The sequence below is a fragment of the Acanthaster planci genome, linkage group LG16, assembly GCF_054643075.1.
Source record: "Acanthaster planci isolate LZ-2023a linkage group LG16, COTS_SCS, whole genome shotgun sequence".
Classification (NCBI taxonomy): Eukaryota; Metazoa; Echinodermata; class Asteroidea; order Valvatida; family Acanthasteridae; genus Acanthaster; species Acanthaster planci.
The window spans coordinates 10409632-10676832 of record NC_141792.1 but is presented as its reverse complement, the minus strand read 5'-3'; the positions used below and the strand labels follow the sequence as shown (position 1 = coordinate 10676832).

Here is a 267201-nt window from a genome sequence, read left to right as displayed (position 1 = left end):
CGACGAACCAGACAAGGGACGTCCACAAAACGGATCACAGAGACAAGATGTCAGAGATCAAGACTCGATAGAGCACACAGAACATAGCGTCAGGAATGACCAGCTTTCCGAATCAGCATTCGAGAAGAATCGAGCTGACACGCCCATCCAAGACACTGGAGATATGAAGTCGAATGTAAGTGTTTCCGACCGAGAAACAGCGTTACCAGAATCTCAATCAATCAAAAACACTGCAATCACGGACACTGCGATTCCTGGATCTAATGACGAGGAGCTTGCCACTCCTACCAAAGAGGCAGGGGAATGCCAAGACCTCATAAAAGAAGATGTTGCCCCGGCAAATGATTACCAAGCAGTAGCTCCAACTGACGTTGATTCGGCACATGAGTACCACTCAGCGGCTGGAAACGACGTTGATCCGCAAAGGTACTACGAAGCACTAATTCCAAATGATTCGTCAGGTGGAAAAAGTGGTCTAGAAAACCCAGTCCTAATGGTCTGACAGTTATATAACCTACTAGTGCATGCTTGAAGGCTTTCAGACGTGTTTCTTTAGAGTTCGCATTTGATTTCTTTTGGATACTGTTGATTTGCAAACCTTATGGTTTTCAAGTGACATAAAACATGTTTCATAGCCTAGTAGTCCTAAACAGTCGCATTTCAAGACTGAAATTTTCTTATTTGAAGCTGGTTTTGGCTTACGCTACCCAAAGTTAGGACTTCATAATTGTACCGTCCATGATCTTTAGGCTAAGTGTAATGAGGTAATGGCACATGTTAGTCTTAATTCAAGAAGTAAATCGGTGCCGGAAATAAACTGAATTCCGAATGTTTATTGCCACGAATACTATACTGAGTCCAAGTGTAAACTCCAATACATGTAATATCTAAGAATGCATCTGATTCAATGTGCATAGATAGTAGTCTTCTTTCCAGACTGATATCTACCATAATTAAGTTTCAGTTTAAAACATTACTACTGTCATCAACCACTTTTTCATACAAGAACAGGGCCAGAAAGATGCAGTTCAGCTATATCATAATTATTTCAAGTCAGCTCTTATTGGTTGGTCCGCCTTCAAGTCAAGATTAAAATTCTTACAACCATGAAACATATATGGCTCAAGTTGTCAGGTTGCACTAGATGACAAAATTCTTGCTGTTTGTATTGTTGCATACAAGTTACTATACACGGATGTCAGCGCTTTACGATAAGCAATAATGTCGCAGTGTAGCGATATTGTTCACAGATTATATGGGCAATGGAACTGATGTAAAAAAATCTCTGAAAATTTGATACATACATCCGACTATTTCAATAAACAGTTACTTTTATATTGTCTGTATAAGTTAAGAGTGCTGTATAGTGCCTTATAAAGTACATGCAATTACTGGATGAGTGATATAACCTTTGTTCATTAATGCCAATTACATGCATAATCATTTCCTTTGTTAAATTTTGCGGTAATCGAGAACAGTGAAGTTTTTCAGCGCTCTTTCATTCGGAAATCTAGAAAAGTGTGCTTCTTATGTAAACTTCCTGCATACTCTTGTTTGACATTTGAAAATGCACGAATGTAAACACATTTTTTAAAAAAATAATATGAGGTGACAATATCCCATTTTTACCTATTTTATATAAGATAAGGTCAAATTATGTTGTACGCCTATAAATACATTTAGTTTGGTCAATGCATTAAATTATCACATGTAACTGCTCATATTCCTGGTTCAGACTAAAATTTAATCAGCTGATAGGTGTGATCATGCAGATCCTACAAATAATAATCCTCTTCGACAAATGGAAGTATTCCATTTTAAGAACCAGGTACAGTTTTTCACAGTGTGTGTTTGCTGCTCAGAATGTACTTAAAAGTTTTGTAATTAAACCTACAGTATCTGTATACACGTGTAATACTGTTCAATACTGGGTTCATAAGTAGTTTGAATATTGATTCATAAGAAAGAGTGCACAATTCGCGATATAAATATAATTTAAAAACACACACAAAACAGGACCTAGATTTGGCCGGGGAAAATTTGCCCCGTTAAGTTAGAGGTCAGTGATGCCAGACGGCGATGGGTAACAAACTACATTGTCACTGAAATCGACTACGTTGGGAAAATGAATTTTGCATGTTCGCTCTTCCTTTTCCTCTTTTAAATTTTTCAAAGAATGTTTACACTTCAGGGATTTTATACAGACGAATATAGGCAATAGAAGTGCAATACACTTTCCAAGCATGTACCCGCCTTTTCCACGCACGCTTTCACCGGGGCAGTGTTACTCTGCTCTGAAAAACAAGTTGTTAATTTTCACAAAGCTTGTATTTAGTTGAAGAGCGCCCTCTATCTTCTCAGATGGTATTTCTAAACAAAGTTAATTCCTGCCCGGTTATAACTGCATTCCATTTTCCGTAGAAGTTTTAAGAATTGTTAAAAAAATTTCTCTGAATGATTTAGTTGAATTTTAAGTTGTTTATTGAAGGCCAAATTGAGTGTAACTTTTAAACACGCTTTGGATTATCGGGAGTGTCTCGTGATTCATTATAGTATATAGCAACTTCTGGTTCAGAACTGACAGCAACCTGCATGGCGTGGAACGGAGCAAACTGCAAGTCGTAGATGTTTGCGGGGGGTGTTTGCGGTCTTTCTTGCAATCTTTATGAGTTACAGCAACAGCAGCATATGCAGATAACCGTAATGATGAGCACCGCTGCCAAAGCGCCAGCAGCGATGCCAACGATAGCTCCCATCGATAACCCACTCGTGGGAGGAGGCTCAGTTCCCCTTACCACGGTCACAGAGATTGGGCAAGATAACGCCAACTCTACCGCAGCGAATTCGGTCGAGAAGGACCAGCAGTCGTACACGATGCCGTCGTCCGTTTCGTTCACCTCCCTCGTCAGCTCCCAGCCGGGCCGTTTGTCCCTGCGCTGACCCCTCGACCAGTCCTCTGGATGGCCCGCTAGGTTGCCCCGCCTTGTGACCATTGGGACCCTCGACTCGGTCAAGGTACCACAGGATAGCGTGTCACCGGGAACAAGTGGGTCCGTCGCCTTGGCGCTTGGAGTGCAGACGGGGAAGATTTCTGGGGGGTAAACGGTCAGAATCATCTCCCTGGAAGCGATCGCCTTGGTGCTGCAGCTGGATGTGCTATTGTCGTCGATGCTCATTTCAACACTGCAGCGGTACAGTCCCTCATCTGTTTTGCCAACTTGGCGAATGACGAGACTCTGGTGCACGTTACCTGGACGGGACGCGTTGTTGGCCTGGACCCGAGACACGAGAAGCCGCTGATCGGCAGGTGCCCTGAGGGTACCACCTTCCGCTAATACGATCCACGACGACAAGCTGAGATCGAACCGAGACCAAGTCACGACATGGGAGGACTCCTGATAATCCAGTATGTCACACAGAAACGTCACCGAACCACCAACCATGGGTTCGGCCGTCTCGGAATCAGGTTTGTTGGTCAAGAACATTGTCAGGGCTCGGTCCTGGGCCTGGATCGGGTTGGAAGCAACTCGGCCTGCACTGAAACTGATGACAATTACGACAGATAAGATTGGGTAGAGTGCCATTTCTATAGCAATTTCTTCGTAGATAAAACAACCTCCAACCAAACAAAATGCTGAAAATTTACTTTGATATTTATGTGATGAACGTAAACTACTCGTTGCTTGAAGGAGTTACAGTGATCCACTATTGCGGTCTTTCAGTGCAACAACGTTTCGTTTTATTCGGCGTTAATCAGCTGTTGATCAGTGTCCGGTAGTGATAACATTCAGCCCAAAAGATAAACTTGGCAATGACATCTGTTAATTTTAGGACTGGGTTTTTCCATGTTCTGCAATTTCCCTTTCGCCTTCCTTTTCCTCCAAGACCTGCTGACCCTGAATTCCGGCTTGGGTGTCTCAATCTAGCGCTCCTTTTGGCAAGCATAGTTCAATTGTAACCTCGCGCACTGCGATGACCTGTAAACGACACCAAACCTGCATGTCTAGTGATCTGTGGGGGGAGATAACGAGGCCTGGTAAATCAATGGAAGATAGGCTATGCACTGTCCTTAACTTGAACCTTTTATGTACCATGCAAAAAAAATATAACTGTGCAGTACTATACTGATAAATTTAGCAACTTCCTTTATTATGGTAACAGTGATCTTTGACGATTGCCTCTTTTTAAATATGATGCTGTTAAAGCTGCTCATTAAAGAGTCTTGGGATTTGAAATGTACCCAAAATACAGACACCACATAATCAATGCAGACAAGTTGATGTGAAGAGAAAACAGACTTGTAAAGCACACGATTTTTTTCATAAAATGTACATTTCAACCCGTTGTGAAGAACTTTCAAATCACTGGGATTTTTGTGATGTGTGCAGGTGGCATATTAAAAGGCCTGTTGTGTTTGAAGAAGCAAACCTCCAGTGCTCGTTCTTGAGCAATGATTCCTAAACATTTCAAATGCTGCCCTTGACACGTAATATTTTTGGGTCAGTTTTCACGGTATATTGTCAATGCAGATTGGGTGTCGATCTCTTGCGTTCTATTATTACCGCAGACGCCTGTTTCGTGCAATTATTGCAGTTGTAATGAATCAACATCCTGCTTAGCCTCAAGCATGCATACAGGAATGACTTTTGGCCATAAAGACTTTTTGCCCATTTTGGTTGGTCTAAAATGACTACTACACGGTTACGAATTAACGTGACCGTTTCTCGCCTATTACTTCGTCGTCACTGTGTCTCACGGCCCATCAGAAGTGACACGCCTACTCGATCCCCATCTGTCTCAACTCGTGTTGCCAGTCATACGTCTTTGAGTCTGCTTCAGAATTACTCTTACTAGTCATGCATTACAAACGCTAATTGGTATGGAGGTTGCTGCGATGTCTTATTACTATCCCAAAATAGAGTTTCTTCCTGAATGTTGAGATGTTCCCCTTCCTGAAGTCAGTGTGGATCTAATCAGAACCAAAACCAAACTCTGCATCTCCTCAAGGCCAAATATATTTCACACTTTAACTCTGTGGGGATGGCTGTTTAATGCACGTCTACATCTATGTCTACGCTATCCGCCTCAAGCATGAGAACCCCTCATCGATGGAAAAGATGATGTTTGTCGGAAGCCTTCATTTTGTTAGTAACGATGCGACCCTAACGCGTGCATTTCGTAATCGTTCGTGAACCATCAAAGTTAAATTCTGACCAAAGGAGCCTCCGCTGCTGAGGAAATTGCGCTCTCTCTTGGTCCAGCTCGCGGTTCATACTTAGGGTCCTATTTGCTGGCCTTCAACCTTAGATGAACTCTGTCATAGCAGTTACCCTCATATTGAGGCTTTAGTAAATGGAAAACGTCTGAGGCGTCCTCGTCTTGCACCTGTCACGAGTTCCTTTCGAACAGACTAGACCTTCTGGCTAGATTTTCGAAAGCCAACTTTCGAACAGGAACTGTGGATGGAGACTAAGTAGACAAACACGTACTAGCGCCCCCTGGAGCCGGAGCTGGCACAATTCTGCAGGAATCAAACAGCATTTGTCCTTTTCTTTGAATAGCTATGTACCTGTGGTTTGGAAGATGTTGTTTATCAGAAGTCTGTTTACATTTACTAAGTTGCTAATATCAAGTGGAAGAGGTTATTGCCTTCATGAGACAGATGAGAGTGATCCTCTTGGAGTTTTCCTCCAAAGGTTCTTGGAAAATTTCTTTTCTCATGACCATTTGACGTTGGAAATGTACGACAGGGTGAACCTTATTGTAAAAACAGAATTTTAGTCATCTGCTAATTCAGCCTTACCATTCCCGGCATTTACTTTTTCGGGAAGTCAAAATAACTACAGCTTTGAATACGAGCGCCCCCACTGTTCCCACAGCCTCTCTATGACAAGCAATTTTGTTTAGGCAGGTTAATTCACGATGCAACTCAGTAATCCTGGGATAAGTCAAACAAATCCCCGAGCAAACACACTGCATGCTTTGGGGTTGATCGGTTAAAAAAAAGACGACCTGGAAGGATGCTTGCGGACATGTCCATCATCTTCTGGGTCTGTCGCAGGTTGTGTCAGATTAACACCAGTTTTCCCGCCCAAAATAGCAGCTCCTGACCAGTCGTTTCTGTGCTCCACCGGCTATGAAAACCGCAGCGGGGCGCCTGACTAATGGAAGCGTTTGTGCATGGTATAAACGATAGCTCCCAGACGCGCAAAACTTCCTTTCAGACAGACCATAATTATGCTTGTTGTGTTTGTAACGCAACGTCTGTTTTCTTCGGTTAAATTAGGTTAAAGTTGGTTGGACTAGATTTGTCAAAAGAAATAAGCTGTAACACTGTCACCTTGATGCTGTATAAAGAACCAAAAGGAAATCTTTCATTTTAATTGTTTTGGGGAAAGTAGAAAAAAGAAGAGAATTAACTAACTATGTATCAGATGAGTAAATGAAATATAAAAGGCAGTCATGATAAACCTTGCTGAAAAATCGGGAACAGACAGCTTTATTATTGGTGTGAAACCTCACCGTTAATAAACCTCTGACTCACAAATAACTGTCGATAAATATATATAAATAACACATTATGGTCAATCTGGCCTTGGGCCTTTGGGCATATATTTGAGAATTATGAATACATATTTTTGATAACCGTGTTAAACATGGAAAACAACAATTGCCTACATTTCATTGTGCATTCAGTGAGTTTTTATTTATTCAAGGAGGCGATGATACGTTTCTTTTGAGACAATTCGTGGGAGTCTATGCGTAAATCAGCTATTTTCGGCCGTTTTACCCACTGAATAATTATAAGGAAAACGACGATTAAGCCTTTTCCAATACCATTCTGCGCATGTTATGGCACAATGCACACTTCTGAGATATGACGTTTGTCCGTTGCCAAGGCAACCGAATGGAAGTCGGGTAATGAAGATATTTGGCCATGTCACGGTTTGTTTAATTCGGATGCATTGCGAGATGACGTTGTATACTACATTTTCATTGGTGAAACTGGGGGGGGGTCGTGTGAGTGAGACGTTATCTGGTCCACGACGGCAACAGGGAACGGGGGGGGGGACGATGCATACTCAGAGTTCTGTGGGGGAAGGCATGCCGTTGAACTGCCCTTTCTATTAAACTCCCTTATGTGCTTATCATCCGGTTTACCAACCGGCTTAGTACTCCAACAGCTAATGGGGGAAATTAACATTTTCCCTCTATATTCCCGATGCGTGACCCGCAGGTTAGTTATGTGTGGTAAATACAAGTGGAGATAGTGCACGATTTACATGTGCAGTACGTGTTTACGTCTTCATCTTTCACCAATGATTAGGAATTTCAGACTCCTTCCGCTCTGAAACACTGATCTACCGTCGAAAAGTGCGTTTCATTGCTATCAAAAATCTCAGACGAAGCTGAACACTAGCCGTGTTTGCACTCTATTATTTGTGATATGTATCGCCCACAATTTTACAGCCTGACGAGTGAAAACATTTTGAGTTACACTGAGCGGGTAAAACGAAGCATGGTAACAAGTTATGTGTCCTCCCCAACCGCAACTTGTAGAGATTTCTGGCAAAGTTTTCCAACAGTTGATCACTTCCACTCCACGATATTTATGCACAAACTTTTCAGAAAATTAGCTGTTGTTGTCAGCGAGATTTAAGTGGTTGTTTTCTGGCTTGAAAATCTCGTCTTGGCAAAGGAAACTCAGAAATTACAGTCAAAAGGAATTTTCTTTGAAAAAAAAAGAGAAGTGCACAACCTCCACATTTATAATTGACTCATACCACGCACAGGTCATTAAAGGTTCACACTTAACTTTGATTTATCTGATTCCTGACAAGAAGTAATGTGTCAGTGTTGGTAGCGATCAGTATCTGCCCGATCGCTCGATCTGTACGCGAACTATTGACCTTGTTGCTTAATTTGCCTATAATTTCGTCATCTGCCACTTGTGCTTTCTTTCCAATTAGCGGCTGTTAAAGATTATTTGAAAAGGGGAAGTAAAATTGTAGATTTCGTATACAGGATCGACATATTGCGCAGAACGATATCGGACGATCGGGCAGACCCGACTGGCTGATTGCGCCCATCCCAATACACTACAAATACCCGTAACCGGTGTCTGTCACAGGATGGATCCAGAACGCAAATTTTGGGGTGGGGCAAAAACGTCTTGGGCGTATTTCTTCATGTATTTCTTTATGTACCCTTTTCTTGGACTTTCTTAAGGGGGTGTTAAATCTGGGGGGTTTACAAGCGTTTGGATGGAATGGAAACAAAAAGTCCAAGAAATCGCCTTCCCTTCAGTTCTAAAGAAATTCTTGACTCCCTTGTCCAGTGGATCCACAAATGCTTTTACTCGTGTTGAAGCTCATTCGTAACGTATCATCCACTTCTGCCCGGCAACGCTTATGCTGAGGTGTTGTTATCACAAGCCCCAAAGACAAGATAGCACCCTTACATCGGTTTCCAATCAAAAGCGTGACTAAACCTCAAGTGCAAGTTCACTTTGGGAAGCCGGAAAAACATCCGACCCGGAGACCAACGAAGTGGATACAGTCAGCCCAGTCGGGAGCACATGCGCATACATGTTCTCAGGGAGCTCGTAATCGGGTCGACAGCCAAGTTGGAGTGAGTCAACCTCTCCCCCCCCCTTGTCAGCCGAGTTTCTCCTCATGCTGAGATAGCATCGGCAGCAACCTCGGACTCGCAGCACCAGGCATCATTTGTGGTACAATGTACACCGCATTAAGGTTGGCTACTCCCCAGGCGACAGACCATCTAACGGGACGGAAGAGGAAGGGAGACAGCGAGCTATTTTTAGGGTCATGTTTCGAGAGCAGGAGCCTACGCATCCCTGACACCGGGTGGATTGGAGTTTTCCCCTCTTCCTAAATCGGATCTCCCGATCCTTCTGGAAAGTCCAGCGAGAGGTCCTTGCTCCACCCAGTTTTTAAAAAGGTAGACAACTGTTCCTCTCGCCTATACCCTTTCCTGTTGTTCTCGGCTACTTGTGATCACATTACCGAAAGATATTATCACTAAAAAATATCCTACCCCTATTTTCGGGTTAACTTCCATCTGCTGGGGAGTGGCGCTTCCCCCATAAATGTTTAATGGATCCGCCGCTGCACAACTAAAATTTGTTTCGATTGGACAACTCCCCCCCCCTTTCATCATTAGGGTTGGCTTTTCATGAATAAGTCTTGTTGACTTGCAACGGATTCGCCACTTTTCGAAACTTGACGAGTCACAGGGTTCACAGAACTCTCGTGTTGCAATGTCTGAGACGGATTAGCAAGAACCGAGGAACATGGAAAATGTGCCTACACTCTGACTCAGCAAGCAGAGTTGGGCTTTTGGGTCCCGTATAAGAATGATTTTTACACTCTGGAATACGGTGCGACACCGGCATTAAGATCACCTGTTATTCAAGACTTGAACCCTTGACAGCTGACAGCTCCCAGTTTATTCATAGACCTCGGTCGGAAAATGGGCACATTACCAACAGTCTCAGAGGTGCAATTACAACATTCTGAGCGTAACTCATATCTTCCGAAACGGAGCTCAATCGGCAGACTGCGCTCCCCTCCTTTTATCTGACCCACTCGAATAAGAATTCAAGAGTCTTCAATTTAAGCTGTCATTTTACCTCTTTTAAATCAAATTACCATACAACTCTTTTGTGGCTTTATGGTATTCGTGTATCTAAAACTAAGCATGAAAGTTCAGCACCTGTCTTAGGTTTGGCTACGTTGTAGATGTGTGCCATCTTGGCGGATGTGCCAGTCAGATCAAGCGGATACGAAAATGGAAGGCTAAGTTTGTTCTGTCCATGGAGATAAATAAGGAGGTGATCCATTGGCCGACAATGCACGTGATCCATCATTAGTCTGGGGCCACGCACCTTTGGGCAAAGTCTCTTTTTGTGGGATTAAGAAACACGACTGAGCTCAGCGTTAGGCCTATAGGGCTTTGCTTGTCCCCGTCATCCTACTGATGGTCATTTGGCAGTGGTTCCTGCCACGACAATTACACATGTACAGAGCTACCATTCCATGACAGTCGCTCAAGCAAAACACTGACAATTTACCTCCAGTCATTACAGGGAACCAGCGGCGAATCCAGCTATTAGTGTGTGTGTGTGTGTGGGGGGGTTCAAAAGCAAATACGGCTTCATGCTCATTAAATATGATGTTAAGGGGTAAAAATAACAAAAGCTTACGGTCCCGACACCTTGCTTTTATTTCATGATGTTGTTTTGGTTTCTAATATTTGATAATAAAAATACCGATTACTTTCTTTCCCTCTCACCTATGAAGTATTCTGAGCAAAAAAAACGGTCGGGGTAGGGGTGCTGGATACACCACTGCAGGGAAAACTCGACCTAGTGAAACAACCCTCCCATTCGTCCATAGAGCGCTAGGATAGGATGGGCTGATTCTTTTCATGAAATCTTACAGTGCCTCTTAGCCTTGTGGGGACATGTTAGTGCCTTGAACGAGAGCGCATACATGATGCTTACACGTGTTCAGGTGCACACGATACAGGATTTCAAAAATATATACACACTGTTTGACATATTTCAGCCTGACTAAGATGTGAGTATAATAAGAACTAGGCTGCCCCATTGTAAGACAATATCATCAACATAAGAGAACTCTCCTTCGAATTGGATGTGCACAATTTATTGAGCCTCTTTAACGTTCAGTCTAAAGCTTTCTTTTCCAATTTTAACAATACCAAATCCATTATTTCTTGCTCTGATACGTACGTACAATATAAAAGTGCAACTACATGTACATGTTTTTCACAGCCATACTTGTATGTTGTGTAAATGTAACAAACACTGTTTATTTTGACCAGGACAATTTGTTATAATTTCCTTATTCTTCAACGTTAGCAGAGATCTGAATGGGACAAATCTGAAACACTGCCCAGAACACTTTTAAATAAAGGTGGGAACAGCCGTCGGAAGGATAGCTTGCATAAACAGAGCATGCTACAAATATAATTCCCCATGATTATCAATAAGAACAGCTTCCTGCAAAACTGACCCCTCTTTCCCAAATAGATAATCTAATTTTGACCGAAATTAAAGAACACACCAATATTCTATTCGAACAAAACTCATCACCATGAGTTGAACAGGAAACTGCCAGGATGCGTATATTTATATATTAGACAAACAAATAATAAGGCTACTTCCCGCAAGTTTATGTGTGTTGGATATCTTTCAATTAATTAATACATGTATGCGGATGAACGTATTGGCAAAATTTTACAGACAATTGAGTAGAGTGGTAATTGTCGAAGGATTTGTTGAAGTGATCAGGACATTTTAGATGCAACATATCTAGAGGTACCATTGTAGCAAAACCTCCAATCACATGCAATTTCCCGTTACGTGTACATGTTCTGACTACAATGGTACACTGTTATAACAATATCTGTCGGACTTTACGAATTACATACACCTGGTTTACAACAGGTACCTTGTATCATCAGTAGTAGAAAAAAAAGTTAAACAAAGACTTGGGATCTAAAGTTTTCTTTGCTATAAACAGACTTTGCATTATTAGTGCTCTTCTTATCTTAGTTCCAATATTCAATTTTCCACGTTGCAACGAAAACTAATAAAAACCTATAGGCTGTGGCTACATTCGAAAACATTATTTGTCAGAAAAGTAAGTCTGACATCGATTATTCGAACGGCACTGACGAAATTTGAGTTTTTAGAAATACATGTAACTCTAAACTCAAACTCGCCGGAACCGTGTTTGAGCCTAGCAAAGACCGTAACAGCTATGTTAGTTTCATTTGCCACCCCTATTAATTTGAATATGAGTACATATAGGCATACTGATCCAGGCATACTTAACATTCACGTAGTTCAAGTACTTCGCTGTGCAGTGTGGTGTTCAAATAATCACAGGAATGAGAGTAATTCAGTTTTAGCAGGATTTTCTCTTCTATGGTTGACGAGAAGTTATAATAGAACTACGTTATTAATTTGGCAGTGCCTGGCATTTCCGCTCGATTTCACTAGATTACATTTGAGTGCATAGTTCCGTGTAAGACAGGTGGCCAAAGATTAATAACAAGTTTGGCATGGTCAACTTTTCGATACTTTTGAGCTAGATGACTTGTTTTGTCAGAAATTCTTTGTGCTTTTCAATGCAAACAATGACTGAGTAAATAAACGTCTAATAAATATCTAGAAATAGGAATAGTGAGTCCGTATCAATGGTGGCCTCGGGACTTAATAACATGTTGCCGAATTACAGTAAGCCTCATAAAACTGAATTTTTTCTGTCACAAAATCTGCACATAGGGAAAATCACATTAAGTCACAATGCTCAAAGTTTGACAGTACATGTCATTTGAAGCAAGATGTGGGACGGAGAGAGCCCCCCCCGCCTTGGTGTTGGTCACTGTTTGATCGGAATCTCAGGAATTCTTGACAGACTTCTAGGGGGCGTGTTAGGTAACAATAGGCTAGAGTGTGTACAGGAATTGGACAGGTAAGGGGGGGGGTTACCCCTCCGTCCCATATCTTGCCTGGTATAGTACATATATATTATAATGAATAAAGCGCTAAAAACAGGAAAACCTTTGTAGTGTGTACATAAACTAGGTCAAATTTGTTAATTCGGCATAAACAGTCGGTTCCTCCTTAGGAATTGGCTTCGTGTTGTCAATGTCTGGAGGGTTAGCTAAATCCAGTTCTGCGTAAACTAGTCCGTCTTCCTTAGATGCGATATCTGCAGCACGAGCACCATTTCGGTGGACAGCAGCGTAATGCGCAGGCTCCGTGTCCTCCTTGGGATCCCTAAGTTTGTTGACGGCAGCGTAGTGAGCCGGTTCGGTGTCTTCGTCCTTTCTCTTACGGTCTTTGTGGACGGAGGCGTACTGCACTGACTCGGGGATTTGTGCAGGTTCCTCGTGCTCTCTGTGAACGATGGCGTACACCTGTCCCTCAGCGGGGTCTCCAGGGGCCACTTTACCCCTCCCTTGCTGGACGGATGCGTATACGACCGGGGCCTGCTTTGACGGATGTCTTTTACTCACAGCGTAGGGTACTGGTTTCTTAGGAGGCGCCTTGCCATTTTCAACCGGACGCGGCTCTGTAGGTGACGAGGCACCTGCTGGAGTTGCTCGCTCTCGATCTTTGTCTGACGGGGTTAGTCTCCCCCTCCGACGTTGGAGAACTAACACCAGAAGCACGACGGCGACGATGGCAAGTATGACGATCAGGACCACGGCAACAGCAACTCCCGCAGTCACAGCTGCAGGTTTTACGGTCGTTGAGGATTCCCCGCTGTCATCGGTAGTGTGATGAGGTAAGACAGCCGTGGTCGCAGAAGTTACAGACAGTGGGCCAATTTGACAAAGGAGGGTCACTTCAGGAAAGCCAAGTGCCACCGACGAACAGTTAAATGTCTCACTGTCTTCGGCGGTGGTGACTGATGTTGTCAACTGGGAGCCTGAGCCGGTATTAAGGGAGCTGGAAGCCCAGTTCTCCAGAACGCCACTTCCAGCTCTGGTGACGACTAGTGCCGTAGTGTTCGCCGTGACACTGCAGTAAATCGTGCTCCCTTCATACAAGGATGCGGCCCCGCTCGGCGAGCAAGTGGGGAAGACTTTGGCAGGGTAGACGGTCAAGATAGTCTGTGCGCTGGAAATGACCCCGTAGCTGTTTGAGGAACGTATCTCCAACACCCTGCAGGTGTACATTCCATTGTGACTTTGGTTAGCGGGTTTGATGACGATATTGTGGACCTCGGGCACGGTCAGAGGGTCGCTGCTGGCGTTGTTGACCACCGAGTACACAGGGTCAGTAACCCGGCTGTCCAGCTCACCCATCCAGGTGAGAATTTTGGCTTCCTCCGGGAACACGACCGACCAGCTCAGGAACTGAATGGCCGGCTGCAAGCCGAAGACCTCGCAGCGAAGTGTCACAGCATCCCCCTCGCGTGGCTGGGAGGTGGACTCTGGCTGGATGCTGACTGTCGTGGTCAGGGCTGAGACTGGCCACGTTACGAGCGTTAGCATGATGCAGCTCAGAGCACACCCGTAAAGAACGTTAAAAGTATTCGATGGATGGGCCATAGTAATACACGCCGAAGCTAATATCGATTCCACCACACAGGTTTTTAACCACCCCAGGAAAAACTGCGGTGGTTATTTTAAGATGGCAAACAGACAACGAAAAAGAAAATACAAGCAGTTTCTTGCATCTGAGCCACAACGTGATGCTCACAAATATTATCAATTAAAAGAGCAGATGGAATCACGACAGTCAATCGTTCATCTTTGTGGTCCGATGCACGGCAAATTTCCCCAGCGTTTCTGGTTCAGTTCACCCGCATCTGATGTCCCTTTCACTATATGGATGAATCGAGATCTCTTACCTCTTTACAGATGACAAACTGAACTCTTTCGTTCTACAATTCCATCCAGCACAATGTCGCCTTTCTTGGCATCTTATGATACGAAATAAGATTACTCATGTTCTGCCCTGCGTACACACGTACCGTATACCTCATACCTGTTATGATGCAGAAAACCTTATTCTTAATAGGCAGTAGGCCGTCCCATGTTATGCGTCAGGCTCGTGTCTGCTGCGAATTATAATTATAAGGCATCCAAGGAGAAATCATGTCTCTCACTGGCGATGGCTTGTGTGGGAGATGGGGACCATCTCGATGTCTGAAAGAAACAACGGGAAATAACAAGATGCGCCACAGTTGCAATATTTTTGTCGTCTATTTCCGTGTTCTGGTCTTAAGATCTATGACGTGTCACTTCGTTCGCTGCCCACTGCAAAGCACTGCAAGGCCATCGACCACTCGTCAGCGCACTCCTTTTGTGAAAGACTAGTCAACTGGAAAGCAGACAGGGCCGTGGTTATACCCATGTAGGAGAAAGCCCAAGGAATGCGGGATTGAGACTATTCTTATGCTAATCACCTTGGGTAATTTGATTCAGCTTGACTGTGTAAAGGCATCTTTTTTCTTACCTCCATGGTTTAATAAAGGGTTTCGTGCCTGATCGAAATATTACGTAGGCCTATATACATGTATTTGGGACACACGTCTCAAATGGCAAGCTCTAATTTGCAAATATCAGTCCGGAATATCCTTCGATCAGCGCGTTGAGATGAAGTAGAATGTTGCGGGCGGAAAGTTTTTCTTTGCTTCGTTTGAAAACATGGTCAGGTAGTAAACTGCTCGTGTCCATACCATATTTCGTCCAACTGGAAAAAACCAAACCATTTACATCAGGGCCTGGGGGGGGGCTTTATTTTGGAGTTTATTTTATTTTGAGCCACAGCCATTACAAACCAAAATGCCGAACTGGTGACGAAAGCGTGCATTATTCCCAAGGGCCTAGCGTGCACTCCGTGTTGATTTCAAACATCATTTCCTGATTGTGCCATGCTCAAAGGCAGACGTAAAGCTCGGTGAGCCAAGACAAAGTCTACACAGGGAGAGCGAATGCAATTGTGCTCAACTGAGATTTCTCTTTGAATCATTGCATCAGAGTTTACACTTGTTACAATTGAAATGGACGTTAATATTGAGAGTAAATTAAAAGAATTAAAACATTAAAGCAAAGATTAATAAATACATGCATTTCGTTATAGAGCATTCCCCAGCGTCCATATGTGCCATTATACTTATGTCGCTTCCCTTTATTTTAATTTCTTCATATCTAAACAAAACAAATTACATGTAAGCCTATTCGCTCTTTGCACACTGCCGCCATAGGCATGCAGAGCCTCGATTATTCACAGAAGTGATTCCCCGTATACAGCTTAGTAATTCTGCGCATGCTGTGTAGCTCTTATACAGTTTGATAGGACAATATTTGGAAACCTGCGTAGACGCATTCTGACGTGACTCTACGAGCTGTCAAATCGAGGCTCTGCATGCCTATGGCGGTAGCATGCAAAGTGCGAATACTCCATTATAAGTTGTAAGTGCATTTACTGGTATTTTATCGTGGTGAAATTGGGTCTGAAAATGATTAAATGGTCATTGCATCGAAATAACTACAGGTGCATGTACTTTGAATCTGTAATATTAATTACGTATCGATGGTTAGTTAACTTTAGTTTTTAAGGAAAAATGATGGGATTATTTGATTCTAATACATGTTACCTTAAATTAAATTTTGATAATTATGCATCTAAAATAAAAGAGATAGTCCCCGTCGAAAAATACATGTACACGACAGTCGGTACAGTGTAATAAATACCCCGACAATGCTTTCATAAAATTACCAACCTTGTATCCAGTGATGAATTACAAACTTAACTAACGTGTGAGGTACAATAGCCTTTGTCATTTACGTAGAAAAGTACTATGACTCATCGTGCGACGGCCTTCAGAGTTATAAGAGCGCGTAGGAACTTCAGGGAGTATTCTGCTTAATCATTCATATTCCCCAGAAAAGTTGGTTGCCAATCACCCTGACCGCGCACTTGGTGACACTACCGACCCAATTTGAGTGTTCGGGTGTGAATTAAGGGCTCCGGATATCTTTCTTCTAATTATTTTTGACCGTGACTGACTGATTCGTTCGACATTGCCAACGATAAAACGTCAACAGCAAAGAAACCACCTTTGAACAATGCAGATTTATCACAGGACTTGTCGCAAATTAGTATGAGTAAAACCTTTGCTTAATGGTAAAATCTTAGCAATTATAGCTTTTCTTATGGGCGGTACTTGGATATGTATATCTTTTTTTCAGCTGTTGCACTGAAACATCCAGCATTGCTTAGTTAATCACAAAGATAAGTGGTTATTTTGGGGTTTGGTTGTAGACAAATTCTTTCTCATATAAATACTTCAACTGTATTGGAGAGAGGTTTGGGATCTGTGGTCATCAAGCTTGCACTTTATGGTAGTCAACTCTCTCTGTCTCCGAAGGACGTTTGCGTTTCCTGCGTTCAAGGACGAAGGCCACTATGGTGATTACAAGTACAGTGATAACCAGGATCACCAGAAAGGCGGTAAGCGCCCTGGAGCTGACCGGTGCCTTGGGTTTAGGGGAAGGCGACTCTGTAGCTGAGTTGGGAGACTTCTCCGCCTGGGGAGGATCAGGAACTGGTGGCTTGGCATTAGCATCTAGTGGCTTGGTGAGAGTAAGGGGCGAGTCGCTGGGGGAAAACTCCGACACTGGTGCACCGGCAGACTGGGTTGGGCGGCTGCCAGGCGTAGTTGGAGATGCTCCAGGAGCATCGGGTGTAGGGGATTTGGGAGGTGGATTTGTGGAGATGTCCTGGGTAGATTCTGCCGTTGTCGTGAGGGAGGGCACTGAGAGTAAGGACAGCGGTCCGATCTGGCAAGTCAAGGTTACGTCTGGAAAGCCGGCAGGGACCGAAGAACAGTTGTAGGTCACTCTGTCGTCTGTGGAGGAAACAGATGAAATAAGTCTTATTCCCGGACTCAGCTTCTCAGCGTTCCAATATTCTTCATTATCGCTACTGGCTTTGGTGACTCCAACATTCAAAACGTCTGTCGTGACAGAGCAAGACATCTGCGCCCCTTCCGAAACTTCCGCAGCACCGCTTGGGGAGCAAGACGGGAACGCGCCGGCGGGGTAAACGCTGATGTCGATCCGAGCTTCAGTGAGAACGACGGACTTCCAGGTCTGCGTCTGCATGACCCTGCACTTGTACGCGCCGCTGTGGCTTGTTCCCACCGGGTTGATGACCAGGTTGTGGACCACGACACCGTCGGTGTTGCTGTTCACAACGGAGTAGCTCGGATCATCCACGGTGCTGTAGATCTCGGCTTCCCACGTCAAAACCTGGGGCGCGCGCGACAGAAATGCTGACCAACTCAGGAACTGCGTGACCGGGTTCAAGTCCCTGACCTCGCAGCGGAGAGTCACCACACCCCCCTCCCGTAGTTGGGAGGGGGGACCCGGTTGGACGCTGACGTTCACACTCTGGGCAAGAACGTACACCACAGAAGACAAGATGACGAAGAGGAAGTAGCAAAGAAGATTAGAGCTTCTAGACGTTGATGCACTGGCCATATCCATTGCTGTAACACTAACAGTACACTGCAGTTGGTATTGTTACTTACTGTATTCTCATGAAGCGAAGCATTAGAAGCAGTTATGGAGGTCTCGATCATTGCACTACATGCCTTCCATTGCAACACAAAAAGGACACAAATGCCTGGCTACTGTTCCCCTCAAGCCGTACGTTATTTTACAGGACGATAAGCAAACGTGCTTCCCTAATCTATTGTCTGTATGTACGATGCGTCTTCTCTACCGATATATGGACCCTGCTACATATAGCAAGGAAATGGTTACGTGGATAGTGCACTGCGATAATGTCGTGCGTTGTGCTAGGAAGCAATGCCATCTGGGCGGAGAGCACTGACCGTTACTTCGGCCCCTTGAAGAAAACAGAGTCCAAACGTAACCCAACCGAGTCGCTTTATACGGGTACACCTATCTACACTGTACATGTACACGTGCATACCGGCTGAAAGCAAAAGATGCTCACATTAGTCCGTTGCGTAACAGGACTGGATTCATATGTAATCGGGGCCACAATTATCAACAAGACCCTACGCATCTAATGACAGCAGCTTGTTACCTGTCCTGGTGGTTAACCCTTATGCTCGAGAAGAGTCCAGAAACAGTCCCAATTGCAATGTAAAGAACAGGGTCGGCAAGTGAACAGAACCGCTTCGTGACCAGCATGTTTAAATGGTGCAAAATACGCTGTATACTGGTACTTCTTTCCTTCGATCTTGGAAACGGACAATGTTATGTATTGATCAATGATCAATGGGAAGAAAGGGGCCGACTCTCTCTAATTTGGGAAGCAGGGACATTTTTTTAAGATGATGGCACTGCCTGACACCCCCCGGCTAAAAAACTACTCTTTAGTAAAAAATATATATATAGGGACCCATAAGGTTTTAATAGTATGAGCTCGATGAGGACAGAAGGGATCGTACTGTAAAGTGAAATCATCGCTGTGCAAACTGACGTTTCACTTCCTGTGGTTTTTCATACAGTTGTATACATGTTTGTTTCAATCTGTTAGTACATGTATTTAAAACCCAGCAAACCTTCAGTAAGGATTAATATGATAAAAATAATATCGGAACAAAGCTCGCACCAAAAGGGAGCGACCAACGCACCGACTGATACATCTCCCCAACAGCTGCCCTATTATGTATGTATCGTGCACGAACTAATTCCGCAAGAAGTAGATAACAAAGCTACCCGTCGTCTCATCATTAGCGTGGGTCAATTGCTGTGCAACTCGTCTGCCGATTTCCATTACATCGTATCCTTGCCACGTGCATCTGTTTAGGAGAACCAACGTCAGGTGCACGCAAGTAAACTTGACAGTGCGGGGTTACTCAACCTGCCAAATCCGGCAGTGTACTGCTTTTCCCCACACAGGAATAGTTTGCCCTGCCTGATTCCGTGGTTCTTGCATCTGTAATTCTAATGTCGAGTCATATATTTACCTTTGGGAATTGACTACATGTGTATCTTGCCGACAGGGGGAAAATCTACCCCTGCTGGGCGATCCTGAAACCTGGTATAAAGTGGTGTTTTAATGTTGGTATATTTAGCACGATGCATAGTACGCATATAGCTCATACCTGGTTGCAATCTCTGCTCGATAGCATGAGACTTGTGGGAACGACAAAACAGTCTTATATATCTCGCCACTCAGCATTATCATTTTTGCAATAAATGTCACATTTTTTTGAATGTCGGTATAATCGGGAGATGCAACTAAGTTGTTAGCATGAAAGTGGGTCTTCTCACCTGGCTGCGGCGCCTGGGGTGAACCTTCAAACATCTTGTCATCCACCTCGAGCAGAAAAGAGTCACGTTAGTGGGGAATGTTCGTTTTTTTTGGTATAGCGATGCGACCGTAACGCGTGCATGTCATAGTCCTTCGTGAACCGTCGAAGTGCAGCCTTCGTTGCTCTGAAAATTGCTCATAGCTGAGGACTTGACATTTGAATATATTCTGGAAAAAGTCTCCGACTCGACTTTGTGTCTAGTTGTATTCTGTATTATTTCGCCTTTTTTAAAGTGAGCGACGCAGAAGGAAAAAAAGTACTTTATGGTAATACAAATTTGCTCTCTGGGATTAAAAATACTGTAACAAGTAGCTTGCCAAACGGATCAGTCACTGATCATCTGGTTCGCGATCGCATTAGAAGGGAAAAAAAGTCAATGCCAGTTAAAGACCGAATGTCGGCCATATTCTGATTCCCACACAAAACTTGGGAGAGACACGGAAAGAAGAGAATCCTGTTTTCTTCGGTGGCCATGACCGCCGATATACTGGCTGGCCTTGATAATTAATTGAGGCACAGCAATGGCATCCTGATCACAAGAACCCTCGGAGACCAGGGCACTAATTCCGAGGAAATTATTCTCGACGTGGCCGAATGACGACGTAATTGTACTTGTCATTTACACCCATCCCAAGGACGATTGGGACGCAAGAGCTCTCAAGCCACCGCCAAAGAGGTGACGTGGTATTTGCTGTAAGTTCCTACATTCTGTTGCCCCGTCTCGAAGTTGTCACTCCGACAATGTACATGCATCAGAAAACGTCTCGTATTTCGTTGAATAATTGAAAACAAAGTAATCAGTGCACTGGTACTCTTCATAAGGTTTGCTGGCATCACAGCAAGTGATGCCGTGACAAAATAAAAGCAAAGGTCAATTTTGTTGGATAAGTGGAATTTGGGAGCACGGACGACATATACAAAAATCTGGGCTCGCGATGCCTTCGTTCCAACTAACTTGAAGCCGCTAGCGAACGAACGAATTTGGTTAACAATAGCAAGTCAGCCTTGTATGACATATGTACTGGGCACGGTAAGATGGCCACCACTTGCTTCATTGACGTCTATGAACTTATTTAGGAAATTATTATTATTATTAAATTAGATTTATAAAGCGCTCATTCCTAAACTGTTCAAGAGCGCATTACAATATAAAAAAATTAACAATATACAAGGATATATAGAATAAAAAAGACTAAACAAAATTACAACCGCCGAAAATGTTTTAAATTAATTAAACTCTTTCTTAAAAAGACAAGTTTTTAACAATGATTTAAAAGTGATAATACTGCTAGCACACCTAATACGACATGGGAGTTTATTCCAGAGATACGGAGTGCAATATTCAAAGGCTCGGTCCCCAAGGGTGGCCTTACGCCAACCCACAGGATAATTGAGGAAGGCACCGTCACCAGAACTACGAAGATGATAACGGTCTGAGACTTCACAGAAACAAGTTGAGTTAAATATGGAGGGGCTAGGTAATGTAAGACTTTGTATGTCATCAGCAAAATTTTAAATTCAATTCTATATAAAACCGGAAGCCAATGTAAATCAATAAGAAGAGGAGTGTTTTGACAAAATTTCGATGTCTTATAAACGAGTCGAGCACAAGCACTCTGCACTCCCTGAAGTTGGTTAATTTGTGTGTTGAGCAAACCATAATCTATTACAATAGTCAAGTCTACTTGGAATAAATGCATTGCGGGTCCACATTTTAAGTTTTTGATATGAGGTCTGTGCTTGGAAGAGAGACGGTAGAAATATTACGGGGGTGTAAGGGTATAGTTTAATTAACACATTCAGTGGTACCGTCTCAGTGGAATTAGCATGATTCCAGGAATTCACAAAGTGGTGTTGATCTTAAGAGCGCTAACAACCAACCCGGGCACGCAAGGGTCGAGGAAAAAAATCTTAAAACAAATCGACGTCTCCCTCTTTTCTCTACCGGAGGCTTAACTTAGATAAAATGCCTAATGATCCAGTGATGATTTGTCATACCATGTCGTGCCACAGATAACCCTGACAAAAGGAGTGAAAGCACGATTCTCTTTCCCAACGACGAGGCGAACATATCTATCAAGGGGAAAGAGACATATGCTGAGGAGGAAACAGGTGATAGCCTGAGGATGTCATCTTGCCGAAAAAAGACCGAGTAGGCCAGTTGGGCAATATTACTCACGGTCGTACGTGGTTGGCAAGGATTCAAAAAGTGCAACTTAGACTGGTAACGTCGTAATGGCAACTTGACGGGACAAGCTCTGCCCCTGACGGGGCAAATTCTGCCCCCAACAACTTTTTTTTGGGGGGGAGGGGGGTGAGGTGGGGGTTACACACACTTTGAAGGGAGGAAACTACAAAAAACAGAACAGCTCCCGTGTCATCACTTTTAGAACAAAATGGTTCGGGGGGGATGCCCCCATTGCCCGATTCCTGGATCCACCCTTGAAATAACTTTTGAATTTTCAGGAATAAAAAACATTGTTTCTGTTCGCTAAGATCAAACTTTTTAACCAGAAGTGAGTGTTGATATGTTTCAGTCGATAATACGTTTATCATCAATTTGGACGGCTTTAATGCTTGTTCAAGTTGTGAGGGAAGCATGCCTTTCCATTGGCGTAACTACGGGGGGCTCCCCCAGCGGATGCCCGTGCCCCCGGGTGCCCCCCATTAGAAGTCTGTGAATAATATCCATTGAAATGTTGCTGCAGCTTATTTTCTTGTGGTGCCCCTTGAAAAAGAAATGCACCCCTTGGTGCCCCCCGGGACATTTAGCCCAAGTTACTCTTATGACAGTGGCCATTGAACAACCTGATCGGTCTGGCAGGAGAATATTTACCCCGACATCTTCATTTAATTGTGACTTCAATGATCTTCACGGCGGTAGTTGAGGAACTCTGCGCTTAAGTGGATGATGCTTCCATAAAACCCCTTAGTTAAGTCAACTCCATTGCCAAGATTACGTTTGAGAAGGATTTGGCTTCTTCCGGCCAATTTTGCAGAGTCGCATCCCGGGAAAGCCAGAAGTATAAATAAATTTTGCGGGGGGGGGCGGAAGCTCAGATTTATCTTCAAGCTCTTGGCGGACGGTTTATTTTCTTTCACCTCAAGTGCAAGGATTTATCCACCCCCCCCAAGTCCGCAGAGACTTTAGTGTAGTTCCCCCTCCCTCCGAGATTCATTTCCACAGCCTTCTCAAGTAATTTTGCCTAACCTCAATTTCCGGAGCTCCGGCCGACATGGCATGCAACAATTGAATTATGTTGCATTTTACCGTGCAGATTTTGAAACGACACCGCAACAGCTTCCAACCGCAGCAAGGCGTGCTGTTTTTCTTTGTGGCTTCCCAGGCCGGCTGCGTCCGAACTGGCTCCATCTGACATGCAATACGTGTGTCTATGGACGCCACCAGCTTGCGGATATGGATCCATTCCTCATAGACGCGTTTGCTGACGTGGGTCGCAGCCAATCATATTTGGTACAGCCCCAGTCAGCTGCCAGTGGATTGACAGCCAAAATGGCACCCTTTCCCTGTAAAAACTGCTCGGACGAGGTCTATTTGTTCTGGCTTCCAGCTGAACATTAATTTCTGCAACTTTAGGGTATATGAACTTTTGGGGATAATTCTGCAACTTGACTCAGTATGATGTACTGAACCATTTGGAATGATGAAAAATTGACATACCTCTCTTTCGGAGGTGATCTTCGTAATCCCTATGGCGTACATTCAAACAATAATAATTGGCTAAAAAGCTCTTGCAACAAGTGAAATATCGACCCTCGTTTGTCTGTGGGTTGAACTTGGTAAAATTATTAGGTTGGTGACACGACAGTAAGCAGTCAGAAGACAAACTGAGAAGACGGACGTTTTGAGAAAAAAATTGCCCTTCTATCTGTCGAAGGAAGCAGTTTCCACGGAACTGTTTTTGATCCAAGGGCTCAAAATGAGATCCTTACTCATGTTACAAACAAGGGATGTGATTAGACAGGAAATTAGGGAATGTGTTATAAAATTCAGTCGGTTCAGCCTAATTTGTCCCAGAAAAAGTTGTTTGTTCAAAAGAAACCAAGTTGAACCAGACAATCTTCGTGTAACATGAAAAACACTTTCTTGTGACTGTAAAACGGGCACTGTTTTCGTAACTGTGAAATGGGTCCTCCTTTCGTTTAATATTTGTTTCATGACCGACTAAAACTGACACAATTTTATGAAAATTGGTCCGTTTTGTATACATAAGGTTTCCGTAGAATCAAACTGCTCAACATTAACAACGTATTAATAATATACAAAACAATTTTTGAAAGACCAAAGCTATCGGGAAAGCCCTCTTATCGTTGCAGATCCACAAGGCTCCATAAAAACTGCACCTTATACATACTGGATTGATTGCAGAATTCCTGGAAATAAATTATGTAAATATTGACAGCTCTGCCTATGTACAAGGGTGGGCGTGTGCTAGCGGCACACGGATGTCATTGGTGACTCATTATCGGTGGTTCACTGGTTCGAATCCGGTCGCTAGTTTGTAACGTGTCCTTAGAGGCAAATGACCCGGCTCCCTGCCGAAAGCAGGAGTGGGGTTACGGCGATAAAACAGCCTATTAAAGAAAACGAAATAGGTAATGAAAGTGGCTTCTTGAAACTTCCGTTCTCAGATATTCCCACTTGGCCCCTATGGTCTCTCCAGCTTAAATAATTATTGCCGACTGCCTCTTTTCCTTCAAATTTTTGATAGCCATAATCACGCTTTGACCTTTGTAGTAGAACCCAGGGATGGGGTTGGTTTCCATAAATTAGTCCACGGTTACATTTACACATTGTCCACTTTATTAGATATCGCAATAAACCACAGATCGGTTCCTTTTTAGTCGTAAGATTCCTTCACAATTGCATTGAAATCATAGTCGGGCAACTCACAGCGTGATGACTCTAGATTCTAAAGTGTATGCCCATCAGTGCTCAGCATGGAGTTGGCATAAACAACACATTCTCTTGAACACCGATTTTACTTTGTTTTTAGGTCCCTATCAGTGACTCGTACGGATTTGTATTTTCTAAACTGAAGTCCCCGTAAATCATGAAGTTATTCGGCAAGGTAACATGCCGGCTAGCGTCCCCTAAACCGCCGATGACGTTCCCGTACTTTTGTCGCGAGTTCTTCGGCACGACGTTCTTGTGGCACGGTATTGTCCTGGCGCGCTCTTCGTCGGCCTCGTACAGGCTGTTTACAACTGTCTCGGCGTATACAACCAGTGGCTGTCCGCTGAGCCTGTTGACGGTCGAATCGACTCCCGATTTATCGGGCAAAACCCTGGCCTCGTGGTAGATGTGGGTGGACGACACCGTGACCTGCTGTCGCTTGGACGCTTCGCGCCGCATCGTGGCCTGTCGGGAGCCCCAGACGTTCTGGTAGCGCAGACTACGGCACTTCTGGGACACCTTCCTGGTCAAGCGTTTGCGAGGGTATCGCTTGACGTAGACTACGCCGACTATGACCGATGCGATGAACAACACGACAACGACGATAAGAGCGATGCCCGTGGGTTTGGAGTACCAAGGTTTACTGAGAGCGGTCGGGAGTGTCGGCACAAGAGTCTGGTCTGGATCCACAGGCAATGCCTTGGTCATGTTTGGGGATTGGCGACGTTTCACGGTTACAAGCGTAATATCTTTCCCGGATGACTCGGTAACAACACTTCTTGTCGCAAAGGTGGCCGAACTTTTACGTGTTACCAGGAGAGTTTTTGTAGTAGGTAACGTTATTGTTTTTGTCGTGGCTTTGGTTGTTAGAGGCTTGGTGGGGAGTACCACCTGAAGCCGTGAACTCGCCTTCCGTGTGATACCCCTAATCACAGTCTGACAAGTAATCACAAGCCCATCATCGTCCACTTCTACTGCCCTGATCCAAATTGTGTCAGCATAGTTCATGTCCCGTTTCACCAGCCGCTCCGGATCAATCGTCGGGAACGTCGACCAGGATTTCTGCACCCGGGCCATGTCAACCGCAGGGGAAACAGTCAACTGGCATGTGAACTTAGCCGACCCGCCCACAGCTACCCGCAACGCTGGGGGCTTGATATTGACGCGAATGGTGGAGGTTGGAGGTACAGGGACGACGTAAATCGGCCCCATGACACACGAAGAGGACTGCCCGCTGATCAGTGGACTTGGCGACGAGATCGTGCAGGGAAAGCTGCTGGCTGTGTACCTGGAGGACATTTCCACGGTTAGGTCACGGACGATCGTGTCGTCGTTTTCGTAGAAAGTCCAGTTGGCGGACGGCCTTCCAACCGCCGTAGGTGGCGGCACAACCGGGGATGTGTTTAACCCGTTCACCGTCCGCGTAATCCTCATGTTCACTGTAGGATTCCCTGACTGTGACCTACACGACATTTTCACTAGGCTGTGCGCCATGACGAAAAAGCGTCCATACGGAACACACTCAGGCGGATCCGGAAAATACAACACGGACACGCTGACGGCACTGTACTGCACAATGTTATGAGTGAATACGTCCATGACTTGGCATCGATAGGTTCCATCGTCCTCTTTCGTCAGGCGATTAATGCTGAGACCGTATCGGACGCGGCCAACCCCGATGGTGGCCAACGAAACGGTGAAGCGGTCCCTGTAGCTGTCTTGAATGGTGGTCTCGGAGCTAACCAGCTGGTCTTGGACGCTGTCTGCGTCCAGGAACACCCAGAAAAGGTACTGTGAGGGCCGGGCCATGTTTCGGATGTTGCAGAAGAAAGTGACTGGCAACCCAATGTCCTTTTCTATCGCTCGGGGTGTAGTGCTGACATCAAGTCTCCAAGCGGTAGTACAGTGCCTGAAAACGAAAGCAAGAACCAACCACAGCACAATCATCACTCGCAGGAACCCGGCAGCCATGTTAGTAGTGAATCGCTTCGCACGGTACACTCAGTATAGTTATCCCAACATATGTGTTCGCCAAGAGTTCCAAGAATCGTTTCGAAACTCGACTTCATTCAGACAGCCGCGATAAAAACAAACGGGGGGTCTCTAAACCCCAGAACGCGCTGAGGGGTTCCACGAACCACAGAGCTGCGCGCACGAACCAACCACGTGCCCGACAGCCATGACTGGAATGGATCCTTTCGCCTTGGGTCCCCTGTGTGAGGCAGTGACAAGTACGCCCGCGCGCGGGCTGCCCTCACCAGTAAATTTGGGCATAATTCCCGTGTGCAAAAAATATCGCATTAAGTCATTTCCCACCGACACGGGATAAGCTGCACGGGCTATGACGCGCAACTGCCCGTCACTGTCAGCTTGCATCACGCGGCGCGCGCACTGACAGCTGCTGGGCTTGTGGTGAATGGTGGAAACGTAGCTAAGGTCAATTATCCCTTCCTTTATTCCATCCCTCCCCGCAAAACTTGAGAATTGTAGGTCAAGCAAGCCCGAAGGTGCGTGAATGGGCAAATTAGGAATGGAAACCTAACTTTTGTTCTGCCTGGCGCTTTGGGCACGGGCGTGTCCATTATTCCGTGTGATGTGCTTTTTTTCAAAAAGATTCATTGAAATTAAGCAGTTGACTAGGCAAAGCCGAAAGGAAGAGAGTGACCTTTTGAGACAAAGGGAAGACTGGAAACCTTTGGGTTAGAGGAAGCATACATCGTGTTACTAATGCCTAAGAAATCGCCAGTCTTCAGAGGGTTTGTTCGTTAACATTCTTTGGTTGATACCAGAGGAGCTGAATATTCTTTAAAAAACCTGCTCGTTCAGCTACTTAAAAGAGAGAAAAATCAATTTAGGACAGAAACACAAAATGTGAATTGAGGATTAAATCGGTATAATCTGCAACCTTGTTCATCCATTAAATCGTATGGAAAGTTGTAAACAAAAGACAGAAAATATGGGATCACTTGACGTTTAAACAATTACACGGCAAAATGAGTTGCTCGATTGTCGTCGGCATTCGTACTTTAATTGTTTTCCATCAGCACCATCAAACGAACCATCTTAGCGACCAGGAGGGCAGTGACACGTCTTTGTCTTTCACCACTCACAACCCAGGTCCTAACCCCACCTCAGGGGTCAGGCTCTCACTGTACGTAAATCGGACTGTCAGATCCTCGTTATCAGATCCTGTGCATTTTTCATACAACCTAGGAAGCCCTCCGTCGCCTCTGAACTATGATATTTCCTCCCTCGTTTTTTTCTTTCTCTTTAAAAGTCAAAGCACTATTGGTGATAGTTCAGAGGGTACCGGACCATCTAGGTCAAGCAAGGAACGGAATACACGAAGGTCAGCCAACGGGCCGCTGTCCCCACCGACAGACATTACCGGGTACCCGTTCCTGGTATTTTGCAGTCGAGTCTGCGTATGCGATCAGCGCGTCCCCGAACACGAGGCCGTCTACCTATTGTCCCGACTTCCTCAGCAGGATGTTTCAATGACGAGTCGGGAAGACTCCCGTAAGTGCCCGTTGACAGGCCCAGAAATCTCCCCTGATGTATACATGGACTGTATACATGTGCTGGGACCCCAGGGGCCTCTTTTTTGTGTTTTGTCTGTAATGTATCACCGATGGAGAGAGAAATGGGACATCAACCAAGACGCAGAAAGCAAAATAAAACACAATGAAGTTCTCCAAGATTGTACCTCCATACAATTTTATTCTTTCAAGGTGTCAATCTTAAGAGGCCCGTGATTGAGTAATTGGCGTAAGGATCCCGCAGGATTAGATCCCAAAGTGTCTTACCAGGGCATGAGCCTATGGATCAGTTCCCAGCTTTTTTCAAGTGTGAGAAACGAAAAATACGTCTTTTGAAGTTATTTCAAACTTTTAAGCAGCAAAAATGGAAAGAAAACGGTTGGAATTGAAAAGCACCAGTAGAGTTATAAAAGGCACGTGTAGGTCTATGCTTGCAAAAAAGAAAGCTTCGTAAGATGTCAATGAAAAGTGCCCCAAATGTAATATGGTGTCCAGCCCCCATCCCTCATCCTCGTTCTTCGACTTTGCGTGGATGGCCTAACATGTAAAATCATCTCCGTACGCTGGAACGGATTTACGCTGTGCGGAATGAAAAGTAAGACAAATTGATATGGTGTTTACCATCCCTACTGCTACGCCGTTCAGTTAACGCCATGTCGTCCAGCTACCATTCCAGCTGATAAGGACACAGCATCCGTATGTAGGCCCCCTATACAACTTCCCATGCACCAAGTGCGCTTACAAGGCATTGCAAGGTGCAATACAAAGACACGCATAACAGGATCACAAGTTGCCATAGTTGCGACTTGTATATACCTGGAGGGACGTAGGGTTGGATGCAAAAAGGCCAACGTTTCAGTGTCCCATGTGTCACCGCAGGTGCCAGCGGAGAAAGGAAGTTCAAAATTGCTTCCAGTTAACGGTTGTCACAATTTCCGACAACTTTCCGTTAAATCATGTCCATACGACAATCTTATTATTCTGAGCCTGGGGGCCAGATTGTGTGCAGTATCGTCGAAAAATCACATTCGTTATATCCGCATACGACACTCCAGAAATTTGGTTTACGACGGCGCAACGGTTGAAAAGTTACTCTCGACGAGCGAACATTTTTGTATATAAAATCAAAGCACACTTGTGATAATCTTGCACTATTCCTTTGCTTTCTATTATAGCTATCCTGCACAGTGGACGTCAACAACGGATTGCTCCCATGGGAGCCATCTGCCGAGAACGAGTACCTCGTTAATTGTGTCCTTTATGACCTGACATTTCAACCAGCAGTCAGTTTTCACGATGAATTGGGGGTCATTTCAAGGTAAGATCCAGTGTTGACCAGGTGGTCAATAGTAACCAGGTCAGGAGGAACAAGCTGTCAATTATCGCACTAATGAGCGGCTACAGATTAGTACCCTGACATCACCCATAAGAGGGGGACAGCCAGGCTCGATCAAGGCCAATAAAGTCCAGGGGGCGTATCTATACGCTGTGCAACACCATGACAGCTGGCCGCCATAGGTGTCTACGTCACGCGTCTCAGCGGGCAGGAAACATTCAATTTCCGAGGCTCCGGACGTGCATAGAAGATTGTGGTACATTGCAACGTTGACAGGCCTTGCAGAAAGACATGAAAACCTTCAGATTTGTGCACAGGCGGTTGAGTTTCGTGATAAACACATAGAAATTCGTGGCCAAAACAGGCCCCTTGCATATTGCTTTCTATTCCAGTCCGCATCGGCAGTCAAAGTTGGCAGAAAATCGCACTTGTTTGATAACGGACTTTGCCCCCCCAAACGAGTTGTTCTGATTACTCACATAAAGTATCTAGCAACGTTTTGTCGTACACGTTTATTCGGCGTTTTGATAACGGTACAGAGCTGCGATTTTCACTTTGTGAGTTAATCTTTTCTTTTTGTAATGACGGCAAATAGCCTCGGTATAGCACTACCAGCCACTAGCAGGGAAAAAAAGACTGTCACTAAGACGAAAGAGGCCTTTAAAAGATAATAAGTTGGCACCAGTTGAATCCTTATAAATCAGACATGCTTCACATACCCCCAAATCCTCTTTATTACACGACTTGATTTCATTCAGAGACCCTATTTATGTGGTAACAAGATGTCATCAGTCACAACAGGTGGAGGTAATGCCGTATGACAAATCTGTAACCCAGCAAAGAGTCGAGTTGTTAATAACGAAAACACTTACCAATTTAGCAGTGGTCCGGAAACAAACGATTAATTTGGCACACAGTCTAATGCCACATGGGCTTACCAGAATATACTGAATCACCACGACATTTCTGAGTCACAACAGATTTTTAAAAAGTTGCCGTTTTGCAGGATCCACTCGCTCACAGGGACAAAAGCAGAAGGAGAAGGTTTGCCTATTTGATGTCCAACCAGAGCATATCCCTTCAAATTTCTACACCCATGATCTTAAACCCTCCCCCTTCCCTACTCAACTTAGGAAGAGGTTAAGTTTTCAGAAGGTGCAGCATCATTCCTTCATCCAGGTCCTTTAGTTTCGGTCGGAGGCAGATGGAGGAAACACAGTTAGGCCTACATTCGATTTTGGCCAGCAGCCGAATCGGATGTGCAGATAATGTTATCTCACGGTCATCTTGAATACCAGTAAAGGTCAACCCGGTTAAGTCTCTCGTCTAGCTACTGGTATACTGCGCTACAATGTCCAAAGCTGGCGCAAATTAACGATGAGCAATGCTGGCATGCACCAGACAAACGTGGCTGCCAAGCTAGCGCTCTTAATTTCACATTGACGACACGAATGACATTTCACAAAACTCCTGGTTAATCCAACTGACGGCGAAACAGATCTCTTAATCCGAGCAGTTTGCACATCAGTGCCACACATTAGACTATCTATTATGATATGACTTCATCGGAACGTTATTTGTTGAGTTTTCCACTTTTGAACTCAAACTCTACAGTGATGTAATCAATAATGTATGATAAAAGATACACCAAAGTTTTACAGAGCCCAATTTCATTGCTATTGGATTAAGAATGAAGAGGGACAACCGTGAAACATATCCGTCACACGATGAGAAAAGTAGGCAGGCGCACACTTAGGTTCAAACCCTTTTTATCATTCAAAATCTAAAACTTACACGGTATTCAAATTTCTCGGGAAATGAGGCTGTCAAAAAAGTCAAGCGGACGTTCATAATCCGACTTCACTTTTGTCACATCCCGTGCCCCGAAAATCATCATTCACAGGCACATGTATTAATCACATGGGATAAACGAGCCAGCGAAACACTCACAACTAAATTCCTTGCAACTACTGAGCTCAACAAACTGCGGTAAGATAAATGTCAACTACGATTTTATTCGCTTTGACTCGCATTATCCCATAATCGAATTTGAAGGGGTCTTCATGAGCAAGACGCAGAAACTTCCCAATGTGATTTTAGTGCCAAGAATACAATTTAAGTATCGTTGAATATATCAAATCAGACATACACATTTTTACTGACGAGGTGGGTGACTGAAAGGGCCCGTCGGTTCCATTAAAACGGAGGAAGTTTGAAATATTGCAGACATATGGTGCCTGCTATAGCAGAGGTGGAGATATATCGCCATTACTTTCGAGGTATTTTAGATAGAAACCACCACACAGGATATATCCCCTACAATCCCACGACAATTGATGACGGGAAAGTTACTCCCCCACGTGGCTTATTGCCTAATAAAGTAGTGCTTCTCTTCAATTAACAAATAGTCAGACTGACTAACGGCTGGCTCATACTGCAGGTTAATGCGAAAGCGAAGTGATTTTGAAGTCCCGTGCATACACTGTGTGAGCAAAATTAAAAATAAAATCAAAAAGCCAAAAACACGATATCGTTACATAAAGACTTTTCACACACAGTTTGACCTAATTATTCACAATGATAACGAACATTAGTACTTAAACGGAGTTATCTTCTATTTTCACAAGTCCTATTTGCACAAAAACAGGGTTTATCCATCAAGTGAACTTGTTTAACACTGAATGAAAGTATAAATTGGCTATTAAAAAAAGATAGAACAGTCATGGTACATGTTATCATTATTTACTCTAACTTTGAATTCCAGCAAATTTTGCAACGAATGGTCCGCAGGGGCACCCAAAGTTGAGAGTTTTGCCCCTCAAAAATTTGAAGTTCGGTTTTAAGAAGTACGGACACCTTTGCTGTCGTTACAACGAACAGTGACATATGTACATGAAGCGGAAAACAATGGGGAACTTTTAAAACGCTGAGTAATTGCAAACACGACACTACTTCCGTTCTTTGTTTCAATTGGACATTTTGCATGTTTGCTTCAATGAGACGCAATCAACAGAATGTGATCGAAATGTGCCCTGCTATCAAGTGTGTCAAAAGTCATCCATTGCAATGGAATCGCATGTACATGTAAGTCTGTGCCACTAAACGACGGAGGCGTACGTATAGGGTCCTTCACGGTTGTCTGCTTTCTCTAAAGTCTCACTTTCGTAATGACCCATTTCTCCACGATGTACCGCACTACTCGCAGACTCTGCTGAATTCTTAACTGACGGCACGTAAAGAATGTTCTCAACCGTTTCGGCATACACTTCCAACACTGGCTGCGGAGATCTGCACTCACTGTAAGGCTGTTCCACTTCGGGGCTGGTGCTGCCTTGTGTCTCTGGGACGTCTTGGAGCGGGCACTGATCCGAGAGCTCGTGGTAAATGTTTTCAGAGGTTGGCCGGGGGTTGACGGCGGGCGGTGGGTACCTGGAGAGGTGATGCAACTCTGCTTCTTCTTCTTCCGGTTTCTGTTTGCGTCTCCGATTGCGCCCTCTAGCGACCAGGTAGCTGATAAGAATTAATATGAACACTAGCAAAATTGCTGAGAGGGCAATGAGAATCAAACCAGTCTGTGTGGAATACCAAGGTTGGCTTACTGGCGTCAATAAACTTGATGCAGACGTGAGGATAGTGGCAGTGGTGGGATAAGAAAGAATTGTCGTAAGATCTGGTACTCTGCTTGCAATAGGTGATACTTCAGTTATTTGATCTGGAGCAGTGGTGACAACTGGTGATACCTCTAGTGTAATATTGTCCCTGTACACCATTCCGCTATAAGTGACCCCGCAAGATAAGACAGCACCATTGTCTTGGTGTGAAAGTTTTATTACAATGCTCCTACCGTCGGGTTGACTCGACTTGAACACTCTCACTGGGTCAATCTGGAGAGAGATATCCCAAGATGCCTCCAGGGTAGGCCTAAGGACGGTGGGCGGCTGCGTCAAATTGACTTCGCAAGCGAAAGCCACAGTATTCCCATCTTGTAGGGGAAACTGTGGATGCAGTATCTCTACTGAGATCCTCATCTGAGGAGGCGCCAGTATTATCGTGATGGGGCCTATGCTGCAGGTCTCGAAGACAAGAAGGCTCAGAGTGTCTTCTTCTCTCGCTGCACTGCAAACGAACCAGCTGTTGTTGTAGCCGATGTCTCCAACAATGGTAAGCAGTTTCCAAATTGGCTCATTCCCGCGAGCCTCGATATTCCAATCTGAGTCCGCAGGTCCTGTGTGAGATACACCCTTGGGGGACTGCCACTGGACCCTCAAGTCATCTGGAGAGTCCAAGGAGTCGGAGGAGCACGACATCGCCAGCAGGCCCCCTTCCATGACAGTGACTGGCCCATCCGGAAAGCAAGAGGGGCTGCTTGGGGAGTTCAGCACCGTGACAGTGACGCTGTCTTGAAAAATGTCGCTGTTGCCGCTTTGGTAGTGAACGGAACATAAATATGTTCCTGCATCTTCGGGCATGAGGTTGTGTATCCGAAGGATGTAATCGAGACCCCCGATGTAGTAGTAAGCAGCGATGCTACTCCGATCTCTGTAGGGTGATCTTACCGCTGTCGAGACTGCGACAACGCGATTCATGTCCGGCGCAAAGGTGTGAAACCAGTACGGTATAAGTATTGCATTGGCTTTAACGTTCCGAACTGAACACTGAATCTCGATTGTCGTGCCCTGGTATTGCCGGATCATGTCCGGGTTGACGCTGACGCGCAGACCCAGAGCTGTCCTTGTGAAAAGATGCCCTACCACAACAGACACTAAAACCAAAAGTGGAGGTCTTGAGAAGATCTGCTCCATGGGTCCTCTGACCACAGTCTACCAAGTGGCTCTCTCTGGAGTTGGTTTTGCGGCTAGCAATGGAAACCTAGCGGCTAATACCAGAACACTTTACTCTCGGGTACTTCTCCAGAGTCTCCAGGCTACTCAATCATACAATGTTAGCACTGGTCGTGTTCACTGAAAACAATGCAATATTTTTCTCACCTTTATTCGATTGCCCTTGCTTGGAAACGGAAACTCCAACCACCACTGTTCAGCATCATATCCTCCTTCCCTTGTCCAATCTTGGACAATACATCCGTCCAGACTGTGATAGTGTCTATGTGGTGATGGCTTCAGATAAAAAAAACCATGGCCAATGAACATCCATTAAGAAACCTGTAAAAAGATTTGGCGACGGAACTGACCAACTGTTAATCAAGCTGATATGTTTTCCTCTAGTTGTGCGTAGGAGGATTTTTGGCAGTGAGAACGGTTGTTTACAAATTTTACTGTCAAATATTCCTAGCAATGATTACAATCGTCCGGCACTGCCTTCACGTCCGAGCACAAACGTGTTGAAAGGGATATATTAGTCATGTATACTAAGATGCAGCTATAATAAAACTTCCAAAGATTGCAATATTCACGGAAGACATTTTAAGTCGTTCCATTTGAAATCCATGTGCAGAGCAAGCCTGCTGGCATTGAAGCCGATGCGTCACATAGCGACAACAGCGTTGATGAATCCCCTTCAAAGAGCGTTCAGAACTGAAGCAACGGACCTTTAGTTTGTTGAGGGGATGATGGATTTTGATTCTGTTCAATATATAACACCATGGAAAATACACAGTAAATATATATAGACGCGATTTTAAAAGGGTCAAGATATCAAGCCAAATTGTTATAGACTAACCCAAGAACACACAATAACTGCAGTAGCACTGCACTCACACGCACTTCAGCCTGATGCGCACGTATGTGTGGCAAATCATGACACCCTATTGGCCAAAGAGTTACGTAACGCGCACGTGCTACCTGTCTACAAGCATTGTGCCACCGCAGTGCTTCTAATCTTGGTCAGCTACTTAGAACTACAGAATAAAAATGGTTTGGTCTCCACATGCATGGCAATGATCCCAACCATATCGCCTTGCTCTCAGAGCTTATATCGCAAGAAATGCAGCCTTTCCGTTCGACCAGGTGCGATTTCCTCAGAACACAGCTGGCTGGAAACGGCCAGGTCGAATCAAGTTGTCATGTTCAAAAGTAACAGCGTGCTCTTTGCATGGGCTGCACAAGGAGCTCCGAGAGGTTCCGGTTAAAGGCACGCAAAATTTTGAAGGGAAACGTGTGATCGGAAACAGGGGTGACAAACGGAGACCTCCAACTAGGGGACACTCACCTCATCGGGGGCTTGACCTAGGACCTGTATCCTCTGGAGACATGAGAGAGAGCTGTGCAGGGATTCGAATTATTTGGGTGTTGGGAGGTGCGACAGGCGGGTTTCACTGAATGGCTTCTAAATTGGGTATTGGGTTATTACAGGGAGAGTTGTGCACTGGGAGTAACAACGGAAACAGGGCCTGCTGGTGGTGAAAAGAGCTTCATGCCGATTCTGCATGACTACAGGCAAGCCGCGGCGTTAAATATTTACTGTACGTAGGTAATGTCGTTTCTTGTCTGGGCAAAGGATGAATCCTAGCTTCCATTCACCATTATGCCACAAACGGGACGGGTGTGGAGTACCTGAAATATCTAGCTATCCTATCTACCTATATCTAGCTAAGCTATCCGCCTTAAGCAGAAGCACCCATCATCGGTTGAAAAGAGCCATGCTGGTGCAGGAGGTTCAATTTGTTGATCGTGGCGCAACCGTGACGAGTGCATGCCATGTGCATGTAGTTATTTGTGAACCAGCGAGGTGAAGTACCCACAGGAGCCTCATTGCTGAGAATATTGCGCCATCTCTTGATCCCACTCGGGCCTCATACCAGTTGGACACGGATGGTTAGGAACTCCCGTACCTGCCCCTTCCCCTTTCAGTACCATTATGGAATAACGGCGGAACAAAACACAAAACTCCATAAATCCCTATGCTCTTGACATAAAGAGATTATACAAGAGATCACAAGGCCATCGGGCCGGGCACGTCTCGTGGCGAAGTGTGAGACCAGAAAGCTGAGGTCATGCAGTCCAATCTGGTCCAAATTAAAGAGTTGGACTATGACGTGTCATACCGTCCTAAAACAAGCCAAACGAAGCCAAATCAGACGTTCGCCACATGTGGTAGAATATTCGTCCAATCTGTAAAAGCACGAATTTAAACATTCACGCCTTGCTGGAAAATCTCTCCGAATACGGAACCCACGAGCACCAATAAATGCTTGGGCCAATTTCATACAGCTGCTTAAGCACAAAAATAGCTTAAGCGGGAAAAAACTTTGTTTAATAAACAAAGGTTACTAGCTCAAACTCTATCAAATTGTAAAGCTAACCAAAAAACAGCTAAATACAATGCCAAAACAATACACATTACATGGAGTTTTGGCTGGTTACCTGATTTATCAAGGTTGTTTCGCGCTTAAGCAAATTTTGTACTTAAGCAGCTCTATGAAATTAATTTTACAGTAACAATGACGGACCGAGAGACTTAGCCTCGTGTAATTTTCATCGAGGTGTTACGGTGCCGTTAAACTGTTCTTTAAATGGTTGGGAAAGGATTACCACTATGCTCTTATGAGACATAAATGTGGTTAAAGGTTCTGCGATTAATGTCTGGGTATGTTTGATTTTTTTTTCCATCGACCATTTTCAGGTAGAGCTGAACAATCTCGACCTTCCTCCAAATATAGAACTATTGGCAGCTGTTCCGTTTGCCTCTGGTCATTTCCTTGTTAGCCGTGATTGTTTTCCTCGTCTTTTGATAACCAAGACTTTTGTAAGGTTTATCATTTCCGTTATGTGGAGACCAATGATCAGTCATCACCGTCAGCATATGGCAACATTTGAGCTAAACTTCACGTGCCCTGAAGCATTGTATTAAAGGGTAGCTGCGATAGAATTCTTTTAGTACAAACCTCCAAAATGCACCTTTATTGTGTCTTAGGTAACCTCACTTTTCATGTTTTTCTGTTGCCATTTCAAACAGGTTTTTGCAGCCCTTTTTGTTTTGATGCTATGCTAATGAGTATTTCCGTATTCAAGAGCACAACTGATGCCATCCCTGGAAGAAACTTCGATGAGTGGTTTGGTAAAAAACTGTATTTTTATAAGATTTTCCTGGCCTAAATTTCCTCTTCTTTGGTAATTTGTTGTGTAAGTACAAGCAACCAATCACCCCCTCTTCATAAATGTTTTCAGTCAGAGTGTTCTGGGTTGAGGAAAGAAATGCACTGAACCATGCCTTCCCTATGACATAGCTGCAACAGCGCCCTCAGAAAGCATGGATAACAATACATGTTAAAGAAGTGCACTATTCAATGCACTGAACGTAAGAGCGATGTCAAATACTTTTAATCCATTGAAAAAATAGTAGAATATTGCAGAAAAATTGTGTCTGAGCGAATTGCAGTTACATTTTGAGCGCATGTCAACGCACAGAGCTTGTATATGACCTCTTTGTGTTCAGTTCACTCAATCACTTAAATGAGCGCCCGATGTGTTCTTATTGTTCACGTTGTACCGTTCAAATGTAAACCGTTCATGAATGCCATGAAAAGTATATACGCATGCGTGCTATACTAAACAAGACTTTAAGGAAATCAGGGGCACGGATTAATGGAAGTGAAGGAGCTGTTCACTGGTGTATAGCCTGTATGTTTATTTTGAATTGTGGCGATCTTTACATATCCAAATATTGTTTATTACAAACAGGTCGGGTAAAACTGAGATTACTGAACATTGTTTTTTGAATCATGATCACTCTTAATTCATATTGAGGCAGAAACATAATCAATGAAATCTCACGGTAATTGTAAATGTGTATTGTTATTTAAACGAATAAATGTTTTCAAACAAGGTTTCTGTAAGTGAATACGAACTCAATGAGATGAATCATTTCAAAACCACATGTGTGCCCAATTAAATACCAACATAAAGATTCAGGTCTTTTGAAAGAAGTTTTCAATCGGTACACAGCTGTGAAAACACTGGCTGTGGACAGGTGTCAACAATTTGATTGTTCTCGGTATATGACGATTGTTGACGGTACATGTATTTTCACATTCGTAAGGAGTTCAACTATTCACACCACGCTCGACTAACCTCCCTTTCAATGAGCGTCCGAAATTGTTATTAAAGTAGATGGGCTTTTTTCGCACGTTAAAAAAAGCCAGTTATTAATATCAACCAGCTTTACAATGTACTTAAACAAAACACTGCAAGGAAAATTCACGTTCTTAAATAGTTAACGTGTACACATACAGCACTAGAATTTATTTGGCATGCATAAAATTAACTAAAGCACTTGAGTGTCAGAAAAAAAATATTTACAAGGGCGGACCCGGGGTTGCGGGGTGGGAAAACCAATGAAGAGAAAAATGCAAACACCATCAGCCCCTTTTTAATTTCATTGATTTTTCCTTTTTTTTGCAGAATAGAACACCCTGTTGTTGTTAAGAGCGATATTTCCGCACATACAATCAAAGCGTTAATTTTTATTTGATTATTCAAGGATTTCCACACCTCCCCGGGCACGCCCTAGCAACCAAATGACAAAGCGTAAATAGTACATCACATCAATGCAATATCAATATAACTCATCAGATCTCAATACAACTATTGTAACCTTGACCTTGCTGCCCGATTCCACATGTAAACTTTTGCTACATTTACAACTACAGCTGCCATGGAAATACAACAAAACAACGACATGGTTTGCCCTTATTCACAACTGTTGCAATTTATACAACCGTTTATACAACGTTATTCTGACCGTTTATACAACGTTATTCTGCGTTCTAAGTATCTTATAATACAGTAATGTGTTGAGGGTGTCTGGTCCTGTACTGAAGTGACTGTTTCCCGTAATGCACATACTCTGGATCTGTTGCGTTTCTTGCCACAGCTAACCGAAAACAACAACAACAACAATTTTGATACAAGATGCAATTCATGCATCTACTTCAACCGGCGCTTGAAAATAGTAAGAAACTGTAAATTCCACAAGAAAGCCAATCACATTGAAGATATCTTCTAACTTCTGCCTCGCGATTTGCGTTTTGGCAAATAAATTTTTTATGGGAAAAATTGTGTAGAATAGGACGGTGTGTCGCTTTTTGCTTGTTTACAGTTACTAATAAGGATTTGTTGCTTAATACAAAATATAAAAGGTAAACGTTCATTGCATATCAGAAAACTAATACACCACATGTACAAAGCAGCACTGCCGCTTCTCTTTGGAATTGTTTATACTCCTTGTAGAATACAGAAGAAATGAATGCCTCTATTGCCAGAAAAACTTTTGTTAAAATCAAAAATGATTGCATAAATGCCTCTTTCATAAGTCTGGGAAATGATCAAAATGTAAACATCTCAAAACCAGTCAAGCAAAAATTAATTTGAAAACAAATTAAAGACCCAGAACGAATATTTGTGATTCCGCTCAGTACTACACACGTTGTCAACATTTAAGTTAAGCATTAAAATAGATGCAGCTCAGAAAGCCCAAATTGCTTGGCAACAATATTCCTACAGCAATAATTTTCAGACAAAACATGCACTCGCTCGAAAGACAATAGTGATAATGCAAAGATTTGGGTTGTTTAGAATTTTCAATAAGCTGCTAAAATATAATAAACCCGCATCTTCTTTGACTATTGTTTAAGTTAAACTTTAAGAAAGAGACAGAACATCTGAAATCCTTCCAATTCCAGATTTCCGGAGCCAACACGGCTCATCAGTGTAGTGTGTATTTTCTGTTTCTTTCTGTTTATGAACCAGACAGAAAACGCCACCACTCCTGTTTCCAGCTAACATCTATTACACGTATGCCTGGCAGACAGGGGCAAAATGACTTGCCTTAGGACACATGATGGCAAGAAGCTGGACTTGATATCTTTACTATCTGTACCCGAGTCCTATGAATTTAAATTCTATTAAATTCTTCATGCATGACTATGAGAAGTACTGTTCTACCTGTATTTGTACACCTGTAGAATTTGAACGTGCTCTTATTTGCACGTTCTGCTCTGAAGGTTTGGTCGTTTGAATGTTGAAACGTTTAAACGAAAAAAGTTCCAAATCCGTTTCCTGATTTTTCCAAACGTTTAAACGGAACTGCCCATCTGAGAGGTTTGACGTTTTTAATCTGACGTTCATTTTTATTGCAAACTATGGCTGTAATATGTGATCCAACTTTCAGATCACTTTCATATCAAAGGAATATACCATCACTAGAACTTTGTGTCAACTATTTACACTGTATACAATTTCTTGTGTTTTAAAGTTTTCAATGACACCGTGGTAAGGGTGGGTCGTTCACTCGTTTAAACGGTATGGGGAAGTTCCCTAAACGTTCTTCAAATTAATTGTAAATTCCCACCCGTAGTCAGAGGGGGCCCATGGCTCTGTGCGTTTCATTATACATGCATTCCTGTATGTTAATGAACCTAAACCCTCAAAACAGTTGCAGAAGATAAACATTGCACCTCCACCTGCACTTAAAATCTAGCAATATGTGCATGTACCCTATCTGTACATCAAATTTGCTAGTGTTTTAAAACTGATTGTAACCCTGTTGTTTTATTCAAACATGAAAAATATATACAATGCAAGCTTCGGTTTTAGCGTGAGTATTGCTGGCTAACAGAGGTGAAGTTGGAAAGAGAGCTTGTCCCTTGTGAAACCGTGGACTGGTTGTCTGATGTTGCCAGATTCAGCAGATTGGTAGTCAGCGTCATGGTGCAGCATGCCATCCGCAGTGCTGGCCCGGGCAGTTCTCCCACTACATCCCACTCGTCTTTGCTGACAGTGTAGCAATGGATGTCCTTCTCCCGTTGGCGGGCCAGGCCGTTGTAGCCACCAATGACATAGATCCTCTGGTCATCCATGGCGGCCACTCCGGCCATGCTGAGACCCGACAGCATAGGGGAGACAGTCAGCCACTGATCGTGACCGGGGCTGTAGCGCTCCACACTCATCACGTCCACTCTTTCGCCATAGGCGCTGAACTGATTCCCACCCATCACATAGACATGGTCCCCAGCGACACACGCCATGTGGAAACCACGGGGTGCGTGCATAGCATGGCGGGGCATCCACTCGTCTCGCTGGGAATCATACTCAAACATGGCTTTGCTGAAGTTGTGGTTGGTGAAGCCACCAGAGACATACAGTTTACCATTAAGAACACAGCTTGCATGGGCATACATGGCTTCGGGAAGATGCTGTACATAGGCCCAGGTGTTTTTGCCAGGGTTATATGCTTCCATTGAGGCCAGGGAACCCTGCTCATTCTTGCCTCCCATGGCATACAGCTTGCCATCCAGTGGCACCAGACAAAAAAAGGCCCTCCTCTGCTGCATCGGGCACATCTGGAGCCAGGTGTTGAATCTTGGATCATAGCGATGGACAGTGCCGATGCTGTCTTTGCCACTGGATGTCAGGGTCACCTGTCCACCGACAACGTACAGAAAGTCATTTAGGACAGCAACGCTGTGGTCAACTCTCCTCAGCGGGATCGAGGTAAGGTGTTTCAGCCGGCAGTGTGGCTCATCTAGGATCATAACATTGCTGCTGACACTCTTATTGGGCAACTCCCCGCCTACTATCAGCACCACCTCATTGGTGGACCGCATCCTGGTCCGGGCAGTCTGCAAGAGGTGCTGGCGCTGGGGCACCAGGTGATAATTTAGGGCCTCTAGCAAGAGCTGGTGGCACTCTGAGTTCTCGATCATGAAGCTGTGGGATTCAACCTGGTCCACCAGATCACTGGACGAGATCAGTGGAAATCGGATGTGTTTCATAAGCCGGGGAGCAAACTTCATGCGAGTCCTGTGGGAGTGGTTGATCCACTTTGCTGCAGTGTCGAAGAGCTGAATCTCCGATCCCGACACCATTCGATCCTGACTGATAAAAAACGACATCTGCTCTGGGGTCAAGGTCTGGAAGTCCTTGGTCTCAGAGAGACTGACAAATCTCTCCAGGATAAAATTTTGTGCTGCTGCATGCAGCTGACTGAAATCATGTTTCTCTGCAAGATGGAGTAGCTCAATGCAGTTCTGCAAGCAGACTGTCGTGATGAGATACTGGACACATAGATCAACGACACGCTGGACGCCGAGCTGAATGGCTGCCTGCAGTGTCTTGTGAACATTTTCTGAAGTCAGGGTCAGCTGGGAAGTGTAAGCAAAGTGGATCAGCATTTCGAGCCCCAGTCTAGAGATGCTGCTGCTGATTTGAATGTCCTTGATGTTGTCGTTCCCAATGAACATCTTCCGGAAGAAGTCGCTGCAAGCGGCGAGCACAATACGGTGGATGGAGAAATGGTTCTCACCACAGATAAGTGTCCCATCGCACAGAACCCGCCTTGTGCGTAAGGCACTGAGTTGTTTTAGCACATCACTGCTATGTTCAGGGCATTCAAAGACTCTTGTGGGTGGCGGAGCCTCATCATGCTTACTACTGCAAAATGAGTTTCTGTGTTGCAACATGTTCAGTGGAACTTTTGTTGAAACCTTTGAAGCCATGGTAGTCATTTTTGGAGTTGGAGCAGGAAAATTTGATCTACATGAACTACATCTACCTTTTGAAATACAAATGAAAAATAGTAAATTTAAAACAATATTAAATAAGGGAAAAAGGGAAAAGCAGACTTCTTTCCATGCTGCAAAACTTGTGGAAAAACACATCTAAATAAATTTTTCAAAACATGGAGGGCCTGACGTTCCGATCCTAGCAGAATCTTTCTCAAAGGCAAAATAGGCAAAATAAATTTTTTACTCAGTCTCATTTAAATAGCTAGTTTTTAAAGCGATTGAATTACACACACTTTACTGTAATAGTCTAGGAAAAATTATGATATAATAAGATACCATTCCACAGCAGTATAATACTGCATAAGAATTACAGAAAGATGTTGGTCATTTAACACCAACTTTCATCTTTGACAAGTTTTGGTAGATGAACACCAAACCATGACATCTGAAACCTCTTTCCAGTCTTTGGCATGTCAAACATTATCTTTCATGACTTACAGTAACCATGTTCACGGCAAGCAAACTGTTTGTCGTGCAAAACAGCTATTGTCACACACAAGCCTTCATGTTCCTAAAATCATTGCACGATACATATGTAGCGCCCTTTCTTGCCGGTAGGACCTAGGCTACACGTACTTTCCCAGTTTTTGTAACTGTGTGACGACCTGTTCTTTAGCTCCCGTTCTTTTCACTGGGGCCTGCCACCGTGACAACCAAACCACACACAACAATCCGCCATGCCTGCTACGATTACGAACACAAATCTACCCAAATTGTACTCACTCCTCTGCTCATCCGGTTGTCCGTTATGAAAGTGCTGCTGTCAAATTTTACACTCATCTCATAGGCACTGTCAAAAAGATCAAAGGCAGAGCGATCTTGTCACAATTCGTCCAGTATCGACCGTGTCGACGATCAATAATGGATTCCAAGGCGTCGCTGTTGTCCATGAGAACGACAAAAATAAACTAACCTTTGACCTTTGACCATGTCTGGTTTTCAACCTCCCAACTAACAGTGAAGAGTAGGAGGTCTCGTTACCTGACTACTAGTCGTGGACAAAAAAAGAAAATGGCCGGTGAGGTGCTGGTGGATGCGTTGCCCTATCATGATAAAGGATATGACGAAGCAGGGGAAAAAGAATCGGTAAATTGTGTTATCTTTTCATTAAGAATGGTCGAAAGAGTGATCATCACTGCCTTGTTAGAAAAAAAAGCCCTAAAATCCAAATACTAGCAGGGCCAGGAGGTCTTGTTTCCGTTTCCAGTTTAGGCCCTACGCAGTTGTTTGTCGGAGTAGCTCGTTTTTCCGACACATAGCCTAGTTCACATGGGCAGTTCCCGTCTTGCGACACGTGCTTTTCAGTAACAACTTATATATGTACATGTAGGGGATATCCCACTTTGTTTTTCTGATGGAGAAAAGTTCCATTGTAAACACTAGGCCCAGAACTTGCAGAAGCCTTATCGCTAATACTATTAGTATTACTAGACCTAGTACTGCAAAGTGCAAGAGTGATTTTGCACAATAGCATGAAGGCATCATGGGAGGGAAAAAGGGGCAAATATTGCCCCTTTTCTCTTCCCAAAATGCTTTCTACAGTTGTGTAAAATCAGCCATGGGGTATTAACGATAAGTCTGATAGGCCTAGTCACCAGACTCGTGATCGTCTTGGCATTCAATACCTTTAGCACCCTGTTCCTATAATGAGGAAACAAAGTCTAACCTGGACAATTTAGTGGCGATGTGTTCTTTCATATCAGAAGAAAAGAGGGTAGGGCTTTGGTTTCTGAGGGAAATTATTGGGTAAAACGGCAGCGTAAATGACACGACGAAGAGCTGTGAATGAAGACAAATTAGTGAATGTAGTCTGGTGCCTTGACCTGGATGAATTTTTTTTGTGAAATTCAGTATATCCACAATGGTTGGGTGAGATAACCAGACGTAAAACAAAATATCATACGGTAGCCTTTTGCCGAAAGCGGGTAAGAAAATTCTGGTTTTCTTGCTTAAATATTGTCAGAGTTCATCTAAACTAGGGCTACTAGGATTACGGAATGGATCATCAAGGTCTGAAAGTCAGTTAGTTTGAAAAAGTGGACTTTGTTTCCTTTATTTAAGGAACAGGGTGCTAGAGGTATGAACACTGTTGTTTTGCCTCGTCATGCAAACTTGACGCGCAGTAAAGATGTCATAGGGTCCATGCGTGCAAGCGCTCCCTCATTGGATTTAAATTAAATTTCCCAGTCTTTTGCTTTTAGCATAAAAATAGCTCAATGCGTTGAGTTAGAACAGCACATTACGTTGGATTTGATTTGCAATACAGTTATACGATTTTTGTCATGGATCGACCAATCAAACCGGAAATTCAAGTGTTTCCTGAAGATAACAACACATGACAAACTCAAATGTTTAACATGTTACCTGGACATGCAAAAGGTAACATGCCTTCATGTAAGTACATGTCAATAAAACCTTTCCCAGACAATTTCATTTTTTCCCCAAGTGGACTTTTCTTCAATGAAAAGCCAAGGTGACATGGAATTTATATTATGCACGAGTATATGGTGGTCAGATATGGAACTCGTACCCCACATGAATGCTAGCAGATGTCAGTACACTTGACATCTCACGTACACAAACTATGGCATACATGTTCTATGGCATGGCATGTGTTCTAGTCTCATACATTTGAACTATATTGGGGGCTTTGTACACTTACATCTCATGAAAACTTTTCAGTTTATTATAAATCAGTGCCTCACAATGAAATAAAGAATGTAGTTACACGTAATATTGGTTAATTTTTTGGCAGGCATATGCCCTGGTAGAGGAGGAGACAAGGCGATATCGGCCCACCAAGAACTACCTGGAGCATCTCCCAGCCATTGACCACACTCCATTTGAAACAGAAGTCTTGAAGAATGAATTTGAACGACTGGCGTCCCGCCTTCCCATGGATGTGCTCAGCATGAAAAGGCATGAACAGTTCCAATGTTGTGTTCTGGTGTTCTTGCTATTGCACAGTGGACAACCCTTGTCACGGTGCTCATCAGAACGGAGTTCATACTTGAACTGTAGGGTTATGGGCTGTGAATAAAGACCAATTGATTTTGCTTCTCTCCATTGTCAACAGAGCAATGCAAATGACGTCATTGAGCATGGAGTCAAGTTTTGTTTGTTCTCTTTTTTTAACATACACAGCAAGTTATGTTCTTGAAATTTGATTGAAAGCTACCGTAATTTGTGACATTGCGCTGACTTCAAATAAACCTAGGTCATTAACTACTTGCTGTCAGGGTTCCTGGTACTGGAGACCTTAGCCATATATTCATGGCCAGGGTGCCTGAAATTGGAACTTTCTTTAAAAAAAAGAGAAAATTTGCTGGGCATTTTAAAAAAGTTTACTTGCCGTCAGTCAACAGTTTAGGCCATCGGCAGAGGTAATTCCATCACTGATGGGCAGCAATGGGTTCCCAGGGCCAGAGACCTTGGCCTTTATTCATGGCCAGGGTGACTGAATTTGGAAAAAACTTAAAAGACTGAGCTACTGGGACGTGCCAATTAAGGGTCATAAACTGTCAGCGCAGGGTGCTGACATGAGTGGAGGTAATCCATCATTGTTTTGAAACAGTATCATTGTTTGCCACTGCCAGCACCTGCAGATTATCAGTGGGGACAAAAGTGCTCCCGCACTCCAGCAATGAGTGATACATTGCTGCGTGCTCATGGAATCTGGCCGCATTAGTAAAGACAACACCGCCGTCCAGCAATGCGCTTGGGCATTTTCCAGAACCAAGAGGAAATTATGCAACACCGCACGATGGGGGCGGCAGGTGTGGCTGCAATACTCATGCGTCAATGGAGGTTGCCTATTAGATTAGACTCGCCACAAGACAGTCATTTTTTTGGGTATACGTGTCCAGTAAATGAAGATATGAATTTTTGAAGAATTTTGAAATTGGAAAATCGTGAAAAATTACCCAGTAGCAGGCCACGCATGCCGCTAACTGCTCCTGACATGAAGTGGTTAATGAGATATTTTGCGTTGCTTTCCAAACAGATATGAGCTCCCCCCGCCTCCAGCAGGCCGACAGAATGACGTTCTTGCCTGGAATGAGTCAGTGGAGAACTCGATGGCTCAGCTGGAACACCAAGCAGAAAGGTCAGTTTAGACTAGTGTCTGTTTTAACCCTAACTCTCCAGGGTATTTTGGCTATAAACTCTGTCATGCATTTGATCCGAGCTTGGTGTGTTTGTTCAGTTTGAATGTTTCCGTTGGTGGTGTAACAATGTGTATTCCCTCCCAAAGTCTTATTGCCACAAAAAAAAAGCATCCCATACAAAATCAATGCATTCATGCAAATAAATAACTTGGCTTTGTCAAAAAGACGTTACGAGATAGATCTTTTCTTAATCTTCCAATTTCAGAATTGCCAACTTGGAGCTTCTGTCGAAGTATGGAAGTCAAGCGTGGCGGGTGTACAATGAGTAAGCTTTTGTCTTGTGTACCTGTAATCAATTCATGGAGAAACACCTGTTACCCTGCAGGGAGCCTTCACATAACTGTGTGCATAATTTGTATTGTGCTCTTCAATGATACAGTGTATTGGTTAGGATGGTGGAACATGGACAGCAGCAGCTACAGCAAATCCGCAAGCAAATCCAGGAGCTTAACTGGCAGCGTAAAACAAAACAGGTACACGTTTGAGCTAAATCTTAACACCCATCCCCCTCCAAGGTGTCATCAAAGTGATGTGTTTTGTCTAATAATGCTAGAGGTTGAGTTTGAAAGAGTAGATGTATCTTTAAGCGAGCTCTGTGCACAGAAAGGACAACTTGGTTTGTGGAAGCTTTATTCTTGTTTTTTGTGTCATAACCAGCCCATGGTTACATCAAGAAAGAGTTGTCCTTGCTAGCTTTCAGCTCAGTTTAAGTATCTGCCAGCGAAGAAATAAAACTGCCTCTCATTTTCAGCCAAATCTGTAATGAGACTTAATTTTTGCAATTGATACCCCATGTGTTTATTGTGGCCAGCTAAATATTTAAGGCAGACTTCATTTTGCCATGATCAAACATGTAGAAGCGTTGGGTTGCAAATTTTCTTCAAGTAAAAAGTGCCTACCAAAAATGTGTTTCTGTCCATTACTTGAACAGATGGCTAAGTATCATGCAGCTTCAGTGCATATTGTATTCTGTGCTCTTTTTTCCCCAGAAAAGTGCTGGTGAAGCCTTAAAGAATCTCGAAGAGAGGTAAGACTTTGAAAATCCTGACTCGAGGACCTACATGTGCTGACCTTAGGCTCAGCACAGGTAAAGGTGCTAGTCGCAGATTTGGAAGCAATAGACTGAACTTAGTGACTAAAAAAAAAAGGAGTGCCTGGCTTTGGTCAGGACTGTGAAGCACTATGGAAAAATTTTCTCAAGTACTTAAACTAAACTTCAACCAAATATGTAGCTTACAGTAGTGGTTGAAGTTCAGTTGAGCATGGGTATCTTTTTTGCCAGATTATCACTTGATGTTGAATCTCCAAAAGGTAGCAGTGCTTTTAGTTTCTTCTGACAGCTGGAGTGGGCTTGTCGCACAGGGTTATGAGACGGACTTTAATGAGTCGGGACTGATCAAGCATTATATTTGTCTCTGTTAGAATCACCTTAACCGTTGCTCTTCTTCCCCTGCCCCTCCCCACTTTCATTTCTCCGTCAGTTGGACTGGTCTGGTGGCCAAGAACTACGAGATTGAGAGAGCCTGCCTGGAACTGGAGCAGGAAGTGGAGCGGCTGAGGCAGGAACAGATGATCCGACACACCAAGGAGGAGTTCAAGACCCAGCAGATGCTGCAGCAACCGCTGCCACTCCACCAAGGAGACAGAGGCCGGATGGCCGGTGACGAGAGTGACGAGAGTGGAGATGAAGCTGACTACTTCGCAGGCGACAGGTAGCCGCAGATCTAGCGACAGGTAGCTTCAGATCTACCCAAGGGAAACCTTGGAAAGATACCCAACTGATCACCGAGACCTTCAGGACGTGATGGGGGACGGTGTCCGAAATGGGCTCTGGCTTCATCTGCTGTCGTCAGTAGCCCGTGCATTGTCAACGAGTGAAGACCTAACCCTAGCTCTAGATTCAGATGTATCCATTTAAGGTCTCGACCTTGCCCTCTGCGCAATCCCATTGGCTAATTTCTTACAGCTGCCCTGCCCAGAAGTGTATTCTTTCATGCCCTGCAGCAACAAATGAATAGAATTTTGTTGTGCAGGGCCTTTGACACTCCGAGCATTGACCAGACACACCTGCTCTTGGTTTGTAAACTTGTGATGGTGAGACATACTTCAGCTGACCCCTGTAATTTAGATGTCGATTATTTTTAACTATACCTGTACTTCAGGATTTTTGAACTTTACCCATACAAATATGATTTACATTTTCTTTATTTTCGTTTGTAGTATGAATACACACTTCTGTTAAAAAATGACCGACTTAATGTAATTCATTGGAATGAAGGATTGTCAATAAATTTCTTGTGTTTATACTGAAGTCGTTCATGTTAATCAGTTCCCTGTAAATTGTTGTTTAAGACAATAGAGGGCGAACTTTAATCTTCCTTAAGGTTTATTTAGGGACCCGATCTGGTTACATGTACGGAAAAATCGAACCATGATGGGCGCCGGATCAAATATGTGCCGAGAGGCTTGTTATACATGTACCTGTAATTGTTCTGACACCTGTAACGGCATAGTGTGTAAGAATTTGGTGCAAAAGAATTGGTAGTAACAGTCGGCTGTGAAGCACAAATATGTCCAACTGTGCGGAATGAATACGCTTGTAGGAACATCCTTCTAAAATGGCATCATTCCAGATAACCATGGAAGAATCATCGTCATTGTTCACCGACGGATGGGGATTTCAAGCGTACTTGTAATAAATAATTATGCCCCGTAACCTACTCGGTAATTGCCTCAAATTTGTTCCAATTTAAAGATTGCACAGGCCTTACTATCCTAGTCATCAGTCCACCAGCTCGCCCATGTAGCAAGCCAGTTCACGGCATAGCAGTCGTATATACAAGCCCAAGATCTTGAGCAGGCCCCAGATGTCCTGGGTGCTGAAGATGGTGTCCGAGAAAGTGAAGGGTAGAGTGGAGGGGAGAAATCCCCGGCCGTATTCCACCATCCACGTGCCCTCTGACCACTGCACCATGGTGACGTCTCCCCACACGTGCAGGATGGTGTCGCCTATGGATAAGACGTTGACAATTTCAGTCGAGTTAGCTATACATGTGTCGCAACAGCTTCAAGTTTGAAAATCTGCAGCAAAGAAACATTTCACCTGCCAAAACAGCAGGTGAAATGCAGCCCCAACACCGTCGAATGTTTGCTTGACTCCACTTTCTGGGTGGAGAGCTACTGAATGATTCGGGATATGATTCATTGCTCGATCTCTAATCAGCAAGTTATTGAAATTGATGCATGATCTGTCTTCGTCTCTGAAAGATAATTGTGAGAAATGAAATTTTGTGACGGCCAAATGTTTTGCCTGTTTATCAGAGACCTACCTGGGTGGAAGACTTGGCTGACTGTCGTGCCCTCTGACCACTGTCTGAACGTCCCGGTCAAAACTGTGTCAGATATATTGGCCCAGTAGCGGCCTAAGAGTAAAAAAGGGAATTTCTCGAAATCAGAGATCGAACTGATAATATAAAGTTATATCGCACATGTCCACTTGAACTGTAATGCACATGTACCAGGATGCTTTTCCTTTCAAGTTCACTACAAATACATTTCGTGGATGGGTTAACAGACGCAGGCATGGTTTTGCTGCGTGACATACCCAAGGTACTAGTGGTGTAGTGTAAAAGACCCATCCAATACAACCAGCTTTATTATTTATACCACCTATTCACATAATATAATAGACAAAATATTACCCTCTGACCAACCTGAGTGACCAACGGTGTCCACTGCCGTGCCGAAGAAGATCACGTATTCGGTGATGGAGGCGTGGATCATACACATAGCACCTTTCCAGCCTCCCGCGTTGACGAACATCCACTGGGCCTCCTCTGGTGGTAGGATGTGGCCGGGGTAGCTTTCCATGAGCTCGGCGTGGACCTTGTCGAAAGCCTCCTGGTGGGGGAGCCCTGCGAATGAGGGAAATCGGTGAAGATAGGGTGATGCAGTTCATGGTTATGGTGAGCCGAACTCAAGGGGGTGATTCTTGATGGTTTAATGGTGCCTGTTTGATCCTAACAATCATTTGACTATTTTAAAATCGCACGATCTTTTTTTTAAAGAAGCTTGGAATATGACAAAGAAATCATTCCACGAAGGTCAAAATTCAAGTCTTCGATCGAATGTACAACAAATAACAAGCAGATCACCATATTCATCGTCAAGGGTGTGGCTAGAGGGGGTGGGGTGAGGAAAAGCCAAAAGGCGGGTCAAGTAAGATTTTCGTTTTCACGAAGGGCCACACATCTTTGTTAATACATTTGCAGTGGTGCGCGTGAACACGTGTCCCAGCCCCCTTCCCTCAGAAAATACATTGCGCAGAAGGTCCAGGAAGAAGGGAAACGTGGATTTTCGATGTCAGGAACGGACGTGCATCTTTGCTAATTGATTTCAGCTTATTACAACTGAGTTCATTTCAATTACTTGGTTCAGGCAAAAGGTTACCTTAAAGAATCCTTTGAGGATTTTTACTGCATAAACTCGTTGGATAGGCCTATTGGCACTTTCTCAGTTTTAAAATAGGAGAAACTCCTCGGAAGATTTCTCGAAAACCAGTTTTTTCTTCAAAATCTAGGTGGCGATAAGTCAGTTTTATCGACAAACACCGTTGGCGAGAATGGCGAGAAGGGGGAAAGGAAGGGAGAATTCACATAAGTGTCACGTCTGGGAATCAGACTACCATTACACACGTGAAATTTGCCGACGGTCTGTCGGCAAATTTCATGACGACAACCCTTCCCCCTACTTAAAATGGTCTGGCGACGTCGGTGTTAATTTGATGTAGTCGTCAACTTACCCACGTACTTCTCGGCGATTCTGGCTAGCGTCTGATCATCAAGGAGATAGCTCTTAGTCTCCATCCAGTAGTGGATTCCGACGATGCTCAACCCCAGGACTACCAGGGAGGAGAAACTTACTTTGGCGGCGGATTTATACTTCATTGCTGACGAGAAGGACGCACGCTCCTTTAAAGCGACAGAAATGGCACACTATGAGCTGTCCCTAATGGAACACTTTATGCAGGCTGGGCGGGCTGGTCCTGGTGGTGGTACGACTGCCATGCATGAGTTCATCATACATGAAATCGAACCCGTAAATCTGTGAGAGCATGTGGTAATACACACACCTAATACAGCCCTTCAAGATTGATTTTTTTTGTTTTTGCCTTACGTACAGTCCCTACTATATGCTGGTACCGGCCGGTTCGGTTCAAGCAGTGCTAAAGCTATGCTGTTGGCATGCTCGAGCACTCACGTGTTCCCGAAATAGGCTAGGGCCTCCGTGTACCTGTACATGTACCGTACATGTACATGTAGTTACGCCATACGATAGAAACCTAAGTTTAAGATTTTATTTGCGTTCGTTTTACGTTGTCGGGTTGAAAGGTCGGAGTAACTCACATGAACATGGACGCCATTGTGTGGTTCACTTCTCTCGATGATTTGGCTGTATGCACAACTGTAATACCCCGCACGCAATTTAATTGAGCGCAGTCATGCACTATGATTGCAATTTCAGTCATGCACTGTGACTATTTTTTAAGGAACGACTAGGCCCTATTGTGAGGCACGAACTTCACTAAAAATTCCTGTTTACCTTTCAACAGTGGATCTGCTCCACGACAGTCGGAACTGTGGCAACGAACTAAGTAGAAACTCCTTCAAAATTTATCACACTATCGTATTATCTACGATAGTGAGAGACCAATATAGTTTGCCCTTAGTTTGAAAATTAATGTGGGCACACCATTCATTTCGGTGGACCAGAGATCTTAACTTAAATCAGTGCGTTGTACGTCGGTCCAGTTATTTAGCCTTGTGCACTCTGTAACTATTAGTGTTACTCTTAGAATAATTGCGGGTATTTATTGAGGGTCAAAGTGCATTTAAACTGAATTATAAGAAAATAAAAGCTCGAAATAGTTTTTAAGTTCTCGCTATCTATTCATAGAATGAAGTTCAAAAACTGACCCTAAGCTGACACGATAAACTTTAAAGGGACGGCTAATTCCTGAAACCTATTCAACGGCCGGATGCCATGAAGCTTAAGCGTACCACTCTCGAAGAACTACACTCCAAAGGGTATTTACACCTAAAAGTGGGCCAAGGTAGTCTTTAAAGAAACCAGTCCAGTGTGTTTAAAATCCGATATGGGTATTGAATTATGATCTTTTATTTCAAAACATTTGCACTTTTGTCGTTAGTAAGCGAATTTCGACTTTGAGTTGAACAAAATACAGCCTCTACAGACATCTGGCCTCGCTTTTATTCTTGGTTTAACCCACTCCAACATAGAAACAAAGGCCGCCGGCTTGTAATTCGGAAATGTTATCATTTAAAGGGTGGTTATTCATGTATTGATCACTTTAATTGATAAATGCCAAGATAATGTTACCATTTCGAAAACTAGCATTCCCACAGTGCATCTGCGGCATACCACCTCGAGTGTATCATCTTCAACTACTAGCTCTAAAATAGCTGTAAATCCCAGTCCCCTATGGCACAACTGGGGAAGGGTGAGCAGTATGAGCTGCGGGGGTACTATTCCAAACCCTCCCCCGTGACAACTCCTGGGAAGCAAGCAGCCTGCGCCATTGAGACACTAACAACGATGCTTCTACTCCCTGCTCAGTCCGCGGATAGTCTTTGCCCATATACTTGGTGAACAATGCAGCCAAGGAGTCGGTGTCTATAGTCCTTTGGCTTCTTACGGCTTCATCAGCCTCTTTTAAGCATGGCGGACACAATAGGATGGCGCTATGAAGTGGGTAAATTTAGAGTAAACATAAAATATTTTTAACTAAACCAAATAGCGCCCTCCTCTTGTATCTGCCATGCCTCAAAGAGGCTAATGAGCACATGCATACCCAACGTAATCGAATAACGAGTTTGTCGAGGCATGCTCTCCCGGCATCAAAACTCAACATGATCGCTAACATAAGTATATGTTAATATATATGTAGAGGACACTCTAAGAACAACCCGGAAAATGAAATGTAATCCAACCATCTCGACGAACCAACACAGCTCCTGATTTTCCTTCTTGTAATCCAAACCTCCTCTTGCCCCCCCCCCGCGCTCACCCAACTAAGGGGCACACATAATGGCCCTGTGACGCGGGTCGCATCGAGACGCTTGTTTTTGGATACGGTCCGCCGTCGCTTGGTCTCTTCTGCGACTGTCGTAGCTACACAATAGGAGATCTTTTCGAGCGCAATTTGCATGACAGAAGACGAATAACGATCTGTTACATCATACGCTCAGCGATTAACAAACGAGCTTACTGAATTACTACTCCGCTACCGTCCGACACTTAGGCACGGTTTGCTTACCAAGCTACCAAATGGAAACAAAGATGGCTGTTGGTTGGTTTTGAGCAGATGAAGATTGGAGGGTGAGATGCGTTCTTTCGTAATTTTTGTAAGTATCAAAACTGCTTAGAAATCGAAACTCCTCAAGAGCGGAAGCCAAACGGCCTTTCTTTATAGTTCATGCGCTTTTAGGTTGTGCCATTTCTCAACGGTTTGCTTGAGGATTATATATATCAGTACACGGAACATGTCTGTTGTGTGAGGTCACCTCAACGTCTCTGACTTTCAGCTTCACTTCATACCTATTTGTGGCAGGGCATTTTATTGTAATAATTCTGAATTGATCAGATGTCAGCATCCTCTCATATTCTGTACTGTGATAGCCCAAGAGGGCGTTGTGCAGACTAGTACAAGATCTCAAAGAAATTGTCCAATCGAGAGGAGCTGTAGGTGCTATGTATGCGTTATTTCTTCTTAAAGAACTTGAGACAGTCGACTATTACATTTTTTCCGTTAGATCTGGTTCTTATGCACAGAGTGGAAGTGAAATCGTATTTGTATTTTCATTATTTTCTAACCTTTATATATATGCTAGTAATTTTAACACCCAAAACAGAATGACGTGTAAATGCATAGGCCTACATGTACTTCAAAAGTATTTATTACTGACAACACTAAGTGTTTGGTGACCGTCCCGCTTATTTCAAGCCAAGTTTGGGACGTTCTCGACGCGCGCGCGCAGGCTTTCCGAATTTTCCCCATAACTTCCGTCACTTCCTAGCATCACGAAGACGGCGCCAAATTGGTACAGGATGCCTCATTTTCGTTTGGATCCTTCATTTGATTTGAATGCAGGAGATAGATCAACGACAATCATGATTACTGGAGGAAGCTCGACGACTTTGCCAGTACATCGTTTTATGTTTATTCTGACTGTGTTAATTTTCACGGCGTTCGGCTCAACGTCGGCTCTGGACTACGCGTCCAACATCTCGGTGAGCGCAGACATCACGTCCGCTACTCTGACATGGATCGCGGCAAGCAACAGCTCGGCTGACAGCTACACCTTGGCCCTGCTGCTGGACGGCGGTGCCACTTCCCGAACCAATTACACCATCAGCGATGTAGCTACCGAGACCTACACCCTAACAGACCTGACGTACTCCACATACTACACCGTGAACCTGTACACGGTGGGCAGCGGCGGGCAGACAGTCGGTGTCTCCACGCTGTCTTTCTGGACGCTGTATAAGGTCTGGAACCCCAGCTTTATCGCCGCGCTGTGCGTGCTCGGATTCATTTTCATCACCTTAGTGGTCATGATGGCACTCAAGTCTGCGTACCTGGCAGAGAAAAAAGATCCAGACGAGAAACCGGTCCTGGAGGACGAACAGACGGACAAAGGGGTCAAGAAGAACAAAGATACGGATAGAAACGGTGCTGACGTGGTCATTTTCTGATTCTTGGGACGGTATTGCTGGCCTCTTTTCTACATGCGGTTCACGATGGCCGAAATAGTTTGGACACTACAGCTTGTAGAAAAAAATCATCGACCAAGTGGACTAGAAAATTGGCTTCCGAAATATTACCCTTGATTCATTTCAGTTTACGCCTAATCTGACAGAGGAAATGATGTGACATGTCCAAGTACTTACACTTTTTTGTTTTACAGCCTTGGACAAATAAAAGTTAAGCCCTAGCCACCTCCGAAGATTCAGCGATGCGATATTATGTGAGATATCCAGGCCTGGAAATACTTCATTTTTCGCCTGGATTTAGTCAAAAACCGTCACGGGGGAAATCGATGGCGAATGGAATTAACTTACAGAGAATAACTGACCCTTTTTAAAATGATCTAGCGGAACGAGGATATTTCAGATTTCTTGTACTTACACCTGTTGCAGTGCATAACAGTGAAGATTTAAAGTGGGATTCCTTAATTAATTAACACTCAAGTGCACTCCCTATGTCAAATCTTGTTTTCCATACAGTTGTATTTTTATTTAATTTTGCTGAGGTTTGAAGTTTTAAAACTGACACGGAAGTAATTTACAAATTACGTTGGGGTATTTCCTCTGAACTATGCACGCCCTTAAATTGAATGCCACCGATTTTCTCCTGTGTTAGTTTGTCTTTCGATTGCATCTTTTTGTCCGTTTTAACTGTACTTGAATAAAGGGAAATTTTTACCAGTCTGTTTGAAGGACCCTCTGTTAATATCACTTAAATGAATTCAAGCAATATCTATTTTCGTTTAGGCAGCGTTTTATTATCAAGTCGTTTCTACTGTAACAAAATATAACTTTCTTCAGCGAGTACAACTATTTACACAGCAAATATTGTCTAAAATGTATACATCTGTACTGATCGCACTACTTTGTTGGAGTTGTTCAAAAGGCTCTATAGGTGAGTTTTTTGATAACACGAACTTGAATTAGTTAAAGTTTCGAAACAATCCTCAGTTCTGCACAATATACAAACGCTTCACATCGAGTGAGATTTTTTACAAAAGGAGAAGTAAATGTTATCAGTACATTAAGCAGTAGTACAGAGAGGGCGCATTTTCCATCATTGGTTAGCAAGATACACACTGCAGCTGTTCTTCATTCATAAATGAGCCAGTTCGGTATTCAAACAGCGCATGCCCAGTCCTGGTACCCATCATCAAACCATACGCTGACTTGCGGGCGCTTGTTCCTCGACGACCTTGGCTTTTTGAAATACGCGACCTGGCCCATTTGCCTAAGATTCCGTCATCTGTATCAAGTTCATGAAACAACTTAATAAATTACACGGTCGCCAGCAAAGAGATTCCAATTAGATGTCCAAGATGGGCATGGCCAAATATTTGTCACGAAAATCTTTTGATTGAACCACAGACATCGGTAATAGCTCTACTGTAAACTGCGTGTACATATATAACTTTAAAGTTTTCCTTCTTTAAGCGTACTTTTAAATTTTAGGAACAGTTTTTCTGAGTATTTGGCTTATCCCACAAGGTACATATGGGTCATTCCATGAGGTTGGGGCACAATTTGTGACGGTGTCCTTGTTACATGGGTAACTTTTACCACCTGTCATGGCCTGTAGAGGAGGTCATTTACTCTGTAAAAATAACACAGATCTCTGTGTCCAGCCTTGCAAGATATATAATTTGGACACCACCACAAATTTTGCCCAACCTCAGGGAATGACCCATATATCAAAAGTGGTGTACATGTATTTAAAAAAATGAATTGAGTTCGCGCTGTTTCATTGAGCGCCTATTTTATTGCATGAGTGGACAGTTGGGTTGAATGCTATACAATATACAGGGAATCATGAATTTTCCCGATAAATCCAGTAAAGGCACCCTAGAGGGTAAGATGGGCTGTATTCCGTTAAACACTTTGGTTTTGCTTACATCACAAAACTTCGAGCGCAATGGAATTTTGAAAGGGCTGAAAACTTCGAAAGTCGGGCTTTGAAGCTGCTGTCGACGTTCGTGCATAAAGCAGCCTAATCAACAGAAGCTTCACTGTAGTCAACATAAACATACAGCCTAAGGGCATGCTAGCCAGCGGTCTTGTTATGCCAGCCAGTGGTCTTGAGTGATGGGAGACTTTGGGACGCTGGTGGCAGCAGACATACCGGTCCTTTTTCACAGTATTGACGGGTGCACCCACGTAAATAGCCACAAGAGCCGTCGGCCAAGTTCATTGATAAAAGTTATACACTCAAAATATTTTATATGAGAGAGTCCTGAGAGCCATGAAATAGAGGAATTGTAGAAATACGGCACTGAACCTCTGGCCTGGACTTTGGGCTTCTAATTCTGAGCAATTGTGTGGAATCGGGTCCAAAAGAAGTGCCATAGCACTATTTGGTGGTTTTGCAGAGGGATGGTTTTTCAACAGGACTACTTTTCTGGGCAGGGACATTATCTTCATTTTAGGGTGGTCTGCTTCGGGTGAAAATTTGAAGGAAACTTGAAAGGGGACATGTCGAACATCGTTTTTCTGTGCAGCCTGAACAACTGTGAGGGTTGTGAGTATTTTTAAAATATTTGTGAAGTATGGGGATTTATCACTACTGTCTGTGAGAATTTACTTGTTTACGGTGCACCCTGAGGGTGCTCAGAGAAATGGACGCATGCTCAGAACAACCTAATGTCTCAAAGTCTCCCAACAATATACAGTAGTAATCTATGATAGTGGGTACCCTCCAAGATAAAACTGGATTTGGCTGCGTCCGACGATTGTGGCTGCAGTCTCGAGTATAGTAACATACGTGGCTGTTGAAGATTGCCACATGAGTAATTATTTTCCAGTCGTGGCTAACACTTTCAGACGTAGCCCATCTGTCTCGTGAGTTTAGATGGGCGGGCTGGTCCTTACGTCGCCAGAGGGTGTCTCAGCGCTCGCAACAGGATCAGAATCGACAGATGAGTCGGGTCTGGGTCTCTTGGGTGCCGCTCTTTTCTTACCCTTCTGCTTCTTCTTGGAGTTCCGCTGGAAGGTTTGCCAGCCCTGCTCCAGGAGTTCCTCCTCTTTGCGGGTCATCTGCTCCTTGTGCTTGTTGCTCGACACAAAGTCCAAGACACCGAAGATGATGAAGCAGAGGAGCAAGAAGATGGCGCAGGCGATTGCTATGTACGTGCTGTTGCCGGGAGGCGTTTCGAATGTGGCGCAGCCTGTCTCGGAGGCACCAGACTCGACTTTGGTCGTGACGCAAGCGTTGTAGTCCCTCATATCGTCCAAGTTAAAGAGCTCGTATGACGTAGCCGAACCGTTGTTCACTGTTTCAACTTCTCTCGATGTGCTACCAACTTGAATTGTAACGGTAAACCCTATTACACTCGTGTTTTCTGAAATGGCCAATCTCCAGCGCAGGAGGGCGCTATACGCATCGGCGCTTTCGACAGTCACGGTGATACCACTGTAAGATGGGTGAGGAACCAAGCTGGTGAAGACTGTCAAAAGACCCATTAAATGAAAGTAGGATAACCCTTTGGGCGTCATGATTACGTCAGTCCTGCAAATGCCTCGCACTGTGAGAAAAGAAGAGAAAAGAAAAAGTTTTCGTTCGCATTAGTTTGTTTGACTTGACATCGATTGCTGTTTTAATTGTTATAATTATATGCATTACGATCAAAGTGCTTGGCAGAGGTAAAACGGGAGGGAGGAGAGGTGCAAAACCCGACACATGTCTTGTCGATTGTAACACCCATGTCCCTCCCCTCTGTGACCCGCTCAGAATTTCTGAGCAGACAATATAGAGGTCTGCAGTGTTGTATCGAGGCCATCATGAGTCCCCACAAGCCACCACAAGTCGGACACGAAGTCATTGAGTTTCAAGTCAAGTCACAAGCTATTCCAATGAATTATGAAAAAACAAAAGTTCTTCGCTACCGTCCGTTCCCTGTTATACTTTTGATTGACTTGTGATTTAGCTTGCTGTGGAGTCGACTTACTGGACCTCTTGCAGCTCTCTGTATTGTTTGAACCATTGTCCACAGCCACGCCCCCGTCACCATCTCTCTCAAGTCCCTCAGCATGTTAGAGAATGTTGATTTTTTTTCTTGAAGATTGTACTGGGTAAAATCCGGACAGAACTGCAGCAAATAAGTTTGGAACTTCTGGGCGTTGGCCCCGAATTGAATTTGGCCCCGGACAAACAGTAAACAAATACTGATACAGAGTATAATATGGCAAATAGTATGTCAGATCTGGGGTCTCACCTAAAAAAGAGCTCAATCTCACAGTCTGAACTGTATTGATGAATTTAATCAACCGAATCAGAAAATCAATCTGAAGAGCAAATCCCAGGCTTGTTAACCTTAACCCCCCCTCACAAGGGTGTATGTAAAAATCATATTGAAATCGGAGAATTTGGGACTTGGGCCAAATGTTGACTCGATGGCAACTTCATGAATTTTGCCAAGTTTTGCTTTACATAACGGATAATACGTAGGAGAAGATATTGAGATCAATGCAGAGAAAGGCGAATATTTAAATGTTGAAACAACTTATCAATCAACCGACTTTTATTTGTGCATTTTGGCACAGAATCACTCGGTATTGTCCAGGTATTTAGGACAGGTGTCAGGTTTGTGCAAGATATCGACAAACATGCCTTTTGACTGCCTGAACCCACGTCGCTGCGAAATTAATCTTTCATGTAAAGTTGACCTCGTGCAGCTTACATGTACGTGTATTTTGGGAGCTGCACAACGCCTTCAGCACACAGGCTGCCGCAAAGGCATCGACGTTCGGTGGCTACACACCACTGTGTGTATTAAAAACACCATTCACTTCTTTTAGAAAATGTCTCAAAGCAAGGGTCAAACCCAGCTGACCCCTCCGTACTTCTCAACAAACCATGAACCCGTTTCTTAGCAGTCCACGAACACAGATGCCGCCATTTTGACTGGCGTGGCCTAATCTAATTGCTTTCGAAAAGGTACCATCATTTGTGGGAATGTTTCGTCACCATACATCAGAAATTCACCTGCAATGAACCCTTCGGTGAAGCAACCGGGAAATAACTAAGTTTGTCGATTGGGGACTTTCATAATCATGGACTACGATCTAACGCCCACTGTCTGGGTGCAAAATGACAGCCAACATTTCCCTATGCGAAAACTACTGTATCCAGTTTGTCCACTGCCTGCACTTGATTGTCCTGCATGTATTGCGGTACATGTACAGGCTATGTCCTGTATTAACATTAAGCCTACACGTTTGTACTGTGAACTCCTGACAGTGCTGATGCGAATTTTATTGCTCATGTGTCAAACAGTGATGTCATAAAAGCTAGAAGTTTCGCTTTGCATAAAATGTCGAACAATTTTTGAGGGGGTGCCATCCCTTTTTTGCACTTCTTTGTCTTTATTTTTTATGGTGTTTTGGCACGATGTTACATTGCCGAGTCCGTATGGCAAGCCTTGATCTGTGAACAGGGTTTATGAACGAATGGTTTTAAGTAAGCTCTTCTTTGGGGCTCAGACAAACCCCCATACTGTGAGATATTGTATCTGAATTGACACCAGTGCGACAGCACCAGAAGTTGTCAGGCATGTTTAAAAAAACTCAAAACCAAGGAGGCTGTCTTGATGTTTTCATGCAATGCAAATAGGCAGGAAATGGCAACATACACAGCTGCAAATTAATAACAAATTCACCGCAGTGTTCATGCCATGGTGCCTTCAGGCTCTATACTGTACATGAAAAGTCTCCATTGTTATCATCAGAACTGAGATCATCGTCGAGTGCATGAGATCAAACACTTTATTATACACATGCGTCAAGGTTTACGATCTAAGATTAGATTCCAGCCCTAGAAGGAGCTTCCACATCTGACATTTGCCTTGTTATCACTACATTATTTATGTAAAAGCATGGGGATTGCAGGCAGTAAAATAATTGTGTAGTTTACGTCTTTCCTTTCTCAAACACTGAACAACTCACGTGTGTCTGAAAAGTAAATTATGTGATCCCTAAACATGTTTTGGTGCGTGTCACAAACGATACTATTCATCGAAGGGAGACCTATACAGCGATCAGTTTCCGGAGTCTCTTCTGTTTTATCTTGGACAAGTTAAATGGTTTTGTTTCCTGGATGGGCGTATTTCCCGGTTACAGTTCATGCAGGAACTCAGTTCAATGCATGGTGACGTACAAAGCCTCCAACAGTGCAGTGGCCTCCTCAGTGTGAACAATTTTGTACGGTATGGCCCATTGTGGCTGGCAGTGTGAAAAAGTGAATTCAAGTGTTTATTACGACGAGAAATCGCATTATCGACGACACATAGAACTGGGGTCACTGTGTCAACAATAAATTTATGAGTTCGGATGTACAAATACTCCGGAAAAAGGCATACACCCATGGTTAAACAGAAATTAAGAAGATAAATGATACGGTCGACGTGCAGTAGTTTCTTAATAGCTCGTGGCGTGTTTCCCTTGTTTTAATATAGGACAGGATATTTGTTTTCATCTTTCAAAGAGATAGTAGAAACAGAATAGGCAAAGTCAGTTACTATGGCATTAACTCTTGTAAGTAAGTACAACGTACTTTATGTTGAAAGCAAGTTTAGGTTACAAAAGTCAATAGGTGATGGCTGCGTGGTTGGCAGTTTTCACGACAAACATGAACACCAATGCAGAGCACTATGTGTTTGTAATATCATGTAATGTGGGTATATGTGACTCACTTGGCAAGACACAGATGGGCGCGTCTCATATGCATACGGCATATCAAAGAGACGCGAGCCTTTTCTTTTAATGAATGTAGTAAGGCTTGATGGTATAAGAAGGCTCTCTGAATACAGAGAGAGAACCTGTGTTTCACAGGACGATTATGTCTGACACACACAAAAAGCATCGGTGCTGGTACACGAGGCAAACATGCATTTATCTCGTCTGTTGTTCTCAGCAATATTTGATTATCGTTATCTTATAAATTTACCGCAGTCGTTCGAAACGCTGACTTAATGGTAGTACTCTCACCTCTGTAGACGAAGTATCTCCCGCAAATGCGCCGTCAATGCTGCCTTTCCGGTACAGTGTCACCACATCAGCTAAATGATGAATGCCAACCGTTGCTCGGGCAGGAATTATTCTCAGTGCGTGCACTGCGGGTGGGAACTTGTGCGTTCATCAATGGAGGAATATATTATGCATTCGTATACGACTCTATTTTTGCTGGAAATGAGGTATCGCCGTGAAATGCTGTTATGTGGGAGGACATGGTATTTTCTGCGTTACACACAGCTTCGGGTTGTACTACGAGAAGAAGGGTTCTTATGTTCCACGAGTCCACCTACTACGTAGCTAGGCCTCCATCATAATTAGACCGGGTCTTCCAGTCAGAATTTACACTAGTCTGCGAATCGGCGCAGTGTCACACCCAGACTGAGGTGCCCTACATGTAGGCGTAGATGCCGACACAGCTGACCTATACATATACATGTACATGCGTAGTCAGTCCTCGACCTCAACTCATGCATGCCGCGTTATTATGATCAACTGTGCAACGCAGTGAGATCTCGACTGGATATTATTATTATTGGTACATATGTTGCGCGTGAATGGAACTACATTGAAGGTTAACAGACTGTGAATGTGTGACGTCACCAAGGTTACGAGACTGGAATATAACACTCAGTAAATTGAAAGCCTATAAATAGAAGAGACTTTACAGTATTTGCTCAACAACTCATCTTCGCTTTTTAATAATGGATGAAATATTCTTTATTTTGATCGTATTTTGAAAAGCAACTTGACATTTAAGTGACAAAGTCTTAGCAAAATGTAAAAAAAATTATTCTGTCCTTTACAAACCCTAATTATATTTTTCAGCACAATCACAACTTGAAAGACTGACTTCAAGAAGATCAAGTCATAACTACGACGAAGGCGTTCTGCATTAAGTGAGCAAACATTAATTTCTGGAATAAAATAGCAGAATGTTTCAGCAGAAGACGAGCGAATGAGTAAATGAATGTTGCAATATTGCTACAATTTGACTACAGAGCGAGGTGAATATTTGTTTGTTTTTTGTAAGATAATGAACTATGAGCTATTCCAATGTCTGTTATTTTACTTTACTCGTCCCTGTCGCAAGCGTCCTTACACGCCACTGGAAAGGGCAGCTATTTTATGAAGTATGACATAAGTTTTTCGAACTCTGATTGGATAGACGGAGTTCATGTGAATTGCAATGTGCCTTTGACACGTACGAGCGCAATGAATGTAGTGCAGTAAACAAACGACCCACCGTTTTGTGTCTGCAGCTGTGGCGCGCTTCCTCCATCCACCGCATTCTGCGACGGTCATTTGCCCTCGTGCACATTCATGAGCGAAAAATTTCCTCGCTGTCATTTGAACATTGCCGATGTAGTGTAATTGATACATCTTAACTTTATGGTAAGTCTTATATGCAAAGAACTACAGATTTATAAAGTCATAAATTCCTGGGACGACGTTTTTACCAGACCCGGCATTTGACGTCTGGGTTCATGTAGCTTCCAGCAGGGCAGTTGAATGCGGCGTGGAATATTTCGTTGTTTTGCAGCGGGCCGATGACCCTATCAAAGTAACCAATTAAAGAGGATCATTAGGCCTACTGATAATGTTCAAGAAATTTTAATTGGACAGTGAAAGGTCTTTCAATATTTCAGATGCACAACTTTTAAATTGTCAGTTATCGGTCACATTCTAATACGCAAAGTTTTTCCCCGTTTGTTCGGAAAATGTCTTGGTTCCATGCCTATTCTGTTGTCGCAGCCTCAAAATGTTTGGGCGGCATTACTTATCAACTGAATAAAGATTTTGAAGTTGCACTAGTATTGATCACAATTTTTTGCAAATTGTTAGCAAGGCAGATTATGTGTGTATTGTTGCGATGCAGAAAATGATAGAATGAGAGACGGGAACCAACCTGTATCGGCCGGGGCTGTGCTCGTTTTCGATTGCATTATCCGCTCCCGCCGGCGTGTAAACACTGCACCATAACTTGAATTTAAACAAAAATAACATGACAATGCATGAAGAAAAAGTCTCCGGTTATTGTACGGTTCGAGTTTGCGTGCCGGGTCCCTTTCAAAACCATGAAACATTTTGAAGTAAATCAAATGATGTCATCGTATACACCCAATTTCTCAACGCGTGCGCAGCGTGCAAAAACCAGTCTCCATCTCCGTCGCAGGCACACCGAATGCCGTTCATTTTAAGCATGACCCAGTTGAGCATGCGGATTCGATACTCCGTCGACAACTGACCACTCTCATTTTGGGTTAAAGATGGCTTCATCTCGGATGTCCTCCCAGGGAAACTGTTCAGCGATGGCCGACGATTTTAAGTAACGCATCTATATTTTCGTCACGATGGGGGGAAGTGGACATGAAGCATTAAGGCATTGGCTTGAGATTCTGCTTCGAGGAGTTATGGGGGTCATGATCGCTTAGCATATTAAACTTCAAGCAATTTTCATTGTGTAAAACTTTTGATTTACCTGGGAAAATGACAGGAAGAACATTTGCTTGTTAGTTAATTCGATGCCTGGAAGGCGAGGGTGCTCAGACTTGTGGTCGATATAAGCCTGGGGTAAGAATTTTGAAAAAGAAATTATTTAGAAGGGTGCTGGCATATCCACACACAACCATAAAATGATACTCTAACGTGTAACGGAAATGTAATTAGTTTGAACATAAATGTAATTCTTGTGGCGTTGATACCTTATAAGCTTCTCTTAAGCCTCCATTGTCAGCGATGTTTTCTCCTTCTGTCTTAACTCCGTCAAGCTGTGTAAAAGAATTAAAAATGTTTTGTATTTTGGCACTGTATCATCGAATACAATTGCAGACAAATTGGTTCCACGCAATGACGAGACAAAGAGTGTTCTAGCTGAGCGGAAGTCCGTATATTTCGTCAAAGAGAATTCGGTTGACGGTAACAGGAAAAAACAAAAAGTAAATCTACATTTTTGTTGTTCTCAGGCATGACGAAGTCGGAGTACTGGTTGATGATGCACTGAGCTTTCGCCTTGAAATTGTTAATGGATTGCTGACTCCACCACTGTCTGTAATATCCATCTTTGTCAAACAGTCTTCCTGTGAAGAGAGCAAACATCATCAACGATTTGTTGCACTAAAATTGGAACGACTTTTGCTACTACGCAAGTAAGGTATTTGAATAGTATTTTGACCTTAAGTTTTGGACATTAAAGATTGAAGCAATCATAGCCTTGCATGGAATGTTTTTGTACGAAGATGACCTCCTCCCGTGGCTTTCATTTTTGCCCCTCTGAGCCCAAACGATAACCGTAGCCTCTTAAAACTCGAGTTGAACGAGACTCTGCTCTGGTGATTTGCTAGCCGCAGAAAAGCAAACTTACCGCTGTTATCGAAACCATGCGTTATCTCGTGCCCAATGACCACGCCTATACCACCGTAATTGGAATACCTGAGAGAGAAATCAGGAATGCGTGTTGACGTGAAAAGAAGACTTATTAACCTCCAATTGCAAAATGGAAACATTGAAAAAATAACATTGTATCATTTATTGGAGCAAATGGGGGAAGAGAAACCAACTACCGCCCTCTACGATACGTTTAAAAAGAAGAAGCACTATTTTGTATTTTCTTACATTCAAAAACTTGGATAGTTTTTAGTAATTTCATTTCAAAATGTTACTGGAAGGATGCAAAGTTACCCCAAAATGATGTTTTGGATGACCTGCGGGGGGGTATCACTTACCAGGGGAGCTCCTTGGTGTAGAAAGGAGGCTGTAGAATGGCTGCTGGGAATACTGGGGAAAATACATTAAAAGAAACCCATGAGATAACGGGAGGCGAACGAGAGGGTCAACCAAAGAGTGGGTTCATTGTGTGGATAGGTGGGTAGAATTATTGTTTCACTAGTTGGTATTGGTCGCTCTTTTATTGATTGCTAGTTGATGAGTGTTGACTTATTTGACTGACTGGTTCGATTTAGCTGCACTTGCTTACTTTGGTGAGTGTTATAATAATTGGTTAGTCGGCTAAGGGTGTAGAGAAGGAAAGTGGAAGATGGATCTATATTATACTGGTCGGTGGGTGGGGTAAGTTTTTAGGTTGGTGAGTTTGCTGGTAGGTGTGTGTTGGTTGTTGCTAGGTGCTTCAGGTAGATTGGTTGATTAGTGGATCGTTGGATGATGGGCTTGGTGGATTGGTCAGTTTGGTGTGAAATTCATGGGTTGAGTGTGGATGGGTGGGTGGTTTGGTTGGTGGATTCATGAGTTCCCAACAAGAAATATGGTTATCGTTTGTTCCCAATCACACTTATGGCTACGAATCGTGAGCTGAAAGGGAGGAAGAATTCGGACAGTGCCTTTTTTTGACTGATGATTACAGAAAGATCGATGGCATATCTTACAAATTGAATTCCTGAGAGGAGAGTAGAACGCATTGACTTCGGTCGGCGACATCACAGACCACCTGAAACAAAACACAGTTAACATTAGCACGTGTACTGTAGACATAGGGTACCACATCTCTCTTGTTAAGGTATACAGTGCTCCGAGGCTTGTTCGAAGAAAAGCCAAAAATTACAGCTGAGAATGGAGTGTATGATTTGAAGAGCCAAGTTGAGAAAGCCGAAAACCCCAGTTTGGTTGTAGGCTACTTCACTGAGCAAATCGTATACTTACAGTAAGTTCACAACATCCACTGTCTGACGCAAGAGTGCCAAATTCCGTTGAGAAGTCCAGGTGCGGTACCTTATGCTGTTCTGAAAATACTCGTTTTCCTTAGACGTCAGCTGGAGGCAGGTGACAGTAAATATTATCTATGTTATCGTCACATTTAACGCAGGTGCGCTGCTGAATGATATCTCGAGAGGTCAGACACCAATACCGGGAGATGTGGGCTTATAGCTTCCGCCCCTTTTGACCAGGGTAATGGGCCAAATGCACGCTTTTCAATGGATTCGGCAGAAAATGAAATGGGGCAGTAGTGTGACTCTTTACGTTAGATGTCTACGGTAGTTAATACGAACATTTCTAAGACATCAAAATCGCATCGTCTAGTGTTCAAGTCAAGATCCTTCCCCGTACGCCCACCCGCTCCCACCTCTGGATTTGATTGTAGGTTTCATAAAACGGAATTTCGCCATCATGTCCCTCTTGACAAAGTCGAAATCTGCGCCCTTGCTTGGCAAGGTAAAAGTGGCTAAAGTGCAGTGACTCGCATGGCATCAAAAGCCATTTTGTCCTAGATGCATTGGAGACCCGATCCCTGGCTCTGGATTAATATAGAACTGAACTGCACGTGTACATACATTGGCGTACTCAGCATCAAGCTTCGCGTTGTCCTTTATCCACTCCGGGTAGCCGATTTCGATTGTAATTGCATCTACCTGCAAGTGAAAGTGAACAGGCCTCATTTAAGTATGAAGGACACAATTTTATAGAGGGCTAAATGCAGTCGAAGTCATACTCTCTAGAATCAGTCTCTGATTCTCTCGCCCATCTTTTGACCCTTGGCTGAACGTGATGCGGCTTTGAACTGACCTTGCCTGCAGCCACGCTCTTATCTTCTTTCTGGAGCCAGTCATTTGTGGCCAGCATGGACTTGAAAGCCGCCTGCAGACCTTTAATCATGTCCAGTGTCTGACAAAAATATAGCAAAGTTAAACTACAAATGGTGATTGTAGTCGAACATCCACACAACTGAGTTTCCTAAATGTTTTGTTTACAACTGTTGGAGATCAAACTACACAGCAGTATGTTTTGTGCCAAGTTACCGTAACGGTAGATTTGACGTGAAATTGTGTTTTGATGTGTGCCCAACAATGCATGAATGCATTAAATTTTGATGTTGAAACGATGTCAATTTATTAATTTCCATTATAGGAACATACTATGCAGATCTATCAAGTGATCAGCGGACATTCTTAAGAGAAAACCGTAATGCTTTTGCTTACATGTTCAAGCTAAAAATGATTGCAATAGCGACCCAACTTTGTAACATGGCTGAGTCGTGGAAGAGACACATTATCGAATTACTTGACACGACCTCTTCTGTAGTTCTAACAAACGTTTACATTGTTTGGGCATTAATTTAATGAGTATTTAGTACCGGTTGAGATAGTCCATGGAATAGATAAATCTACACTGGCGAATATGTGTACTTTTGTGAGGGGCCTTTGGAGGCCTTTATAGACTCTAGAGGCGGGTACTCAATGGGTTCGGTCACGGTTAAAACACTGAGCGGGGCGGACTACCACCTCGTTTTCTCCTCTGCTAATTTCTGAGCTAGGGGCACACAGGGGGCACAAGCCTTGAGTGGGGGGGGGGCTGTCCTTCAGGCCTGTAACTGGGGGAGGGTGCACGGGGTATGTCCGCACCCCTACCCTCACACACACGCGCGACTAAAAGGTCCACTTTTGAGGCAAAAAAGATTTTGAGCTATAGTAGAACATTTTGCAAAAGAATGCCGTGCGCTTTGGTATCTTTCGCCTTGGTCAATCCCCTCTTCGGGAGTTTACTTGTAAACTTGTTACGGGCCTGTCCTTTCGCCCCTGTTCTATGCCCTCCACCCCTTAGTTAGGCCACAGCAAACCAGGTAAATTTGTCACGCGGTTTGAAAGGAGTGCAGTAGTGACCACAAACCAACTGGCGTTATACTGAAGTGTAAAACAACGGTATACCTTCTGCTTTGCATCTGCGGGGAAGTAGTCGTCCACGTACATCTTCCCGGCGATGAATTCGTACTGGCTATTGGCAGTGGAGACGCACGTCTTCCAGCGGGCTGAGGAGGGCGTAACGCCCGACTGAGCCATTATGAATTTCCGCCGGATTGCCAGGAAAGCCTCGTTCATGAAGGGCACCATATGGGTGACCAGTCGCCATATCATGTAGTTGGCCTTCACTCTGACAGGTTAGAAGTTGCAAACGTGAACCTTATTCAAGATGTCCGCGACAAGGCATATAATGGAGCATAGTTGCTGAATGCGTGATAAGAGCGGGGTCAAACCTTGAGAAATGATTGATATGCAGGACTGGACTGATAGAGTATCATCCTGTAAACTGTAGGCCTATAGGGTCGGAAAGTTGAAACAATCCTGCCTGATCTACCCCCCCCCTCAAAAATGAAATTTTACAGGTGGGAATGAAGCGAATACACGTAGGAATTCTGATTTCCCCCCAAATCACTCAATTCAAACATTAGTTTGGTTGACGTACCTAAATAAGCTGATTCCGTACGGGGTGCGTGGCCAAAATCGAAAGCGGGGCGAACATTCCGTAAAACAACCATTTTCTGCTGGTTTCTGATGATAATGCAGCAATGCATTGTAATGATGAAATCAGTCCGACCGATTCTGTCCTACCTGTCGTCTTGCTCCGTGAGCCACGGTGTGACGGCGGCGACGTAGTTGGGCCTATAATTGTCGATGGGTTCGTCACCGGTGACACCGCCCACGCTTTCCGGTAACATGAGTTGGTATAAACGGACCCAGTCAATCTGCACCAAAACAACACGGAAGATTCGGAATAGTGCGCCTCCAAGAGTTTGCGTTGGCCAATCACAACGCTCGAAATTTGTCGACCCTTTTTAAACTCGCATTGGGTCGACAACTTTCGCGCATTGTGATTGGCCAACGCAATGAAAACTCTTGGTGGCGCACAATTGTAAAACGGCCGTATTATTCACTGATCAATGAGTGGTTCTTAAAAATGCATGATTCGGCCATCGAGCCCTGCAATGACAACAGCCTATCGGTGCCAATCTCCTGTAAATTTTAATAAGCCTCATCTGAAACCAAAACACATCTACGAAAAGTCTCTGCGTGGAAAAACTTTGCAGCGAGCGATGCAGGCTATTGTAGACTTTAAACGTCCCCCTACTGCCTAGCTTTGGCGACATATCTATTGGTTTCTTTCGTGACGGGTCATAAATTGGCAAAACACACGAAGTTTCGTTGTAAAATTTTACCATATTTTGTCCAATATCCTTGAGAGACGTTGTCGTTCCTACATCGTCTGTATATTGAAGAGTCATCTATGGAACGGGAAATGCATTTCAAATTGAGTATTGCTTACAGCCGAAACAAAGTTTTCCTTTCTTAAAAATGTCTTGATTAAAACGTTTTATGTATGAGTGATTTATAAATTACCTCCACGTACAACAAAACATGTTGCTTTTTGTTTTCTACTTTTCAGCGTCCAAAAGTCGTTTTCGACTGAGGGGATCCGTAAGACTAAAATCTGTGCCTGGCATGAAGCCATGCTGGGTTTTAAGCCTCAAGTTTGCCCCCAAAGGCATAATGTCTTCATTATTTAAAATCTATAAATATATATTTAACCACAGTCTTTCCTTAATAAGTAATATCTCATTGAAAGAGAACATTAACTACCGTTGCTATATTTGTTTCGAAATCGATGACGTCGGTCATGTCCTGAGTAGCAACCGTCTCGTTCGCTCCAAGCGCTACAGCAATGTCGATCATGTATTGTAGATAGGCTTGTCTCTTCTATAAATAGTAATGAGATTAATTAATTGTAATGGGGACCAGCGGAATTTGGGCGGGAACCAGCCAGTTTGTACCACATCATGTTCAGCTGGTTTCCTTTTTTTCTCAATGCGGAATCTTCACCTTAGGTCAATTTCGATCAGTGACCATTTGTCGTCTTCGTGGTAATTTTCATTGATATCCTTTGAACAAATGGTGAGTACCAGGCAAAATCGACCAGTGGTTGACTGATGCATTGCTGATCTGTAACTTCGCCTGAGATTTTGCCGTTCACCCAGCATATTGCACTTAACACCCTCTGTTACAATTTGCCTTCCAGGCGAAATCAGCGGTAAATATAGATGTCGATTAATCTGCGGGTTTGCAAATTTTGAGTTTACAGTGGTACACTACCAAAAAGATGGCCAATACATCATTCTCTCAGTCCTGTTCAGTTCCCCATGGTGCTTTGAATAGTTGAGAGTAATCGTTGTTGACATATGTAACTGAACGGTATTTAAACATTTACAAAAATCTCTACCTACCTGGGAATACCTCTCCAGCACAAGAATCTTCACCCCATCATCTTCGGCCTCATTGTTTTCGTCAGTCTGTCAAGGAGCAGTTGAATTAAATATGTATATGCATGAATTATGAATTAATAAATTATAACCATCTACATTTTACAGTTTCAGAAAACAAATTAATAACTTGATAATATGTGGAAAAAGAGTTAGCACATGCAAATGCAGTAATGGAGACTGATGACATAAAATATGAAAATAAGAATACATTCCGAGAGTAAAATAATTACAATTTTTATACACAAATGTCGAAATGCTGTCGTCTTGAACACGTACAAATCTGCCATAAGAATATCTCTCACCAAAATCTTAGTTCCTCGCCTGCGTTTCCTCTTGGTGTCGCCCTTTAGTACCCTAAAATCAGGGGTATCTGCCTGTTCAGGAAAATAGGAACTATATCAAAGCATGTAATCGCTATGCCTTCTTCCTTCAGTATCGTATGTACATACAGTTTGCAGCCTAATTCGGCGAGCTGAAGATATTACAGCGATGGTGCCACGCTCGTGGACTGGTGCTACGCGCAGGTTACAATATCCTCAATTGCCAACTATAGGGTGTTTGGCTCGCCAATTGCTCGCCCACGTGAAGTTGAAGAACGCGAGCGTTAGGCTGGAGCCACCGCAGAAATTGCGTCTCCTGGGATTAGTTGACCTATATAATTGTGTTTCATTATTTCAGTTGTCCATATATCACTTCAACACTAGAATTTCTGGAATGAATTGGGTAAAACATCACAAGCAACTTTTCGAGCCGAACTTGTTAAATTGTTTAGTGCTTGTAAATAAGCTTGCGCCCCAAACGCCCTAAAAGTGAAACTAAACTTCAAGTTGGTGTGATGTTCCCTGATGGAGGCTTTGCCGTGTATGCGATTCAGATTCAGAATATTTACGTGTTTTCTGAATTCGTGTTTTGGGAGTTTTCCCTAGGCAAGTGCCCACAAAGAACCTCAGCCAACCAGCGCTGACAGTATCAATTGCTCCTATATTCTGGAAAACTATAATCTTTCTCATCTCCAGCGTGGGATGGACAAATTTATACGATGCTGTGTATACGTCAACAACTCACATTCAGTTTGTACTTGTCTTTGATGTCAGGATCTCCATACGTTCCTGTGGTAACAAACAACTCAATGTTGTATTTGCCCCTGATGTCGGCCCACAGCTTCTCGAAATCGAAGGCGGTCGGGTCCCAGTTCCCGCCCGTTGAGTTGTCCCCGAGGACGGGCCAACCACCGAGCGACGTGAGCAGGTCAGTCAAAGGTTTGGTCCCAAGTTCGTTGATGGTGTCTGTTGGTGGGATGAGACAGGCCCAGAGTAAGATGAAAACGCCTTTCTCAAAACACTGAGGATGTGACGGAGGGGTCTATATCGAGTTCTCAGGGGCTGAAGATTCTTTCATGGTTGAAAAAACTGGACACCCGGTTTTTAGTATAAGTCTCATTTGCCGCCCCCAACCTCGATGCGCCATTGTTAGCAAGGATAAAAGTCACTCGCAAATAACTCATATATACGATTCAGGTAAAGTCCGTCCACGCTCAAAAATCCCTTTATTAACTAAACATTTACATGAGGTGACTACTTACCCATGTCCCCGCATGACTTGTAGTCCTTCCTTAAAGTGTCATATGAACCAGGCTCACCAGCAGCAGGGCTTCGTTCAAAGAGAACTGGTTGGAGTAAAATTATGATCAAAACAGCAAGCGTAAGTTATTCAACCATTATCCAAATTGCCCAACTAATAATCGGAATGTTGGAATGTCGACACTGACAATAATACGTGTCCAATGAGAATGGCGATGACAGTGATCCGGCTGACCGTCGATGATTTTGTCGATGACAGCAAAGGTCTAGCTCCTCATGTAATCGGGTTCATTTTCACACAATTGCCGATGGTGCATTGTCACTATTGTCACGGTGACAAGAAATGTGCCGAAGATGAGAGTGATCCCGATGACTATTGTGGCGATGACCATGCCATTGGCGGTGACGATGACAAGCTTGACTCAGGTCAAGATGGAACGATGGCAGAGTTTATGGGTGTGCCGACACTCTCATTTTGTCATTTACTACCTTTAAGCTTGTCCAGCAGATCGTCACCGACTATCGAGAACATAGAGAAGCTCGTGCGGTTCTCTAAAACCTTGTGGCGCTCGATCCAACCGCCGCATGCGTACTCGAAGAAATTATCGCAGGGTTTCTTGCTCTGATCCATGTTGTTCAGGTAACCATAAGCTGATCATAGTGGAATGGTAAAATGACATCTGTGTTAGCCGGGATAACGTTGAGAAAGTGTCGTACAGACGCTGATAATTGGTAGTTTGTCAAGCTCTTAATTTTTTTATTCATAGGGCCGAAAAGCGAGCATCAAAAGGCTAGATGCACGATCATTAACATTTTATGATTAATTTAAGGTTTGTTGTATTTTTCTACCGAAACAAAACAAAATTGTAGTCGATTGGTGTCATAACATTACAAATTGTCACTTAGGAACTTTGTGGGGTACGGAGGCGTATAAGGGCCGCTTGCAAAAACACTTTTTCCATTTGCTATTTCGCCTTGGTAACCGTCACGCCGCGGCGACTTACTATCTCGAAAAAAAATGCAAGTGGCCCTTATATACTTCCTCAGTAAGGCGCTGCAAATTTTTGAATTCCTTAGAACCTTGCAGTCAGCGTAAGACTGCGGTAGATTTGAATAGGAAACCTACTCCACGAGCAAAATATCAATTTTTGTACATTCAGGTATTCTGTATCAAGAAATTGGCAGTGTGGCAGTTTTGGTACACAGTTTCACTGATAAATAAAAAATTAAGAAAATTGTAGAGGGTGAAATTTCTTGTGGAATCCATCACTACGGTTGTTCTTTTAGAAACTTAGATGAAAAAAAGGAAGTTCTAGAACAAAATCTGCAAATTTAGGGAGACTATAGCATTTCAATAGAATACATACATTGGATCCTAGAGGAAAAGTTGCCGAGGAATTGTTTAGTTTCGCTCCAAGTTTCAAACATTATTTTTCGAGGCCATTGTTCAGAATGCATTCAGTGGATGGCGGTCACTATTAGGTTTTCCCTTCTTATAATCTAAAATTGTCTCTTGACATAAGTGTCAATGTTTTGACCCTTTGCCTTATCTCCTGTGTGTTTTTTCCGTACAATGCATCATGTGACTCACACAGAAAAGTCTTACCAGAGTCGAAGCACTGCTTTGTGGTGCAAATCGGTGCGTTACCGCCGGCCTTCAATTTGTCCAATTCGTTCGCAATGTCATTCCTCTGCACGGCGAACACAACTGTAAAAACAAGCCAGCCGAAAATATAAATCGATACGTCAACTTTGATCATGTGCGCATCTTCCATATTTAACAGGGACGAGTCCCACTAGTTTGAACATGCATTTCAGGATTCAGTTTTGTAGAAATCGCTGAGCAGCAGGATCAGAGGCACAACCGGGGTACATTTAAGAGGGAAGGGGGAAGGAAAAAATAGGAACTTGGGGTCGTCATTTTCGGAAAACGGGCACTCATTGGGTTCGGTCACAGTAAAAGCACTGACCATGGCGGACTATCATCAGATTTTTTCCTTTTTCTAATTTCTGTGGGCCTCAAACGGGGGTGGGCGTGCCCCATGTTCTTCCTCCCCCCGTGGTTACTCCATCGAGCAAGATGTAAAGTCTGCACTTCCAGTGCAGCAGAGTGAGCGATTACTCAGTCATCATGACCTCAATGAATATAAACCAGCAATCATCACTTCCTTTCATGGCCGTTTCTACGGCCGTGTGTGGAGGCATGTCTATCTAAAATAAACTTTCAACTACAAGACTGTTCATTACAACAACTGCTTACAGGTCTATCCTCACCAAGGAACCTGATAAACTGCAACACGTACAGTTACTTTCATAAGAAACAGTGGAATTTATGACTTCATAGCAAATAATAATCGAAAACTGCGAGACGCAGTGCTAATTAAAAAGCCACGAACAACGAGGTTGACTAGGTTCATTAAGACATTTTTCTCAAACTCCTATTTGGCATGCGCTCAACATATTCGGCCAGGCCCCCTAACTGGTCGTAGCTGTGACTCCTTCGGTCTCTCCTTACCTGTGGTGACCGTTAGGGCGATGGCTGCAGCTGTGAATATTGCCAACAAAACGACGAGAATCCTTTTGGGCGTCTTGGAAGTCACATTGTCCTCCAGGGTGAGAATGGCATTGGGACTGGTTCGGTTATCCTCCATGGCTGAGTTAGGCTGTTCAATTCTGGAATGAAACTGAACCCTTAAGTTCAGTGGAGAGAGAAAAAAATATAGAAAGTGTAAAACTTTTCAGATTTGATGAGATCGTCTAAAATGTTAGCATTTTCCCTTTGCATGAAACGTGGAGAATCATCAGATTGTTTCAGAGACACAGACATATGAAATGAGGTTTCATTTGCAAAAATGCCATTGTGGTTTAAGTGACAGATTTCCTGGTTGCGACTTCGTGTAGCTGGAGTTATCTGCCGTCCAAGCAGTGCGGCTTTAATACGCACTGTTGTTTCACGGACGCGTATAATCCAACAGTCAAACCCGGTGCAAGAACAGTTGGGATTCGGAGTGAATTTGCAGATGAATCTCTTCTTACTTCCCACTGGTCTGAGGTAGAACTACTCCAATTCACAAAAGATACTTGTTACGACTTCACAATTGTGGGCTAACAGCTAAGGGCAAAAAAGCCCAAGCAAACTATTCAGCATATATAAAAAAATGACTCATGGTTGGAAAATAAAAAAGAAATACGATTTTAAAGCAGCCCAAATAATTCCTCGTGCTATCTACATTGCCTACTCTTCAAACAGTCTCTTGTGGAACAGGAAGAAAGGTAAGCAAAAACTCCCGTTTACTACGAAAATGAGTGCCGAGAGTACCATAGGCTACCAAGCTCACGTGCAGTCCCGTTTACATTCAAAGGTCAAGAGTGTTGCCAAATTAAGAAATTAATTCAGGCTTCAAATTTAAAAGACGATTAACGACCAGATAAGGCACGTGGCTCTTGACGTCAGAACATTGCTGACGTCGCAGGACCAAAATCGAATGACCTTTTCCAACCCAGTGTGCCATAATTGCTCAAGAAATGTACATGTATGTCCTCTCATTACTTTTGTACCGTCTCTGTTGGCGTTACAAGTTACCTTTTAACGTTGAGGATATTGGTGAAAATTGTGTCTTACAGTCAGGTATGGCGACACGGGCGCGGCACTAATGTAGCGTAGGAAGAAAGCAAGAATGTTAGCTCCTGGCATACGATTGAGTAAAATTTTGGCCAAAATTGTCTTGTCTTCAATTTGACATTAGTGTTGGTACCTGAAAAAATTAAGCTACTACGCCAATCGTTACAAAATTTATTAACGATTGGCTTAGCAACTGAAATTTATTAAAGGTAATTTAACTGCCTTTATTCCCATCTTATAGGGTCATGAGTCCCTGATGGTGGGGTTAGATACTTTTGGCTGAGGAATGAGCTATTGAATAACCCCCTGACTTTTCTTTAAGAGTGAGGAAAAGGGTTTCCAGTAGCACTGAAGAAGGGAGAAACATTGAACGTGCTGAGGGATGGTCCCCATGCAAGGGACGTTCCTTGTCAAGAAGGATAACGATATTGAATCGATCCGTTGATGAAAATAACTTAGTTATATACTTACCACACTGTTGGCGGCAACGAGATCTCCCCACTCACGCCAAGTGTTCAAAATGAACGTTCGTACAACTGTTCCTGCTAAACTACAGCGTACTGCGTGATTCAACGTCACACCCTGTATTTATGTACACATAATGATATCACGCCTCAATAGAAACGAGTTCAAACATTAAGTACCAGGATATACCTGTGGAGATGTGAACTTGAAACATTGTATTTCAACAGGACACTATATTGCGACATACTCTTACTGGCATGACGCCTTGTTTCCAGAGTGGAGTTTTTCTGGAAGTGACTAAAATCGCGTTCAGCCTTTGGAAGGTCGAATTGCATCTGTTCACGTTGTGTGGTGGAGTTGAACTTAAAATATCAGAACACCTAAAGACAGAGTCTGGATTGGGATTAAGTATTTCTTTCATTACTCCAAGCATTATATTCATCTTAGTATCGTGTCGTTCGAGTCGAGCCTTCTGCTCATTTAGTGACTTGATTCGATAATTGTGGTACTTCCCAGTTGAAACTCAAGCAGACTTGCAAAAATGTCACCAAAATCAACTCGAGTCATTGTAACTCTGCGCACACCCACTCTACCCCATCACCACAAATTCTGTTTGGCTGAGAAACAACAAACGCAGATCAAAAAGCGACTGTACCGATCCAGTGCACCACTGCACACTTTGTCTTGCTGATCGTCGACTGGGCGTATACCAGGGGTCTTTCCCGCAGTAAAGGGAAAAAAAGACATTGCACTCTACGACATACCGGTAATTATCACTACTTAAAACAACTGTCACTACAAAAAAAACCCTGTAATTATCATAATCTACCATTGGACGGAAGAAAGAGTGAATAAATGTACTAAGTAGGCATAGAAACGGTGAAACTTATTGATGAATTTTAATACGCATAACAGGAGAGTACACTTCTTGTGATTCGAATGAATGCTCATTAAATTGTTAATGAACCACTTTTTTTTCCTGTAAACTGCGAGCGTTTTACAGTCAGCAAGACATGGAACTGAGGGTACCCCCATAACATGTCCAGTCCCTGTACACACTCTAGACTATTTCGCTTCACATGTAGCGTTTTATACCCAGCAAGAAATGAGACCGAGGGGTACCCCCCCCAACATGTCCAATCCCTATGCACATTCCCGACCATTGTTACTTAACACACACCCCCCCCCAAGATGTCTGAAAGGAATTCCCCAGATTCCTGGGAGACAATGACCAACACAAAGCAGGGGGGTTCTCTCCGTCTCATACCTTGCTGCATTTGTAGCGTTTACGTCAAGAAGAAAGGACAAAATATTGGAGATTCTTGGGATCGAAAGAAAAGCATTCAAGCCGATTCGAACAAGTGTTTAAGTGTTTCTTCGACCTAAACCACGGCTCTCCCTCCCCTATTGTCTTTTGCCAAAGAGATCAAAACGTTTTACTGACGCATTGAGCCGTGAGAGGAATGGGATCCATTGTCGAGCGTTGGCTAGCTATGTACACCTGCATGTACTTAAAAGCTTTACCCAGCTGGGTGCACCTAAAACTGTTTCAGCCTCGTTTCCATATGGTCGTTTGTAACACAGATGGTCCTCAAGACGTGAAAACACAGACACAAACGCAAGAGTCAGTGCGTGATGTCATTCCACCCAAAAATTGAAACAAAATGGCGTCGGTAACTCTGCGATTTTATTGCAGAAAATACTCTTTTAGATTGACTGTACAGCCTCAAGATGCCAAGCCTGTACTCCAGTGTCATGCATTTCATTGTTGGTTAGCCATTCAGTTGATCCTAAGGGTGTAATATTTAAACAATAAGGAGATAATGGAACTAAGCGCAAAGGACATCGTTACAGCCCGTTTATGCCAGCACGCGTGTTTGTATGGGGACACCACAGCTACTCGACGCTGGCAGCAACTTTGCCGATCGGTCCCAAGCTAGTTTGTGTTTGTCTGCGTTGTTGGCGAGACGGCGCACTTCCGTTTGGCATGTTTCCATACGTCTGCGTTGCAGTTTGCGTCTTGATTGCGTTGCTCTCTGTTTTTTACGTTGATATGGAAACCAGGCTTTATTGACAAACACGGTGCGTGAATATCAAGTCACACACAGAGACTTGCAGTCGGCACCATCAGCAGATCGTTGGCTGCACGCATTGTTTTCACTGCCCAACAAGTTCACGTGGATTTACATGTATAAGTTAGCTGTACTGTACGGAGTTTGTGACTTTGTACACCATCAACAAGCAGGTTTGGCGAGCGGCTAATTAGGGAACCACAGTCTCCTGTCTCTTCAAATGGAAACCACCTTTACAGCCTTGGAACTACATTGCTTACTCATCGACATCCCTCTGTCTTTAGAAATTATTTCATAAGGACAACAAATGCATCGACATCTGTGAAGTACTGGCAGGTAAGTTTCTAAACCATTAATCTGTTTTGTGTAATGTTGTACCTGAATTGTTATTGTTACAGTTCTTTCTTTTTAACTGTTTATTTGAAGAAAAGAGAAAGGGTTAAAATTGAGGTTAAACTGAAAATAAATTGGTTAAATACGAATTTGAAAACTACAAAGATATATATTGTATGAAAATTATACGTTACAATTAACCAATGAATATAATGAAATAAACAAAATGGAAGGAGAATGTACCAAAACAAACGATATACATTAAAAGTGAAATGAAAGGAGTGATTCACTTCAAGTACAAAACTCTGACATGAAACAAAAATATAAGCGCGGCAAAGCGCAAATTTCAAGGGAGAACATCAACCCGCAGAATTTCTAATACGGTATATTTATCTTTATATAGTGTTAATCATTATTCTTGTTGTGTTCTTGACGTGTTGATAATGTCACAACATTATCAAGTCAGTTCAAGTCTATCAAGTTTTGATAAGTCCTTTTTTCGGCATATTAAAGTTCACTGTATATTCTCAAGAGTAATCGACACTCATGTTAATAGGGTGACGTCACAAGAGTAGTTTACTAACAGTCAATTGTTTCTACATTCGGCACAGCATTCACAATTCATGACTCTAAATCTATTCAGGTTAACATCAAATCTGAGTAGGCGACAATAGGAATGGACACTATTTCAAAACCAGGCTAAAGAGTTACAATACACAAGTACAATTCACAACACGAATTTCCAAACTTTTATTGCCCGTAAACATCGGAGATTTCTGCAGACTAATTGTTTACTTGGCAGTATGTAAAGAAAGATCAGAGCTGTTATGAAGTAGCAGACACAACTTAGACAATTGTCATTAAAAAAAGCAACTCTGTAATTATCACACGGAACAAAATAAGAGTAAATTAGATGAAAGTATGCAATTGATACATCAGTTCGAATACGCTTAACAGGAGAGTACACCTTTTGCTTTGAAAAAGTAATATATCAAGTTATGAATGCACCACCAGTTACTGAAACACGCATTTACCGGGTACTTTACGTTATATTTGCTGTAGCGCAGTTCCAGGTAATACATCTCTGTCTTTTCAATTATTTGGAATGTTTGCCCAAAGCATCATGGTCAAAAAGTTAGCATCTTAGGATTAAGTTCTTGAAAGAGCGAATTTAATACCAGACTTTGCATTTGACGTCTGGGTTCATGTAGCTTCCTGCAGGGCAGTTGAATGCAGCGTTAAACGCCTCGTTGTTCTGCAGTGGACCAATAACTCTAAAAAAATATTTAAAAAAAATAAACAGAGCGCCAGGTTAGCATATCTGAATTGCAATGGGAGGCAACGGTACAAGTTGAGTGAAAATTTTCAATCTATTCATATCTCGTTCCTTCATATTGATTTTACTCGCGAACCTGTTGTATAACTTTTGGATAATTGATTAGATTGCTGAGAAAACTCTTGGAGACATTAACCAACCTGTATCGGCGGGGGCTGTGCACTCCAAAGTCGATGTAGTAATCCACACCTTCAGGTTTCAACACACTGCACGAGAGCTGAGATTTCGTAAAAAAAAAAAAAGCGTCGGTGTTTCATCCGTAATTCATTTCCTTTTTGCAGCTCTTTGTAAACTTCATTAACAGTCTGAATGGAACAAACAAGCTGTTGTTGACTTGTTTTGTAATTGACGTGCTACGTGTAAAATCAAACATGTTTTTACATACACCGCACATTTAGATTACTTTTAGCGTATTACTTGAACTTTTTTAATTTGACACAGTAAAGCTGAGTACAGGCTAAGTGAAGGGACGATATTTTGGCAGGTGTTTTTCCCGCTGCCAACCGACAGGCATGACGTCACAAGATCTTAGTATGCTTCACTTTAAGACTGTCTTGAAAATAATAAAGCAATGTCGTATAGCATTAATTTTAACGTTTATATACGTAAATGTTTGTCTTTGCTTCACCTGGGAAAATGACAGGAAGAACATCTGCTCCTCGGTGAAATCAACACCAGGAAGTCGAGGCTGCTTAGGAATGTTGTCTATGTAGGCCTTTCCAAAAGAAAAGATATTAAAATGGGCCATATTTTTAAAAAGTGATATTCGCATTATTATTTTAGGTTTGAAGTGGGGGATTTAAATTTATACATGTAATGTTAATGTACATGTGTGGTGTGCCTTCGTGGTGGTACCTTATACGCCTCTCTGAGTCCTCCGGCGTCAGCGATGTTTTCACCTTGCGTTTTTGTTCCGTTTAGCTGTAAAAATAGTGCATTAGCGTAGGTTTATTAATTTTCTCCTCCTGGATGCAGAAACCATCACTATCATTCAAACAAAGGGAGGGGAGGCTGTTTTGTCGTCGTAAAGAGTGTCTGCAGCTGCAGGCATAATTTCACAAAATGGAATACGATTGGAAAAAAAGGGGAAAGATAATCCACAATGCAAAGCTTACGTGTCTGCCATTTTCTGGCATAACAAAGCCGGAGTATTGATCGATAATGCACTGGGCTTTCTCTTTGAAATTGTCAATGGATTCCTGAGTCCACCACTGCCTAAAGATGCCGTCTTTGTCGAACATTCTTCCTGTAACAAGAACAAGAAAGACCCGAAATTTTGAATGAGTCCTCCGGAGCATTCTCCTGTTAATTAATCGTGCATATATAGAATCAGTTCCTGCTAAAGTGCGTTGTAATTACGCCAATGTATTACTAAAATTTAAAAATGGTTTATAAGATAAGCATAATTTAACAAGTATCTCTTTCCCCTTTTAGTATATTAGTGAAGAAGGAAATGACTCCCAGAAGCAACATAAAGCTCATGTATGCTTCGAATTCGGACGTTTTACCCGTGATTTATTCAGATATCCATAATCTTCTTTCGCCTTGAATGGCGATAACTCACCCTCGTTATCAAAACCATGTGTGATCTCGTGTCCAATGACGCTACCTATACCGCCGTAATTGGAATACCTAAACAGAAAATTTGGAAAACGCTGTGTTATCGTGGCCAAAAAAAATTAATTTCTTTGAGCCTTTCCCATCAGTTTAATTTGCATAGTATAAAGCTAGGTCATATTTTTCTTTATTCTCTTAAAATAATCATTACACAATTTACGTATAAAATTCCAGGTTAAAAGGAGTTTTTAATCCCACGGTGTCGCAGCAAGTCTTTATCACATGCGCATACTGAATATCCAGTCCAGGAAATTTCATCAACCGCTTCACGATCTTCGTTATGTCACCGAAAGCTGTGAAGATTTCATGTTTCACTCTTATTTCGCCGTGGTGTAAAGTCTTTTATCGGCTTAGAGACAATTGAGTGTTATAAGAAGTTGGATTTGCAATATTACTGCGTGCTTCCATGAAATATTTGCTTATTTTATTCTATCACGTACTGGTGTATTTCCACATGATGCTTTTCCACCTATCCACTTGTATTTTGTATTATAATTTGCCAGTTGTGTTATGGACTCTTCCTGGCGTTTAGTCTTCCCTTTGGCATTATATATAGGCCTACGTTATCAGGTTTATATTCTTCAGTTTTGAAATTTATGTAATTGGGGTTCAATTTATACATTTTTCGAATCTAAATTTATAGTTAAAAGTATTCATATTCATTTTTACCTAGTTCACTCTATGCAAACTTAAGTGAATAAATTGACGGGGTAGGCTTCCTGGCGTCATTCTTTGGTATTTGCGTAACGTTCTTGGTGAAGATAGGCTTCTGAACTTTGTACAGTTGTTTTGCTCAACAGCTGTGATTACGCTTACAGATTTACATAAGTCAAACCAATAAATTTGGTACCCTTAAAAGAGCCGGGCGGAATCCGGCCCCCCCCTTCCCCCATCGGCTGTTTTCCGATATCGGTGCAGTGCATTGTTTCGAGAGTTTCGAGGGTAGCTCTTTGAGGTCATTTTGACACCATTTTTGTGAAAATCGAGCGAGCAATTCTCACGCACCGCTGGGTCAGCCCATTTTGTCCACTGTGGTGCTCAATGCACGCGTTCTAGTATCTGGCACTCAATTAGCCATGAATTTAAAATGACTGTAACAACAAAGCCTTACGTGTGATTGAGTGCAAATTTTAACATTTGTAATGATAGAGATTGCTTGTACATGCATATTAGAAAATTCAGGCATGGTACAGCGGAGTTCTTGGGGAGTTTACCCTGGCTCTTTATAGGGTTAATGGGGTAAACATTGTGGAACAATACAGCACGTTCCGCCAACGAGGAAATGCGTGGCAATTTTGATTGTAGGTTTTATGACTGTTTCTCTATTGTTTTACACACTTCATTGCAAAGTCTTGAGACAGAGCTATCAGAAACGAACTTATAATGTTGAAAGGCCCAGATGGTAATACTCACCAGGGAAGATCCTTATGGTAGAAAGGTGGTTGGAGGATGCCTGCCGGAAATACTAGAAAACAGATGTTCAAGAACGTGAAATTGGTGGGTATGAGCGTTGTAAGTCGGATGACTCCGGGCTGGTAGATTTGGTGCTTGTTTGAATTATTTATATTAATGGCAGACAGGTCAGTTGGTGACAGCAGAGTAAATGACAGGTTGGTAATTGGTGGGTGTAACAATAACTGCTAGATACGTGACTTGCCTGGTTACATAGATCGTTTGAAATTTAGGAGGTTTTAGGCATTGGCCAGTAAACAGCTCGTTCGTGTTGAATTGTTGTATTTCCTGATGCAATTGTAGCATTTAATTTTCTTGTTCGCAAGTGTAGTTGTCGATTGATATGGCTGGAAGGATTGTAGATTAAGCAAGGTGCACCCAAGAATATAGTCAGTTCATAAGTTGATAACTACGTTTCTGCAATATATAAAGCATGCAATAAAAGTCTATTATAGCTTTTCACCATGATAGCCAGGCTTGTGGAGTGGATGGTAGGGATGGATGAGATTCAAAGAACATAGCTTACACATTCCGTTTCCTTCTCGATGGTAGAAAGCATTGACAACAGCTGGTCCATATGTTGACCATCTTAAGACAAAGTACACGTAAATCATTTAAGTGCATGGATAATACCGAAACAACGTTCCACTATTTTAAAGTGCATATAGCCTTCGCAAACAGGCTTGTCCAAGGCTTATTAAAGTGGCATTCAAGTCCAAATGCTCCCAACATAGTCTCAAGTGTTTTTTATTAGACTTCTTGGTCTTGTCCTTTTTGAAGCACTGGCAGAACAAAATGTTACCACATACTCACAGTGAGTTTTCAGTGTCCACATCCTCACGTAAGAGTGCCAACTCGGCCTGAGAAACCCACTCAAGGTACTTCAAGTTGTTCTGGAAATACTCGTCGTCCTCGGTAGTTAGCTACGAAATCAAGATATTGTCTATAAAACGATAAGATTACCTATAATGACCACGCCCTGCATTGTAATTATTTGTCTCAAGAAGTTGCAGTAAAGAAGAGCATAGAAGAACCCTGTTTCAGACAAGCATTTTTCGTGGGATATATGTATCCGAACTCTTGCCGAATCATAAATAGATATTACCGTTGATATCCTTTACCACACTTCAAGGGATTCTATCGCCGTACGTAATGTAAAGACAAATAACTTATGAAAACTGCAATGCTGTTATTCGATATGGATGTCCTCTTGACTGACACTAAACTGCATGAGATGCACGATCTCCTAACATGTTATGTCAAGATATCATGATTATGTCCTACATACACCAACGTATTCCTCGTCAAGTTTAGCGTTGTCCTTTATCCACTCTGGGTAGCCAATTTCAAAGGCCATCACATCTGCCTGAAGGTCAAAGGAAAGGTTAACAATTGGCAGATCCTATAGGTCTGTTTAATACATCGAACTGACACACACACAAATCAGTGGAAAGGTAAGTAGTCATACCTTTAAAGGTGTCTTTTGAACAGCAAATAGTCTGACGTATGACATTCCAGTGTCCACAGCACCAACATGAAAGTTTATAATTTTTCTGAGATCAAATCAAATTGAACTCCCAACATTGTTAACCGAGTGAACGGATCAAGGTTTTTTTTTTATTAAACAATACTTTCTGTGTCTCACAAAGGGCTTACCTTGGCAATTTATGTTCACGTGTGTTGGAAACAACAGACTTAAATTGAATACATTAGATGCAATGCAATCAAGTTGAGATTGGTGTTCGATTTTTAGTCCTGCCTAACTTTGACCGCTGACCTGACCTTTATGACATCTGCACGAACCTTTTCAGCAGCTTTGGGCTTATCTTCGTCCTGGAGCCAGTCATTCGTTTCCAGCATGGACTTGAAAGCCGCCTGCAGATTGCGTATCATTTCCAAGGCCTTCCAAAACATAATGTTAAAATAAGAAACATCTTAATTTAAAATTACAAGCAAACAAGAAAAACAATTCTGTGACGAATCCGTTCAAAATTCCCCTATCCGTATGCATGAAAATGCAATGTACAGCTGAAAACATGGTTTTCTTTTCCAGATCACAAGTTACACGTCATTTGTCGATCGTACCACGATCTGACCTATCTCAGTGTCTGACATTTCGAAAAAAAAACGCGTTTGAAGTTGGCTACGTTTTGAATCTTCCATTTCCCTCATAATACTAACTTTCATTGACACAGATTTCGTATTTTGATCCAGTTAGATAGTTAAAGTAATATATGAGATATTTTGTTGGGATAAAATCTTTCTTGCACCTAAACCATACGTCACTTCGTTAAATTTTTATTGTCTTATTTTATGAGTTCAAACCGCGACCTATACAGATTGGTCACTTCGTGGAACGGAACATTTCTCCGTAGCTGACAATGACCTATGTCGTTTGTGCATGCGCGCGTGGACTTTTTCACTTAGATATATGTGGAGGTTCGTTTAAAATCCTTCACTGAGTTTTGTTTATGTTTTTCAATTAAAAAAGTCTTAAAGAGTAAAAAATTTGCAAAAGCTGGGGGAAATTAGAAGGAGAATTCCCATTGGGAAAGTCACGAACTCTTATTTTCTATTTTTGTTATTATTCAAAGTGTATCTTCTCATCATTCAAACTTATTTTTCTATGTATACCCACGGTCACTTTTTTAAAGATAACTTGAACGTCTCCATTAAAACGAATTACAATATTATGGGGCCTATCAATGACATACATTTAAAAAAAAATCTGCTGCTTTTCAAATAACAATGTCTGAAACGTGAAAACTGCTCGGGGTCACTGTATAGGTTGTTGTATTCCATACCTTCTGCTTTGCGTCTTCAGGGAAGTGTTCATCCACGTACATCCTACCACTAATGAATCTGTATTGGTGGTTAGCAGTGGAGACGCAAGTCTTCCAGCGGTCCGTGGTGGTTGTGGTATTTTTCACACTGTGGAGGTATTTCTGTCGGATGGCCAGGAACGTCTCGTTCATGAAGGGCACCATTCGGCTAACAAGCCGCCATATCATGTAGTTGGCCTTGACTCTGAAAGGGTGGATGTTTTAAAGTAATTTTCATTGAAAGTGTTAAGTTCAGTTAAGTGCCTGCAATGCTTAATTGCTTAATTAAGTGGCAAGAGTATGCATACTATAAATCTGATATGAATCACTCCGTAATAAAATTATAATAGTAGTTAGCTATCGTTGATAAAACCAGTTTGGTAAAGAGGTAACACAACAAAAAGTGGGTGCACTGTTTTTGTCATATTGTGAATTCAGTTAGTCCGTCTATCCCCAACCTCTCTTCTTGATCTTTGAGCCACAATGTGACGTTGGAAATGTAGTTAGGCCTGTAGTTGACGATGGCTTCGTCTTCAGTAACACCTGGTTCGACGCTTGCTGGTAACATCCGATTGTAAAAATGCACCCAGTCAATCTACAAGGCAAATTATTATTTTTTACGAAATTAGAAAGGTTCAGCTGGGTCGAATTTAAAGTATGACGAGCTTACGTAGAGTGAAACACATTTCTAAACATTTTTACGATTAAGACATAGTAGCCTGACCCAAATATTACTTTAGGCATTCCGGTATGGCTTAGCCGATGTATCCACTGATTGTTCAAGAAAGGCCAACTTGGCAACAGATTCAAAGGTTTGGTGGGTAGCTATACCTCATCCATTCCAATTTCCTCAAGAGTGGTTTCGACCCAGCCCTCGTCTGGATGTAGAACGGTCATCTGTGGCACCAGTAAAACAGAATGGATTCCATATTTGGTGCTGATGTTCATAAAGTAATGGAAGTGACTACATAAACTGCAAATCGTGCAAAGTACTTTCTATTCATTAAAAAATGACTGCAAACCTCAGGCATCTCTGAGCACAAAGCCTTTACGTACTGCAAAGCATTGTTAAGCCCCAATGTTGCAATGTTACTGTGATGGAAGTGACCACATACAATGCCTATCGTTCCAAGTACCAAAAACGTAACTTCAAAACATTCTATATAATTTTGAGCTCATCATCTTCACGCACAAGGCTTTTAAGTACTGTAACACAATAGATCGTGTTTTTCCTTTTCGGCCCCAATGTTGCAGCTTGTAAGATACAAGGCCAAGCTTATATAACTATATTTTTGTAAAGGTACTCTATCGAGGAACAATAAATACATTTGCCATAGTTGTTTCAAACTCGATGAGGTCCTTCGTGTCGTGCATTGCAACTGTGTCGTTTGCTCCAAGTGCCACAGCAATGTCGACCAGGTACTGAAAGTATGCTTGCCTCTTCTGAAAACGTGATAAGATGAATAATGGTAAGACATAAGTCGATTTAAAGTAGCCGCTGAGTTTAAGGTGTTGCCGAATAAAGATTGTGTTGAAAACAGTTTTCAACAGCTACGACCGTGCCCTACGTCACTGCGTACCATACACCCGTATTCCGTCCAAACAGAAACCGAAGCTGCATCCAGTGTTCCTTAAAAATTCAAGGCACTTTCAAAATCTTTTCTAAAAATCCAGCCTCTCTTGTATCTCAAGGTTTGTCTCAAGCTAACCCTAGAAAGAGCTAACGAGTTATTATCCACGGCCTCTCGTCTCAAACAGAAATTTAATTGACGAATAGTTCCCTTATAACTGGTACAAATATTGTTTAACTGATTTTGAGAAAAAAACTTGACATACTCTGGTAAAAAGTGAAGCTTTGCATGGTAGACAATTGACATAGGAGAGGGCTTACGCCGACACCACGAGGATAGATCTCTTAGGAGGACATCCATAGCACACTGGTCGAAACCCGGAGAACACACTCATTGGTTCTTATTGGAACCACACCTCTTCAAAAATCTATGCACCTCAAGCCTCGGCTTTCGCTAACACCGCAAGCCTATTCTTAGTAGACTTACTTCGGAATATCTCTCCTCCAACAGTATCTTTACCCCGTCATCATCAGGCTCGCCGCCTTCGTAAATCTGTGGGGGAGAAAGTGTCTTGTAACATTGGAGAGAGGGAGTTATTGCTCTTCAGGCTCGCAAACTTGTCCGCACGTGTCTGGCGTGAAGTAAGCACGAGGTTTACTGACATACAAGTAATGAATGTGTTGGACTTTCTTCCACAACTTGACTTGGGTTGAATATTGCTCCCACTAATCCAGCTCACTGAGCTGATCAAATGCACCCAATGGCGAATGTTGCGTTGACCCGCCGGGCCTCTATGTTACGGTGGGCTTGGATGTAAACAAGGGGCCACCACAGTTTATAAAGGGGCCTCATGTAGCTGTACTAATGGCAATGTGTGAAACCGTGTATGCGTCTTGAATCGGCACATTTCAAGACTATTTGATAAAAATCTTCCTCATACAGGTAACTAAGCAACTTACATCTCCTTGGTGGTGCATGCGTTTAGAATAGTCAACTTGAAAGATTTCAATTTGCAAATTGAAAAAGAGAGCAATAAATACATTGGTATTAACATGATTAAAACATTTGCCTACTAATGAAACAAATGGTATGAGAACTCTAAATGAATAGACAAATCTACCGTAAGGTCTCCTTACCAAACTCTTGCCTTCTTGCAAATCTGTGTTTTCGAGTTCGGTCCTCGGAACCTCGAAGCGTGGTGTGTACGCCTAAAGACAACGGAAAATTGCTACAATAGTGAGAAAAATTCACTTTTATGGTAGATGGTATAGTTTCATTGATTATAAACGAAGGATTTTATCAACATCTTATAAACATATCTTTTTCTCGCTATTCAAGCTTACGTATTAAGGCACGTTTTTAAAGTGGATAAAGATGCACATGAAGTCCTAATTTCTGATCCTGTAATTCCGTACGTTATCCAATGATACCATATGTTCAGGCTGCCAAAGAATTAAATTTCACTAGCAAAACGCATATGCAACTCACACGCAGTTTATACTTGTCTTTATTGCTGGGATCAGGCCAAGTGCCTGTGGCAACGATCATTTCTACGTCGTATTTGCCCCTGATGTCGGCCCACAGCTTCTCAAAGTCGAATGCGGACTGGTTCCAGTTCCCGCCCACTGGGTTGTCTCCGAGGACAGGCCAACCGCCGAGCGACGTAAGTAGGTCAGTTAGAGGTTTGGCCCCAAGCTTGTTGATGGTGTCTGTCGGTGGGATGAGGCAGGTCCACAGTAAGATAAAAATCGGTTTGTCAAACAAACTACTGGGATACCTGAGGGGATCTAATCTTAAGTTCAACCCTCAGTGGGTTATCAGTAATGACTTCAGGATTTGAGTACAATGATAAATATCATAGTTCTTGATTCAGGCACAGCTTCTGTCGTAGCCGTGAACTCATTTGCCGATGATTGGAGGGACTTACCCATGTCTTTACACGACTTGTACACATTCCTCACAATGTGATACGACTTAGGCTCGCCAGCACTCGGGTTTTTTTCAAACAGATCTTGTATGAATAAAAAGTAAAAACGTGAAAAACGGTGTTGTATATAGTCGAGACCATCACAAGACCATAACAGTAATAATAATTTATTGACTTATATTGCGCTAATTCCATAAAATATGTTCACAAGCGCATTACAATTTTTTAAAAATAGTTAAATACAAAATTATAATACATGTAATACACCGATTAATACAAACAATTTCAACTCAATATACTGACAAGACCAGACACAAAACCAGACACAAGGCCAGACACAAGGTCAAGCACAAGACCATCACAAGACCAGACACAAGACCAGACACAAGATCATCATATTACCAGTCACAAGACCAGACACAAGACCAGACACAAGAGCATCACAAGACCAGACACAAGACCACCACAACACCATCACAAGACCAGACATAAGACCAAACACAAGACCACCACAGTCACAAGACCAAGCATAAGACCAGACACAAATCTAAACACAAGACCATCACAAGACCAGACCCAAGACTAGACACAAGACCAAGCACAAGACCAGGCACAATTTACCGGGTGAACAATAACAAAGGAATGATTTTGTTGCAGTTCATTTGAATAGGTTGTGACTTTAATTTAGACAAGAGGTCTTGTTGTTGTCTTGTGCTGGTCTTGTGCAGGTCTTAAATGTTTGTGAAGGTCTTAAGTGTTCTCGACTTCATCACTGATGGAAGGTTATACGAATGAGTTCCAACCCCCAAAACTACATTCATCAGCGTTTAGGTAGAGTGGCAGTGACAATATAATATCTCCATGGTAATTGCTACGACAGCAATCTGGCTTAAACGTTGATGGCAATGCCCGATTGATTATGGCTGATTATGACACCTGCTGTGTGGATATTAATGACAGCGGGAGCGGAGATGACAGTATCAACGATGAAAATAGTGTCAAAAGTGAAAACAGAACTTGATAGTGGCAAAGATTCCGCCTGCCTACAATGACTGTTACAATTGCGATGAAGTTGTCAAAGCAAACACTTAATATACATCGTAAGGAGGAGGATGAAGCGGGATCGAGTACGCTGTCCCCTTGGAGAGCTTTTCCACTAGGCCTCCTATTATTAGGTACCTTTCAGCTTGCCCACGAGATCGTCGTTGACTAGATGGATGACTGAGAAACCGATTCGGTCTTCTGGAACTGAGTAGCGCTCGGTCCAGCCGCCGCAAGCGTATTCGAAAAAATTGTCACAGGGATTGATGCTCTGATCCATACTGCTCAAGTAAACGTAAGCTGAACAGATGAAGAGAAAATTGAGTACTGCATTGAAACGAAAATTTTGAGTCCCACTAGAGAAGCACGCCAAGTAGGCTAAAATGCATGACTTCAAGCCAACATGGTACAGAATGTGTGTTAAAAGGTTTGCTGTAAATTTCTACCAAAAACGTACATAAGTTTAAACTTATTTTATACCTGTCATGAAACTGAACGTTGACCCCTTGGAATAATACATGTATCTGGCTCCGTAGCTTTGTGGGAAGGGGTTGTTGGGGTGGTTTTTTTTTTTTTTTGGAGGGGGAGGTGTTTTGTGGTAATTTGGTTTTTATTTAATGGATGCCTTCCAACGTCCAACACTTCTACGCCGAGTTAATGTCCAAGGGCTTCTTTATAGATCTAAAACTGAAACTACTCAGAGCCAATGGTTTTAAAAACATCAGAGCTTTAGCAAGGAGGAAGTCAATAGGAAAATCGAGAAGACATCAACAAATCAAAACTTGATCAAATCAAAACAAATCAAAACTGGGATAAAATAACAATGCATTAGAAAGCACTGAAAACTGTGAAGCAAAAATATTACAGTATTGGCCAATAACTTACACTACAGTGTCCTCATAGGCTAATTTTCTAATGCAATTTAAATTATGTCTGTATACCGGATTCATAGCACTGCTTTGTGATGCAAATTGGAGTGTCTTTCAACTCATTCAATTCGTTTGCGATGTCGTTCCTCTGCACGACGAACACAACTGTAAAAATAGAGCCAGCAGAAAAACACTTAGTACCAAACAAAATTCAGACATCAGCGGTCCGTGGAAAATGAAAAACGCGTCCGAACATTATAGAATGTTAACAAAGTTCGGTGTGTCGGAAAAACAATGACCAAAGTCAGGTGGATAAAGTTCTGTGATGATCCCTAAAGACTATGATTCAGCCATTTCCAAACGCAGGTTCGTCTTTGACGGGGGCTTCATGTGGTATTGAAATTATCTGAGGTTCTTCAATGCGGCGAGACACCTCAATTTAACCCCCTGGGGTAGAATGTATTGTCCCTCTAACAGACAAATGGACAAATATTCATAAAGAATCTCCAAAGATGGAATTCTAGATAAGGTTTAGAACTGGCTAAGTTCGTTATTAGTAGACGACTCACTGGTCGTGACTTCATGTTTTTTTTTAATTGGGAGAATCCAAAGGCCCTAAATACACGAACGTTTGGCACTTAGAAAGCACTCTACAATGTGGATTATTTATTAAGTGACTTCAACATCATGTTGGCTGTCAGCTGTGTAGAATCTCTTTAGGATAGCTAGAGATATTGCAGAGGAAAACAAAAATACTTTCAATTTTTTTTAAATGCTTGCAAAGGCAATCCACAGTGTTGATCGTTTTAAATAACCCACAATCCCCAACTTCAAACATAATGTACTTGGACTTTCATTTGTTATACGGCAATACAAGTACTAGGACTCGAAAGTAAAAAGTAGTTGTACTCAGAGACCTGTAGTACTTGTACTTGGTTGGCAAAGTACTCAGACTTGAACCAGTCTCTGCGATCTAAGCATATACCGGTACTCGGCAATACACGGTACTCGGAAAAGTACTCGATTACAACGCAGCTTATAAAGGTGTTGCAATCAATAAAGGGCCTTTACAGATGTGGCAAGACACCTCAATTAAGCTCGATGGGGTAGCATGTATTGTCTCTCTAACAGACAAATGGACAAATGGTAGAAATGGTTCGTAAGCTCGATGTGTCGCGGTTTGCAAGCTAGCATTATTACGACGACTCACCGGTAGTGACTGTCAGAGCGACGGTTGCTGTTGCCAATATACCTGTAAAAAGGATCTTGCACAGCGTCTTGGAAGTCACACCAACCCCCACAACCAGCTGGGCGTCAGGATCTGTTCGGCTATCCTGTGTGACCCCATCCATCTTTAATGAACGACAGAGTGAAAATGAACCCTAGCCGTTGAAGTTAGAGATGGAAACATTTGCCTAGCCTCATTTCTAAAGGATGGCCAGTCACTCTTTATAATGACATAAATAAATACAAATGAAGGAGTTTAATTTCTTTTATATACGTTAATAAGAAATTATGGATTGTGAAACATTTCAGACACTATGCCAACCTGACTTGGGGAGTCAGGTTGGCGTATACTATAGTGCTTCTTTCTTCTGCGATCCGGGTTCGAATCCTTGCCGGTCTACACGTGGATTGTGTTTGAATAATAATAATACATTTAACGCATTACTAAAGGCTCTCCGAGGCTATTTTTGAATACTGTTTGTAAACACACGAGGTGGTTAGCCATACATTTTTTACATGACCCATTTTTTATTGACATAAAAAGGATTTTTAACATTACTTGGGTTTAATTTGAAACCAGGAAGTTTTCAATAGAAAGATCTTGGAGAAATTTGCATGGCTAGCGACGACCTTTTAACAAGGACATACAGAGCAGAAATTATACATACGCTGGAGTACGTTAGTCTAATTTTAATTTTTGTCACATGTTGGGGGCCTAATTATAAGGCGTATAAGTTTTGTCCCTGGGGGTCGTCGGTACAGGTACTCTTAGTTGTTTCCACGCCTGTATCACAAAAATTTCCTAAACGATACCACTTCGATTTCAACAAGCCGCCACCGACATATTTCATTTTAATAAGGTACACCATAATTTTAAATTTGTAGCATTCTATCGTCCTTCTGTGAAGGGTGAAGTGTTGAAAATCAATTTTCGTCATTCACTGAAAATTAGTCAGTGAACTCACTTGAGTATACAGAAAGGTACATTGTCTTAAAGTCTAGTTTTTGCTTACATGCAAAGAAGTGATCATGAATAACGAACACTATACTTTTCGGTGGCTCAATTTTTTTTATACAAAAAGAAAGATAGGGTAAGATTTTTCCCTTATTTTCATAATTATAATCAACACATCAAAGAAGATTTGCAGTAACTAGTTTAGGTTAAACAGAGCAAAGAAATGTCAAAATTATTACTCAAAAAATCACACGCTTCAAAATGTACCAAAGAACATATATGCTTTAACAATAAGCCAAACACTATAAGTAATAACATAGCACAATTACCATGAATGAGAATGTTTTGAAATGTGAATGGACCAGTCCATCAGGCATCGACCGATCACAGCCGTGGTTTATGTCCTACGCTCGTGTACAAAAGTCCAACATACGTGCAAGCGCGTATGATGCGCACGGCTGAGCTGAGAGATATAGTTTGGCATGGCTTGCTGGATCGGTCTACTGTGCTGCACCTTATTTTTAAAAGTAGTCGACTAACAATATCCACAGGGCCCAGTAATTATATTTATTCTCTTAAGCTTCACCCATGTCCTCCAGATTGACAAATGTACGTGTTCCTCTGACTCTTGATATGCTATTGTGTAGTTAACAGACACTTAACATCGCTGAAATAGCTTTTTTCACAATGGATGGGAACGTTTTGAAACAAAGGACAGTTCCCGCGAGTTGAAGGGAATATCCACGGAGAGTTGGATCACGTGACATGACAACGGCTTTACTTAGTCTGAGGAGATTGACAATGTGCACAAACACTCGTTTTGTGACTGCTGAAGAGCAATGTCTATATCTAACGCGAGTGATTTCAAGTAATAGTTGCGATAGGGTTCCTTCGATGAAAGTTGTACTTTCCACAACCATAATGCAAGAAACACGTGCTGTAGCAAATGATGCCTTGTGACCTTGAGATCCGAATCAGCTGCTAAATAACGCAGTCAATCTTTAATATCGAGGGAGTCTTTGTACAACTCCCCTGGAAGCACTGTCAAGGCCGTGTACCTCCCCCCGTTTCTTCTTATACCGGCTGTTCAAAAAAACTACTTTGTGTCATTGGCCCAAATAACCTGAAATTCAAAAAACTTTAAGAGGACGCAGCCAGGAAGAACAACATGCCAATGTCGGAAAAAATTGAAAGCCTGAAAGCACTACAATAATAGGATCACTAGAATGTTCCAAATTTTATTATTGCGTTATTGGCAATGTTTATAACACATTTTCAGGTTCGTAAGAACACTCCTAAGGTAGGCGAAGCGTGTGTTCAGTTTTACCCGACCCTGCCTCCTCTTGAGTATCTATCCTGGCCATATCTCGTTGGGCCCCCACCCCTTGGCCCCCTCTCAATGTTCAGCTCCAGATAACAACACTGACCAGGGCAGTGGGGGACCTACAAAGGGTATGGCTATTGACACGTGTCCCAACAATTTTGTCCAGGACTGCCTGAGTTTATACGTGCCTGGTATGTGTATCCCGTGAGGTACTAACTTTACGTCCTTGGATATCGTCGATAGGACAAAAGAATGTAAGGACTCTAGATCTCAACTTTGTTAACTTTAAGTGGCAACAACCTGAAGAAAAAGTGACACTGAGCAAATAGTGCATAAAATGTGTGTGAAAGGCTGCACAAAGGCAAAATTGTAATGATTGCATTTCTTCGCTTTCACCTAAGAGACCGCGTAGCATGCACTCACAAATGCGCCCGCGCGAGATATACATGACAGGATAAAAACGGTGAGCCACGACACATCATTTAAGAACTGGAGTTTCTCTGTTCTTTTCTCCTTGTGCTTGTGATGGATCATCGTTGCATTTTGCCAGTAACGGAATGAGGAAATGAGAAAAATCCCACAAGATCGTTAGTTGTTTCTGTACCAGAATGGGCCTTTCAAATTCAGAAACGCGTTATGGACCGAAATGCCATAGTGCATCGTATACGATGAACTCCTATAAAACAATTGTGATTGTACACATATACACATAAAGTATAACATTAATACTCATCTTGCTTTTTTCTTTTACTTGTAAAATTTGTTTCCTATATTGTACAATTTGTTTCTTTCAATTGTACAATTTTTCCAAATATACCTTCTATTTAACCACCGACTGCTATTTTACGTTTTCCAGGAACAACATCGGAAAGCACACGCTAAACCACAACACATGTTAACGTTACATACCTACTATGGACATTCCTTTGTTTTCGTGCAGTTAAGAAAACTGGGTGAAAATGCTAATTTTTTTGAATTAGGAACAAGATATTCAGCTGGTTTTTTTTTGTACAGGGCTTCCTTGACTATTCCTCTTCCTTTTATCACGATGACCCCTACCCCAAAATGCCTCTAAACCTCTTTTCCAGAGAAGGGGAAACCTTGTGTGGACATGTGCAAGTCCACACAACGCCATCGTACCCTGCATTATGTGGACTTCATTAAGGCAGAGGTTCACACTATATATAACGCGCCTGTAGAACACACATAGTATATCATTACCTGCACATGCACATGTATGAACCAATTCAGCCGTCGTACATCTCCGACGCTATTTGACATGCAACCTTGCACGTTTATGCAATTACTTTATCGGCGTGATGGCAACACTCAGGTGAATTCCCCATATGTTCCTTGGCCTCCAGGAAAGATTGTCTTCGTGGGTTCCAGTGTCTCGTTTTTCCCTCTTATGACGACGATGTGATGACCCAAGACACTTTCGTTCTACCGCCTCGTCTCCCAACGCTCCCAGCCACGTATTTTCGGTCCCCATAGGCTGTGGGTGTATTCGCGCATGCGCAACAGTGACATATGGTCGTTGGCCTGAAAAAATTATTCGAGCAAGCGACGCATATATTGGGATTTGTACTGCCATTTCCCTTGAAGACCTTATGTGTGAATAAATTGAATCTATCAAATGGTGATGTTTAAAACTAGCTTCTAGTAAGGCAAATCTCTCCAGAAAATAACCAAAGAAGTGGAAAATGTCAATTTTAGGACAGACGAAAAAAAATATCGTGCTTTATGGTACCTAACTTTGTGTCTCATTTTCACAATTTTTCCGGGTTTACTTTCAAATAAATTTGAAGCCACATGAAAGGTAGTACATCTTATGAACAAAAAAGTTTATTACCTCTAGGTACAAAACCCGTTTTTAAATTCATTTCATTTTCCATTAGCCTGGACCAATTTTTGTCATTTTCCGTATTTTTCACCTTACTTAGAGCCCAATTTTCGCACTTTTGTCGAATTCCCCTCAGATCATGGGTAATATTGTCTGGAAGACTGATGAATCTTTTATATCCATCCAGTCGTTTTTTTTTCAAGATCGAAAGCCATTTGTGTGAAATGCGGTTCGTTTTTCCTCCAGATTCAAATTTCCGCACTGAGTCCGGCAGCGGTCAAAAACGAGATGCCCGGATTTTGGGCATGGCGTACACGTACACACACACATACCTGGATACGAGTGAATTTGGGTGCGAGTTGACTTTTACTGCGTTTCACTGATATGTACTCAAACATTGTCAAATTGCCAGACTTGAAGGCACAAACAAACTCTTTCCGTTCTCATTCATACGGTTTCCTTCTTGCATGATTCTCATTAGAGCGTTCATGACATTCCTCACCATTCAGAAGTAGAGGCATGTCAGGAAAAACTCGGCAAAACTGAAAAAATCCCCTCTAAAATGTTGGCTTCACTTCCAACTTCTGACTGTGTTACTCTGGGGGTACGTGAAAATGGATTTTTATAGGCCTAGTGTGGAAATTAGCAAAAGAGACTTTGAGTGTTTAAATTCGAATCAAGGGCAAACAACTTTCTCTGAGCTTGATGTTGATCGGTTACAGTGGGGTTCACCTGTTGGAGTCAAGAGCCATTTTACTGGCTTCTGGGGCTGTAGTGGGATTCAGTGCGCACACGCACCAACTAAAGGAGGGGCATGAACATACGTACAGCCAAAGTGCCAGGCAAAAAGGTCGCCACAGCCAATGGAACAGCCTGAGGGTTGGCGTTCTTCCAACTCCGCCTGTCGCATAAAGCCAGGCGACACAAGTAGGCCTTTGCCAGGTGGCACAAAGTACATTTGCGTCCGTCATTTAATTGGGGAGACTAAATAGGCCTTCTATCCATTGCACGAAAAGGCGGGTGCGGGGGACGGCTAATTGGACCCCGGCCCTCATTTGTCTTTAAATAATGAGAGAACAGCGATATTTTTCGGTTTCTACCTCCCCCTCCAAAGGCGTGTAAAAAAAACCTTAAAATGAAGTCTACCCCACGTGTAGGCCACAAAAGATTACATGAAAAAAAATCCAAATTTAAAATTGTGTTTGGACCCGTCTTTGGTAGCACGGCACCATGGCGCCCCCGCCCAGACTTGATAGTGGAAGATAAATATGCAACCGATTCAGATTCCAACTGTCTTGTCCCATAGGCAACAACGACACAAATAAATGTACTCTTCTTATCTCCCTCAAAAAGACTACTGTCCGACTTCACTGCCTTTTTTCCACTGCTCTACAGGCAGTCCTGTTTGACTGTCGTAAGCTGGCCCCCGTTTCACCTCTGCAGTCTGAATAATCACATTGGATTGATATTCCTAGAACAATCTTTAGACAGACGGGCAATTTGTCTGCTAAAAGTCAGTTAATGGCTCAGAACATGTTGCTTCAGGCAGTTTCAGCGGACAAGTTCATGTGTTGAGCCTTCACCACGGTAACTGTCGTCATGGGACGCTACCTTTTACATTGTAAACAGCACTCGAGTTCTGGACGTGGAATCATGGTTCCGTGCTAGTCGAGTTCTTCGAGTTACGATCTCCTGTTTTTCGTTATTATGGTGAGGATGAGAGTTATTTAACCTAAAGATGAATTCTTACCTCAGTTTGGGGCGGAACCCATGCCTCCTTTGGGGGATGCATCATTCTCAAGTGCAGAAGAAAGGAAGGCCTCAATTCAGTCTCAACTGTACTCGTGATCGTACTTTTCACAATAGTTTTGGGTACAAGACATCTTTCGCTGTGCTGCAATCCGACATGCGTGTTGTGTGTGCAGTTACTAAGTCTGGATACCAGACCCTATGATTCAGACTACTTTACGAATCGGGGGTCCGGTATCACCCAATGTCCACGTGACCAATACTGGAGGCATTCCTCCGGTTTTCCGGAAATAGCCGAAATATTCCAAAGTCGTCCCATCTATAGTCGACATGTGTGCATGACACCGTTGATATTTGGTTATTCCCGGCCGGGTAGGTAGGTTAGCTGTTGAACGTAAACTCCCGTATCCTAATAGTGATGCTACTGAATTGATGCTACAGTATTTGACTTTACCGACTGATTTCGGCCAAGGCGACCGTCGCGACGGTTGCCTTTGCCGAAATCAGCCAGGCGACATGCAGAATATAACTTCCTTCGACCAGTGCAGGCTTTGAAGGTCTCCTCGGTAATCTTCCTAGCTGAAGATAATCTAGGAAGAAACAGGACCTGACGACAAATGCTTAATGCCCACACATACAAAGTGCACCACCGTAATTAAATCGAAAACACCCGTGCTCGCAACTTGTGACCCCTGACCCTCGCGTCATATCTATTTATAACCGTGTTTGATGCCTGACCGAAGATTTTTTTTAATCAAGAATTGTCCGGGAATCTTTAGGCAGGGAAGTAGACTATGCAATTATTGTAGCTCGTAACTTACTCGTATCAGCCGGGTCATTCGTTGCCAAGCGCCAGAACAGGTGGACTAGTGTCCGTCCTTTTTATATAGGGACTGGTAGCTAGCTGCGGTTTAACGTGTGCGATTAGCCCTGTCCGGAATGGATGCTGAATATTTAGGTTTTTGTCAGGCCAATAGAACTACTTTAACGTGAGCTACGTTTCAGCGCGGAGGCAAACTAAACACAAGTACTATATATCTTCGCTAAATTGTCGCAGTTGTTTTGCTTTAATGGCGCTTTCAGCTACTCGGGCTATTTACGTCAATAACTGTATGTTTATTCATAACCTATAAGGAGTTACGGAAGAAGGTTCAGTTTAAAAGGTAGGAGGAAACCGGAGCACCCACAGAAAACCTCCGAGAGCGAGTGTGGATTGGAAACAACAACACACAGCCCGGGTCAAGGCGGGACTCGAAACTAGGCCTCATTGGTACAGAGCGAGAAAAGAAAAGCTATACCCGCTAACCTTATCTCCCCTTTGCTAAGCCTATGTCGATCACAGTTTTGTAATTGACTTTTCAATGATTTTCACAGATAAATCATTTTACGCCAATTTATTGCAAATCAGTGGTTATTGCGATGAAATTGCGGATAAATGGACAATTTATGAGGAAGTTATTTTGAATTCGGTAACAAAGAAGAAAAAGCCCAATATTAAAGCAGCTCCTGCTCGATTTGTGCGTTGCGCAGGCATCGCGTGGTTTGCTCGTCTCCCAGTGTTTGAAGGGCTGATGGCGTTGCACAGATTTAAGTGAAGGAAATTATTATGTGAAGGATTCTACCAGGTTCATTGCCCGCTACCGGTTCCTACGTTCGGAGGACGTTTGTAAGATGTCTGTAGACTACATTCAGGACGGGAACCAGTCCACTGAACAGGGCGTAGGGAATTGCTGATTGCCTTGCACAGATTTTATTGAAAGAAATTACGTCATACGGGGTCAAAGCTAGACGCTCGACGCGCAGAGCATTGTGGGAATAAATCGCTGCCAGGCGCGCGAGCTCGCTTAATACGTTACACAAGCAGCGGTTACCAATTTGATAGTTTTTTCTTTTCTTCCTCATTGCTGAAACTATTCTCACTACACTTTGTTCGTTCATCTAAAATTGATCAAGATAACCATCGATTTGAAATACATCGCTAAAAGACACGTGATCAGTGATACTTAGAAGATAAATTACCACACTGTGATTGTACCAAGGCAGTGCTTTTATCATACAACCAACAACTTTACCCGTGCCCAAGCATTACCACTGATGATCCAAAAAAAAATTAGATAGGCCTAACGCTTCGCTGAAAGTAAGTGAGAACCTGGTGGTCGCAGGTCGTGCACAATGTAGCCAATCACAATGCAAATCCAACAGCCCTTCCCAGCGCCCTGTTCGGGGAACATTTTTGCGGGTAGCTGGATCTTTTACTCGGGGTGATTGATACCGACGAGATCGATGTTGAGCAATTACAACAACCTTAGATACGAAGTTGTTCGTTCGGTCTAGTTCCAAAATTTGACAACATGTGGGTGTGCTATTGTCTGTACAATCAACAATACAAGCCGTGTCGCCGCATTAATTCCGGAATATTGGTCTGACCAGAGACGGACTGTTTTTTAGCCCAACGAGTAACTGAATTGTGTCACTCGAGTTGAGTCGAGTCATCTGCTCACATGTTGACTCAGTCCAGTTGAGGGAGTTTGCTGTTGGGACTCGAGTTGAGTGGAGTTGCCAAAAAGTTGACTGGAACTCTTGTCCTCGTGATGGGTCTCTCAAAAATGTTTACTTTAATAACAGGGAGAGTAAAAACCGAGCTTAAACTGAGACATGAACTGGTTACATGGGGAGTTAAAAAAAGAGAAGCACAAAAGACAATTAAAATTATGCGTTACAAATTAGCAAATGAATATAAGTAAGTAAAAATGCTGAAATAAAAGTAAAATGAGGAGGATATGTATCAAGTGAACAAAACACATTAAGACTATTAATTTAAATAAAAGGAGAATTTTGCTTTAAGAAAATCTGTAACCACTGCTGGACATGAAATGACAATATTACCGCAGTCAATCGAAAATTTCGGAGAGAAAATCAACTCGTTGAACATATTTTAATTAAAACCCTCTGAGTAACTGTAGGAGACCGTGCCTTAGCAAGGGCGACCTCACCCTTTTAACCAAGCCAAAAAAATCATACCGTGTAGTCAACGGTGTTTTATGGTAGCTGCATGTGATACATACTCTATTCCTAATAGAGACATCTCTATTCCAGGAATAAATGTTAACTTGGCGTGTCTAGGAGTAGAGACATCTGTAATACATGGATTAAATGTTAACTTTGCATGCCATAGAATAGTAAACCAGTGTCACACCGCACCTATGTGGAGATAATGTACTAATAAAAGTCCCTTTTTATCAATCAGTATTTAAAGACAGCTAAGTGAAAGAGATTCGCAAAAGGAGCATTATAAGAACAATTAATTGGCGCTATTTTACATCTGCCACAGTATTCATAACTCAGTACCCCGTCTCCTAAACTTACTTAATTTTCTGAACAAGTAAAACTAGAAATCGAAAGACGTTGCCTTCTTTTCCAAAACTAGCCTGAAGAGTTATGCATCTAAAGTATGTGTAGTATCTTGAATATGACACACAGTGAACAATTCATAATATGAATGCAACAACTCTCATTGCCCGTAATCACCAAATTCCCAGCAAACCAAATGTTTACTTTGCATTATGCTCAGAAAAATAAGAAACATTGCATAAGAGATATCTACGATATAACTAAAACAATTTAATCATTACTAAGCAAAACTATAATAATGCAATTGGACGATCAAGATAAGAGTGAACAAGAAGTATCTATACTTTAGTTCTAATGCTCATACGAGTTTACACCTCATGCAATTAATGATTTATCAAGTTGTTATGAAGGACAAGTCACTAAAATACGCATTTATTTCTTAGTTTTGTTTAATGTTTTGCAGTTGTAAGAATAATTAATATTTCTTTTAATTTTTAAAAATCTGAGTTACATTGGCGTATTTTTCTGAACGAACTTAATACCAGACTTTGCATTTGACGTCTGGGTTCATGTAGCTTCCCGCAGGGCAGTTGAATGCAGCGTGAAACGCTTCGTTGTTCTGCAGTGGACCAATGACTCTACAAGAATTAAACAGATTGCTTGTTATAAGCACACTAGTAACTGGCTTGGCAAGAGAGGACACAGCACTTGCCGAGTTAAAACATTTGGTCCCTTCATGTTACTTTCCTTGTATTCATTTACTCGCAAAAATTATTGTATAACGTTTGGATAATTGACTCGATTGCTGAGAATCACGTAGGAGACATTAAACAACCTGTATCGGTCGGGACTGTGCACTCCAAAGTCGATGTAGTAATCCACACCTTCAGGTTTGAACACACTGCACGAGAGCTTAAAGAAAAGAGGAAAACGTTTCTGTTTCCTGATTTCCTTTTCGAGACCTTTCAAATACTTCATATAAATGCATATTGCCAACCTGTTTCTTTTTTAAGCGCCATTTATGTGGAAAATCGAACAGTCTTCTATATTCACCGCATGCATAGTTTTTGATTCGGCACGCTACAGTTGAGCGTGGGCTAAGTATTGGAAAGACGATTCGGCAGCTGTTTGTCCCGCTGCCAACCGACAAGCATGCATGGCGTCACAAGATCTTTTCAGATCTGGAAGGGTCTTCTCCTTCAATTTAGGATTCAAAACAGTAAAACATTGTCGTACAGTAGTACGTGAAAGTCTTTGCTTTACCTGAGAATATGAAAGGAAGAACATCTGCTCCTCGGTGAAATCAACACCAGGAAGTCGAGGCTCTTTAGGAATGTTGTCCATGTAGGCCTTTCGAAAAGAAAAGATATATAAATGCGACAAAATTAAAAAAAAACATGATTGATACCTTTGGGCTTTGAAATTATACATGTAATGTTGATGTACATGTATGTGTGTGCTGTGCATTTGTGGTGATACCTTATACGCCTCTCTGAGTCCTCCGGCGTCAGCGATGTTTTCACCTTGCGTTTTTGTACCGTTTAGCTGTAAAAAGTAGCAGATTTGCGTCTTTTTACTAATTTTTTCTCCTAGGTGCAGAAACTGTCGCTCTCATTCAAATCATTGGATAACAAAGAGGCTGTTTTGTCATGGCAAAGAGGGTCTTGATGGGCAGGCATAATTTCGCAAAATGGAATGCAATTGGAAAAAAAACCGGGAAAGATAATCCACAATTCAAAGCTTACGTGTCTGCCATTTTCTGGCATAACAAAGCCGGAGTATTGATCGATCATGCACTGGGCTTTCTCTTTGAAATTGTCAATGGATTCCTGAGTCCACCACTGCCTAAGGATGCCGTCTTTGTCGAACATTCTTCCTGTAACAAGAACAAGAAAGACACGAAATTTTGCATGAGTCCTCCGGAGCATTCTCCCGTTAATTAATCATGCATATATAGAATCAGTTCCTGCGAAAGTGCGTTGTAATTACGCCAATGTATTACTAAAATTTAAAAATGGTTTATAAGAAAAGCATAATTTAACAAGTATCTCTTTCCCCTTTTAGTATATTAGTGAAGAAGGAAATGACTCCCAGAAGCAACATAAAGCTCACGTATGCTTCGAATTCGGACGTTTTACCCGTGATTTATTCAGACATCCATAATCTTCTTTCGCCTTGCATGGCGATAACTCACCATCGTTATCAAAACCATGTGTGATCTCGTGTCCAATGACGCTACCTATACCGCCGTAATTGGAATACCTAAACAGAAAATTTGGAAAACGCTGTGTTATCGTGGCCAAAAAAAATTAATTTCTTTGAGCCCTTCCCATCAGTTTAATTTGCATAGTATAAAGCTAGGTAGTATGTTTCTTTATTCTCTTAAAATAATCATCACACAATTTACGTATAGAATTCCAGGTTAAAAGGAGTTTTTAATCCAACGGTGTCGCAACAAGCCTTTATCACATTCGCATACTGAATATCCAGTCCAGGAAATTTCATCAACCGCTTCACGATCTTCGTTGTGTCACCGAAAGCTGTGAAGATTGTATGTTTCACTCTCATTTCGCGGTGGTGTAAAGTCTTTTATCGGCTTAGAGACAATTGAGTGTTATAAGAAGTTGGATTTGCAATATTACTGCGTGATCCATTTAATATTTGCTTACTTATTCTATCACGTTTCGGAGCATTTCCACATGGATGCTTGTCCACCTAACCGCTTGTATTTTGGATTACCATTTGCCAGTTGCATTAGATACGTTTCCTGGCGTTTAGTCTCGTTAATTTGATGTTTTAGCACCAGAACACCTCTGTAAGCCTTGGTAAACTTTCTATACCTTATCAGGTTTATATTCTTCCATATTGACACTTATGTAATTTGGAAATGACAGTGGAAGACATCATTATATTTGCTTTGATACCACAGCTTATCATCCTCATAGCACCTAGTGATTGTCAGTTTCCTAGATTTATATGGATACCTGTGTATTTATTATAAACATATTTATTATGAACATTTAAATTGTACTTTGTGTCTACTGGGATTTAATTCATGTGTATTCGTGTTTAGACTTTTACTCAAAAACATTCACTTTAATTTTAATATCAGTTTCAGCAACTTCACTTTACGCGAAGTTGAGTGAATAAATTAACTGGGTAGGCATCCTGGCGTCACTTTGTCATTCTTTGGCATTCGCGTAGAAATAAGTAAGATGCTGGGTATTAGACTTGGATAGTAGGCTTCTGAAGTTTTTTTACAGTAATTTTGCTCAACAGCCTTGATTACACTTTCAGATTTACAGAAGTCGTATCGATAAATTCTGTAACCTTAAAAAAAGTCGAAGGCGTAATATCCCCCCTCGACTGTTTTCCAATATCGCTTAAGTGCAAATTTTTGAGGAGCTGAGACTTTAAGAGTTTTAAGATTAGCTCTTTGCAGTCATTTGGACACCAAATTGGCAAAAATCGAACACATAATTCTCACTCAGCCAAAAATGTATACTTTTTTCCACTGCGGTGCTGAATGCACGCATACTGGCGCGCAATTAGCCATTAATTCAATGACCGTAACGTGTGATTGAGTTCAAATTTATCATTTGTAATGTTAAGAAGGTTTTTGTACATGCATTCTAGATTTAAAAAAAATCAGGCCTGTTACAGCCGAGTTCTTGATGGAGTTTACCCCAGCTCCATGGGGCCAACACTGCAGAAACAATACAACACATTCCAGCAACTTGAAAATGCATGGCAACTTGGATTCCAAGCTTTATTGTTGTTGTTTTTCCATTGTTTTGGCCAAGTTGATAACAGATTTACAGACGTCAGTTCCAAAAGATTCCTGCATGGTAACAAATAACAAACTCATATTGTTGGAAGGCCCAGATGGTAGAACTCACCAGGGAAGATCCTTATGGTAGAAAGGTGGTTGGAGGATGCCTGCCGGAAATACTAGAAAACAGACGTTCAAGAACGTGAAATTGGTGGGTATCAGCGTTGTGAGTCGGATGACTGGCTGGTAGATTTGGTGCTTGTTTGAATTGTTTAAATGTATGGCAGGGCAGGACAGTTGGTGACAGTGGAGTGAATGGCCAGTTGGTAAGTGGGTATGACAATAACTGCTAGATACGTGACCGACCTGGTTACACAGCTATATTACTTTGCAATTTCGCAGGTTTTAGGTATTGGCCAATAAACAGCTCGTTGGTGTTGAATCGCATTTCCTGATCGATCGGTTAAAGCTTTTTGCCATGATAATGGCTTGTGCAGAGGATGGCAGAGATTTATTAATGAGATTCAAAGAACACAGCTTACTCATTCCATTTTTGCCGAGATAGTAGAAAGCATTGACAACAGCTAGTCCAACCTGCCACCTTGAAACAGAATACAATCGAGTGTTTAATACCAGAAACAACTTTGAAGTGCTCGTAGCCTACGCAAACAGGCTTGTCCAAGGCACGTTAAAGAGGCGTTCAAGTTTCCTTGCAACATATTCTCATGTGTTTTTTATTTAGCGATTACTCTTGTCCTTTTTTAAACACTGACAAATCTTATTCCTTGCAAAATGGTACCACATGCTCACAGTGAGGTTTCAGTGTCCACATCCTCCCGTAGGAGTGCCAATCGGGCCTGGGAATTCCATTCACGGTACTTCAGGTTGTTTTGGAAATACTTGTCGTCCACGGTAGTTAGCTAGGAAATCAAGATATTGTCTATACAATGCTTTATTACCTTAATGACCATGCCCTGCATTGTAATTATTTGTCTCAAGAAGTTGCAGGTATAGTGCTCTCACATCGTGATACTGCATGGTGTTTTAAGTAAAGAAGAGCATACAGAACACTGTTTTCAGAGAAGCATTTTTCCTGGGATATATGTATCAGAACTCTTGCCGAATCATAGGCTTTAGATATTAAAGTTGATATCCTTGACCACTTCTCAAGGGATTCTATCGCCGTACGTAAAGTAATGACAAATAACATATGGATACTACAACGCTGTTATTCGATATGGATGTTCTCTTAGCATATGTCACGATATCATGATTATGTCCTACATACACCAGCGTACTCCTCGTCAAGTTTAGCGTTGTCCTTTATCCACTCCGGGTAGCCAATTTCAAAGGTCATCACATCTGCCTGAAGGTCAAAGGAAAGGTTAACAATTTGCAGATGCTATAGGTCTGTACAATACATCGAACTGAGACAAATACGATCAGTGGAAAGTTAAGTAGTCATACCTTTGATGTTTCTGAACAGCAACTAGTCTGACTTTTCAAGTGTAAGGTATGGCATTCTAGTGTTTACAGCACCATCCTGACAGTATTTCTGATATCAAATCGACTTTCGTTTTTCCAACTGATTACAGGGATCTAGATTTTTGTATAATACATTGCTTTATGTGTCACACAAAGACTTACCTTAGTAATTTATATAAATAGGTGACTAAAATTGAAATGAATACATTTGTTGCAAAGCTATTTAGGTTCAGGGATCGGTGTTCGATTTTCATGCAAAACTTTGACCACTGACCTGACGTTTATGACATTTGCACGAACCTTTTCAGCAGCTTTGGGCTTATCTTCCTCTTGGAGCCAGTCATTCGTGGTCAGCATGGACTTGAAAGCCGTCCGCAGATTGCGAATCATATCTAGGGCCTTCCAAAACAAAATTTTAATAAAAGAAATGTCTTAAGTTAAAATTACAAGGAAACATATGTACATCCATGTACTGCTACAAATATAGTTTTCTTTTCCAGATCACAAGTTGCATGTGATGGCCTCGAGAGTCATTGTAAACTGACATCAGTACGTCAGTTGACTGCATGTAGGTCTTCTGTAGGCCTCTAAAGAGATTTATTTCAGCCTTAGAGTAAGCCATAACTTTTAGTCTAAGAACTGTTGTACGTTATTGCTGTACATTTATTACCATGACCACAGATTTCTTGTCATGTGTGTGGGGGGGGGCGATAATTTCTGTAAGCTCAGCATCGCCTCCATATCAGGTAAGATCGTAACGCTGGCAAATGCCGGTGGTGCAGGCCAGGGGTGCGCACAGTGACTTGAAAAATGGGCGGGGTGATTACACTGTTAATACCCCAGGACAAAAAGAGTGTGGGGGGGATATCCCCCTCCCCCGGGATATCTGTTATTCCGTACCTTCTGCTTTGCGTCCCCAGGAAAGTAATTATCCACGTACATCCTGCCGCTGATAAACTTGTAGTGGTCATTGGCGTTGGAGACGCACGTCTTCCAGCGGGCTGTTGGAGCAGTGGTGCCGTCGACAGTCTCCTGGTGTTTCTGTTGGATGGCCAGGAACGTCTCGTTCATGAAGGGAATCATTTGGCTAACAAGCCGCCATATCATGTAGTTGGCCTTGACTCTAAAAGAGTAGATAATTATTGATAGTGTTAAGTTTAGTTAAGTGCATGTAACGCTTTATTGCTTAAGATTAATTATGCATACGATAACGGTGGTATGAATCACTCCGTTATAAAAATATAATAGTAATTAGCTTTCGTTGATAAACCAGGTTGGTAAAGTGGTGACACGACATTACGTGGGTGCATTTTTCATATTGTGAATTCATTTTAGTCCTCCCACCTTGCGTCTTGATTTACGAGCCACAATGTGACGTTGGAAATGTAGCTAGGTTTGTTATTGACGATGGGTTCGTCCACAGAAACACCAGGTTTGACACTTGCTGGCAACATCAGATCGTAAAAGCGCACCCAGTCGATCTAGAATACAAATCATAGTTTTCTACGAATTTAGATAGGTTCAGCTAGGTCGAATTTCAAATATGCAAAACACATTTCTGAAGAATTTGGCGATTAAGCCACTATAGCCTGACCTAAATATTACTTGAGTCATTCCGGTATGGCTTGGCCAATGTATCTACTGATTTTTCTCATGAATTAAAGGCCAACTTGGCAACAGATTCAAAGTTTTGGTGGGTAGCTATACCTCATCCAGTCCGATTTCTCCTAGAGTAGTTTCGACCCGGCTCTCGTCTGGATGTAGAGTACTGAACTGTAGAAACAGTAACACAAAATGGAATTCAAATTTAGTGCTGGTGCTAACTACCGGCACGAATGGTCCATTCATAAAGTGATGGACGTGACTACATGAACTGCCCATTGCGCAAAATACCTTCTCTTCATTAAAAGAAAAATGACTGCAAAGCTCAGGCATCTCTGAGCACAATGCCTTCACGTACTGTAAAGCATTATTAAGCCCCAATGTTGCAGTTTGTAAGACTATCACCAATGGCCCATTCATATTGTGATGAAAGTGACCACATACACAATGCCTATCGTTCCAAGTACCGTCGTAGCCAAAAAAGTAACTTCAAAACATTCTATATAATTTTTAGCTCATCATCTCCATGCACAAGGCTTTTAAGTACTGTAACACAGTAGATCGTGTTTTTCCTTTTTGGCCCCAATGTTGCAGCTTGTAAGATACAAGGCCAAACTTATATAACTATATTTTTGTATAGGTTCTGTCTTGTACTATATCGAGGAACAATAAATACATTTGCCATAGTTGTTTCAAACTCGATGAGGTCCTTCATGTCTTGCGTTGCAACTGTCTCGTTTGCTCCAAGTGCCACAGCAATGTCGACCAGGTACTGAAAGTATGCTTGCCTCTTCTGAAAACGTGATAAGATGAATAATGTTAAGACCTAAGTCGATTTAAAGTAGCCGCTGATTTTAAGGTATTGCTGGGTAAAGGTTGTGTCCGACACATTCTTCAACAGTTACTACCATATCCTATGTCAGTGCGTACCATACACCCGTATTCAGTACCAACAAAGACCGAAATAGCAGGCCTATTTTTCTTTAAGGCACATTCAAAATCTTTTATAAAAATTCCCTCTGCCGCATCCTCGACAATAAGTTTGGATCCTAGGGCTGCAGTTGTATTTCAATATCCGTCTCAAACTAACTTAACGTTAAAAAGCTACGGGTGGAAAGGCTTGCGGTACCACCATGCGGAGGAATATAGACTGACGACGGATTGAGCACGCAGTCCGAAACGTTGAGTATATTTCCAGTTCTTTGCTTCGAACGGTGCTACCGCAAGCCTTTCCACCTGTTGCTGTCCTTCACCACGAATAGCCTGAAATTCCATCTTAAAAAGCCAATCGATTATTATCCACGGCCTCTCGTTTCCCAATGAAATTTTGATAGCAATTAGCTCCCTACATTGGAACAAATACTGTTTAAACGGTTTGGGAAACAATTGCCTTACTCAGGTAAAATTTGAAGCTGTGCATGGTGGACAATAGACATAGGAAAGGGCTTGCGCGGACACCATGCGGATGGATCTCTTAGGACGACGACCGGAGCAAACTGGTCGAAAAGTCCAATTCACACTCACTGGTTCTTATCAGAACCACACCTGTTGAAAAATAGATCCATCTGGGGGAGGGGTGTCCACGCAAGCATCTCTTTCATGGGCGGAAATCCCGGGGGAAGGAGGTTACCTCCCACTTTTTGACCTGAAATATAATTATCCCCCACCCCCAATTTTTTTTTAATTACTGACTATGCGCTGAGCTGAAATCACCCCCCCCCTCTAGACACACGTGACAAGAAATCTCCGCCCATGCTCTTCCTAGTAGGCTTACTTTGGAATACCGCTCTTCCAAGAGTATCTTCACCCCGTAGTCATCAGGCTCGCCGCTTTGGTAAATCTGTCGAGGAAAAAGTGTCATGTAACATCTAGAAAGCCCATGAATTAACGAGAGAGATCGCAGTTCTGACTGGCATACTTGTCGGCACGCATTTGGCGTGAGATAAGCACCAGGTATTACTTATACAAGTAAATCATCCCCACTGCCTCGCTTGTTTGACTCGGCTCACACAACAACAACAATCACTATTCCCTATCACCTATTTCCCGTTTGAATAATCGAACGCACCCAATGATGACAGTTACGTTGACCCGTTGGGCTTTTTCGTCACTGCTGAGGCTTGTATGTACGCCGGGTGCCAATAAAGTTAATAGCGGGACCTTATATAATCTTACTAATGGCAATGTGCGAAACCGTGGACACGTCTTGAATCGGCATATTTCAAGACCATGCAAATTACTACTAACTTGATTAAAGTATGTGCCTACTATGAAAAGAATGAGAACTCTAAAGGAGACAAATCTACCATAACGGGTCCCCTTACCAAACTCTTGACCTCTCGCAAATGTGTGTTTTCGATCTTGGTCCGAGGAACCACGAAGCGTGGTGTGTATGCCTAAAAAATAATTGGAAATTTCTACAACAATGAGACAAAAAATCACTTTTATGGTAGCCTGTATAGTTTTCAGAGATTATAATCGAAGGGTTAAATAAATAGCTGTAGACTGTATAGTTATCATTGATTATAATCGAAGGGTTAAATCAATAGCTGGTAGACTATATAGTTTTCATTGATTATAATCGAAGGATTAAATCAATAGTTTACAACAATACGCTTTTCCTCTATTCAAACATACGTATTCAGGCTAATTATAAAATGGATAAAGACGCATATAAAGTCCTAATTTGAGATCCAGCATTTCCCCGCGTTATCCAGTAATACTCCATCTAGGCTGCCAAGAATAAGAACTTCTCACCCCCCCCCAAAAAAAAATAAATAAGATCGCAAAAGTACATATCCTTCATAGCTCACAGCCAGCTTATACTTGGCTGTGTCATTGGGATTGGACGATACGCCTGTGGAAACGATCATTTCTACGCCGTATTTGCCCCTAATGTCGGCCCACAGCTTCTCAAAGTCGAATGCGGACTGGTTCCAGTTCCCGCCCGCCGGGTTGTCTCCGAGGACAGGCCAACCGCCGAGCGATGTGAGCAGGTCAGTCAGAGGTTTTGCCCCAAGCTCGTTGATGGCGTCTGTTGGGGGATGAGGAAGTAAGATGAAAGGCGACTTGTCAAACAGACTGTAAGGGTAATTGAGGGGCCTTTATACTTGGAGTTCACCATCAGTGGGGTAAGACTTTAGGATCTGTGTGCAAGATAAATTCTCTATCATATCATACTTCATGGCTCTGGTAGAGCTTCTGTCGTAGCCATAAACTTATTTGCTACCGAATGCAGTGACTTACCCATGTCCTGACAAGACTTGTAGTCATTCCTAACGATGTGATACGACTCGGGCTCGCCATCACTCGGGCTTTGTTCAAACAGAACTGGTATGAATAAAAAGTTAACACATGGAGGGCAGTGTTGTAGTCGAGACCATTACAAGACCAGACACAAGACCATGCACTAGACCATGGACAAGACCAGTTACAAGTAACAGGGTGAACAATGACAAAGGATCAATGCCTTTGTTGCAGTTCATTTGAATAGCTTGTGCCCTGAATTCAGACTGGAGGTCTTGTGTTGGTCTTGTGAAGTATTGAAGAACAATTGAATTTCTTTAACGTAAAAGGGTCATTTAATAGGGAATTGGTCATTGTTACCCACATCATGATTAACGTGGCAGCTACTCGTGGCATTTAGGCCTATAAAAAATCGTCATTTTGGGAGTTCGGTTCCGCAGGAGAATGCTCAGAGTAAAGTAAATGCGTCGATGTAGCAAACAAATCTGGCGATTTCATGATGTCATAATACGGCTCTCCTCGACCCAGAGTTTCTTAACTTTGCAGGTGTGATAGAAGTTTTATAGCACAAGAATAGAGAAAAAACGGTTAAAGTAAGTTAGATGTCATTCTGCGCAAATGGTCACGGCCAACTTTCTGAAATTCATCAGAACTTACTCCGGTTCAAATTGGGACGGTCCAACCTTATCATACGATCCATTGTTGATCAACATTGTCGACAGATAAGCAAATCTCTCTCATTGTTCGCCCCGAAATAATGATTCAGTCATATAATTGTAGAGCCGTAGTGTGACGTCATCAAAACACGCTTCTATTGGATGCTCCCGACGACTTTCGTTTTCAGTTTGCCTGATATGGAGGAGGACTTTAACCCGTGCTTTTGACATCAATAGCAATGTTTATTTAGTTTTTACATACCAGACTGTTTAAACAAAACTCAATTTCATAAAAATTGAAATCGTAAATTACCAATGGGACTGAAGTGATGGAAGGTTATACAAACAAGTTCGGACTCCCAAACACTGCTTCAATAGGTACAGCGGCAGTAACAATATTAAATATCCATGGTAATTGCTACGACAGCAATCTGGCTTAAACGTTGATAGCAATGCCCGATTAATTATGGCTGATTATGACACCTGCTGTGTGAATGTTAATGACATTGAGAGCGGAGATGACAGTACCAACGATGAAAATAGTGTAAAAAGCGAAAAATATGAACTTGGTCACCAAAAATGCACCTACCTACAATAACTGTTACCAACGGGCGATTCAAAATAGTGCGCCTCCAAGAGTTTGCAACGGGTTGGCCATTCACAACGTGCAGAAATGGGCCGTTTTCCAATACTTAACTTCGTCTCCGTCTCGGGCTTCATCCCCAAAACCAATCCCCGATTTTGGGCCTGAAGCGTTTACATTAAATTGAATTACTGTAAGTTTTTGGTTCTCTTGCATCTCATTTGATGTTTTGTGGCACTATTAGACCAATTAAGCCGCTTACAGCTTCGAAGTCAGGTAGTAAAAAACAGTTGACGCTTGAGACGGAGCCGAAGTTGAGTATTGGAAAACGGCCGTTGTCGATTATTTCCAAACGCGCATTGGGTTGACAGATTTCGCGCATTGTGATTGGCCAACGCGTTGTAAACTCTTGGAAGCGCACTATTGTGAAACGCCCGTATTGAATCGAGAGTACGTTGTCCCATTGGTGAACTGTTCCACAGCTACTCACCTTTCAGTTTGCTTTCAAGATTGTCTTCGACTAGATCAAAGACAGAGAAACTGGTCAGGTCGTCTGGAACTGTGTAGCGCTCGTTCCAGCCACCGCAAGCGTATTCGAAAAAATTGTCACAGGGATTCATGTTCGGATCCATACTGCTCAAGTAAACGTAAGCTGAACAAATAAAGAAAAACTTTGTGAGTACTGCATGAAAATGAACATTCTGAGTCCATTAAAGAAGCACGTTAATCGGGCTTTAATGCATGACCTCAAGCCAACATGTATGTTCGTTAAAAGGTTCTCTGTAAATTTCTGCCAAGAACTGAATCAGTACACAAAGTTTAACTTATTTTTTTATACGTACCCCGAAACTCGACCTGGAATCCTTAAAGTAATACATGTATCTGGCTCCATAGCTTTTGGGGAGGGAGTTGTTTGTGTGGGTTTGGTTTGGTTTGGTTTGGTTGGTTGGTTGGTTGGTTGGTCGGTCGGTCGGTTGGTTGGTAATTTTTTTTTGTTTTTACGAATGCCTTCCAAGGTCCAAAACCTCTGCGCCGAGTTAATGTCCAAGGGCTTCTTTTCAGATCTAAAACTGAAACTACCCAGAGCCAGTGGTTGAAAACATGAGAGTTATAGCGAGGATTATAGCTAGGAGACACTTAATAGGAAAATCGGGAAGAAAATATCAACATCAAAATAGATCATACATGCAAAACCGGGATTATAACAATGCATTGGAAGTATCGGCTAATTAAGTTTCACTGAAAAGGCTAACTTTGTATGTAATCTAAATTATGTCTGTATACCGGATTCATAGCACTGCTTTGTGGTGCAAATTGGAGTGTCTGTCAACTCATTCAATTCGTTTGCGATGTTGTTCCTCTGCACGACGAACACAACTGTAAAAAAAAAAAGAGTCAGCAGAAAAATACTTTGTACCAAACAAAATTCAGACATCAGTGGTCCGTGGAAAATGAAAAACGCGTTCGAACATTATAGGATGTTGACAAAGTTCGGTGTGTTGGTAAAAAATGACCAAAGTCAGATGAATAAACTTCTATAGTGATCCCCAAAGACTATGAATCAGCCATTTCCAAACTCAGGTTCGTCTTTGACGGGGGCTTCAAGTGGTATTGAAATTATCTGAGGTTCTTCAATGCGGCGAGACACCTCAATTTAACCCCCTGGGGTAGAATGTATTGTCCTTCTCACAGACAAATGGACCAATGTTCATAAAGAATCTCCAAAGATGGAATTCAAGATATGGTTTAGAATTGGCTAAGTTGGCTAAGCTACCGTTATTACGACGACTCACCGGTGGTGACTGTCAGGGCGACGGTTGCTGTCGCCAGTATACCTGTCAAAATCAGAAGGTTCTTGCAGAGCCTCTTGGAAGTCACACCAACCCCCACAACCAGCTGGGCGTTAGAATCAGTTCGGCTATCCTGTGTGACTCGATCCATCTATAATGAACGACGGAGTGAAAATGAACCCTAGCCGTTGAGGTGAGAGATGGAAACAGTTGCCTAGCCTCATTTTTTGAAAGGATGGCCAGTCACTCCTCATAATGTTATAAATAAGCACAAATGAAGGAGTTTCGTTTTTTTATACGTTTATTAGAAATTAAGGATTGTGAAACATTTCAGACACTACGCCAACCTGACTTGGGGAGTCAAGTTGGCGTATACTATAGTGCTTCTCTCCTCTGCGGTCCGGGTTCAAATCCTTTCCCGATCTACACATGGTTTGTGTTTTATTAATAATACATTTAACGCATTACTAAAGGCTATCTGAGGCTATTTTTGAATACCGTTTGTAAACATGCGGGGAGTTTAGCCATAAATTTTTACACGATCCAGTTTGGATCGACATGAAAAGGATTTTTTACATTAATTGAGTTAAATTTGAAACCAGGCAGTTTTCAATGGAAAGATCTTTGAGAAATGTAGGCCTACACGGCTAGCGACGACCTTTAACAGGGACATGCAGGGCAGGAATTATATACACGCTGGATTACGTTAGTCTGTTTTTAGTTTTTGTCTCATGTTGAAGACCTAAGGCGTATAACTTTTGTCCCCAGGGGTCGTCGGTGTAGGTCTTCTCGGGTGTTTCCACACTTGTATCACAAAAAATCCCCAAACGATATCACTTCGATCATTTCAACAGGCTGCCACCGACATATTTCATATAAGGTACACCATGATTGTAGCATTCTATTGTCTTTCTGTGAATGATGAAGTATTGAATACCAATTTCCGTGAACTCACGGAACTCACTTGAGTACAAAGAAAGCTGTTTTGTCTTCAAGCCTAGTTTTCTCGTTAAAATGAAAAGAAGCCGTCATAAATAACGTACATTACATTTTTCTGCGGCTCAAATCTTTACACAAAAAAAAAATGGAGTAAGGTCTTTTTCTGATTTTCATAACAACCATCAACACATTAAAGAATATTTGCAGTAACCAGTTTGGTTTAACACAGGAAAGAAATGTCGAGTTTATTACTCAAAAAACATACGCTTCAAAATGTACAATAAAACCAAATGTTTCAACAACACGCCAAACACTACACGTAAGAACATAACAATTACCACGAATGAGAATGTTTTAAAATGTGAATATGAATAGACCTGACCATCAGGCCTCGACCAATCACAGCAGTGTTTTATGTCCTACACACGTTTACAAAAGTCCAACATACGTGCAAGCGCGTATTAAAGATGCGCGCGGCTGAGAGACATAGTTTATCATTGTAGAACACTTCGTGCCTCTAATGAGCGGGGCTTACGGATTGCTCTTGTGTACTGCACCTCATGTAAAAAAAATCGACTGACGTTCTGACGATATCTACTGGACCCAGTAAATATGTTCATTCTCTTAAGCTTCATCCATGTCCTCCAGATTGACAAATGTGTTCCTTTGATGCCGTATGCTATTGTGTAGTTCACAAACAGTTAGCATCGCTGAAATAACTTTTATTCATGATGGCTGAGGACGGTTTTGAAACAATAGACAGTTCCCGCAAGTTAAAGGGAATACCCACGGAAGTCTATTTTGGATAACGTGACATGATAACAGCTTTCTAACTTAGTCTGAGGAAATTGACACGGAATGGGCACAAACACTCGTTTTGTCACTACTGAGGTGCAATGTCTATATCTAACGTTAGTAATTCCAAGTAATAGTTGCGATAGAGTTCCTCCGATGAAAGTTGTACTTACAACACCCGTAATGCAAGAAACACGTGCTGCAGCAAATGATCTCTTGTGACCTTGAGATCAGCGGATCAGCTGCTACATAACGCAGTCAATCTTATTGAAGGAGTCTTTGTACAATTCCCTATGGAAGCACAGCCAAGGCATTGTTCCCCGACCCCCCCCCCTTTTCCCCTTACCGGCTGTTCTAAAAAAAATGACTTTGTGTCATTGGCCCAAATAACCTGAAATTAAAAAAACCTGCACAAAGACAAAATAGTTAAGAGTGCATTTCTTCACTTTCACCTAAGAGAGCGCGTAGCATGCACTCACAAATGCGGCGCGCGCGATATACATGGCATAACAACGGTGAGCCGCAACACATTTAAAACTTGGAGTTTCTTCTTTCCTTTATCTTTGTGCTTTGATGGATCGTTGTTGCATTTTGTCAGTATTAGTAAAAGAATAAGGAAATGAGAGAAATCCCGCAAGATTGTCAAGATCGTTAGTTTTTTTCTGTACCAGAATGGGCCTTTCAAATTCAGAAACGCGTCAATTTTGGACAGTTATGAGCCGAAATGCCATGGTGCATCGTATACGATGAACTCCTATACAAAGCAATTGTGATTGTACACATATACACATACAGTATAGCATTGATACTCATCTTTCTTTTTCTTTTACTTGTAGATTTCGTTTCTTTCATTTGTACAATCTGTCCATTTTCCGGCTGCTATTTTATGTTATCCTAGAGCAACGCCGAAAGCACACGCAAAAACCAACACATATTATATGCGCATACACAAGTACCAATTCGGCTGTCGCACACTTTCGACGCTGTTTGACACGCAACCTTGCACGTTTATACAATTACTTTACGTGATGGCCTCCAGGAAAGATTTGCTTCGTGGGTTCCAGTGTCTCGTATTTCCCTCTTATGAGGACACTGTGATGCCAACGCTCCCAGCCAAAGTGCTGCGCAAAAAAACAAGTCGCCACAGGCAATGGCACGGGGTTGGTGTTCTTCCAACCCCACCTGCTGCATGAAGCCTGGTGACACGAGTAGGCCTTTGCCAGATGGCAAAAAGTACACATGCGTCTGTCATTTAAATTGGGGAGATTGAATAGGCCTTCTTTTGTACGAAAGAGCGGATGCGGGGGATGGCTAATGAGAGAAAATCTTGTTTTTTCGGTGTCTGTCTGTCCAAAAGTGTGTAAACAACCTCAAAATGAAGTGTACCCCACGTGCAGGTCACAAAAGGTTACATGAAAAAAAAAATTGTTTTTCGATCCATCTTTGGTAGCCCCTCAGCGTGACACGCCCCGCCTCGATTTAGATTCCACACTGTCTTGTCCCATGGGCAGCAACAAAACAACGAAATGAACTCATCTTATCTGCCTGAAAAAGACTATTGTCCGACTTCACTGCCTTTTTCCAAAGCTCTGCGGGCAGTCTTGTATTACTCTTGTTAAGCTGGCCCCCTTTTCATCACCATAGTCTGAATAATCACATTGGATTTATATTCCCATAACCCAACCTAGTGAGTAAAGCGAACTGGAACAATCTTTAGACAGACAAGTAAGTTGTCTGCTAAAAGTCAGTCATGGCTCAGAACATGTCGCCTCAGGCAGTTTCAGCAGACAGGTTCATGTGTAGAACCTTCACCACAGTATTAAACTGTCGTCGTGGGATGCCACCTTCTACGTTGTAAACAGCACTCGAACACTGGACGTGGAATCACGGTTCTGTGCTAGTCGAGTTCTTCGAGTTCAGATTTCTCTTTTTTCGTTATTATGCTTGAAGATGAGAGTTATTCAACCCAAGAATGGATTCTTACCTCAGTTTCGGGCGAAACCAATGCCTCCTTAGGAGGATGCATCATTCTTAAGTGCAGGGGAGAGGAAGGCCTCAATTCATAGTAGTCTTTGGTCCAAGACGCCGTTCGCAGTGCTGCGAGCCGACAAGCCTACTGTCTGTGCAATTACTATGGCTCATAACTTATGCGATTCATTGTCAGAGATCCCTCTTTTTATGCGTACCAGCCCGTTCGCTCGTCGCCACGCGCCAGAACAGGTGGACTGGTCCCCGTCCTGATCATATATGGGTCCAGACCAGTAAATCAGTTGCCATAGACAACAGTGATAAATATCCCCCACTTCAAAAAATCCGGAAAATACAAGTTTCACAGGTGTTCAGGACACATATCAAATTAAAACTCACTTCCTCATCTTTCATATTCCTTTCGACTTTCAGTGGCTTTTGACTTTTGGAGATATTTCTCTCCCGAGACAATCACCCCTAAAAACAGTCAGGGGGCCCATTGCCATTTGGAAATTGATACCTACACTCCATGGCAAAATAGAGCAGTTTGGAGGGCCCCGTTCGGTCTGATACTTTCAGAAATACAAGTTGACAGTCCTGCCCCTGCATTTCATCCACTTTTTAACAAACCACCCAGTCCACATGCCACAAAGGCTCTCATAGCAGAGAATTTGAAAGTGTACAAATCGTGATTTGATCCGCGCAGGCACTTTTGGACCTGCAACCTTAGGGACCGGTAGCTAGCTGAGGTTTACCGTGTGCGGCTAGCCCTGTCGATGTCCGATAAGGATACTGAAAATGTAGGGTTTTGTCAGGCCAATAACACTACTTTAACATGAACTATGTTTCAGCGCGGAGGCAAATTAAACACAAGCACATATCTTTGCTAAGCGTCTGTCGATCACAATTTTGTCATTAATTTTTCAATGACTTTTCACTGGCAATTTGTTACAAATCAGTGGTTATTGTGATAAAAGTAGGTAAATAAAGTGGGTAAATAAACAATTTATGGTGAAGTTATTTTCTGTAACAAAGAAGAAAAAGCAAAATATTTTAGCAGCTGTGCGTTGCGCAGGCATCGTTCCCTCATTAACATTGAACTGGTTGGCTCGTCAGTGATGGCGTTGCACAGATTTAAGTGAAGGAAATATGTGAAGGATTCTGCCAGGTTCATTGCCCGCTACCGGTCCCTTCGTTAGGAGGACGTCTGTAAGATGTCTGTAGACTACATGTACGTTCAGGATAGGAACCAGTCTACCGAACAGGGTGCATGAATGGGCTGATGGCCTGGCACAGATTTTAGTGAAGGAAATACGTCATACAGGGTCACAGCTGAACGATCGACGCGCAGAGCACTGTGGGTATTAAATCGATGCCTGGCGCAAGAGCTTGCTCAATGACTTACACAAGCGGCGGTTACCAATTCGATAGCTTTTTTTTCTTTTCTTTCCCATTGCTGAAACTAGTCTCACTACACTTTATTCGTTTATCCAAAATTGATCAAGATAATGAAAAATGATGAAAAAGAGAAATACTAAAGGCAATGAATATTGTCTGTTACAAATTAACATACGAGTATAAATTTTTAAAAATGATAAAATAAAAATAAAATTGGGGGAGATATGTATCAAATAAACAAGACACATAAAACTATTAACTGAAATGAAAGGAGAGTTTTGCTTTAAACGGAAATCTGTAACCACTACTGGACATGAAACGACAATATTAGCGCGGCTAATCGAAAAAGTTTGGAGAGAATATCAACTCGTAGAACTTAAATGGGGCATTTTACTAATAAGAGCGTTTCTCATTGTACTTGAATTTGTATTCATTCAATGTCACAGCATTTCTGTGTCTATCAAGTCTGTTTGATTCGTCAGAATTTAAAAAAAAATCAACCCTTAACCGAATAAGATGACGTCACAAGAGTGTTTTACTTACAATCAACTGGTGCGATTTCACATTCGGCAAAGCATTTATACTATCCAATCTCCTAAAATTACTCAAACATCATATCTGAGTACTTGAAAACAAAACATGTGGCCCAATCTTCGAAAACTAGGCTGATTACACAATATATATGAATGAATCACAGTATGAATGTTATAGCTTTCATTGCCCATAATCACGAAAGCTTCCTGTAGGCCAAAGTTTTACCTTGTAGTATATGTAGAAAAATCAGAGATACCGCACTCTTTTTATAGTACACACGAAGCAATAGTTATTACAAAGCGACATTGTGATTATAAAATTTTTACCACTGAACAGTACAAAGTAATCAGTGGGCATGAAAAGAGTGAAATTCAAATAGTTCTAATACTTGTATCACGAGATTATACATGTGGTAGCTAACGAGTAATAAAGAATCCGCTTTTATGTTTGTTTTATTGTTGCAGTTAAAGGCATAACTGACACCTTAAAAATGTCAGAAATCGATTCTCGAATGATTATGATATACGTTTTAATATCTTAGAGTCACATTTGTGCACTTACTTTGTCCGAATTAACTTAATACCAGACTTTGCATTTGACGTCTGGGTTCATGTAGCTTCCCGCAGGACAGTTGAATGCAGCGTTAAACGCCTCGTTGTTCTGCAGTGAACCAATGACTCTGAAAATTTAAAAAACGTCAACTAACTACAAATGAAATGCTAGGAAAGGAAACAGTTTTACTTGAATGAAAAGTTGGATCCATCCATATTACTTTTTCTTCTTATTTGGTTGATTCTCAAAAATTAGTGTATATTATGTTTGTATAATATGGGCGTTTCGACACGCGCAATGAATCGACAGATTTCGAGCACCGTAATTGGCCAAGGCGTTGCAAACTCTTGGAGGCGCACTGTTGCGAATTGCCTGTATTGAAGCGATTGCTAGGAATAATGGCGGAGACATTTAATAACAAACCTGTATCGGCCTGGACAGTGGCGTTCATAGTCAATGTACCCATCCGCACCTTCTGGTTTTAACACACTGCACCAGATCTTAGATTTAAGAAAAGCGTAAAAAGGTTTCTGGATTTGCACCGTGATTTGATTTCCTTTTTGTCACCCTTCGTAAACTTGAGTATGGGGAAAGTTTGGAAAAGATTTTCCGATATTTATTTTCCCCACTGCAAATCGACAGGCATGACGTCATAGGACCTTATGTCGTTCTCGTGTAAATATATGCTCCAGTTGAGGATTGTCTTTGACAAAATAAGGCAACGTCGTATAAATATCACTTGAACGTCTTTGCTTTACCTGAGAAAATGAAAGGAAGAACATCTGCTCATCGGTGAAATCAATGCCAGGAAGCCGAGGCTGCTTCGGAATGTTGTCCCTGTAGGCCTTTGGAAAAGAGAAGATTATAAACTTTAACTCCATTGTAACAGCAATGGTGGAAATGTACATGATGACAGGACGACAAAGTTTGGGCTTCTTTCGTTGTATGTCCTTCTCTGTAGCTGCCGTCGCCTTCTTTGCTCGACTCCCTCTAGGTCTAGTAATCCCAAAAGATGGTGCATCGTTTCTCAGCTTACCCGGAGGCCTTTCTGAAGAGATCTCATGTAAGGTAAATGCACTGGTAACCACAAAGTTGCCCTGAGGTACTCAACTACCCTTCTGTAAAAACATGCAACATCAACAATGTCTATGTGGTGTTTTCGGCAATAAAGGCCACGTTCTCGCAATCTACGGTGTTGGTTACACTTGCTGAGAATATTATGAAAAATGATATTATAAACAAAATTAAAAAATCAAAAAATAAATAAATGAAAAAATAAAAAGGTATTAAAATTAGACTGCGCGGCCTTTATAAAACCACGGACCAAGAAACGGCACGTCCGCTATGACCTGAAATCGTTCTTGTACATTATTGAAATGAAGTACAACAATGCCTGCGTACCAAACCTTCATTTCGTAAAGTTTCAAACAAACAAAAATTATTTTTAAAAAAGCTGTGGCAAGAAACAGATAAGATTTTGTCTTGATTTTCATACACTAAAGAGTCCAAGTACAAATCTTCCTCTGTTAGTAAGAATAGGTCCTGCTTTTACAAAAAAAAATTGTTCAAAGCACGTACCCACATGTAGTACCGAGCAATATTAGACAGGTTTGTCCACTTTGTCAATGGGAGGGAACATATGAAATGGGGTGCCGGGGAACCATGCAGTCAAATGAAATGAAGTTCTATACAACATGTACTGTTGAATAAGATGGATAATTGAATGACATGTGATCAACAGTCCACGTATAAGGTGACAGGGATTTGTGGAGGTAGTGTATAATTGATAATGTTAATGTATAGTGTTCGTTCGTCGTGATACCTTGTACGACTCTCTGAGACCTCCGTTGTCAGCAATGTTTTCACCTTGCGTTTGGGTTCCGTTTAGCTGAAAAATAGCAGAGAAGCGTAAGTTTATTATTGATTTTCCTCAGGATTTAGAAGATATCGCGCTTTTCTGAAAAGGGGGAAAAACATAAGGTATTTTCTTGTTTTAACTGAAGGATTCAGTAGAAAGTGCAGGCATAATTTCGCAAAATGGAATGCCATTGGAAATAATGGGAAAAGAGAATTCACGAGGCAAAGCTTACGTGTCTTCCATTTTCTGGCATAACAAAGCCAGAGTATTGATCGATAATGCACTGGGCTTTCTCTTTGAAATTATCAATGGATTCCTGAGTCCACCACTGCCTAAATTTGCCGTCTTTGTCGAATTGTCTTCCTGTGACGAAAACAAGAAATATCCGAAATTTTGAATTAGACCTTGAAAGCATTCTCTTATTGAGTAATAGAGCAAATGTTTCCTTCGGAACTGTGTAATTACTTTCATCAATGTGCTACTCAAATTTGGTATGGTTTAAAGAGAAAAGTATTAGTTAACATACTCAACTAATGAACAAAAAACCCTGGGTATCCCTTTTTGTTTTGATTATTTGAGTGGGGAAGACTGCAACTCCCGGAAGCAAAATAAAGGCTCCTAAAGTATGCTTCGAATTTCGGATGTTTCCCGTGATGTATCCACATCCACAATCTTCCGTCGCCTTTGACTGGCTCACCATTGTTATCGAAACCATGCGTTATCTCGTGTCCAATGATCACACCGATACCGCCGTAAATGGAATACCTGAACAGAAAAATGTGAATATTCTCCAGTTATAATGGCCAATAAATTTCTGGCGACCCAACTCCCGAGTTGGGTCTGGAATCCCAAATGGGACAAACTGCACAGACACGGTACCTTTTTTACTCTTGCTTTGAAATTGGTTGGTTATGATGATGATGATCAGTGACAAGAAAACTTTACAATACAACTATTTCTAAGATAATTTTGAGTTTTCAAGATTAACTGTACATGCTTGATTTCTTAGAGGGAGCTATTAATAACACACTCATAATGTTGGAAAGCCTAAATGGTAAACACTTACCACGGAAGATCTTTATGGTAGAAAGGTGGTTGGAGGATGCCTGCCGGAAACACTGAAGAAAAGACGTTCAATAACGTTAAACTGGCGGGTATGAGCGTTGTCGGTCGGAATTACATGGATGACTGGTTGATAGGTTTGGTGCTTGTATAAATTGATTATGTATGGCAGGCCGATTGGTTGGTGCCAGTTGGGTGAATGACTGGTCGGTAAGTGGGCATAACAATCACTACGTCATCAGATGGTTAAATAGTTTGCAATTTCTTAATATGATGCATTGCATTTAATTTGCTTGTTCGCAAGAGTAATTATTGATTGGTTTGCTCTGTTGAATGGATGGACTGGGCAAGGTGCATCCAAGACGGGATAGTCAGTTCATGAGGTGCATATGGTCAATAACCAACTACGTATCGGTTGAAAGGGGACAATATATTACAGCCATTCGTAACAGATAATAACTGTGGGTAAGTAAGATTCAAAGAACATAGCTTACACATTCCGTTTCTGTTTGGACTGTAATACGCATTGACAACAGCTGGTCCAGTGAACAACCTTGAAACAGAATACATGTAAGTCATTTAAGAGTATACATTGGAAACAACTTGCCACTATTTGTAATACAGCAAACAGGCTTGCCCAAAGGTTTATTTGAAGGTTCTATTGTGGACAAAAGCCCAATACTACCAACACAGTTTCGATTGGTGTTTTAAAACTTCTATTATCCTTTTTGAAGCACTAGCAAGTTTGGTACCTTGCAGCACAAAACGCTACCACATACTCACAGTGAGTTTTCAGTGTCCACATCTTCACGTAGGAGTGCCAATTGGGCCTGAGAAATCCATTTACGGTATTTCAAGTTATTCTGGAAATATTCGTCGTCCTCGGCTGTTAACTATATGAAACCAAGATATTGTCGGTAAGAGTACTAGAGAACCATTTGATCTCCATGATGCATTCCATATACACTATTAACTTAATGACCACATCCTGCATGATGGTATTTTGTCTTGAGGAATAGACCAATTGCTCCCACTAAGTCACGTGACATACAGCGGGTATAAAATGTCGAACACGGCGTCCACCCAAAGTAACGTGTTTCTTAAGTGTAACTTACCAAAAATGAAGCTGACAGTAAGTATGTACTCAGAGTACAGATGTGCTGGTATTATAGTCCGTAAGTCATCGGCTTTATTGTTTGTAAACAACACTCTACACCCTTTGCTATGGGAATGATACCCACTACAGGTCACGTGGTTTAGCAGGTACAATCGATCTATTAGTGGTAGGGCCACTCGAGGTCTCATATCATGAGACTGCATCAAAGTTTTCAAGTGAATAAGAGAATACACAACACTGTCTTCGAAGTGGCATTGGGATCCACTTGTCGGAATTCTACCCGAATCATGCAGGTGCTAGATATTCAAATTGACATCTTCGGCCGTATTTCCAGGGCTTGCATCGTCACGTGTAAGGTTAAGATGGGTACGCTGCAAAGAGTCCACTGTTATCAGAGGAACACACGAACAATTTTCACCGGTGTTAAAATATTGCTGTCATTTCAACACATTTGGTGTTACTTTTAAGACCCTCCAGTGCATTGTAACACTTGTGGGTGTTTAAAGTAACGCCAGCGGTGTTAAAGTAACACATTTACAATGCTGTCATGCAATATAACCGGAATCTCAGGGGTATACTTTCGACTAACAACGAACTGCATTATAAGATCTCCTAACATAAAGGATATGCTACATACACCAGCGTACTCTTCTTCGAGTTTAGCGTTGTCCTTTATCCACTCCGGGTAGCCAATTTCAAAGGCCATCACATCTGCCTGAAGGTCAAAGATCATGTGAATTATGTACAGATCTTATGGGTCTGTTTAACATATTAAACTGAGTCAAATTATATTGAAAACCAAATAGTCTGACTTATCAAGGGTAGCATTGGTAGGGTACGACATTACAGTGTCCACATGCACTACTACGTGAAAACCTGATATGTCTGTGATGCAACTAAACTGAACTCCCGAAATGAAACAGTTAACCGCTTAGAGGTACAGATCTTATGTTTTAAACAAACAAACAAACAAATGCATTTTGTGTCATACAAGGAGCTTACCGTTTACATGTATGTCCATCCTTGTAGGAAGCAGTCCATTGAAATCGAATGAACTAGATGCTGAGCCATTCAAATTCGGTTATCAGTATTTGATTTTCATGCCTAACTTTGACCACTGACCTGACCTTTATGACAACTGCACGAACCTTTTCAGCAGCTTTGGGCTTATCTTCGTCCTGGAGCCAGTCATTCGTTTCCAGCATGGACTTGAAAGCCGTTTGCAGATTGCGTATCATGTCTAGGGTCTTCAAAGGCCGAACGTTTAAATAAGATACGTTGAAACAAATGTGTAACGGAATCTGTTCAGTCTGGCCAATGCTATCTATTTGTATGAAGATCTAATGCTCTGTTGCAAAAATGTTTTTCTTTTTCATATCACAGCGTAATGGTAAACCGACATCGCCATATCGAATGAACTGTATATTCAGTGTATATAAACAAGTGGGTCTACGGCGGGCCTATGAAGAGAAAGCCATTAACAGTTAATTGACAACTGCTGTACACTAATGTTGTATGGAACACTCGTATTATGCCACACCTTCTGCTTTGCGTCTTCAGGAAAGTGTTCGTCCACGTACATCCTTCCGCTAATGAATTTGAAGTGATAGTTAACAACGTCAACGCACGTCTTCCAACGGGCCGAGGTGGCTGTAGTGTTGTTATTACTCTCGACGTATTTTCTGTGGATTGCCAGGAACGTCTCGTTCATAAAGGGCACCATTCGGTTAACCAGCCGCCATATCATGTAGTTGGCCTTGACACTGAAAGGGTAGATATTTTTGATGATGTTATGTGCTTCCAATGTTTGATTATAAAACTCGTCTTGGCAGGATTACGCATTCTATAATACCGTTATGAACCACTCCATTATAAAATTGTACTGGTGGTTGGCTCTCTTGATGAAACGGGTTTCGTAACGTGGACACAAGCATTGTTGACACATCAAGAGTGGGTGCATTTTATAAAGTATGAATTTAGTTAGTCCTCCCACCTGTTTTCTTGATCTTTGAGCCAAAATGTGACGTTGGAAATGTAGTAAGGCCTGTAGTTGATGATGGGTTCGTTGTCAGTAACGCGTGGGTCGACACTTGCCGGCAACATCAGATTGTAAAACTGCACCCAGTCAATCTGGAATGCAAATCATTGTTTTGTAAGTCAAAAAGCAACAGAGGCATCTGCATCAAATTACAATCTGACTAACTTCACGTATAACACATTTCAGAATTCTTAGGATTCAGTGACCAACTAAGGCAAGTAATAATCTGACCCATATTTTACAGTAGGCGTTCCGTTGTTGTTTGGGTAGTGTATGCACTAATTTTCTTATGACAGTCAAAATTGGCAAAAGATGCCAAGCTTCGTTGTACAGCTTTACCTCATCCATTCCAATCTCCCCGAGAGTGTTTTCGATCCAGCCCTCCTCTGAATGTAGAACGGTCATCTGTGGAAATATTCGACCGGAATGGATTTCAAATTTAGTGCTGGTGCTTACTACGAATGAGAATGGTCCCAAAGTAATGGAAGTGACTACAAAAAAACTTCATATTCTTGTATTTTGAACTCGTTCATCTTCATGCACAAGGCCTTTACACACTCTAACACATGAGACCTTGCTTTTTATTTTCCTTCAAGCCCCAATGTTGAATCTTGAAAGACACAAGGTCAAGCAAAACCACATTTTATATAGGTGCTATTTTGTGCTAGGCCTATATCGAGGAACAATAAATACATTTGCCATAGTTGTTTCAAACTCGATGAGGTCGATCATGTCTTGCATTGCAACCGTCTCGTTTGCGCCAAGCGCCAGAGCAATGTCGATCATGTACTGAAGGTAGGCTTGCCTCTTCTGAAAATGTAATAAGATTAATAATGGCCAAATTATTAAGTCCATCTGAAGGAGCCAATGAGTGAAAGGCGTAGCTGGATGAAGGTTGTTCCGGAAACAGTCTTCAGGCTACAACCATGTCCTATGTCAGCGTGTGCCATACACCCGTATTCGGTACAAACAAAGACGGCAGCCTAACCCCTGTGTTCCTAAGAAACTGAAGGCACTCTCAAAATGTTTATAAAAATTCCCCCTCTCGCGTTCCTGACCATGAATTTAGTTGCTAAGGCTGCCGTTGTATCTCAAGGTTCGTCTCACGCTGACAAAAATATTGACTATTATCCACTGCTTCTCGTTCCCCACGGAAATTGGAATGACATGGTTCTCTGCACCTGGTACAAATATTTTTTAACTAGTTTAGGGGATATGAACATTGGCTTACTTTGGAATACCTCTCCTCCAAGAGAATCTTCACCCCGTAGTCATCAGGCTCATTGCTTTCGTCGATCTGGCGGGAGAACGTTAATGTAACATCAAGAGAGCCAATGAATTATGGGCGAACTCTCTTTTCTGACCAGAATATACTTGTCCGTACCGCCAGAACTGTTGGGTCCGACGTCTGCTCCGCTCCCACATTGGACCCCACAGTTCTGGGGGTAACTTGTCCGCACACGTTTGGCCTGGAGTATGCACGAGGTATGACTGATTTGCATGTAACGGGTGTGTTTGACTAGCTTCCACAGGTTGACTAGGGGTGAGAATCGTCCTCAGTGCCTCGCTTGTTTGTCCCAACCCACAAGACAATCGCCAGGTCACGATTGCCCCGTGTAAGCTAATCGAACGCGCCCAATGATGAATGCTGCGTTGGCCTGTTGGGCCTCTTCGTCACTACAGAAGCTTGTTCGCGAACATGGGGGCCAATGCAGGCAGTGAGAGGGTCTTATTCAACGGTCCAATGGGTCTGCAGCTCCATAGTCAGACACAGTGTACGTCTTGAATCGGCACTTTCAAGACCCTTTTGATCAAGTCCTCCAAACAGGTAACTGTAAAAGTGATTTACCTCGATTTGGTGCCTTTGCATTTACGGCAATCAAATGAAACGAGTTCAACTTGCAATTTGAAAAAGAGAGCAATAAACTCATTACTATTTATCTGAATTAATATATATGCCAATTGAATAGAATTAGTACTGTAAAAGAAGAGAAGAAACTACCTCTAGGTGTCCTCTTACCAAACTCTTGACTCCCTGCAAATGTGCGTTTTCGATTTCGGTCCTCGGAACTACGAAGTATGGTGTCCAAGCCTTTAATAACAATTAAAATTTTGTAGAACACTCACAGATAAAACACCTTTAGAGTAGATGGTACAGTTTTCCCTGGTTGGAATCGAAGGAGTATATCAATGGGTTATAATGATATTTATTTTCCTCTATTCGAACATACATGTTCATGCAGTTTTTAAATGGATAAAGATGGAGATAAAGTGATAATTTGTGATTCTGTAATTCCCAGTGTTATCCGGTGATACCACATGTTCAGCCTGCTAAGCATTAAAACTTCTCTAGTAAGAGGCACATTAAAATGATAACATACGCATACTTCAAAGCTCACATTTAGTTTATACTCGGCTGTGTCATTGGGCCATACGCCTGTGGAAACGATCATTTGTATGCCGTATTTGCCCCTGATGTCGGCCCACAGCTTCTCAAAGTCGAAGGCGGCTGGGTCCCAGTTTCCGCCCACTGGGTTGTCTCCGAGGACTGGCCAACCGCCGAGGGATGTCAGCAGGTCAGTCAGAGGTTTCGCTCCCAGCTCGTTGATGGTGTCTGTTAATAAAGGGTGAGCAATCCAAAAAAATTGAAAAATGGTTTCTCCAAAAGACCGCGAGGGCAATTGAGGATACTTTACCCCAATACTCAAAACGCAACCAGCACTGGGTCAAGCAGTCATTCCTTTGTGAATATGTTCACATTAATAAAATATCATATTACAGTTCATTATTTTGGCAGAAATGCTTTTGTAGCTGCAAACTCATTTGACGAGGAATGCAGTGACTTACCCATGTCCTGACAAGATTTTTAGTCATTCCTTACAATGTGATATGAATCAGGCTCGCCGACAGTCGGGCTTTGTTCAAACAGAACTGGTAAATAATAAAATTTAAAAATAATACTTAACGAGTTATACCCCCCAACAAAATACATTCTTACCCGTCAGGCACAGTGACGGTGACAATACTAGTTCTTCAGTGGCAATGACTATGACAGAAATATAGCTAAAATGTTGATTTCAATGCCCGATTGGTGCGACTGATTATGGCATTGCTGTGATGATGACAATGAAACTGAGAGGGGACATGACAGTATCGACGATGCAAATCGTTAAATAAGGGGGAAATATGAAGATGACAGTGGCAGAAACTGCGCCTGCCTACAAAGACTATTACAACTGCGATGGAGTTGTCAAAACGATCACTAAATATGCATGGCAAAGAGGAGGACGAATCGGGGAAAACGTTCTCCCTTCGGGGAACTTTTCCAGTATAGCGTTTGGTACCTTTTAGCTTGCGTGCCAGGTCGTCTGTCAGCAGAGCGAATACAGAGTAGGTGTTTCTGTCCTCTGGAACTGTGTAACGTTCCGTCCACCCACCGCAAGCGTATTCAAAGAAATTGTCACAGGGATTCTTGCTCTGATCCAAACTGCTTAAGTAAACGTACGCTGAACAAATAAAGTGAAAGTAAGCTTTGTACGGAAAGGGAAATTTCGAAACCATTTTAGAAGCAAGATAAGTTCTTATGCATGGGCTTAAGCCAACAGAGGAGACTTTGTTAAAGGTACCGCTGTAAATGAAGACTAAAATCTACATACGTTTATAACTTACATCAATTTATAACTTAATTGTAATAGGTGTCTCGAAAATGGGCTTTGACTCCTTTGAATAATATCCGGTACCAAAAGCTTTGAGGGTTTGTTTGTTTTTGTTTGTTGGTGTGTTTGTTTGTTTGGTTTTTTTTTTTTTTTTTTTTTTTTTGGGTCTTGATCTTGTTTTTTAACGGAATAGCCCTACCTCCTAAACCATCTGCGCCGAGTTAATGTCATCAGGTTTCTATGCAGATTGATAACCACAAACACTCAATGCCAGTGTTATACAAAGCAGGAGAGCTACAGCGAGGACGAATTTAAAAGGGAAATCTAGAAGTTGATGGAAACGAAATCGGGACATCAACAGGTGGAATGGTCAAAATAGATCTACATGCAAAACAGGCTAGGTTAAAAGCATTGAATTAATATTGGATCGGCTAATAACTTACAATACAGTGTCCTCATAGGCTAATTTTGTAATGTAACCTCAAAACTATGTCTGTATACCGGAGTCATAGCACTGCTTTGTGCTGCAAATCGGAGTCTCTTTCCATTCGTTCCATTCGTTCGCAATGTCGTTCCTCTGCATGACGAACACAACTGTAGAAAAGAGACCAGCAGAAAATCAAACAAAATTTAGGCAACAATGGTCCATGGAAATGCGTCCAAAAATTATATAATGTTGACAAAGAAGTGCTGAGATGACTCAACAACGTAATAAATTTCCCGTTCTTGCTCAGTTAGAAATACAATGAGTTAAAATGAATTTCAAAATTTTTCTTGCCGAGCGACCCATTGGATAACAAATGGCAATTACGATGATTTAGTCCGGCGAACGGTCCAGTTTGTGTAATTTAAATCATCTTATTGTTTGGAGTGATAGAGGCAGAAACAAGTCGTCTGGCGCTTGCCCCTGAGATAAAGCACGCAGAATAACGGCAGGAGTGTTTAAAAATATACTAATATTGCTTGGATTTTTGCTCATGTATACAAATAAAATAGTAAATGTTTGACCTGTCTTAATTAAACAAACATACTTTAAAGCCCATCAATGATCCGAGCTAGCTAGCACATGCTTATTTCCTCAGTATTGAATGCGTCACAGTTGAGGTTCGGGATGTGTAGTTAAAAATATCAAAACTGAGGTGAGTAAACTTTTTAGGTGATCCCCAAAATCCTGATTCTTCCATTTCAAAACAGCAGCTTTATCTTGGAAGCGGGCTTAATGAGGTACTGCAATAGCTGAAGGGCATTTAATGTGGCAAGACGCCTTAATTCAACCCCCTGGGGTAGAATGTAATCAGTTTTTTGTTTTTGTCTGTTTTGTTTTTTGTTTTTATTTTTTGTTTGTTTGGTTGGGTTTTTTTGCAAATGATACTTCATAGGTGAGTGGGAAAGAAAGTAATCAGTACATTAATTTATTAAATAGCGCCAAAACCCTAAATAAACAACACCAGCAAATGAAAGCAAGGATGTTGGGACTGGAAGGCCTTTTTGATTTTTTGTCTCCTCCAGTATAATGTCAAATAAGCCCGGAGCCGCATTCGCTTTGAATATTCCCCCTCCCCACACCAAAAGCTAGAATGTAATGTCCCTCCAACAGACAAATCGATCAAGAATCTCCAAAGATGAGATTCCAGATGAGGTTTTATAGAAACGGCTGAAAAGCTCGATGTGTCACGAGTGGTAGCTAGGGTTGTTAGGACGACTCACCGGTGGTGACAGTCAGAGCGACGGTTGCGGCCACAAATATACCCGTCAAAATCAGGAGGATCTTGCAGGGCGTCTTTGAAGTCACACCAACCCTTAGAACGAGCTGGGCGTTGGAATCTGTTCGGCTTTCCTGTATGACTCCATCAGGCTACAATGAACGACAGTGTAAAAATGAACCCTCGGCTTGAGGAGAGACGGGAACAGTGCCCAAGCCTCATATTCTGAAACAATAGCCAGCCACTCTTCATAATGTCAAAAACAAATACAAACGAGGAAGATTTAAACTTTTTTATATGTTTATGAGGAATTGCTGATTGCAAAACATTTCAAAGAGTGGCAAATACCTAAGAAATTATATAAGTTTAAGTTCATGACAGACTTCTGCTTACTTTATTCTTTTACAGTTTGTGAACAAGCGAGGGGTTTTAGAGATAAAGATTTTGATGCAGTATTTTACGTGATCTAGATGTGAATGAAATGATACAGGCTTTTAACACTACACGGGATAAATTTGAAACCAGGCAATTTTCAAAACAAAAACAATCTTGGAGAGACGGAGTAATTTTATGATCTTACCAAACCCGGGCTCAGCAATTTCGGCCGCTGACTCTACAACCAACCCCTTATCAAAGTATCATTTAGTAAATGTGTGTATTTATGGTTTTCAATAATGGCATGACGGGGTGCCACGATAATTACATACCTCTTAGCATCCAACAATGTTGCCTCCTAAAAATAAAAAAATCTCTGGCGATGCAAACGCAGATCAATAAACACTATATAAAGGGACTGTAATGTTATCAACATTATATTTTCAGTTCTTGAACAGTGGCATACAGAGAGGATACAATATTCCTAGTCTAACTTTGGTTTAGGTCCTACTTTTTGTCACATGGCGGAGGCCTAAGGCCAATAATTCCTGTCCCTGGGGGTCATTGGTGTAGGCCGTCTTAGTTGGTTTAACACCTGTACCAAAGATACCTCGAAAGATACCACTTCGTCCTCCTTCAAGTGGCAGGGTTGTGGAGGACGAAAAATGGCCATCTGCTTTTCTGCTTTGAGAATTGGAGGAGAGCAGAGTTCATAATGTTCACAGGCAATATTCGACTTTTCTGCTACCTAAAAAGCAGGACGAACATTTTGTTGTAATGTATTTTCTGCTTTTCTGTTACCAGAAAAGGCGATTTCACTGTCGCTGGCGGCCGAAAAGTGGTCATTCGCTTTTTGCCTTCCATGGGCTGTGAACGGGAGTCGTGAACCTGTAGGTTACGACCATTTCATTTCTGGGGAATTTAAGACCCACAGAAACCAATAATTACGGTCCACCCTATTTTCTGGAATGGAAGATTCCAATGTTTCTCAAGCAAGCCTGAGTGTCTATTGGATGATGGCTGTAAAATCGCTCCGATTTATTTCCTTTGAGGTGCCGGTTTCTTGGCCTCAGCGGGACACTAATGTGTGCGATTTGTCCACAGAAAGCATTAGCTCAAGTCAATTCCAGTCACCAATACTTGAACTCAAACTATATATAAAAAAGAAAAAAATCATTTGGAAATTTTTTAATTTACCTGTGGATTTCTACATGTGATCTCATCAAATCTTACTCTTAGGCTCGTTCAAATGTCGTGCTTATGCCGTGTCTAACACAACTCAATTTGATTTTTTTAATTTGGCACGGCATAAGCATGAGGTTTGAAACCAATGTGGCTCGGAAAAAAACGATTTCGGTACTGCAGAGGATTTTGGCTCGAAAGGGTCTTCCGTGCTTATTGTCATTAAATACGGCACAAGCACGGTGTAGTTTTTAAATGTGTCGATTTTTTTCGAGAAATAAAGTACTGGTAGTGCTCACCAAAGCTAAATTCGTTTTCTCTGTGATTGAGGCTGAAAGATCGTAAAATCACGTTTCGGTTCGCCATATTAATTTAGTTACTGGGCTCTTTGAACAAAGTTCGAAGTTTGAAACCAATGTCAGGCTTATACGCCGTGCTATTAACATCGTGCTCAATTCAATTTCAAGGCTCAGTCGCGAAGTTTGAAGCGGGCCTTAATGATCGCAACACATCGAATGAGTATTGTATGCAGGCCCTGCAAAGTGACTGCAAATATTTGAAGAAATATGTTTGCTTTTATGTTTTGGACTCAAGGCATATTAACTTCCCTTGAGTCAGGTCTTCTGATGAGGGACTCGGATCGGTCGAGCCACCATACTTGTGACTCAATTCTGACTCGACTCGAGTCATCACCACTCTGTCAAGGGAATACTCAGGGAAGGCCAACATTGATCACGTGACGAGGGAACCGATTTATTTAGTCAGAAGAAATCGACATTGAATGCACATGAAACTCAGAGCTTTTGTCATTACTGAAATTCAAATAACTATGTCTAACACTGAAAATAGTTGCAATGGGGTTCCTTCTATAAAAACCGTACTTACGACACCGTAGTGTAAGAAACATGTGCTGAGGGGATTAATCCCTTGTGACTTTGCGATCAGTGGATGAGCTACTAAATAATGCAGTCAGCCCCAATGGGGTGATCTTTGTACAAGTCCCCATGGAAGCACAGTCAAGGCGCTGCACCTCCATCCGTTTCCCCCTTATCGGTTGTTCTATTAAAAACCTACTTCATATCAATGGCCCAAATACCTTGAAATTCAGAATATTAAGAGCATGTAGCCAGGGAACTTGGCCGTGCCAACGTCAGGGAAAAATTGAAAATCCTGTCATCCAAGTACTAAGATAGGATATCAGCCTTGAAACTTTGAACAAAAACTAAATCCCCCAAATGTTAAAATTACTATGGTTATTGCACTATCGGTAAGTTTGGAGTTATTTTAATTACATTATAGGTCCATTTTTTATTACTTTATGGGTCCCTCGGGTTATCACAGTACCGGTCGATTTGTGTCATTATTTTATTGGTCAATTTTATTAGATTATCTGGCCAGATAGCATTATCACTCAATTATTAACGGTACATTACTGGCGAAACTGAATCCTCTTCGGGCTCATAAGAACACTCCCAACGTAAGCGAAGCATGTGTTCAGTGTTACCCCACCCTGCCTCCTCTTGAGTAATCAGTTTCTGGATGTTATCCCCATTTTCTGTCTCCAAGGACGAAACAGTAACTGTCGCACGGTCATTCAACACCATTTGCCAACCTTGCAAGTTTACGCAATTACTTTTTTCTTGATAGCGCAACCCTCAGGTGAATTCCCCTCCAGTTCCTTGACTTTCAAAAACATTGTTTTCGTGGGCTCGAGTGTTTTGTATTTCCCTCTTATGGAGACACTGTGATGACCCCAGTCACTGTCGTTCTACCGCTTCGCCTCACGACGCTCCCAGCCAAAGTGCTGCTCAAAAAGGTCACCACGGGCGGTGACACACGGTTGGCTCTCTTTCAGTACCGCCTGCCGCGTAGAGCCAGGAGGCACAAGTAGGTCTTGGCTAGATGGCACTAGAGTACGTACGTAAGCGTCTTTCACTTCATCAGAGAAACTGAAGGACTTCCACTGCACGCGGTGGCGGATTCGGGGGAGGGCAATGGGGCCATGGCCTTCATTATTTTTTAATAAAGAGAGAAAGACGCTTTTTGGTCTCTATATTTTTCTTTCTCTTCCAACTGCGTAAAAAGCCTCGAAAAGACGCCTCACCCCTCAGGAAGGGCATGAAAACTAAAAAAAAAAAGTCTGGCCCCCGCTACGAAAATTTAGTTCTGAATTCTTCCTTGATTGCACGGCACCATGACATCCCCGAGGCTTGTCGATGGAACCAACGTGTGTCAACGTATGGAACCAACTGTCTTGTCCCCAAGGTTACAACTAAAACCACAGAATATGATTTCATCATATCTGCCCCCAAGATACTACTTTCTAACTTCACTGCCTACTTTCCACTGCTCTATCTGTGGGCAATTTTGTTTAACTGTTGTTCAGTGTTGCATTCGAGTCCGTCACAAGTCCCTCTAAGTCCATCACAAGTCATCCAGTCTTGAGAATGGCGGGCAATGTAAACATTTAATCCGCGTACATGGATCTCTGTATTAGTAAAAGAGATATCTCTATTCCGGGAATAAATGTTAACTTGGCACGTCTAAGTATAGAGATATCTGTGTGCGCGGATTAAATGTTAACTTTGCACGCCATGCTGAAGCCAATTCACAAGCTATTCAAATGAGCTGTGACAAAAGCCTTCCTTTGTCATTGTTCAACCATGTTGTTTATGACTGGCCTTGTGAAGGGACTTGTGACTGGAATTGTAAAGGGCTTGTGAAAGGACTTGGGATGGACTCGAGTACAACACTGCTGATGTTCGAGCTGGTCCCTTTTCACCACTTTAGTCTGATTTAATTGAATTGGTTTGGTTATATCTTTGTATGACCCGACCTAGTGGGCAAAGCAAAATGGAAGTCTTTAGACGGACTGGTAATTACTATGTTGAAAAATTACTTTTTACTTGAACTGAGAGGCCTATGTTCATAGCACGACTATTAAACTCGGCAGTGTTTTCTCAAAGTAAAAAGTCGAAGACTTTTTGTAAGTAATGGTTCAGAAAATGTTACTGAACTGTTGTCTTTTTGCAGTGGCAATTTCAAGCTCATGTGTAGAACCTTCACCACGGTAACTATCGTCACGGGACGCTGCCTTTTACATTGTAAACAGCCCTAGAACGTTGGACACAGTGTTGTAATTGAGTCCATCACAAATTCGTGTAAGTCTACCACAAGTCATCTTGTCTAAAGCCAATTCATAAAGCTTTTCAAATGAACTGTGACAAAAGCATTACTTTGTCCTTTCTCATCCTGTTACTTATAACTGGCCTTGTGAAAGGACAGACACGACTCCAGCACTGGTTGGACCTTCTCCCATTTTTTAAAATTGTTATTATGCTAAGGATTTCTAAATTAGATTCAACCAGAGAAATGAATTCTTACCTCAGTTTGGGGCGAAACCCACGCCTCCTTAGGGGGGTGCATCATTCTCAGTTGCAGGAGAGGTGAGAGCCTGAATTTACTTGTGACTGAAGTCGCGCTTCTCACAGCTACGACTGCTCGCACAAGGTGCAGCAGGCTATGTTAACAGTATAACTGTAAATGCCGGTCGTGAAACCAACCTGATCTTCCAAATAACTGAGAGTTCAGGCGTATGATTCCCACCAAACACGTGACACCCGAGAAAACCCGTGTGGCAAAACGAAGGTAGTGACTTATCATGAACAGAACAATTTATGTTCACATGATGCTCAAAGAATGTACTGAGCATTGTTTCCATGGTAATCGCTTCAGACTCTACACTTTTTTTCAAAATTTCCATTACATTAAAGCAAATAAGCCAATCCACTTCACCATCCGGGCATCATAAACTTGTTATCATTGCACAGACGGCCGGTATCAAAAGATCTCAGCGTGGAATTGACAATGCACGCGTTCTCTACAATCCATTCACTCACCTGCGGCTACCGGTTGGAATATAATGTGGCCAAGATTCCTGTAACAAGTTTTCACCCTACCACAACCTAGTGCTGTCAACTTGTCACATCGTGACAGGTTGACAAAATTATAGGCTGCCAAATAGCATCTCGACTGGGTAGGGGGAGAGAAGCCCATACAGGCACTGATCCCGAGGATGGAAACACCCCCATCCCAGCCCAGAGGCAAAAAAGGTCTTTAAAAATGGGGCAAACAAATAAAAGTAATAAAGGAAAATGCACCAATACCATTGTAAACAATCTACGTCACGTAATGCTTCATTACTTTTGCTCTCGGCCGCAAAAATAAGACATAAAAAAAGATCTTCGGTCTGACCACCCTCGGAAAAATTCCTGGATCCGCCCCTGCCATATCAGGTCTACCTATATCACTTCAAAGTGTGGCGCCGTCACAGTTTCTAAAGTTATCTCATCATCGAAGCAAGACACATTATCCATGCAGAACGTGTTGTCTTTCCAGTCAAACTGTTTGTCAGAATCGTTGGACTCTAAACTGGTTTATTTGGTAACAACGAAAACAATGTACGCTTAACACACCGTCTACCAGCGCTATTTTCACTAGACACTCTTCGGAAGTGGACTCTTTCTGACACGTGGCCTCCTTCCCACTGAGGTGTTAGATCCAGAGAGTGGATTTTGTCATTCTAAGGAAATGACTCGAATCGAGTCCAGCCATTGGAAGCTCAAGTTGGATCAGTTCAAGGTGCGTGGTTGAGTTGAGCCAAATATTTGAACACCGTCAAATAACCGTACACAGAGAAGCAGAGTCTAGGATAGGGATTGTTTATTTCATTACTTGTATCATTATTTTCATCTGGCATGTACACGCAGAAGTAGCATTTCTGTAACGAGTAACTCTATTTTGTCACTTGAGTTGAGTCGAGTTATCTGCTCATATGGTGACTCAGTGTAGTTGAGGAAGTTTCTCGTCGGAACTTGAGTTGAGTCGAAAAGGTTGACTCGACTCTTTACAATTCTGCTCCATCCCTCTCTGCCCCATTATTTTATTGTATATACCAAAAATGCTGTTTGGCCGAGAAACATCAAAACAATACAGAACAGAAAGCGACTACACCAACCAAATGAACTGATGTATATACATGTACTACCTTGCTAAGCATCGTCTGAATGAATATCAGTTTTCCCGCAATACTGAGAAAAAGCTGAGACATTGCATGCACTCTATCATATAGCTAACACAACGTAAGCAAGTATCATTACAAAACGAGATTGTGATTATAAAGAAAAAAACAATTGGACTGAGCAAAATAAGAGCGCCAATAAGTAGGCATGGAAATTGTGAAATTTATGCATCATCTTTAAACACAAAGCAGGAGAGAACACTTCTTGTAATTATAGAGCGATTTATTAAATTATTAATTAATGAACCACGAAATTCTGAAGTACAATGTCAGTATTGAATTTGGTTTATTGAATTTGCAGTTCAAGGTATTATTAATACATCTATATCTTTTCATACTTTTAAAATGTTTGCTCGACAAAATTATAGTTACAGCTTAGCGACTTTGATGTCAAATTTGTGCATTTTCATGAACTAACAAATTTAATACCAAACTTTGCATTTGACATCTTGATTCATGTAGCTTCCGGTCGGGCAGTTGAATGCAGCGTTAAACGCCTCGTTGTTCTGAAGTGGACCAATGACTCTACAAAAAGTTTTGAAAGCATCAAGTAACCATAAATGTTATTTCAATTCAAGCAAATTTACAGTTTTATTTGAGACCCATTCATATTTCTATACTTTTTACTTACGCAAATTGTAAAGTTTGTGTAATATAATTAATTGTTAATAAAAATAAGATAAGAGAAATTAACACACCTGTATCGGCCGGGGCTGTGCACTCCATTGTCGATATAGTTATCCACACCTTCGGGTTTGAACACACTACACCAGATCTGTAAAATAAAAAGAGCAAAAGAGTATCTGCTTTTGGACACTAGTTTTGTAAACTTCTTGAACAGTTGCTAATTGGAACATAATGGATATTCTCCACTTGTTTTCTGGGTGACATTCTTGGTACAACAAACTCGCATTTTGTCCATCGAATATCACCACTTTTAACAGATTGGTTGGTTACACATTTTCACCAGACACGGTACTGTTGGGGTAAGTGTAAGAAAAACATTTCAACCCTAACCCTCTAAGGAGTATCTAAAATCACATTGAAATTGGAGGATTTGGGACGGGTATTACTATGTAAATCCGGACTCGATTTTTATTACTGAAATGGATTTTTTTCTCGAAATAATCAGACTCACTGTAGCAGTATACTACCATGGCAACGTCTTTGCTTTACCTGAGAAAATGAAAGGAAGAACATCTGCTCCTCGGTGAAATCAACACCAGGAAGTCGAGGCTGCTTAGGAATGTTGTCCATGTAGGCCTTTAGAAAAGAGAAGATTCGATAATTCGCGAACGGAAAGTATGATATCATTGCAGTGAAGGAATCAAAGTTAATATTATTGAAGTATTATTTTGTCGTTTACCTTATAAGATTCTCTGAGACCTCCATTGTCAGCGATGTTTTCACCTTGCGTTTGCTCTCCGTTTAGCTGTAAAAATAGCAGACTTGCGTACGTTTTTATTTACTTTCTCCTCTTAGATTTAGATGATGTTGCACTCTTTTCGAAAGACTAGGGAGAACAGAGGGTGTTTTCCTGTCATACCAAAGAGGGTATGCATCTGCAGGAATAATTTTACAAAATAGAATGCGATTGGAAAAAAAGAACAAAAGAGAATCCACAATGCAAAGCTTACGTGTCTGCCATTTTCTGGCATAACAAAGCCGGAGTATTGATCGATTATGCACTGGGCTTTCTCTTTGAAATTGTCAATGGACTCCTGAGTCCACCACTGCCTGAAGTTGCCGTCTTTGTCGTATTGTCGTCCTGTGCAGAAAAAAAATCCGAAATGTTTCAGTGAGCCTCAGAAACATGTCCCCCTTACCAGGGGAAATGGAATCTTTTTCCTGCTAAAATGTACGGTTATCTTTGTTGAATTCAAATTAAGCATGGTATGATTGAAATGCTTGAACGGAAAAAACCACTAATATAAGAGACAAAAGCCCAGAATAATGTTATTAGGTGTTTTAGTGAAGAGACCAAAATCCAAGTTTTCTAAAGCCAAAAACTCATCAAACATGGTTCAAATGCAGACTTTTTCGTGAGTTATTCAAATACCCACAATCGTCTGTTGCCTGGATTGACGATAACTCACCGTTGTTATCAAAACCATGCGTTATTTCGTGTCCTATGACCACACCAATACCACCGTAATTGGAATACCTATACAGAAAGTTGAAAATGCTTATTAGCCTGGATGATACAGTTCTGGGATATGTACAATTGCTTTTCAAACAGGTATGATATTACTCATTTCTGAAAGGCAAAAATGTTACTGTGACAATAAATCATCAAAATGAAACTAATTTGAAATTATTCTGACTCACAAAGATTAATCGTACACATTTCAATTTAAACACTTTAGGGGGAGCTACCAATAACTAAAGCATCACATGGGATGGCTTATTTGGTTAAAACTCACCAGGGAAGATCCTTATGGTAGAAAGGTGGTTGGAGGATAGCTGCCGGAAACACTGGAGAAAAGACGTTGAAGTTCGTTGAATCGGTGGGTGTGAGAATTATTGGTTGGTCTGAATTTGGTAGATGATGGCATGGTAAGTTTCGTGCTTGGTTGATTGAGTTCATGGCAAGCTGTTTGGTTGGTGAAAATTGGGTGGATGGCTGCTTGGTTGGTGTGACCATGGAGGACCGGTTGGTGTTGAATTGGCGTACTTAGAGGTACCATGGCTTGCATGTGAATGAAACTGTAGACTTTAGGGTCTTTTAAATGGGATGAAGCAAACTCTATCCAAAATGGGCAGGTGGGTTGATGAAATGGTATATTAGTAACTACGTATCGTTTGCCAAGGTGCACTCTCTGCAGTGGCTTAATTAAAAGGTGAGGGCATGGAGCTCCACGCCCCTCAAAGCCTTAACCATGTGCCCCCCTGAAATTATAGAGGAAAGAAATCTGCTGATAGTCTGCCTTGGTCGTTGTTTCAACCCTGACCCGGGCAACCGAGTGCCCCCTCCAGAAAAAGTGAAGGCCCCTTGAACTGCCGCCCCACAAACCTCCCCCGTTGACACCACTCAATACATAGATTTTGCTGCGACAGAAGCATGGATGATTCAGAAATTGCCCTATTTTTAAACTGATTTTTAAATGATGAACAAAATGAGATTCAAAGAACATAGCTTACGAATTCCATTTCTGCTTGGACTGTAGAATGCATTGACAACAGCTGGTCCTACAATTGACCACCTTGAAAGAATACCAATATTCGAAAACTAATCTAAAATCAACGTTCTACACTTTTTGAGGTATAACTGCTGCAAACAGACTCGTCCAAAGGCTAATGCAAAGAGATTTTCCAAGTTCTATTGCAGACAGAAGTCTAATAGTCCCAGTTACTTGATTTTAGTTTTTTGAAGAACTTGTTCTTTTATACCACAAACAAGTCTTGTAAGCTGTACACAAGTCTAGTACTTCGTCCACCCCATACTCACAGTGAGTTTTCAGTATCAACATCCTCCCGTAAGAGTGCCAGCTCGGCCTGAGAGATCCACTCACGGTACCTCAAGCTGTTTTGGAAATATTCCTTGTCCTTGGCAGTCAGCTGCAAGACCAAGATATTGTCCATGAAAGTGCTGCAGCACTTGATCTCATTAACGACCAGGCATTATTGTTTTGGACAAGAGTCAGTCAGGGGACACACTCATGGACTCATATCGTTCTACTGAATCAAAGGTTTGCTGACAAAAAATACACAACCGTACTTTCTTTATAACTATCAATAACACTGGATACAAGTGTCGGAAATCTAGCCAAATCGTTTGACGTCTTGGCCGAATATCAAGGGGCGCGGGGGTGCATCAACATTAGTGTCGGAGATCACTCAGACGTACTTCATCACAACCAGATATTATGTCCCTTACATACACACACTCTCTATCTCCTGATCAAATCCTCTGCATCATGTGCATGACCTCATGAAACGTTAAGGTATAATAAGTGTGCTACCTACATCGGCGTACTCCGCGTCAAGTTTAGCGTTGTCTTTTATCCACTCTGGGTAGCCAATTTCAATAGCCATTGCATCCGCCTGTAGGTGAAAAGTAATGAGTTGAATAATTTTGCTGACCCCACAGGTGGGTTTAACATATTAAATTGAGTCAAATGACAATACCTCTGAAGTTCTGTGCTTATGAACAACGAACGGTTTGACTTATCAAGGGCAGAGTACGACGATTCCCAACGCCAAAAAAAAAGACCTGAAAGGCTGTATTTCTGGTTTCCAGTCGAAATTCAGCTCATGGAATACTATGGAGTCCAAAATGAAACACCAAATCGTTTCTGTCAAGCAAGTAAATGCTTCTTGTGTCAAAGACTTAACTGTGCTCGTACAGGTATGTGGGAAACAGCAGAATGAAATTCAACACTACTCTGGTCAAGGTCGGGAGGGGATCAGTGTTTGATTACTCATGCTGACCTTTGACCCCTAAACTGATCTCTTTGACATTTGCACAAACCTTTTCGGCAGCTTTAGGCTTATCTTCGTCTTGTAGCCAGTCATTCGTTTCCAGCATGGACTTGAAAGCTGTCTGCAGATTGCGTATCATGTCTAGGGTCTTAATTAAAAACAAATTTTTAAATTCAAGAAACAATAGTAACAATAATGCTGAAACGTGTCTGTTCAACCATATCCCCCTCTCTCTCTTAATAATACATGCACATATGACAAGTTTATTACCATGGTTTCACGCATAATTAGATATCCGTATGTTGAATGAACTGTATATAGACTTTATTTATAACAAGTAGGTCTGAGATAGGCCTGTGAAGGGATTTATGTGACATTGCTATTGAAAGTCCACAGACTCTTGGACTAGAACAACCATAGTTGTAGCAGTGTTCACGCCTGTTATCCCGTACTTTCTGCTTGGCATCTTCTGGGAAGTGTTCATCCACGTACATCCTGCCGCTGATGAACTCGTACTGGTCATTGGCGTTGGAGACACACGTCTTCCAGCGGGCTGTTGGAGAAGTGGTGCCGTCGACAGTCTCCTGGTATTTCTGTCGGATGGCCAGGAACGTCTCGTTCATGAAGGGCACCATTCGGCTGACAAGCTGCCATATCATGTAGTTGGCCTTGACTCTGAAAGGGAAGGTGTTTTAAGTTTGAAATAATTTGTTATCGATATATTTTGTTTAAATATTAAACAATAGTTTAAATATTAAACAATAGTTTAACTGCTACTTAATTATCATTGAAAATAAATGTTAAAATTATAATTAGTAAAACAACGAAAGTTGGTATATTTATCATAGTATAAATGCAGTAAAAGCTTTTAACTATCAGGCCATCCTTCACGACTAACCTTTCACTTTGATCTTTGAGCCACATTGTGACGTTGGAAATGTAGTTAGTCCTGTAGTTGATGATGGGTTCGTTGTCAGTAACGCGTGGGTTGACACTTGCTGGCAACATCAGATTGTAAAAACGCACCCAGTCAATCTAGAACACAAGTTATTGTTCACTGAGAAATCAGAATGGGCAAATTCATTGAAATGCAAATCTGACGAACCGGAACCTCGTGTTGTATTTCACATTCATGAAATTATATATGACTGAACAATTACGAAGTAATCGTGAAAGGTTAAGCTAAATTTCATATCAGGCATTTCGGTATTGTGGTGACGTGTCAACACATTTTCTGATTACAGTCAAAATTGGCGAAAGTTGCCAAGTTTGTTGTGTAACTTTACCACATCCATTCCAATCTCCTTGAGGGTGATTTCGACCCAGCCCTCGTCTGGATGTACAACAGTCAGCTGTGGAAATAGTAAACCAGAATTGATTTCAAATTTATCACTGGTACGTAAACCTACTTCTAAAACGAATGGTACATTTCAAACAGCAATTTGTTGAGGATCAATATAAAATGCCTCTCGTGCAAAGTGCCTCTTCTTTCTTCAAATTACATTGACAAACTTTTCAATATCTTTAAGAGCAGCCGTCTCCGTTCAAAGTTTTTATATGCGATAAATATGAAGCGAGCCGTGCAATTTTCTTCTTCTCCTTTAAATCCCTCTGTCGTAGCTTGTAAGAAATTTGGCATAAGATCAAACTATTGCATTGTGTTCTTCGTGCTATTTATCTCCTTGATCGAGGAGCAGTTAATACATTTGCCATGGCTGATTCAAACTCGATGAGGTCGGTCATGTCTTGTGTTGCGACTGTTTCGTTCGCTCCAAGCGCCACAGCAATGTCGATCAGGTACTGAAGGTAGGCTTGCTTCTCCTGGAAATGTAATAAGATTGAAAGTGGTAAGATTATTTAGTACATCTAAAGAATCCGCCGAGTAATAGGTAGTGTTGTGGAGATGATGTGTCGAAACGCGCTTTAAGAAGCACGACGTCTTCTGTCAGCTTGTACCCATGCCTTCGGCATGGACGGACAACTATGCCACACCCAGCGCTTTTGAATATGGAAGGTACTTTCCACATTGTTTTAAAAATTGACACCCCCCTCTCAAAGTCATGCTAACCATAAGAAAGGCTTATACGTGAATATCTACGGCTTTTTTCTCTCCACAGAAATTAGAATGATAAGTGGTTCTTTCTACTGCTAAAAATCTTGATGAACTGCTTAAGAGAAATAACTGGACTTACTTTGGAATACCTCTCCTCCAACAGAATCTTCACCCTGTAGTCATCAGGCTCATCGCGTTCGTCAATCTGTCGGGGAGAATGTTTAATATAACATTATCGATAGATTCAATGAATTTGTATGGCTTAAATGTACACATTGTCAGGCTATTTTAAACAACACTTCATTTGACGGGTAACTAAAAATTCATCTGACCACTATTTGACAGCCCTGAAAAAGTAGCTGATTTCTTACGCAGTTGGAATAGCCCAGTGGGAATATGTGTATTGCTCTGCAATTTCGACAGCAGAGTTGTAAATACATTACAATTAACTTTAAAAACATAGTATTAAAATAATATACCTAAAGTCCGGGAAAAAATCCACCGTAACAGGTCCCCTTACCAAAGTCTTGACTCCTCGCAAATGTGTGTTTTCGATCTCTGTCCTTGGAACCAAGAAGCTAGGTGTATACGCCTAATGCGAATTGAAAAATTGTTACAACACTGAGAAGACATCACAAATCGTAGTAATGCTTTAAAGTTGTTCACTTTAGAATTCGATACCCATATATGCTAAAGGTACATTTCTAATGGGTAAAGAAGTACACCAGTTCCCTACGCTGTGATCTAGCATTCTCTGAAGTCTGATACCACAGGTTCTTCTGATCTATGAAGGCATATTTAATGTGCAAAAGCGTATATCCTATGAAACGTACATCCAACTTGTACTTGGCTGTATTTTGGGGATCCGGCCACACGTCTGAGGCAACAATCATTTGTACGCCGTATTTGCCCTTGATGTCGGCCCACAGCTTCTCAAAGTCGAAAGCGGCTGAGTCCCAGTTCCCGCCCGCCGGGTTGTCTCCGAGGACCGGCCAACCGCCGAGCGACGTGAGCAGGTCAGTCAGAGGTTTGGCCCCAAGCTCGTTGATGGTGTCTGTTGAAAATCAGTTTCCTTTAAACATGACTGCGATGGTAATCGAGGTGCTATAAGCTTTACCTGAAGTTCCTTGACGTGCGTCTTGATGTGAACATCGCAACTTCTTTTACAGGGTATGACATCCCTTGACTCGGATCTGTTTACATTTTAAAATCTCCACCTTATATCACAGTTCAAAGTTCTGGCCAGTTTTCACGGCCAAGTTTATTTGCCGATTAATTCATGAGTGCAGTGGCTTACCCATGTCCTCACAAGACTTGTAGTCATTCCTCACAATGTGATACGAATCAGGCTCGCCAGCAGTCGGACTTTGTTCAAACAGAACTGGTTGAATAAAAGATTAACCATGGAAAGTTACAATTAATGAGTTCTAGAGCACCCCCCCCCCTTATATCCAGAAGCATTAGGCTGGTAGACTGATGGTGGCAATTCTAGATCTGTGATGACAGCTGGCTCAACGTTGATGGCGGGGCAAGGTGGATGTGACTGAGTAGGACAATTCTGTGTGCATAAAAATGATGGCGAGAGCGGAGAAAACAGTATCGACGAAAACTATCGTCAAATGCGGTAATGGCAGTGGCAATACTGTGCCCATACTGTGCTTACTGTGACTACTTCAGTGGTGATGAGGTTTGTGGAAGAAACTTTACATATGTGCTTGGCTGGTGTTAAACGTTAGTACAGCACATATCTATCCCCATTCATAAGTACCTTTTTAGTCAAACAGTCAAAGAAAATCAATATACGATAAATTTCCAAGGTCTTTGTTCAAGAATATTATTTTCATTTCCCGAGAGACCCCTGTCCAATGGATGATATATCACTTGTGCAAGTAGTCCAGAAGAATTGTATTATATGGACTTGGTGTGCGCGTGGTGGCGAGTTCCGCGTGCACACGGACTCTTGGCTAATGGGAATCAAAGAAACTCTCTCGTATCCAGGTGCCAGCGCGTGCTCTGCCCTACGAGCATTATCAAATCGCAGCAGGCATTTTCAAATGTCATGTGACACGTTTCAACCAATAGGAATAGAAAAACTGTCCCAAGTGTTTATGGAAAGGGGTAAAATGGGATAAAAGTCCCACTGGTAGGTATTTCCACTGTAGCATTTTGTACCTTTTAGCTTGTCTGCCAGATCGTCTCTGAGTAAAGTGAAGGTAGAGAAGCTGGTTCGGTCGTCGGGAACTGTGTAGCGTTCGTTCCAGCCGCCGCAGGCGTATTCGAAGAAATTGTCACAGGGATTCTTGCTAGGATCCATACTGCTCAAGTAAACGTAAGCTGAACAAATAAAGAGCACAGTGCGCACCGCATGACTAGGAAATTTGGAATCCAATACTCCAGACACACGATAAGTAGGTTGATAATAAAGCCTATAAACCAACCTGTACCCCAATCATTACAGACCGCATCGCTGTAAATTACTACTAAATGCTGACATGTATCCGCATCTTATCTTTAAGTTAATAGTTATGGGAAACTGTAGGTCTTGTCTCTTCGGAATAGCATTCAAAGGTCAAACACCTTGCTGGCGAGATTTTGTTCCAGTTTTTCTCGAGGGAGTTATAATTTTGTGTATGAAAAACAATCAGTGTCAGGGACGGGAGCAACAGAGTTAGAGAATCAAATAGCAAAATCCTGACGTAGACAGAACGAAAATCGGGAAGGTTAGTGGACTAGAAATGTAAAATCGGCATAATTTTGTAATTTAAACCAGAACATGTCTTACCCGAGTCGTAGCACTGCTTTGTGGTGCAGAGCGGAACAGGTTGAGTTGGTTTACTGGTAGCCTTCAACTCGTCCAGTTCGTTAGCGATGTCGTTCTTCTGCAGGACGAAAACAACTGTATAAGAAGAACGGGTAGGCCAAAAACACGTTAGTGTGACACAAAATTCAAGCAAAAATCGTCATTCGAAACTGTGCGGAAATGTTTGAATGATGACAAGTAAATTATCACAAGATCAAGCAAGGCAGTATGTTGTCAGGGGTAAGTTCGCGCTGGAACCAGGACCCAAATTCATTTGAGGCAAGATATGGGACAGAGAGAACCCCCCCTCCCCCTGCCTTTGTGTTGGTCATTGTTTGATCGGAGTCTCAGGAATTCTTTACAGACTTCTGGGGGATGTGTTCGGTAACAATAGTCTAAAGTGGGTATAGGGATTGGACAGGTAAGGGGGTACCCCTCTGTCCCATATCGTGCCTGGTATACTTAAATTCGTGTAAAATTGAAGTTGTCTTTAACGTATTTCCGTTTATAATACACATATACATGTCGTCTTTAAGTACCGATTGCTCGATCGTAAACGTTGTAACGTGCCAAGGCCTAATCCGAAGTCTGATATCAAAGCAGAAGATGATATCCAAGATTTGAGATTCTGGCATTGAGCGGAACCGCGCTGCCAACCGGGAGCTTTAGCGTGAGGATTCCACCCACCTGTAGTGACAGTCAAGGCAATGGTGGCCGCTGCGAATATTCCCACCAAAATGAGAGGGATCTTGCTGGGAGTCTTGGCAGCCACATCGTCCTCCAGAGCGAGCTGGGCTTTGGAATTTGCTCGGTAGTCATCCATTTCTGCGGCGGACTAATAACTACACTGTGAACATGAATCATTTGAGTTCACTTTAGAAACTGGGGGAAAAATGTAGTGCTCGACCAAATTTTCGAGATGCTAAAATGGTGCACATTGTAGTATCGCTTTTAAAAGTTACTAACACGAACAGGACGTTCAAACTGTGGTCTAGAGCGCAGGTAATCATCTTGATACGGAGCAGTTACATTTGTAGCACATTATTTGAGAATTATGTTTCAACTGTCCTCATATACAAGGTCCTTATATACAAGGACGCATCTTTTGAGAGAGGGATCCGGTGGAAGATTCAAGAAGACTTTTGAGGAGAAAGATTTGCAAACTGCGAGGCAGATGTATGTTCCGTCGCTCAAAGTTGCGCCCATGAAATCTAATTTAATCTAATCAAAGAAATAAAAATGCGATCTGGTGGTTTTAACGAGTAATTTTAAAATGGACAAAGGCCCGGTGCTCATCGTGGACTAAGCAGAAAGCTTCGTTTATAGATATATTTTGCCGTTGAAAAGGCGTGTCTGTAATTCTAGTCATGTCTGAAATGGTGTCATCGAGGCTGCTAAAGACATTCAGAAACGTTTCAAGAAAATGGATTTAGCCAGGCTAAAGTAATGAATCCTTTCTAGATTAAACCTTTTAACATTTTCGAAAACTGGTGCCCCCAGTCCACTGCAAATTACAGCCATTTTGGGCTTTCAAGTCAGACCAATTTTAGCAGAGAATTTTAGCATCCAAATCGCGCTTCGATCCGTTTGTGACGGGTGTTGAACTCATCAGACGAGGAAATCCGTTAGAGGTTTTAAGAAAATCGATTTTCACAAAACCAGTGAGTCTGGGATTATTTACTTCGATCAAATTTTACGAAATGTGTCACACCAAACTTGACTAGCAACTACTGAGACACGATCCCTTCGTCAATTGTCTATCGATAACAAAGGGACTTTGTAGAACACGGTGCACGATTAAGCTTAAAATCTGGGTTAAAGATTCTGCAAACAGTCCTTCACCGATGTAACATGAAAGAAATCCACGTAACCCCACTGATCAGTGACCAAAGAAATCAAGAGCACCCAGTTCATTTGGCGCCTCTTGACATCCAGTGATCAAGAGCGATGTCAACAGGTAAAATAAATTGAGGATAGAAAGATAAGAGGGGGAGCATCAACAAGATAAAGCCAGAAAGCTGCTTGGCTCCGTCGTAACTGGGCATGACCAGCGATTCAGCGGGCGTGACTTAAAGCGCTTCAGGGGCTGTTTGTTCATTATAGCTTGTCAACAGACCTTTGGCCCTAACACGGACAGGAACTAAGTAAAAAAAAACGAGTGTACCGTAACCTGAGTTTGATGATGCATACATGTAGTTACAGCCTTGAACATGTTGCCAGATTTGTACCTAAGAACCGAGGGACAACGCTTAAGAATAGGGAGCAGCACAATGGAAGGGTCACTCTACTTCGGATGATAAAAATGGGCGTTCACTCTCCCCGTCCCCGTTTTTTTTTTTTTGTTTCTGCTTTCTTTGTATTTAGAGAGACACCCTTCTTATTCTCAGTGGTAATTAAGTGTAACACCGATAGTTGTAAGCAATGTTAATTTTAATGATAGCTTAGGTTATTCTGTGATGAGCACCATTTGCGTTCTCTTCAAAACACACAAAGCATGTGAAATCGAATGTTACCGTTCCCAGCTGAAAAATAATGCCCGGAGCTTCCCCAGATTGGGTACTATAACACTGTATGACTATACGTTTTCTTTCCCGAATTGTTCGGAAATCGTGCGTGAATGTATAAGCTAGTGGCGTCCATAAGGTGGACAAAATAGGAAAACGAAGTACAAACCAAAGGCAACTTTTCCAAAATAAGAAAGTACTTACGACTCTCCGTTGGCGACAGCACTGCCTCTCTAGCCGTAAAAAAGACACGAAATGAAACCCAGCTTGGAAATGCAGCTTGGTATCAATCCGTGACACATTCAATATTTACTCAGTGATAAACTATTTAAATAGACGTACAGGGTCTAGAAATATTGCACAGAAAAAAATATCATCTTTCCCTGTAGCTCCAGAGGACCTTCGTAAAGGAACCTATAAATTGATATCCCTTTAACCAAGAAGATTTTCCAAGACTTAGATTCGTTAGCATAACCTCAAAGGTGGTTGATTTTTATTGTGAAACTTTCAATTTTGAAAAGAGAAACCTCAAAACTGCCCCAAACCATGCACGCCCTTGCTTTTTTTTTTATTGTTTTGCCATTAATGAACAGCTAACTGAAACCTGTGCGTGTTTAACTAACGAAGTTGCGATGTCTCATAAGACAGGGACTCGTCTATTCTGTTGTGTTAAGACATGGGCTTGGTCTGCCAATTTTGTTGATCTAGCCGTGGGTGTAATTAACCATTTATGTTCCATTACTGCCCACTCATCGACAGCGGCGTAGAAATCAAGCAACCCTTCAATTAATGACACTGACATCGGTTAGTTTTTTCTCGGAATTTTCATCCTGACCAGAAATTCTGCTGAAAATTAATACTGTCAATATCAATATTCAAGCCTAATTTCAACGGGACATTTAAACAAAACAATTGCGATTAATGTTAAAGGGGCTGTCAACATGGACAAGTTTTTAAGATTCCCAGTACGTAATAAAGTAATCCTATCAGTTTTTATCTTAATGCCGTTATCCCTATTTATTTCAGCACCATCTACATTTACACAATGCAGAGTAACTGATGAGGCAGTACTGCCATATTTATGAAGTACATGTACTGTATATACACACTATGTAAAGTAATGAAAACGCATCCTCACATCCAAGTCCAATGGGTCTTCGATACCCTAGGTCATGTTTCCAGCCTGTTGGTCTCTTAAGCTCTTGGCAACTTTCCCCACGCTCCCCTCCGTCATATTGACACACCTCACTGATCTTCTAGCATCTCATGTCCTGCTTGAGTGCCTTGATTCCAGTTGGATCATGAGTTAGCATCCTCTTCACACCTCGCCGCCTCTATAGACACCATATTAAGCTGCTTCATCAATGGAGCCTCTGTAATCTCCTGACGACAGACCATCTCGTCATTTTCAAAACCACACATACTTATTTTATTACTTTTTTCCACTGGGTATTGTAAAACATGACAAAAAATGAATACATTAAAAACATATACATAAAACATTTGACATAACACAACAACTTGAAAAGAGATATTATCCTTGTGTGGTGCTACCGCAAACCTCTTTACTTAAATACAAACCTACTAAAAAGTTTTGATGCTGAACGAAATAGCATTGTGCCTGTATAGAGAGACCGTTGATGTTGCCCGTTTCCCGTGTGTCACTGTTTGCAAAACTGGTCAACTGACATATACTTTGCAATAGGAAAAAGCAAGCCTACTGTTGCTTTGTGCCAGAAACACAGTGCCTACAATAGTATGTTTTACATACAAACTATCCAGGTATAATCTAGGCTAGCGAACCCGTTCGAACCTGTGGGTGCTTAGCAGTTAAATTTTATCCCTTTGCAAATAGACATTTACTTTGCTCATGGTGTCACATCACCAACTTGCTAAAATTAAACGCAGACCTACTGCACGCTGACTGCTGGAAACATTGATACAATACAAGATACAGAATCATGTAATGTTTGATGGAGCAGCCTGGTTATCGCATTGGGATAGACGGGTGGGTGTTTGCCAGGCTGGCTGCGCCCGCAAACTTTTTTCTACCAAACCCTGCATTTATCGTTGGGTTCATGAATAGCTTCTACTAGGGCAGTTGAATGCAGCGTACGTGGAACGCTTCGGTGTTTTGCAGCGTTCCCATGACTCTGGCAAAAACGAAACACGCGAAAATGGTCATTTTTTAATACACAGGCTTTTGATCTCGAAGACAGACAACGGTGAAGAGGCTGATAAGTTGGTCAATCCACACTTTGTCATTTTGTGGTTTGATAATTAACACATTATTTGTGGATTTTTTCTTTGTTGCTGCTTTCTAACTTTTACAGTTTTAGCTCTCCTATTAAAGTCCTTCAATATATATCAATGACCAAATTTTGGACGTATATGCTCGAGCGCGAGCCAGTCTATCTTTTGTCCTGAAATAAGCGAATGATTTGAGAGAGCCTCATGTTGGATTAATGTGTATAAGATTCATGTAACAAGTTCCTTCCCACCCCGGCCTGGTACTGCATACAATTATATCGTGACAGGTTGACAAAATTAAAGGCTGCCAAATAGCAACTCAAGGGGGCCGAGAGAAGCCCACACAGGCACGGATCCGGAAGTGGCAACACCGCCTCCCCGCTTTGAGGCAAAAAGGTCTTTAAAAATGGGGTAAATCAATAAAAAAAAATAAAGGTGAGTGCACTAATACCACTGTAAATAATCTATGTCGTGTAATTTTTCATCACTTTAGCGCTCAGTCGCAAAAATGAAACATTGAAAAAAAACCTCTGGTCTGACCACCCTCCCACCTTGGCACCGTTAGATTTTCTAAAATCACAGGATTTATCTCATCATCGAAGCAAGACACTTCGTCATCCTCGAAGCAAGACACTTCGTCATCCATGCAGAATGTGTTGTCTTTCCAGTCAAAAAGTTTTGTCAAAAAGTGAATGAGATTCTATATTGCATTATTTAGTTTTATTTGAATTGCTTTCGTTTTATTTGATTCGTTTCATTTTATTTGATTGTTGGAATGGCTTGTTTGCATTTCGTTCAGATTATGCCATTTCAGAGCACAAATGTGAATTCAATGTTAATAGTATTCACAAATTCTTTATATGCGTTCTGTCGGTCACTGAATTCGTAGGAAAAGATATCCACGAAGAAAGCATTCTTCACGATCACGACAATAAAATATCAATGAAAGCAACTTATGCACTTAACACACCGTCTTCTAGCGCTATTTGCCCCAGACACTCCTTAGAAGTGGACTCTTTCTTGCACAGGACCTCCTTCCCATTGAGGCGTTATATTGAGAGATTGGGTTTCGTCATCGTAGGAAGTGACTCGAATTGAGTCCAGCCATTGGAAGGTCAAGTTGGATTAGTTCATGGTGCGTGGTCGAGTTGAGCTGAGTCAAATATTTGAACACCATCGATTAACAATACACAAAGAAACAGAGTCTAAGACTGGGATTGTTTATTTAATCTTTATTTAGTCTTTATTATTTGTATCATTATTTTCATCCTGGCATGTACAAGTAAATGTAGCGTTTCTGTAACGAGTAATTGTATTGTGCCACTCAAGTCAAGTCGAGTCATCTGCTCGTATGGTGACTCAGTCCAGTTGAGGAAAGTTTCTCGTCGGAACTCGAGTTGAGTCGAATTGCCAAAAAAGTAGACTCTTTACAATTCTGCTCCATCCCACTCTGCCCCGTTACCGGTATATACCATAGATGCTGTTTGTCCGGGAAACATCAGAACATTACAGAACAAAACGCTATTACAACGACCAAATGAAATACTGTATATACATGTACTTCCTTGCTAGGCATCATCTGGACGGATATCAGGGGGTTTCCTGCGGTACTGAGAACTTTATCATATAGCTAACACATCATAGGCAAGTATCATTTCAAAACGAGATTGTGATTATAAAAACCCATTGGACTGAACAAATTAAGAGTACAAATAAGTAGGCATGGAAATAGTGAAATTTACGCATCATCTTTAAAGCACAAAGCAGGAGAGAACGCTTCTTGTAATTATAGATCGATTTATTAAATCATTAATAAACCACAAGTTCGGAGGTACGATTTCAGTATTGAATTGGTTTGTTGTTTTGCATTTGAAGGTATAATTACTACATCTGTATCTTTTCATACTTTTAAGATTTTTGCTAGATAGAATTATAGTTACAGCTCAGCGTCTTTAATGTCAAATTTGTGCATTTTCATGAACTAACGAATTTAATACCAAACTTTGCATTTGACATCTTGATTCATGTAGCTTCCGGCCGGGCAGTTGAATGCAGTGTTAAACGCCTCGTTGTTCTGCAGTGGACCAATGACTCTACAAAAATGTTTAAAAAGGGTCAAGTCACCATACATGTAATTTAAATTCAAGCAAATTTAATAGTTTTAATAGAGAACCATACATATTTATGTATATATCGTAAAGTTTTTATTATATCAGTGATAAGAATAAGGCGAAGAAATTAACAAACCTGTATCGGCCGGGGCTGTGCACTCCATTGTCGATATAGTTATCCACACCTTCGGGTTTGAACAAACTGCACCAGAGCTGTAAAAGAGAGCAAAAAAGTATCTGCTTTTGCTCACTAGTTTGTAAACTTCATGAATAGTTACTGATTGGAACATATTAGATGTTATCCACTTATTTTCTGATTGACGTTCTTGGTGCTAGAAACTCGCATTTTGTCCAATCGAATATCACCACTTCTAACGTATTAGTTGGTCATACATTTTGACGAGACACGGTACCGTTGGGGTAAGCGTAAGAAAAACGTGTCAACACTAACCCTCTAGGGTGTATCAAAAATCACATCTAAATTGGAAGATTTGGTACGTTCAGGTATTACTGTGTAAATCCAGACTCGATTTTTATTACTGAAATGGAGTTTTGCTCGAATTAATCAAACTCACTCGAATAGTACACTATTACGTAAACGTCTTTGCTTTACCTGAGAATATGAAAGGAAAAACATCTGCTCATCGGTGAAATCAACACCAGGAAGTCGAGGCTGCTTAGGAATGTTGTCCATGTAGGCCTTTAGAAAAGAAAAGATTCGAAAATTAGACCTTTGTAAAGGTGAAAGCGGAAAGTATGATATCTTTGCTGTGAGGGAATCAAGGTTAAAGTTAATGTTACATCTGTTGTTTACCTTAAACGACTCTCTGAGACCTCCGTTGTCAGCGATGTTTTCACCTTGCGTTTGCTCTCCGTTTAGCTGTAAAGATAGCAGATTTGCGTCTATTTAGTGTTTACTTTTTCTTCCGGGATTTAGAGGTTATCTTGCTCTTTTCGAAAAACTAGGGAGAACAGAGGGTGCTTTCTTGTTAGAAAAAAATAAGTGGGTCTGTATCTGGAATGCGATTGGAAATAAGAAACAAAGAGTCAACAAAGCAAAGCTTACGTGTCTGCCATTTTCTGGCATAACAAAGCCGGAGTATTGATCAATTATGCACTGGGCTTTCTCTTTGAAATTTTCAATGGACTCCTGAGTCCACCACTGTCTAAAGTACCCGTTTTCATCGTATTGTCTTCCTGTGAAGAAAACAGAAACTGTTTAAGCAAACCTTGGAACCATGTTCCTTTTACTTGACAGGGCAAATTCTTCAATCAATTCTTTCAAATCAAGTCCATTCTTTTTTAAATTCATGTTTGGGATGGTACAATTGAAGTGCTTAAACGGAAAAATTTCTTTAATTTTTTAAACACACCAAAGTCCAGAATTATGTTATAGCGTAGGTATTTTAAGTGAAGAGACCACAATAAAAGTTAAAAAAGCAAAAATATTCTTCAAATACGCAGACTTCTTCGTGAGTTATTCAAATACTCACAATCTTCTGTCGCCGTGTTTGACAGTAACTCACCGTTGTTATCAAAACCGTGCGTTATTTCGTGTCCTATGACCACACCAATACCTCCGTAATTGGAATACCTAGAAAGAAAATGGAAAATGCTTAGTACCCTGGATGATAGGCTGATGGGAATTGTGCTTTGTGTTTTTCACGCAGGTATGATATTACTGCTAGCTTTATGTGAGTCAATTTAAAAAACTCCTGAGTGGCAAAAACATTACCGTGTTAATGAAGCTTCAAAATTAATTTGAAAGATATCTAATTCTCAGAGATTAATCATACACACTTCAATTCAAGCACTTTAGAGGGAGCTACAAATAACTAAAGCATCACATGGGATGGCTTATTTGGTTAAAACTCACCAGGGAAGATCCTTATGGTAGAAAGGTGGTTGGAGGATAGCTGCCGGAAACACTGGAGAAAAGACGTTGAAGTTCGTTGAATCGGTGGGTGTAAGAGTTATTAGTTAGTCAGAATTTGGTAGAGGTTGGTAAGTTTTGTGCTTGGTTAATTGAGTTCATGGCAGGCTGTTTGATTGGTGCACATTGGGGGGGGTGGCTGCTTTGTTGGTGGGTGTAACAACTATTGATTAACTATTTAATAAGATGACGGCAGAGGTTACACTTTACACTTTGGCAGGTATATAATGAATGGACCACTGTGTGACTGGTGGGTGTTGAATTGGCGTCCTTATAGTGGTACCACAGGTCCGCAGTTCGCGTGCGGATGAAACTGTAGACTTAGCGCTCATTGAAAGGGGATGAAGCAAACTCTATTCAAAATGGGCTGGTGGGTTGATGAAATGGCATATTGGTATCTATGTGTCGGTTGCAAAGGTGCTCTATCTGCAGTGACCTAACTAATGGTGAGGGCATGGAACTCCCCGCCCCGAAGCTCACGGCCTGTGCACTACCCGTCAGAAATTACGGACGGAAGAAATCTAGTGATATTCCCCTCGGCCGTTGTTTCAACCCTTGTCAAGGCCATTGAGTGCCCCTGTAAAAAAAGCAGGGTCAGACAATCTCCCCATTGACACCACTAAATACATAGATTTTGCTATGACTGGCTGATTCAGAAATTGCCTTATTTTTAAACCGATTCGTAAATGATGGAAAAGACAGACTCAAAGAACAAAGCTTACAAATTCCGTTTGCGCTTGGACTGTAGAATGCATTGACAACTGCCGGTCCTACAATTGTCCACCTTTAAAGAATACCAGTATTCGAAAACTAAACTAAAAACAACGATTTACACTTTTTGAGGTATAACTACTGCAAACAGACTCGTCCAAAGGCTAATGCAAAGATATTTTCCAAGTTCTATCGCAGACAGACGTCTAACAGTCCCAACTTGATTTTGTATTTTGAAGAACTCGTTGTATTTATACCACAAACAAATCTTGTAAGTTGTACACAAATCTAGTATTTTGTTACCGCATACTCACAGTGAGTTTTCAATTTCCACATCCTCACGTAAGAGTGCCAGCTCGGCCTGAGAGATCCACTCACGGTACCTCAATCTGTTTTGGAAATATTCCTTGTTCTTGGCAGTTAGCTGCAAGACCAAGTTCAATGTCCATGAAAATGCTGCAGCACTTGATCTCATTAATGACCAGATATAATTGTTTTTCGTAGGGGAAACACTCATGGACTCATATCGTTCTACTGGATCAAAGTTTTGCTGACAAAAAGACACATCCGTGCTTTCTTTATAACTATCATTAACAAGTGGATACAAGACTGGAACTCTAGCCAAATGGTTTGACGTCTTGGTCGAATATCAAAGGGGGGATGCATTACCATTAACGTCAGAGATCACTCAGCCGTACTTCATCACAACCAGATATTCTGTCCCTTACATACACACACACCCTCTCTCTCCCCTTATCAAATCCTCTGCATCATGTACATGACCTCATGAAACGTAAAGGTATAATAAGTGTGCTACCTACATCAGCGTACTCCGCGTCAAGTTTAGCGTTGTCTTTTATCCACTCCGGGTAGCCAATTTCAATAACCATTGCATCCGCCTGTAGGTGAAAAGTCATGAGTTGAATAATTTTGCTGACCCCACAGGTGTGTTCAACATATTAAATCGAGTCAAATGACAATACCTCTGAAGTTCCGTACTTATGAACAGCGAACATTCTGACTTATCAAGAGTAGAGTGCGACGTTTCAGCATCCACATCACCAACAACAAAGACATGAAAGATTGTATTTCTGGTATCCAGTCAAAATTTAGCTCCTGGAATGGTTTTGTGTCCAACATGACACACAAAATCGTTTCTGTCAAGTGAGCAAATGCTTCTTTTTTCAAAAAGGAGTTAACTGTCTTCGTACAGGCATATAGGAAACAGCAGAATGAAATTCAACATAACTCCCGTCAAGGTCGGGAGGGGATCAGTGTTTGATTTTTCATGCCGGCCTTTGACCCCTAAACTGATCTCTTTTTCATTTAAACAAACCTTTCTGGCAGCTTTGGGCTTATCTTCCTCTTGGAGCCAGTCATTTGTGGTCAGCATGGACTTGAAAGCCGTCTGCAGATTGCGTATCATGTCTAGGGTCTAACAAAACAAATTTTTAAATTAAAGATACGATAGAAACAATATTGCTGAGACGTGTCTGTTCAACATGTCGGCTCTGTCCCTTTCTTTCTTAATAATACCTGCATATATCACAAGTTTATTGTCACGGTTTCACGCAATTAGATATCTGTATGTTGAATGAACTGTATATAGACTTTATTTACAATAATTAGGTCTGAGATAGGCCTGTGAAGGGATTTATGTGACATTGCTATTAAGAGTCCACAGACTCTTGGACTAGAACAACCATAGTTGTGGCAGTGTTCACGCCTGTTATCCCGTACTTTCTGCTTGGCATCTTCTGGGAAGTGTTCATCCACGTACATCCTGCCGCTGATGAACTCGTACTGGTCTTTGGCGTTGGAGACGCACGTCTTCCAGCGGGTTGTTGGAGAAATGGCACCGTAAACACTCTCCAGGTATTTCTGCCTGATGGCCAGGAACGTCTCGTTCATGAAGGGCACCATTTGGCTGACAAGCCGCCATATCATGTAGTTGGCCTTGACTCTGAGAGGGACGGTGTTTTAAGTTTGAAATAATTTATTATCGAATACATTTGGTTTAAAAAATACTATAATTGTTAGTTATTCATCTTTAAAACTGAATGTTGAAATAACAATTATTAAAACAACAAAAGTGGGTGTATTTATCATAGTATAAATGCAGTAAAAACTTCTAGATATCCGGCCATCCTTCACCCACCTTTTGCTTTGATCTTTGAGCCACATTGTGACGTTAGAAATGTAGTTAGGGTTGTAGTTTACGATGGGTTCGTCGTCAGTAACGCGTGGGTTGACACTTGCTGGCAACATCAGATTGTAAAAACGCACCCAGTCAATCTAGAACACAAGTTATTGTTCACTGAGAAATCAGAATGTGCAAATTCATTGAAATGCAAATCTTACGAACTTCATGTTATACTTCACATTCATGAAACTAGGCCTATATATGACTGAACTATTACGAAGTAAGACGCAAATGGCTAAGCTAGACTTCAAATCTGGCATGTTGTTATTCTTGTGGCGATGCGTCAACAGATTTTCTCTTGACGGTCTTAATTGGCAAAAAATACAAAAAATCGTTGTGTAACTTTACCTCATCCATTCCAATTTCCTTGAGAGTGACTCCGACCCAGCCTAGAAACGTGTCTGGATGTTCAACAGTCAACTGTGGAAATAGTAAACCAGAATGGATTTCAAGTTCATCACTGCTGGGCCTACTACCAAAACAAATGATACATGTAAACAGTTAAGGATGGATATAAAATGCCTCTCGTGTAAAGTGCCTCTTCTTTCTAAAAATTATACTGGCAAACATTTAAAAATATTTTAAGTCCAGTCGTTTCCATTGACAGGTTTTCATATGCAATCAATATAAATCGAGCATTTTTCTTCTTTTCCTTTAAACCCCTATCATAGCTTGTGAGAAATTTGACATAAGACCAAACTATCGCATTGTGTTCTTTGTTCTACTGATCTACTTGATCGAGGAACAGTGAATACATTTGCCATAGCTGATTCAAACTCGATGAGGTCGGTCATGTCTTGTGTTGCGACCGCTTCGCTCGCCCCAAGCGCCACAGCAATGTCGATCAGGTACTGAAAGTAGGCTTGCCTCTCCTGAAAGTGTAATAAGATTACATTTTAATTAATTAATGAGGAGAGGATGTGTCGAAAGGGGCTTTAAAAAGCACGACGTTTTCTATCAGCATGTACCATGCCTTTGGCATGGACAGGGAACTATGCCACACCAACTGTTCGCCTCAAAGTTTGTCTCCTGTTAAGCATAAGAAAGGCTTATGCATGAATATCTACGACATTTTATCTATACACAGAAATTTGAATGATTAGTGGTTCTCTCTATTGGTAAAAATCTTGATGAGCAATGAAATAATTGGACTTCATACTTTGGAATACTTCTCCTCCAAGAGTATCTTCACCCCGTAGTCTTCAGGATCGTTGCGTTCGTCAATCTGTCAGGAGAACGTTTAATGTAACATTGTTGATAGAGTTCATGAATATGTATGGCTTGAATTGTCAGACCATTTTAATCAACTCTTCCTCAGACAGGTAACTAGAAATTCATCTGACCACTATTATGAAAAAAGTAACTGAATTCGTATGAATTTAGAACATTCAAATGGGACAATATACATTATTTTGCAATTTTGACAACAACAGAGTTATGAATACATGGCAATTAACTTTAAAAACATAGTATTAAAGTAACATAGACTTTAAATCTGAAAAGAAAGTCTACTTTGATATGTCCCCTTACCAAAGTCTTGACTCCTCGCAAATGTTTGTTTTCGATCTCTGTCCTTGGAACCAAGAAATTTGGTGTATACGCCTAATCGGAATTGAAAAATTGTTATAACACAGAGAAGACATCACAAGTCGTTATAATAGTTTAAAGTTGTTTAGATCAATACCCACATCATACCAAAGTTACCTTTCCAAAGGTGAAGATGTACCCCAATTCCCTATTTTGTGATCTAGCATTCTCTGAAGTGTGATACCACTGGTTCACGCTGCCAAGGTGTAGCACTTCTCTTCTATGAAGGCAAATTTAATATTCAACAGTTTATGTCACAAGCTTACATCCAACTTGTACTTGGCTCTATTATCCGGATCGGGATATACGTCTGAGGCAACGATCATTTCTACGCCGTATTTGCCCTTGATGTCAGCCCACAGCTTCTCAAAGTCGAAAGCGGCCTGGTCCCAGTTCCCACCCGCCGGGTTGTCACCGAGGACTGGCCAACCGCCAAGAGACGTCAGCAGGTCAGTCAGAGGCTTGGCCCCAAGTTCGTTGATGGTGTCTGTTGGGGGTGAAATTCGGTTCCCTTATACATAACTGCGAGGGTAATTGAGATGTTTAAAACTTCACTTGAAATTCAACCAAAGTGCTCCTCCGTGCATGCATCAAAGTTTCTTTTATAGGGTATCAATTAAGCCTCATCTCTTTTCTTATTCGGTTCTGTTCACATTTTGAAATCTTTACTTTATATGTTACCTTTAAGCTTTAGGCAAAACAGTTTTCACGGCCGAAAAATGTACTTGCTGATTAATGATTGCAGTGACTTACCCATGTCCTCACAAGACTGGTAGTCATTCCTCACAATGTGAAACGAATCAGGCTCACCAGCAGTCGGGCTTTGTTCAAACAGAGCTGGTTAGATAAAAGATTAACCTAATGAGTTACAATTAACGGGTTCTGAACCCCCCTCCCCATACATTAGCACTATTCGTTGGTAGACTGATGGTGGCAATACTAGATTTTACTAGGGGGGGCACAAGGGGGCCCAGCATCTTATGGGGGTCATCAGCTTTCAGTGGTGTGGGTCTTGGTGGCAAGCTTTCGTTAGCCATGTTCAATATCCATTCATTCATTTTTAGTGCGGGGGCACTGGGAATTTATGGGGGCACGTGCCTCAACCTCCCCCCCCTACACCACTAGACTGTTCCATGTGTACCATTTGGTACCTTTCAGCTTGTCTGTCAGATCGTCTCTGAGTAAAGTGAAGGCAGAGATGCTGGTTTGGTCGTCTGGAACCGTGTACCGTTCCATCCAGCCGCCGCAAGCATATTCGAAGAAATTTTCACAGGGATTCTTGCTGGGATCCATACTGCTCAAGTAAACGTAAGCTGAAAAAAAGATAAAAAGCACAGTGCAGCACGAGCACAGTCTGTCTCTAGTACTTCTCTAGCGGCTTACAATTGATTATTAAAAATTAAAGTTTATAATTAAACAACAATCCAGTGTCAGGGGCGTACTAAACACAGCAGCTAAAGAGTGGAGGATTCAAACAGCAAAATCTTCACATTGACATAGCAAAAATAGGTAAGGCTAGTGGACAAGAACCGAAAAATCGGCCTAATTTGTAATTTAACCCAAAAATGGCTTACCTGAGTCGTAGCACTGCTTTGTGGTGCAGAGCGGGACAGGTTGAGTTGGTTTACTGGTGGCCTTCAACTCGTCCAATTCATTAGCGATGTTGTTCTTCTGCAGGACGAACACAACTGTAAAAGAAAAACGAGTCGGCAGAAAACACGTTAGTAAATTCAGGCAAACACCGTCATCATACGGAAATAACTGAATATTGACACAATATAATCGAAAACACTGACCGTTCGTATTGCTGGAATAATTGAGCAAGGCAGTATGTTGTCATGGACAAGGCCAAACAAAAGTCTCCAATTTCAGGTCGGGGGCTGGCTCCAAAAGTGGTGCGGCGACACGGTTTTTTTTAGCCCTCATTTTTGTTTTCTGGAAATGATATATGTATAATGCGCGATGTCCATCGCAACTGCGTGAGCACGTCCTAAAGCCGGCCGATAGCAACAGCTAAGTAGACTGGCCCCTCGATTTTTACTGTTTAAAAGCATTATCAGCTTGAACATGTACAAACGACATAAGACCACCTCGTTTGTCTGGTTCCCAGATGTAAATGTATAATGCAGAAATGACGTCATCTGAAAAAGAGTGCCCAACTAAATGTATGGCGAACTAGATGGACTCCTTTACATCAAACATACGTTAAAATAACGCCCTTAATTAATGCAAGTTTGGCAGCTTTTGGACATCGTTTTATACATGATAAAAACTGCTTTATTTTGCGCAGGTCTACAGCGACGCGTGCCCTGGCCAGAAACCGGAGACTTTTTTGATCTAAGTTAGTGTTTGGAACAAATTAAGACTTGAATTCGTGCAAAAATGAAGTTGTCTTCAACATACTTCCGTTCATTTAGATGTCGTCTTTAAGTACCGATCACTCGATCGTAAAAGATGTAACGTGCCAAGGCCAAAACCAAGGTCCGATCAATGCACAAGATGATAGCAAAGATTTGAGATTCTGACAGTGAGCGCAACTGCGATGCCAACCAGGAGCTTTAGCGTGAGGATTCCACTCACCTGTAGTGGCAGTCAAGGCAATGGTGGCCGCTGCGAATATTCCCGCCAAAATGAGAGGGATTCTGCTGGGGGTCTTGGTAGCCACATCGTCCTCCAGAGCGAGCTGGGCTTTGGAATTTGCTGGGTAGTCATCCATTTCTGCGGCGGACTAATAATTTCATTGTGAACATGAGCCGTTTTAGTTCATTTGAGAAAGAGGAAAGGAATGCAGAGCCCGGCCCAATTTTCTAAAAGTGGTAGCACTTTTTAAATGTTACAAACACGGATAGGACGCTCAAAATGTCGCTAAGAGAGTAGCTAGATGGCATTCATCTTGATAGGGAACAGTAACATTTATCTATGAGAATGTAGTGTCAAAGGTACTACTACATGGACATATTGATTGTTAAATACGGTGAAAGCCTGAAGCAGACTTTTGATGATAGAAATTTGCAAACTGTAGGCAGATGTATATCCTTTTTGTTCTGTCGCTCATAATTACGCCAATGGCATCCAATTTCATCACAGGAAGAAAATTGCGATCGAGTGGGAGTATTAAAGGGTAATTTAAACTAGATAGAGGCAGAAGGCTCCGTCCATAAATATCTTTTGGCGTTGAAAGGCCGTGTCTGCAATTCTAGTCATATCTGAAATCGTGTCATAGAGAATGCTAAATACATTCAGAAACGTTTCAGACTCGTTCAAGAAGATGCATTTAATTTGGCTAAAGTTGCGAATCCTTTCTGGATTAAACTTTTACCTAAATAAAACTGGCTTTTGTCAGTCACCATTTTAAAAACGGATGTCCACATTGCACTGCAAATTACAGCCATTTGGGGCTTTCCAGTCTGCCCGAATCTAGCAGAGAATTTTAGCATGCAAGTCGCGCTTTGCATTGATCAGTCTGCGGCGGGCTTTGAAACGCATCAGACGAGGAAATCCGTTAGAGGTTTTTATAAAAATCTATTCCCACACAGCCAGTGAGTCTGGGATAATTTACTTCGATTACGTTTTACGAAGTGTTACAGATTTTCTGCTGGCACAACCAGACTTGACTTAAAACTACTAAGGGACGATCTCTTCGTCAATTGTCTATCGATAAATAAGGGACTTTGTAGAGCACGGTGATTAAGCGTAAAATCTAGGTTACAGATTCTGCAAACCGTCTTTTGACCGAAGTAACACGAAAGAAGTCCACGTTATCCCCCCTTTCATTGATGAAAGAAATAAAGGGCATCCAGTTCATTTGGCGCTTGTTGACATCCAAAGGTCAAGAGCAGTGTAACTCGTGAAATAAATTGAGGACAGAAAAATAAGAGGGAGATCATCAACAAGATAAAGCCAGAAAACTGCTTGGCTCCGTCGTAACTGGGCATGGCCAGCGATTCAGCGGGCGTGACTTAAAGCGCCTCACGGGGCTGTTTGTTCGTTAGATTGTCAACAGGCCTTTAAACCTAACACAAACAGAAACAACACCAGAAAACACCGTCACCTGATTTTTATGGTGCATATAGAGTTACATCCCTCTTGTTACTAGTGGCGTGTTCGACGAAGTGGCGAGAACAGTTGTCCCTCCCCCCCCACACAAACCTGAACATGCTGCCAAATTTGTATCTAAGAGCCGAGGGACAATACTTGAGAATGGGGAGCAGCACCTTGGAAGGGTCACTCTACTTCGGATGATAAAAATGGGCGTTCACTCTCCCCGTCCCCTTATTTTTTCTTTCTGCCTTCTTTGTATTTAGAGAGCTTTTGAGTCAACTCGCACCTTGGGCAACTCGTACCTTAGATGACTCGTATTACGACGACCCGTACCTTGGACAACTTGTACGTCGAGTTTTATAAGACCACTCGTACCTTCATGTTCGAAATTCGGTTGAAACGTTCTTGCTGTTCCTTTTCAGCATGTTTAAGATCAGGATTGACAAACATGTCAAGAAAAATCTTCCTAAATCTCCCGTAGAGATCTTGAGCACCAGCGTGATTTTCTGCATAGTGCCTGCCGCGGGCGTTTGCGCTCAGTTTACATGACGTGTTGACCTCTTCCTGATGAGCGGGAGACAACCTGCTTACTCTTGGTGTTTAGTTTGACGTCGATAGTTGTAGGCAATGTGAAATGCTTCGCGCAAACAACTGGGAAAAACTACGTTTAATGATAGCTTAGGATGTTTAGTGATGATAGATGGTTACTCATTTGCATTCTCTTTGAGGGAGTCATCACACCAAGTATCTGAAATTGAATGTTATCCTTTCCTGCTGAAAAATAATGCCCAGAGTTACCACAGATTGGCTACTATAACACTGTATGACTATACGTGTCTTTCCCGAATTGTTTGGAAATCGTCCTTGAATGTATAAGCTAGTGGCGTCCACGAGGTGGACAAAATAGGAAAACAAAGTACAAAGCGAAGGTAACTTTAACAAAATAAGGAAAGTACTTACAACTCTCCGTTGGCGACAGCACTCTCTGTTGGCGACAGCACTGCCTCTCTAGCCGTAAGAAGGGCACAAAATGAAGACTGTAAGAATGCTGATGCAACTTCAAAAAAATTCAGCTTGGAATCGATCTGTGACGTGTTCAATACTTACTCAGTGATAAGCTATTTAAATAGACAAAAAGGGTCTAAAAATATTGCGCAGAAAAAATGTCATATCTCCCTGTAGCTCCAGAGGACCTTCATAAAGGAACCTTCATTGGTTTCCTTTAAACCTAGAAGATTTTCCAAGACTTAGAGTCCATGAAAATAGTCGCGCAGTAGTTGCACACTATCATCGATTTAGACGATGTTAATTATTCGACACTGATGTACGCAAATTCGTGAGGATAACCTCAAAAAACAGTGATTTTTATTTCGAAACTTTCGAGTTTGAAAAGAAATTAAAATTGTTTTACCAGTAATTAATAACCAACTGAAACCTGTGCGTGTTTAACTAATCACGTTGCCATGCCTCATAAGACATGGACTCGTCTATTCTGTTGGTTTAAGACATGGGCTTGGTCAGCCAATTTGTTGATCAAGCCGTGGGCGTAAATAACCATTTATGTTCCATTACTGCCCGCTCATCGTCAGCGGTGTAGAAATCAACCAACCCTACAATTAAAGACACGGATATCGGTTCATGTCCCTCAATTTGTTAATTCTCGGCAATTTCAGTTGACCCCCGTCTTGACTAGAAATTCTGCTCGAAATAAATTCTGTAAATAACAATATTCAAGCCTAATCTCAAATGTTCTCAACAGGAAGTTTAAACAAAACAATTGCGATTATTGTTAAAGGGGCTGTTAACATGGACAACTTTTTAAGATTCCCAGTACGTAATAAAGTAATCCTATCAGTTTTTATCTTAATGCCGTTATCCCTATTTATTTCAGCACCATCTACATTTACACAATGCAGAGTAACTGATGAGGCAGTACTGCCATATTTATGAAGTACATGTATATACACACTATGTAAAGTAATAAAAACGCATCCTCACATCCAAGTCCAATGGGTCTTCGATACCCTAGGTCATGTTTCCAGCCTGTTGGTCTCTTAAGCTCTTGGCAACTTTCCCCACGCTCCCCTCCGTCAGATTGACACACCTCATGATCTTCTAGCTTCTGGACTGGTCGTCCTGCTTGAGTACCCTGGTTCCAGTTGAATCCCGGGTTAGCATCCTCTTAACACCTCTCCGCCTCTATAGACACCATATTAAACTGCTTCATCAATGGAGCCTCTGTAGTGTCCTGACGACGGAGAAAGCCTCCTGTCCGGAACATTGAGCATCTGATCACTTTCAGAACCACACATACTTGAAAAGAGATTTCCTTGTGGGATGCTACCGCAAACCTCTTTACTCTAAAAAAAAATAGGAAAAAGCAAGCCTACTATTGCTTCATGCCAGAAATACAATGCCTACAATAGTATGTTTTACATACAAACTATCCAGGTATAATCTAATCTAAACAATAAAACTCGAACCCGTTCGAACCTGTGGGTGCTTAGCGGTAAAAATTTATCCCTATACAAAGAGCCTTTACTACGTTCGTGGTGTCACGTGGTACCAACTTTCTAAAATTCAAACCAGACCTACTGCACGTTTACTGCTGGAAACATTGATACAATAATAGACGTAGAATCAAGTAAAGTTTGTTGAGGCAGCCTGATTATCACTTTAGGATAGACGGGTTGGTGTTTGCCAGGCTGGCTGCGCCCGCAAACCTTTTTATTACCAAACCCTGCATTTTTCATTTGGGTTCATGTAGCTTCCAGCAGGGCAGTTGAATGCAGCGTGGAACGCTTCGGTGTTTTGCAGCGTACCAATGACTCTGTCAGAAACGAAACACACGAAAATGGTCATTCTACACAGGCTTTTGATCTCGAAGATAGGCAACGGTTAACAGGCTGAACGGTTTGTAGGCGCTTAATTTTACATTTTGTCGTTTTCTAGTTTGATAATTAACACATTAATTGTGGATTTTATTCTTTGTTGCTGCTTTCTAACGTTTACAGTTAGAAAGTATTCCTCTTTTTAAAGCCTTTTAATATTATATATGACCAATTTTTAATATTTAAATGCTTGAGGCACAGTATAATTTGTCCTGAAATAAACAAATGATTTGATGAGTGAGAAAGTAATACAAAATATATTAAGTATTTTATGACCTGTAGGCTCTACGAAGTTTTTGGCATTTTTTCCGCTTCTATGGCAAGCTCAACGTTACGCTAAGAGATTGCAGGAAAATTTGGATCTTTGTCTTATTACCTCCGTAAGGGACTAACTTTTGAATGAGCGTAATTAATGTTTTTTCCGATGCTTATTCCTTCTCCCGATGCTTATTGGGTCAAGATCTTGGGACTCAATATTACATTACTCGGACGACTCACATCAGCACGTGCATGCTGCTGTGTAATTGTATAATTGTGACCTACTTTATAATGTAACGAACAAACCTGAATCGACCTGGGCTGTGAACGTCATCCTCGATGTATTCGTCCGCTCCTTCAGGTGTGAATAAACCGCAGGAGGTCTTGAATTATCAATAAGAAAGTTGCATTCTCAAGTTGTTGCTAGATTTTATGATTTAGTTTTCTTTTTTGTGGTCCTTGCCAAGCGTAATGAAATTCTAAAGTAAACCTGACAAGTCCACTGAGGGTCAGTTTGTTTCACGCGGATCCGTATCGCAATCAGTGATCCGTCGTTGGTTCACTGTCACCAACACCCGCCTAACGGATGGAGCGAACCAGCGATGGGATTGCTGATCGAGATCCAGATGCGTGTCAAACATTTGTCCTACTGGATTTTAGAATAACATGGTCACCTAACGCAGATTTTAACCAAGCAAAAACAAGTGCAATCCGTCATTTGGCAGGTTTCCTATATGTAGAAGGACATTTCAGTGGTTATTTTCCTCGTTGGCAACTGATGAATGAAAACTCGCCAGATGCCATACTGCTGTCTTTGTAATTCACTGTTGGCCTTATTGAAGAATTTTCGAATACTGTTTAATGACGTTAATGGATAATATAATCAAAATGTGAGCAGTTTCAATGCAAATCAACAATTTTGCTGTTTTAGCATAATTAAGGGGGAAGTCTCTATAGAGTATGACGTCAGTTGGAATCAGGATTTGTTGTGCAAACAAATGCAGTACGCACCTGTGTTGGTTCAGACGCTGGTTCTTATGCAAATGCCTTTCAAACACATAATTGTACGTGTGACGTATTCTGTTCGGTGAACTCCATAGTCCTACGTCCCTTTGGTCCTACGTCCAAATTACCTTCCACGATTACCCGCATCTGAGCATCGCGATGTAGTAAGGCACGATAGCTAAAAGCTACACACAGATTACACTGTCCTACTTGTCGATCAACCACAACTAGTGGAACAATACAGCATTATGTTTTATCGAACCAACGGGACATAGGACCAATGGGATGTAGGACCAATGCACCCGATCCGACTACCACTGTTACTGTGGTGAGGCCTGTGCAGCAAAATAGCCTGCAAGAACTGTGTTGATAATATATTTTCTTATGATGCAATACAGTAGGCAAACCTATAAGTGAGGCTAGTCAGCGTCACGAAACTTTGCAAGCAGAAGGCTAGCACAAGCCTTACTTATAAGTTTGCTTGCTATATTGTATGGCTATTTTGCTACACAGGGCCTCAATTATAAGTAGAGGTGGGGTAGTCAGGTCGGGTACATCAATGAGACGTGGGATATAATGGGACTGCGGACCAATGGGACGTGAAACCAATAGAACGTAGGACCAATGGGACGTAAGACCAATGGGACTTGGGACCAGTGGGACGTTGGACCAATGGGATGTAGGATCCATAGGACATGGGACCTATGGGACGTGGGACCAATGGGACGTAGAAACAATGGAAATCAGGACCAATTGGAAGTGGACCGACGGGACGTAGGAAGTATGGAACGTAGGACCATAGAGTATCGAAGTGAATCGGTTACACGCACAAGACTGTGCGTGTATGTAAAAGGCATTAGTGCAAGAACCAGCACGTGAAACATGCGCGCGGGTACTCCATGTAGTGTTTCTACATGACGTCATATATTTCGTACTCTATCAAGCCGAAACAAAAAGGGCAGGAACTGATTTACAGTTATGGTTTCCGTATTCAGTGATTTAGTTATTAAGCATATTGATGAAATGGGCCTTTGTTTTACCTGGGAGAATGACAGGAAGAACATCTGCTCCTCCGTGAAAAGAATACCGGGAAGACTAGGCTGGTGAGGAAAGTTGTCCATGTAGGCCTTTGACAAACGGAGATTGGCCAAACAGATAGAGTAAGGCTGTTGCATGCTTGAAGTTTGCATTGATATACAACAGATATACAACAACAGAATTAATATAAAATAGTATTGATACCTTATAAGCCTCTCTAAGGCCTCCGTTATCAGCAATGTTTTCGTTCAGTGTCTGTTCTCCGTTGAGCTGTAAAAGAAAATTTACTTGTTTTTCTAAAATCAGCATTCCCAGTGTTGAACCAGTAATTTTTTTAAACTTTTAAAAATGAAGGTTTGCAGTTAATTTTTAATTAATTGAACACGGTTGAAAAAAGAAAACAGTCCACAAAGCAAGGCCTACGTTTCTGTTGTTTTCTTCCATCACAAAATCTGAATACTGCTCGGCGATGCACTGAGCTTTCTGCCGTAATATGTCCAATGACTCACGACTTATCGAGGCTGACCCAGGGCCTTCACCCCCTATACGTGTGTCTATCAACCCTGTAAGAAATACAAACATTACCCGGAATTATGAAATATGCACTGGAGACATCGTCCCAGCTTTGAATGAAGAACAAATGCAACATTTTTTAATTTGATAACAGACAACAGCTTGCATTGAAAAGAAACCAAGAATGTCTGTAATTAGTAGTACGACAACCCTTCCACACCAAATATAAGGTTCAAGTTTAAAATTTCCTTTAGCAACTTAAAATTCAGATAATCGATGGTTCTGTGTCATTGACTGACGATATAACTTACCATGAGTATCAAAACCATGCGTTATTTCGTGTCCAATGATATAACCTATAGACCCGTAGTTGGAATACCTAATGAAGAAAATTGTGTATGCTGATAAAGTTAGAAATTTAATTTATTAACTAAGTAAGTGCATTTGCATCAGCGTGATTGTCTTGTTTACGTTTCTTGATTTTACAGAAGCCAAATTTTATTAATATATTCCACAGACAGTTAATTAACAATAATCCATAATGCTAGTACTTGGAGGTCACTTTACACGTTTTAACTTAAAAGTCATGCATGCACGACTATCCGACAACTATAAAAGCAAACCATAAAAGGCATCTGGGATGGCCAACGTAGATTTGATTGCTTACCCTGGCAGGTCCTTATGGTAAAAAGGCGGTTGAAGGATGCCAGCCGGGAACACTGGAGGGGTGGGGAAAAAAACCATAAGAATACTTCAGAAGGGTGTGCTGGTTGTTTGCATTCAGCCAGAAGGAACATTTTGTTCCTGGTATAAATTCAAGATCATGATGAGATTAGTTGCTTCAGACAGATGTGAAAGTTGTTTAATCAGTTGGGCCAACCAGAGACGGGGTGCAACCCCGATATCGGGGGATAATGAAACCCTATCTGCGAATAGGTGTGACCCTACGTATTCTGGGTGAGCTGGAAGGTAGGTATGATTATGACACGGCCTGTTTTTGGACTGATTAAAAAAGATTCAACAGCATAGCTTACCCATTCCGTTCAACCAACTGTTGTAGAATGCATTGACAACAGTCGGCCCAAAAGATGACCACCTTGAAAAAGAATACCAATATCCCCATAAACACTTTCGGAGACAATAAAGTGCCTCCTCCTTCTCTTGCTAATACTCTCAGGACTTATCCACTGGATTCTTTAATATAAATTCGAAGAGCAAACTTGACAAAGGGGCGGGTCCAGGAATTTTTTCAGGGGGTCCATCCCGTCAGAAGTTTCATGTCCGATTGTTGCGAACACACTGCAAAAACTGGGATGTTAAATTTAGCACCCCCGGTGTTATAAGAGGAGTACACCAACACTTCATGGTGTTAAATTTTTGGTGTTATTTTGTGTTACTTTCAAAACCCTCTAGGGCACCGTAACACCCATAGATATGCAAGGTAACACCAGCGGTGTTAAAGTAACACCCTATGGTGTGGTCATCTCATAACACCAAAAGTGTTCATTTTAACATTTCAATTTTTGCACCGCGGGCAGATAAATCGTTAGCCTCATAGTTATAGCCGAACTTTAAAATGCAACTAGATTTTGTCATAAACTCACAGTGTGTCCGACAAATCGTCCCCATAGTGTGCCAGTTCGTGCCGTGAATTCCACTCTCGGTACCTCAAGGCGTTTTGGAAGTACTCGCCCTCCTTGGCAGTTACCTACGACCAGATGGCAGCACATTATTGCTTTGTAAGACATTCTTTGTAGTTCTCAGTTATATGGATTTGGATGAGATTTGGGTTGAATTACTAGGAGACGTCCGGGTTATCTAAAAAGTGCTGGATCACATTTAGAGTCCCCGAGTGAAAAAGTCAAACAGGGAGTCAGCGAAGCTGAAACTTGAAGGGATGGCACGCTGTTTGTTCCATGTCTGTTGGTGTATGCGGTTGAGTGCGGCCCTGGTCCGTTCAGGTTTTATACTTGGCGCAGTTTGTTTACGACCCTGTGAGGATTAAAATCGCCTTCTTAATCGACCCACTGTTATTCAGAGAATAAGAGCGAAGTGTGTAAGGGTTACCCTGGTTGAGGATGACTTATTATTAATTTGCGGTGCAGTAGACCACGTGAGGATTGTATAACAAAAGATCGTTCGTGCATAATTAACCACCTTGCACATATCAAAACATTGAAGCTTTGATAATAGTTGTTTGGAATCGCTTGTGATTGTGAGGCTTTTTGAGATTCATTTTGACATATTGGATTACTTATAAAACTCTGTTGTCATGGGGATTAATGTCTTGATCGCAGATCGGTGGTGTATTTCCGCCAAACAAACAGGCCCTAGTGCCAGTCCACCGGTAGCCGGTAGCCGCCCAGTTGTAGTTTAATAGATATATTTGTGCAATAGGGCCTGGTCAAATTCAAACTTCTGATCAGCCTACTAGTTGTCAGTCGCATCATGGACATATATCCTGGCACAATTATGTTCTTGATAATCATGCCCTTGCCTTTACAGTAGGCTCAAGTGACTTCAAAAATATTCATATTTAGGCAAATATACAGGGTTGATAGATGTTTTTCAAAATCCTCAACGAATTAATCTTTGTACAAGAAAATATGTTGCATTTAACTGATTGGAAATTTGATACTGGTTCTGTAAGCAGTTGTCTATATATCCACTTGACTGGTTGTTTCTCGTGGGGCGTTGTCTTATATACACGTACTTCAGCCAACCTGCAGAGCCTGAAAGTAAAAGGTCACGTAGCGACGTTTGTGGCCGTCCTATCACGTGTGATAATTATGGGAAGAATGATTTGTAACTGAAACCACTCGCAGAAACATCCATGTCAGAATTTTCCCTTTGTCCTCATCAAATAACATTTTTGGAAGAGTCAACTGGAGATGGCCAATAACCTAAATTAAACGATCTTTCACTTCCAGCAATATCGTTCCTGTGTCTTTTTGTTCATGTACGTTTGTTTTCATTCCCTATGTTTACGTGAAAGCAAGATTGTGCAACGTTGCAAAGATTTACCTACCTGCAGTACATGGGTTCTACATTCATTCTAGTTAAACTGACGCAAATCTTATCAGCAAAGGTTAGACTAAACATTATAATTTTTCATGGAAGGAGATAATTGTTTTAAGTGTATTCTTTTGAAGTTACAAAATCCTTACAATCTTTTTGTCTGTTTTTATTCTGGCTTTTACCGAAAGACCATCATAATGTATAATTCTGTAACTGTTCATCTGCGTATGAGACCACATATTGGCCTGTTCTTCGTGTATGTCAGATTTTCAGAGGTGATAGGTCAATTTTGTTATATTTTAGGTCAAGTAATTTTTCAGTTTCTATAAATTGATATGCTAGCAAATATTTTTACAAAGGCCTTTTTACGAGATGACTTTTTAAGAAGTAACTGAGTATTATAAATTCTATTTTAAAATTTTGAGCGTAATTTTCCTTACCAAGGGTTCTGGAAGCGAGCCATCAGGGGTCAAATTTCAGGCTCCATAAAGACCCGAGAGCCCAAAGTCGTCGTACGTTGAGAGCCATTTCTCCTTGACAAATTATCGACTGAGTGTAAGTGTTGCATTGAATGTGCGATCATAATTACCAGTAACTATGTCGAAAATGAATCACCGACCGATTGACTGACTTATTTGAGTGATTTTACTTGCACTACGTACATTGGCATACTCTGCTTCAAACTTGGTGTTGTTCTTTATCCAGCCTGGGTAGCCGATTTCGATAGCCATCTTACCTGTCTGTTGATGAAAGTTTACAGATTAAGGTCGTTAATTAATGTTTAATTACGGCTTTTAGTACAGTTGTCACCCAAAAAAGTCCCAGATAAATTCCTCATTGGAGAACTCAAACTCAATTTCAGACCAAGCTGAATTCAGATGAGAGGACATTCCCTACAGTTTTTCCGATCACACTTTTGGGAGAATTGGGCAACCAAGTTTCTAATGAATTGGAATGACACTATAATGTGAATATAGAGAAGTAGAAGGACTCCTAGAATTCTCAAGCCGGTCAGAAGAGTCGTGTGTAGAATGACACAAATCACATGATATATGTGCCCGGCCCAAGAGTTTAAAATCTTCTTACATACTAAAGGAAGTTTCTAATGTGAGGCACAAAAATTCCAATGCCTATTTTGCACGAACCATGTTAGATATCACATTGAAATATCAGGAAATAGGTACATCACCTTCGTGCCCACCAGAACTGTGAAGTATCCCAATGACCCCCGAACTTGCCTTTTTGACACAGGCCTTCCTCTCTTCTTCTGGCATCCAGTCATGCGTGTTGAGCATTGATTTGAAAGTCTTCTGCAGATTGCGAGACATGTTCAGTACCTGTGTAGACAAAACCAATTCTTGTACAAGAGAATGAAATGATACAAACCACAGTTTACCGTGCAATAGTATCAATCCAAGGCAAGGAAAGTCCGTCGTAAAATGGAAAAATCGGTGCCAAACCTCTTTTTGAGTGGTTTAATATAGACCCCTTCTGGTGCGTTGTCAATACGAGTTTTTACCTACGCATACAAGCAGCGTGACTATTTAGGGTGTGAAAAATCAGTATGTGCCTATTTGTTTTCCGTTATTGGTTTCTCTGTTGAGTTGTTTTCCCCTCCATGACGAGCTGTTTCGAAATGGTCGAAACATTTCACTAATATGAATTGCATTGTAGAATTACATTACATTAGGGAGCGTGCCTTCAATTTCGCTCTAAATTATTAATCAAGCAATAAGTCTTTTGCAGTACTCATTTGTACTCAATTCATATAGCGATATACCCTTTCATTAAGTGAAATATACATTCCGTGTTGGCCTTAAAAGCTGCAATAGCATTAATCCAATGCAAGGAAAGTCCGTCCTAAATGGAAAAATCGGTGCCAAACCTCCTTGGTGGTATAATATAGACCCCTTCTGGTAACTTCATGTTGAATATCGCCTTTCCAGGGGCAAAAGCAAGCAACGAGGCAGATTCGCATCTGTGAAATTTCTGTATCTTGGAGAAATCGTAGGGTCATGGGAGGTGACAGATTTAGTGTTTGAATCTGGCAAAAGCTGCAGCCCAAGACCTGACTGTCGGGTGTACAATGCATACCCTGCCACTCATCTTATTCCAGGACACAACCTTTGGTGTTCTAAAGCGGACAGACAAACATCGTGTATGTGAGGTTGAACGTCGTGTTTGTGAGTGGTAAGGGCCAATTTCATGGATCATAAGCATGATTTCTTTCCCTTGACAAAAACAGGATTACCAACCAAAATGTTGTTCGCTTATCATAAAAATTACATGGATTTTTGGCTGGTAACACGTTTTTACTGAGCAAGACGATACTATGCTAAGTACAGTCTTTTGCTTAGCGGCCTCATGAGGCCCTCACCACTCGCAAACAGGACGTTCAACCTTACAAGCACGACGTTCGAACTCACAGACAAGACATTTGCCTGTCCGCTTTAGAACACGATACTCAACCTGCCTTTTGCGGCAAAACCTGCAAGGAAAAATTGAAGGGCATCTATGAAAACGACGCACGGCACGCCTTGCGGTACCTTTGCCACTGCTTTTGGGTTTAAGCACAGGTTAAATATAGCCCTTGGATGAAGAGGCTCTTAACGGTAGCCACACTGTAATTGGTCAACAACCGAAGTCGTTGCAGTGTTTATGCGTGATGTTGTGATGCATACGTTCTGCTTGGTGTCGTCAGGGAAGTGTTCGTCCACGTACATCCTCCCGCTGATGAATTTGTATTGGTTGTCAACGTTGGAGACGCACATCTTCCAGCGGGCCATGGTGGTTACAGTGTGGTTCAAGCCCTCGAAGTATCTCCGTCGCATGGCTAGGAACGTCTCATCCATGAAGGGTACCATCCGGACGACGAGACGCCAAATCATGTAGTTGGCCTTGGTCCTGAAAAGTTTCGTATTTCACAACAAAAGGTCACGCTCACGTGTGGTTACTTGAGGAGAGTGTATAGGCCTACCTTAATCAAGATATGAATTACGGGTGACATTTTGATTCTATAATCAGTTTAATCATTGGAAGGGGCAAGGTCTTTCAGCCCTGCCCCCAATAGAAATATGATCCGAAAAAGAGTAAGGCAGTTTATTTTATTTATATCTGTTTATTAAGAAACATGGACATAGAACGTGCTACAACAAATCTCATCCGTCTTCTTCCTTTTCCCCCACAGTGATACTTTTTTAATATTTATGAAAAAATTGTATACACGTTGAAAACTATGACCTCCACTTTACTGATTTCTGATTGGGTAGAATGCAAACAGTTAGGCAAACAGTTAGCAAAGGGGGAAAAAGGTGGGTTGATTGTGATGATCTCTTCATTCGTTTCCCCACCTGTTGTCTTGGTCTTTGAGCCACGCTGTCACGTCGGACATATAATCTGGCCAGTAGACGACGATCGGCTCGTCCTCGGTAACAACCTGCTGAACACTCTCTGGCAACATCAGCTGGTAAAGACGCACCCAGTCCGTCTGGAACACAAGGCATTTTATATACTGAGAGAGGGAACCTCATATGGCTCTAGCATTAACCTATCGAGCAGCACTGAGGGCCTCGAGACCGGTCTCGCAAACTGTTTAGCCAGTCGAGTATATAGCTAAATTGGTTTGAAGGACCCCTAAGGAACATTATGACCTTCAGGCTTGGAACAAGAAGAAGCATAGTTTTTTGTTTTTTATTTTTTTGTTTTGGATTTTTTTTTTGCTTCGGATTTTTCACGAAACAGGGCTTCCAGTCTTTCATTTGTGAGGCATCCGAGCGGTTCACCTTAGTCATTTCTTGAGTGTGTGTCAGAAACCAGGTTAAAATGGTGTTAGAGTGGAACAGACATTTTGAGGTCGAGGCCCACTCTTTGTTATAAACCAGCCCACTGGTGTTAGTCTTGGTTTCATTCTCGGCCGCTCAAGTCTTGTTTTTGTCTTGGAATCTTATGTCTCTGTCTCGGAACGCTTTAACTCGGTCTTGGACATTGAGGCCTCAATCCTTTCAGGTTACTGGGATCTGTGATATTCGAACGCTTCACGAGACACATACTGGCACAAAATTATTCGAAATGAATCGGTCTTATTTTGGTACATATGTCCGCTGAATTTTCTTCATCAACGTGCAGGCCTTTACCAAAGTTATCGAATCTTTGTTGAGCTACTTTACCACATTCATTCCAATTCCCCCGAGAGTGGTTTCTTCTGGTGAAAAATATGACAAAGCGGTGAACTGGAAATAGAAGAAAAGAAGGACTCGGAATTTTGAATTTAGCACAGTTGCTTACACGTGGGACAAAATGGCCAGTGCATGAAATGGCAAACTTGGGCCTAAAACAAAACAAAGCCCCTAAAACTGAATCATTTATGGACACTTCTATGTTCAAGTTCTGTGCACTGTGACAAGCAAACCTAGGTTTTTTTGTTCAATCTACAAGTTGCTTGCATAATGCTGAGATTCAAGCCAAGGTTTGCGAGTAATCAGACATTTTATTTGGGTTTTAAATACGATCCTAGTTGAGAAAAACTCAAGCAATGTATATTCACGTCAGAAAACTATTTCAAGGGATAATGGAATACGTTTGCCAAAGTTGTTTCAAACTCGATGAGATCATTTATGTCTTGTGTTGCAACAGCCTCACTCGCCCCTAATGCCAACGCAATGTCGATGGCGTATTGGCGGTACGCTTCCTTCATCTGAAATAAAAACAAGAGGAATAGTTAATGAGTAACGCTAAAAGGGCAACAGTTGCAAATCACACTCTGGTTGGAAATCAGTTGTAAGTAGCAATAGACGTATTACATGGTGTTTGGTAATTTAGGCTTAAGAAAATCTTATGGCCCTACCTATACCTCCGTAACATTGTGTCTCTCTCTCCTTTGTTTTTTGTCCCTCCCTCCCTGCCATCGAAAGAGCCTACTTTATTCCTCGAAATGTGCCCTCCTCCATTGTGGTGAATATAAAATACAAAGAGTTGCATCATTGGTTGGTGTGAAGAAATTAATGAGGAAAATAAAGACCTACTTTGGAATACTTCTCTTCCAAAAGAATCTCCGCCCCTCTGTAACGAGTGTCGTGGCTTTCCTTAAACTGTCAAACGAAACAGTCCGAGTAACTATTACCGCAGGCTGTTTTATCCGATTTTATCAGATGCACTAATGGGTGCGTGGATTTGGACACTTTGAGACTAAGTTTCGCAAAGAATTTAAATCTGAAAGTTTTGGACAAAGAAACACAACACATAAAAAACGAAAAAGCTGGCCTCTGAAGAACAGAAAAAAACAACAACGTAGATTAGTTTTCTTTTGGAAACAAAACAAACTCCATTTAAGATTGAAAGAATTTTTTGAAACAAGACTGAAAAAAATAACTATTGAAACAAATCTGGAAAGAAGTTTTAACATTCCATATCAGTTTTTTTAAAGAGGAGAAGCCTTGATAAGCCTATACCAGATTATCCAATTTGTTTTCTTACCAAAGTCTTGATTCCAGGCCGTTTTTTCTCCTCGATCTCATCATAAGGAACTCCAAAATCTGGTATCTGTGCCTGATATGAATCGACAGAGGTGACAACATTAGGGGAAATGATATCTTTCGATCATTCTTTATGAGATTACCAGGCTCTTTAGGGTTTCAACTGTACTGCTCTTCGGTCACTCGGGTATCACTGAAGGGAAAGTTTAGGAAAGGTTTACAAAGAGTGTGTTCCCATTCCTTAATCACTGTTTAGGTAGCACTCATTGAGCTCTGCCGTGATTCAGGACCCAGTAGTAACTGTCTTTTCATTCTCGAAGTGCATCTACTAAAAAGGTATACGTAACTTCTTTGCTGATCGGATACACTGAACGTTCCATCCTTGAAAACAACTCACAGTTAATGTGTATTTTGGTTTGTTCCGGACAGGTGATACTTCGGTAGCAACAAACATCTGCACGTCGTATTTGCCCCTGATGTCGGCCCACAGCTTCTCAAAGTCGAAGGCGGCTGGGTCCCAGTTCCCACCCGCTGGGTTGTCTCCGAGGACCGGCCAACCACCAAGCGACGTAAGCAGGTCAGTCAGAGGTTCGGCCCCAAGCTCGTTGATGGTGTCTGTTGGGGGGACGATGGGCCCAGAGTTGGTTTAAATCTAGTTTCTAACATCGACTGGTACTAATCAGGTCACTTTTCATAAACCATTTCTTGGGCATAAGATTTGACCTTTTCAAGAAAAAACCACCATCTTGAAAATTGTTCGCGGTGCCCGCTGCTCCATTTGACTCGGACGGGCCGGCCGATCCCGGCGGGCTCGGTGGTCGAGTGGTTAAGACATCTGCACTAGTGGGCGGGGGGTCGTGGGTTCGGGTCCCACCCGAGTGGGCTTGTGGGGTTTTTTTCGCGGGCTCTCGGGCGGGCGCTGAGCATGCAGTGCTTATTGATATACGTTGGGTGGGGGCAAACCTGTTATATATAATTAACATCTCCCCAACGCAAAAAAAATACATCTTGAAAAAACCACCATATGCCAAATATAGCTAGTCAGGGGCAGATCCAGGATTTTGTGCTGGGGACGGGTGGAAAGTTTTTGTTCGTATGAGTGGGGGATACTTTATTGTTACCTTTGGTGACCCCATCGAATCTCTCTGTTTTGTCCTGAACCGCATACACACAAAACAGGACCCCTAATATTTACATACTTTTGAGTGGTCCTCCAACCTTTCGACGTACCCTCCAAAAAATGATGGGCGGATGGGGTCGATCCCCCAACCCCAAACCCCTCCCGCCCCATCCGCCCCTGCTGTTGTATCGATGGTGCTTACTCTTAGGTAAGTTACACAGTAGACGGCATCACTGTACATGTCTTGTTCACCTCCATTGTTTTTGCAAAACAAAATGCCAGTCTTCTGTTCTGTTGGCGGGATTATTACAAAATGCACGAGGCTGTGTGCAGTAAAGGATACTGAGTTGCTGTGCACATGCGATTTTGAAACTTATTTTGAACTCAAGCCTGCCAATGGGCACTGGATGAACAACTAGCCCAGTAGCCCATCGCAAGTCAATCAGATATCAACATTCGGTGCCAAATCTGCGTGCAGTTCAGAGTTAAAAATTCTCGAATATTAAAACGAAATGGTGGAATAAACATCACTCTCATGTAAATCGTAGAGGTTAAACTTTCACCAGTCCGTGGTTTATTGCTGACGTGACCTGCCCCGACAAGGATTAATTGGCTTCTTCGAAATCTGTTACCTGCTGTGGTGACTCAGCATGCACCAAACCGTTTCAACAAGTCAAGAGTCATTTGTCAGTTCACAGAGGCAATCATTTACCCATGTCCTCGCAAGACTTGTAGTAATTCCTCACAACGTGATATGGATCGGGCTCGCCGGTGGTCGGGCTTCCTTCAAATAGAGCTGGATTGAATAAATGATCAACACGGCAAGTTATGATTCAATTTGGTGGTACTGAAGAAAAACCTGTGTACAATCGGTGGTTTAAATTGACAGTGTTAATTATGTTGTCCGAAAACACTGTCCATGATCCAAGTCTGCATAATCATGACGCTACTTAATGACGCTGTTCAGGATGAACGATAGCTTAAAACGTGACAATGGGTAAGGTTATTGAAATGGCCAACATATCGCAATTATAACGACAGAAGTGACGATGACAAAATCAATGCCTCAGTATGAATGAGACCACATACGAGGACAGCTCCACTGACAGCAGCTTAGTGGTGAAAAGTAGATGAAGATCGAAGGTTATGACAATATATTCACCTTTCAGCTTGTCTATGACACTGTCTCTGATCTTAATGAGAACGGAGTAGCTGGTTTCGTCCTCAGGAATCACGTGGCTCTTGATCCAGCCGCCGCATGCGTACTCGAAGAAATTATCACAGGGATTCTTGCTCTGATCCATGTTGCTCAAGTACGTGTAAGCTAAAAGAATATAAAGAGAGCACAAAATAACCGCTGCGTTTGGACTCCTCGTGACTGGATCTGGGAAATAGGGGGCACTGTATCGTCAAAAGAGAATGCTACCGGGCGCAAACACGTGAACTAAAAAGTCCCCTGATTGGGGAACTTTCTGTTCGATTTAAGGTTATGTATATGTCAGTTTCTTCTGAAATAAAATTTAAACAAAAAATAAAATTTAGTTCTGAAAATCAACTTTCCCTCTTTAGAACGATGTGAAACATTAGCTATTTTCAAATGACTGGAAAGCTCAATGCCCTAATCGCCCTGTCATCTTAAATTTCCGATACACATGTAGGTTCGATTTTTATTTTGTATTCAAAGAATAGATCAAAATTACGTCAACATAAAAGGCAGTTTGTGGAACATTTAGTCCACCGTGTTGTCTGATAAATCTTCGAAGCTGTTTTAGGAACTATGGACTATTCTGCCTCTTACAGATTGCCTATACGGCTATTCTTTACAGCCCATAACTATCTGACTAATAACTTGTACCAGCGCCTTACATCCCGTTCTTGCGAGTTCTATTTTGAAATCTCACATACGTATGCCTGTAATGATCTGTAATTTCATTGAAGCGTTTGCCCATTATGTCTAACACTGGTTCATTTAACCGAAATACCTGGCGCCAATCAAGCGCTGCGCATCGAGATATGCAGATGTGGCTTACCAGACTCATAGCACTGCTTGGTGGTGCAAATCCAACCAGATTCCTGTGGTTTTGCCTTCAACTTGTCTAATTCGCTCGCGATGTTGTTCCTCTGCAATCCGAACACAACTGTAAAAACAAGCCGGCAGAAAACCAACAGATCAGCAGTGTCAGACAGCACCCACGGAAAAGTCAGCCCTGATCTGTCTTTTACTTTTCTTTGGGCTGCGGCTGCTGTACTTGTACATGTAATAGCTTAGCATACGCAGCTAAACAGCGACGGATTGAGCCTTAACATTTCACACTTCCACGTCAAGTGATGATTTGCGAACGTCGGCAACAAGGAGTACATGTCTGTATTACTCGACCATGTTTGTCGCTGGTTTCATGCACGTAACATATTCCAGGGTAAAAGCTATTCCTGTGGATATTGTATGACCTTGACTTTGTCTTCAACTGCGGCTTGAGCTCCAGCCTCATGTTCACTTAAGCCCTTTGATGTTTGACTCAAAACAAAGAAAACTTGGCTTCCTACAATAAATTAACTGCTACTGTTTGCCGGGCAAATGAACCAATATTGAAGAGGACTCTCCACAAGCCGTTAAGGTGTTTTAAATTGTTAAATCTTAAGCGGGGTTGGAAAAAAAACGCTCTATAGACGAAAACGACGCTATGAGCGAAGCCCCTTTGGTCCCTGGCTCGATGTTGTCTGAGAGGGTGCAGGTAGTAGCCAATACGGTTTGGACTCATACTCACTTGTGGTGACCAGAAGGGCCACGGTGGTCACCACAAATATTCCCGCCAGAAGAAGGGGAATCTTGCTGGGCGTCTTGGAAGTTACCCCTTCCTCCAGCGCAAGCTGGAATTTAGCATTATGGTTATCCTTCATAGCTCAGGCAGGCTTGCGCTATCAGATGTTAAAAAAAATTATTTATTGAATATTAGACATCTTGGGAGAAATTGAGAAGATTGTGGCGTCCTGATTCGGGCCAGATCATCTACGGGCTTAGTAGACACCGTACCTATTAGTACGGCCGTGCAAAATTTGGCGGACTACAAGAAAAACCGGGGTGGTCCGGCGAGTCAAAAATATCGCCCAGCGATGTTCGCTTCCTCCGTAGAATAGTCAGGGAAACTGACGCGTGTTTGCCATTCCTTTCAGCATTACATGGGTTGAAAAAATAAATGCATGTCTGTCAAAAAACGGCAACCAGAGTATAAACACTTTTGGCACCCTTTTTAAAGTCGACGAACCCACCACATGTTTAGATATGTGACAATAAAATGCGTTGATAAATGTGCTCGAATGCTAAATGCTTTACAATGGTACACGTTTAGCTTAATTTAAGTCCGTTAATCATTGAAACGCATTCCTAAACGAATTTCAATGTAAAAATACCTAAACATTTCGCGAGTGTGGATACAAAGAGGTTTTTGAAACTTTTCAAAAATTAAGCTCATAAATAACAAGTGCACCATCTCATTTTAGTTACCAATTTCCATGCACAGTCTTTCTGAAGCACGCTGCGCTTGAACAGTTTTTAGGTGAACTTCCCACTTTGCTTAGTTCAGGTTTTTTTTCAATTGAAATGAATAAAACGCAAGGCCCTTGGTGCGCAGTAGGGAATTTTACCTAGAGTGGAGAAGGGAGAGATACAATACAGTTACACTCATACCACTAAGAGACATCAAGAGTATCGCTAAGAGACATCACTATAGATAATTCGGGCTCAAGTTTGACAGTAGAACTCTAAACGGTAAAACACACTGACATCGATTTCTTAGTCTTCAATATAAGAAACTCCGCTCTCCCACTTTCCACACAGAAATAACAAATTTCATCTCCTTATAAGGGTGAGATATTACGGCAACATCAAAAATGTCTCCCTGATACCCTCCCTGTAAAAGTCAATGAAAACGCACAAAAAAAATCAGGTTTTACTTTTACAACGATGAGGCTACGCAGAACATAAAGCACCAATGTGCAGGCCCTGTGAAGGCGACCTCTGCCCTTCCCTCCGCTAATGACAATAAGCTTCACAACTGTGCATACCCACATCAATATATTAATGTTAACGACATCACCCGGGTTATCCGCACACAGACCATCCCGTAAGCTTTGCCAGGGTTGCGGAGCATTGAGTGAGGCACTACAGCCGTGACGGCAAAGCTGGCAGAAGTCGGGTGATCAAAATCCCCGTCCGTGGAATACCGTTGCACCTCCCACGGCCACCCAGGCGCACTCCCCCGTTTGCAATCTGAGCAATGATCAGGGTGCGGAAAGTCTCACCGTTCAGCCCTCTTCACAAATGTCGTGTCGAGTCTACTCAAGACCTCTATGACCACAGATCAGCTACCGGTGATGTCTTCTGATTGCAGGATGTGTGAGGACCTGTGCACATTGTACATGTAGGCATTAGGAAGACGTACAATCTACAAGACGTATGTTGATGATGGCCATTCAAGTAGTGCGCATGCACCGAAAAGGTGCCTAGTTACACTTAGCAACAAGCGGCCCTTGCATTTTGCGTTCTTCGTGGAAACACTATCCATAACATTTTGCGGCCAATTAATTGAATTGCTAACAAAGTTGACACTGTGAGTAAATTAAGGATTTACTTGCAGTCATGATTTTAATTGTGTTGGCTTGTCGTCTTAAAAATGTTGGATTTGTGAAGCCTAGCTGTGTCTGGAAACTGTCCTCACATCCCACGACATCACAGCTGTGCCTTAGTCAGGTACGAAAACTGTTCACATTTTCCCTTTCTTTGTTCTTTGCTCTTTGGGATGCGTTGCTCTTTAGGCAATGATTTGACTGTTCAGTTCCATGACTGCTTTTCTATTGTTTCTTTGTTTCCTTTCATTACATGTGCTTTAGGTCTAAATCAGGGGAACGAGTGGGCATGCTTGAGTGTACCCCAGTATGCAAGACTGGCAAGTTTGACGGAGGGTCGAGGGGAAGGGTTAGCGTAGCGGTTCTTTCCTCGCTTTGCACCAATGAGGCCCGGGTTCGAGTCCCGGCTTGGCCCAGGCTTTAAGTGCATTTGGTTTCCAGGCCACACTCGCTCTCGCACGTTTTCTCCGGGTACTCCGGTTTCCTCCTGCCTCTAAAACTGGACCTTCTTCCTAACTCCGTAATGTGATGCTGATTAATAAAGTGTATGAATAAACGTTTAGTTATTGGCGCAAATGGTCTGAGTAGCTGGAAGCGCCATTAAAACAATAACGTAGTGTAGATAATGCTGGACAGATTTTAAAGCAGTATAGGTGGATGTGCAAGACATCTACATGTTGTGTGAGATTTATTGTGAGCGCTGCCCTGCCGCAGAGCGCTGATTTTGCCGTCTCAGCCAACGCCCTGCTTTCCAGCACAAACAATATTCTGGTCTGTGAAGTGTAGCACATTGCAGAGAAAGACTACATACGTCAGCAATCGTACGTTTACTCATTTTCATGCAGTGAACTTGGTCTCTATTGTGAGCTATGAACTTCATTCGAAAATTATCCTTGTGAAGAATCCGTTTATCAGAAGTTGAGATTTCAGGTGGACCATTTTCTTGTTTGCTTTGGTGTTATTTTTATAAATAACAGGTGGCCCAGGTCGGTACCCGAAACATTACCACTGGGAGTAGAGGGCATACATAGCCAGAGAACAACTGAGGTCGGAGGCCAGCTTTTGTTCTGGCTCTGGACATCTAGAGGAGCATCTTCGGGGATAGGAGTTACACCGCTGGAGGCTCGTATATGGACGTGGGCTGTGTACCCGAAGAGCACATTGAGGGAACATTGATACAAGAGTGTTTTAATTAATTTTTTTTATTGAACCTGGAGTTAATTCTTGTGTTCTGTACAGCATATTTAGGCGACTGTGACACCATCAAATCCCATGAAAACCTCGTTTTTTATTTTCATTTCGCTATTTATCATGCAAATCATGGAACACTTTCAAAAATACAAGAAGATAAAATTTCAAAAGAGCCCGAATTTCACACTACATCGGGAATACTACCCTCTCTCTTTTTATCCTTCAGGCGACTACACAATATACTGAAATCTGCGCATTCGTTTATCTAAAATCTGGCCCTTTTGGACTGATCAAAAAGATAATTGTGAAACCCGTTCAGCCAGTGAGTAGCAAGCCTGCATTTTTAATAATGGACGACGGAAATCACGGAAATCAGTTTTAACACCTAAGTTATTTTATTTCAGATTTTTCAGCTGACCACCAAAATTAAATGTACCAGAAATTCCGCTCTAATAACATAGTTAATTGACTCAAACCTTCGTGGCCTTTAGACAATTCCGAAGAATCGCCATTTTTACAGTCAGGGCCGTCACTGACTCACGCACTCAGCGCGAGTGCGCATTTCAGCAGGTCACGACACCTTATTGGCCTCAGAATGCGCGCATACTGCGTACCAGGTGCGTGTGAACAAGATGGCCCCACAGTAATGGTTTCTAATCCTGGTCACCGGGTTTGTCTGCAAGGCTGTTGTTAATCTCCTGCTTCAGGATCAGAGAGAGTGCAAATATCTGCACTGCCATTGTGTGAATGCTGTAGTCTATAAAACAGGAACTCCTAAGCTGCAATGCAAAAACGCTGGTGTAAATTTAACACCCGGGTATATACGATAACACCTGGCTGATGAAAGTACCTAGGTTCTATAGATTAACCAGGACGGACGCCATTTTTAGCTTTATATCACCGATATCGGCCGTAGCTTAAAGCCGTCCGGAAAAGGCTTCAAATATTGCAACCGACATCTAGGGTTTTGGAGCTAGATTGGAACTGAGGAAACCAGAATACAATGAATTTATCTTCCAAAAATCAACACGAGAGAATGAAGAGGCACTTTCTGTCCCCAACCAACAGGGCGGATTTCTGAAACACGCAAAGTCAAATTTTGTGGTTGTGTTGGGTTGATGTAAACTGGCATCTTTGCAGCCCAAATGTATCAAAACGAAGAGTTTTGATGACGTGCAGAAAGCACAATATTATACAGTAATCTCTAAGATGCATAAACCTGAAATCTTTCTCTTAGCTGGTCAAAATATTTGTGAGATTTGTTCCGAAACGAAGGAGTATGAGACGTTTAAGGTCGAGAAGAACGTAACTTGTGAGGCATACTTGTGCGGTGTACACTCGCACTCCCGTGCAGTGGCAACAGACTATTCATACGTTACACAGAATAACGCGGTCGGCGTGTGAGTACCCAGACCTGAATCGTGGGCTGAATAGTACGGAAGCGTATAAGGGCTACTTGTAAAAAAACAATTTAGAATTACCGCAGGCTATCTCGCAGCGGGGAGTTATTCAGTCGCGTGAAATTGAAATCCCGCCGCTTCAAGTACTTCAGCAGGATGGATTGCAGTGAAATTGGGTTTCAGATTACTTTAAACAAAGCTTGATTCAACCAAGCTTGATTTCCAACACATACACACAAAAGGAAATCTCTTTTGGGGTATGAATTTCCATAGTCGGAAGTGGAATAGACAACTTTGACTGCCCAGTAGACTGCCTGCTGAAAGGATTACGGTGCCTTTTCATTTATACTTTATATAATCCTATTTACATGACGCCGCGAGGGGGAGACCCTGAAAAGATTAGAAGAAAGAGAAAACATCTAAAGAAAATTAAAAATGGAATAGAACATAATTATTTGCTTGATAAAAATAAAAAATCGACACTCTTCCCGCAGTTAAGTATTATTTTTTTAACTAGATAATGTGCCCCCCAAAAAAAAAATTCTGGCGACGCCCACGCATATATTTAGCCGATGTGTATTGTCTTTTCATACCAAACCTCGTTGTTGATATCACTGTAATAGGCCTATTGACATTTGTTGTGATGTAGGAGATTTCAACAGGCGAAAACAAAAATGAGGTGAAGGTGAAAGTGAAACTAACACACACTTTTTCCTCAATTGGATTGAAATCCCAGGCTCTTTGACCTCACATCCATGTGTTCAGTTGTCACAAACCACCCATACCGCGCAGAACTTATGGGATGGAGTTTATATTAACATTTGAACACGGGTCGACTCTTCCGGCTCGGTGCGCATGAAACGCGTGCACTATATTTGGAGATTAGAGTAACCTAAAATGCTTTGAGCGTCCAAAGCTGCGAGGTTTTCCATGTTTTTGATATCTATTTTAAGTTCTATAAAATAATAAATTTCGACTGATGAAAGTTCAAATGAAACTTTCAAGTCCACTTGCTTCTGTTTGGCACTCGGAAAATGTAGAAAGGAATTAAAAACAGTTTACCACTCACCTGAATGTGGAAATTCACACCACAAGATAAGATTTCATTTTCTTTTCCGTTGGAAAACAAGGTTTGTTGAAATGTAACATCCTTTTTGTTCCAATTAGTAAATTAAAACCAAATCTAAATGTATTTCACCCTAAATATACATTTGAAAACGGCGCCCTGAATAGGACTTGTGAAACTATTGAAATATTCGCTGCGGCAGGACATCAATTAATTGTGAAGCTAAACAGGTAATTTTTAGTGATGTTCCACTGCCCTGCAATAACACCTTTATCTGACTATACGCAGAATCATAATAATTCAGTTCGAACACACTTTTGAGGTCATGTCTTCTTCGAAGAGCTCTAGCTCTTTACCATACCCTGCATTTGACGTCTGGGTTCATGTAGCTTCCGGCAGGGCAGCTGAATGCGGCGTTGAACGCCTCATTGTTCTGCAGCGAACCGATGGCCCTGTCAAAAGACAAGGAACCGCCGAACATGAATGTTATTTCTACTGCATTTTTAAAGTCAAGGATGTAGGCAACAGCTAGTTGACTGACATTTTTGGTATGATTTTAGTACACTTTGGCAATAAAAAAGTGTTTTATTGTAACGATGAGATGAAGATCGGGAAAGGATGCTGTTTTTTTACAAACCTGTATCTGCCAGGACTGTGTACATTAGTGTCGATGTAAACATCTGCTCCTTTGGGCGTGAATACAGTGCAATAAATCTTGAATTAAAAAAAATAGCAAAGGGAGTTGGAATTGCACAAATTAAGTCATTTTAATTATCGATCATAGTGTTTGCTTATAAACCCAGCGAATTATTTTTGAGTACAAACTTACATATCGGCCTTATCTGTTCTTCCAAAAATAGCATCCTGTGCAGTTACGATTAACACATGTTTCACCTTGCAAACCAACCTGTTCTGTTATACGCCACTCCTTAACTTTAACCCCCCCCCCAAATGTTTTTAAAAGAAATAATAATCAACATAATAAAAGCTGTTTTAATTCCGTTATTCTCTCGTGAAATCAAATGGCCACTAGTTATATATCTTATATCAAGGAAAGGATGTGGTTAGATGCGATTAAAGTAATCAGACAATATCGAGTGGTATTGAGAAAAACGTGTACGCTCTACCTGGGAAAATGACAGAAAGAACATCTGCTCTTGGGTGAAATCGATCCCGGGAAGACGAGGCCCCTCGGGCATTTTGTCCGTGTATGCCTTTCATAAAGGAGATGCAAAAAAAGAGCAGTAATACCACTGTAGGACAGTTAAGGTTGGCAACGGTGATATACAAATTGGCAAGTTAATATTATACTACGTCTAATACCTCGTAGGATACTCGCAGACCTCCGTTATCGGCAATGTTTTCGCTTTGTGTCTTTTGCCCGTTGAGCTGTAAAGAAATAGAAAGGGTGAGCAGATTTCGGTCTATGCTTTCCTGCCTTTTCCTGCCGCCCAGTTTTATACACACAAATGAGTTGCTGTTTTTTGAAAGACTGTGGCAAAAAGAGAGGCTTTCCTGTAAAAGTAAAGACAGGCTCCACACACATGTATCCAAAATAGTACGCAGTTGATATTTGCAGATGAGAATAAAGCAAGACGTGCGCTTCTGTTATTTTCAGGCATGACGAAATCGGAGTACTGGTCGATGATGCACTGAGATTCCTCCTTGAAACTATCGGAAGACCGTTGAGTCCACCACGTTCTGTAGTTGCCGTCTTTGTCGTACCTTCTCCCTGCATGGAAAGACAAACCCTTCCTAATATGAGGCACGTCTTGGAAACATTTACCGATCAGTGAGTGAAGCTTTAATACAAATCCCTTCTCCCATTGTAATGCAGGGTTATTTGCGGTATCCTTCAATGTGGTAAAATGAAAAAAAACCTTGAAATCTGCCGTATAAACCTGTTTGGTATTCCAAGAGCCAAGAGCCACAGCATCACCAAAATGAAGCGCGTTGGAGGTTATTGGGGAACAGTGGGCAGCTGCACATGCACTAAGTTGGAGCTCACTCCCTCAAATGACCTCCCTAACAAGTCAACTAGATACCAATAGATCACTTACCAATGTTATTAAAACCGTGCATTATCTCATGTCCAAGAACAACACCGATGCCACCGTAATTGGAATACCTAAACAGAAAACTAATATTGGTTAGCATGCCCCGGAAACCCACTTGTCTTAATTGGTACAGGCAGTTTGCATAACTGCTGGGACGCGTGAAGAACTGCAGAAGATGCCTCATTAGTAAAACAAAAACCAAAGATGCCGTTGTTGTTGCTTACCAAGGCAGGTCCTTATGGTAGAGAGGCGGTTGAAGGATGCCAGCCGGGAGCACTGCCGAAATAACACAATAAGAACCTCGTCAGAGAGACTGGAAGGCTCTGTTGACACTTGGTTTGATTGTTTAGTTTGTTGGTTGAGTACACGTAATAGGCTGGCTTGTGGAAAGCCTGTTCGGTGGCTATAGAAGTCTAAGTGATGTGGTTGTTTAAATTTAATCTGTCTGTCAAATGATTGTAAATAAAACTGACTAGAGAATGGCAGGTGTTTACATTTCTCCATTTATGGGAAGAGGGTCGCACTAGTTTTTTGGTTTGGTTTTTTTTTTCATTTGTTTGTTTCAGTTATGAAACAACATAGCTTACAGACTCCGTTTCTAGTGTAACTGTAGTACGCGTTGACATCAGCAGGCCCAGCGAAAGACCACCTTCCAACAGAATATACAATACGAGAGAGATTCAAAGTAGTGCGCCTCCAAGAGTTTGTGACGCGTTGGCCAATCACAGTGCGCAAAATCTGTCAATCCATTCCAAACGCGCATTGGGTCGACAGATTTCGCGCATTGTGATTGGCTAACGTGTTGCAAACTCTTGGAGGCGCTCTATCGTAAAACGCCTGTATTCATTTGATATTCAGAAGTTAGTAGACTGTAAACTAAACCTGTACTTCCAGCTTCCTTTAAACATGCTACCAATAGGCTTAATTAATTTAAGTCTTTCCATAAAGTACTTTGACAACTGGTTATGCAACAAAAATCATAATCATTAGCAAAATGGCAGATACCACACAGTGCATCTAGAAACTTCCACCGAAATTCCTCATCACATAATACTCACAGCGAGTTCTCCACATTTTTACGCAAGAGTGCCAACTCGCGCCGAGAGGTCCACTCGCGGTACCTGAGGCTGTTCTTGAAATATTCATCTTCCTCGGCAGTTAGCTATGAGAGGATCATAATATATTGGATTGCTGTATATCAGATAGCCGCAATAAGGCTGGAAATCACGCAGGAGCTCTCCTTTAATGACTAAAAAGAAGATATTCTTTGGTAACGCTCCTACCCATATTACATATCTTTAAAAGAGAGACGGGAAAGTCGATAAAAATATTATTATCACTGTAGTGTATCATCAAACTAGGGCAAATGTAGAATATCAATAATGGTTCAGATTTAACTTCTCTGACTGACATTCTATGAAAATGCATTACTGCCCCACATTCAAGCCACCAATTGGGCTAACCCGATGTAGATAAAAGAGGTCACAACACTCGCTTATTTCCTCCAGATGCCCAAAGGCCTAAACATCAGCTTTGTAGGGAATGCATGAGCACGATCGTCTGGTGTGAGAATACCTTGAACGTGACTTCTGCTACTTACATTGGCATACTCTGCGTCGAGATTAGTGTTGTGCTTAATCCACTCCGGATAACCAATTTCGACAGTCATTGCATCTACCTGTTTGTACACGTTCATAATGACAGATTTGTATGACCGATGCATGCCGGCATTTATGAAATTGACAAACCTAAGGTAAGTGCAAATTGATCTGGTCGTGAGTATAAAAATGATCTGGCCGGCAAACGGGTCTGACGTGCCGTGAAAGATGCACATTCCAGCCCCAGAAGTCAAATCTTTCTTGGTACAAAAGACAGGTTTATTGGCGTGACACACAAGAAGTTTATGTAGCATTTGTCACAAGGTGTGCTGGGAAACAGCACGTTGTGATTTAATTCATTGCATTCCATGATGCACCCTTTACTGGGAACTGATCCTTAATTAACCTCTGACATGACCTTCGTGAGCTTTGAACTGACCTTTTCCGCCGTGGCGCTTTTATCTTCCTTCTGGAGCCAGCCATTCGTCGCCAGCAGCGACGAGAAAGCCTGCTGCAGAGTGCGAAACATATTCAGTGCCTTTCAAAACAGGAGAAAGTCACGATAAAATAGATTTATTTATCGTGAAACTTATCGTTCGACTAGTTGCGTTACGCGCCATGTGTGTCAGTTGTCTCGGCTGAGGATGGGGCGTCCCAACTGCAGTAGTATGACCAGTCTAACTACATTAATAGGATTGTGGTCTCTAAACCAGGCCACTCTCTAATGCTGTCCACATTAATTTGACTGAGAAATACGTGCTGGTGTGTTAGGTCTGAGGCGGTCCAATCAAGTGTTTTTGTCACGTTGGTGAAAAACTATAAGCATCAGGTGCGAATTAAACACCACTGTTTCGACAATTTACTGAAAAAACATAATGTGCTACACCTTGCGTTTGGTGTCTTCAGGGAAGTGTTCGTCTACGTACATCCTCCCGCTGATGAATTTGTATTGGTCGTTAACGTTCGAGGCGCACGTCTTCCAGCGGGCCGTGGTGGCTACGGTGCCGTTTACGCTCTGGAGGAATTTCCGTCGGATGACCAGGAACGTCTCGCCCATGAAGGGCACCATTCGGCTGACAAGCCGCCATATCATGTAGTTGGCTTTGACTCTGAGGGTGCAAATGTTTTGAATCCAAACTTTCTTTGAACTTGTCCGAGAGAGATAACGGTGTCTTTTTGGAGGTGATATGGCAAAAGGGGTGAAAGATGAACAATGATTTAAAGAAGAACCATGGCTTTGGGATAGAAGTGAATTCAATTTCGAGAAACGATCGAGAGGAATTTGCATCTAAAGTTACAGTTGGTTGAGCACTCATTGACACTTAAGATACTGCGAATAGCTCTGATTTCGGCAACGCTGCAATGCTTGGTAAAGTCAGTAAAATTGAGAGCAGAAGTGTACACGGACCCGATTGTTGAAGTCAGATCAAAATGTTCATGCCACGAAATCGCAACTGTTGAACAGTCTTCAACCAGGGCGTTCTGTGACGTTAAATTCGCTTAGCTTTTTCGTTCGCGGTGGACCAGCCTTTGACTCATCGTTCAACTAACTCGAAATACGTATAGTGCCAAAATCGAGGCGTACGTTCAGTTCAGCAACGAAAGCATTACAATGTTGAGCACATCCACCCATTAAGCAAATGGGACCAAGAGAGGGCGCAAATTTCCCAGCAACGGAGGCTCCTTTCGTGGATACTGCACTTGGCTGGTTCACGAACGACTATGAAACGCACGTTGCGTCGTTGTACAAGCACAATAAGCACTCCCTCACCAGCGTGGCTTTGAGGGGGTGCTCAGCTAAAGGCGATTAGTCTGTTAATGATTCGTTTCGTACCTGTTGTCTTGGTCCCTCAGCCACACTGTGACGTTGGAGATGTAGTTAGGGTTGTAATTGACGATGGGCTCGTCACCGGTAACGCCTGGATCGACGCTCCCTGGTAACATCAGCTGGTAAAGACGCACCCAGTCAATCTGAAACACAAGTTGTTCCTCAAAAGGTGCAGGTGTAGCAAGATTCAGACCCGATCAGGAGTGCAGTTGTTTAATTACAGGCGAAAGTTTAACAAGGCAAAAATGTTTACGAAAGGTTACCTGACAACTAACTTTTCCACATGCCTTAAAATTATACAGCTCCTCTTGTGTGTTTAGAACCGTATATCGACTGATTTTTTCTTTCTTTCTGAGCATTCCAATCTGGCAAAAAGTTCAGAGGTTTCATTATGACGCCTTACCAGATTCATGCCAATTTCTTCAAGAGTGGTCATGACCCTGTCAAAGTCTGGGTGTTTAACAGTCAACTGTGGGAATAGTAAAACAAACTGGATAACAGATTAAATACTGGTATACTCATTGCCGAAATAACGTGTGCATAAAATAACTTTTTAACCGAGGCATAATATTAGGCACCAATTATCGTACAAGTATTGAGGGTGTACAAAAACATTTGAACAACTTTCAGCGTCGAAAACAATGTTCTCTATTCAGCCGTTGATTCCCCATGGGGTTCTAAGCTCAAGAACATGAAAATGTTATTAACTGTTAGGAAAATGTTATTAAAATATTGTCTCAAACATATTTAATCTTTCTTCTCATCAAATAAAAGGAATATGGAATACATTTGCCATGGTTGATTCGAACTCAATCAGATCTATCATGTCCCGTGTTGCAACTGTCTCGTTTGCTCCAAGCGCCACAGCAATGTCGATCAGGTACTGGAGATAGGCTTTCCTCTCCTAAAAAATGTAAGATTGACTATTTAAGATCTTGAAGCCCATGTCAGGAATTCTGATGCACAGAATATTGCTGAATACATTGGGAACCATTCGGCAGCGTTAGACGAGCATTGTATGACGGTGACTCTTTGTTCGCCAGTATGTTGTTTGCGTTTTGCCAAGAATTACACTTTTTAAGCCGTTGGAACTTATTCAGTCAATAACATGTCCTTGCCCATCGCCTTTGTGGCATACAGTGTATATGCAACATGCACGAAAGTGGGTGCACAAATCCTCCTGGTTGCTACTCAACAACCAACTGCAATATATCTGCTTCCCTTTGTTTTCGGTATTTCTCCTTCGTTTTCCTTTTTCTTTCAAAAGACCTGAGTACAGGATCTCCCTGTCCGTTGCTCCGCCTTGCTCACTTGCCTGCCATCGAGTTCTGAGCTGGTATAGTTATCTTGTAAATGGTGATATGAAAATCATGAGAAAATCCCGGCTTACACTGGAATACTTGTCATCAAAAAGCATCGTCCCGTCATAACCGGCATCATCGGTACCGTCTAGCTGTCGAGGGATGAATGAAATATTAGTGTTGGCCACAATATGGGCAATGTAAGGCTTGTTTTGAGATGTCCTACTGCACGTGCACAGTCTCTCTTACCATAGGATGAACTCCCGGCCAATGCCTCTTTTCAATATCGAACTTGGGTACAACGAAATCGGGTACGTACGCCTGTGGATCGAAAATATTGTGAGGAGTAAAGATTGCGAAAGCTTCAGACCTTTCCGTCCTGTATATCGAGACTGTCTTAAGGGATATCACTGTTTGACAGTATTCTTTCTCTACGGGAGACTTTGAGACGCTTGGTGGCGGCAGACACAACGGTCTTTTGGTTGACGTGCGCATGCGCGTGCGGTTCTAGGCATGCGCTTTAGTTCTAAGTTGGCGTACAGCTACAGAAAAGGACCAGTTTGTCTACCGCCACCTTGCGTCTCAAAGTCTCACATTACTCGATTATCTTTAGAGGCTCAACTTTTGGAAGGAGGTATGAAGTATTCCAAGACGTATAAAGTACGGATTCTACCAATTGATTATCTAAGGGTTTTGCCTTGTTACCAAATGTTTAATAGACATTATATTACGCAAAGAATGGTACCAATTCGAGGATCCCACTTAATTGTGTGGCTTTTCACTAAGTGCACAAAATAACTAGCGTTCAATACATCCTCTAAAAACTCACATCCAATTTGTATTGGGCTGCATTGTCAGGATCAGGCCACGTGCCGGTAGCAACAAACAGCTGCACGCCGTATTTGCCCCTAATGTCGGCCCAAAGCTTCTCGAAGTCAAAGGCAGCTGGGTTCCAGTTCCCACCCGCTGGGTTATCTCCAACGACTGGCCAACCGCCGAGCGACGTCAGCAGGTCAGTCAGAGGTTTTACCCCAAGATTGTTGATGGTGTCTGTTGGGGGATGAGGCAGGTCATAGATAGACAAAATTCATGTTCCCAAAGTGACTGCGTTGGTAAGTAAAATGGAGGGGTTCCGTATACAATTTAAACTAGAGGCAAAAACTGTCTCTGCACTCGAAAATTCGGTAGCTTAATGGATGCGATAACTTACCCATGTCTTCGCAAGACTTGTAGTCATTTCTCACAATGTGATATGAGTCAGGCTCGCCGAGAGTCGGGCTTCGTCCGAATAAAACTGGTGTAAATAAAGGATCAAATGCATCATAGGAATTTATAATTATTTCAAATCAGTGCACGATCGAAAATAAGAAAGGGTGAGTGGAACGGTCTAGGTTTCAATGTATAGACCTTTCCTCAAAAGTTTGCAAAAGTATTCAGTAGCAACTCTGGCGTATTGTCACCAATGATGATGTCAGCAATGATGGTAACCAAACTTGCGTCAGAAATGAAAATGAGACTGCATATTACAAAGCTGACGTCAATCCCGCCCAAAATGTGCTTTGAACATTTAGTGAGAAGTAGAGGAAGAGGCAACAGAATAACAGTCTGCAACCTGATATGAATGTTTCATTATGTACCTCTCAGCCTTTCTGCCACGCCTTCTCTCAGTTTAGTCAACGTGGAAAATCGGGTCTGGTCCTCTGGAACCGTGTAGCGCTTAGTCCAACCGCCGCATGCGTAGTCGAAGAAATTGTCACAAGGCGCTTTGGTCTGATCCATGTTACTCAAATAAAGGTAAGCTGATCGAGGGAGAGAAAATAAGTCTTTGGCTTGTCAATGTCCACGTGGCTTATCCGTAGGGCTGGAACGCTGGGCTCAGACAATATCGATACGGACACCATAAATAATATGCACGCCTGCGCCCAAAGTACCCAGATGGGTTAAGATTCTATTTTTAAACTCAAGAGTGGGCTAAATTTTCTCCTTGGTGTAGCGTAAATTTGAAGTTCATCATCGATTACATGAAACTGAAAAAAACCTGGCATTTTAAAAGAAATTTAAAACTCTCTCCGAAGTCACAACTGTCATCACTGTGCAGCTCTGTTGCTTTTTTCTGGCAACTGAATCCAGCCTGAGATCTAAAGGATATATACTCCCTGCGTGGTATAGGCGCATCATTATGTATACATGTACATCAAGAGACCACTAGGGTATGCCCGACTGTGCCCATGTCATTTCGCCACCCCTGTCATTGATAGGTCTTCATATCTAAACATTCGTCATGTCTCGAATACCACCCTTTGTATCGCGCATGTGCCAACTATGTCTTACCGGAGTCATAGCACTGCTTTGTGGTGCAAATAGGACGCGAACCAGGTTCGTGTGGTTTACTGGTGCCTTTCATCAATTGCTCCAGCATGTTGGCAATGTGGTTTTTCTGTAGGGCGAACACAACTGTAAAAATAGGCCGGCAAAATCAATTAATTGAAGAAAAAAAATCAGGCAAGTTCAATGAGGCCGTTTTGACCTAATCTGCATCTTTTACATTAGGGCCAACCTATGTTGCCGCAGTGGATGGTCATGCATGACTGAAATTCCCCTATCTATGCATACGTAAATAGAGGTAACCCTAAAAGACTTTCGTATGAACTTTTCTGAAATCCAGGCTTACGCTCTAACTGCGGTGTGGCCTCAGCCGAAGAATTATTCAGCTTCTACTTATGCACCTTCTGTGACTGTGACTGAGAACCTGACAAATATAGCAGTATTGTCTCTAAAATAACGAGTGTAGACTTGAAACTGGGGTAGGAAAATACCGTTATGGAGGAAACCAAGATTTGATAAATGGGTCCATAAGAGAAGCGCCTGTGACTTTATGTAAGCTGACAGATTCAGGCAGGGTAGGGTTGGGACTTCATACTCACTAGTGGTGATCAGCAGGGCCACGGTGGTCGCTACGAATATTCCCGCCAGAAGAAAGGGAATCTTGCTGGGCGTCTTGGAAGTAACACCCTCCTCCAGAGCTAGCTGGGATTTAGAACCCGACCGCTTGCCTTCCATGGTTCTGGCAAGCTGTGATTGATGAAGCGGGAAAGAACATCCGACCTTAGAGGAGAAATCGGAGAAGTACACCCATGACTCCTTCTTCAAAAACTTCAGTCGTCCACGTCAATTTTTCATGTAGCATGAGGGACAGTGGAGAGATCCAAAAATCTTACATTAAAACGAGGACACAACTAAGGGGTAACCGTAAAACATCCAGTCAAAGTGTGCTAGGCCTACGACGTGAATGGTACAGAGGCGACCCGAAGGTCTTAGGACAGCATTCCACCGTATGGCAGTGTGGTCTCATCATTCCCTACTGTGATAAAGCAGAGACGATCTGGCGGTACGCATTTAGTCTAGTGCTTCCTCGTGTCTCAAGTGGCACGCTCATTGGTCTTATTGCAACTCTCATCAAAATTCCTGATATTACTGAAAACCGATCTGCAAAATGTAGATCGATTTTCAGTAAGCTCGCCACGGACACGGTCGCATGAAGTAGGAGCTGGGCAGTTCCTCGTGTGTCAAGCCTCGCTGATTTGGCAGTCTGTCTTTGGCATCGACTTTCCAGGAGGTCTGTATACACGGCTCAAGTTTGGCGTTTTCGGGTCGAAGGGTTTCGATGGTGGTTTTTCGTTTACAAGACGCTTTATGCTGAAAGAGTCTCATTTTGTATATGTCAATGGAATATTAACAAGCTTTAAGGGACTGGTTAGTGAATAGAGCTATTTGATTCAACTCTACCGATCGGGGTTTTTATGTAACTTGTTTACCACCCTGTCGTGGTACAATGTTAGCTTCTGCTAAAAAAAACCACCACGGCGTCTTCTCATCGTACTAAAGGTCATACACAGTGAAATGAGCCTCGGTAATCAACCGATGGCTCCCTACGAGATGGCTAAATTTTCTTTTCAAATACGGAGCAAGATCTCCTTATTCTCACCTGGCAATTTTAAGTTTCACTTTAAGGTCCCTTTTGAAATGTTGTCTTCCTGTTCTAGGAACAGTTTTTTGTAGCCGCGAGATCAAATACAGGTTTTTGTCGTCTCCGTTAGAGCTGGTATTATTTCATCAGACTTTTAAAGCCTACCAAAGTCTCCTTCTCGGTGTTACAAAAACAAGAACCAAACAGCGAGTAAGACCGAAAGACCCTGCCAAAGCGTGAAACGACGGTTAGGGCTATCACACTGAGTATGGCATATTATTCGAATGCGAAACCTTGCAGCGTGACAGAGTCTTTTCAATACGGTCCACGCAGTGAATGTTGCAGATTGAAAAGAGTCACTGGTGTATGAGTCATATACAGAGTCAAAACTGGAATGTGGACAGCGAGGTTCGTTTACAGGTTTCGAAAAAACAGGAAAAGAGTCAGTTCAATTCGTTAGTTTACAAGGTCTACGAGATTATGAAAGCAGTTTTGCATTTATGCACAAAATGTACAGGAAAATGATAGAAGCCATTATGCTTGCCCGAAAGACTTATAGGTAGTGTACACCATTTGTTTTTTGGTCGTAATTTCATAAAATTACGGTGTACGATATTCACTGCAACTTACATTCCGCTGACTTGTTTGAGTCAACTTCTCTGTGAAAAATCGACAAAAACAGCGCATCATTTTCAACGGTGAAATCGAAGTCCTTGTAATTTTTCTTGCGTAAAATCTATGAATTACAGGGCGTTCATAGTAAGCGAACAACATCCGCTGGGTCAAGGTGGGAAACAGGCAAGACATGTTCTCTTTCCCTTAAAAAGGAGCAGTTTTCAACAGCCTGAAGTAATCAGTGAATTTGCGCCTCTTCAACAAGGTAGCATTGCGGATTCATGAAAAACTTCATCCAGGAACGCTGAAACGAGTATCGGCCTGCATGATGATGCACGTGCGCGCACGATCGTGCTTATAATGACTACACTTTCACTTCAGTGTACACATCAATGGAAGTGTAGAAAATCCATTCTTTGTTGACTATACTAATAATTACAAGCAAAGAGGAAACTATGTCTTGAAACACGGGAGGGTTAACGTGCAGAAATCGTACTTTTGGTTGACGAAAATCCTTTCACGAGGCAGCTCGGATACAGCCACCATATTTCGACCATACTATTATGCTCTAGGGGTGATTTTAGTTCCCAAAGTTTTCGCATTAAGAAAAATCCCTTCCTTAAATAAAAGTTAACTTCACACTGATCCAATTTATTTCCTACTTTACACCTTACACGCAATTACCAATAATTTCAGTTAACAATGCGTTTGGTAAATTTCTGTCGGTGTATTTTTGGTTGCTTTAAGGTTTACTTTTCATTAAAGGAGACGCCAACAACATCGGCAAACACTACACACAAGAAATTTAGCGCCTTTTAAAGTATGCGTTCTGCGAATTAAGTGAAATAAAGTCTTAATCTTATACGATGGTCGACCCACCATCATGAAAAAGAGAACAAAATTTCTGTTTTCTCGAAAACTACAGCATTCACTGACGGAAATATTTTACAGACTGATTGAGACTGTTGTGTACTTACTTTCCAGTAAGATATTTCAGGATCATACGGTAGTCCGATTTGGGGGACTTTACCAATGGTGTACACTACCAAGCACGCTGTACAAATTTTTAATTTTTTTTCTTCTAAGCTTATCCATGTCAGGTCTCGTCCAACTTGAGCAAGCAGCACACTAGACAGAGTAGACTAGAGAGGCAATATATCCTTCCGTATAGCTTGTTTATCCTTCCATCATGGCTGCGTGCAACAACCAAACGCCACGGTAAATAATGCAAAGCGGGTTGGTTTCACCGGCCTTCGACAAGTTTTGCTTGTACATGTACTCACTGGCAAAGAAGTCTGTGCTGAAAAAATATGTCATCTGTGAGTGTGGGGCCCCTTGAACCGTGGACCGTATCGTCAACCCGTGTCCTGTTTTCAAGCCTGCTCGCAGGGCCTCATCAACCTTGACGGAGAGACGGTCAACTGGTTTGACAGCACTGACCTCAAAGTGCAACTTCACGTGCTTGAGTTCATTATCATTCATACCAACGATCGAACGAGCGAAAGAAAACGTCGTTTGGCTTTCTTATCTATAATCCGATCTATCGCGGCGGCCTTGGGCATAGACCTCAATCATACACGGTTTGTATGGGCGACCAACATTTGCGTGAATTTTATCCTTGTTCGATGCCTGGATCGGCCTCAGAAAGTTAACCCAAATTTAAAGAGGGTGGATTACTTTCATGAGTGTTATTAATTGTTAGAAGTATTATTTTATGCTTTAATGGCGAAGTGAAACATACCGAATAATAAGTACATGTACTACAAAACAGTTTTTGATTCGCTCGCCTTTTGTCAGTTTGCCCGTCAACGGTGTGCCAAAAGACGACCGTAGCCCAGAAACAAGGGAAGGTCTCCCTTGAGATCCATTTCGATCAACCAATATGCAAATTGGCTCGCCTTTTGAAGGACCTAAGGCTACCTGTTGACACAGTTACGACTTGTGTTTTCGCCTTGAACTCGTAACCCCCAGCTTTTCGTAGAAAGGGTAGCAAGCAAAACTATTGTAATGAGCCAACTGTGTTTACGCTCCTATTTTGTGCGGAAAAGCACCACCGCAACCCGTACTTCCTGATTAACGACGAGGCCTGTCTGAGCATGGGTAAGGAAGTCCAAACCATTTTCTGGCCTCCGCTTTTCCTTTTGTAAATTTGTACCGTGTGGTTAGTGCTTCTCCGATTAACTGACTGCATTGAACGTGATAATGTCTCGTGTTTACAAAGGCATGCATCAACCAGTACTCCAACCTGAAAGAGCTCGGGGCAGAATCCGCCCCCTCCCTTCGATATTTTTCAGATATCGCCGCAGTGCAGGAGTTGAGCCTCAAGGAGTATTAATCTTTGCGGTCATTTTGACACCATTTTTGCAAAAAATATAACACACCGTTCTCGGGCAGAGTGAATTTTCCGGGGACGGATAGCCAAAAATGCCGTACTTTTTATATGCTCGGTTCAGAAAAACTCGGGCGTGGCACATCCGAGTTCTTAAGGGCCGCCCCCTGGCTGTGAGATGGGTCAAAATAACCCGGCTCTTTTAGGGTCTAGGCGCTACACTATTATTATCCCTGCTCAGCGGGCCCATAAATACTGGTGAGGAACGTATCAGCTTTAAAGGACGCGTGTACAGTTCAATTCTGGCGTGAGCACTTATTAAACACGACACCATCTCTGCTCTCATAGGTACGCCCAAACCTCTGGGTGGAGAAAGGCAAGTCAGTAGAGGTAAAGTAACAGTCCAAGGTTCCAGACATGTAACCAACTCCCCCAACCCAGTGTAATAAGGGGGCTACATTACCTAACCACTAGGGCCACACTTCTTCACGCCATCGCCTCCATAGTGATGTATGAGATTTTGAGTAGCCAGTGAATCCGATAAGCCCTAGGTCGAGTGGTTACGACGTAGGATACAGGCACTATGTGGACAGCAAGGCGATTGGGTTCCCAATCATTCATGCATGTATTTTGTTCCCACAAACTTTCAGAAAAGATGTTGGTGCTTGTGAAATTGTTTTCGCGAAGGTCACGATGTGCCTCCATCTGCCGTACATCCAAACTCCGTCAGCAGCTATTTTTGGTTTTTCTCTTCATGGATTGACTGCCGCGATCAGAGCGAACGCGTTCGTCGGTCGCATCTGTTACACCTCTTGTAACCATACACACACACGATTAGTTCAAGGAGATTGTAATGGCTTTGTGTTGTCTCCTTCCGCCAGCTTCTATTTTCGGGTTGTTTGCACCAAAGAACGAAAATCGATGACAACTAAAACGTAAACTCTTACCTGGCTGCCAAACTACGTCTCCGGTGTCCAGGCGTGGAAGCATTTGCTTCGCGTGTAGGATTAGCAGGGTTTCACTCACCGTACCGTTCACAACCAAATCGTCTGATTGCGTTTACGAGGTGGGCGACGACCTGCGGAAACTTGTAAACAATTTCCTCACTTTTATAGCTCTGAGTGCTTTACAGTCTAAAGCGCCGAATTAAAGAGAACTAGAGAATGTTCCCATTGGTGGACATAACTCCGCCCACACCTGAGACAAAATAATCCTACGATTTATGGACCGCAGGTGAAGCAATCCCAAACCTGTTCAACGTTGCGTTAAAAGTTTGAGGATTAGGACTCTAAACCAAATGACGCGTGACGCGTTTGTCGCTCTCGAGTTCCATTTTTACGCTGTTTGCGCCGACGACGAAAGATAATTAAGACTAAAAGACCGCCTCTTTTGCGATGAAACTCTTTTGAAAAAAAAATGAATTCATTGTACATTATTATATATAATCCCTTCAAGGACAAGCTGTTACCCTTCAAAAGTTACCCCCTCTCCAAAAAATGTACCTTCCATCCCCATTTATCTTTCCACTGCCATGCCTACTGAGACCATTAAGCTCCATAGAACCGTGGCGTTACTTATAATGAAAGCTTTCTTCCATCGCGTTAGTGATGGTGTGGGACATGTGTATATCTACATGTTCCCCCAAAAACCTTCAGTGCACGATCATAAAGAAAAACTGAATGTACATGCCAATGGGACGGGAATCGGTTAAGGAGGTCTCCATACCCGATTCCATGGGTTTTCCTTTGAATGTTTTCGTGGGTTTCCAACTGTAAAACTGAACCTTCATTCTATTCTTTCTGTACAGGTTTCTTCAGGCTTTTGAGCGTATGCTGCAAGATATGGGGCGGAGAGAACGCCCCCCCCCCCGCCTTTGTTTTGGTCATTGTTTGATCGGAATCTCAGGACTTACAGACTTCTGGGGGATGTGTTAGGTAACAATAGTCTAGAGTGTGTATCGGGATTGGACATGTGGGGGGGGTACCATCAACCCCATATTGTGCACGATATCCTTTTGAGTGGATGGATGGTCAGTCTTTTGGGGATCTTTAGCAACGCCATGATAATAATAGTAATTTTTTTCGTCTGTATCGTTGGCATAGACGCTGCAGTGTACTGTATTTCTGCTAATGAAACAAAGGACCAACTAAACGCTCGATGACACTGCAGCATCCCGGAACGCAGGAGCCCATGCACAAAAGACGATGAAGAATAGTAGATCCCGTTGGAGATGTGAAGATAAGAATTCCAGGAAAACCTGTACCGATTCAAGTTAGGGATGAAAAACCCCCACCATATGTCTTATTTCAACCTGGGAGTATACACAAACTAAGTTTATTTTGACCGACGGAATTGCTATCAAACAATGGAGCACGTGACATTGATAATAGCATGGATGCAGCGACCTTAATATTGATCTGACAATCAATGGCACACCACTCCACAGCAGCAAAACAATATCACAGCATGCTCTTTTTCTCCTGTAATCAATAATTCTAGGTTCATGTGACAAGGGCCCAAAACAATCCACGTATGATTCAGACTTACGAAACTATACCCGATTCATTGCGTTCTTGCTGTCTTCATACAAAGAGCGATACCATTTGGCAAGTATCACCAGTGTGTCAGTTCGGGTAGAATCTTCAGCTCTGCATGGCTTACTCAAACATCGAAGATGACACTCTACACTAATCATTTAGAGATTTATTGTGCGTGAAAGACTTTCGTTTCGTTTCGGATTTATAAATTTTGTTTTCATGGAAAAATATTTGATTCGGCAGTGGGTGAGTGACCCTTCTTTTGTGTGTTTATTGTTGAGAGAAAAATCCAATGAAGGTGCTGTTGTTGCCACAGTAGTACACTGTCTGGAGAAGTAGGTTGAGAGCTCTTGCGATGATTGTAAATCTCGTCTCTGTTTGTGATTTAAATTTCAAAGAACAAAGAGAGTCCTTAGTCTTTTTTTTTTGCTAAACCGACGCTTCAAATAAATTACGGATATTCAGGCCATCGCCATAGAGGTCTGGAGGCGCCATCTTTGGATCCTAACACTTGCGATGACCAGTAATGATAAAATGGAAGATGATGCCATTCTGAGATTGACAGCCGTCTTCTATGTGGGCACCCCCCCCCATCACACCATCGGACCAAACTCCCAATAGACCTACCCATTATCAGTCGACACAACCTCGGCTAGTTTTTTTAAAGTGACAAATAGCCGATATTTTTCCAGTTGGGAGGACCCCAGTGATGGGGCCTTCCTCCTACTTCCCCGTATCACAGTGCACAGTCCGATTTCTCGGGGGAGAAATCTGGCGTTGGCGGGAGGACGTGCAGGGACACATTCCCGCAAGGAGAGCCGGTTAAAAGCGCCAAACTGACCTCGTGTTTTTCTTTTCTTCAGAGATACAGGTACCACCTTCGTTATTCCTTGGTGCAGCTCGTGATGGCTAGCCTTCTCCTCATTACGTTGTTCCCAATCTTGTGTGGCGTGACAGCGGGAAGTCGGTATTATTATCCCGGCTGTAGAAACTCTGTCACAGGTTGGTTTTCAGCAAGACGTCTTGGGCCTCATGATGCATATTGCAAAGACGCATATAACTACAGACTTGTAGGATCTGTTAATTAAAGGAAACAATCATTGGATGCAAATTCCAACCTGTTCAAGATGTCGAATGTTGGTATTGTAAAGATAGCAGAATTTCGTCTGTAAAAAAATGCATATTAAAACACCCTTTCCTCGCCAGCTGTTCCCAGCATGGGAGAAAACTGCTCGGCCATCCTCTGCTCCCAGCGCTACCGACCGGTCTGCGGCAGCGACGGAGAGGAGTACCTCAATGACTGCATCCTCTGTAAGACCGCATGCAGCAACAAGGACCTGCACAAGGCCTGCGACGGGTTCTGCCCGTGTGGACAGAGGGGGACAGCGGGCGCGGCGGCGTCTAGCCTCGTGCCGGTGCCGGATCCCACCCCCGGTGCCGGTGTCGTTCCTGGTGGCTTCTGCCTCGGAAAAGGTGAGCATCAACAATGTGTGCAGGTTAGCATGGTCCAAGTCTTCAGTTCGAGCAATTTGAGTGAAGTCTTTCTAAACTTGTCAGCCTCCTTCAACCCCTTCACCATTCACAATAGTAAATGATTTATAGCTTTAGCTTCAGTAGACTGCTGCGCTCGAAAATGACCTACTTAATATCAAAATGTATTTGATCCTGATATGCTAAGCAAAGATCTTTCGGGAAAATAGCACTTATAAATCCTTGAACTAGAGATACGCCTTATAGTCGAGCTGGGCACATCCTGATTATAGACGTAACTGTAGCTCTGGGACCTTATTCTAGACGTGTCTTCGTAAATTATGTTTGTTGTTTTTTTCAGGACCGTGTCCTTAACAGCCAGTATACTCCCTTATGAAATTGTACAACTCTGGATCCTTTTGTCTCTACTGAAGTGAGAAATTAAGTCGGGAATGATCTGATCTCAACTGGGGGAGTGGTTTACTCTTCTTGGAGTATCCCGAGAATCTATGTCCCAGTTTTATTGAAACAACATGACCCTTGCTCCCAATGGCTATTTTGCATGACTGTAATACTTCTAAAAAATCGTGAACTTGAATACTTTCTTTACATTGGCCTACCAACAATTCCTCAAGAAGTATGGGCTGAATTTTGTTGTTTTTATTTCCTATTGAAACAAAATATAATTCCCCAAAATTTAAAAGATAACTGATTCCCGTGCAAGGTATCTAAATTCTCGAAAATAGTGGAAATTCATCAATTAAAGAAAAAGAAAACATGATGAGGGAAATGTTTATTCTGGTATCACCTTTAAATTGACGAATGTAAATATTGGTTTTACATGTATAGCAGAATGGGACTGCGTCCACTGTGTGGATTTGTGTGGATTATATTTTTATGTAATAGCCTACTATCGTTCAATGTTTTATGATACAAGTTGTTCCTTTGTCTTGTCTGAATATCTAAATAAGAAACATTATAAGCTCCCCGGGAGTTAAATTGAACCATTTGTGTCAATATTTGTGACTTTTGTGTCCTATTTTCTCATTTATCTTAATTTTATTTTAAAGGCTTTAATATTTCTTTACGGAACCCCTTAATTTGAATTGTTCTGTTGGTTTTTGGTTTAGGGCATGTTTATGTTGGGTTCATTCGTTTGTTTGTTTGTTTGTTTGTTTGTTTGTTTGTTTGTTTGTTTGTTTGTTTGTTGGGTTGTTGGGGGTGTTTGTTTGTTTGTTTGTTGGGGTGTTTGTTTGTTTGTTTGTTTGTTTGTTTGTTTGTTTGTTTGTTTGTTTGTTTGTTTGTTTGTTTGTTTGTTTGTTTGTTTGTTTGTTTGTTTGTTTGTTTGTTTGTTTGTTGGGGTGTTGGGGTGTTGGGGTGTTTGTTTGTTTGTTTGTTTGTTTGTTTTTGTATGTTTCCCCGTGTTTTTGTTTGGTTTTAAGTCTTTGTTTTGTTTGTCCACAACTACCATTATTTTGTCCAACCCCACACAACTTCCATCGATACGTGTAAAGGGCTCACAACCCTGAAAGATGTTGTCAAAGTGCTATGGAGGGAGAGATAGGAATTGGTAAATGCGAGACAGTGACTCTCCGCGGCGAAAGAACACTTTGAAAATTTGTGTTTGAGGGTGGTAGGCTTTCATACGCTTCGCTAAGTCAGTCAGCTTGAGTGTCGAGTTGAATTTGAACCAATAAGGTGTATATCGAGTTTCACTGGCGGATTGTGAACCAGCACGAATCTCCCGGTCTGTAGCCTACTCTCTCTGTTCCCTCGTGTTTCTGTGGCCCAGCATTACTCAACAACATAATGCAGATAGAAAAGCAGCCTGTTAGGTGTACATGAAGAATCGATGCACGGAACGCGATGAGATTCTGCGCCAAATCATTTTGCTTTATACTGATATATAACTTGTTATTGCACGGCACCAAGAGTGTTCACATTATTGTGATCAGATTGGGACTAAAAGAAATGCTCTTTTATACTGGATATCAGTGTGATGGTGTTTTTGTTCAGCATCATTAGGGTTAACCCTCGTAGAAAACCTAAGTCCTGATTTTTGCCAGCATGCAATGAAATGGCAGCCCGCTTATGGGAATGAGCACACCTGTTGCTGTAGAGCGGTTGACCCTTACACAAACGAACCAATCACGGGAGACCACATATACCCCACCCGCGTCCCTGATTTCGTGCATGTCTATTATTGATTTTTCTCTCTAAATTGAATGAATTGGAATTTAAAGTGATGGTTATAGTCAACTTTCCCCCGGTTCGAATACAGGACAGTGCGTCTACCATTTAATACATTTTGCTTTTTGCGTGAATCGGCGTCATAATCACGAAATTGCCTACCTCAACCGTCCCAAGAGTCCTCTGTTTTCTGAAACAGCTCGCTCTCCGCTGTGAATAAATATATCTGAATCTACACTTCCTCATTTTCAAGAAAGGAATTTCTCTCTTTAATCCAACCCAGCTGTAGTCCGATCGATCCGCTTGGGCCCTATAACGACGTTACACGTTAGCATTACTAAATTTTTCAGACACGTGGCCGAAAAGCAACAGGAAAGAGCACAGTTTTCAAACTCATGAAGCGATTTTAGGGGCATTAAATAGCTGCGTTGTAGCTGAGGTGATAGTTATTTACAACGTGTATCACAGAGTTTGACGAAAGCGCACAAAGCAATTCTGCAAACATCTTTGCCGGCCTTATTCCACATCTCCTAGCGACGTTCATCTCTTTGCTCTGGGAGACTTCATCACTTTCCAAGGTGGGTACATGTATATCAGATATAAATCCAGAACCTGTGGCAATGTTCTTCGTTGTGCCACGTTCAAATCTGTTGATTTATCTGCGCTGTTTGATTCATCAGTATTAACATATTCACTTCTGACAATGAGTACGAATTAGATAGTCGTTATTATAAGGGTATAATTAAGTACTATCCGATAGAGGATGCATGGCGTTTCGCTTTTTGAATATTCTGAATATTTTAGCAGCGTTTACATAAACCATCGTGGGAAACTGCATGGTTTCTAAAAACACAACTTCGTCACCCTTATAGGATTTCGTTCACTTTATATATCCTTTTACTTGTATATTTCTGGATCGATACACGTTTCCCAGACTGAGGATCTGTTTTAAAACAGCGTCTACAAACCACTGAAATTCTAATTTTTGCTCAACAAGGCAGCTTTTATACTTCAGATCAACCAAATCAAATCCAAAGGGAGCAATGAGAATGTATCATCAACCTGTGGTGACTGGTGGCAAGTTATTAATTTAGTGATAATCTGGATTATATATTTTTTTTTCAAAAGGGCTCTGTTTGGTTTCTGAACAGGGTATTCGTGGAGGCTTCTTGCAACAAGAATGGAAGATCCGGGGCTGTGTCGTCTACGTTCAACAAACCATGCAGTTGCGGCCGGTACTGTTCTTCTCCTCATTGCGACGTTGGGGGCGGCAGAGACAGACGACGCTCCGTACTTCCCAAAATGCAAAGCAAGTGCCGGGGCTATGGGTAGGCATAGATCTGTGTATTTCCATCGATGAAATTAAGTAATTAATTATACAGGAATACAAGGTAACTTTGGGGGTGATCAAAATGAAGTTGCACATTCATTCATGATAAACCATATTCCCACCTCTCAATTGCATTTCCCAAATCCTTGAATTTATTTTCCAAAGATAGTTACTGCGGGGCTGGCAAAACGTGATTATTTTACACGAGGTTGTAATAAAACGTCATACAAAGCATGTCAAGTGGAATTCTCAGTCCCAACATGGCATTGTGAGGTTCGGATGGACTACAGTTTTCCTGAACTTTCCTCTTCACTATGACAAGGAAAATTAATTCCCTCCCTCAGCGTGTCTCAGATCTGTCAAATAAGGCGCACACGTTTCTCCAAGTCTTATGCAATGTGTTATTTCTAGATGTTTCATCTCTTTGAATCCTCATCAACATAGCCTAACTGTTTTTACTGCTCAACAGAAATGGCTTGCTGGTTGTTTGAGCCAGTCATTGTCATAATGACACCGGTGCAGGTCAGCCAAAATGCTCCCCCTGTTTTCACCGTTCTTGTCGACAAGCAGGTGCTATTTGTATTTACTCATTATTTCTTACCGCAGATTTCTTCTTATCTTTTCTCATCCCAGATATCGCTGGCCTGATCGACAAGGACCCCTGCATGTTCAGGTGCCCGCCAACGGTGAGCATGGTTTGCTCCAACGACGGCATGAGTCACATGAATGACTGCTTCCTGTGCAAGAGCGCGTGCCACAACCCTGGCCGGCCCATCTTCAAGGTGTGCGATGGACGCTGTCCTTGCAAGGGTGAGCCCCACGATGAGGATATGGAGGCGTCGGAGGACTGTGTCGACGGTAGGTTATCAATTTGAGTTTGTGCACTTTCCCGTTTAGAAGACTGAAAGGCTTTCTTTAATCGGTCTGGAAAACATTAAGTCTATGATAGGCACACCGAAAAACTGTTGAACAACTAGAAAGCCCCAGTGTCAGTCTCAATAAATGATCAGCTATCCTAATCCATCACCAAAAAAGCACAATTAGGCCTACCGAGAAAGTTGTAGGGAAAACGATTGAAACGATTCAAACCAAAAACCTCAACATATCTTAACACTACCACTTCATGGGGTCAATTTCATAGAGATGCCGAAGTTGGACAACAGCAAAGCGTAGAAAAATCCATTTGCCAAGAAAAACACAGGTTACCGGCCCCAATGTCATGATGATATTGCTTGTAACAAGTGGTCTGATGAATATGAGCTTAGCATATAGGCTTACTAAAATTTTCTTCTAAGCCTAGTGGATTCCAGGTCGGTCATCACTGATTCACCTCGTCCCGGCCCCTTCCCCAATTACAACATCAGTCTATATGAACTGAGCCACCTAGGTCTAATGGCAAACCCAGCACTTCAATCCTACTTGTCCCCACCCACCATGAGCAACACCATTGTCTCAGCTCACACAATCACACCGGTTTCACATGATAAAATTCCCACTCGAAGTCATGCGCAATACAGTGATGAGACCGTAAATCATGCAGTCCAAATTCTAGAATTTTACCCGTTGACCAGTCACACCTCCGATGCACCGTAAGCGTCACCTGTCTCCACCACTGCACCTTCAATCCTTTATCCACCCCCAAAAGAGCATCAACAGAAGAAAATCGGTTTAACCCTCAGTAATTAAAAAGATAAATCCATCCTTTCAAATTTGTGGCAACACAGGAGAGTGTAAGACAGACTCCAAGGACCACTACGGCGAAGATTATGGCTTCGACGTGGAGAGCCCCGACGAGAAATACGCCTCCCCCGTCTACAAGGAAGGCGACGCCGACGTCCTTCACGAGTCGAAAGGCTACGAGGCCGATCCGACCGCTGACCCGCTCGCAGCCGCTGAGGACGCAGATGGGGTAGACGACCCCGAAGGCGCCGAGGAAAAAGAAGAAGAAGATGATGAAGAAGATGATGACGATTTGGAGGATTTGGAAGCGGAGTAAACGTAGCGGAGAATGAATAAGAAATCTTTGGAGTCATCAGTAGGGACGCCCCCATGTAACTCATTTTTGTACGAGTGGATTTATTTTTTTTTTCCTCCACGAAAGTCATTACTACCAGTGTGCCATACCGTAGTGGTGCTATACATGCAGCACAGGGCAGCAAGGGTGCATATATTTTCATTCAAAGTTGCTATAAAGTGATCTTGACCCAGTAGTTTTTTCTCTGTGTTTGTTTTACTTCGTAGCCAGTTCTCTGTTGACCTTAGTGTGAATTTATTGGAGGGTGATCTCCCACCAGCCTATACTGCATGAATAACCGTCTGTGGCCCAGTTCTGCGTCAGCCCGTTCTCAACAAATTAATTTCTAAATCGCCCTTCACTGCTCCCGATTTGCTTGTTCGTTTCTTAGTTTATATTTCTGTTTTACGTCTTGGCAATTTATTTAAATTCTGACCTTTAAACTTAAAAAAACCTAAGCGTACCAAACAAACGATTTTTCAACTTTTTTCGTTTATGTATAATTAATGAAAACTCTAAAGCGCGCTGTTTGTATTTGATGGTAACGTCAAGAGTCAAAAATGATCTTCATTTCAGAGCCAAATTGGCAAAATTCATTAGACATTTGTTGATTTCTTTCCGTTTTGTCTCACTTTCGTTTTCATGACGGTTGTATATGGCACTTCCAGTACAATATTCCTTTCCCTGTGTTTAAAATAAAACGCCACGTTTCATAAAACTTAAGTTTCTGTCCACGTTTTTATTGATCAACAAAGATTTTGGTATTATAACTCCAGCACCTTGTTTGTCACTTCCGGTCACTGTAGATGAAATTGCCCTGTCACTCTTTCCATTGGATCCCAAATTGATCATTTCAGTAAAGAACTTCGGGTTGTAGACTAGCAATAATAATAATAACAAGCACTTGTAAAGCGCCCTCTATCCAGCAAACCATTCCGAGGCGCTGTATTATCATTGTCCCGGCACATTGGGCTCACACATCATCTGAAAATTCCTGAAACCATCTCAGCTACCTGGGGAGTATACTAGCCTGGCGCTGCCATTTTGGCACAAACGGCCAAATAACCGTGCCTGCCCTCACAGGTACCCATTTCTCCTGGGTGGGGAGAGGCACATGGGGGTAAAGTGACTTGCCCAGGATTACAACATGCTTCCATCAGCTGGATTCGAACCCCTGACCCTATGATCAGAAGCTACAAACCTTACTCACTAGACCACATGCCTCCTGGTAAATAAGCTTTCATGTTCCTTTCAATTTTCAGTGCTTAACCAATGACTTTTGAAGATATTTTCTCTCCAGAGACAAACATCCCTCAAAATAATCAAGAGGCCCATCGCCAATTTGAAAATTGATGCCTGCACTCCACTGCAAAATAGATCGAATTGGAGGGCCCCGTTTTGTCCGATACCTTCAGAAATACAAGCTGGCAGTCCTGCTGGGAGATTCCATCCTCCCTTCTTACAAACCACCCAGTTCACACATGCCACGAAATATCCTAATATCAGAGAAGATCGATAGCCTATTATCGTGATTTGGTCTGCGAAAACGAGTTGGACCTATTTGCTGGCCTACAACCATGGGAACGTTTTTAAACGCCCTCAAGTAAGGATTTTAACAATGAGAGATTTTGACGCTTGGTTATGTTTTTTAGCTGTGAATTCTCGGACCGGCTGAGATTTGTTTGTCATAGAGGCTTTGAGGGGTTAATGAGGGGTTTCCTATGTGGTAAGAACAATCAAGTTTTGTACCGGAATTTCCAATTTCTTGCTTCAAGTGCCGTGGGAAGACTTTTATTGCATGATTTAGGTCTACATGTAAAGCAATACCTACCCTGATGGGGGGGTATGATTTATCAGTGTGTGGCAATGTGTTTTAAGGTGATTGGTGTGTTTTAAGAAGAAATTGCACTTTCATAACGATGACTTAGGTAAAGGCAATCTTTTTCGTTTCGTGATCAAAATTGGTTATTATGTATAACTATGCAACTACGAGCGTCACAAAATGGTTTTTTCTTATTTCCAAAGCGTCCGGGACCATCGTGATGGCTTTTGTGGAACGGGACGTATACATACACGTAGCTATACTGTACATGTACATGTACATGCACCGAAAACCTGTAAAAACGTCCAACTGCACTTCGCAGTAAGTGACTAACATTGCAGACTTGTAAACTCCAAAATGTAAACACAAGACACACCATCTGACGTCACCTTGACTTGACACCGTCGACAGCGCGCGGTGGAACCTTGACACTCTAGGGCAAAGGCAAGGTGAGAGCGTCTCACAGGATATCGTCAGCCGACTCCTGACCTTGCTGGCAAGGCCTCGCCGCGGTGAGAGGGCGTGTTTCCAATACCACCCAGGTTGAATCGTCACAAGTTACGTTGGGAACCGTGCCACTGTCGTCCAGTTTCGCCCATGCAAAATGCACTCAGTCTGGCGCTGCCATGTGTCGAGAAGTAATAGTGGGCGGAGTTGGGGTCAATTTTAAATTGGGGAGGGTGGAAGGAAGACAGAACAATGCGCCATAAAATCTTTATGTTGCTTATTGACAGGGTCCGCTAAACGTTTTTTACAAAAACGGAGATCGGCGGATCTTCTAAAAAGTGGAAACGTTCGTCTACAGTGTTTAATGTATCTATATTAATTGCTTTTATTATGGAGGACTGAGAGCGCCGTAAGCAGCCGTAAGCTTGTATTTTCGGGTCAGTAGTTTCTGCTTTTTACGCAAAACATTTTTTCTGCAATATATCGGCTTGGATGCACATTCCATCACCAGTGTCTTCAATTTATTGGTGTTGTTTTGATGTCCAGAAATCTTAATGTTTTCAGTGACTGAACAGCAAAACTGATGATTGAAGAATAATGTTATTGTGACAAGCCCGTAGCCACGTTTACAACAGCTGAGGGCTTGCAGATGAACAGGGCGAGGTGGTTGTTACATTTATGCCAAATTTCAATGAGATTTATTGCTGCACACTCAAGACCTTAAAGGGGCTTAATGGTCCGACCCGGCGGGAGATGGGGGGGACGCATTTTCAAAAGTCACATGGGGGAGCCGTCTTAATTCGCATAGCTGGAAAGTGCTCTTTGCGTGATTGACACAAATTCCATGATCAGGTTGGCAGCACTGCGTATTTTGATAATGAAAGGGGTCCCGCGTCAGAGATTGCGTTATTATGAGTCACGTCTGTCGCATCGCACATCTGCCAGTGCATGTACTTGAGGCCATGCAGGAACTGTGGACGCACGTCGCACGCGACTTTCGGCTCAGAGTCAATTCTAAGTTGGACCCCGGTTGTTTACATTTTTAGGCCTGTGGTTCGGGAAAATCGCGGGCGACATCACTGACACACAGTGACGGGATACATTTCTGTTGTGTAAAGGTCGGCACAGCTGTTCTTCCACGAATTCGGGCTTCTGTTTCTGTTCAACTCTTAAGGACGGTTCTGATTTTCCGCAAGTTCATGTCATTTGCCGAGGATTACAACGCAGCTGTTACATTTTGCGTTTCCCAGAGAACTGAGAGCAGCACCTGCAAGCTTCAAATTTACGGTAAGACCGTAGCATATTCCTACCTTGCTTGGAGTTGTCACTGAAAGGAATGGTGGTTTCACGTATCCTAAATAATGGAGAAAACTTCTGTTTTGAATACTGCCTTCTCTGTGGGCATTTGTAGTGTGTTTTTGGTCGTCTCAAAGTTGCCTAGCTGGTGTGACTCTGCCCCTTACGAAGAATATTTTGAATTCATGTTATTTTTATTCTTCAAAATGTTGCACAGTGGTTTTTAGTGACAATGTCCGCTGAGTGCCTGAAGACACTGTGACGTACACAGCTCCAGTGTGCGCGTTTTTTCACAGCGCCATAAATTGGCCCGATGTCAGACATTTTGTGAACTACACATGTAGCTGATTGAAATCTCGCCGTTTCAGCTCAAGTCCTTGTTTTATATATGTGTTGACTCCAACATGGCAGCAGTATAATGCTCTAGTTTTGCGTAAAACATTTTACAATAGAAGTTCCAATAATTCGTATCAGAAAGTTAAGATCAAATTGTTTTCCTCTTCAAGGAGGCTTCCCTTCCACATAAATTAAGTCTCCTTCTGAGTGCCATTTTCATTTTAATGGGGCTGATATGATCAGAAAGGCTTCCAGTCTGCAGTTTCACATTAAGATTGCCATCGAAGCAGACCGAACTTGATTGGAAGCGATGTTGCGTGTCCTGTGCGACTGACACAACGGCAATCGTCTCACCGTCCCGTGCCGCAACGTAACAACTGTCCCAGCGAACTTTGCTGCATCTTGCGTGCCCTCGCTCGAGAAATTTGGAAATTCCGTGATGCAGGATTCTGAAAAAAGAGACATCCAATTGTACCCCGAGCTTCCAAACACTGATTTAAACTGGAACAGGCCAAGGCAAATTAATAGCAATTGACCTTTCATTTGTTTACTCACTTTGTTTTACGGACACTGACCTTAAGTGACCTCAATTCCATTTTTTTCAAATTCATTTTTATCTTTCCCTTCAGGGACTCCAGGAGAATGGCATATTGACTAATCTGATTAGACGCCCTAACTTTGCTGGTACCGCACTCACGAGCACATTCTCCACCTTGACGCGCGCGTGCATTTGGCAAATCACGACACCCTATTGATCGAAGAGGCAGTGTAACGCGCGCGTACTACCTATCTACGAGGGTTGTGCCACCGCAGTAATGGCTTCCAATTCTGGTGGTCAAATTATATTATAGTGTTATCGATCCCTCAAAAAACGAGAACTCAACCTCCAAGTTTGATATATAAATTCGGTGTCGTGGTATACGGGGCACAGACGCACTACATTACTCGGTGTCCCACTTGCTTTCGTGTGATAATTGATATAATATAGTCTATCGAATGTTTTGGACCACATTGTAAACGATGAAGGGTTTGTGGAAACATTCCAGTGTAGAAATTATGCTTGGAAGGTCAAGGGGGTTGCGACAGTGCCATTTGTAGAGTTTTAGCGACTTGTACTGCCACCTGAAATAATTAAGAGCTAATGGGCCTAATTTATTTGGCCCATATCCCCTGCTTTATAGCTTCATATTTAATATCCGGAAAGAGACACTGTTTGGCCCCATCACGTTCCCCTTAACGTCTGTGTATAATGACGTCGGGAATCGACAAACCATACGCCGTCACAGCTGTCCTTCCGAATTTGATTCTTTCAACATGCCGCATCGAAGCTGTACCGAATTAAACCTTTGACCTTAATCCATTCTTTGGTAACCGGCGTTCGTCACGACGACTCCAAGAGAAATTCCAGGCTTGTTTGATTGCTTCTCCACTTGCAGTATTTTTTTTCTTCTGACCGCTGTGGTGAATATATTCCCCTCATACAGCAACCGGTGAGGGGATCAACCCTTTACTCACCCTGCAAAACATTAAATCCTCAAGCAAAACATTAAATCCTCAGTTCAGAAAAGCCAAAACGTGCATGTGAAACAGCTTAGTACTTTAACATGCTTCACTGTCAATTGTTTATAAGCATCCTAGCTCAATCCTGCGCTTTTGAGCTTTCAAAACAAACTCAAAGTTTGATCCTGCAGCTTCCCCGTTCCCACGGTCTTGAAGTCAACATCGATCAACCTGAAGCAATGTACATGTACGCATGCACCTTCTAACCGTAATGTGGGTTAAAGATCAGCAGGGTTTAAATATTAACGCTGGGAAAGATATAGTTCGGTTTCCCCTCGGGGGCTGAGGATGATGATTACGAAATCAGATGGTCTGGTTCCCGGTCCCATGATTGTTCTTGTGCCTGTAGAAGGCGAAAAAAAGGAAATCTGTTCCGAGCCACCTGGATCTTCAGGTTGGTGGTTATCTCCGGTCTCCATGGCGTGAAACGACTGAGAATATTTCTATTTCCCCAGAATGGAATGCCAGTCCATCACGTGTTGCTTGCCATGCCCTCAAACTGTTACTACCCATTTATACTCCTGTGTGAAGAGAGACAAGCAGGTGTGATGGTTTTCCCAAGGCCACAAAGCAGGAACCTGGCCAAAAAATAAAATCTCACTAATCAAAAGTTTTGGGCAGACTATGGAGGGTTTGCATAACTACCATCTTGCAGGTCAGTGCTTTTGTTCCACAGGATATGCACAAAGGAGTTTTCCCGGTGAAACAAAGAACTTCCCCTGCCAGATGGCTACCACGCAAAGCCTCTATACGTTATTTCAATTTCCAGACAGCATGCCGGCATTGATGGCAATAAACCCGAAAAATAGTGTACAGATTTTCACATTCATCCTTAGTAAATGCACAAGAAAGCACTGAAATTCTACACAAAAATAGAAGAAGCATCTTTGGAAAGGAACTCAAGATTTTACGTCTAATTTCAGCACGTTTGGCAAAATGGTGAGAGCGGCGGAGATTCTGGTCTTGCTGGCCGCACTGGGTGCTGCGGCGTCATCGGTGGCTAACAACTACCACGACACTTGCGCCTCGGATCCCGCGGTGGGCGTGATCAAGATTCGACCAGGTAGGGACGCAGTCAGAGGTGGGAGGAAAGGGAGGGGAAATGGTGAGCGGCGGGGGGGGGGTCCTATGAGGAGTACCTCCCCTCCGGGAAGAGGTTCCATCCTCGGTGTCACGGCCCTCTATGTCCATCGTGGTGGCTGTCTATCGTCAAACGGAATCTGGACTTCTAAAGTAGGTTATAGTCAAAGAGCTAGAATGAAAACTAGAGCGCCGGCTCACGTACAAAGTGATGCCTGCTTGACGCATCCATGTTTGTGCACTAACCTATGGAAAACTCGACATTTTGTACGGCTTCTGTACTTCTATTTTGCATATCTCTGTCTGTATTCTAAAACGACACGTCAACAAAGTCGATACACAAACAACCTGAACCCCCAATCAACAAATGAGCGTTTCATTTGGCTCTGCCCCCCCCCCCCAAAAAACACAAACGCTTGCGCGTACAAACTGCACATGAATTTTTCCGTGACTTTTTAAATCGGATTTTATGGGTACCCAATTCGCACGACAGCTGCTGCTCCAGAGCCGTCGACTCACTTGATACTGACTGAAACCAGGGAACGATTTTTTTAAGCTCAACGTATTCATCGAAAGACAGCCGTCGAAAGACGTACATACGAAATTGAACAACCTTGCTCGAATGTCAGGGAAACATTCGTTTTAAAATAATCAATTAAGGATGTGCAGTAGCTGATTACCTTAATATGCGCCATTGCTCTGTACGTGTGCGCCTTATTCCAAAGACGCACTGACATTCGCTTGTGTTGTTCTTATGCGTTGCATTTAGAATACATAGTTCGATACCTATTCCATCTCATTTGTAATGTTCTACAAGCACGCGCATAGATTTAAAATGTCTGCACCCAGGATGGTGCCAAATTTTAGCTCTCTTGTTTTTATATATAGCTCTATGGTCGTGGTCTATTTTCGGCAGTTAGACTATTTTCTCTGGGGTCGTTTTGGTTGGTAAAGCGGTGTGGTCGACATCCAGTTCAAAGGGGTCAGTCACATCAACTGCAAATATTGATGCGACTGATTCGCCACATTTAAGGGTGCTTCATCCGCACAACCTCTCCCTCCAAAAAAATTATTCATCGGCAAAGTTTGGAGTATCATAATGAATTATCCACCTCTAGCAGAAGCACATCATCATCGGTTGATAAAGGCTATGTAGATCAGAAGTGCTCATGTTGTTGGTAGCTATGCGACCGTAACGCGTGCATTTTACACTCGTTCGTGAACCAGTGAAGTTTACTTCCGACGAAAGAAAAGAATGGCGCGCTCTCTTGGTTCAGCTTCAGGTTCATATTCGTTGTCACACAATTTCAGGGGCTTTGTCATGGTAGTGTTCCCTCGACTTCAGTAAAGGTTGAGGTTGTGCTGGAAGATTCATAGTTTTGGAATTGAGGTGATGGTTGAAGGTTGTGGCTGTGGGTGTCTTTTTTTTTTTATTGTGTTTAGGAAAGGTAAAAGGTCGCGTCTCGTCGTCCGCCAAGAGGCACACATGCCGTTTCGGTTGCACACGGATACTCAGCCCCGTCTGCGGCAGCGATGGGACCACCTACGGCAACGAGTGCGCCCTGTGCGCGGCGGCCTGCCGGCAGCACTCCCTATACCTGGCCTGCCGGGGCGAGTGCCCGTGCCCGCTGCCGACCGACCTGGACCGTGGAGACATTGGGTTGGTGGTGGCCGACGATGCCGATGCTGTCGGGGTGGCGCTGGCTGCGGCTGCGCCCACGCAGGAGATCGAGCAGCATGTGCAGGGTCTGGCCCACGCTGCAACAGAGCAACATCAACCTCGGAAGGGACCGAAGAAACTCAAAAAGAATCCCAACCCAGGTATGGATTTAGTTTATTGAATAACCACTGAAATAACATTACGCCGAAAAATAGTATACCGGAAAACGATGGACAACAGCATCACAGGTCCTTTTAAATTTCAAAGCGTAATCTGTGCTGTTAAAGTAGGTACCGGGTTACTTTAATAGTAACCGTGTGGACCATTCACAGTTTTTGCAATTATGTATAGAATCAGTTTGGAGCCTTCCTTTCTCTCATTTGACAATGTTGGTAAGCAAATAAAGTTAACTTCGAATTTCTTTTACTCTAATCAGTAATTGTGATCGCCGGCCTCGACCTTAGCGTGGCAACGGGCGCTGTAACCGCAGGCGTCCTTAACAACGTCAGCCTCGACCTGCGAGCGGACATGGCACCTGAGAGTAACCCGGTCACCCAGTCGGCTGTCTGGATGGTGGAGCTGTACCACAAAGGGCGGGGGAGGTCGCCAAAGCAGGGCCTGGTCCACCGGGCCCTCAGCCCCTACCAGTCAGGGGACTCGGACGCGGGCCGACCCCTGAGCATCCAGGGCATCGACTACGAGGTGGACCTGCGCGGAAAGACCTGCGAGGACGCTGCGAAGATCTGCGCTCACCTAAAGCATCAGAGGACCGGGAAGCGGAGAGCGAAGGCCCTCGGAAAGCCAACATCCAGAGTGCTGCGCCGCTGCGTCAAGCTGAAGTGCCGGGCAGGTGGCTCTAAACATCAGCAGGAACTAGGAGGTTGACCTCTCTGAAGTTAAGCCATCCCAGCGTCCTCGAACGAGGAAACTACACGTGCGATGAAGTTAAGTTGGTTCCTAACAGTATGTGCATGCATCTTAAAATTTTGCTGTGCCAAGGAAAGCAAGCCTATAACTACGAGTTTGCCTTTGGGGAAGGCGACACATTCAAACAGCTAGCTACATTTTAAAGTAACAGCTACATTACTTGTTAATTTTATACCTTTACCCGAGTCATATATCAGTTTTCTTCAGTATTTGTAATATGAAAGAACATTTTTAATTCATTAAACGGTTATTCGGTGGCTTATGTTTTTCCTTCAAGAGGACTGTATATGTAATGAGGGCGTCACATATACCAACTGCCAGGCGCGTTTAGAAAAAAAATTGAATCAACCTTACTGCCGAAATGGAAGACACGACCAAGAAATGACCGAAGATACGACTAAAGCATTTTACCAGCAAGTTTCCTAGGTTTTTTCTCTGCGTCATAAAGTGCGTCGAGATTCAACAGAAAAACAAGCACTCACAAAACAAAGTCAGTTGGTTACACCTTTTGTCTCTGCTGGGACCGCTCAAACCGTTTATTTCTGTCGTCCAACCTGGACCGTCAATAAAATCGGCTTTATATTTCCGAAAGCGTCATATGAGGTCAGTTGTCAGGAGTGTAATGTTTGTGCGCATGGGTAGAAGACGTACGGGGGGGCTCCCGGAGGTCAAGTTTTAAAACAGCAAAACATAGTATGAAAGAAATTGCATGAAATGCACAAGCGTGGAATACGGTTTAAATTGAAGGTGTAAATAAAATTTCATTGTTTTTTATTTTGGTTACTTTTCTCTTTTCAAAGTCATTTGTGCAAATTTGTTCAATTTTAGATCTTCAAATTTTGGATATCATTCACCTTGGAATCATAAAAATAGCATATATTAATGATTATACAGAATAATCTTCACGTATAAACACTGAGATGTCACTCGTATCTTGAAATATTATCGGAAAAAACTGTTTATTGCTAGGATGGAATAAAATGACAAATTTACCACTTTATTTTGTTGTCATGCTAAATTGGTCTTGGGTTTCTGGCAGCTAAGTCTTGAACAGCACTGGCAAACCGCAAAGGAATGGCTCGCCAGTTTCCTTGTGCAATCGGGCCAACCATTGTGTGACTTTCCATTTTTCATCCACATTCATTTTGAGCTCAGTAATGTCAATGTTAGGCTACTGACACAACGGAAATTAATTTCAACCTTTTTGTTTCCGAAATCATTCCGATGGGTAATGTGAGGCTCTTGAGTTCTGGGCGTGAAGGAGCATCCATTCGCGCGCACTAGGCGAGAAGAGCGGAGAACAGCAGCAGGTGGAGGCCGACCACAGCCGCCAGAGGACGGGCCACCGGGTCGCCGCCGCTGGTGACCTCGGGCGGCGCCGTGCTCACCCCTGGCTCGTGTCCCTCCCACTTGTCCACGGCCGGGTCCCAGTTGTTGGGCTCGGGCAGGGCCAGGAAGCTGACCCCCATGGCCTGGTTGCAGGAGTCCTGGGACTGACCCTCGGCGGAGAAGCAGCAGTAGAAGCACTCGATGTCGGCCGGCAGCGGGTCGTGGCCCAGGATACCGAACCGCATACAATCGGCCCCCTTGATGGGGTCCGACACCAATTCGTAGAACCTGTCGTAGCATTCGTCCTGTTGACGTCAGGAATCAGAAGTAGACATTTACAGAGCTCTGTCAATAACATCGTACAGTGAAATGTGCACAAAGCATTCGTCAAAGCGCAAAGGAAAGAGCTATAGACGTGGGTACTCTACTCCAAATGCATGTTTAAAAACTGTGAATTTTGTCTCCCGAACCCTCTTATAACACACAAACATTTTGTGACACCAGTGACAAAATAAGGACCTCAATGAGAAATATAGCTCAAAACCCAGCACCGTCATACACACACATTTCCTGGTATAGGAAAACTTTGAAAGAGGTGGGAAAACTTCATCCTGTTTTAATAATGCACAAAAGTTGCACCGCCGCTGCCATAGGATTAGAAGAGACATTAAATTAACGTGTGTGTTTTCGGATCAACAACATGCACAACGATGGGAGGCAGGTTGAACAGTCAGCTCCAGCGAACCTGTCGGTCAAATTACTTACGAATTCCATGCAGCCCTTCTGAGCCGTGTAGCCGTCCCCGGCGGCGTTCATCTTGATCAGGCTAAAACAGTTGGATCGCTCGTAGGTACACTTGGTCAATGTCCCGTTTTCTCCCAGCTGAAAAAAGAAAGGATAACGAGACGGTAAGAACAAAAGTTTAAGTAACTAAACAAAAGTATTCTGATCCGCACAAGAACCGTTGTTAAAATATACAAGTACGCCCTCTCTTGTTCTGCCCTAAGCGGATAACCGGGAGTTGACCTTCAGTGATTTATCGCAGTGAGGCATCAGTGACCTGTACGAAATGTACGGAAGCATATTGCTGCCAACGCGGGAAAATTATTTTATCTCGTTTAAACGACATAGTCATATCGTTTAAACGAGATGTCTACATGTTTATCATTTAGGCCTAGACGAAATAGCTCTGTCGTTTAAACAAGATACTAAGTCGTTTAGACGAGATAGTTATGTTGTTTCATTATTTTACTTTTTTTTTTTTTCTTTTTTTCTTTTTTTTTTCGACTGACACATTTTTTATGTTATTGGTGTCCTTTCTGACTTTTGGACACTGGGCTCAAGGCGTAACACCCGTATTCTAGTGGCTCAATACCCAAAAAAGTCTGTGCACTCGGTGTTTAGTGAATGCATTAAAAACAAACCGATCCAAGTCAGCCCCGCCCTCTGGGCACGTGGGCAACTTTGCCTTGCAGCATGTGCCAGCTGTGATTGGTCAAATTAAGACATTGGGCGGTGCTCAAACCGTGCCGAAATACTAACGTGCACGCCGTTGCACTCGTCATTATCTTGCACGTTGTCGCAGGTGTAGCAGCGGACGTCGATGTTGCCCACACCGATGATTACCTCTTCCTCGTCGCCACCGCCCGGAGCTGAAATTAATCATTAAGATTGTCAAAGGTTGCTTGAGGGTTAAAGTGCATGCCTTAAGTAGCACGAAATCATATTCTATGGATAGAGATTTCTTTAGTACAATTCTTTTCGATTCCAAAATCTGTTTCTGAATTTAAATAATACTGAATTGATACATGACTTCCCTACAAAACAGACGTCAGTAAAAAAAGGTTTTGAAACAAAAATGTTTGATACTAGCAAATGAAAACTACTTCACTTTTTCACTTCATTTGGTGAAAGCATTATAGGCATGCAGAGCAAATGCCATGACTCCTAGATACTGGGTATTACAGCAAACATGTTTTGTAAGTAAGATGTAAACAAGATGAGGGGCAGGCCAAACTTAGTGTATACTAGGACTTGAGAATCATCGAAATTTCGAAACAACTAAATTGATTCTTGAACATATCATTACAAGCTGAAAGGCTACTTACCAGACGTTGGTGCTGTCGGAAAAGAGAGAAAGCCACAAAACTAAGATTAAAATGCAACTTTACAACTATTTCATCTCCGAAATCAGCGACCAAAACGAAACAATTTAACCTTCATAACAAAATATCACAAACATCAAACTAAAATTCCACATTCCCAACTCGAAACACGAAACGGAGATTGCACTGTTTTCGTACTAAACATAAATTTGGCATCCGTGAAAAATCCCAGCTATAAGAGTACGTACCGTTTGTCGATGCTAACACTGTGAAGAGAAAGGAAATGAGAAGTGATTATTTGATGATCTTCACCGAACAGACGTTAAAGTTGTTACTATAAATCAAAGATTGGAGGCAATAGACTTAGTGACATTGACATTTCCCTTCTTGAATCGTACTACATCCTTCCAAAATGATTAAAGATTTGAACAAGAACCGGAAGTAACTTGTAATTAATCTGATAATTGATGATTCAATTAAGGATTTAGAGTAATTGTGATTAATTAACCGAGAGCAACTGATTTTCAGTGTAGTCTCTTTTCTGACCCAAATTCACATTTTCAAGTTTGTGGTGGTTTTCCTTTTTGAAATTCCAAAATAAATTTGGAATGTGTACCCTTGACATGACAACCCAAAGATTTTGTTGGGCATCACTGTAGGCCTATTCACTTACCGACCGGAGTCAGCGCTATGAATATGGAAACTGTTGAGGATAGAAAAAAAAGAGTCATATGAAAGGTTTGTTTTTGTAGACGTTAATCATGGCAAAAGTCATAGTCAAAGAACGGTCCACACAGTAAAGATGGAGCAAGGTGGATTTTATTTTAGAGGTCTGCCTGATTTAAGACTCGGATGTTGCCGCCTGTCATTTTAGGACATCTCCGCATGTTAGCTTCAGTGGATTTTTCACATATCTGTATGTGAAATGTAATGTAGGCAATACAATGTCTGCTTTCCCCCCCCCCCCTTTAGGCCTGTAAGAGGCCTAAGCCTTTTGCGAGTTAAATTTGAATAAAATCTGATACATGGAGTTCTTTGGTTTATATGAACATAACAATTTGAATTCTCCATGCTGAATACACTGTTGCCTACTTTGTGATTTGGGGCAAGCTTTGCTTGGTCATGTAAGAGACGCTTCCACCAATACACTGTTCTCAATGGATAAGACGGGCACAAAGGAACCAGTCCATGCCAGAGGTGATGGTCGCTATGCAAAAGCTTGTCCCGAATAGCAAGGTATATAGGTCTATAACAACATTGTATTTAGGCTAGTCTGGGGAATTCAAATTGTTAGGACTAAACCTAGGCCTGTGTTTATGTGCAAAAACTCAGCGTAGGTCTACTAGATTTTATTCAAATTTAATTGCAAAACGGTTCATTAGGCTATGCCTATTTCGTAGAACGTTCAGAGAAATGTGAAGTTCTTATAGCATTCTGGCATTTGAGGTGGTGTGAATACTGTAGCGTTAGTGATAAAAGAGATCTGTCAAAACTTGATAAAGATTGCCAAGTCTAAACCTTTTGTCTATAGGCCCCAAGGCCCTATCGCGCACCAGACTTGAGAGAGAATAAAAATTCAAAATTTGTCCTTTTACTTTGGAACTTTCATTGGCGAATTCTTATCTAAGGGGTTAGATTAGGTCTATTACAGTAGATGAAACTGACACACATGAAGGTCTGGGCCTAAACGTGTTCTATTTGGCCAGTAGGCCATAAGTAGATTTAAGGTACAAAAAAGTGAACCTACCTGAGAAAACAACGCACAGCACCGTCTTCAAACAAAGCAATTCCATTCCGGTAGTTTTGTCCCAAATTTGACAGGGCAAAATTTGAAATATATAGGCCCACCCGTTGGGCCTTCGTCCTGAATTTAGGCCTATGCGGTGTATTTGAGAGTGCAGCAGCGCAGCGTATTCGTTTTGAATTCGCACAATCGATGAACAGAACACGTACACACACACGGCAGGCGTCACGTCACACTCAGTTTGAATTACGCGCACCGGCGAGGGTTTGTGGCGCGCGCGCAATGCGCGTACTGCACGCACGCCCTACCGGGGACGCGTCGTTTTATTATGGAATTAAATTTATTTCAATAGCCCCGGAAGCCCGTTTTGGACACGGCCTCAGAAACACAGACATTTAACGCATAGACCACTAGATCCTATTCAAAACTACAGGAGTATTCCATGACAATGCGAGTGGCCCGACTAAAATCAAAATATGTGAATTCGGTAATAGGAAATTTACGCACAGTTGAAGAATTCGAGCCCCAAAATTTTATGAAGACGGTTATTGATTCTCCAAAAAAAAAAAAGCTTCAATTTACTTAATCTGGCCCATGTAGATTCAAAATGCTGTGATTGCAACATTTGAAAAGAAGAGATAGCAGTGTCGAAAAGCAAAAAAACGCAATATTTTGGGAGCACAATACAGCCAATGTAAGTGCGTTTAGCGTAATGCCCACTGAACGCGCTGTCACCCACCGTTCTGCCCATTGTCTGCCCATCCGGTTCGTAAGTGTCGTCGTCACAAAGGCGGACGCGCCACGGTTTGCAGGCTCTCATTGGACAACCGCTGAAGTTGCGCGTTAACTTCCGGTTCCATGGTTCCATGTAAACGGCGATCAGTGCATGTAACCGTATGCAGTGCATGTGTGCAGTGGGCGTGGTTTAAACTAAAGTGACGTCACACTTACGAACCGGATACTTTTCAAAATCACAGTTATACGCGCAACACTGGTGGTCTGTGTGTTTATAATGTCTGTGCCATGGAGTATACAAAAACCAGAGCGCTAACTTCTCATTCTCCGCGCGGAAAAAATTTAATTTGATGCGGTTTTACAGAGCTCTATGTGCCGTCCTCGACGCAGACATTTTGAATCCATGTGCGTGCCCGGGATCATTCAAATTCAGATAGAATGAACATCGAGTATTTCTGAATGCAACGCTTAAGTACAACATACGCGAATGTCAGCGTACTTTGAATAAGGCGCACATGTACAGAGCATTGGCACTTGTTTATTCACACCCATAGTTGATTATTTTGAAATTGTATTTCATTTGAGCAAGGTCGTTCGATTTTGTACGCATTTCTTTCGATGGCTGTCTTTTGATGAATAATTCACTACTAAACTAAGTTGACTGCTCTGGAGCAGCGGCTGTCGTGCGCACCATGTACCGATGAAATCTGATTAATTAAAATACGTCATAGCAAAATTCATGTGCAGCGTATACGCGCACGCGTTTGTGGTTTCACTACACCAAATACGCGCCCATAGAAAACAGTGCAAAATCAGACCGAAATAGCGCCACCTGTCGACTCTCGGATAGAGGTTGGCCTCCGATTTTAGACCGGAAATTTAAGATTATGGCCAGAAGATTACTTTTTGTTCAATTTTATGAGGGTTAGCCACCAAAACATTTTTATTCGCCTTTTCCCGAAGATACCCAAAAAATAGTAATAAAACTATGCCCTCAGCTCTGAATGTAGCTGCCCACCTCTATCCAAAATAGGCCCGCAATTTGGGGCTTTTTGTGAAAGAAATACCCCGAACTGGAAAATATCAGTCCCGAATTCGGGATTTATATTTATATATCTATTTGTGGCATGCATGTCTTATTGTAAAAACCTTGTAGGATCACAAAATATTAATGAGCTCGCGGGCAGAAATACAACGATTTGGTGGAATGCACTCATGTGTTTTTGTCGCAGAGCAAAATAAAACGCTTATACACTGATTGTGCGTTCAGGTTGTTTGCGTATTGGCTTTGTTGACGTACTGTTTAGAACTCAGATGCAGATAAGCAAATAGCCGTACAAACTTTTGAACTTTCCATAAGTTTGTGCACAAACATGGATGCGCCCAACAGGCATCACTTTGTACATGGATCATTGCTTTAGTTTAGATATAGCTCTATGGTCTCAGTGTTCAGAAAGTTTGGAACCCAAATAAATATAGCGCCCGCTGTTGTTAGAATCAATCCATTTTGGCTGAAGGAGGAATGCGAAAGAACTAAGACTACGACGCTGGCTGTAATTGGGTTGTTGTGGTTTCTGTTTTGTATGACGCCGGGAGCACTCAGTGTAGAATGTGAAATTATTAGAGATGCATCATTCGTTTTTATACATTTCCATAAATAATGATAACTTCTCCAACAATGTATTAATTCTAAAAATGACCTAGGAAAGGTTCACAAATTGTTTGTGGCGAAGTCATCGGTAACAGCGATAACATTAAAATTTCCCAAGTCATTGCCACAGGATTCAAAATTATGTTTCATAATGAACAAATGTCAAGTGCGGACCTGCCCTAGCTCTACTCCTTCTGAGGTCAGGCATTACCACATAATAGACTAACAGGTATTTAAATGGGCCTTCAGTACTTCTAAAAATTTAATCTGTTGAGTGACAAAGCCTGACCTCAGGTAGGAGTACGGCATGTTGGCAAGTCTGCAACTGGCCCCCCAACGGTAACATCTTATTACAGTCCACGCTGCTCATTATCAATAGCGCCCTCATGTGATTGGCGACGAACACATATTGGGCCAGATCTTCATGGAACTTTTTGGGAAGATTACCAGGTGGGCAGATTTCAAAATAAGGAGAAAAAACCAGAAGATATCTCTCTATCTGCGTCAATCGCTCAGGATGAGGAGCCTGAGATTCAAAAGTGGAGGGTGAGGCAGCCCGTCTGTTTTGACGGAACAAAATGGCGATTTTGTGTTTGTTTATTTATTTCCCAGAATATGACGGGCCCGACGTTTCGAGCCTAGCAAAAACTTTTCTCAAAGGCAAAAAAAATTTCAAAATACTTTGGTTTTTTTGGAGGGGTCTTGGTTTATGTTTGTTTGGGTTTTGTTTTTAGGGAAAAATACCTATCGTGGAAATGCCACTGGGCCGCACCGCCGCACAAAGAGTGACCTCTACGCCCCTGACCCGAGCCTGGCAAAGTCTGACTACCACATAACAGTAGAAGTCCGATCACCAAATAATACTGTAGACATAAACTTTCCCATAGCTATAGTTATCTGTTTAGGTCTGTCATTAGCCATCGAGGCTTATCACGAGGAGATGTAGTGCGCTGGTTTAGAAGGATTTGTGAGATCCACCATCTGTTGGCTTTTAATTCCTTTGAATGATTAGGTTGGAAGAGATGCCGAAGTTGCAGACTCGTTGATGGATTCTCCATTGCTCAAAAACTCACCATGTTACCACGTGAGAGACCCGTTGCTGATGAAGTGCATGCGGCTGTCTTGATATCGTGCAGTTTCTTATAATCAGCACGAAAACTGTTGTAAGAAGCAGTAGCCAGTTGAATTTGCAAAATGTAAAAATTCTGTCACTGACAAACTTGTCAGGACTTTCCATTTTGGTGGTTTGTCTATTTTAATCGAAGGTGTCCCCTACAATTGGTTATTCATGCAAAAGGAAAGCTTTGGTTGTTCAAAAGACACATGACATTTATTTTCAGGCGATCCGAGAACAAAAACAAGGAAATATTGCAACAGTTACTATTGTCCTATTTACATTATCCATAAACAACGATGTTCGATTGCGAAATCACGTGTCACTGTTTATATTACATGGGATGTGCCTTAAAACGAAACAGGAGATGAAAAATAAAAACTCAAAAGCAAAAGCCATGTCTCTCAATTGATTTAGGGCCTGACATATACATGTGCAGGAAATGACAACAGTATTGGGCTGGCTCTTACAGGGTGCGTGCAGTCCGTGACTAATAACGATTGGATCCATAAAGGAAGTTAAACCCTGTTTAAAATAATGTTTGTAGAGAATTCGAAAGCAAAATTAAATGACTGATATAGCTGAAAAAAATCAAGTTTCATTTCCTTGTTGAGTTGAGATGCAAAAGTGGCTTGTACGTCGATCGAGGTCTATATTTTAGGAAGATGCGTGCCTGTAAAAGAACCAAGCCAGTCTTCATGTGATTCATCCTACGAGTAGGGCAGAGAGAAATAATAATTTGTGGTTCAAAAGAAAAGCAGAAAATGTCAATGTAATTTCTATTGTTACTACTGTTGTAGACGTAGCATGCATTTACGTTGGACTTGAGCTCTACTCTTAATCAGGCTGGGATCTTTGTTCCATCAAGTTAGTTTTTTTTTTTTTTGCAGTCCTTAATTAAAATAAAACAATCTTTATTTTTCTTTAGGGAGGAATGTTACACGCCGCAGCGTCCTTAATGCTGTTCGCCCGTAATCCGCATGAATCTTTGTACGTGTACACAAGTGCAAAGATGCAATCTTGCGTCAAAAGCAAGTAAAAACGAGTTGCTGTGCGATCGAATGCCGAAGAGCCCTACGTCACAATCCCAATAGTACTCAGTTGTCTTCTATAACTCCCATCGCGACGTTTAGCTACGCCCATTAAAGAACCACGCCTCCACAAGAGCCCTGTAATTCTGAGTCATGCAATATGTCACGGTTACAAAAAAGCTTGGGTGCTAGACAACTACAAAGGGGGAAATAATTCGACAATTTCGTGTTTGATCTAACTATCAGGTATCACTGTGTACAGGACATGCGAACATTTGACCTCCAGATGACGCCAGAATGAAAGCAGGAAGTCAGCTTGAACAAAAAAAATAGATACTGAGCAAAAGCAGAAACTTTCACTTACTAACCCTTTTATCATAAACTGTGTAATTTCCATTTATTTCCATTCATGACAAAAGCACGTAGGCATTCATGAAGTTTTAAGTTCTTCTTCTGAAATATTAACCTATTACAAATAGAACGTTAACTTTTTTGATGCTGGTCAGCATCGTTCTCACTCCATACACAGCTGACCTTTACGCACGGCAAATGTACAGTTTGCTCAAAGTTCGTTTCCGTCTTGTATTTCACTGAGCCCTTATACGGAAGCGCATAAGGGCCACCTGCAAAGAACATTTTTCGAGATAATATCGGAAATCTGGGGGAGTGTTGATCACATGGACATTGGGTGATACGGGACCCTTAATTGGAAGAGCAGTCAGACTCATTGGGTCTGGTATCCAGACTGAGTCTTAATATGCAGCGAGATGAGCTAGTTTTAGCTAACTCGCTGCGGCGAGATAAGTAACTCGCAATAACTCGCTTTTGCAAGTGGCCCTTATACGCTTCCGTAGCATGATATAAAAACAACCGAAGCATTTCGCAAAAGACACAAATATTTCGCCAAAAAGCTAACCTTTTCCTATTCTTGAATAAGTATAGTAAATATTAATCTGCATACTCCACTAAGTCTTTTTATTTAGCCATTAGAATGAAAGTGAAAAAGAGGTTGATGGCTCTGCTGAATCACTCAACTGAAAACGAGGGAAGAGTCACTTTCCTGAATCGACAAATCATTGCATTTCTGAAATAACAGCCCACCAGTTATATCTTTGAACATGAAAGCATGTACATGTATTTTGTTCGATTCTACGCTTCACTATTATATATGCATCTGAACACCTCCAGTAGATTGCGTCAACATCAATAGCTTATTGTAAACTTTGCACTTTTGTCAAATCGAACCGATTATATACAAAATAATTGAACAGTCTTACGAATAAAGCTTCATAATAACACCGATAAAAATTCGGGTTTATAAAAATCTTTAAAATATGTATCAAACCTAGGGAAGTACAAAGAACAAGCCTTCCTTGTCAGCCATGCACTAATGGAACTTTGAAAAGTGGTGTGAAGAAACACGTGTGTGATAAACATCAAACCCAAACAAACCTTTGTTTGATTATAAGTGGTTCAATATCCTCCTGCTAATAAAGATCTGAAAATATATTATCCATAAATCATTTTATACAGAACACTTCTCGTTTTGAGTACTTCAAAATGTATGTATTGACCCAAACGCAGAACAGTCTTCAAAGGGGTGTCGAGTTTTGAATATCACAGCGTTCAACTCGCTGGTTTTGTCTGTTTGTGATGAGTGTGCTCGATGACGTTTCCGGCTCCTTTTCGGTTCTAATTGTTCTATCAGTCTTTATGCAATTTATGTAAATTAACTTCATGGTCCCTATTACCTGCACTTACCGGCCCCCTCTTCTTAGGGCTAGAGTCGTTATCAAACGCAAGTATGGTTGTTGTCACATCCCAGTTTGGCTGTATTTCGTGTATATACAAGAAAGTGCAATTTTCTACCTAACACAAGTTCATTAGGTTTGTACCATTATTTCCTCATTATCACGATTGGTACATGTACATGTACGAAATTCTTTGATACAGAAAGGTTAAATCATTATTCCTGGAAATTAATACTGACACGGGATACCCAGGGACGACGTATATTCGGCTTTTCGTATTGTACATAATTATTTGGAAGCAAGGATCAAAATAGCTGTACAAGCGTGATCTCAAAGACTGAGCCCACATTGGCCGACCTGGCTTTCCGGGAATTCACAGTCAAAAGTATAGAATTCGGGGAAGTTGGGATTCCGCTAAAGCTTCATTACATTACATCTACCAGAGCCATTTTTGAGCTAAAAGACTTACATGGTATAAACAAATGGAACTGTTCCAACGAAAAAGCGTCCACTGTATAATGTAGGAAATATCTGTTAAGTCTTTGTACTTTAACACAAAAAACCCTGAAAATGATTGCATTATGACACATTTCGTGAAATCTGGTCCCTCATTGGAGATGAAGCAGGCTAATCTTCCCTAGACTGGTCAGGGTCCAAGACGTCATATATTGTATCCTCACATTTGTTACTGGCCTCATTTCCAGCCGTCTCTGCCCTTGCAGTGGAGGATGGCTTACGGGTGAAGCGTCGGGGCTTAGGCTTTGGTTTGGAAGCTGGAAAAAAAAGTAATGAAGGCACGGCCACAAGGGTTGTCATTTCCAAAACTGTCTAATACATGAAATACTTCTTGCTGTTCGTTTGAATGCCAACGTTTTTGAGGGATGTAAGAAAGGGCATTCCATGATCCACACTCTTAGAACTTTTGAAGAAATAAGAATGTCCAGAAAATAAAAGACTACAGAGTAGGGGGAATGATACTGGGACATAGTTCATTTTTAAAATTCACTTTGGTAGATTTATAGCTTAAAAGTACAGGTTGAGACCAGTTCCAACTATACGCCCTCAACTTCTGAACTACCAAAAAAGTTCGCCTCACCTAGCGTTTGATTTTGCTCAGGCCCGCCCCCAACCTCACAGTAAGCATTTTCGTCCTCAGCCCAGGAGCACTTCGGCCGAGGGAGGGTCGGCGGCAGTTCGTCCCGCTTGTTCCGGCGGACCGTGCCTGCTCGGGGTGGCCCGTCTGCTACGGGTTCCGCCTCTGCTATCGCTGCTTCGCTGGTTGCTGCCTCGGTTCCTTCAGCATGGCCGTTCACGGTCGCCAGGGTAGCAGCCTCATCGACGGCATTTCCAAATAATGGCTCGTTCACGTCACTCTCTTCCTCCTCGAGGCTCGAGTTTGGTGCCGGTTGAGACAGCTGTATCACTGACTCCTCGAACTGGTCTTCAGGCCGTTGGCTACTATTAGAGTCTAAGGGCCAAATAACAAAATGCTCATCGAGATAAAGACAACACCCATATGGAAATGGAGACAAAACGTTCCTGACAGAAAGAGCAGGAATTACATTTTCAAAGAGGATGCTTAGTATGAATAAAGGACCGTTTGAAATACATGTCCACGTACCGGTACCCATTTGAGTCAGACAGACAAACAGACAGACATGGAGTCCTCATCGGTAGACTGTATACACATCTTCAGTACCTCAGAAATCAAAATGGATTGCAATATGCATCCTCCTCTCAGGTACCAGTGTATCAGTTAATTTCCTGAATACAAAATCTGGCCTTAGGATTGCAAGGTCGGACCCATAACCAAAATGGACAAGGGGGTAAGCTTTGGGGGCAGGCAAAGAAACCAAAACAAGGACATTTCTATCTGCAACCCTTTATAGCCTTTCTGGGGGCCCATGCTAAATTGTAGGGGGAGGAAAATAACATATTCTCACTATTTTCCAAAACAAACACAAACAAAACTGTTGCTCCGATCCGCCAATGGAGGGTGGTTAGATCAAAACAGGAACCGTTTTGTCCATTTGTCCATCTAAAATTAAAGCAAGATTCCAGAAACGAGTAAAGCAACGTGCGGTAAATAAAAATGCATTGGCTTCAAAAAATTCGTAGCAATGGAGCCATGATTCTCACACACTGTGTATCTATGAATTTTTTCTCTTACTTCTCTTTTCCGGATCCGCCGAATTTCCCACTCTGGTGGTCCTAGAGACTCTGCATTAAACAGGAAAGGTTGGCAAATCATGGACCTTCCACAAATTCAAATTTTCCCCTGGAGAACTCACTCCTTCAACCGCTTTTTCATAATCGTTACAGATACTAATAAATCCTCTATCAATTTTCTGAATCATTATACATTTTGTTCAAGCTATGAATAAAGTCAAATGCTTAATAGAGACAAATTTGTTGTCAATCAATGGCAAATTCATTTCTATTCATGGGTTGTCATATCTGAAAGGCATTTTCAAATACGTTGGAGAGGAGAAGAAACAGTGTTAGAATGTTATGTGCATTATTTCAGCACCTAAAAATAAGCCTAACTCCCTCGAGTGCATTCCCCTCGGAACGTAATACCGAGGAGACTCTCTCCGACTGAAGTAGGAGATGTAACGGATTTCAGACTTGCAGGTGTGGGCACTTAGTCAATGCGTTTGACGAAGTTCCTTTCATTTTTATGTTGAAAGAGGAACAAGGTCGTAGTTCTTGGGGAAAGGTTGGCCCCGCCTCCATTCAAGAGTCCTTCGTTGTCACGCACCAGGGGCAGTCCAGCCCCACCCTCAAACCTCGCTCAGAAATCATATCTGCTTGAAGTCAACATGATCTTACGTGTCGATGAGATGTCCGTACCTCTTACTGATGAAATATAGACTGGCACCAACGACAGCGACAATGAAGACAATACAACCAACGATGAGAGCGATGGTTGCCGCCAGGCGTGCAGCTTTGAGCAAATGAATAGAATGAGAAACAAGAATTTAACAAAGTCTGACTACAAGAGGACGCAGAAACAAACACATGAGGGGAAAATAAGGCAGAATATATGGAAGTGCATTTAGGACATGTTAAAAAATAAATAAAAAATAATAATCCGTACGTACCGGATTACTATTTTTTTCTTCCAATGTCCTAAATAAACTTCTCCCAGAATGTGCATGCCACAGCAAAATAGTTTTTAACAGATACACACCACAAAGTGAAGAATCACTTGCATAGCCTATCCAGCGCCGATAGACACGTTTCCTTGTTCTTCCTTTTTGATTGAGAGAACTGGAAACTTAAAAAAAACTAGCACCTGTGCTTCGGCCTTTTTGTGGTAATGATTATTTCAGGGATGAAACTTTTGACAGTCGTTTTTAGGAAAGAAAATCCGTTTTATCCCTAAAACTAGACCTGGATGCCACAATTAACATTACATGCAAGTACAGGATATGTGAATGCAGAATGAAGAGGGAAGTGCGAGTAAAGAACAGAGGAAAAGGTAAAGTCAATACCCGTGCTAGAAAAACAGGAAACCACGTGCGCAATCATATACATGCATATATTTAGGTTGGCATATGGAACATGGAAGGGCTTGTTGCAAGGATAACTCTGAGCACAGCCATAGACTGAGTCGCGATATGAGTGCCACCATTGTTGGAAACCAACTGGTGTGTGCAATAAACCGTCATTTTGTTTCCAAAATCTGAAGACGGTGCTACTCTCTCCCTATAGCTCTGGCTGAGGGCCAGCTACTAGTACAATGCAGACACAAGTGGTTCTATGGTATGGAGACAACTCGAACAAAACCCACTGCAAGGAAAATCCGGGCAAGATCGATTTGAAATCAAAACAAAAAACTTGACTACTCAAAGCCGGATCCAACCCAGAACAGCTCTCGAGTCTAGTTCGGAAAGTTGAATCTAATTTTGAAAACAAGTCAAGTGAATGCATACAGTTGCGTCGGGGGTTAAACTAATGTGGATGTAGCTGACGCAAACAGTTGATTCTCGGTGAATGGTTCGTTTTACCTTGGGGATGTTTCAGTAAAATTTCACAAGTGAACCCATGGCCATATAGATGTCAATTTCTAGATGTAATGAGCTCACATGAACAAATTGGGACGTGGCCATGTAAACATTTTGAAAACCACGATCCAGTTCATGAAATCAATACGAAACTTTACTAGGTTTAAGCCAGCGCAAATCTCTAAGAATAGGAGTTGTATGACACAACCGCTGAGACTCTGTAACCAGCCAAGCGATGGTCCAGCGGTGCATCCAGCTTTTCGTGGTGGGGGGGAGGGGAATGCGACTTTGGCCTCATTGAACATGATCTTGGGAAAGAAACAAATACCAAAAGCCTTACTCGCGGTCTTGACGTCCTAGCCTTTATTTTATGGTGTTGTTTTCTTAGGGTTCTGGCGCTAATATTTGATGGATAAATATACCAATTACTTTCTTTCCTGTGAAGTGTTCTTTGTAAAAAAAAAATCCGTGGGGGGGGCCAAGTTAACCCCATGCCCTCTCACCCTCCACTATCACTGGGAACGTCTATACAAAGACAATCTATCACTACAAAAGAAATGAAAATAATCGATTACACCCATGCAACTTCTTCACCTGAGGTAAACATTCCATCGGTCCACAGATCTTGAAAAAATTTATTCACCTTTTACAATGTTGTTCTACGATTATCTCACACCTTGAAGAAATTCATTTAAACGACAAAAAAGCTACAAAAAAGTGGAAAGTATTAAACTGACATAGCCCTGAAATGTGAAAAAAAGTATTCTGCTGGCTTTAGCACATTTAGACTTGCAAGAAAAGGAGGCACTGTGTCTAAATTGCCGTCGGTGGATAGAATGGAAACGCTGCCTCTAGTGATACCGGTGGCGTAAAGCTGTGCTGTGTGCGTGGGATGGGGAATGGGGAAAGGTGGGAGGATGACTTGCCTCAGGGGCGGTTCCAGGATTTTCCATAAGGGGGCGTGATCCTGGATTTCCTAAAATGGGGCGTGATCCTTGATCTTCTAAAAGGGGGTGTGAGTGAACTAAAGCAGCAATGGTTGCACGAAGCTCTCACGGACTGGGGTCCGGGACCCGATTAGATTGGATTGGATCCTAGGTGCTCTGTGGTGCAATTTCAGGCATTATGGCGCCCCTTTTCCCTTCTCCCTCTTTTTCTTCTTTTTTCATTTATTCATTCATTTTGGGGGGCGGGGAAAGAACAGAGGTGGCTCCCCACGCCGACCCCCTTGGATCCGCCCCTGATAACTGGCCATTGAAATTTGAAAAGCGGGGAGGGGGCACCATGCAGGTGGCGGATGTTCATGATAAAGATGTACATCTGTAATGTGAATCAAATTCATGCATAGTCTTTCATCAGAATGGCGTATTTACGGCTTTCTAAATTGTTTTCCCTTGTTAGTAAGATTGCAAACGTTTTAATCGTTAAGAAATCCAGAAAAATCTTCACAACCCGCTTAATGTGTTGTGCTTATCAAACAAATTTGGGAGATGATTCAATAGGCCATCCCCCACCTCAGAAAGCAGGGGGGTATAAACCCCCATGCCCTGAGATTCACACCCAAGAGCGATATCATGCTTGTTCAAAGACCAGTTAGCTTCCCGTCACCAAGCAACTTTTCAAAGGATAAAGTGTTGTATTATTGAATACTCACATGTATGTGGAAAATCCAATCCGCATGGAAAGAAAAAGAGGGGAGGCGTACAAGAAGTAGAGTAAAATTATGAAAAGTGTATGCAAAATCGAAAACGGCAGAACACTAGTATTGATGAAACAGACGGGACATTACAAAAAGAAGGCATATTTCTTCAGAGAAAGATAAAGAAAAAAGACGAATGTTGGAAATGCACCGATATTTTGGAGAGTCCCAACAGAAGTGACTGCTTGCAATTTTCCATTCAATGAGCTGTTTTATTTTTAAAGAGAGAAAAGTGCACCATCAAACTACAACCAAGAGAAGGAATAAACGAATTTTGGTTTGGGTGCAATTTGCCGATTTTTCACCTTTTTGTCAAACACTTTTTTAAAACACATTAGGGCAAATACCTCTCTCCGATTTTCGAAAGTGCATGATGAATGACATTTCACTTGTCTGAAAAATACACCTATAACAGTGACGTGAAGAATGCAATTTTGTCATCCACCGTCGTTGACATCCATGTGCTTTGTGTGACCCCTTGTTCGTTCATTTAAATGGAAAACCGCATGAATTAGGGTTAATCACAGTATAACAAGAACATTGCCCAGATTGTAAGTTTAAAAAGGGATTAATCAGTTGCACTCCTTTGACAGTTTCAGAAAATCTCATAGTATAAGATTTTACCCATGAAGTGTCTTCTGTCCTCATCAATGCCATTGTCAGTATATTACGTTATAATAGCTGTAATAAACACAATGACACTCGAATTTCATTATTTGGAAACCATGGTACGAAGAAGCCCCGTCGTGTAGTTCTTCAAAAGCAAATCTAGTTATCCATGAGTATTCTCATTCCTCCACCATACATAAAATCTAAAAAGATCCAAGAACTCCTCAGTGTTCCGATTGGGCCATTACCGGTACTCTACTTGACCATCCATCCATCCATCCACATACATACATACATATTTACAAAGCTTGTTCGAGTCACACGTGCAGACCCCCAGTAATGCTGCACAACTGTATTATTCATTTGACACAGCAGTATTCCGCAACTCATGTTTTCGTAGTTCCGTTTCCATGACGATTCAAAAGATTTTGAGTAGTTTTGAAAGGTGAAAACCAATAACCAGTTTTTGTTTTGTTTTGTTTTGTTTTGTTTTGTTTTGTTTTGTTTTGTTTTGTTTTGTTTTGTTTTGTTTTGTTTTGTTTTGTTTTGTTTTGTTTTGTTTTGTTTTGTTTTGTTTTGTTTTGTTTTGTTTTGTTTTGTTTTGTTTTGTTTTGTTTTGTTTTGTTTTGTTTTGTTTTGTTTTGTTTTGTTTTGTTTTGTTTTGTTTTGTTTTGTTTTGTTTTGTTTTGTTTTGTTTTGTTTTGTTTTGTTTTGTTTTGTTTTGTTTTGTTTTGTTTTGTTTTGTTTTGTTTTGTTTTGTTTTGTTTTGTTTTGTTTTGTTTTGTTTTGTTTTGTTTTGTTTTGTTTTGTTTTGTTTTGTTTTGTTTTGTTTTGTTTTGTTGTTTTGTTTTGTTTTGTTTTGTTTTGTTTTGTTTTGTTTTGTTTTGTTTTGTTTTGTTTTGTTTTGTTTTGTTTTGTTTTGTTTTGTTTTGTTTTGTTTTGTTTTGTTTTGTTTTGTTTTGTTTTGTTTTGTTTTGTTTTGTTTTGTTTTGTTTTGTTTTGTTTTGTTTTGTTTTGTTTTGTTTTGTTTTGTTTTGTTTTGTTTTGTTTTGTTTTGTTTTGTTTTGTTTTGTTTTGTTTTGTTTTGTTTTGTTTTGTTTTGTTTTGTTTTGTTTTGTTTTGTTTTGTTTTGTTTTGTTTTGTTTTGTTTTGTTTTGTTTTGTTTTGTTTTGTTTTGTTTTGTTTTGTTTTGTTTTGTTTTGTTTTGTTTTGTTTTGTTTTGTTTTGTTTTGTTTTGTTTTGTTTTGTTTTGTTTTGTTTTGTTTTGTTTTGTTTTGTTTTGTTTTGTTTTGTTTTGTTTTGTTTTGTTTTGTTTTGTTTTGTTTTGTTTTGTTTTGTTTTGTTTTGTTTTGTTTTGTTTTGTTTTGTTTTGTTTTGTTTTGTTTTGTTTTGTTTTGTTTTGTTTTGTTTTGTTTTGTTTTGTTTTGTTTTGTTTTGTTTTGTTTTGTTTTGTTTTGTTTTGTTTTGTTTTGTTTTGTTTTGTTTTGTTTTGTTTTGTTTTGTTTTGTTTTGTTTTGTTTTGTTTTGTTTTGTTTTGTTTTGTTTTGTTTTGTTTTGTTTTGTTTTGTTTTGTTTTGTTTTGTTTTTTTTTGTTTTGTTTTGTTTTGTTTTGTTTTGTTTTGTTTTGTTTTGTTTTGTTTTGTTTTGTTTTGTTTTGTTTTGTTTTGTTTTGTTTTGTTTTGTTTTGTTTTGTTTTGTTTTGTTTTGTTTTGTTTTGTTTTGTTTTGTTTTGTTTTGTTTTGTTTTGTTTTGTTTTGTTTTGTTTTGTTTTGTTTTGTTTTGTTTTGTTTTGTTTTGTTTTGTTTTGTTTTGTTTTGTTTTGTTTTGTTTTGTTTTGTTTTGTTTTGTTTTGTTTTGTTTTGTTTTGTTTTGTTTTGTTTTGTTTTGTTTTGTTTTGTTTTGTTTTGTTTTGTTTTGTTTTGTTTTGTTTTGTTTTGTTTTGTTTTGTTTTGTTTTGTTTTGTTTTGTTTTGTTTTGTTTTGTTTTGTTTTGTTTTGTTTTGTTTTGATCATGCAACAAGACAATTTTTAAAATAAATAATAAAAAATAATCAACCATTAAGATGGAGCGGAGTACATGTAAACTCGCGGAGAAATCGGATTGTTTTTCCCCGAATACAGAGACGAGCAGGAAAAACTCTGTCCACACTGTAAGCCTACTACATTCATTATCAGTGTGAATGGTCCTACCTTCAGCAGGGTCGTTAGTAGCCTCCTGAACTGCAGAAGTGACTTCCAGGAGTGTGCAGTTTCCCGTGACACGATCACACGCGAAACCAGAATCACAGGAACATTCGTCCAAGCAGTTAGCCCCAAATCGATCAGCTGGACAAGCTTTACTGCAATCAGGATCCATCCAACCAGGAGTGCAGGAACAAGACCCGTTTACCGGATCACAGGTCGCTGCATTTAGACAGGTGCACTTCTTGGCACACGCGAAACCGTATGTATAAGAATCACATGGCTCGCTGCAGTTAGGAGGTTTCCACCCGGTATCACAACTACACCCGTTAATGGGATCGCAGTGGCTGTTTGCTGAGGTGCAGTTGCAGGTTTCAGTGCAGTTTTGTCCATAGGTGTTGCGTGGACAAGCTGAACGAGCAAGTATGTAAAATGGACGTAAAAAAGATCAACATTATTTTATTTATTTTTTTATTTATTTCATTTCTCGGGAAACACAGGTAAACAAAACAGACAGTAAAGCATAATTGTACATGATGGAACAAAGGACAAAATCCAACAGTCCCCGATGGACTGCCCAAAAGAAAAAGATTCCTGTCGAGGGGCTCTCCAGACTAATTGGCTTAAAAATGTACATAACAGTAAATGCCTCGTTTCAAATAACTCACGTGTTAAGCAGTTGCTCTCATTACGTAGCCATCCTTTACAACAAATCTGGCGAGACTCGTAGTCTGTGTAATAGACGGTTATACCCCTTTATCAAAGAAGAAACGAAATCGATGCGTTCATTTACTTCGTTGTCACTGGGGATTCCGATAAGGCAGAAGTAGGCATGCAGCTTTGTTAAGGCCGTGCACTTAAAGGCCTATAGGGGGATATTCCATTCGATCTGGGACGAAAACTAATACTTGCCAAAATATGATGCAATTGAACAATGCTACGCCGAAGGACACTTAATAAATTAAAAATTAACAGAATATCGCTAAACAGTTCATCTACCAATTACTTTATTACTGGGTTAAAAGACATACCGTGTAACACTGCATGTCTGCTGGCCACCTTGGCAATTGTAAGTGTAAGTCGTGTGTTCTACTTGTTTAGTCTTCCTGCGAGTGACACTTCAGAAAAGATGAGGAAAATAACGCAGTCAAGTATGATTTAACTAGATATTCTTAATACAAGCACACTTCAGAGTAAGTGCGTTTACGCATCGACAAATGTCGGTTTGCATATAGGTCCTAGGACAAGAGACTACTTGAACATTTCATGCAATCGTGTCTTTCATTATAACTTTAATTTGAAACACTTTCGATCGCCAGGCTGCCGGAGCATTGAAACGACTCATCTGCCACCGTTACCCGGCTCGTCTTGCGCTTCACATCGAAATAACTGGGCCAAATAAAGGGAAAGTTACTGTTTAATTACATTCTAGTTTAGGTTGGATTGGTTTGGGACGGTTGAGTGGGTCCAGATCCATTTCAGGTGCGGGGATAATTCGAGTTTCTTGCATTGATTCTAACTTGTCCTAACTGTGATAATTCTTCTCCTTTGGGAATTAGTGTAACATTGAAAAAGCAAATCAGACACTCCATTCTTTTATGATGTGTTTAGCAAGCTGCATTAATAATATCTTAAAGTTTAATTCAAACTTTTATTCCGGAAAACAATCGATTGTAAAATGACGAAAACAACACGTGCTCTTTATCTATTTATGCAATAGGAAAGATTTTAATAAAGTGCGCTTACGTTAGAATTACACGTAGTCAAATACTACTACCTTAGTTAACTTTACAGTCCATCAGCTTTTCAGTCAGATTCCACCCAGCCAACTTGTCAAAAACTCCCCGTATAAAGACTCGATCTCCCTATTCTGTGTTCACATACACACATACAGTGTAAAGCTCACAAATCCTCAAAATACTTTCTGGTAGCAAAAGTTGAAATACGTTACACACTTGTGGACTTTGAAACACAATGCAATAAAACAGACATCATACCTTTCAGCGCAAACGTTAGGTCCAGTGAGCTCTTGAAAATCGGCTAAATTTATCAACATCATTATGAGAAACGACCACTGAGCAAACCGGTCCATCCTGACAACAGAGGAACTAAGGAGTGGTTCTCCGATTTAAAACAAAACTCTAGAGGGCTCTCTCCAAATATTTACAAATATTAACCTCTGTACGGAACTATATCTGTCCTTAGTTGTCAACAACGCCCTCAATTATATATAACGGGTTTTGCCCTTACCCAACGTATATGCGCTGTATGCTCAAAATAATAAACTGCTACCAAAGGAATATTATAAAAGGAGTAGAAATTGCATTCTTTGTTGCGTAATGCCAGTAAATATTTGGAGGGAGCCCTCTAGATTTTTGGGTTTTTTTGGCCAATTTTCTTAAAAAGTTGCAAACATGATGTCTGAAGACTGACACACATGACCTCTCTTGTCCTTACATCATGATGACGCCAGCAGTGACCCCAAGAGGTCGTGGTGTGAATGTTTGTTTGGGGGATCCTAACACTATCTTGACATAATTTCAAAACTTTTCGTTCAAGTTCCCCAAACTTGACACAAATAAACTGTGTGGTATTTCACATCAAACCATGTTTGTTTCCGAGATCTCGGCTACCGAGAGCACTACAACATAGGAGAAAGTATTTTCAATTATTCACCGTAAAGATATCACAAAACAAAATCCATCTGGTTAAACTGACGTTTATTTCACCATCTTCAAAAGAGAGAGCAAAATACAACAGACTCCCTTCTACTGGTACAGAAAATAAAGATGGCGCACGCCGTGAAACCCATGTATACAGTAAATCAACATATTTCCAGATGCATGATCTAGTAAATAAACCAGGAACATGTGGATGGTCACAGTTTGCGCAGCTGGCTAAAATGTCTTATGTCAAACCTGTTCCTGCAATCAGAAAGGTTTGTACTGGTTTGTGCACGTCAAATTGTTGTTTATCCCCAACTTGCAGATCAACTAGTAAGTCAGTAGTTTGAGTCTTCGGATAACGACTGTCGGTCTCTTTCTGGTCTTCGGCTGAACCGAATAGCAAAACTTAATGTTTAAGTTCATCAGGAGTTACAAACCCCAGTATTAAACACAAAAATAAGGAACCTATTTCCCTCCCAATTTATAAAAAGCTGAACATTATGTTTGGTTGGTACTATCACCAATACAAGAGCAACAGCACATTATTTTGTTATCTACAAGGAGTGGTTCCACACAGGGCAAACAGTCCTGCACAGTAACAATGCATGTTATGTACAATTGTTATACAAATTTATAAGCGTAACTTTCTTCTATACTAAAGTAATTAACAAAATTTTAACTATTTGCCAATTCCGATGAGCAAACGATTTTACAATCAAAGCACAAAAGATGCATAAACGATTTTTATTAGGGATGTTTTTTTTAGTCTGTTATCGATTATTAGTCGTCCCAATCTCGCATGAAATATGTATGCTCGATATTATCCATCGTCTCTGCGCAGCCTTGGGTCTTGGAATTGCCTGGATTACTTCTTGACCCTGAATGGAATGCAAAATAGAGGGGGATAATATGCATTTCCAGACATTGGAAGAGCGGATATTCACGTTCACTTACACTCTAAAAACTTCTGGGTCAGATTGACCCAGAATTGGGTCTTATTCGGTATAATTCTTTTCTGGGTCAAAATATGACCCCCTTTCGGATCATATTTCACCCTTTTTGGGGTCATATTTGACCCTTTCTGGGTCATAATTTGACCCGGAAAAGGGTTATACCGGATGGGACCCAATTCTGGGTCAATCTGACCCGGACGTTTTTAGAGTGTAGCACTTCAATATGGGTGCTCTCTGCATTTTAAATGTAAAGTATCATCTTTATGTCTTGGGATACCTTCACATGTTTAGATGGATTTTTTAGTATCTAATGTTATACATGCATGTAGGCTTTGGCTTCAGTTTCGGTATCCAGTGCTACACTGAATGGATAGCAGTAACTCCCCTTGACACAATACTCTCCAAAGTTCAACCGAATGAGTAGGCCTATCCGGTTCGTAAGTGTGACGTCACTTCAGTTTAAACCACGCCCACTGCACATGCACTGCACATAGAGTTACATGCATTGATCGCCGTTTACGGGGAACCATGGAACCGGAAGTTAACGCGCAATTTCAGCGATCGTCCAATGGGAGCCTGCAAATCGTTAAGCTTGCCGCCTTTGTGACAAAGTCACTTAAGAACCGGATTAATAAACCACCACAGGATTTTTGTTGTGTGTTATCAACGTCACCTCATTTTGCTGGCGCACCTGACTGTTAGTTAGTGATAAAACATGCACGGGTGTTTTACCATAATCTCTGCGGTCTGTCTCTTTGTCGTCCGCGTCGAAATAAATGGGGTTCCCTGCCTCGACAGCACTACCTGAGGGACCGATTGTTGTTTCATATTCCACATTTCTTTCCTCCAAATCATGTGCTGCTATCTGCGACCAGAGCACGTTGGGAAAATTGCCAGACGAGGAAGCGTTGTTGCCATCTGTGGTTGTCGAACAATTTGTATTCAATGAATTAACCACGGTGAATTCTCTCCACACACTTAAGTGCGAGCTAAAATACTGTTAAGCACTCTTACAACTGAATACGGTGTCGAAAACGTAGTTCCTCGGTATAACTACGCACTATCCTTTTTTGGTAATATAAAGTCAAGATCTTATGATGTTGCCTTGACTACAAATATTTCATATTTTTCTATATAATTATGAAAGTTGCAGCGGGGAGGAAAATTCATGCATAATAATCACCTGCCACACGAGTGTGTTCTCCTTTTTCAGTTTTTCTTTTCAACCTGTTAACAGAACAAAGCAAAGATTTTCTAAACTCTTAAATAAAAAACAACTCAAATACAGTCTGTGCATGACAACAGTTTCTGGCGATTTTGTCCTAGAAAATATGGTTATACCGTTTGGGGGTTTGGTCTCATCGACCCGATTTGAATTGTTTGCTTAAAGTCAATTGGGATTTCGTGGGAATATTTAGTTTAACTGGTAATTATTCGAATGAGACGAATGATATTATGATTTTTGTCAACGTCAACAACTACATCGGCGCAGTATTGTCGGCTTGTCGTGATTTTCATAGGCCTACTGGGATCAGCTTTTTTGATATGGTTCACACTGAGGAAAAATGAATTTTTCACACCTTATCTGAAATGATACGCGGGTGATACTCACTCCCTAAAGCGCCGATTTAGTCGTCTGATGACATGCCCCATTATGCCAGCGACCGCACTGAGGATCACAGCGAAACCCACAATCAACGGAACAATGATTATGACGAGACGATGATCTGGTAAGAAATCAAATCACAGAGCCATCAGGAATCTGTACAGGTTTTGGTGATGTACTCACTTGGCCTATTTCAAATCTCGTCCGGGATAAGTTGTGGTAAAATTGTGGGGAAACTGAATCCTTTCCCCACATTTTCCCCGCAAGTAGCTGTGCATTTATTGCGGGGAACTTGTGGAGGAATTTCGCATTTATAGTAGGTCACTTATTGTGAAGGACTGTTTACATAACCAGTGGGCTTGTAACAGGTGGTCAGTAGTTAAGTGGTTTGTGGTTTCTAGAAACTGACCTTGGATCACTGAACACACTGAATTTCTCTGCGGTCATGCCTTCAGTGTAGAAGACTGAGTCAGATAGTTTTTTGGGGGAAATTACAGACTGTTATTTCCTCTTATATTAACTTGTTACACAACTTGGCAAATGAATAAGCGTGTTATCTCTGCCCCTTGTTATACCTCCGTGATTATACCCATTCAGTTCTCAAGTCATTTGTTGATCCAAAATGCAAGGTTTCAAAATTTGCGGAAAGTTATATCACACGGTTGATTTAATTCACCAGCACAAAATAAACTGAGTATTAAAAGATGTGGTCGAGACGTAACTAATATCTATTATCCTGATGAAAACAAAACCAAAACACGGATGAGTTAATTCATGTTCTTTACAGATCTGAATTTATCGAACTGTGTACATCATTTCCACGTTCTGAAACTTTCCTCGTTCTATGAATTAATTGCCTCATTTCATGAACCAAAAATTAAACTCATTAAGTTAGAAAAAACACAGTTAAATTAACAGTGACCTGGACAAAATTGTTTCGATTGTAAATCCAAGAAACAAATCAAAACTATTTGTACTCTGTGATGCCGAAAAAGATACAAGAGGCTTCAGCAAATTCTTCTGTGCCAGCATTATCCCCTCCCACTTCTTCTCTCACCAAAGCGTCCTCCACCAGCTGTCGTCCCAAAATACGTTCCTGCCAAAGATCCCAGCAAATGTTTTGGGCGGTGTGGATGATCTTGTGCGGGATGTTGATGGTTATAAGAGATTGTTTGAGATACAAATTACAGGGCATATTGTTCATGACCTTTTGTACAGTAATATCGCCAGATTGAATGCAAATAAAGTTATAAGAGCCTGAAGTAGTACTAAAGCTTTTCAGTCAGATAAAAAATTAAGCTTTGCATTCTTTAAAAGGGTCAAAATATATTTATTTCAAGTGATACAGATAGAGCAGTTTCATGAAACTGTGTAGGGAGTGAGCAGTTCTTAGATTTGCAGTCTTTGCCTGTGGCTCGTCCGTCAACTGAACCACAGGTGTCCTTGAGTGGCCTGCCTGGCCAAAACCGCGGGGGGGGGGCGGAGGAATGTGTATACAAATACTGATAGCTTCATTGCGGGGAGACTGTGGGGAAAATGTCAGCAGCCTTCAACATTCCACCGCAACACTCTACCGCAGTTTTCCCCCAACTTATCCCGGACGAGATTTGAGATGACTCCATTAATAATGTGCGCCAACTTTTCAAATGCATTTTCCAGAAATGAAAAGCATCTACACTTTAAACACAATAGCACTGACACTTTCCCTGGGGTGTGTCTAATACGATTTAAAAAATGGATAAGTTTGTCAAAGAGAAAACTCCAATCTAAACTTCATACGGATTCTTTTGCTTCATATTTTTAAATACAGGAAAGGGTGAGAGTTCGCCGGAGATCTGGTACGCAGCTGGTGCGCACGCATACTACTCGTGGTCAACAGGAGTAACCGCGCCGGACGTACACCGTTATTTGTTCATTAAAGTAAAAACCGCCGCACACTTCATTTGGCTTCGAAATTAATAAAATATTTTAGATAAAAGGGGGGTTTAGCAATAGAAACATACTTTGAAAGTTGAAAAGTGTTCCAGAATAAGATTTTAAGCAAATAGTGCCCTCTACCTTCATCGATGCCATTATAAAGAAATACCAACGACGCACAAGCTGTAATTATCATAATGACAGTCAATTAAGTTTCATAAATTGGAAACCCTAGTATGAAGAATCCAAATGGTAGTTCCCCCGAAATTTGTTCATTCGAGGGAAATTGCTATTGATATTTTAAAAATTAGAAAGATCAATACCGATGGAGCCGTACACTGTCTTGCTGACCAGTTCTTTGGGGGTACTTTTAAAAATAAAATCTAGTTCAAGTTAAACGGATCACCAGTAAAATACTACTCAACTGCAATTCTCACCTGATAAAGTATCACCACAACGCATGGTTTTGGACTCAGAGGAAAGATCCTGACTCAATCTTTACCTGCCCAGAATTCATTGTGCTTTTTTTAGGACGGATGGAAAATATCCACAAAATATCAAGGGGGTTGTTCTTCTCAAATGTGAGCTGAGGATGCTTTTTGTCGTTTTGTCTGTATAATTTAGGGCATTCACCCTTTTTTACTGATCTCAGTCCAGTAGGTCTGCCATTGATCAGATCAATGTGAATGGTCCTACCTTCTACAGGGTTGTTTGTGACCTCCAGGGCTGCAGAGGTGACTTCCGGGAGTATGCAGTTACCTGTGACACGATCACACGTTACACCAGTGTCACAGGAACATTCCTCTAAACAGTTAGCCCCAAATCGATCAGCTGGACAAGCTTTACTGCAATCAGGATCCATCCAACCAGGAGTGCAGGAACAAGACCCGTTTACTGGATCACAGGTCGCTTCATTTAGACAGGTGCAGTTCTTCGCACACGCGAAGCCGTATGCATAAGAATCACATGGCTGGCTGCAGTTAGGAGGTTTCCACCCGGTATCACAAATACACCCGTAAATGGGATCGCAGTGGCTGTTTGCTGAGGTGCAGTCGCAGGTACCACTGCAATTTTGTCCATAGGTTTTGAGTGGACAAGCTGAACGAGCAAGCAAGCAAAATGGACGTAATAATCTGCATAGAACCTGCCCTAGCTGATAGTTAAAAAAGATCAACATTATTTTATTTATTTATTTTTTTCATTTCTCGGGAAACACAGCTAAACAAAACAGACAGTAAAGCATACTTGTACATGATGGAACAAAGGACAAAATCCAACAGTCCCCGATGGATTGCCCAAAAGAAAAAGATTCCTGTCGAGGGGCTCTCCAGACTAATTGGCTTAAAAACTTACATAACAGTAAATGCCTCGTTTCAAATAACTCACGTGTTAAGCAGTTGCTCTCATTACGTAGCCATCCTTTACAACAAATCTGGCGAGACTCGTAGTCTGTGTAATAGACGGTTATACCCCTTTACCAAAGAAGAAACGGAATCGATGCGTTCATTTACTACTTGCCAAAATATGACGCATTTCAACAATGCTACGCCGAAGGACACTTAATTAAATAAAAATTAACAGAATATCGCTAAACATTTCATCTGCCAATTATTTTATTATTTGGTTAAAAGACATACCGTGTAACACTGCATGTCTGCTGGCCAAGTTGGCAATTGTAAGTGTAAGTCGTGTGTTCTACTTGTTTGGTCTTCCTGCGAGTGACACTTCAGAAAGATGAGGAAAATAACACAGTCAAGTATGATTTTCCAAGTTTTCTTAAAACATGCATACTTCATAGTTTTACACATAGACAAGTGTCGGTTTACATGTAGGTCCTCAGTAGAACAAGAGACTGCACTTTGAACTTTTCATGCAATTGTGTCTTTTATAAACTTGAAAACCCCGAAATTTGCATTGCTAACAATGTCCAGGCTGCCGAAACATTAAAACGGCTCGTTTGCCACCCTTACCGCGCTAGTCTTGCGTTTCACATCGAAAAAGGTGTTCGAAGTAAAGGGAAATTTACTGTTCAGTTGCGCGGTTTGATTGGTTTGGACGGTTGATTTGGTTGGTTTCCATTCCAGGCGCGGGGATAATTCGAGTTTCTAGCATTGATTCTAACTTGCCATAACTGCAATAAATTTGTCTCGTCTTGGGCTTGTTGTTATATTGAAAAAGCCCTTACAACATTTCAATTCAGACACTCCATTATTTATGGTGTTTACAGCAAGCGGCATTAGTGATATCTTAACGTTTAATTTTAAGTTTCATGCCAGGAAAAATCTATTATAAAAAGACGAAAACAACACATGCTCTTAATAAACTGTGTTTACATGCAAAGGGGGGGGGGGGTAAACTAAAGATTTTAGGGTCACATCCGTAAAATTAGGGAGACTGGGTAACGGTAACCGCACTGTTCCATTGTGTGTGTAACACCTGCTACACCTTTGTCACATTTATGGGGCTGGGACCTTCCCCCTTTTTTGCCCCTCTCTCCTTTTCTTCTCGTTTTACTTATAATTTATTTATTTTGGTGAAAAGGGGACATGGGCCACCCTCTTCCCCCAGGTCCGCCCCTGTAAGTAAGGTAACCTATTTCTTCATGTACAATAGACATGATAGAATTAATCACACTTTTTGCTTCATCGTTTGATATTTGGAGAGCGATCATGATGTCTGTATCAAATGAAAACTGGTTTTTACGAGTACATTGACGTAAATTAGCCACGAGGAGTGACTGTCATCATTCACTCTCCAATTGAGTGACAGTAATTTTATCGTCAGAAAACTACCGGTGCTGTAATTCATTTCAATTATATATTATGTCACTGACACCCGCACTGCCAGTGAAATTTTGAAAAGAGAATTAATAATAATGTGATGGTGGTAGTGTGGTCATGTAATGAAAATTCCACTCTTATATCAGCGGCTAATTTAAGTGCATCCAAACGTTGAAAATACAACGTACATGTAGTTTTTTAAATGACTGTTGTTCCTATTTACTCAGTGCAACCATTATTTCTCCATGGTGCAACAACCGCGGCTATAATAAACTGGCTAACGGTTCGTCTGTATTACTCCTGAGTGCCGGGAAAAAATTGATATCTGGTTATATTGTTCATCACAGCTAAGTGTTTAAATCACACTTTATAATGCAACATACCTTTCAGCGCAAACGTTCGGCCCTGTAAGCTCTTGAGAAAAGGCTAGATTCGTCGATATCAACAGGAGCAAGGTTACGTGAGCGACCGGATCCATGCTTCCATCACTGAGAGACTGAACTGGGTGAGAAGCAAATGAAACTGCTACAGACAGCTACCTTGCAGAAATAATGTATCATATCATTCTGCGTAACATGGTAATTGTAAATCATATGTTCAATCTGCCGTCGGAATTCGGCTTAGGAAATTGCGATTTCCGAGCCTTTCCAACTGTTCACATTTACGATGGAACTTGAATAGTGGACTGCACTCTGCCTAACTCGTACATTTCTGTGAATGTTGTCCAACGCCCTCTTCGGGCTCATATTAAATAGTCTTCATTGGTAATCGACCTATCAGTTATTTTATTGGCCGGTCGTACATGGCACCAGTCATCTAGTATGATACCCTCCGCATCCTGCGGCCAATGTGTCTGCTGCTCGGCAGAATATTTTTCATTAATTTCCACTTACATTAGCCGTTTATAGCAAAGGAAAATGTCTACAGACGTTTATGAGCGTGTTTTGTGTGTTAAGCCTGAGGTTCAAGTTTTCACTCGAATTCCGCCAAGAACAAGTAACAGAGGTTACCGGTAAGTCCGGAACTGGCCTTGGTCATAATTATGGTTGTCCTGTTCTTCATGGAGCCTAGGGGTAGGCCCACTTCCATCATGTCCATGCCCTATTCAATCACATTAGCACCCTATTTCTAGTATAATAAGGAAACAAAACCTACTTTTTAAAAAAGGTATATGACATTGTGACCTTGACCATCTATTCTTTAATCGTTACAGCTCTAGTTGAGCTAAATTTGACAACATTTTAATTTAAGTTAAACATCCACAATTTTCTTACCGGTGTTTTGGTGAACATGGCGAATGACCACCGCTGAGTTGGGCCATGCCATTAATTAAGCCTTATATTTCTAATACCGCATGACTGATCTAGCACAAGACTTCAAGGCACTGCCTTTCTACCATTGTGCAAAATCACCCATGCAGTACCTCTACCCTAGCTACAGTATAAGGCTTATTTTGTTTCAAATCAGCTGACAATTCACTGCTTGTCTGGTTACCAGACCCGGCCATTGTAAATATACTGAGATGCATCCAGATCCATCAAAATCTTCGTCCAGGTCAAGGAGCCAGATTCCATTCGCTAATTAATTCGTCTATGTTCACACCTCTTCGTCAAGTTCGTCGCGGATGTACGCTGCTGTTTTACCCAATGCCGAGGATATTTCAGCCCTCAGAAAGCGCAAGAAGAACGAAAATTAAGGCAGATTGTGAAGAGTTTTTTGGACTATTTTTTTACATATTCACCCACCATCCAGAATGTATTCAGTAACGCTCAGAGAGGAGAACAGTAAACAAAGTGATAAATAGGCCATTCTGATTTAAGATTCTGTAGAAATGACACTTTCTGCAGATGCACATCCGTATCATGAACATCGCCCCCTATAGAGTGCCATATGGTGTTGGACCTCCCCTTTCCCACTTTTCACTTATCCAAGTCGGGGCAAGTCATCCCCCACAGTTCCAACCCCCCCCCCACCATTTCTGGCACAAAGTTACAGCCCTGGCCCGCCAACACAATGGAAAGGTGGCTGAGAGGATTTTGTCTGTTCTTATAGAGCGTCAGAATGGAAGCTGGATGCTCCAGACTGGACTGGGAGGCTCCGAATTGTTGCCCGGGGAAAAGATTGTGTCATCAGACTGGAAGACAAAGGAGGTAAATGTGCCCATATCGAGCAAAATGAGTTTCATGTTGACCTAAATATTCGGTAGTTTCAATGCCCATAATTCACTCAGGCCTGAAATTCGTACCTCCCCATAATTCACTCAGGCCTGAAATACGTACCTCCCCATAATTCACTCAGGCCTGAAATACGTACCTCCCACTGACAAAGAAGAGACGAGCTGGCAGAAAGTCTTCAACTAGGCTCACACACTCCCCCCGCCCGCTTGTCAAAACTTGGTGCATGTACATGTACATAAAGGTATTCAAACAGGTATTGGCTGCATGTGTTCAGCATGGCCCTCGTCAAGCGCACACATGTATGGATCTGAACGGGCACTCTGTGAGTTCCCACTAAGGGGGCTTTGCTGTTATGCCAAAATATGCCGTCTCTTGTTCTTTTTGTTCCAGCCACTACAGTGGTCAGAAAATACTCTCCCTGTGCAGCCCACATGCACGTGTAGGTTTGGGATGGGAGTCTTCCCCTTATCACCCCAGTGATGTGTTTAACTGCACAATTGCTCCTGACCCCAGGTCTAATAACCAGCAGCATCTGTATCACGGACTTATATAAAAAAAACCTGGACTTACAACGCCTTTGTATGAAAAAGAAGCCAACCAGCGGCCATTTTACCGAGCCGAATACAAAGGCGTGGGTTGGCTCCCTACTATTGACGTCAGGAAGAACAAAGGCGGCCATTACCAGGAAAGCTTTGTATTCGGCTCGGTAAAATGGCTGCGAGTGGATTCAATGACTCTATAAGCTGATTAAGGGCATTGCGAGTCCAGATTTTATTATACACGTCCGTGATCTGTATAGGTCAAGGTGTCAAAAATCCATCCTGTTACAGCCAGCTCCTCAACCCAAAGCCGAGGAAATATTTCTGCCAGTTAGATTTGAATAAAATCTGGCACAATGAGCTCTTTAAATTCACATGAATGGAACAATTTGAATTCTCCAGACTGAAGACACTGTTGCTACACGTATACCTCATGATTCAGGGCCAGCGTTTGCTTAGTTACTAAGAGACGCCTTGCACCAATACACTGTTTTCCAATGGATGAGAAGGGTACAAAGGAAGCAGGCCATTCCAGAGATGGTGGTCGCTATGCAAAAGTTTGCCCTGAATCACCAGGTATACATGTAGCAACAGTGAATTCAAATTATTGTTTCCACCTACAATCAAATAACTCAGTGTACCAGATTTTATTCAAAGTTAACTCGCAAAAGGCTTAATCGTGTTGAAATAAATATCCATAACCGTGAAGGAAAGCAGTCGTTTGGGTAAACTTAGGGCTATGCCTGGATTTGCCGTCCACCTTACAGGTGAACTGTTTGCCGAGGCTCCCGTTGAAGCATACCCCAGCATAGCAGTGGAGGCAGTGCTAGATTCTAGTCGCTACTTTGTCATCAGGATATCGGATGGAGGTTTGTTCACTCTGAGGGGGGCTTGTACTCAGTGCAGGTGCAGGATTAAAATCCGAGTCAAAACGTTTTCAGTGTTTGTAGATTTGTGGCAATAGGAACCGACATGCTTGTTTTTTCTCTTCGTTGTACTTGCTCCAATTATGTAACGGCTTTAATGTTCCATTTTGGGACCTGCCCGTCCACTCTCGCACAGAACTCCTTACTTTGCAAAATATCACACAAATGTGGGCAGTTCATAATACAGCGCGCCACCAAGAGTTTGCGACAGACAGGCCACTTTTCAAGTTTACTGTCGACAAGCCGTCGCAATTAAGCGCAATTCGTACGTTACATAATTGGGGATATTTGATTGAGGCGTTCCCTGCACTGCACAAAACAATCATTTTGAATACTTAAAACCCATTCATAATAAGCAATTTCAAATTTCCAACCAAGACAAACAAATACTCGGAAAAAATTCAAGTTTTCCGCACACAGCGCAATTGAGTGAGACTGCGTTGACTATTTATCCCATAATGCACCGCAAGAAGGGCTCTCCACAACAACTTCTTGGTGGCGCACTGCATTGTGAATGGCCTGCATTGTCATTTTTTCTCAATCTTTGCAGGTCGGAAGGCATTTATAGGCATTGGTTTTACAGACAGAGGTGACTCCTTTGATTTCAACGTGGCACTGCAAGACCATTTCAAGTGAGATTCTTTCATGTTCTTCATGTTTGAGGCTTCCATGTCAAATCTAAAAGAATGGTCCCAGAGTCAGTGGATTGATTTGTAGATTTTTAACGTGGATGTAAATTGAGTTCACTCTATTACACGTAGTTTTAATTTCATTGCAGATTTTTTTTCTGTGTTTAACTTGAAAGTCACTTTTTACGTATTTCTTCCTTGAGGTGGCTCAAGCAATCTAAGGAGATAGAAGAACAAGAAAAGACGGCTGCACAGAACCCGGGTCCAAAACTAGATCTTGGCTTCAAAGAAGGCCAGACTATCAAGATCAGCATTGGGGTAAGACATTTGTTTGATTCAGGGTACTTGTGCTGTGATAGTGTACCAGAGAGAATTGTTACTGCAAAGGCACACATCACTGAAAATTAGCAATCCCTCTTTGTCTTAATTTGCTGTTTCTTCTGTATGAGCTTTAGCCAAATCTCTCTTTGACAGACCTTGCATTATTTTGGACTTAAATAGATTATCTGAACAGTTTGATTTGTCCATTGGTGTCAAGAAATTCTCTTCCGTGATACGACTGTCTTGACTTTACCACAGAACAAGAAAGCTGGGACAACTTCATCCTCAAGGCCCAGGAGTACAGGAGGGGGGACAGCCACCCCCGGTCTGCTGCCCCCACCCCCGGGCGGTAAAGTCCCTACGCTACCCCCACCAGGGCAAGGTGCAATGATGCCCCAGTCAGGGGGGCAGAATCTACTAGGGGGTTACGCTCCCCCATCCACACAGCAGCAGCAACAGCTGACCCCCAACAATAATTTTGGCTTTTCAGGTGAGAAATTTGAAGGGTGAGAAATTGACTGACGCCACCCCCCCACCCCCCGTACTTTATCCAACAAGGTGCACTATTTGGCCCTCTGGGACAAGAATCATTGTGTGGTACAAAGGAGCATATTTAGCCTTTTTCCACTGGTGCATGAGGAAGAACAAAACCGTGAACAAACTGTGACAAGTCTGTTCAAGGGCTTGTGACATTTGTCTTTGCCAGTGGTTAGCTTGAAATTGACCTTTGCACCCAAGTGACCTTTGCCTTTCATGCATGCATGACCTTTCTAATGGTTACCCAGTGCGATGTGTACTAACTTGAACCGAGATATTCTTGAGAAAAAGGAGTGATGTCATATGAGGCAGATGGTTCGTTGTTAAAACTTGGAGAGAAAATAATGTGAACAGAGTTTTTGCTTTGTGCTGGTTGTTGTTATTGTTGCTTTGTTTTAATGGCGCTTTCAGCAACTCGGGCTATTTGCGCCAATAACTGTATGTTTATTCATACACTTTATTAATTAGCATCACATTACAGAGTTAGGAAGAAGGTCCAGTTTTAGAGGCAGGAGGAAACCGGAGTACCCGGAGAAAACCTGCGAGAGCGAGTATGGACTGGAAACCAAATGCACTTAAAGCCTGGGCCAAGCCGGGATTCGAACCCGGGCCTCATTGGTGCAAAGCGAGGAAAGAACCGCTACGCTTACCCGCTCCCCCACCTTGGTGCTGGTGTCTGCTCTACTCAATTTATACAATTATTTGCTGCGCTTGCTTTTTTTCAGTTTTATCTTCCGTCTCCAAAGCTATGTTTAGCATCACCGTGGCCAATATGAGAAATAGAAACATTGGCCTGATTGGCTTGTGGTTTGGTACCAGCCTGTGGTTATTTTGTTAGGCTGCACATGGTTATCTATTGACACAAACCTGTTGTAAAGTTTATTCCTCGCATGTCCATGTCGCGCAGGTGGCAATAATCAACCACAGAGCAATTTTGACCTACTAGGAGGGTTTGGAGGGCCACCCATGACACAACCCACCACACAACCCATGACACAACCACAGACACAACAGCCCTCGGGGTCAACAGACTGGGGAGATTTTACAAGTGCACAGTATGTACCTTTCAATTATCTTACACCGTTTCCTTTACCTGCTGTAAGTCTTTGACCGTGTGAGCAGAAACCATGCTCCTCTGGGCAATAAAGCAATGCTGCCCTGCACTTTAACAATACCGACTGCCAGTCTCTTATTTTGAACCATGTACTTTACGTTGATCTCTGATCTCTTCATTTTCAGCTGGGGATTGTCCAGCTGTTAAATATGAGGCAAAAGTGTGATGCCTTTCCAATTGGCTTTTAGCAGTATTAAGTTAAAAACTGATTGTGGAACTTAAGAAAAACTGAACTCTAAAAAGTGTGGAGTCAAATCTGACAGTGGTGCACCTGGGAGAGGGGGGCTCTTGGGGGCATGAGCCCCTCCCCAGGTCTTTTATTTTCTGAAAAGCTACACTGTAAGATCCAAATGACACCCACTTCCCTAGTGGCGCAACCGGGGGGGGGGGGAACCTTGGAGCATTTGGGGGTAAATTCTGTACCCATGATTTTGCACTACAACCATGATAACTAGGCATCATAGGACAACAGCAAATCCTGGGAGCACCATGGGACATTAAGTTAGTCATGTCAGATAGGCCCCTTCCAACAACGAATCCAGTGTGCACCACAGAAATCCGACATGCTCAATCATAGATAAAAGTTATGCTATTGTAACAACTTCCATCTTCTGCGATTTCTCTTGTTCAGAACTGGGAGCAGCAATCCTGGCTGGGTGACATTTTGAGTTCGCACTGATGGCCAATCAGAAGCCAAATAACAGTAGGTTGAAGCAGCTCATCCAATTATCTTTGTGCTTTCACACCCAAGTAGATGTCACAGCTGCACAATTGGCTGAAAGGATCTGTGTGGGCGGAGCCAAAGCTCTTGCAACTTGCATTAAACAATCCGTCGTCCAATCTCTGCTTTTGTCACAATTTAGGCATTGTAGCTCCAGTAAAGCGATATTCTATTGGGTGAAGCAGATTTAAGCAAGGAATTGTCCAAATCGGTGTTGATATTTATAAGGAAAAAATTGGTTTAAAAGTCTAACCATCAATTTTGGAAAATCGCACGTGAGGAATTGCTTTTTCTAAATAGCATATTGTACAAATGTAACATAGTTGGAGGGGAAGCGAGTACATTTATGCCATAGTTCCCACAGATGCTAGGAGATTGCAAAATAATTTGATATATGTGCAGTTCACAAAGGAACTGATGATGGTCAATCTACTTGAAATAAGCCATGTGATGTTTATCATGTAGCATACGAATTGAGCAAGTTATTTGTGCAAAAAATAAGTAAATTTGAATATGAAATACATTCCAACCCATTGCAAATCATAATTGAGGTACATTATGCAGCAAGACATGGAAACGTTTTACTCACTGACATAATATGAACATGTCACGCAGAAAGAGAACACAACCAGTTTCTGCCCCACTTAAGCATTCAGCCAATGAAGATGCTTAGCTAGATCATAACTATGCATCAAGTGCATGCATAGCATGAATATTCAACAGCATCTAATCTCGCTACCTTCATGCAGTAGCCGTAGGGATTGTAAATTTGGGACAAAAGGTTGGCGGGCAAGTTACCTCAAAGTCTCGTGTCTTGTATTGTACAAAGGGGGATCAGGAATCCTTGTATGCAGATGCAGATGTACAAAAGAATTTGATTTTGAGTGTCGGGTACCGTAGGCATATGGTTCTATGCCTTCATGCACTTCAATACAAAGTACTGTACATTTTTATTTTCACTGCACCAACCAATCTATGAGGCACATGGAAACTTGTAACTCTTCAGCTTGTGTTATTAAACTTACTGTTTTAACGAACTGTTCACTGCCTCTGTTGAGAGAGACCTCTCTGGTTCATACCGTGTTGTTTGCAGTTCGCAGCAACACGGGGCAGGCGTTCGGTGATTGATGGGACAGTTTTGACTGCTTCAAGCTTATGTTGCAGTCAAGTCTGTCTCTGGTCATAGCAAGCCGTCACTAGTCAGCTCTAGATGGTCCAATCACAAGCTATCGTAATGAACAGGGACAATCTATCATAGTTAGTCCCTCTAGTCCTTGCCATCTGACTTGTGACAGGACTTGTGATGGGTTGGACTTAATTGCACCCTGCCATCGTTAGTGGGCCCGTATGCAGTACATTTTGCCTTGTCTTTCAGCTCATGATCCAGGGTGCAAAACAAGCCTTTGACTCAACTGTACGGCCGTGTCCGAAACGGGCTTCCAGAGCTACGGCTAGGTCTATTGTCTGTGCGTCTCCGTGCATTTCCAATGGAACGAAGACCTAGACCTAGCTCTAGACAACAGAGTCTGATGCAGCCTAAACGAAGCCATCAAGAAACTCAAAAGGTTTTTCACACAGCTCCCACAGCACAGAAACTTGCATAGCACAGAATGACGTATGCTAATAGATAGAACAGGTTACCAGCTGAAGTACCATACGCAACATATACCCTACCATACGTTACTGCTTCCCTGCTCATTTATGCTTGGAACACGAACTTGCAAAGCGTTGCTTTCTCCATGGGACCTCCCTGACGTTGGGCGCTCATCTAAAACGATTTCGCCAGGACTTTCTGCAGAACTATGAGACTTGACACACCTTCAGGAAACATGTTGGTTTGGTTACAGATAAATATTATACATGTGCTTCGAAAATCGGTACAGTTATTTCAGAATGTCAACCATATGTTCAGTTCTTTTGCTTGGGGGGATTAATGTATTGTTGTATATCCAATAATTATGTGACGATAAATGACATCGATTATTCAAATCATGTACATGTATTGAAATTACGTGTCATTCAGTATGACCGTCTTTGTTGTGCGTTTTGGAAATAGTCTCTCCTCGCCTGTTTGGTTTTTGGTTTGTTCAAGACATCACATAAGAGATGTGTACAGAAATAGCAATCAAACCTCATAGGTTCTGTTGACTTTAATGGTATCTAGAAAGGGTTTAGGTGTACAATCGAACCTCGTTAATTCGTGTACATGTAACAGGTCCATTGGACTTAACAGCTTACTTTGTTATACCAGAAACCTTGTACTATATTATCAAGAATGAAAATAATGAAGAACAAACGACTGGAAGTTAAAAATGTCCTTTATGTGCTCTTATTAGCAAGGTTCGACTGTATAATCGTATCTATATGGCCCTGGGGCTGGTTATTTCTCTTTTTTTTCCCCTTAACGTTTCTTAAGTTGGTTAATTAAGTTAATTTTGTAGTTAGTAAAATGGTTACTCAGAAGCGGTGAATGCCTTGCCCTCGCCATTGTTGATCAATGTACATTACTCAAATCAGGTGTTGTGTTATAAATTTACCGGTGGTACTTGCGAGCTGGGAATGTACAGTAGGTTTGAGGATGGCCCATCCAGCCGTGTAGCCGAAAGTACATGCAATGTCTGAGTCTGAAAATGATACATGCAGTCTGGGAAGCCACTGGCGAGGAGTCTAGTTGCAGCCGCTTCCCTTATACTTGTGTGTTAGTTATTTTCATCCACAGTCGCAACGTTCGGACACGGCTTTATTCATGCTCGCCAGGAGGGTTTAGGCATCTCTTGGTGGCAGCAGACTCAACTGGTAGTCTGCAGCTTGTCCCCCCCCCTTCCCTGTTGTGCAAACGAACAGCGTGATGTAAAGCTGAACTCTAATTACAGTGGTTCTTTATTTCTTAAATATTATCGTTCTGGTCATGTTTTAGCCGAAAGTGTAAAGCAGATTTGGTCGTTGTACCACCGTTATCAACCACCACTGAAGGAAATATGCACCAAGAGGCCGTTCTCGCTTCGCTACGTCTCTCGCAAGACACGAATGGTTGTATATTAATGTATCGTTTCAGTTCGGTATTCATCTAGCAAGCAGAAGCTTACAAGTGACACCATTGTTCCATTTAGCTTGTTTCCATGATGTACATTTATGTGAAATAGATATTGTAACAGTACTCGTATATGAATTATCACAAAGTGTATATTTTTCAAATATTTCCCGAAGTATGTCGTCAGTTCGGGCGTCAGAAACAGTTCGTTGCATGTTCACCATTCTACCCCACAATACAGGAAAGGGGGAAATCGTAATTGTACATGTAGGCTAGTGCGGTATATTAGGCTATGGCTGGATAGTTGTCGGGAAAATAAAAAAAGAGAATTGATTAACCACAGTGAAATAAGCTGTTGGATGTATTTGAACTTCAATCAGTAAATACGCAGGTGTGTTTGAGTCGTCTTGGCCTTCACAGTTTAGGGGGAGGGGGGCACATTTGTTGTGTGCAAAACTGGAGACCGTAAATTGGAAGTGCGCCCTCAATACTGTTGCTGCCTTGTTAAACTTGATTCAGATGAGAATGATGCGTATCTAGAGTTACTTTATGCCAGGCGTAAAACACAGAGAACTCTAAATGAAAAACAGTTGCTAAAAAAATTGACGTGTCGAAGGAAGAGAAAAGAATTAGGTCGAGGTCGCACGTCTCACTTTCAGGCGCCATGATTGTTTACTGAATACGGGCGACTCACAATAGCGCGCCACCAAGAGTTTGCATCACGTTGGCCAATCATAACGCGCGAAATTTGTCGACCCTTTCCAAACGCGCATTAGGTCGACAAATTTCGCGCACTGTGATTGGCCAACGCGTTGCAAACTCATGGTGGCGCACTGTTGTGAAACGGCCGCATTGTTTTGTACAGAGGTTCATGCCAATATTTTGACCTGCACTTAGTTTCGTATTGCAGCTAGTACACGATACAGATGAAACCGTGTTGTAAATTGAATTCTTGTGGGCCTTACATTCAGCCCTAATTTGTGGTTTGACAACTGATTACAACGAAAGGTAAGTGCACCGACATGAATAAGATTTGACCTTTGCCTTTGATCCTGTCTACCAATGCAAACAAGCTATCACTTTTGTCCAACAACTGCAAGCCTCCCAGTTTGGGATTACACGTACACTGTATAACTTCCCGAATCTCAGTCAATGTAGAGGGGAGCAGGACTTCGGGGATAAGCACTTGGGTCTTCTGTACGACCAGCCAAGCTGGCTTTCATTATGTAACAAGCCCTCAGAGTAAATGTTTCTCAAGGCGGAGACACACTGAGCCAAAGTGTCCCCGTAACCAGATTACGGAGTGTCTGACGGAGAGACGCCGCTAACGTAAGTTAACGAACAACTAGGGGGCCTACATTATGAAATCTAATGAAAATAAAACTTGTCTTCTTTAAACGGAAGGATGCGTTAGTTCCCATTGGCCTACTACTCTCCACGCATAATAACAGGCCATGAAGTACACGTATATTCAGTTCAGCTGAACTGAACTGCCACAAATTCTGCTTCCTGGTAGGACACCAGTGCACGCCCACTCCACATCCGTGCATTCGCTGACACTGTCATGCATATGATATAGCGTATAGACTTTCTGTGAAGCGGAGCGTGTGTTCTCGTTTTGTAAAGTGGTTGTTCAAAGCTCTGTTGTTCGACAGGTAAGTGATCGTGTTCGCCATTCCTCGGGTAGGTATAGAACTGGGGTGCAATTTAGAGAACCGTCGCAACTTCAGCTCTAACAAAGCAATCAAGTCCCATCGATCATACCCGTACCAGTTGAAGTGCTGCACGGGTCAACCAGAGTGAGTGGTGTTGGTATGGCTGCGTTAAGCCAGTTGGCCCAGTTAGCATCCGGTGACAGGTGCGTTGCGGGCCGGTGAACCACAGTGGGAAGGGTGATTGCCATCTAGTACTAAGCTAAATGAAATGGTCCGAAAGAATGTCCGATTCACTGTAAGTAGAGTATTACTTATCTGAAAAGGTTTGGCAAAGTTACTACGTCTTGCTTTCCTGAGTCAATTAAGTACTTGCTGGCAGGCCACACTGTCTCTGTTTACTGTTTCTATCTGGCCAAGTCCAAATTCCAACTGCATTTATTTGCGTACTCGCTGCTTGGAGCTCGAGTGCCATACGCGAAGTTTAGAAAATTAAACAGAAACTTTGATAATATGCTACATGTGTAGTAATCCTGCCTTGGTACGTGTAGTTAATTACATACAGTGGCAGTAGAATGCGGAACTTAACCCTACTTCACATATTTGTCATTTCAGTATAAAAATAGCAGGATAATTGGGAAGGAGTGTCGTTGAGCGATTTGATATGGCTGCTTCAATATCTTGGACATTTAAATCCCGACCAGTTCTGCAAAAGGCTGGCTGAGGAGGACCAGATCTTACGATACTCATCATTGCCAGCTGTGTGTAGTCTTGTATCGCAGCGCGGTTTAGTCTGCAGCACTCTTAATGTTTTTCACTCCACGTATTCCAATCACCCATGCAACCTATGTAAACACATTCAAACCTGTACATATAGATGTACATGTACTTGCTGTGCGATATCAGTACCATGCTGGGCTACGGAATTCTGACGTTGATGGTTGACGACATGATACCGGAACTTTGTTACGCTGGACAGATGGAAATTTGCAGCTGCTTTCTACATTCATACAGGCGTTGCTTGACATCTGTTAAAGTGTGGCTGCAATGAATTATTCCTAAACACAGTTTTTCTGCAACTTTGTACTCTTCTTCAATGTGTGAAAACTCTTTTACATTCCCATTTGGGTAAGCGCATTGACAAGTACACTTTTTAAAACTTTTAAAAATCATCAATGCCGAATTCCTAGACAACTGAGAGCGCTGTTGCCGTGATGTCATCTATGGAAGACATTATTTCAGTGCATGGGTTTTTTCTGTTCAAGTTGTGAACCCACAATTGACTTACTGAAATCGTTTCTAAGAAAGGGCATGATGCCTGCTTGTTGCTATGCACACGGTCTCATCAAAGAAAAACTGTTGGTTCAGCAAAATCTACCAAATGCGGCGCAGTTTTGGGTACAAACAAGTGTAGCATTGAGGCTTTTCATGGGATGACATCATAGTTTTGCTCATGAATATGGAAAAAATCATCATAAAAACGAAGGGAGGGCAGCCGAATACTGTTTGAAATAGTGGAACAAAAGTTGGAAATAAAGTTAACTGAGATACAAACGTGTAATTTTGAAGGTCAGTATTTAAAACAAATTAACTGCAGCTACCCTTTAAGCGCACATGGAGCGCGCATCTATTAAATGCACATGGCTAACTCATCAGTATCTGATGTGACACGTTGTCATACGGAGTGTAAGGGCTACCTAAAATGGCCTGATGTTTGATTGGCATTTTCTGGAAAGATTTCCCCGTATTTCTCGTCGATCCTAAGGTTCCCTGGCGGTGCACAATAATTTGTACCGGAAGACAGTAAGTTACGTCACCTGTGCAGAATAAGACTGATGTACAATAGCACAATATCCCTTAGGAACGGGCCTATGAAGTGGAGAGCTAGATAACATCTGAGGTTTAGTTTCAGAGTCCAAGAAGAAAAGTCAATGCTATGTCTCTAATTCGACTTTTTCTACAAATCGGAAACTGGTTACCTTTGGCATATTGAAATTGGTTTATTGAAGTTGTGGACCGAAATACCATACAAGCAAACAGAAATGCAACAGAAGGTGATAGACAACGCTGGTCATATTAGCTCACCAGTTCCTTCCTGACAGGTTCATTCAAAGACAATTCGGACAAATTTTACGAGAATTCCCAACCTCGCGGATCCAGAGACAACAAAAAGATTACCAGAAGCACTGTCAACAACGGGGACGAAAATATGACCAGCACGGAGACGACAACGACGGCGTCTTTCGACGTGGCCACGGCTCGGTTCGACCCGGAAACAGTAGCCATTGTGACTGGCTCCGCCGAGGGCATCGGGAAAGCTTTCGCGGAGGTCCTGCT

General features: G+C 42.0%; 22 protein-coding genes, 1 long non-coding RNA gene and 1 pseudogene across 52 annotated transcripts in view; 9 read left to right on the top strand and 15 right to left on the bottom strand.

Annotated features, from left to right (window-relative positions):
• The window catches only part of LOC110979132 (uncharacterized), a 3937-nt gene extending 2033 nt beyond the window's left edge, over positions 1-1904 (top strand). For all 3 annotated transcript variants that reach the window (XM_022234685.2, XM_022234684.2, XM_087147547.1), the window contains one exon: positions 1-1904. This exon is cut by the window's left edge. In XM_022234685.2, the coding sequence (XP_022090377.2) occupies positions 1-502 (502 nt within the window). In that variant the 3' untranslated portion in view covers positions 503-1904.
• Positions 1905-10630: 8726 nt separating this feature from the next.
• LOC147796487 (uncharacterized) lies at positions 10631-15220 on the bottom strand. Its single transcript, XM_087147558.1, has one exon. The coding sequence runs from the start codon at positions 14110-14112 to the stop codon at positions 12634-12636; it is 1479 nt and encodes a 492-aa protein (XP_087003684.1). The 5' UTR covers positions 14113-15220; the 3' UTR covers positions 10631-12633.
• A 14090-nt stretch (positions 15221-29310) lies between these two features.
• LOC147796486 (uncharacterized) lies at positions 29311-35430 on the bottom strand. Its single transcript, XM_087147601.1, has one exon. It carries the CDS (start codon positions 34458-34460, stop codon positions 32757-32759), a length of 1704 nt encoding a protein of 567 aa, XP_087003727.1. The 5' UTR covers positions 34461-35430; the 3' UTR covers positions 29311-32756.
• Positions 35431-38224: 2794 nt separating this feature from the next.
• Positions 38225-44094, bottom strand: LOC110978967 (kelch-like protein 9). Of its 2 annotated transcripts, none has more exons than XM_022234359.2 (2): positions 43904-44094; positions 38225-43167 (listed from the first exon to the last, which is right to left on the bottom strand). In XM_022234359.2, the coding sequence occupies exon 2, from the start codon at positions 43118-43120 to the stop codon at positions 41207-41209; it is 1914 nt and encodes a 637-aa protein (XP_022090051.2). In that variant the 5' UTR covers positions 43121-43167; positions 43904-44094; the 3' UTR covers positions 38225-41206. The 2 variants fall into 2 exon arrangements, with proteins under 2 accessions (XP_022090051.2, XP_022090052.2); XM_022234360.2 differs by lacking the exon at positions 43904-44094 and adding an exon at positions 43757-43897.
• Positions 44095-44132: 38 nt separating this feature from the next.
• On the top strand, positions 44133-49657 carry bcas2 (BCAS2 pre-mRNA processing factor). Its single transcript, XM_022234361.2, has 7 exons — positions 44133-44266; positions 45936-46099; positions 47184-47285; positions 47552-47611; positions 47726-47819; positions 48336-48373; positions 48828-49657. The coding sequence occupies exons 1-7, from the start codon at positions 44192-44194 to the stop codon at positions 49060-49062; spliced, it is 768 nt and encodes a 255-aa protein (XP_022090053.1). The 5' UTR covers positions 44133-44191; the 3' UTR covers positions 49063-49657.
• Positions 49536-54375, bottom strand: LOC110978970 (sigma non-opioid intracellular receptor 1-like). Of its 4 annotated transcripts, none has more exons than XM_087147004.1 (5): positions 54357-54375; positions 52148-52316; positions 51048-51260; positions 50676-50768; positions 49536-50355 (listed from the first exon to the last, which is right to left on the bottom strand). In XM_087147004.1, the coding sequence occupies exons 1-5, from the start codon at positions 54357-54359 to the stop codon at positions 50129-50131; spliced, it is 705 nt and encodes a 234-aa protein (XP_087003130.1). In that variant the 5' UTR covers positions 54360-54375; the 3' UTR covers positions 49536-50128. The 4 variants fall into 4 exon arrangements, with proteins under 4 accessions (XP_087003130.1, XP_087003131.1, XP_087003132.1 ...); XM_087147005.1 differs by lacking the exon at positions 54357-54375 and adding an exon at positions 52948-53182; XM_087147006.1 differs by lacking the exon at positions 54357-54375 and adding an exon at positions 52752-52901.
• Positions 54376-54457: 82 nt separating this feature from the next.
• Positions 54458-56867, top strand: LOC110978972 (uncharacterized). 2 transcript variants are annotated; one of them, XM_022234369.2, is made up of 2 exons: positions 54458-54744; positions 55517-56867. In XM_022234369.2, the coding sequence occupies exon 2, from the start codon at positions 55537-55539 to the stop codon at positions 56119-56121; it is 585 nt and encodes a 194-aa protein (XP_022090061.2). In that variant the 5' UTR covers positions 54458-54744; positions 55517-55536; the 3' UTR covers positions 56122-56867. The 2 variants fall into 2 exon arrangements, with proteins under 2 accessions (XP_022090061.2, XP_022090060.2); XM_022234368.2 differs by having other exon boundaries at positions 54458-54770.
• Positions 56868-56908: 41 nt separating this feature from the next.
• LOC110978971 (uncharacterized) lies at positions 56909-63569 on the bottom strand. Its single transcript, XM_022234366.2, has 2 exons — positions 63151-63569; positions 56909-59690 (listed from the first exon to the last, which is right to left on the bottom strand). Exon 2 carries the CDS (start codon positions 59659-59661, stop codon positions 59014-59016), a length of 648 nt encoding a protein of 215 aa, XP_022090058.2. The 5' UTR covers positions 59662-59690; positions 63151-63569; the 3' UTR covers positions 56909-59013.
• A 271-nt stretch (positions 63570-63840) lies between these two features.
• Positions 63841-77992, bottom strand: LOC110979012 (neprilysin-1-like). Of its 3 annotated transcripts, none has more exons than XM_022234453.2 (23): positions 77891-77992; positions 76313-76488; positions 75404-75505; positions 74287-74448; positions 73800-73883; positions 73283-73503; positions 72520-72591; positions 72179-72244; positions 71538-71654; positions 71117-71182; positions 70512-70645; positions 69831-70053; positions 68692-68790; positions 68460-68537; positions 67831-67940; positions 67557-67618; positions 66900-66951; positions 66539-66606; positions 66124-66254; positions 65880-65945; positions 65657-65743; positions 65084-65157; positions 63841-64730 (listed from the first exon to the last, which is right to left on the bottom strand). In XM_022234453.2, the coding sequence occupies exons 2-23, from the start codon at positions 76446-76448 to the stop codon at positions 64631-64633; spliced, it is 2310 nt and encodes a 769-aa protein (XP_022090145.2). In that variant the 5' UTR covers positions 76449-76488; positions 77891-77992; the 3' UTR covers positions 63841-64630. The 3 variants fall into 3 exon arrangements, with proteins under 3 accessions (XP_022090145.2, XP_087003128.1, XP_087003127.1); XM_087147002.1 differs by lacking the exon at positions 77891-77992 and adding an exon at positions 77381-77445; XM_087147001.1 differs by lacking the exon at positions 77891-77992 and adding an exon at positions 77037-77079.
• Positions 77993-79553: 1561 nt separating this feature from the next.
• On the bottom strand, positions 79554-100509 carry LOC110979094 (membrane metallo-endopeptidase-like 1). 3 transcript variants are annotated; one of them, XM_087146998.1, is made up of 23 exons: positions 100024-100509; positions 94135-94276; positions 92997-93089; positions 92194-92355; positions 91015-91098; positions 90576-90796; positions 90224-90295; positions 89574-89639; positions 88843-88959; positions 88348-88413; positions 87975-88111; positions 87499-87721; positions 86498-86596; positions 85983-86060; positions 85508-85617; positions 85221-85282; positions 84656-84707; positions 83190-83257; positions 82741-82871; positions 82454-82546; positions 82254-82340; positions 81766-81842; positions 79554-81563 (listed from the first exon to the last, which is right to left on the bottom strand). In XM_087146998.1, exons 1-23 carry the CDS (start codon positions 100066-100068, stop codon positions 81461-81463), a joined length of 2388 nt encoding a protein of 795 aa, XP_087003124.1. In that variant the 5' UTR covers positions 100069-100509; the 3' UTR covers positions 79554-81460. The 3 variants fall into 3 exon arrangements, with proteins under 3 accessions (XP_087003124.1, XP_087003123.1, XP_022090311.2); XM_087146997.1 differs by lacking the exon at positions 100024-100509 and adding an exon at positions 97652-97926; XM_022234619.2 differs by lacking the exon at positions 100024-100509 and adding an exon at positions 97652-97926 and having other exon boundaries at positions 82481-82546.
• Positions 100510-102611: 2102 nt separating this feature from the next.
• LOC147796485 (membrane metallo-endopeptidase-like 1) lies at positions 102612-120429 on the bottom strand. Its single transcript, XM_087146999.1, has 23 exons — positions 120226-120429; positions 116511-116658; positions 116002-116094; positions 115208-115369; positions 113479-113562; positions 113046-113266; positions 112557-112628; positions 112007-112072; positions 110909-111025; positions 110338-110403; positions 109975-110111; positions 109531-109753; positions 108931-109029; positions 108434-108511; positions 107956-108065; positions 107688-107746; positions 107273-107324; positions 105568-105635; positions 105119-105249; positions 104853-104918; positions 104637-104723; positions 104209-104285; positions 102612-104011 (listed from the first exon to the last, which is right to left on the bottom strand). The coding sequence occupies exons 1-23, from the start codon at positions 120268-120270 to the stop codon at positions 103909-103911; spliced, it is 2364 nt and encodes a 787-aa protein (XP_087003125.1). The 5' UTR covers positions 120271-120429; the 3' UTR covers positions 102612-103908.
• A 1330-nt stretch (positions 120430-121759) lies between these two features.
• On the bottom strand, positions 121760-139215 carry LOC110979010 (membrane metallo-endopeptidase-like 1; annotated as a pseudogene). The gene is made up of 23 exons (XR_015427920.1): positions 139069-139215; positions 134132-134279; positions 132926-133018; positions 132113-132274; positions 131616-131699; positions 131168-131382; positions 130789-130860; positions 130000-130065; positions 129462-129578; positions 129108-129173; positions 128724-128860; positions 128271-128493; positions 127879-127977; positions 127368-127445; positions 126397-126506; positions 126108-126166; positions 125618-125669; positions 125249-125316; positions 124784-124914; positions 124516-124581; positions 123452-123538; positions 123117-123193; positions 121760-122820 (listed from the first exon to the last, which is right to left on the bottom strand). The product of XR_015427920.1 is annotated as a membrane metallo-endopeptidase-like 1 (transcript).
• A 1174-nt stretch (positions 139216-140389) lies between these two features.
• Positions 140390-152837, bottom strand: LOC110979009 (membrane metallo-endopeptidase-like 1). The gene is made up of 23 exons (XM_087147000.1): positions 152748-152837; positions 150727-150886; positions 150022-150135; positions 149412-149573; positions 148537-148620; positions 148073-148293; positions 147760-147831; positions 147379-147444; positions 146891-147007; positions 146473-146538; positions 146085-146221; positions 145639-145861; positions 145236-145334; positions 144731-144808; positions 144213-144322; positions 143906-143967; positions 143188-143239; positions 142861-142928; positions 142402-142532; positions 142131-142196; positions 141941-142027; positions 141463-141539; positions 140390-141289 (listed from the first exon to the last, which is right to left on the bottom strand). The coding sequence occupies exons 2-23, from the start codon at positions 150860-150862 to the stop codon at positions 141187-141189; spliced, it is 2331 nt and encodes a 776-aa protein (XP_087003126.1). The 5' UTR covers positions 150863-150886; positions 152748-152837; the 3' UTR covers positions 140390-141186.
• Positions 152838-156010: 3173 nt separating this feature from the next.
• LOC110979037 (neprilysin-1-like) lies at positions 156011-169504 on the bottom strand. Its single transcript, XM_087147245.1, has 24 exons — positions 169378-169504; positions 168340-168387; positions 165919-166066; positions 164913-165026; positions 164490-164651; positions 164092-164175; positions 163605-163825; positions 163282-163353; positions 162911-162976; positions 162507-162623; positions 162100-162171; positions 161707-161843; positions 161289-161511; positions 160885-160983; positions 160370-160447; positions 159863-159972; positions 159560-159621; positions 158781-158832; positions 158431-158498; positions 157971-158101; positions 157719-157784; positions 157518-157604; positions 157041-157117; positions 156011-156886 (listed from the first exon to the last, which is right to left on the bottom strand). Exons 3-24 carry the CDS (start codon positions 166052-166054, stop codon positions 156784-156786), a joined length of 2337 nt encoding a protein of 778 aa, XP_087003371.1. The 5' UTR covers positions 166055-166066; positions 168340-168387; positions 169378-169504; the 3' UTR covers positions 156011-156783.
• Positions 168713-187148, bottom strand: LOC110979036 (membrane metallo-endopeptidase-like 1). Of its 6 annotated transcripts, none has more exons than XM_087147250.1 (23): positions 186993-187148; positions 185459-185609; positions 184724-184831; positions 183856-184017; positions 183406-183489; positions 181971-182188; positions 181575-181646; positions 181124-181189; positions 180679-180795; positions 180269-180331; positions 179453-179589; positions 178784-179006; positions 177337-177439; positions 176765-176838; positions 174689-174792; positions 174119-174180; positions 173752-173803; positions 173396-173463; positions 172995-173134; positions 172776-172841; positions 172574-172660; positions 170835-170911; positions 168713-170209 (listed from the first exon to the last, which is right to left on the bottom strand). In XM_087147250.1, exons 2-23 carry the CDS (start codon positions 185589-185591, stop codon positions 170110-170112), a joined length of 2316 nt encoding a protein of 771 aa, XP_087003376.1. In that variant the 5' UTR covers positions 185592-185609; positions 186993-187148; the 3' UTR covers positions 168713-170109. The 6 variants fall into 6 exon arrangements, with proteins under 6 accessions (XP_087003376.1, XP_087003377.1, XP_087003378.1 ...); XM_087147251.1 differs by having other exon boundaries at positions 186756-187127; XM_087147252.1 differs by having other exon boundaries at positions 186760-187127.
• Positions 187149-187160: 12 nt separating this feature from the next.
• On the top strand, positions 187161-191710 carry LOC147796484 (uncharacterized). The gene is made up of 2 exons (XR_015427992.1): positions 187161-187440; positions 187581-191710. It is a non-coding gene; the product is annotated as an uncharacterized LOC147796484 (long non-coding RNA).
• LOC110979008 (neprilysin-1-like) lies at positions 191289-205761 on the bottom strand. 4 transcript variants are annotated; one of them, XM_087147246.1, is made up of 23 exons: positions 205616-205761; positions 200682-200862; positions 200089-200211; positions 199395-199556; positions 198968-199051; positions 198587-198807; positions 198007-198078; positions 197847-197909; positions 197244-197360; positions 196860-196925; positions 196463-196599; positions 195515-195737; positions 195068-195166; positions 194631-194708; positions 194089-194192; positions 193618-193679; positions 193255-193306; positions 193034-193101; positions 192575-192705; positions 192297-192362; positions 192101-192187; positions 191611-191687; positions 191289-191425 (listed from the first exon to the last, which is right to left on the bottom strand). In XM_087147246.1, exons 2-23 carry the CDS (start codon positions 200815-200817, stop codon positions 191326-191328), a joined length of 2328 nt encoding a protein of 775 aa, XP_087003372.1. In that variant the 5' UTR covers positions 200818-200862; positions 205616-205761; the 3' UTR covers positions 191289-191325. The 4 variants fall into 4 exon arrangements, with proteins under 4 accessions (XP_087003372.1, XP_087003374.1, XP_087003375.1 ...); XM_087147248.1 differs by lacking the exon at positions 205616-205761 and adding an exon at positions 203317-203627; XM_087147249.1 differs by lacking the exon at positions 194631-194708.
• Positions 205762-207208: 1447 nt separating this feature from the next.
• LOC110979104 (uncharacterized) lies at positions 207209-209679 on the top strand. Its single transcript, XM_022234641.2, has 4 exons — positions 207209-207451; positions 208069-208207; positions 208412-208678; positions 209037-209679. Exons 1-4 carry the CDS (start codon positions 207425-207427, stop codon positions 209048-209050), a joined length of 447 nt encoding a protein of 148 aa, XP_022090333.1. The 5' UTR covers positions 207209-207424; the 3' UTR covers positions 209051-209679.
• A 1519-nt stretch (positions 209680-211198) lies between these two features.
• On the top strand, positions 211199-214932 carry LOC110979077 (uncharacterized). 2 transcript variants are annotated; one of them, XM_087147631.1, is made up of 4 exons: positions 211199-211443; positions 211994-212193; positions 212829-213053; positions 213920-214932. In XM_087147631.1, the coding sequence occupies exons 2-4, from the start codon at positions 212046-212048 to the stop codon at positions 214189-214191; spliced, it is 645 nt and encodes a 214-aa protein (XP_087003757.1). In that variant the 5' UTR covers positions 211199-211443; positions 211994-212045; the 3' UTR covers positions 214192-214932. The 2 variants fall into 2 exon arrangements, with proteins under 2 accessions (XP_087003757.1, XP_087003755.1); XM_087147629.1 differs by having other exon boundaries at positions 211200-211443; positions 212017-212193.
• A 2366-nt stretch (positions 214933-217298) lies between these two features.
• On the top strand, positions 217299-224337 carry LOC110979141 (uncharacterized). The gene is made up of 4 exons (XM_022234700.2): positions 217299-217765; positions 220594-220733; positions 222194-222571; positions 222847-224337. Exons 2-4 carry the CDS (start codon positions 220607-220609, stop codon positions 223293-223295), a joined length of 954 nt encoding a protein of 317 aa, XP_022090392.1. The 5' UTR covers positions 217299-217765; positions 220594-220606; the 3' UTR covers positions 223296-224337.
• LOC110979142 (63 kDa sperm flagellar membrane protein-like) lies at positions 223844-228764 on the bottom strand. Of its 2 annotated transcripts, XM_022234701.2 has the most exons (7): positions 228519-228764; positions 227445-227474; positions 227020-227037; positions 226775-226786; positions 226209-226318; positions 225432-225548; positions 223844-224971 (listed from the first exon to the last, which is right to left on the bottom strand). In XM_022234701.2, exons 1-7 carry the CDS (start codon positions 228562-228564, stop codon positions 224618-224620), a joined length of 687 nt encoding a protein of 228 aa, XP_022090393.1. In that variant the 5' UTR covers positions 228565-228764; the 3' UTR covers positions 223844-224617. The 2 variants fall into 2 exon arrangements, with proteins under 2 accessions (XP_022090393.1, XP_087003122.1); XM_087146996.1 differs by lacking the exon at positions 226775-226786.
• Positions 228765-233400: 4636 nt separating this feature from the next.
• LOC110979055 (uncharacterized) lies at positions 233401-253937 on the bottom strand. Of its 4 annotated transcripts, none has more exons than XM_087146992.1 (8): positions 253601-253936; positions 252075-252161; positions 251824-251909; positions 251134-251535; positions 248527-248641; positions 248098-248141; positions 247647-247832; positions 245999-246839 (listed from the first exon to the last, which is right to left on the bottom strand). In XM_087146992.1, the coding sequence occupies exons 1-8, from the start codon at positions 253693-253695 to the stop codon at positions 246742-246744; spliced, it is 1113 nt and encodes a 370-aa protein (XP_087003118.1). In that variant the 5' UTR covers positions 253696-253936; the 3' UTR covers positions 245999-246741. The 4 variants fall into 4 exon arrangements, with proteins under 4 accessions (XP_087003117.1, XP_087003116.1, XP_087003118.1 ...); XM_087146993.1 differs by having other exon boundaries at positions 251134-251196; positions 253601-253935; XM_087146991.1 differs by lacking the exons at positions 245999-246839; positions 247647-247832; positions 248098-248141; ... (2 more) ...; positions 251824-251909; positions 252075-252161 and adding exons at positions 233401-235570; positions 235894-236265; positions 243305-243706; positions 243964-244049; positions 244327-244413 and having other exon boundaries at positions 253601-253937.
• Positions 253938-254011: 74 nt separating this feature from the next.
• On the top strand, positions 254012-263563 carry LOC110979007 (adaptin ear-binding coat-associated protein 1-like). 2 transcript variants are annotated; one of them, XM_087146995.1, is made up of 9 exons: positions 254012-254229; positions 255270-255367; positions 256701-256802; positions 257410-257491; positions 257692-257806; positions 258068-258299; positions 259254-259401; positions 260092-260163; positions 261557-263563. In XM_087146995.1, exons 1-8 carry the CDS (start codon positions 254135-254137, stop codon positions 260126-260128), a joined length of 909 nt encoding a protein of 302 aa, XP_087003121.1. In that variant the 5' UTR covers positions 254012-254134; the 3' UTR covers positions 260129-260163; positions 261557-263563. The 2 variants fall into 2 exon arrangements, with proteins under 2 accessions (XP_087003121.1, XP_087003120.1); XM_087146994.1 differs by having other exon boundaries at positions 260092-263563.
• A 507-nt stretch (positions 263564-264070) lies between these two features.
• Positions 264071-267201, top strand: part of LOC110979080 (15-hydroxyprostaglandin dehydrogenase [NAD(+)]-like) — an 8745-nt gene continuing 5614 nt past the window's right edge. The window contains exons 1-2 of one of the 4 annotated variants that reach the window (XM_022234590.2): positions 264071-264220; positions 266967-267201. The exon at positions 266967-267201 is cut by the window's right edge and continues 16 nt beyond it. In XM_022234590.2, the coding sequence (XP_022090282.2) occupies positions 267074-267201 (128 nt within the window). In that variant the 5' untranslated portion in view covers positions 264071-264220; positions 266967-267073. Of the gene's footprint in view, positions 264221-264285; positions 264542-264728; positions 264868-264906; positions 265163-266966 lie in introns of those variants that run through there. The other 3 variants (XM_022234591.2, XM_022234588.2, XM_022234592.2) reach the window with 3 other exon arrangements.

Bases quoted from the DNA above. Each gene is read 5' to 3' on its own strand.
- LOC110978972 (XM_022234369.2), top strand. From the start codon at position 55,537: ATGATTACTGGAGGAAGCTCGACGACTTTGCCAGTACATCGTTTTATG.
- LOC110979055 (XM_087146991.1), bottom strand. From the start codon at position 253,695: ATGGATCCGGTCGCTCACGTAACCTTGCTCCTGTTGATATCGACGAAT. The intron at 244,414-253,600 runs GTATGTTGCATT...TCTTTTCTGAAG, and splicing joins CCGAACGTTTGCGCTGAAAG to TGTCACTCGCAGGAAGACTA. The intron at 244,050-244,326 runs GTATGTCTTTTA...TCTTTGATAAAG, and splicing joins CAGACATGCAGTGTTACACG to GGGTATAACCGTCTATTACA.
- LOC110979037 (XM_087147245.1), bottom strand. From the start codon at position 166,054: ATGGATGACTACCCAGCAAATTCCAAAGCCCAGCTCGCTCTGGAGGAC. The intron at 159,622-159,862 runs GTGAGTATGCGG...TATTCTTTAAAG, and splicing joins GTGGAAATTGAAAACTCACT to GTGGACAATTGTAGGACCGG. The intron at 157,118-157,517 runs GTAAAGCAAAGA...TCTCTTTTACAG, and splicing joins TTTTCCTTTCATATTCTCAG to CTCTGGTGCAGTTTGTTCAA.
- LOC147796487 (XM_087147558.1), bottom strand. From the start codon at position 14,112: ATGGCCCATCCATCGAATACTTTTAACGTTCTTTACGGGTGTGCTCTG.
- LOC110978970 (XM_087147004.1), bottom strand. The intron at 51,261-52,147 runs GTAAGTTGACGA...CCTCATTCGCAG, and splicing joins AATCGCCGAGAAGTACGTGG to GGCTCCCCCACCAGGAGGCT. The intron at 50,356-50,675 runs GTAGGTCTCTGA...TCTTATCCATAG, and splicing joins CAGCCAAGTCTTCCACCCAG to GCGACACCATCCTGCACGTG.
- LOC110979104 (XM_022234641.2), top strand. From the start codon at position 207,425: ATGGAAAAATATTTGATTCGGCAGTGG. The intron at 207,452-208,068 runs GTGAGTGACCCT...TCTTTTCTTCAG, and splicing joins AATATTTGATTCGGCAGTGG to AGATACAGGTACCACCTTCG. The intron at 208,208-208,411 runs GTTGGTTTTCAG...TTTCCTCGCCAG, and splicing joins CTGTAGAAACTCTGTCACAG to CTGTTCCCAGCATGGGAGAA.
- LOC110978967 (XM_022234359.2), bottom strand. From the start codon at position 43,120: ATGACTACCATGGCTTCAAAGGTTTCAACAAAAGTTCCACTGAACATG.
- LOC110979077 (XM_087147631.1), top strand. From the start codon at position 212,046: ATGGAAGATCCGGGGCTGTGTCGTCTACGTTCAACAAACCATGCAGTT. The intron at 212,194-212,828 runs GTAGGCATAGAT...TTCTCATCCCAG, and splicing joins AGCAAGTGCCGGGGCTATGG to ATATCGCTGGCCTGATCGAC. The intron at 213,054-213,919 runs GTAGGTTATCAA...GTGGCAACACAG, and splicing joins GTCGGAGGACTGTGTCGACG to GAGAGTGTAAGACAGACTCC.
- LOC110979142 (XM_022234701.2), bottom strand. From the start codon at position 228,564: ATGGAATTGCTTTGTTTGAAGACGGTGCTGTGCGTTGTTTTCTCAG. The intron at 227,475-228,518 runs GTAGGTTCACTT...TATCCTCAACAG, and splicing joins GCTGTGCGTTGTTTTCTCAG to TTTCCATATTCATAGCGCTG. The intron at 224,972-225,431 runs GTAAGTAATTTG...TGACGTCAACAG, and splicing joins AGAAGGGCTGCATGGAATTC to GACGAATGCTACGACAGGTT.
- LOC110979094 (XM_087146997.1), bottom strand. From the start codon at position 97,711: ATGTCAAATAGCGTCGGAGATGTACGACGGCTGAATTGGTTCATACAT. The intron at 85,618-85,982 runs GTATGTAGGACA...TTGATTTCGTAG, and splicing joins TTGACGAGGAATACGTTGGT to CTAACTACCGAGGACGACGA. The intron at 83,258-84,655 runs GTGAGTATTACC...TTTTCTGTTTAG, and splicing joins TACCATAAGGATCTTCCCTG to GTATTCCAATTACGGCGGTA.
- LOC110979008 (XM_087147246.1), bottom strand. From the start codon at position 200,817: ATGGAAGGCAAGCGGTCGGGTTCTAAATCCCAGCTAGCTCTGGAGGAG. The intron at 199,052-199,394 runs GTACATAATGAA...TATTTACACCAG, and splicing joins CGTGGCAGAAAGGCTGAGAG to TTTTATTCGGACGAAGCCCG. The intron at 193,680-194,088 runs GTGAGTATTATG...TTCTGTTGGAAG, and splicing joins AAAAATGTGGAGAACTCGCT to GTGGTCTTTCGCTGGGCCTG.
- LOC110979036 (XM_087147250.1), bottom strand. From the start codon at position 185,591: ATGAAGGATAACCATAATGCTAAATTCCAGCTTGCGCTGGAGGAAGGG. The intron at 176,839-177,336 runs GTTCGGGGGTCA...ATCAACAGACAG, and splicing joins GGCCTGTGTCAAAAAGGCAA to GTAAGATGGCTATCGAAATC. The intron at 170,912-172,573 runs GTAAAACAAAGG...TGATAATTCAAG, and splicing joins TCTTCCTGTCATTCTCCCAG to ACCTCCTGCGGTTTATTCAC.
- LOC147796486 (XM_087147601.1), bottom strand. From the start codon at position 34,460: ATGGAGCAGATCTTCTCAAGACCTCCACTTTTGGTTTTAGTGTCTGTT.
- LOC110979141 (XM_022234700.2), top strand. From the start codon at position 220,607: ATGGTGAGAGCGGCGGAGATTCTGGTCTTGCTGGCCGCACTGGGTGCT. The intron at 220,734-222,193 runs GTAGGGACGCAG...TATTGTGTTTAG, and splicing joins CGTGATCAAGATTCGACCAG to GAAAGGTAAAAGGTCGCGTC. The intron at 222,572-222,846 runs GTATGGATTTAG...TACTCTAATCAG, and splicing joins CAAAAAGAATCCCAACCCAG to TAATTGTGATCGCCGGCCTC.
- LOC110979009 (XM_087147000.1), bottom strand. From the start codon at position 150,862: ATGGATGACTACCGAGCAAATTCCAAAGCCCAGCTCGCTCTGGAGGAC. The intron at 142,028-142,130 runs GTAAACGACAAA...TCTTTTCTAAAG, and splicing joins GTCTCAGAGAATCTTATAAG to GCCTACATGGACAACATTCC. The intron at 141,540-141,940 runs GTAAAGCAAAGA...TTTATTTTACAG, and splicing joins TCTTCCTTTCATTTTCTCAG to ATCTGGTGTAGTGTGTTCAA.
- LOC147796485 (XM_087146999.1), bottom strand. From the start codon at position 120,270: ATGATGCATCCTCCTAAGGAGGCATTGGTTTCGCCCGAAACTGAG. The intron at 111,026-112,006 runs GTAAGCCTACTA...TCACGTTTTCAG, and splicing joins TGGAAGAGCGGTATTCCAAA to AAGAGGCAAGCATACTTTCA. The intron at 104,012-104,208 runs GTTGTTTAATGT...TAATTCTTGTAG, and splicing joins CACAGTCCCGACCGATACAG to AGTCATTGGTCCACTGCAGA.
- LOC110979007 (XM_087146995.1), top strand. From the start codon at position 254,135: ATGTCTACAGACGTTTATGAGCGTGTTTTGTGTGTTAAGCCTGAGGTT. The intron at 254,230-255,269 runs GTAAGTCCGGAA...CTGTTCTTATAG, and splicing joins ACAAGTAACAGAGGTTACCG to AGCGTCAGAATGGAAGCTGG. The intron at 259,402-260,091 runs GTATGTACCTTT...TCTCTTGTTCAG, and splicing joins GGAGATTTTACAAGTGCACA to AACTGGGAGCAGCAATCCTG.
- bcas2 (XM_022234361.2), top strand. From the start codon at position 44,192: ATGGCCGGTGAGGTGCTGGTGGATGCGTTGCCCTATCATGATAAAGGA. The intron at 46,100-47,183 runs GCATGAACAGTT...CTTTCCAAACAG, and splicing joins GATGTGCTCAGCATGAAAAG to ATATGAGCTCCCCCCGCCTC. The intron at 47,820-48,335 runs GTACACGTTTGA...TTTTTTCCCCAG, and splicing joins GGCAGCGTAAAACAAAACAG to AAAAGTGCTGGTGAAGCCTT.
- LOC110979012 (XM_022234453.2), bottom strand. From the start codon at position 76,448: ATGGAGGATAACCGAACCAGTCCCAATGCCATTCTCACCCTGGAGGAC. The intron at 67,619-67,830 runs GTAAGTATACGA...GTTTTGTTTCAG, and splicing joins GTGGATGTTGTGAACTTACT to GTGGTCTGTGATGTCGCCGA. The intron at 64,731-65,083 runs GTTGGTTCCCGT...TTACTTTGATAG, and splicing joins CACAGCCCCGGCCGATACAG to GGTCATCGGCCCGCTGCAAA.
- LOC110978971 (XM_022234366.2), bottom strand. From the start codon at position 59,661: ATGACGCCCAAAGGGTTATCCTACTTTCATTTAATGGGTCTTTTGACA.